This window comes from Chamaea fasciata, unplaced genomic scaffold (genome assembly GCF_029207755.1).
Source record: "Chamaea fasciata isolate MVZ Bird 193981 ecotype frontalis unplaced genomic scaffold, bChaFas1.0.hap1 SCAF_5, whole genome shotgun sequence".
Classification (NCBI taxonomy): domain Eukaryota; kingdom Metazoa; phylum Chordata; class Aves; order Passeriformes; family Sylviidae; genus Chamaea; species Chamaea fasciata.
In genome coordinates, this window is record NW_027094090.1 from 58,778,597 (window position 1) to 59,044,151 (window position 265,555).

General features: G+C 44.0%; 3 protein-coding genes and 1 long non-coding RNA gene across 15 annotated transcripts; 2 read left to right on the forward strand and 2 right to left on the reverse strand.

Moving 5' to 3' along the window:
• Nucleotides 1-29,542: 29,542 nt before the first annotated feature.
• TMTC1 (transmembrane O-mannosyltransferase targeting cadherins 1) lies at nt 29,543-163,549 on the forward strand. 2 transcript variants are annotated; one of them, XM_066183888.1, is made up of 20 exons: nt 29,543-29,858; nt 41,589-41,766; nt 43,393-43,466; nt 44,625-44,801; nt 46,721-46,924; nt 80,533-80,614; nt 81,584-81,687; nt 92,008-92,197; nt 103,731-103,852; nt 116,838-117,002; nt 125,013-125,126; nt 139,782-139,925; nt 146,338-146,446; nt 151,414-151,516; nt 154,468-154,603; nt 155,368-155,512; nt 155,626-155,763; nt 156,149-156,271; nt 157,500-157,577; nt 158,306-163,549. In XM_066183888.1, the coding sequence occupies exons 1-20, from the start codon at nt 29,551-29,553 to the stop codon at nt 158,444-158,446; spliced, it is 2,835 nt and encodes a 944-aa protein (XP_066039985.1). In that variant the 5' UTR covers nt 29,543-29,550; the 3' UTR covers nt 158,447-163,549. The 2 variants fall into 2 exon arrangements, with proteins under 2 accessions (XP_066039985.1, XP_066039986.1); XM_066183889.1 differs by lacking the exon at nt 125,013-125,126.
• An 876-nt stretch (nt 163,550-164,425) lies between these two features.
• Nucleotides 164,426-208,045, forward strand: LOC136289774 (uncharacterized). Of its 9 annotated transcripts, none has more exons than XR_010720868.1 (10): nt 164,426-164,539; nt 178,358-178,423; nt 179,418-179,490; nt 179,562-179,677; nt 179,778-180,611; nt 181,005-181,209; nt 183,076-183,647; nt 185,202-185,423; nt 186,161-186,263; nt 207,740-208,045. It is a non-coding gene; the product is annotated as an uncharacterized lncRNA (long non-coding RNA). The 9 variants fall into 9 exon arrangements; XR_010720867.1 differs by lacking the exon at nt 207,740-208,045 and adding an exon at nt 197,232-197,412; XR_010720866.1 differs by lacking the exon at nt 207,740-208,045 and adding an exon at nt 186,495-187,784.
• A 3,091-nt stretch (nt 208,046-211,136) lies between these two features.
• Nucleotides 211,137-226,438, reverse strand: SVOPL (SVOP like). The gene is made up of 12 exons (XM_066184687.1): nt 226,367-226,438; nt 226,138-226,262; nt 224,811-224,874; nt 223,292-223,417; nt 221,812-221,940; nt 220,141-220,214; nt 218,018-218,220; nt 217,363-217,474; nt 216,878-216,959; nt 212,556-212,645; nt 212,089-212,202; nt 211,137-211,148 (listed from the first exon to the last, which is right to left on the reverse strand). Exons 1-12 carry the CDS (start codon nt 226,436-226,438, stop codon nt 211,137-211,139), a joined length of 1,203 nt encoding a protein of 400 aa, XP_066040784.1.
• An 8,577-nt stretch (nt 226,439-235,015) lies between these two features.
• On the reverse strand, nt 235,016-260,807 carry ATP6V0A4 (ATPase H+ transporting V0 subunit a4). 3 transcript variants are annotated; one of them, XM_066184642.1, is made up of 21 exons: nt 260,738-260,807; nt 258,644-258,855; nt 258,087-258,165; nt 257,166-257,260; nt 256,022-256,147; nt 255,556-255,650; nt 254,667-254,793; nt 254,032-254,114; nt 249,288-249,381; nt 248,502-248,714; nt 248,078-248,228; nt 247,180-247,319; nt 246,756-246,913; nt 246,214-246,307; nt 243,636-243,754; nt 242,434-242,650; nt 240,760-240,867; nt 238,727-238,861; nt 237,650-237,767; nt 236,469-236,640; nt 235,016-235,404 (listed from the first exon to the last, which is right to left on the reverse strand). In XM_066184642.1, the coding sequence occupies exons 2-21, from the start codon at nt 258,758-258,760 to the stop codon at nt 235,311-235,313; spliced, it is 2,535 nt and encodes an 844-aa protein (XP_066040739.1). In that variant the 5' UTR covers nt 258,761-258,855; nt 260,738-260,807; the 3' UTR covers nt 235,016-235,310. The 3 variants fall into 3 exon arrangements, with proteins under 3 accessions (XP_066040739.1, XP_066040737.1, XP_066040738.1); XM_066184640.1 differs by lacking the exon at nt 260,738-260,807 and having other exon boundaries at nt 258,087-258,400; nt 258,644-258,657; XM_066184641.1 differs by lacking the exons at nt 238,727-238,861; nt 260,738-260,807 and having other exon boundaries at nt 258,644-258,816.
• Nucleotides 260,808-265,555: the final 4,748 nt, after the last annotated feature.

The following is a 265,555-nucleotide window of genomic DNA, read 5'->3' on the forward strand; positions in this document are numbered from 1 at the left end:
TCCCTCCAAATTATAACTTTGCAATTAGGGGCTTTCAGACAAAGATATTGGAATAGGAATAACAGTTCTTTACTAGGAATATTAAGAATACAAATGTAGTAGTACAAAAAAAACCCAAGCAGACAAACAAACAAAAATCCTAGAAACCCTGACAGAGTCAGAAATACAACCTGACACCCTGTTGGTCAGGGCGTTGAAAGCAGTCCAAATAAATCCTCCTGGAGTAACAGATGTGGTTCTGTTGGAGTAGAGATGATCCTGTAGCAGGGTCCAATAGTGGTGAGATGGGTCCAGTCTTCCTCTGGGAAATCCCATGGAAAAACTGGCTGCCCTGGTGTTTCTGACTCTCAGTTTTTATCTAGGTAGGAGCTGGTTGGCTCCTGCCACTGCGTGGGGTATCTCACAATGGGATGATGTAATTGTATCAGTCATGGGGTGAGCCTTAATGGCGCATTAACAGAGGATATCCCCCAGAGGGAGGATGGGTCATGGAAGAGAGAAGAACACTGCCCCACCTGTTTTAACAGCTGGCCCATTAACAGAAAACACCTGCCCCCTCCCCCCCAGAGTTACGAGGAATGGGTTGTACAAGAGATAAAGAAAAAATACCTCCCCAGCTGGTTTCAATAGATGGAAAATAGAATGTACATTTTTGGTTACATATTGCAACCCAAGACACCTCCCTTTCAGTCTTAAATTATGCCATGATTCCAATAAAGCTGCCTGAGCATGTAGCCAGGATCAAAGATGCTTTGTACAAGCAGTTCTGGAGCCATTGCTGCTGCAGCTGCCCTTGAGCAGAAGTTTGTCTGCCTTCATTTCTTCTGAGGAGCATGGAGGCACTCAAGGGAGACAGATTTTGGGGCCTGTGGTGTGGTGTGCAGGGACTGTGCAGTCTGAACACTCCAGCACCCTGCAGTCCTGACATGCCTCTATTTCCCTGCATCCCATGCTTGGGTCACTGCTTGCTCCCATGGACGTGGCAGGATGGCTTCTTTTCTGCAGGACTTACTCTGAAGAAGAATCCACACAGCCAAACAGAGCCCCATCGGGGACCTCTGGTGTTTTGTGAAAGGCTCAGCAACTTCCAGGTATGAAAAGCTAATGCCACCTGTCACCCCACCCAGTGTTCCATTGCTCTTCACTATGAGTGTGTTTTATCCTGGGTTCCTCACAGGTTTTCTAGTTGCACAAGCCAGCAACAATTAATTTGGGGGTCAGTCCTGCATCTTTACTGGGATGCAGGTTTCACATGCCCCTTTCCACTGCTTTAGAACAAGACAAATCACACAAGACTTTAACCTTTACTTTCTACAAATTGTCTTTTTCAGTGCTGTGTGCCGTGAAACATCCCTATAAAAGGCAGGAGCTGAAAGAACTGGAGTTGCTTTGAGTTATATGAAAACCAAGTGTGAGCCCAAATAGTGCCATTTTATAGAGGCAGGTGGCTTGTTGAATAGTATGCTCAACTGCAAGGCATGGTTCTAAATGTCAGTCTGGGAATGCCATAAATCCTATCTAAAATGCGCTCAGGTTGTTTTCCGTTTCAACGTGTTAGCCCAAAACTCCTCAGACAAGAAAAGAATAAGCAATGTGGGTGGCATAATTGTTACTTTTTTAGATCCCAAACATATGCTTTTAGCAATCAGGACCTCATAAATTTTCCCTCAATGCCTGTCAGTGTTGCTTAGGTTTCCAGCCAAGGGCTTTGAACTCTGCTGGCCCTTTTCCAGAGCTATCATCTTGCTTGCACTGATGTCTGCACTTTTGGGGGTCTAGTGAAAACACTCCTGAGGAAAAAACCCCATAGCCTTTACTGGTGAAAGACACAACTTGACAGGTAGGACTGAGACTTGTACCCATTTTAAATGGGCCTTCTTTTACTCATCACCCTCTCCTTTCTACTCCCACCCCTGCCTCAAGCTGTGGCTGTCCTACAGTTTGGTCCTTTTACTTTAACCTTTGGCAGCCTGTGCTGTTCCTGTACTCATTTCCTCTACAAGTTTCTAACCAGGTTGGGATTTGGAAATCCTGCTCATCCCCACAAGAAGATCTGTGTGAGCAGGGTCACCAGTTTTCAAGGGTTTTTGCTTCAGTGGCCCGTTCTGGCCTGCAGATAAGCCTCTGTGAAGCCTGTTGGACACAGGCTGCTGCAGGGCTTGTAGGAGTTCTTATCAGGGAAAAAGGTTTGAATTTGTTTTGATTTCATATAAATTCTTTGTGGTTTTACCACATTTTAAAATTTGGGGTAGGGGGGAGGGTGGGCTTGGGGTTGTGTGTTTTGGGAGGTTTTATTTTGTTAACCTCCCAGGTATTGCCCAGTATTCAAAGCCTTTTGACTGGTGTCTCCTGTGGGCTGGGTTCTGATGGGTTCTCAGCAGTGCTTCTAAAGATGTCTCTTACTTTTTTGGGGTGTGTCTGATGACAGAGGACAGGGGGCAGAAGTGGGACATGGGGTTGTTTGCAGAACCCTAAACACATTCCTTCAGAAATCTTTTTTCCTCCTTCTGCTGAAATCAGATTTCACCTTGCTGAGTCCAACACTGTAGCAGACCCACCACAGGGATTTATGTCATCTTTATAGAGGAAGAAAAATTGCAGGAAGGATGATGTAGCGCTGCAGCTTTCCAGTGTGGTAAATTTAAGGTACTTAATTTACACCATTATAACTCTTCAAAATGATCTAAGAAAAACACCTGTGAAACACAAACTTTGCTCACTTCTCAAGTGCTAAGATTAACCTTTTGTGAAATCTTCAGGCTAAACTTAGCTGCAATTTGGCAGAAGTTTAGGAAGGAGTGAATGAAATGGTCTGGAAAGATGATCATGATTTAAGAAGCTGTTCTCAGACAAAGTGGCCTCATTCTTTTATTTCTATTTATCTAGCCTGTCTCCCAGAAAGCATTTTTTGGCTATCAAATCACATTTATTTAGATCTCTCTTTTGTGGGACCAAGACATTGTCTGCCAGCTCCTGGCTTTTAACTGCTTGATACTGCAACCTTAATATTTTTTTAGCGTTGGTTTGTGTATAAATTCATACACTTAGTTTTAGGAGCAAATTGAAAAAGACAGCTTTCCCAGCATACGGAACCATATGTACCATCACAGGGGCCAGCAAAATGGCTGAACTATTTAGACTATCTAGCAGAGACCTCCACTTGAGTTAAGAGTATGCGGCCAGAGCATTGAAAAGTTGTTTTCTCTGGCAGGGTGGTCTGCAGCCCATGTCAGTCAGCGGCTGTAGTGAGTGGTCAGCAGCTCATCTGCAAAAGCTGTCTTAAACATCAAATTAAATGTAAGTTAAAGGTGGAATATCCTGTTTGAAGAAGAGAGGGTGTGCTGTGGGTTTACTGTACACCACTGGGCTGCAACGTCTGGGAACTGCTGGTCTTTGTGGCCAACTGATAGAAGAAGGTGGGTCACCTTCTTTGCTAGGGATTTCTTCAGATCAGTTCTCCAGGGCTCTTCTAGAGAAAATGAGCTTTGATTCCAGTTGCTGTGAAAGAGTGGATCCACAGACATCCCTCCTGTCTCAGCTCCTGTCCATCATCACTTTCTTGTGAAGATGGTCACCTCTCTCTACCTGCACTATCTAGATGCTGTCACCAAGGGAGAGGTGACATCCGTGTGTGCTGCTGGGTCATCTTATGTCACACTGACCCCCAGAAGCAGAGAATTACAGAAAATCTTTGCTTGGTTCTTGGTTCTGTTTTAAATTGGTGGTGGGCTGTTAGACCTTTGAACTCCAGAGGCCTGATGCTGCTGAAATTTTGCTGTTTCTTTGTTGTCTAAAGATGGTTCGTGTACCAGCTACATCGTTCTGCAGTGTTTTCTGTATTTCCTTAGAGAAAAGCAGCTGAAATTAATGCAGCTCTGCCTAAGCAAAGACAATAGAAGGGACTTTTTGGCAGTGCTAACCAGGGCATTGCTGGTAGTTGTTTATTAAAAAAAACAGAACAACAAACCCCAAAACAAAACAAAAAACAAACAAAACAAACAAAAAAACCCAAAAAAACAGCAAGTGAAAAACCACACAACCTCAATTTAGGGCAGGTTTCTCACTCTCTTCTTCTGTCCTTCTCCAAAGTCTGCTGGTCCATATTGCCCAGCTACCAGCTCCGGCCTTCTGAAATCATCAGCCTGTGTTCACTGCAGCCTGCAGAGCAAATAGGACGTGCTTGTGTCCCAGAACACTTTCAGCACTGATCACTCCTTGTAAATGGTGCTATAAACACCCGGTGGGAGTTTGCTGTGTGATGATGCCTTGTGTGAGCACAGAGATCTCCTCTCCACGTGGGTGAATGAGGGCCTGGTGCACAGAAACAACTGAGTGTGAACTGCTGGGTTTGGGCACGTCTCTTTTGGATTGTGGACAGATTTCCAAGGCAGCGGCACATCCACTCCTGGTACAGCTCAGTGCTTCCTTTCAATGTTTGAAAGCCTTGCTTCGAAGCTTCAGAACTTCTAAATAAGGCAGGCAAAGCCTTTCTTAATATTAGTGAAACACTCTGGTTTTCCCTAAATTCATCCTCCAAGTGGCTGGGCTAATTTTGCTGAAACTCTCTGAAAACTACTTAGCCTGAGGCAGGCATATTACAGGGAAAATTTCTGCCTGAACACTGAATGTTTGACAGTTGCAAGCAACTGAAATCAGGGTCTTGTGAAAGGGAGTAGGAGGCAGATTTAACTATTTCATCTGTGCCAGGTGTCTGCCTGTACTAACATTTCTGGTTGGATGCATAAGTAATATGTGCAAGTCCACAATATATCTTTCCTTTTAAGAACCAGCTTTATTCTGGTAAAACTCATTTAAGTCTGTGGAATTACAAGATCATAAACCTGGCATAACATTGGAAAATCAGGCTCTATGGATGTGCTCTGTGTGTGGTATCTATCTATTTACAATGTATATATAAATAAGATATGTGGTGAAATGAGGAAAACAAGCTGCTTATATATCGTCTAGGAATGAGCCCTATGTTATGCTTAATATTTTTGAGACACAAATGTGGTGACAGACTTATCAGAAACACTGGCTGAAATGAAGCTGTTGGTCCAAACATCCTCATCATCCTTTATCCTAAAGCCAAAGAAAAAATGAGATGTCCCAGTGGGTGTGGGCCATGGTAACATTGCTTTTTATCATTATTATTATTATATTCAGATGTTGGTTGTGTTTACAATTACAGTGCTGGCAGATGGACTCTCTTAGAACTGCCAAATCTGATCATCTAGCCCCAAATCTGATCATATTACTGAGAACACAATCTGGGATTTTATGGGGGCCAGAGACAAATTGGCTCCTTCTTCCTCGCCAGCTCATCTTGCCATCTCTATTTCAGAGTGAGGCACATTTATTTTATTGAGCCTCTGCCACTTGCTCTGGATCCTTCGGGGTGGCTGTTGAGCAGAGACCAAGCAAAGTCAGTGGCTTTGCACTCTGGAGGGAACAACACATGGGTGTTCCTTACGGATTTGGCAGGTAAGTGAACTCAGATGAACAAGGGCTTGCTTTCCCATTTTGGCATTCCTTCTTTTTTTTTTTTTTTTTTTTTTTTTTTTTTTTTTTTTTTGTAACAAAAGGATATGTGGAGTTGAGGAGAGGAAATGCCTGACAAGCCAATGTCATTTCTCTGTGGTCAGGCTGATTATTTTTCCGTCCCAGGAACCACAAGCCCATAGCACTTACATGGTGTAGTTTTCACCCAAAGAGTAAAGTGGGCCCAGCAGTTAAACTAAGACAAAAAAAACCCCAAACCAACCACTTCAGGCAGGTCTAGCTGCCAGTATGTCAGTGAGTTTCCACTACACAGACTCTGGTCCCTGGGTTTGATGGCTCACTGAGTGAAAATAAAGAAATGAGAAGGTTAGCTTGCCCTCTGGAGAGAAAGAAGTACTCTTTGGAAAGCAAGGTAGATTCTCTGATTATATGCAAACAGGGAAGAGCCAAGGAAGCAGGAACCCCAAGGAAATGACCATGTGATAAAAGATTATTCTGATGAAACACTGTAGGGTAACTAGAGCAAAACTACTTGATCCTGACTCCAACAGAAGGTCTGTTTTCTACTGTAGGAACTGAATATTAAAGACTGGCAAAAGTCAGCAGAAACCTTCCAGTCCTGCTTATTAAATCTCAGGACAGGAACTCATGGGGCTTTGTGACAGCAGCCATTCTCCTGTCCCACAAAATAGGGAGTTTCCAAAGCCTTCCCATTTACCTGACACAGTACTGCAAGGGCACTGAAGTCAGTCAGCGCAGTCCTAATTTAGGGAAGGGGATTTCTGATATCCTACCTGACTGCCAAAAACTCTGTCTCTGAAGGGTTCTGTGGCAGCATCTCTTTTCTTTAGGCTGGCAAGGGCTGTTGCTAGTGGAGGTCCTCTAAAGGAAGAAGTTTGTTTTGATGAAGATGAGATTTATGGTCATGGTTTCTTCCTTGGAGAAAACCGCTTGCAGACATCCTGGGGTTTCAAGGAAATTGAAATTGCTTTTTTAGTAGCAAAATTATTCATTGCCTCCTACCCTGCATTGTACAGTGCTTCTGGCATGAGGAGCCTTGGAAAGGGGCTGAGGCTGCAGAATCAGCAGGGAACACTCTCAAGAGAAGGCAGCCAAAAGCAGCTTCTCCTCACAGCAGAGATGCCATGGGAGACAGGAATCTGCTGAATCCTGAAACTGGTGGGAGACAGGTGTCAGGAACCTGTTTCTTGCAGAGATGAGCTCTACCTTGGGTGGGAGCAAAGGGTTTCTGACACACAGTTTGCAGGGTATCCCAGATTCCTGAGCACCATGGTTGGTTGTCCCTGCCATTTGTGGAGGCAAGGTACCCAGTGGAGCTGATGCAGTGCCAGTTCTCTTGTATCAGCAAGACCCTGGATCCAAAGAGCCTACTCTATTTTGAGCTCAGGAAAAACTGTGATCTTGCTTGGAAAGTGGTGGGATTTTCCTGATCTATTCAGCTCAACAGCTGTGAGAGCATGAATGCTGGGCTGGGGCTGACCCTCAAGGTGATTTTTGGCTGCTCAATAAAGCTGTCAATCTTCAGATGGGTGAGTCCTCACAGTTGCTCTTCCTGCCTTCCAGTTCTCAACACTGGAAGCTGCACCGTTTCCATTCAAGCTGGTAAGTTTCTTCTAATTTTCTTCTGATTTTTCTAGAGCATGAGCTCAACTCTTTTTAATGGATTTAATAATTAATTTACATTGATTTCCTTCATGGTGTTTCAACATAATGTGGGAGACAATCCAAATGGGCTGAGTCAAAACCACTGCTGTGTGTGCTAGGGGAAGGTGTAGATAGTGCTGTCAGCAGAGCTCATGGAGAGGATCCACTTTCTCCTTTGCCATAAGCAATAGGTATTTAGGTTTTGTGTGACTAAGAATGCAGCATTATCTTCTCCTTAATTCTTGCTTGTTGCTACTTAGCTGTTGTCTTTTTATTTGAATGAATAAGCAGCTCTGAAGAGGAAATACAGCTGTTTGGTGTTTTCCTTTTTTTTTTTTTTTTCCCCACTATGGACAAATGCAGGGAAGCTCTGCTTAGATGTTATTTTAAGCAGCTCGTTTTTGCTGCCTGACCTATGTGACTGAGTTAAGGTCACAGGAAAGTTCAGGAAATATTTTTTCCCAGATTGCATGATGTGCTTCATGCTTTGGGCTATGCTAATAATTTTGATTTCTGGGACAGGAGGTAGAGATAAAAAGGCACCTTAATTCTACTAGTCCTTGCTAAAGCTTCTCAGAGGAATTCTCTAAGCTTCCTCTGTAAACTGCATCATCCTTTGTTTCATCTTGAAAAGTAAGGGCATCAACTACCCCATGAAGGACAGCAGCACAGGCTGTTTTCCAGCAGAAGGGTGAATATAGCAGAGCTTCAGTCCTGCTCCATTCTCAGTTTATACAGTACCATTAGGCTGACTAGCATTTCTTCCATGATGTTGCTTCCAGTTATTTTGTATATTGGGAATACTATATCCTGGAGGGCAAGGCAGCTGTCATTCAGGGGGACTTGAACGAGCTGGAGGAATTGGATGACAGAGGCATGAAATGTAAGAAGGCAAACTCCTGCAGCTGTGAAATAAAATCTCACGCAGCAGTACAAGCTGGGGACTGGTTGGCTGGCAATCAGCTTAAACTAAAAGGACTTGGAGGTCTTGATGGACATGAAGCTGAGTTAATGAGTTAAAAATGTGCCATTTCAGCAAGGAGAGCCAACCACACCAGATACAAGGTGCAATAATGGCAGCACAGCTGGCAGGTCAGGGCAGGGATTGTTCTCTGTTAAGAAATTGTGAGGCCATGCCTGGTGTAATGCATCTGGTTCTGGCTCCTAAAAATATTGATAAAAGCATTGATAAACTGGAGCAATATTAGTGAGGGGCCACTAGTGTGGTCAGTAGGCAGGAGTTCAAATATTCAGGGAAGGCTGAGGGAGATGGCTTTGTTCAGCTTTAAGAAGAGAAGACTCAGGTGGGACCTTATGGTTACCTTGAAGTACATAATGAGGGTTGCAGAGACAACAGAGCTGCTGAGAGGTGCCCAGAGAGAAATTACAGAAGGCACTGGGCACAACTTGTACCAGGGAAAATTCCTACTGTGCCTGAGGAAAAAGTTTTTCACCTGAGAGAGATGCAGAGCTGAAGAAGTACCCAGAGAGGCTGGAGGCCCTGAATATTACCAAAACACAACTCTGCAAGACCCTGAGAAAATGCAGAAGGTAGTGCTGCTTTTAATGGAATAGTTGGACTAACTGTTCTCCCTATTATTATATATTGATTGCCCTTTTATCTAGTGCTCCTGTATTAAATCTTCTCCTAAGTTATGAGATTTCTCTATCAGACTGTTAAGATAGTCAAGTTACAGCTGTTCATAATCTCTTACAAAGGAAATATGTGTGGCCTACAACTCTTGCAGCATAGATACAGACCTAAACCTGTGAACACCTGGGTATGTCTTTTTGCTATGCATTGTGTCTCACGCTGCCATCATTGAATGCAAGCGCTGTGTTCAAAGAGGTTGACTCTTTCACTCTTAATATTTCTATTTAATTGTTGTCATTAGGGCTTTCTTACAGATTAAAAAGTTAACTCTTTTCAGAAATGAGTGATTTCAGACATGACTTCTTGCTTTATATTGAATGGCTGCTTCTTAAATACATTTCATAGGAGGTGTGTTAATTTTGCCTTGTAATCATAATTACCATTTTTTTTTCCCAAAATGGATTTTGGGAAAAAAAATACCATCGTTGCAGTTCCAGCTCCCTCACTAGTGGTTCCCACTCCTTTACTTGTCTCCCAGTCTCTGTATGAGTAGACAGGTCTGTGGTACATGTCTGCTGAGAAGATCAGAAGTAGCTGGAAAGGAATGGGGCTGTGGAAGTTTTCTGTCCAGTTCCCTGTGAGCCCCTGTGCCCCACCATGTGTTCCTGCCCCCCTGAAGAGCCCTCTCATCACCTCACCCACCCCAAACTTCAGATTATTCACTTGTGTGGCCCTGGTACAAGCAAAAGGGCAAAGCCCTCTGGTGAGGGTTGGTGTAGATGGCTGGTGGAGAAGTGGGAACACCTTCAAACTACCACAAAAGGAGAAGCTGATGGATTCTTTCCCACCTGGGCATCAGCAGGCAGGTCACTGTTTCACAGCTCTCCTCGGTATCAGACAATCTGTCATTTGCAAAGGCAATTAAAACGTGCAGCACAAGAGCCTGCTGAGCTGAGCAGAGGGAGGAGAGCACAGGTTCTATGAGATGAGTGTGGCCAGGAGCTGTCAGAGGAGCTGGCATTGCTCCCCGAGTGATGTCAGTGGCAGAGAGCTGCACGGAGGTGCCTGCAGAACATCAGGCTGCTTATCTCATTTGGAGCCCATTCTTGCTGAGCTACAGGAAAGGTCACACTCTTCACTGCTGCATTAGGATTCCTTCAGACCCTGCCAGTGGCTGCGGGTGGATATGGAAGGGAAAAAAAAGAAATGAAACCTGAAGCCAGCCTTGGAAAGAAGGGGAATTCAGCCACAGTGTGTTACTGCACTGAGAATGCAATGTTTGCCAAATACATCCAGCTGCTTTTCCACTAGCAGAAAAACCACAGGGAAAACAAGCCTTCGCTGTTGCTGTCAGCTGATGAGGTTATTCCTGTGGTTCCCACTGAGAAGTCTGGGGCTGGAGTTCCTGGAGTCCCTTCTTGCTTGTATTACCTTGTGTTGCCAGGGGTGTTACAGTGGCGGTAAGCTTCCATCATTTGCATTTCCCCTTAAAAATAGCAAGGCTAGTGACAAGGAGATGAAAGAGAGAGGGAAAAGATTTCAGCTTGGTCACCTCTGCTTCCTTGGTAATGGTGAGAGACTTTTTTTAGGAGAAGTCGAACAGCTTGGGGTTCTTGAAGGCAAAGTTTCATGAGGTCCTTCAGACTGTGTTCTCTACTACCCTTTTGCAGGGGAAGGACACTGTTTTCAAACTAACAACTCTATCTCTCTCGACTTCTTGGTGTATCTCGAATATGCCTCTTCTAATAAATGGGGAAAAAAGAAATTAACTTTCTCTCAGAATTTAGATGATACTTTGACCAGTCCCTCCTTCAGCAAAGCCACTCTTATATAATAGCAAATAGTGAGATTTCATTTCTGTTTTCTGATATAATACATTTTTACTTCACAATAATGTGGCACAGCAGTTGAATTTTCAGTGCCAGTGTAAATAGTTCCTACCTGATATTACCAATGACTACATGATACTCTGACACATCTCTAAAGCTCACCTGCTCTCTCAAGTATTTGGTGTTCCCTAATAAAGCCTGAGGAAGGTCTCAACCTAAAGGAAATGAATTCAAGGCAAAAGTGTTTTGGATATGTATTTGTTTCTTTAGGCTGCATGAGAGCATCAAGGGTAGAGTGAAGCTGGGAGCAGGATAGAGCCCCCACATCCTCAAGTCTCTGAAATGCTTGCAACCAAATTGCAGTACTGATCTGTGAATTTTAACTGGGTCACTGAGAGCCATTTGAATGCTTCATGCTCTGCTCTTCCAAGTAATTGCAGTTGAAGGATTCATTTTAATGTTAATTTTCCCACTTAGATGTTTGAAGCTGAGCTTGGAGTTATGCAAAAAAGAGGCGTATCTCGATCTGTTTTGAATCTGAAACTAACCAAGTGTCAGTATAAAACCAACCCCACATTAAAACTTTACAAATTAGAACTTTTTGCATTGTGCTTTTGAGGTGGTGAGTGACATGGTTTTCACTTTAAAAGTTATTCTGTCTTAAAAAAGAAATTGATAAGTTCTTTTAAGAACCATAGAAGAACGTGGTCCCTCACACATTCATGTTTAAAATTCTGGTTGTTTCAAAGCAGAGACTGCATGTTTACACTGCTTCATCTGACCCGCATTCCATCCACCTTGTCTGTTCTTTTTTTCCTTCTCTATAATTTTTTTTTTTCATCTTTTTCCAGAACATGGCTCCTAAGATGAGTCCTGACACCTCCAGACATTAGAACTGACAGGATCTTTAGGAAAACCAAGAGAAGCTTTGTGATGATCGAGTGAGATTTAAAGCTGGGAGTTGGGGCTCCTGGCTACTTCTCCAGTCTGCACCCCAAAGAAAAAAGGAGAGTGATTATCGGGCTCAGGGTATCCTCCCCGTGTTCTGGTGGTGTAAAAGGGGAATTACAGCTACGAGGAACTTCAGCAAAGCGAAGTGGCAACCAACACAAGTGTTTCAGCGGCTGTTTCCCCTCCCTACGCAGCCCCGAGGGCGATGCAGTTCCAGATTGCACTTTCCTGTAGAGTCTGGCAAAGCTCTTTCTCTTGGATGGGGATTACTCTGCTGGCTTCGCAGTAACGCTGAGCTGATCGTGTGTTAAAGCCCTTGAGGGAGAACAGCCACTTCTCCAAAAGAAGAGAAGCAAATTCCATAGACAAAGGGGCTTTGTTATGTAAAGAAGAGCCTTTGCCAGCTGGCCACTGAGAAGAGGCAGCTTCAGATGCGCTTGGCATGCTGGTGGAACGGCTCTTGAGGCAGTGGGACAGCCTTAGAGCAGAACTATCAGGAGTGGAGTTGCAGTGGTCACTGATGGCAAAGTGGGAGGGACGAGTGCGATTGTTGGGATGGACAGAATGAGGAGAGGCTCTGAAGAGAAGGAAAAAGCAGCTGAATTGGATTAAGGGTTCAATGCAAATGGTAGTCTTTGAATGACCAGGCAAGAGATGTGACTTCAGAGAAAATGATAGCTGGACAGTCAAGAAGACCAGTAATCGAATGATACAGATTTTATTGCAGAAATACGCAGCAAAAGAATGTAGTTTTAGATATGATTTATTAAAATGAGCTGGGAAGCATCCCAGTTTAAAGAAGCTTTTTATAGAGGAGGCAGCCCACATATTGCCTATCCAATTAACAAGAGAGATTTGTGGACATAGGATGTGGGAACTGGCAGCCACAGGGTGAATGGAAGTGTGTCTGTAAATCACATTTTGACAAGCGAGGGAGAAGGCCTGGCTCATCACAGCCAGTCTGCTGTCTCTGTCTCTTTTTCTTCTAATCCAGAACTGAAGTGTTTGTCCCTTCAAACAGCTGTCCTGCTTTTGCTTCTTTTGATGCTGTGAAGTTCATCAATATTCATCAGAACTGGAGAGAGAGAGAGACTAATTTTCAGCAGAAGCTGCTGAATGATGCACTGGCAACAAGGCCAGATCCCTTGCCTTTTGGCATCTCCCACCCCGGACACTTACCATCCCACCACAGTGCTGCTGGCTGGAGGAGCTCTGCCAAGGATTCAGATGTGATGCCCACACTAATCCTACCAGCTCCCAGTGAGAGTGCAGGAAAATCTAAGCAAGCTTGCAAGGTGATGGGCAGACACTTTAAAGGGTGTGCTGTTGTGTCCAGCCTGTTGGCCAAAGGAAGCTGTTGCAGTGCACCCCCACATTTTAACAGGTGTTCTCATATTAGGAAAAGAGTTTAAGCCTCACCCCAAACTTATAAGGAAGATGAACCAGAAACTTCTATGTTCTTCTCACCATAACTGGCCCAGTGCCAGGACAAAAGCACCTGTTGGACCCTTGAGTTGTTCCTCAAGAAATGTAGCTATTTTCTGTTGGGCAGCATGCCAAAAACACCTCCTCGATCGTTGTACACTTCAGAGGGAGCAGAGAGATTCTCAGGGCATTTTCAGGGTGTCTTAGCAGGTGCAAGGGACCTCCCTGCACTGTGCATGGCTTTTTTTTTTTGTTTTGTATAGTTTGTTATTTTTGCTTTAATTAAAGCATTTTTGCTTTTTCAAAACACCTCCAATCACGCTGTCTTGCTGATTTTTCTTAAGCCATTTCTAGAAGGTTGCTGGCAACCCTCAGAGGGTGATGAACCTTCGTGGGGCTAATAGCATGCTGGTGTCATGCAAAAGTTCATCAGAAAGCCTTCACAATTCTTTAGAGAACTTGTCAATTAGCTGGTTGGATTATCTTTTTTTTTTTTTTTTTTAAATCAATTATTATGGTTATTTAGTTTTTAAGTAGAAATTAAGTTTTTAAACCTGTGAACTTCTTCAAAGTTCTGGTCTGAGCAGACCAATTCACATTGATCTCGTTCTATGAAGAGGCTCCCTAGCTATTAAAGATGATAAAGCCTCAGTACTTGTTTTAGGATTTGCTAATGTTGTTTAGGTGATATGTGCACAGCTCCGTATTGGGGATGAGAGTGTAAAAGGAGCTGAAGAGCCTGTTTCAAAAGCATCACTGTCACTCAGGGGAATGGCAGTTGTTATAGATCTGCAGAGATTTGTCACCCTGGGAAGAGAAGCCGTGGGAAGTGTTGGGCAGAGACACCTTGCAAGCCTTGCAAGACAACTCTGTCACAGCAGCAGAAACCAAGCCAGCTCTGAAGCTGTTGGTTGCACCATTCAGTGCTTTCACTAAGCAACCGTGATGAGCTGGGATGGTGAGTTCAGGGACAGCAGCTCCATTGAGCAATGTCACCCTGAGCCCACAAGACTCTTGCTCCTCATGATGGTTTTACTTGCACTGGTTTGCTTCAGATTTGGGGCTTGGGACCCTGTTTAGACTCTGCTGGTGTCTATGGGTGCCACAGGTGAATGTCTACTTATTATTCCCTGGGCAATGACAAATTACTTGGCTTTTGCCAGGTCTGGCTGATCCGTGCTTGTTGTGGCAGATCAGAAGTGATTCCAGACTTAACACATCTGTTCCTTCTTCATCAATTTGCCACTGCTCCCTGCCGAGGAGAGTGAAATCTCACAGCTGAGCTGAGAGCAAGGTAAACACTTCATTATTTCTTTACTATAAGTAACTTTTTTTTTTTTTTCAGGAGGCCCTCTATACCAACCAAATTAAGAAATTTCTTCTATGCATTCAGTATCAGTCCAAAACGCTGATTTGCTCTTGGAGTTTCCAGTGAAACTGTGCCCTCAGGCTGTAGCTAAGTGAGTTCAAGTAGCTGTTGTGAGTACCCCAGAGTCTGAAGTTTTACATTAGATACATACTTACCTTACAGAACTGGAACTATTCATGGAACAACAATATTTTTCTCCACTTAAAAATCTTTATCAGATGGAGATTTCCATAATTCTGCATCCATAAACACAGAGAAAGACAGAAACTAATCCCCAAATGGTTAAGTTCTTTCTGTGACTGTCTGATATTCAGGGATCTCATTTTGGGAAGGACATGCAAAGCTTCTGCTTTTTTTTTTTTTTTTTTTTTTTTTTTTTTTTTTTTTTTTTTGGTCAGATCCATTTCCCACCAATCCAGATTTGCTATGGGTTTGGGATGTAAATGTGAAACTGACCCAGCATCACTGAGATTTGCGTGGTTTCATGTCTGAGTTGGACTTGCCTTTGGCAGATGAGCCCTTGCAGCTGATCCAAACCCATTCAGAAGCTCAGCAGATGCTTCTCTGAGCCTCTTCTGTTTTTTAAAATGGAAACGAAGCATAAAACCAGGTGCTTTCTCTGCTGTCCTGAATTATGGATTTTATTCTTCTTGTTAAAACACATCTGACACATCTTCTAGTTGATCATTTTCAAATGTGACAGAGTGTAAAACACCAAGTCCTGCCTGACAAATGTTGCTGGGACTTCAGAAACTGCTCTTTTTTTCTAAGGCTCTGGTCCAGTTCTCTTGATTTCAATAGCAATTGAATTCAATTGAGGGGGACTGAATTCAATCAGCAGCAAGTGAGGGCTCTGTGTGCTGCAACACTGCAAAAAACCCCTGAAATTAGTCATGGACTTTGCAGAAAACTTGCACCCTGCGTTATGCAGGAGTTCCAATAAGAAGATCTTAGAAGTTGCTTTTAACCTAATTCTTGAGGAAAAAGGAACCCACAGTTTTGAGATTAACCATCAGAGGATGTTTTTACAAAAAGTTTTCTGAGGAGGCAGAACCCTCCTCTAATTATCTGGTCTGAAAATATCAACAGGGTTTTCTTTTTTTTTGTTTTGTTTCCTTTAAAAAAGAAAAAAAAATGAAGGTGCCTTTAAAATGGTAAAACCATTGCCACCATGCCTGCAGGTTTGCAAAAATTAAGGGGAAATGGGCTGCCATATCCCAGATATTCCACAGGGTATTTGGACATAATAATGTAATGACAGGTTTTGCATTTATCAAGAAATGATCACCTTAATACTGAGCTAAAATGCTAAGTGGAGAAAAAACGATTACTGTCTCAACTGACCTGAATCTGGCAGGATTCTTTGTTGTTTGTGGCTTGTATTGTTGAAATTGTTTTCCAGCTTCCAGAACTATGGATTCTCTGCAAGCTGAGCTCATACAAGGAAGGCCAATTGCAGGAAAGGAAAACCTATTGCAAACCCATCTGAAGGCAAAAAGTTGGGACCTCTGGCTTGCAGCAACTTACAGGAAAACCACCATGGTTTTGTTTGCAGTGATTAAAGGTGAGCATCTTAGCCTTGTGTGGGATTTCTTGCCTTTGAAATGCATTTAGTTAATTACTACATCCTAATTTATTTTCTACTGTGCAATAAGCCTTGCTGTTTATTCCAGCAGCAGAGAATAGGAAGCACAAGAATTTTCAGTGGCAAAGCTTCAACTCTGGCAAAATTTTTTTGCAATGTTAAATCACAGAATCCACAAGGGAGGTGGCATAATCGCAAAATGCTGTTAAAAATGGTGCTGTATTTTATATGGGCTTCAAGCACCTCTCATAATATTTGCAGATAATCCCAATTTGCCAATTTGTCAAATCATTATTCTCCATCTGTGTTACCCAGTGATAACCAAAGAGATTTTTAATCCATTTTTATCAACATTAGTGAGTTCATCACAAATATGTTGAAAAAACAAAATGCAAGCAGAGTGAAGACAATCTATTGTTATTCCAGCATGGACTCAAACCTGCAAATTAAAATGTTACCAACTGCAAATTAAAAAGTTAAGGTCTTCACTTTAGAAATACAGGGAAGTGATCTGCCTTTGGACACCACTATCCACATATATTTTAAAATTTTTTTTCTATGGTTAGTCATCATGGGAATATTTTGTCTGGCACGAGACAATTTCATATAATTGGGTGCATAAATGAAAAGTCAGGGGTTGCAATTAGGATTTCACTCATGCCAAACAGGCTACCTCAAACCAGTATGAGAACATGGCCTTAGACCCACAAATGGCAGGCACTTTTCTGTCCCTGGAGAGGAGCTAAGTAGAAGTTTAAGCCTTTTTTCCATGGCCTAGATGCAGACAGACATCTACACACGTCCTCTCCTCACAGAGCAGGAGCCACTTCAGCAGTGCAACAGAAGTTCTTTTAAGGAGCAGGAGGAGAAAGATAGGTGGGAATGAAGGAGACCTCTGTGCTGTGCCTTAGAACTTTTGGGTTCGGACAATAGTGATGTTAAGTAGCACTTTTTGCATTAGCACCGGGAACCTGAAAGAGACCCGGGCCTTCCACTGGCACATATGTTGGATAAGGTTGTGTCCTCATAGCATCCTCTTCCCGAGCTGCACTATTCCAGCTGGACACTAGAGAGCTCCTTGTACCAAAAACAGCTCAGCAGTGCGAGGGGAAACTCCCTGAGAGGCGCCTTCCAAGCAGTCCCCCCTTTCCAGGGGAATTTTACTTGGGTTTTATTATTGTGTTAAAAATTAATATTCTCAAGGGAAAGCTGTCTTTGCCAGAGCGATGGCTGCAGCTGTAACTCCACACCTCCTACCCCCACCAAGACAGATTTTGCAGTTGTAACTTGGAAACTAATTACACAGATAGCAAAAAGTAAATCAAATGCTGCCAGCTTGGAAATTATAATTAAGTTTTCCTTGCAATAACAAACACACTCAATATGTGATTTATTATGACTATTGCTGTATTAATGATAGTAATAGTCTATGTCATGCACCTATGCAGAGTACATGTTTTCATTTAAATTGCCAGATTACAGTCCAAGATGCAGGATGAATTCTAACTAGCTCTCTGCAGTCAGTCTGCTGATAACCTTAAGCCTTACAACACACAAGCTATTGCCAAACACTACTCTATTAGCAGGCAATAAAGCAGGACGAAGACTGGGTCTACTTTTTTCCATTAGCTGTGTTTGACCTGTCCCCCGCAGTTGCCTTTACCCTATCAATCTCTTATTCAAAATCAAAACAAAATCCCCTATGCTGTCACTGTAAGGGCATATTTCACTGCATCCCTGCTTTGCAGCCTCTGACACAAGCACAGGCTGCTGCAGGATGCTGTAGAGAAGTAACAGTCCTATTCTGTTCCCATAGGGATTTTGCTCAAGGGTTGATTTGCAGTTAATCTTGTCCTGAGGTCAGCAGCGGGAGAGCACAGGATTTTAGTGGGAATGGCTCAGGATTTTGCCTCCCAAGCAAGTCCCACTCCTGTCTCAAAATACTGGAACATAAAGACTGAAGAAGTTTGTATGAAAACTTCAGAAAGGCTGGGGAAAGCCTTGTTCCAGCCCCTGCTGTGCACTGTAGCTGTGCTTGGCCAGGGCAGAGACAGAGCTGGCACTCCTGGGACCTGTAACTGCAGTCCTGTTGAGAGGTCGGTGTCTGTGCTGCTGGTGGCACAGCCGGGAGACCAGGCTGGCACAGCTGGCAGGGTGGTGCCCAAAGCTGGAGGCTTGCTGTTGCAGTTGCTTAGGGACACTTTCAGTTAGATGGACCAATTCATTATGAATGATAATGTTCCAGATCCGATTAGATTACTTGCAGGCAGTCTGGCAGGGCAAAAATACTCATTGCTGTCTTTGCCTGGATGTTGAGGAGGATTTTCTGCAGGAATGAGTCAGATCTGATTGGGTTTATGTAGAAAGCCAAGGAATCAGTTTTGAGTTCTGAGGAAGCTTCTCTTCCAGGACAAGTTGACCGTGTCAGTGACAGTGAACTGAATTCTGTTGTGAACACCTTGTCACTTGGTTTCCAAAACTAGCATGTGACAACGATGGCTGAAAGATGAATGTTGCATCGTACAACAGCATGTCCCTGAGAGCAACCTGTGCTTTTGGGGCCTGGAGAAAGGCTGATGATAAAGGTGAGGAGACGGGCTCCTGTTTGGAGATCCGAGGGCTGTTTTATTCTGGCACGCGCACACACAGATGGAGAAACAGCCTCGAATGTAGACCAGGGACGAGAACAGAGATCGGGCCAAGGGCACAGGGTTATAAACAAGAAAAATTGGGTGGTTCTGAGGGTCAAGGTCCAATAAGGATAGGGGAAAATGGTGCAGAGGGGTGGCTAGGAACCGGGGGGACTAATAGGATCCCAGGGGCAGGGTACTGCAGCAAAAATAACCCAATGGGGCCCAAGGGAAGGAAGAACATTCTAGGAGGGGTGAATATATGGTGAACAGGGGCTGAACAGGGTGACATAACTTAACAAACCAACAGAACAACGAAACCTAAGAGATATTAACATGTAGCTGCAAAGCCCCATGGGAGGAAGGTTTTCCTCACCCTAATCTGTAGGCGTGTTTCTGCCTGGTTGCATTGGTCCTTCCAGGGTTGAGGCATAATTATCCTGGTGGCAGGCCCCTGGGCCTCCACAGATGAAATCTACTGCTTGTTTCTTTCTTCTTTTCAACCCACATCTTCTGAAAATGTGTAGATAACTGGAAAGAAAGGGGATTTTCAGTGTAGGGCAGCTCCAAAGAAGGTCAGTGTGGGAGGTGAGAGGCTGCCTTTTGATTCTTTTGAAATCCTCTCTTAGGAGCTGCACTCTGTGAGCCTGCCATTCCACAGCCCATACTCTGGCTCCCATACATGGCAGAGCCAGTCCCTAGCATGGCACTTATCAGCTACCCTCCTAAATGATCTTGAGCTATCTGGAGGATTCTCTCCTAGTTTTGTGAACAGAGGGCTCATAATGATAGAAAATGTAACAAAACCCAGCAGCAACTTGCTGAACTGGAGCTAACAAAATGAGAGGGTGTGGTGAAGTCAGAGCTAGCGGTCTCTTGCAAAACCCCGTTTCTCAGAAAATTGTGTTTTATTGTTTCCATCCCTGGGAGCTCACATTACACCCCAGCTAAACCTAACAGGGCCCTGCCATTCATCAGGCAGTTTTATGGCATGACAGGAGTCTGAAAAATTAGAAGCCAGTTAAACAAATTAAAAAATTTAATAGAATCCTCTGTCTGCATCTCGCAAAAGAATGAAGGAAATGCCTTGGGATATCTTTTTCTCATAGGGAGGATCATACTGGCCTCCAAAAGGCAGCAACATCAAGGTGGCCACTGGAGAGAGAAAGAAAATCTTGCAAAATTTTATGAAGGAAATGAAAAAGTGATTCCTGTCAAGTCACCCCTCATAAGTTCGTCTTTTCTCATCAACATCTCATAGCATGTGATATTCAGAAACAGTGAAAACACTAGCTGTGGCTGTGGACTACTTTTCCCCTCTAATTTTATTTTGATTCAACTGTCCAGAGAGCAAATCTTTTGGGAGGTATCCAAGACTTCAACATCTAAGGAACTCTTTCTAGAATCTAAATATAATAGCTCTGCCAATTTAGCTGACACATGTGGTTATTTCAGTGACAAGGAACTCTGGAACCTTCTAATCCCTTTCTCAAAAAAGAAAACAACCCAACAAAAACAAAAAACCAACCCCCCCCAAAAAAAACCCCCAAAAAACCCAAACAAACAACCCCACAGCAAACAAAAAAAACCCACAACAAAACCAAAACACAAAAACAAAACAAAAGGTCCAAAATGAAAAATAACCCACTCCCAGTATTGCTTTATCTATCTCCCCAATATGTTTTGGTATGTGGTCTTTGGGAAAATGGGTCATTTAAAATCATTGTAACAAACTGTTAGTGAATGGATGGTGATCCATAGGCTATTCCTTTCATCAAGATGTCACCCACTGTCACGTCTGACTAATAAGAGTTTATAGACCAGTGATGAGTGTAAGTGGTCTCAGTGACATGAATTCAAACTCAGCAGCTCAGCTTACTGCAGCTTAGTATGGATTAATTTCCCATGGCAGATGCCAGCCTCATGCCAAAAAAAGACTAACCCCCATCTTTATGATTTTTCTCTTCTTCACAATTGTCAATCTATGTAAGTACAGAGATAAAAAGAAATAGACCCAAATAACAAAGCATGGATTTCTGCAGCACTTCTTTGAAGTTGGGCTGTGCCTGAGTTTTCCTTTAGGCTCCTCTCCAGTCCTTTCCCTTATAAAAGTATTCATTTTTGTGTGTTTTCACCCTTTTTACCAATAGGTCTGTGTAAGCAGCAGTGATGCAAATGAAATTGGCTCTCAGGTAATTGATTTCTTTCTCTCTGTCTTTTTCCAGGGAAGGACTAAGAGTACAGAGGTGTAGCGTGGTTTGGTAGAATGGCTTGTTTGCTATTATCTTTTTTATTTATACTGGAGACTGTTGGCGTTTTTGCCCTGGGATGGTGATATTGATGAGAGTCACAAAAATCCTTAAGTCTTGCAGAGAATCACTCATTATTCTTGAAGCAGCTTCCAGAGAAGCTCTGTCTCAGTGTATGTGACCTCTAACCTACAAAAGAAAAGGTTGCCTTGTGCCTGAGGAACAGAGCATTACAGCTGGGCCATGGAGCATCTCTGGAAGCCTCTGGACAGCACACAGGAAAAACTAAGAAGGAGCTAGGATGTGTCAGGGAGGTCAAACAAACCTGAGATGTGCCCCTGAATTTGATGTGATGTCTCAAGGATGGAAGGAAGGGGCAGGTGTAATGTGCTAGGAGTGGTCTACTAGAGGTGACAGAAAACCCTGCAGAGATGTGCTGCCAAGCAGGTTCAGTAACACTGAATTTGTTAGATTTGCTCCCAAACTGAGACTTGTCTTGGTTTCTGTGCTTTCCAGGCTGCCCAGAAAGCTTCCAGACTCCTATTGAGGGATCCTAGGAGTGTTTCAGCTCAACTGCAGACGGCTTTGGGCTGAAGCCATGGGAAATTTTGTAAACTCTAAACTAGGCAAAGCTCGGTACCTTGTTTTTCAAAATGTTTAGCAATAGAAATGCAAAGGTTAGAAGTTCTGCTGACTGAGAAGAAAGCTGGAGTGGAATCAGGCAGAAGAAATTATCTGAAACATTGAAGGGAGTGTGAGTGGGCATAAGAAAGCAAGTGAGACTTCTCCTTGGGGAGACTGAAAGGAGGGAGTTCTTCTGTTGCAAGCAGGACACGAAAAGAAGGACACTCACTCGTCAGCTTGAGAGCGAGAAAAAGAAGGACTTCATTTTGGGAATCCCAACTTATATAGTTTTTGGAATTTGGTCAAGGATTGGGGGACAAGGGGAACATCCCTCTGACCCCAGTGGTCAAACCAGCAGTCCATCACAGAGAGGAATGCGAAAACAGTCTACTTTGTTTATGTTTCAATGCGTGAGAACTCCAGTACAAGAATGTAAAACAAACAGAAGGCTGAAAATCAGGGCAACATTCTTCAGTCCCCATTAGCAGGAAGAGCTGGAAACCCTGAGCTCGTAAGTGTACACTTGTCTTAGGGAAACCTGGGGAAAGTCACACATACGTCTCTCTAGAGCATTTCAGGGGAGCCAAGAGTTTGCATTCACTCGGATGAAAGGTGTATAAGTATTGTTAGAGCATATGGCTCGCTCATAATTTTTTTCATTGCCATATTTCTAGCCCCGGAACTGTGCAGTAACTATGTAACAAATCTCAGTGTGAGTAAATGGAAGAGGGAAAGGTGATTTTAACCAAACAAAACAGGATTTGCACATCTTACACCCTCATGTGTTCTTCATCCTGCTGTATCCATGGATTACAATTTATTTTTCTCTCCTTATCTGGGTGTTCAGTGGCTCTAAGCCTGCTCTTTTCTGCCTCTCATTACTTCTTTAGGGCTTTGGTCTATAGTCTGTCCTCTGTTTCACTCTGTTTTGTAGTTTAGGGGGGTACTGATAAGCTGCACAAAGATACGCTGGCATCTTGATGCTCCAGGTGCCATCTGCACCTACCACTCTCACAGCACTTCTACTGGTCCTTCTGTGGCTTCCACATCTAAATAATCACTTCCATTCAGAATGGGCTTAATATTTTTATTAAAAATTCCTTGAGTATTACAATGTATTTTACCTGTCTGCAGCAGACTCACAAGAGTGCAGATCAGTGCTGAAGAGTAGGGATCACTGGGAAGTGATCCTTTTATCCTGCCACCAGTTGAGGGTCACTTAGATGCATGGTCTGTGGAAACAGTGGAGAGGGAAAAGAGAACACAGAAAAGCTACTCCAACCATTCCCAGCTGCCTCCTTCTCCTTCCTACTTCCTCCTGATGCTGCCCCCCTCAATCAGGTTTCAAATTGTTTCCTATGAGAAGCTGTACAGGGTTTTACTGCTTTGATTTTTAACTGATTTATTGGCTGGATGATAATTTCTCAAATGCCTTGGGAAAACAGCAGGGACAGAAGCAGTCAAAAGCTAACTGGTGGGGTAGCTCCCCAGCCAGCATAGCTGACTCAGGTTGTTGTGACTGTGCTTGAGGACTTACCTTCACTCTAACACAGCCAGAGCTGTTCAGTATACCTCCGTGTAAGAGAAACAGAGCCCAGAGTGAATGATTGATGCATTGTTTTATCTGGAGTGTTTGTTCAACATAAACACTAGAAAGTTAAGCTCATTTGAAGTTATTTTATTGCAAAATAAAACCGTAGCTGCTTGCAAAAATAAAATCCAAAGAAGTCACCTGAAAAAAGATAATGTCATGTTCCTTTTGCAGTAGCTTTTATGGAAACTTTCACCCTCCTCAAATTACAGTGACTCCATATGGCTTATTCTACAAAATAAGTTTTAATATTTATGCTAAAATATATTCCAGCTGTTGCTAATAATAGAAATATGAATAATGTTATTACAGAGAGTCTTGACTGGACTTGGTGAAGATTTATTAATTTGTAATTTTTCCATCCTAAACCCAAATATTAAAAAAAAAAAAGATGAAAAGAAAGAAATGTAATTGCAACCACTGGCTTCTACTTCACTATGATGAAACTGAGCTTGCCCAGTTATAAGAGAATAAATGCAGAGATTTCCTGATTTTATCCAACAGTCTGATTTTATCAGAACTTTTGCAGTGGATGCAATTCAATCAAATGTAAGGATGCCAGAAGATCTTTTGTATAAATCAGTTACTTTTAGGAGAAAACTGCTGCTGAATTCCAGCTCAGAGATTCACAGAAAACAAAACTAACTGAATCTGAATGGGGAACAGACTCGGGGTCTTTAACCTCTGTTTTGATTTTGACATATGAACTTTCAAGAGACAACTGCACTGGGGAACCCACAGCCAGCTCTGAAGAATGAATAGGGTCAAATTAACTGTTTCAGTACAGTCCAAGTTGAAAATGCCTCCTTTATCTCACCAAAATCAGATCCATCTTTCAAATCTGATGTCTCCCTACAGGAGCAATATGAATCCCCACCAGTAAATATTGATCAGAGTTTCTTACCCTGCACTTGACCTCAGCAGCTCAGCATCCAACTGTACAGCCACATGACAATATACATGTGTCCTTGCACAGCCTCATGGGAAGCATGTGGTGTCTGAGTTACTCATGTCCACTCCTGGAGAAAGCTATCCTTTTAAAACAACTTCTCTCTTAGCAGGATTTTCTTTAAACAACCTCACACACATTCTGCTTGCACTTGGAAGCTATGTTCCAGGAAGAGTGAAAATGGCATCCAGTGTAAGTGAAAACAGTGTTGGGTCATTTAAAAATCCCTCATTTGCTTATCCAGAAGTGGGCCTATCTTGGATTGGGTATTCCCCTTTTAATTTTTGTGATTCTGAGTCATTAACTGATTTCCATGAAGTGCATAAAAATTCAGCTTGAACTGTCTTGTAGTTAATCACCAATAAATAGATGACTGTTACAAGTGATAACTCTTATGACTCAATCCCTATTGCCTGCACTTTTCCCTTGCTCTTATGCAATGAAAAAGATCTGTCAGGCAAGGGCAAGGCTGAGGACTTTCTTTGGCTTTGGTAAACTTCTGCAATGCTTCCAGCAGAGGAGAAGAGCAGATCCATGCTCAGTAAGGAAAGAAAAATGCTTTTGCTCCTCCACTCCCCATTTCATCGTAGGTTTCTGAACATCCAAATCATGCACACAAAAATGGAAAGTACTGATCTCCCCGGCTGATGAGTGAACCTCCTGGAGTGGGCAGTCTCAGCTGCCTATGCCATAGTGTGCCTCCTCTCAGTAGATGAAGAATCTGATTATTCTCATTATTGGGGCTTGTCCCACATTTGTATTGTCCCAGACCTTTAAACTGAGATTACATAACCCAAGTCACTCTACCATTTGCTGGTAGCGTCAAATCATGGATATTCCATCCACTGTGGTGGTTCAAAGACTCTCTACAATCCTGCCCATAGACTAAGGCTTAACTCAGGTCTCTTCAAAGGCAGAAAATGCATTTGTTGTATGAGCTGAAAAAGAGATTTCCTCTAATCCAGTAACAACTATGGCAAGCTTTTTCTGAGCTTGAAATCTCTCATTTTGTGCAAGCATATGAAACAGGTGACAAATGGATGTGAAAATGGGTCACAGAGGATTCTCTGTTACTTGCCATCTGTGTCAGGGGTGGGAAATGAGCATCCATGAGGATCCACCAAGCAGTGCTTACCATGTGATATTTTCTTGTTGATATCACTTGGTAAATACTGAGGGCTTGGAATTTTCAGAGGTAATATTTATCACAGTCTGTGACTGCCACGGTGAGAAGGCTTACTAGGGGGTTGTGGGCTGAACTTGAAATACTATATCCCCTTTGAAAAGGATAGGCTACCCTGAGGATATTGGATTTCTTTGTCTCCTAAGGATCACAAGACCAAGGTACTAAGTTTTCCTCTCATGCTTGTTCTGGCTCTTGGCCACAGCTGAAAGTGAAAGCCAAAACATAGGAACTTTCACTGGGCTTTAGGAAGAATTCACCAAAGAGAAACTTTCTCTTGCCTGAATAGGCTTAGAAGCAATTTGGTAACAAGGAAAAAGGATCATAATTAGGATTTTCCCAGCAAATCTCAGTACAGCCTTTCACTGTTGCAGTGCTCTCAGTAACTCCAAAATGCAAATACTACTCGACTAAACAGAATTATGCCTGCACTGAGTTCCTTGGAGGGGTTCAGGCCCACATGTATTGCTCTCTGTGTCTCCAAAGCTCTTCCAGCACAGGCAGCACACTGGATTTAAGATGCCAAACTTGGTTCGTTTTTAGCCATACGAACATAATCTGTATCCATGGAAGATTCTATGTGTGGCAGATACAGAATTTCATCCTGGGGCAACTGAAATGAATTGCAGAAACTGACTACAAGCACAAATCAATTGGACCAGTTACCAAATGACTTCGTTTAAATGTAAAATTATTTGCTCAGACAACAAGAAACTATTTACATATGCTGCTTTTGAAATTTACCTCTAGCTATGACCATATGGTAATTTAACTTTTAAATTGTATTTACTGCATTCTTATACTTTAATCAGTCAATGCAAAGCTAAACTCTTCAGAACTCCCCGTTTAAGCTTGAAACTCAAAACATTTGCAGTTTTTCTCCGCCTTTGAACAGTTGCAATTGTCAGATAATAGCAGATCAATCAGTGCTCAACCCTTTGAAGTGTATCTGCTCAAATGCGTCTCCTGCCTTGCACCGCCTGCCGTATGTTTTACTCCAAGTGGAGGCAAAACTTTCCTGCTTTAGGAGTAACAAGCTCTGCTCAATTAGCAGAGCAAGGATTTTTTTTGAGCATCGCACATAATTAGTTTCAAGGTCTCTAGTTTTAACAGCCATTTGTTAATCTTTTTTATATAGCTGGCACAAAACTTGCGATTGAAAATACCAGGAAGCAGGCAAATGGCTGGAGTGCTTCAACTACACACAATTCCAGAACTCAGCTCGGCTCTTCTGAGAAGTATTTTGGCTTCACATTTCAGAAGCGATGACATGGTTTCTTTAGGTAGAGAAAGAACCAAGGCTGGCAGAAGAAGGAAATACTTCTTATTAGATAACATATTTTTGGAAGTGGCAAAGCAACTTTGGAGCAAATCATCCCATTTCTGTATTCTCTTCTTTCTCTCTCTTCCCTCTCCCTCTGTGTCTATGACTGCATGTATATGTACAGATCTGATATCCACAATACACCAGTGTTCCGTATTTGTTCTTCTGCTCTCTTAGTTTTTTTTGCTATTACTTTCTTCACAGGTGGACAGGGCTTCTAGCAACAGTCATATTGAATTCAATCTGTGATGGTGACTGCTGCATGACGAGGTTATGTTTCCCTTTGTGGAGAAATTAGAAGATGATCTGCTAGTATTTCAGTGGGTCTTGGGGTAAAGAATGGAGTTCTTCTTCAACGGCTGGCTGGAGTATTGCTTTGTCTCTTTCAGATGTTAGTTTGAGGGAAGAAAGGAAAGAACTGGTCTGTCTTGGAGAAGTGAGAATACATTTTCTTGTCATATAAGGACTTGGCAAATCAGTGTTAACTGCGTGTTAACATGTAGTTAACATTTCAATAAGCACATAAGAAACAGTTTAAAAATAAATTGGGTTTTTCTCCATTGCAAAGTCTAGGTCTCTGTGCCAGCTGAACGCCACTGGCCTGTGTAGGTGCCCTCCTAAAGAGTGTGAGGGGAAGGAGTCCTGAGTGGGTGAGGACTGCCATCTCTCTCTTTTTGGTGTTAATCAAGCATGGTGGGTTATGGAAGAGAGCAGGCTATTGTAGATCTGTATGAGAAGCAATGTTATTTATTCCAGAGAGTGTGCCTGTTGTACTATGTGATGTTACATGACTATGTATGATACTGTCAGAAGACATTGTCAGGAAAATCCTTGATGGGAAAACTATTTTCTATCACCTCTTCATCCTTTACTGGTTAAGAACTCTGCATTTTTTGTGAACTTTTTGTAAAGAACAAGTAAAGCTCAAGGAGTGGACAGGAGGACTTGTAACACAGCAGGGACATTTCCCACAGTCTTGGATAACAAATCCAGGAGAGACCTGTCCCTGCCCGCGTGCCAAGCTGCCTGGTGGCAGTCCTGGGGGCTGTTTTGTGGCAGGAGCAGGCTGTCAGTGGGCTGCCCCCAATCTGCGATGATGGAGAAGGAAGGAAGGCTGCAAGACATTGATGAGAATGGCTGTGTGGACTCTGATCCATGGAGGTGAAGGGCCAGAGGTACGGGGGTCTTGTTGGGAGGGACAGCCTGATAGGGCCTAGCTGGGCTAGGGGACTGAAGACTTTGTTCAGCTGAGTAATTTAGGACTTCAAATGTTACCTGCAGTCTACTGTAAGGCAGTTTCAACCTATAATCTTCCACATTGTTTTTGCTTTCCTCAACATTACAGTCCATTCCTCTTCACATCCCCCCCCATTTTAATTTATGTCAACAAAAATTCCTGATTCCACCCCTTAGGCAGGTGTGCAATAGTGAGATTGCTGCAGAGCTGCAATCTCTGCAGCAATCTCACTAAATCCTCGTGGGCTCTGGTACTTGAATGCCTCTGGACACCAGGCTGTTTGTCTTCCTGTGCCCATGCATTGACTTTGGCAGTCAAGCTTTGTATGCCAAGGCTTTGAAACTTCGGTGAAAATGAAGATCAACACGCTATCACAAGTGGTCTCCCACTGCGGATGAAAACTCCGTGCAGCCAATGCCTAAATGACATCATCTGCTTAAAGAGAAAGTTCGAATTAATGGCTCTGATTGTGGTGGAGTTTCCTTCTGTCCCGGATATAAACACACTGTCCTCGGCAGAGTTAACTGTTATTTTTAGCTATAACAAAAGTGCATCTGAGAAGCCTGTTCTGTTGCACTTGGAAAGTACCAGATCACTCGAAGTGCCAAATATGCTGGGGGAAAAAGCACTCCTGGAGCGGGCTTGCCCCGGACAGCCGGCATGAACTTTCCAAGGCTTCCGCTCCTCTTTTCCCCACACGAGAGCAGGCACGCTCACACGAACACACAGGGAGCAGCTTGGAACTGCACAGGCTGCTGGTGAGCCCTGCCCAGTGTATCTTTTCTCAAGAACAAATTCACAGTAGCCCACTATGTTCATTCACCCAATTGAATCAAAGCTTCTTTGCTAAGTGGTGATATTGTTTTGTCTGGTTATAAGCAGAAGGTTTTCTGTAAAGGGTAAAACCCCATTAATAGAGTCCTTGTTTTTCTGGTTTTTGAAAACTCAATGGCTACATAGTTTGGATACATCATGGGTAAATAGGTGGTCTGACCATGGCCTTTCCTCAAGTTATCGAGGCTTGTCACTAACACAAGAAAGGTCATCTCTGGGAGGGTACGGAAACACTGCATGCAGCTTTCAAGTGATTTTAGAAGAGGGACAGGAAATGGACCAGAGTAGAGACAACAAGTTCTGTGGCACCAAAATGCCTTTCCCTCCAGCAGGACACAGTGGGGGACTGTTGGGCACAGCCGACGCCGCAGCGTGGAGGACGCGGGCCAGCGCGGATGCCGCGCAGCAGCATCGATACCGCGTCGGCACGCACTCTGTGGATGCTGCGGAGCAGAGTGGGTGCTGCGAGCCCGCTGGCATGACCAGGTGAGCACAGTCCACAGGGGAGCTGCCCGCGGGAGGTCGGAGGAGGCGCCAGGCGGCAGGACAGCCCTGCACCCGTCTCCTGGGAGAGCAGGGACAGCGCCGACCCGACCGCCGCAGCGGGACTGCGCTGCCGGCCCCGCAGCGCTCCCTGCCCGCGGGCGGCACGGCCTGGCGTGGGTGCTGCCGTGCCGGGGCGCGTCCCCCTCCGCGGTGCGCGGCGGGGCCACCGCCAGCGGAGCCCACCCCGCCGACGGGCTGAGGAGGTGGCGGCGGCGTGACAGCGCGGCAAGGAGCATGCGTGCGGGAGGGGGCGCGGGGGGGGGAGGAGGAGGAGGAAGAAGAGGAGGGGAGGGATGGCGCGGGGAGGCGGCCGCTGTTTATTTGCAGCCGGGCGGGCTGCGCCTCGGCAGAGCGCGAGTGGCCGGCGGCGGTCCCGCTGCCCGCCCCGCACCATGCGGGCGCCGCTGCCTCCCCGCGCCGCGGCGGCGGCGGAGCCGGGGCAGCCAGCGCGGCGCCCCGCGCCATGGTGACGGGCTCGGCGCGGGGCTCCCGCAGCCGGGACCGAGCCGCGCCGGCCCCCTGCCCGTCGGCGGGCGGGCGGCGCGGCGGGGCGGCGGCGGCGGCGGTGCTGGCGGGGCTGTGCGCCCTCTGCTACGGCAACTCCCTGCGGGGCGAGTTCGTGCACGACGACGTCTGGGCCATCGTGAACAACCCCGACGTGCGGGCGGCCGCCCCCGTGTCCGCCGCCTTCGCCAACGACTTCTGGGGCAAGCGCATGGCCGAGAACACCAGCCACAAGTCCTACCGGCCCCTCTGCGTCCTCACCTTCAAGTGAGTGTCGGCGCCGCGGCGGGGCGGGCGGGCGGCTTCCCCTCCGCACGGACCCTCTCCCGCCTCCGTGTCCGGGCGGCCGCGGGCGGGGGTCCGGGGGAGCCCCGCGGCCCCGGTCCCGCGCCCTCGGCTTCGTGATTCAGCATTTCTGCCCGGGGCTGTGCGGGACGGGGTGCGCCTCGGGGCTCAGCCGCCCGTGCGGTCCCGCGGCTCGGCCCGGGGCAAGTTTGCTGGAGAAGGGAAGCGATGAGGCGACGCTCCGGAGGAGTCCGCCGCCCTCCCGGCAAGTGCCCCTCTTTCCCGGCCGTTTGGGAGCAGGTGGCGCCTCTTCCGCGGGCTGCGGGAGGGATAAAAGGGAAACCGGAGCGTTTCGGAAAGCGCTTTTGGCTGGGGAGGGTGCTCACGTGAATTCCCCGTGAGTTCCTCCTGTGCTTTATCTCGAGTATCTTTTCTCCGCAATTGAGTGATCGTGCCAGAAACTTCCCGCGTTGTATTTTGAAACAGACCCGTAGTCATCCCTACCTTTGTTCTTAGCGCTGAGTGGAGGGGTCAGCCCCGCGGGTACCGCGCCGTTCCGTGCATCCCTTCTGGCAGCTGCCAGCCTCCCGTGTCAGTCACGGAGTTGCAGCCTCCCTGCTTCAGATGCGCCTTCCCTGTGTACCGGGCAGAGTTGTTGGGGAGGAGTTTCGGTTTTACAGGAATAAAGGGAAGTTGAGCAGCAATACTGACAGCTACCTTCGCTAATCTTAGGAAGAAAACCTTTGCTGGCCTCTCTCCCCCAGGAGAATATGTGGCGGATCAGCTCAGTTACAATCCATACAGTTTGTCATTCTTTCCATTAGCTTGTTCTCTGTTTAATCTATTCTGATGCAACATTAACGATGATGAATATTTAGCACATTTTAGCATTTAGAAATGTTACATGTGTTTGCAGAGAGCTGTGCTGAAGAGCTGGTGGTGTGGCTGAGTGATGTCTAGTGCTCGGTAGATGCTCATTACAAACTACGGCAGGCGTTTGGAATACAGGGTATGGACGCTGGCAAGTCTGCCGGGGGGATGCGTTGCCGGCTCCTGATTCGCTCTGCTGATTGAGTAACTCATTAGCATACCGGCTATATAAATGGATTTTCACGAATCTGTGGAAATGGAGTGTTTGTGTGAGGCAAGAGCAGTTTTGGGAAATGGAACATCCCTTTGGCACTCCCACAGAGCGCTTGCTACTCTTTAGTTGTCAACGTGGACTTGGAGCCAGGAGCCATCAGTATTGGCTGTCTGGGCACAGGCTGGCATGCTCCTCAAAAAGAAAAGCTGAATAGCACAGACCCTTGTGAACTGGATTTTTTATAACAGGTTTTGTACCTTCTCCTTGAAGGGTGTCTCAGCACATTTCTGTAAAGAATGAGGTGAGAGTAGGTAGTTGCAGGCAGAGCTGGCTTTGTGCACACGGAATGCCTTCTCCATTGTGTGCCCAAACAAACTCTTGTAGTTTGGGGATCCATGTAATTAATCCATTCCTCTACATCTGGGGGTAATTGGAGAGAGGAGTGAACCTGTGTGCATGGAATATTAGCACTGGAGTGCTGGACTTGGCCTCCTAGATTGCAGGATTGAGATTGTGATGCTAATGAGCAAGAGAAACTTAAACTTTAATAGCAACGTGGAAACTAAATGTTCTAGTTCCCATTAGTCTGCATTTGAACTGGTTTTGCCTTTGCTATTTAAAGGGGTGCACGTCAAAAAAGGATGAAGTGCCTAGTCTTTTGTGGAAGGGAAGTGGCACTAATTTTGTGAACAAGATTTCATCCTCTGTGCTTATAATAACCATACGGCCAAGACATTGGGTCAAAGGCAGAGTCATTTGTTCACCACTTGGCATTGCATTTGGAATAGGGAAGGAATCGTTTATCTTCCTTGGCTGCAGAGGGAAATTATATCCACCGTGTCCCAATTATCCTTCCGGCCTTCCAGTTTCCACATTCTTCCCATTTCATTTCTACCAGTAGGGTGTCAGGGGAAGATGTTAAGAACTGGGTGGAGCAAATACTCCAAACCCCATGCTTCCAAAGAAGCCTCGGGCAGCTTTTGCCAACAGCAAACCTGTGCTGGTCTGTGCTCTGCCTGCCTGAGCCATCCATCCAACCCTGCCTTGCCCAGCAGGAGGTTGCTGGTTGCTTTCTGTCTTCCTGCAGAAGGAAAAAAGGATTTAACCTGATTCTTGTAAAAAGCTGGGAAGAAACTGATATGTAACAGAATGGAAATGAATGTTGCTAATACTCTTGTAAGAATTTACTCCACCCACTTAGGATACTCGAGAAAACTGTGTGATGTGTGCAGGAAGGAGGGAAGAGAGGACCAAAATATTCTGGTATATTTATTGTTTGTAGATTTGCTTGGTTTATTTAATTTATCATCTTGTGGTGCTAATTTGGTCAAATCCAAGGCATTTCAATAGCAGCATGAATCTTTATATCAGCCTAGTGGCTCTGCTTCTCTTGCATGAAACTTTCATCTGTAAAGGCTTGTTTTGCATCTTCCTGTATCAAGATTAAAGAATCTGGGAGATCTCCAAACTGCCTGTACAGAACAGATGTGAAGGGTGGGCTGAAGTTTATATCTACAGATTCATCAATCTTCTGAAACTTTGTCTCAGTCTCTTTTCTGCCTTTTGTGGCTGTGAAAGTAAGAGGCAGGGCTCAAAATGCCCTGTGGACTTTTCATTAGGCTGAGCATATCCTACATATAAGCTACATATTCCTGAAATGATCTCAATTAAAAAAATTTATCACCCGTCTGTCAGAAAAATCTGAAGCAGCCATTGCTGAAATTGTGTAATGGTATTTCAGTGTCCCTGATGAATTGGAAATCATAAGTGACAGTCCTCATTCCAGTAGACTGATGCTCTGGAGCCAAACAGTGAAAAGAGCTCAAGTATTTGACATTATTCACACTGGATCTGACAGTGTGAATGATCAGAGGAAAAAAAGAGAGTCTCACTGGAACCATTAAGCAAAATTTAAAATATTCACAGAATTGCTGCACTGTTTTGTGTGGGTTAGCATCAGAAGGCGAAAAAAGTCTTCATATGGACTGATGAATTAACTAATGTTTGCATTGTGTCTTTGAACTACTCTTACCTTTTCTCTTGACTTCCATAGAATAAAGGAATGTTGAATGAGTTGGTTCAGAAGCATTCCTATTACACATGGGTAACTGTTAGGTGACAGGTCTAGCACAACTCTTCATCTGCACAGGAGTTGAGATGGTAGGCAGTGGTTTTGCTTAGTCCTTCAGAAAAACTTACTTCATGCTCTCTTCTCCAGCTGCTGTCACTTAGAGGTATTTACATGCAGGTGTTTCCTTGTCTAAGAAGTGATTCTATATACTTCCTAAAGAAGGCAACTTTTTAGACTCAGAAGATACTGTTTTTTGGTGTCTTCCTTATAAAATGTTAAGATGAAAGGTAGAAAAAAAAAAGGTGAAAAAAAGAGAACTGCCAGTTCTGTAATTCACTCAGGATTTTATATTTAAACTGGGTGCTTTTTGTCTTACACCTTGCCTCCACTAACAGAAGTTCACTGAGTCATTTATTCCCTCACTTCAGTTACTCCTTGTTTCCAGTGGTTTTGCAGAAATGTTTCTCAGCTGCTGAAGCAGAAGGTGCAATCCTCAATGCTGTCTCCCTCCCTCTTTCTCTTTCTGTCTGCCAAATCCCCATTTAGATAGATTCTCCAACCCAGAAACAAACAGGTGATGAAGATTCGGTGTACTCAGCAACACAGTGAAGGTATGCACTGGTAGAAAATGGAGAGAGTGAAGCCTTTCAAATCCCCTGTTTGCCAAGATCTGAAGACATTTAATCAGATATGAGCCTCCTGGTTTGCAGGTGGCTGAGAAGTAAAGGCCCTGTGTGCTCAGCCTCGTTGGTGGTGTCAAGGCTGATGCTGGTGAGGGATGCCTCAAGGAACAGCTCAACAGGGACAGAAGAAGAAGGTGGTGACATGTCTAGGACACATGGCAGTGCAAAGGCTTGGGAGGATGGCATGGCAGGGAAGCACAGCAGATACCTGGTCTGCCTCGAAGGAGGTGGCAGTGACTGTTCTCTGGGGATGTGCTTGGCTGTGGGAGGGTGTAAGAGTGTCCACTGCAGCGGCTGCTGGGTGCCTCTGGTGGCCTAGGAGGAGGGGGGCTGGCAGGGCAAAAAGCTGCAAAAGGGAATGCAGCTTTTCCATCAGAAAAGACATTGACACAGTTTATGCAGAGAGCTGTCCTACTAGTACTCTAACTGGGGGAAAAAAAAAAAAAAAAAAAAAAAAAGGGGGAAAGATAAATTAACAAGTCTGGTCTGTGCTCAGGTGCTGACTGCGGAATGGTTAACCTTCCAGGTCTGCCCACCAAGCTGCTAGCCAGTGATGGCTTGGGTGTGTACCTGCTTGGGCAGTAAATAGGGACCTTCAGCAGCGGCTCAGTATTCTGGGTTGGCATTGAAAGCCTCATGTGAGGCTCCAGTGACTTTAGATCAAAGCCTTAAGTGAATGTGAGCTTGGGTTAGATGTAAATATAGAGCCAAAGAGAGAACTGATTCCATAACTCACTGTCAGCCTTCTGATCTATCTAGTTGTTTACAGCTGATCCTTCTGTTTTTTCAGCTGTATCGGTGGCATAAGTTTCAAGGACAGGGAGCTTAAGAGAACCAAAACAACCCGGGGAAGGAAAAAAGACCTTACATTTTCTTTGTTATTGATTTAATGCTATATTACAGCTTGACATCGCAGGATAATATAGTGGAGCTATAATGTGTCAGGTTAAATACACAGTGCACAAGTATTTTCTTCACTCTGTACATCACAGTGTTTAAGATTGTGTCAGTATTTCTCTTGTACAGCTTAGTCTACTATTTCTACTCATGCTGTGGCACTCACTTTCCACACTGCTACTGTGATACCTGCCATAAAATTGAGGTAGTACTGGTGGAGCCATACTGGATGAGGTGGACTTTGTGAAGAAAAGCAGATGCTTTTGTGAGACTGGTTGTGTTATAGCTGGAATATACAGACACGTCTCTAAGCACATAAGCTTTTCTTTTGACCCTTGCTGCCGTTTTAAGTGTCTTCCAAAGCTTGGTGCCTCAAAGCTTAGGTTTTTTTCCCCCAGTTCCAGGTGCCCAGGAAGTCTTCCTCACAAATGTAATTTTTGTAGCAGGTGTCTGACGTTTATGGTCTTAAGTGTGGGTTGTGTTTCTCTGGGGTTGCTTGCACTCCCTGCAATGAGGACAGGACTGCTGTGGAGGGTGAGGGGAAATCAAGGACCATCCCTGCCCAGGGATGGGAGGTGCAGACCTGGCTGGGGGTCCATGCTGTCATGCTGCTTGCAGCCAAGCCCAGAGGTGAGGATTTGCTCAGTAGGAGAGATGTGTACAGAGCATGTAGGAGTCTGCCTTCACATTTTCTCAGCTCTGCATAAAATTTGCCTGTCTCTTGAATTTAAAGCCTTTTATGAGGGAAAGAGTTCTCTGATTCTCCTGAATGACTTGTCTGAGGTGAATGCAGTCATGCTTATCTTTGCTGCTTGCTTCAGTGGTGTCTTGTCTCTGTTTAACACCTACCAATTCCTGGGGATTCTCTCTCATTGGGCATTCTGTTCCTCTTGCACCATTGTCACCATTAATTTTCTTTGGCCATCTTACCTGAAAGCCTCAGCTTTCGACCAGCCTTCTTACCCACAGGAGCATCCTTGTCAATATTCTTTAGAGTCCGTGGAAATAAAGTATTCTGGCTGCTGCTGGTTAGCTAAAGGCATTTCTCTGCATTTCATCTCTCTGTTTCTGACTGCTTTCCTGGGCTTTCTCTTTATTATCTCACAGACTTAGAGAAAGAAAGGGAAAAGAAAAAAGGCTGTTCTCTTTTTCACTCACTCTACCTTTTTTTTTCTTTTTTTTTTTTTTTCTTTTTTTTCTTTTTGCTTTGCTTTTGTAACTTAGAATGGCATTTTCTTCATGGTCTTCAGCTTATTTCAAACTTACTTCAAATTTGGTGAAGAACTATTACATCCAGTTTGAAATACTGTCTTTAGGACTCATGACTTTATACTAGATTTCAGTTACTGTTGCATTCTCTTCTTGCTGAGTGACTGTCCTAGCTTGGTTTTTGATCACATCTCATCCCTTTCTCTCTCCCCACTCTGATGGATGGCTGCTGAAGAGTTTAATGAGATGTTCATTTCCTCAGCTCTTGCTGAGATGCTACTTAAGAAGAATTTTCAAGACAAATTGCATTTTGTTCACTATGTAGATAAAATGACACTTGGTTTGTCATTTTGTTGCTTGCCATCATCTGGATTTTTTCTTCTCTTGTTTTCCAAGGCCACTTGTGGGGCCAAACCTAGAGCCGTGTGAATGGTGCTCTTGTTATTCGTAACACAGGAATGATAATCGAACCACGCTTTCTGTGGTTTCACTAGAAAATTCTGCTCTGGCACATTTGCCACTTTCAAGGTACTGCTTCTTCCCAGTCTAATCGTGATTTCTGTCTTCTTTCCCTACCCCTGCTGGAAAGCAAAACCCTGCTCTGAATGCCTGCATTTAACTAGTGCTCTTGTGAGTGGTGACTTCTGTGCTCTGAGGCAATTGCTGTAGCTTGGAAATGGATACAGCCTCTGTCGCCATTGTAGCAAATCAAGGACCAAACCATTTAAGCCTTATTGTCCATTTAATTCTTAGGCATTGTACTGTACTGTGGAAAGATTATCAGCACAAATCAGCACAAAGTGCTGTTGCACTTTGTGGTGGAAACTGGCCATAGCAGGAACACCACTGCAAAGGGGCTTATTTTCCATTTACTGCTACAGGTTTTTCATTAATCTTTGAGCTGTTTCCACATAGAGCCTTAACCATTATTGCCACTGATGCAGCTGCACCTCTTTTGGAGTGCAAATGCTCATTTTCCTGGCACGAAGCACATGCATCTGTGGAGTTTATAAGGAGATTCCACCATCCACTGAAAGCGGGTATTACTTTGCATAAAGTTTGCCATATTTAACACACAGAATTTGAACAGGAAAAGATCGTCACAGGAAACTTAATCCATCCTTATATATTAAATTAATCTATATAAATCTGCATGTGAGCCTTCCTTATAAAAACTGTGGGGGTTTTATGAGGTATGGGATGCTCTGAGACTTTCCATTAAGTGTTATTTGCTATAACAAATTACCATTATTATCCTGTGCATTTCTATTTCGTAACATGTTGTGTTTCGTTGTTAGTCTTTTGAAAATAATGAAACAGATTAAACTAAACAAGAGTGCCCAGGGATAATAACAAAGTCTATAAAAAAGAGAATCTCTCCAATTATGGTTTACAATATTATTAAATCATAAGAGGCCTTTAAAAAGGTTGAATGAGTCTTCATGTGTACAAGTGGATGAAAAGCACTATATTAGAGCTGGGGGAGGGTGGTGGTGCTGGTGATTATATACTGTAACTGGGTATGTATGGAATTTGTCTCTGAGCCTGTGCTCTTGCAGCATAGACCCCTCTGATTCTGAGTCTGTGAGGATGAAGCCACTGAGTCCCACTCCATTTCCATGCCCTCTCTGGGGAATTGCTTACCCAGAGTTGATGTGTCCCTGATAACTTCTCTGGGGGACATCTGAGGGTACTGATAGAAGTTACTTTTAAGAGAGAATGATTTGCTTTCTTCTGGAGAGCTGTTGTACAGGCTCTACTCAGTGAACCTTCTGCAGCTGCTGCCTGTGGAAGTCTCTTATTCTCAGAGTGAAGCTGTGTAATTCCTTTTCTCAGAGTGGATGATGGAGTAATGGTAGAAAAACTGCTGCAGGCAGCTAAGCAAGCTATACTATTCCACTGTTCCTGGTAAACATCCATCAGCCTTAACTAAACCAAGGGATTTCTTATTTTGGTGTATCTCCTGCATGGGTGTGTAGTTTGGGCAGTGCTCTGCCTTGGGTGTGACATGCTGAGCCACACATGCTGCAACACTTGGGCACGAAAAGTGTTGAGTCTTGGCTTGAATACACATTACAATGCAGCCTCTCTGCCCTGGTAGGAATGCTGAGATTTCTGTAATCAGTTTTTGTTTTGGTGGTGGCTGGGATGATGCTGGTTGGCTCTATTAGAAGATACCTGTCAATGTCACCTAGTATTGAGAGGCTCCACTTTGGTGTTTGTGCTCTTCCCCTCCTTTCCCTGGGTCTTCTGAGGGCCTTTGCATTTGAACTGCCAATTGCCATTTTGCAGGAGGTTTAGCTGAATCTTTGCTTCCAGGGACTCTTCCAGCAGAGTTGCTAAAGCAATAAAAACTCTTCTCAAAGTGTTTAATGTGCAGCTCCTCTGAGGAAAAACCTGCATGTCTGAGATGGTTGGATCTCCTCTTTCAAGGGTGTCTATTCCTAGAAGTGTTATCACTTGCTGTGTTCAGCCCCAGATCTTTAGGATGCTGTTTGCAAACATGTCTGTGTTTTGAGGAGCAGCCTGTTCATACAGCCTGGCCAGCCCAAAGCATCTCCTCTCCTCGCTGTGTGCTCAACCAGGGCCATAAGACATCTCTTACAAGTTGTGCCTTAGCTCAGACAGGTTAGGGTCTTCATGCAGAAATGACTACATGATACAATTTTCTCTGTTTGTGGGGCAGTGTAAGTATGGAAGTACAAGGACAACAACATCCTCACCTCCCTCCAGTGAAGTAGTTTTTGCTTGCCAGAACTTTTGTTTATGAACATTATGTTGGAGAAAGACCACTTCTTCCTTAATTTTGAGATTCATATCTCTGTTTTGCTTCCTTTGTTTGCTGAACCGTCTACTGTGTATAATTGCTGCATGCTTCTGCTAGTAAACAAGAATGACTCTCTGTTAAGGTATTAAAAATTAAGAGGGGAGAAGTGATTTTTTTATTTACCCATCCTCTTCTTGACTCTCTTGCCCAGAAGTTCCTCCACAGTTCCTCTGCAGTGTAGCAAATTTGGCATTCCATAGTAGGCTGCCTTTTTTCCCCTATGGCTATGTGAGCTGGGGAGCTTTGCAAAGTTCTTGTGACTTGGATTAGAGCTGTTTGAAGACCCAGATTTGCTCACCCGTTTGACATACAATAAATTTAACCACTGCTAACGTTTCAACATCATTCTGCTGGGATTGTTTCAGGACGAAAGAATGTTTCCTTCACTGCCATGTGGCCTAATTTCTTATGACAAAGAGCTTTAGCAGCAAAAAGCAGTGGTGTGAACATAGCACCTGCACACACTCCTGTTTAGTGTTCATGGACCACCAAAGATGGTATTTAAAACACACTTGCAGTCTGATTTTGTTGTTTAGTGAAAGAGTTACCTCAATAGTGTGGTATTATGTATGTGTTTTGTTCTGCTGTTTTTTATTTATTTAAAGAACACACGGGGGGCAGCCAAGCTGGGAGGCTGATGCTTTTACAGAGCTGTTCTCAATAATTTACATCAGGTAACTCACAGCTTACAAGGCTCATTGACTTGATGTTCACCCTAAGAAGGGGTGTGAAGGGGACACCCAACCTTTGGGATAGGGGACCTGATGGGGGTAGGAAGATGCCTTGCCTGTAAAGTTCTGCCTCTCCTGCCAGCAGACCTGTTTAGCAGGATGGAATGTGATGAGACATGATCCATGGAGACTAATGGTTGATTTTTCAAGAGTATTATCAGATGTCATGGGTTTAGTGATTGGTTCTCACAACTTGGCCAACTAAATGAGAATCTCTCCCATTTTGGTGCATGAGTTCCTATCACCTGATATCCTGAGCACTTGTCCTCACCTGCCTGCCTCTGCTTTCTCCAGAAATCAGGTTCCCAGATCGCGCCTTGGCATTTGAGGGGGAGCAGTAGACTGTGCTCCGGCTAATTTACAGCCAGAAACGATTCACTTGTATAAATAATGTCTCCTGCAGAGGGTCCCTGTCATTGTGCACATCTGCAGGTGTCGTGGAGCGAACTGTGGCTCCTTTAGGGGCAGGGTGGCCCTGTGCTGCCCCTTGCTCCCCTCAGCGTGCTGAAAACAAGATTCTGGCCTGGGGGTTCCCACTGCTGCAGCGTATTTGCAGCTGAAGCTCTGGCTGGATGTCTGTTACTGCCATTTGTTGTGGTTTGTCATTCAGTGCTGGTAGAAGTAAGGGAAAGTGATGGATGTTGCTGCCCTGAAGTGGCTTGCAGGAGAAATGGGATAAAAAAAGAAAAACCTCCAACTCTTCATGTATTCTTGAATCACACAGACTGATGTCTTGTCAAAATGCAACTGCATCAACTCATACTTCAAAGGGAAAGGTCAAGTTGTGCCAAAATCTCACTTTTTCACAAACTCTCTGGGTTTCATCTGTTGCCTCCACCAAAACTCCAGTGGGAGCACAGCAGGAATGCACAAGTAGGACTCTTGGTCTGGTAAAATTGGATTGGCCTGGAAAATTCAACCCAGGACAGCTAGCACGTCCTTGCTTAGGAATAAGAAATGTAGAGGGTTATTTACATTAAAAAAAAAAAAAAAAAAAGTTGTCTGGCTCTCACAGACCTCTTCACACCTCCTCTGTCTCACAGAAAAAAACTAAGGTGTTTTTTTATAGTAGTAACAGCTCAGTGGCCTTGCTGTCACATCATGCTTGTCATGGGAGACCTGGAGTCTCTTAGTAAAAACAGGAAGGATTATTGACCCTATAGGATGTTTACAGCTGCATGCAAAGTATTTAGATTGAGTCTTCTTTCCACTGGTTATCTTGTCATTTGTTTGAAAAAAATCCTTCAGCATTAGTTAAAGGACATTTTCCCAGATTCCTTGTTCATCTGTGGAGTCTTCCCTAGATAGGCACCATGTCTATATGTGTGTATTTCTGTAGATACATATATATTTGTCCAAATGTACAGATGTTGTTAATACCTAAGAGAATTATCTTCAACTGCATCTAAATCGAAGCTTGTCAGCAGCTGTTAAGCAAGCTGGCTGTAAAAAACAGTGACCAGAAGAATGTGTTAATACATGCTGTCAAACAAACGTCATAACAGCTTGTTACATTTTATTTTTTTTATGATCGACACAAATAATGAGCCCTAATTGTCTCAGTGAGTCTAGGGTGATATTAGCTAACTTATCTTTGCCATCAGTGTCTTTATGAAAATGATGCAAACTATTAGACAAACTTCCTTATGCCAGTAAAGCATTTCAATAGAGGTTTAACCTTCAGTGTGTGACACTATTTTGAAAGTTAAGTGGGAATAAACACCCATTATGCCAAGCAGATTCTCCAGCGCCTTACCAAGTCCTTGTCTTGGCTGCTCCTGGGCAAAAGCGTCTATTCTAAAGCAGAAAATAACTACCCATATTGTAAAGCTGCCACGTGGCCAACAAAACCACAGAAGGTGCCAACAGGGAAATAGGACAAGTGCCACGATGTTGGCCAGGGTGATTTGCTGCTAAGGAAGCACAGGCATGGTCTCACTGCAGTGAGCTGTGCTGGGAGGGCACAGGACTCTCCCATCTCTGTCAGGAAGGTTGCCAAGCAGAACCACATATAATAATATAAAAATTAGGGAAATTGTTTCTTTAATCAAATAAACCAGAAGTTTAGAGCGATTTTCAGTAATTAGTTTAATAGCATTAACATTAGATGACTGCAAATGGAGCAGAAGTCATAATTTAGAGTATCTGAAATGTTTTGCTATTAGAAGGTCTCTCAAATCTAGCAACGGTTTTGTTTTGTTTCCTTACAGGTTAAACATATTGCTGGCTGGCATGAACCCCTTCTATTTCCACGCAGTGAATGTAATTTTACACTGCCTGGTGACTCTTGTGCTGATGTATACTTGTGACAAAGCTGTGTTCAAGGACTGTCGGCTTGCTTTTGTCACGGCGCTCTTCTTTGCTGTGCATCCCATTCACACCGAGGCTGTAAGTATGTGCCACCAAAGCTAAAAATAAGTTCATTCTTCAAAATTTTAATTTTTTTTTTTTGAGGAAACCTCTGAGTCATGCAGAATGTGGTACTTGTGAATTTTTGCTGTGGGGGAGCAAAGGTGAGAATGTACTCTATTTAAAATAATTTGTAGGAGTCATTAAGAAAAAAAGCGTATTCATACTTGCAGTCTTCGTGCTCTGGAACTGAATTCTAAATGATGGTCCTAATCAGCCATGCTGGGAATAAATGGACAGTCATGAGTTTTCTGAAAGCAAAGACCTCAGTGAGGCTGTGCTCTCCTGCTGAGATATTGTTGTATGCCTTCAGTCATCTCCTATAGCCATCAGTTTTAGGGAGGAAAAGTGAAGGTAGCATTAGTGTGTATTCTGGAGGAGCTCTCTCAGACAGAAGTGATGTGACCCACGGATTAATTTATATTTATTTCAATTAAAAGCTAGGAGAATCATCTTCAGAAAAAACGTTGTTCACGAACACCAGCAGAAGTTTACAGAGCAGCAGCTCATATTGGAAATCTTTCTGTTCATTATAAGGAAACATTTAAAGACATAATCATTCCAGAACTCCAGTCTGTTAGCACGAGGAGACACTTCTGTGGCTAAAAGGAGTCTTGCTGTCTTTGAGAAGGAATGGTAATGTCCAGCTCTCCACACTGTAAAAAAGAAATGCCCTCATTAGCTGAGATACCACTGACATCACACTTCTCTCATTCCAAGCCTTTGTAAATGAGGGAGGGAAGCAGCTCCTGTGGCTGAGAGCTTTTGAGGAGAGATTACCTTAATAACAAAAAGCCACAAGCTCTAGGGTTACTCCCTGTGCTGTGTTGTGTGAACTAATCAGCCAGGCTCCTTTTGATTATGCAGCTTTATATTTTAAGGGAGGTTTTAGAAGAGACACTCTTGGAATTTATTTTTGACTGGGTCAGAACTCTAAAAGGTTAAAATAAATGCCAGAGCTCTGAGTGTAACTTAATTATGTAATCTCAAAAGGGTTGGAATTTCAAAGGGCCTTTTATTTGCTTTATGGGTGATTTTTAGATCCTTATGAAATAGGATATTGAAATAACTGTAAAAAAGACTGTTTATCCATTCTTCTTCAGTATTTCCCTTTTTTATAAAAAGATTATGTTCATTAATCTGTAGAAAAAACTCTCACAAACTCAGACGGTTCAGGAGGAATAAATTCGATAATGCTGTCCCTTTTTGGTGATAAAGTTCATTCAAATGTTACTTATATAGTAAGTCACTTAACGAATTTCAGTGCTGGGAGTTGGATACATTTCTCGTCTAAGACTTATTATACAAAAAATAAAACAGATCCTTAAATTTGGCATTTTCTATTTAACTTTCTTAATATTTTATTAAGTAAAGAATGACTTTACTGTTGTCTTACTCATTTGTTTTGCCAAGCTAGAAATGCAGCAGACAAAACTGAGCGTATCCTGCACTATCCAAGTAACATTTTGATATGCTGAGGGAGGATAACACTGAAAGATCAAAAGCTTAAAATAGTAGCAGTGAGCATGGATTGTTGAGGCAGTCACTGAGTGTTTTTACCTTTTTAGATGTGTTTTTACACCTGTGTGTCTCCTTTCCTTTCAGGTAACAGGTATAGTAGGCAGAGCAGATGTCCTCGCCTGTCTACTCTTTCTGTTGGCTTTTCTCTCCTATAATAGGTACGTGATAACATCGTGAGGTTCTTTAGTCTGAGGAGGGGACCAAAGGCAGTTGTCAGTGTTTGATGGTTGTTGGCAGAGGTACTTCCCACAGCTCTGCTGTATGGAAGTGTCCTGGCCCCTGCTTGCAGCCGTGGTGAGGCTTATGAGAACAAAAAGCCACAAAACCAGAAGTCAATGTTGACAGTCCCTCTTCCACTGACATTACTGCTGACCATACACCAGAGGAGGGCTTGTAAAAATTATACAGAAATGTTTGCAATGGAAGGGAAATTCTGTGTGTAGAGCGAAGAGCAGACAGACACATGCCTGCCTTTCAAATGCATGCTGTGACTGAGGGACTCTGGAACACCTGGTCTGAGAGAGTTAAGGAGTGTGGCTAGACCATTAGTCATCCTTTTCAGATGAAAACTTGGCACTGCTTGCTGCTCTGTGTTCTAAAACTGTGACTGAATAAGTATAGATACAGAAATAGCTTACTTGGATGGGGTTTCTGCACCTTTTGCATTATTTGGAGTTTGAAATAACATTGTTTGCATTCAGAAATAGCACCATGTCATCACAGCCACCGGGAAAAACTGCTTATATCCCTCTGGGGCTGTCTGCTACAAACCCACAATGCTGTTTTCTTCAGGTTTCAAAGGTGTGAAACATAGTGACCCCACAGGAATCTGCCTGTTTGATTTCAGTTCTTTCCTACCTTCTCCCCTGTGACAGGGGCTTGCTGCCCGGTCTGTTAACGATTAGGACACATCTCTGACTCGGGAATGTGAGTGGGATGGAGGAATTTTTGCTTGCCTAGTGCTTTTTGTCCCATAAGGAGAAGTAAGGATGTGCGTTCCACATGACAGAAAGCAGGTGTTTTTCTGCCCTCTCTGTACTTACTCTGCCTTCCTCTGACTGTTTCTAGTCTACTTTTTTTTTCTGCTTGTCTTTGTTTCACCTCTGGAGCACCAAGAATTCGAGCAGCTCCCCATATTTGCGTCTTCCCTCCCTGTCCTGTGTCTAAGCCTTTCCTTTTAGATTGTTCATGTCTTGACATGTTCGTGTCAGCCATCTTAAGGCATTAAGGAAAAGCGTCTCAGAATTTGTGTGACTTTAGTAAACATGAAAATAACAGAGAAGTTAAAGATATTTTATGTCAATTCTGTTTTTCAGGAGTGTGGATCAGCTTTATGTTGGGGAACATTTCCCTCCCACTGCCTCCCCATTCTTTTTGCTGCTTAGTTTATTCCTTGGGACATGTGCAATGCTGGTGAAAGAAACTGGAGTCACTGTGTTTGGTGTGTGCTTGGTTTATGACTTCTTTTCCCTCTCCTGCAGTGGTCTCAAATTGTAAGTAACTTGTTATACTCATGGTGCTTTTCAGGTGTTTTCGCCTGTTAGTCTAAAATATGTATTATTGTGGTCTACAGCCCTGGGACTTGCCCTGCTGGATTAGGTAGAACACATTTGATGAATTTGGAGGGGTCCGCTGTTTCATTCTGTGGTTTGGGGTTTGTTTTGGGTTTGTTTTTGTGTTTTGTTTTGGTGTTTTAATTTTTTGTTACCCTCTTGCTGCCTGGTAACTTTTGTTGGGGAGATCGACCAGATGTGAAGAAATGATCCCTAAAATGCTAAATTCACCCTGGCAAGACTAACATATATTTTTAGTATGGGAGTTCTGATTGAAGCATCAACATCTTAAAATTTCTCTGCCTTAACTCCTTCCATTCACAATGTCCTCTTGATTATTCAGTCACAATGCCATGGGTTTAGAAATATTGTATGATGTTTAGTAGTAAAACCAGGTTTGATATTTTTTCTGTCCTTTCAGAATGGAAAAAGAGGGAAAATACCCATCTGATTCTGGTTGCAATAATTAGCAGCTCTCAATAGTCACTGGAGAAAAATTAAATACTTTGAAGTTTGTACCCCTCACCCACTTAGTGTCACAAATAACTATGCCATTTTCCATCTCCATTCAGAGTCAGAAGTCTTGTTTTATTAGAAGCTGTTTTTTATCCGTTTCTCTCCCAGAACATCCCTGGTGCAGATCTGTGAGTGTATGTAAGAGCTCTCACTGCTGCTGAGGATGGGAGATCTCACTCTTTGTATCATTTCTTGTTTTTCCACTGCTGCTGCCCCACCAGCTCTGGAACCTGTCACACCCTGCATGAGCTTGTGTGTATCTGGGTTATAAAAAGGACACTGAACTTGTGTTTCTGCAGCGAATTAAATGAGCAGAGCTGGCACAAGGCGAGAGCAGCAACTGCAGGGAGGAGAAGGGGGACTCTCAGGAGCATCCTGGCTTCCCACCCTTTGTGGCCCTTTCTCTAGGCCTTAATGGGGCCAGACCACGTTTCAGACCTGCCCTCTGGCAGCAATAGCAGTCAGCAGGCAGGTACAATGGATCGGCAGGGGATTCCTCCTCTTTTCACCGGATAAGTAGTTCTTAATGGTGTGACTGGTGGGCAAGTAGCCAGGGAGGTTTCTGGGGCCTGACAGCCAGCTTGCTTGTTAACACTTGCATTTACACTCTGACAGACGTGTTTCAGGAGCTGCCTGGCTAAAGGGAATACAACTGTTAATTAATTGGAGGAAAATCTGTGCCTTCCTCCTCCCTCCTTTCCTCAGTCTCCCCCTTCCCATAGGCCTACATTCCTCTTCAAGCTGGTGTTTTTTTTTGTTTCAGCGGTGGCCAGTTGCCCAGATGTGGCACTATTTAGCTTGTAAGAATGAAGCTCTTTAGTCCAGATGTGCTGTATTTTCATATCTCCTCTGGTTGCACGTATTGTGCATTTATCTCTCTGTTTGTGATGCTCAAGATTTTACGACTGCATTTGACTTTGAGGGGCAGCAGAAGACAAACAGCCTTTTACGTGCTGCTGAAAACTTATCTGCTCCTTCTTCCAACCTGTACTGATTTGTTTTCTGTTTAGAAGTGGTGGAACATCATTTGTTTCCTAGAGCAAAAAATTAGGATTGACACCACAGTGCTTCCCATCTTAACAGAGGTCCAGAGAACAGCTTGATACAGGAGTGCTCATCTTCTGTTGCTGTCAAGTCTCTATATCTAGTTAGGAACTAATAAATGCTGTCCTCTCAACACACAAAGGCTTTGTTTCGGATTAAAGAAATGTTGTCTGTTGTAGTTTGATACTGTGTTGTGCCGATTTCTTAGTTTTGAACCTTTTGATGAGTAAAAGTGTGAAGAATAAAACTTCTTAAATTCTTTTCTTTCCCCTTTCCCTTCTTTTTCTCCCTTTTCTCAGGAGGAACGGGGGCGTTCACCTGAGGCCTGCCCGGCTGCCCGTGTCCCCTCCGTGTGGTTCTCCGCCGCTGTGGGGCCGGGAGAACGGGAAGCAGCAGCGCTCGGCTCCGCGGGGCGCCTGGAGCTCCTGCCCGCCGCCATCGCCCCGGGAGCAGCCCGGCGGGGCCCTGGCCGTGCCCGGCAGAGCCGTGTGGGCCATCCGCAGGTACCGCTCCTGCTCCACCCCGTGTGCTGTGCAGCTGCCCTAAAATGCCGACTCACTCACTTTGGTTTGGCCGCTTCCGTCCTGAAATTGCTGTAATTTTTCTTGTGCTGCTGCAGAGGGTAGACAGGAGAAGGTGGAAGGAGGGCTAAGGGAAGAAGGAGGAGGAGAATATCTGAGGAGTTGTTAGTGTTCTTGTTCCCTTTGATCCCTGTATTTGTCTCTGTTTTCCCTGATGGATAGTATCATAGAATTGTTTAGGTTGGAAAAAACCTCTAAGATTATCAAGTCCAACCATTATTTCAGCGCTGTCAAGCCTGCTGCTAAACCATGTCCCTAAATGCCACATCTACGCATCTTTTAAATACCTTCAGTGGTGGTGACTCCACTGCTTCCCTGGGCAGTCTGTTGTTGGCAACCCTTTCAGTGAAGAAAATGTTCCTAATATCCAATTTAAAACTTCCCGGGCACATCTTAAGGCCATTTCCTCTTGGCCTTTCCTTGCCTGCTGCTTGGGAGAGACTGATGCCCACAAAAGGGGGCAGGAGGTTATCAATATAAGAAACATCTCCTGTCTTGTTCTATCATCTTGTTCCTTATTTCTTTTACTCCTGTTTCTTCTTTTCTTCCTACTGCTCCTTTCTCCTCCCTCCCTCCCTCCCTCCCTCCCTCCCTCCCTCCCTCCCTCCCTCCCTCCCTCCCTCCCTCCCTCCCTCCCTCCCTCCCTCCCTCCCTCCCTCCCTCCCTCCCTCCCTCCCTCCCTCCCTCCCTCCCTCCCTCCCTCCCTCCCTCCCTCCTTTTGTACTTTTTCCAGACACCCTCCTCAGCCCCCGCTTTTGGGAACATCCCTTTCTCACACAAGGGGAAAGCCTCTCGTTCTCCAGCCTCTTCAGAAGAGGCTGCAGAAGCTGCGTTGTAGAGCCTGTGCACGTGGGATGGCTTCAGAGTGAGCTCCTCCATGCTGCCAATTGGCATTTGCTTTTTGGCAGCTGCCTCTTCAAGTGTTGTGAAGGATTTCTGCACATGGCAAATCAAGCCATAGCTGCTTTCTGTTTGAAAAGGGGCTCTCATGGTGGTATAAGCTGCTCAGCTGCTCTCTTCTCAAGTGACTGACTGTGTACAACACACTTGCAATAACTTGCTGTGTGAGGGTTAGCTGTGGGATGCCCAAAGTGAAGCTGGCTTGGTCCCAGTGGCTGAGAGGGAAGCGTGCCTGTGAGAGTTGCGCTGTTGACATATTATATGATATGAAGTAGAAAGAACTCAAGACAATTTCTCTGTAAAAATATATTCTGTATTAAAAAAAAAAAAGATCCTTGCTATAGAAGAAAAAGGAAAGAAAAAACGAAGTTGCTGTCAAATCTGTAAGATAAATTACACAATTTTTCCTTGTAATTCACATTTGTCTGACTTGTGTAGGCCTTCTTGCATGGCAAAAGGAGGAGGGGAAAATGCTTTAAGTACTTCAGAAGCTCCAAAATTGGTGAACAGATTTGGCACAGTCATTTCAGGTATCTTACTTAGTCTACCAGATTACTAATTGTAAGGCTTTAATTAGAATAAAGTAGTAGTGCACTGATCTTTACTTTTCAGTACTTACAATGTGATCAAGTAGGTTTCTATTTAATAATAGTTTATTATACATCTTCTTACTAGGGCTAACTGGAAAACGCAGGAAGATGTAATGGAGGAATTAAGGGAATTTGGTCTAATTAGCAGTAACTGGAGCTAGTTATGTAAATTCTTGGTGCAGAGATATTTTTGTTCTTTATTGTCACTTGCTCTTATCTTCAGCTATGCAGTGAACATGTGGGTTGCAGTCCCAGGAGTAAGGAATAAGTTAGTCTGGAGGAAATTGTAGGCTTTATCACCACAATTTATTGCAATTTTGGGGAATGTTGGCATAGGCTATTGAAATGAGATAACTAGAAAATCTTGTGGGTTTGATCCATCTCCCTGAGTTTTAAAACCTGAAGGAGGCTTGTGAGTGTATGTGCCTTTCCATGTGATATAAATGGGGAAGGACAGACAGGAACTTTCATGTCAGGCTTGTCCTTGTGTTTGTGGTAAGGCCTCTGCTTTCACTGTGGTGGGGTATGTGTCCTGTTGACAATCAGTATCAATGGCAATCGTCACTCATTCTCTTTTTCCTGATTTGTTGAAGCCACTGAAAACTGGGATCTATTTTTTTTACCTTTTTTCTTTTTTTTAATTGGTTTTGGTTATGCCATGTCCTATGTGCCTCACTCTCTGCATTGCTAAATGTGTAGTCCAGCCTGTGAACATCTCCAAGCCACCTAATCACTCTGAAGGTTTTGAGCTGTATACATATAGCTGGGAACTGCAGTCCATGCTTCTTGAAAAACAAGACTCCACAATAGCTTGCATACTTCTGAAACTGAAATCTCTGTATCTCTTTGGTGTCCTAGAAACTCATTTTTATTGTGTCTGTTGGTGGTGAGACTCTTCCCTTGGAGTGGACAATAGACTGGAATTAATGCTGCTATTTTCCATGTATATGAATGGTTGCAGGAGATTTTTTGGGGGGATTATTTTTTATTTATGTATTTTATTTTAATTTTTTTTGCCAGGTTACAGAAGAAGCAGGTGTACCTGGAGCTGTGCCCAACAGCATCACTTTAAATCTGTGTTTTATATATCACTTATAATCTTTGTAAAAGAGAGTGTGGGAGCTCACTACTCATTAGCATTGTGGGAACCAGGCCCAAACCCCCATTGATCCAAAATCCAATGTAATCCCAAAGGCTATAGCAGGGATAAATGTGATCTGATGACTAAACTGGCAGCACTGTTGTTTCCTCTTACAGTAGCAAGGGAAAGAAGATGGAAATGCTCTGCAGAATGTGGTGCATTCCAGGGATGTCTGCGCCGGCCCTAAGTTTGATAGACTGTGAGGAAAAATATGTTGAGGTCATAATGTATTGTCCCTGTGCAGTGTGCGTGGTCAGGGTTTGAGCTGAAGCAGATGTTGTCCTTCAGCATGAAGGAAGAGCAGAGGGGAGAGGTGGAGGGAAAGCACTGGCACACACAGTGTGATTTTTAATTTTCTTTCTCTTTTGACTAATACAATAGTATAGCACATCTCTGTTTAAACATGAAATTACTCTTCAAAAAGCAGAAGTCTCAGCTGAATTTCTGCTCCTCCTGGCCACACAGTGCAATGCTACATGCTAGATTTTAACTGATATAGACAGAATAGTGTGACCAGTTTCCTAGATTAGGACTGTCATGTGTGCAAACTTCACCTTTTCTTGAATTTGCGAGAAGATGTTTGATGGGAAAGTGGGGATATGAAACTGCCTGGGTTATAAAAGTGCGAGGAAAACACTTTCTTTTAGATGTGGTACAACTTCCTTAAATTTTGGTATGTTGTTCCTAGTAGCACTTAGATACCCTGGAGGTCAGTGGTGGTTACTTTTGTATGCAAAGCACAGCAGCAAAAAGCATTGCATGACTCGAGGAAAGCAGTAAGGTACCATTATTTTTGTGTTGTATGTTTGCCCCTGACCAAATAAGGCAGAAAACCTGGATACTTGTCTCTGGCCTGAAAGTTCCTTGCCATGCAACTGTGAAATAGCAAGGAAGTGTTAAAGGGCTTTGCAAACAACAGTGCAAAAGCTGGTGGAGAAATTCCAGTGCGGTTTGAGATTGTCTGTGGTGAAAATGGTCTGGGAGCCTAGCAGCCAAAATGCTTTTCTTCTCTAGGAAGGCAAAATGAGTAATCTGGGACATTAAACAATAGAGCCAGCCCGGGCTTTTTCCTTCCTCTCTCACTGGTGATGTCCTCAGGGTTGTGATTTTGCAAATAAAGGATCAAGCTCCTAGTCTGTGATGCTCTGAGCAAAGGTTGGTGTTGGATTACCTCTGTGTGAAAGTAGAGAAAAGGAAGTGTTGCATTGTCACTGGTTATAGGCTGATTCCTTTTCTTTTTTTCCTTAATTGATATTTAAACTCGAATTTGGAGTAGGGCAGCGCAAGTTTGCTCCAAAAGGCAAGTAGGGCCCTTCAGCCCAAGGCCTAGGGAGGCACAGTGTGTGCTGAAAGATGGCAGATTAGGTAAGTGTCATTGCTATCCTGGGATCTGTGGGATGCTGCTTCTGCGGTGTTGCATTTTTTTTTTTTTTTTTTTTTTTAAATTCTAGCAGGTTTGCTAAGGTTCTGCCATTCTTGCTATTTAGTAAGCTTAAGTTATGAATGAAGTTTGGCTGCCTCTGGGGAGGTGGATTGCAGAGGTGGATTTGTCCTGTGCTTTATTCTTCTCTGAACTCAGTTCTTAAGATGGTTTTTCCATTGTGAGTCTGAGCAATAGCTCTCTCTACTGCTGTGTCTGTACAGTCTGTGTAGGAAATGTTGAGTGAATCTCTCTGAAGGCCACGAATTCCCCTGCAGTCAGTGACAATGTTTATTGTCATGCACAGATGGTACCTGAGGCCGCCAGAAGGCTCTGCTAGAGTCTAGAAACATGTGAGATGTGGATGCCCCTATGCTTACAGCCTTGGATTCAGCCAAGGATTTACATGCTCTGGCCTGCAACTGTCTTCCAGAGAACCCTAGTGTAATCTTGGGAAAATAAATTACATCTCTATTCCCATGGCATGAGCTGGAAGATGGGGCACAGTATTGCAGGCTGCTTTTCCACCTCCGTTTGTGTGATGTGCTGGTTCTCCTCTGTACCCCTCCCAAAAAAAGAAACAAAGCCAAGGATTCTCTCTTAGGCATGCTTGTGCTATTATGTGGCTTAATTTTTGAAATCTTCAAATGTTGTTTCAGTACAAGTAACTGAACTCATTGCTGGCAGACTGAAGTTTAGTTAAGAGCAGCACTGCTTTGGTATGGTGATGACTAAGGTTGCATGCCTGCAGAAAAAGACTTGTTTAGATCTCATTGAGCTGCAAAAATATGCACTCACCAGGTAAGAAAGATCTGCTTTAATTTTGGCTTTGTGTGTTTTTATTGTGACAGTCTTTAATCACACTGTCACACAGCTTTTCCTTTTTTGCACAATCCCTGCTCTCTTCCTTGCCCAGAATGGATGGTGCTCACATGATGAGTAACTATTTGATATTTTGTTTCTTCCTGGTCCAGAGCATTGCCCCATGCCCTGTTTACTTCATGTTTTCAAGTCCTGCTCTGGGACAGATTTACAACTTCTCAGTAATTCCTCTGTGTACAGACTACCAAGTGCTGGTATTTCCTTGCAGTTTGTTACTTAGGTCTGTAATGTTCTAAAGTACTTTTGACATAGTTTCTGGATATGTAACTTCCTTACTATTCAGAACAAGTAAAGTGAATAGCCAGAAATTGTGCAGTGGGGAACCACGTGGGTGTTAAGAGTCAGGTTCACCTTTGTATTTACTTGATGGAGATCTGCTGGTTGAGCAAGCAGACTGTCTGGTGGCAGCAGTAGACTGTACTCTATAGGAGTCAGTATTGAGAGATGTGGGACTTTTTCCTTCAGATATTTGCAGATAGAGGAGGTACAATGTTATGATGTTCCCCTCCAGGCTCGGAGAGGAATAAATCCAGCCCAGCATGTGCAGCTTCTTCTGGCAGCCTTTTCCTTCCTCTCTCCCGAGTTTGTTGTCCTGCCTCATCTGCTGCAACCTGCCCTCATCTCTTCTCTTGTTTGCTTTTCCGTAGTCATTTCATTGTTTCCAGTCTTTGCTCCTCAGGCTTTGCCTTTTGGATCTTGCTGCTTTCCTCAAGAGGTACTGTGTTAGTCTCGCTCCCATGGTCCCTCCTGTGCTCCTGTTCCCTAAGTCCTTGCCAAGCCAATTCAAGGGCCCTGATCTGTGTCCTTGTACTGCCTGTTGCATCATCCATGTGCTCTCCACTCCTCCCATCTCTCTGGTTCAGTCTTCTGCTGTGGGAGCTTTGCCCAGCATGGGGGCAAGTCCCCTCTGGATTCCCCCAGCACTCACTGTCTTAGCTTATCTCCTTCTCCGCTTGGCATGGGTTTCTGCTCCATGGGCTGCAAGCCCCAGTTTCTTTTTGACCTCATCTGTCAAGCTTTGGGGGTTCAGCTCTTCTCTGCCCTATAGCTAACTTGGGAGTTTTCCCTGTGCTTGATGCCTGGGTTTGAGGAGGAGGAGGGAGTGTGAAGAGCCAGGCAGAAGCCAGGAGCCTGCCCCGCTCTGGTGCTCGGCGTGGCGTGGAGCCACAGTTGATCTCACTCTTGGCTTCCTTGTGGCTGGAAAAGTAGGCACTTGTGCATGCACTTGTTTGAATAGAAGAGGGTTGGTTTTAAATTTGACACCCTTTGTTGGACCTGTGTTTCAGCCACTGTTCTGGATAGCACTTTTCTTGCAGTACAGGAAAACACCTCTCTTCCTGTTATAAGTACTTCCTAGAAGGAAGAGGAAAGTAAGTAGTTTTTCCTGGACTGTTTATATGTCACAGTACCAAGAGGCCCTGTTTATTTCAGTAAGCAGCAAATAAACGAAGTAGTTTGCCTTCATGTACATTGAATGTCAGAAAAAAGGGACAAGACTGAATTTGATGTTATTTTTCTTAGCTGATGATGACTTAACATGTTCTAGCATTTTTGTGTTTTTTTTTTTTTCCTTTCTAGAGAAGATTATTTAATCTTTTAAAGATTCTATAGACTTTGATTTAGTTCATGAGAATCCATTTTTGTGGAAACTGTGCCTGGGGACAAAGAATGGTGCTGGGCAAAACAGAATCAGGAGGAAAAGTTAATGACTGTTTTTGGTGGTTTTGGGTTTCTTTTTTCCCCATCTTCTGAAAGATGCTGATCGCCCATTCATTTGTGTGCAGAGGGAGAAGGTTATTTTCTCTCATTAATAGGAATTGCGTTTAAGCCCTCCAGTTGCAGTCACTTCATTGTACGTCAGCCTCTTCTGTTCCCTGTGTTGCTAATTGGAAATCCCCAATTTGTAGGTGCAGCCTGTGTGTCCCAGAGCTGACTCACAGGAGTCTCTGTTCATTCCCTTTACTTCACAGGACTGCCTTTCTATTCACAGTTCATGGCAGTCTCATTAAACCAGTGTTTGAAACAGCAGCGTGCCCGTGTTCATTGGCTTTCTCTGAAAGCCCTGTAAACCAGTGTCAGAGAATTAACGGTGGCTGAGAAACAGGAACAAACCCTAATGGCTTGCCAGGTCATTTTCCTTGCAGTAAATCTGGGTTAGTTTGGCACAGCACAGTGTTTCAGTATTTCAGTCACCCAGGAAATAAAAAACAAAAACTCAACCACAACACCTGAAGATGGATGATACCGAGGTTATTGCAGGTATTTCCCTGGATAGCAAATCTAATTGAACAATTTCTCTCTTGCACTTTGACTTCCAGGCACGTTTTTTGACATCTTTGTGGAAACTTTTAGGCTGTTCTCATGAGTAAAGGACTCAGCTGTAACTGCCTACCTCATTAATGACTGATGCTTTGCAGGCTGGTCCATGTCTCCTCTGTGAACCTGGTAATCGCAGCATGTAGTAAGGGAGGGGTAGCAGCCTCTCATGACCAAGTTACTTGGCTTTGAGTGTTCACAGGCTGATACAGGAAATCATTTGCTCAAAACTACAAGGACACCAATCCCATCAAGTGCAACTTTAGGTGGGTGGTTTTGGTTCTGTGATAAGTGTTACTTTGATTTTTTTAATATGAAGTAGCTGTTGAGATTTAATATTTCTTTTAAGAAGCCAAAAAAAAAAAAAATCTGCTAGCATGTGTAATGCTGCTCCCATCCTCCCTGCATGGTTTCCAAGATGAACAGATTCTTCCCTGACTAGAAACTTAATCTTCAACTTAATCTAAAGTAGAGTAATAAATCCTCTTTCACATTTTTAATGCAGTTATCCCAATATTCTTTTCCAATGAGTACATTAGAAACCTTAATCTTCTACTTGGCTTGGAAGTGCTGGAACACAGTTTTCTCTCTTGATCTTTGAAACACAGATTTTTTTTTTTTTTCTATTCTTTTAAGCAATTTCCAGAACGTGAATATCCAGGAAACTGCAGTGCAGAAGGGACTCTTGTAAATGCATTCCACAGTCCCAAACATCCGTGCTAAAATTCAGATATTGGCCAAAGTAAGCCGTGAAAGGCAAGGTTTGTGCTTGGGCTGTTGGAATGTTGCTGCCAAGTGTTTGCTTTCCAGGTCTGACAGGTCTCACAGCATCTGGTGGCAGCCTGCTTTGCCTTATGAATTCTCATTGCCTGCCACGACTGATCATGGAGTGGTTTAAATGATAATCTTCCACTGCAATATGCTGTGGTGGTTTTTTGATTTTTTTTTTTAACCTCCTTTTTAAAAGTTAGGTTTGGTTGTCTTAAGAAAGTATCATTCTTTTGCCATGTGGATAAAACAGTTGTTCCCTCTGTTTAAAGCTTTGGTTTGGCAGCATGTTTGCTGTAGATCCTCTGCTCAGGCTGGGGGCTGAAGCTTGCTCAAATCTCTCCTTTTGTGATCCTTGAAATCCCTTGGTTTTGCAAATCAGCTCTGGCATAAGGAAATATTAAACATAGAATTATTACTTTGAAACTAACTATGGTTGCACTTTGGTTGTGCATAAAAAGTATGGCATAAAGTACAGTTCCATTTAATCTGTGAAAGATGCCAACAAACCCTCTGGGTGTTCTTCCAAAGAGGAAAATTAGCAGGAAAAGCTTGACAAGAAAGTTTTCCACTGATTGTTCAAAATAAAATTCAGGGAAAGAGTAATTATCAGTTAGAGGTGGAAGGGAGATGGAACATTACCTTTATATCCTTCCCATAAAACACAGCTTTATCCCCTTATACACCACTGTTACACATATAGTTCCTTCAAGACCATGCTAGGAATTTCTGTGGAGACCAAGCTGGTGTAAAATGATGGCCTTGGGTTCTCCTGGAATATTTTGGTATTAGCTGATTTAATTGCATTTACCATAATCTCTCGTCTAATCTCATGACAGCAGCTTGTATCACTGTGAGTTATCTGTAAAAGTTTGAAGCAGAGATGTTTCTTTTGTTTTCTGGTAGTAAACTCAATTAATTTGTTGTTGTTCTCCCCTGTTCTCTCCACTGTTAATTATGTCACACATTATGTTCATTTCAGCAGATGAATTGCTTACAATACAAATGTTTTTGGTAAAAGCATCAGCTATTTTCATTTTAGAAAGCTGTCACCTGGTCTGTGGTCTAAATGGCTGCTAATGCTGGTCTTCCTAATCAGTCTCTTATGATCAGCATTCCTTTGCTGATACTGGCTGGCATACTGTGGATTCACTGTCATGACCCTGCCTGTGGTCCTGAATGGTATCTCTATCATGGAATTACTCACTCTGGGAAATAAAATTCCTTCATTCGTTGCCCATACAAGCTTTTGGAGTTGATGGATGGCTTTCTACCCAGAAGGCATTTGTTCATGCATTTGGTCTAGTGCTATGCTTTAATATAAATAGAGAAACTTTTACATGATATGTCTTCAAGGGGAAAAAAAACCCAACAAAGAATTCCTTTTACTTTAAGTTAGGGTTTGTCTGTTGAACTCCTACAGTATATTTAACATAATAGAAGAACATTGTGGGAACACCATATCAAAGCAGCGGTCCGTCCAGCTCTGTGTTCTGACCGTGGTCATTACTAGATGCTTACAGAGAAGAGAAGGATGGGAACGGGGCCAGGACAGGGTTATCTTTCCTTACTGTGGCTGCTGAACATGTGCCAGGCATTGCTTGAGAGTCCAAGGATCTGGATGCTGTATCTAGAACACTGTGTTTAAGACTCTCCCTGGACCTGTTCTCTGTGGAGTTGCCTAATTTCCTTTTTAGGACCCTTCTCTCCTCTGACTTCAAGGGCCTCTTGTTGCTGTGAGTTCAGTGATTTTAATTACATTCCATATAAAGGAATTTTTTTGTTTGCTTGAAACCTGATAATTTCATTGGGAGCCCTTTGACTTTGTGCGATAAGAAGTAGAAAGTAATTTTGCTGGTTCCCTTCCTCAGGCCCTTCATAATTTTATAGTATCTCTCTGTACTCCCTCCCAGGGTGGAGACCCCTGTTCTCTTGACTGTCTCCTCACGCAGACACCATTCCATGTGTCTGATGAGCCTTATTACCCTTCCCTGTACCTCTTCGATCTCTAGTAGATCCTTTGGGAAATGGGCAGAGGGAGGGAAAGACTGAGAATATCATGCAGTACTCCAGATGCTGGGACCTGGATTTTTATTCATTGTATTACTCTGTTTTGCACAAGCTGTATTTTTTTTTGGTACTGATTTACAGCATCGCTTTTTTTCTTTATTGTTTATTCTTTTTTGTTTTGACTGGAGTCTGTTTAGGTAATACTTATAGTGAAAACCGGAATGGAAAAATCTGAGTGTATTTTATTGCAGTGTTTTCTATTGTGTGTACTGGCTTTGGCTGCATCTGCCTGGCCTGTTCCCTGTTACAAGGGAAAGGCTGGAGTGAGATGCTGAACTAAGCTAAGCTGAGCCAGGCTGATTTTGGGGCCAGAGATGACACCATCGAAGTCTGTAGCCGCTGTAGCTGGGTCTCAGTTACCTAGATGTGGGTTTACAATATATCCTTCCCTTCTTAATTGCTATTTGGGGATCAGTGATTGTAGCCCTGGTTCATACCAAAACATGCCTCTTGTTTACAGAAAACTCCTGGGAAAGGAATTTCAGAAACCAAAACACGTCAGGCACGAACCAGGGCTACAAGTGATATCACAAAGAAACCTTGGGCAAGGCTTGTGGGCTGAGTAGAAGGGCAGAATTGCTTCGTGTCTGTGCTCTATCAGTCAGGGAGAAGCATTACCTCTCTAAACCAAAGGGCAGAAAGTTCGAGCATTTGCCCAAAATCACAAACATAAAATCTGACATAATGCAGGGACTTAAACTCAGGATTTCCCAAATCTTAAGCAGATCTATCTCAACAAAAGTCTTCCTCCCAGGAAATTGACAATTTCTTAAAATTTGCTGAAAGGATAGAGCTCCTCTATCATTCTCTGCTTTCCTGGAAGCTGAAAGCTTCGGCATGTGTCAGTTTTGAGTACTAAGATCTAGACAGTGCAGGCCATGAGAGCTGCTGTCCCAGGGCTTTCATGTCACTATTTGTTGCATTATTTACGTTGATCTGATTTGGCCTCTTGACTCCATCAAAAGCGCCTTTCAATGTGAATTAATTAAGGGAACTGTGTTTTCTTCTTTCAATTGCCTTTAAAAGAGAAATGCTCACAGGTGGCATTAAGGAAGAAGAGGGTTTTTCTCTGCACAAGACGTGCTTTTGTCATGGACCAAAGGCTTTCTCTGTCTTCCCTTACACTTTGGGAGCCTGGTGTTTTTATGGATTGAAGGTACTTTTTCCTGGGAGTTTGGAAATGCCAGAACCAAATGAGACCCCCTCAGTGGCCTACCAGCCCAAATGAGCAGCTTTCTCATAACCAAGATGACTTTAATACTGCAGCAGAACAGTCAGTTAATTATGAGGTGTGAATAAGGAATATGTTTCACAGTGCCTTGGCAATTTTCTGAGTTCACTGATCCGTAAACAAGATTATTCCCTAATAGTCCTTCATCTCTGCCATTATTGCACAAGGATATTCAACTTTAAATTAAATTAAAAATTATCATCGTTAAAGTTAGTTGAGCCATGTCTAATCTTTTGAGAATGTTTCCAGGATTAACTATTTTAGATTTGCTTAGTTATTTGGGGAAGAGAGAATTTTTTTTGCCATTCTTCCTGTGCCCTTTTTATAAAGACCACACTGTAGCAACCCTCTGCTGGGAAATGTGAGTCAGACCAGTTTTTCTTTCTTTCTTTTCAAAGTCCTTGACACTTCAGGCAGCTGATGCTTTAGGGGAGAAGTACTTCTTCAAGGTACATGGTAGATTTTTTACACTTCTTTCAGCTTTTGCTAACCCAAGAGCAAGAGACTAAATTTGATTCCTGACTGCCAGCTGTCTAGCCCAGCTCTGTCTGTGGCCCTCAGCCTGTTTGTATGGGATGGAAATGACACAGGCTGTTGGTGCAGAACTATCACATAGTTTGTGATCTCTCTGGATTATGCAGAGCTGTGACTCCTTTGAAGTAATTTTTACCATTACTTGAGCATCATTGTAGATTTTTAAGGTCAAGAGGGACCATTTATGATCATCTAATCAGAATTAGAGCGTGGTGCAAGAGACAGAGCTCCATGTAAGAATTTCTGCAGGAAGCCTCCATTTCTCTGTGAGCTGTCACACACACATCTGTCGGCAGTGCCGACTTTAAGGACTTGATGTGAGGGAGTTTTTGAAATAATCCTTAGGTGGATGGTTGCGGCAGTACGGTGTTCTCACTATTAAAAATGTCCCTATTTCTAGTCTGATCTATCCAATTTCAACTGCCAAGCACTGCATCTCATTTTGTCGTTTTCCAGTAGATTAGACAGGGCTTTCCTTGCTGAAAGTTTTGCAGTCTGTGATTGTTGTTTTATCATTCTTCCAGACAATCGAAAGGCTGGGCTTCCTCTCGGTACGTCTACTCAGCAGTTGCTGTTGTGATGCAGTTTATGTATTTGGATTGGAACAAGTCTCATATTAGATAGTTGGGTCCTGCTAATAATACGTCTGCACTGGCATGGAGATCAGAGTGGGTGAAGCAAGCCGTCTAAGCATTTGCCAATCTTTGTTTTGTTTGTTTGTTTGTTTGTTTTAATTTTCCCCTTTGATGTCATGCTAAACTATTTGAAAACAGTAAAATACAGTTATGTTTTGTGGTGCAAAATTGACATATTGCAAAAGCTATGCTGAGTAAAACTGACTAGATTAGAGTAAAATTAGGGTATCTTTGATAACAAATCCCTGTGGAGCAAGAACAAGCTCTTCCCATGTGCTTGTTGTGTTTTTAGCACAACAGTGTTTCAATCTTAATTGGAAAATTAGTTATATGAGGAGGTGCACTTAATCTTGCATCTGCGCACACAGATGACATTTGGATGGTGTGCTGCTCCTGATCTTAGGAGCGCTGCCACGCATCAGCAAACGCAAGTGCTCGAGCCTGGAGTTGACATTTTGTCTGGAAGGGCTGTGAGCGACCATGTGGTCTTTGGAAGGCTGCACTGAGCCCCTGCTCACAGTGGTAAAGTTGGAGAAAAGGGAATGGAGAAAATTTGGTGTGATCATCCCTTTTAACACAAGATTGTCCCTCACAATATTTAGTTCCTAGCAGGTTTTACATTGCATTTACTTTTAGAAACCAGAAAATAAATAGATTGACACCTTTCTTTCATATCTAATATGTTTTATAATCAGGAAGCATAATTTCAGAGGGGAAAAACGCCTTCTGCTGAGTTGCTGGCAGCCGTACCTAGAGTGTGTAGGAAGCTGTCAGGAGAGCAGGGATGTCAGGTGTGGACCTACACAGATGATGCTTCATTTGTGAGATTCAGTTAGATTAAAGTACAAAGTAGTATGAATAATTTGGCTTCAGGTTCAGTGTATAAGAATGCATAAGACCAAAATATCTGCATTGTGCCTTTGTACCAGCTGAGACTGTGACCCAGCTGTCAGACTACTCTATGGTTACCATTATCTTTTACATAACAACTTTTCATATTCTCATATTTGATTTTTTAAGCATCTGTCATTACCTCTCCAGAAACCCCTTACAAATTAGAGGTGCATCTTGCATAACTGAAGAGCAATTATTGTTCCATTACCAAGTAATGAAGTGCACACTTGTATGAAAAGAACGATGACTCAAGATTTGATAAAGTTCAGTAAGATTCCTAAGATAATTTCTGAAAGTGTTTTCTGCCTTTTAAGCTTATATTTTAGTAGGTGGCAGATCTTATGTCTTATTTTACCTAAAGAAGTATTAAGGAAGAAAAAACATAATGTGAGATCTTGAAAAAGGGAGCTGTTTTCATATCAAACTCAAGGCAGATGTTTTGACAAAAAATGTCTCGCTGCCATGGGAGGACACAAGAGTTTGTGATTACTAATGTTGATTTAGACTGGTGATTCAGTGTGTTCTTGTCCCCTTGGTAATTCTGTCAGGACATGAGGGAAGCTTCAGGGAAGACAGGAGTCCTAGGAATTCAGTATGGCATGGTCATCCCCCAAGTTATGCTTGAAGACAACTTTAGTTTTCATAGAATCACTAAGGTTGAAAAGGACCCTCAAAATCACAGAGTCCAACCATTAATCCAGCAGCACCGTGTTCACCACTACACTATAACCCCAAAATGTTTTTGAACACCTCCTGGGCAGTCTGTTCCAATGCCTGACCACAGTTTCAGTGAAGAGATTTTTCCCAATATTCAATATAAACCTTCTCTGGAACAACTTGAGGGCATTTCCTGTTGTCTTATCACTTGTTACCTGGGAGAAGAGACTGACTCCCAGCTCAATACCACCTGCTCTCAGCACTGCAGGGCTTCTTGTGACCCAAGAGCAGGACCCAGCACTTGGACTTGGTGCATCTCACACAGTTGGCCTCGGCCCATTGATCCAGCCTGTCCTGATCCCTCTGCAGAGCCTTCCCACCCTCATAGATCAACATTCCCTCCTAGCTTGGTGTTGTCTATAAACTGACAGAGAGAGCACTCCATCCCCATGTCCAGATCATTGATAAAGGTGTTTAACAGAGCTGACCCCAGCACTGAGCCCTGGGAATACCTGCAGTGACCAGTCTCCAGCTGATTATAACTCCATTCACCACCACTCTCTGGGCCTGGCCATCACCCAGATTTTTACCCTACGAACACTGCACCTGTCCAAACCATAGGCTGCCAGTAACTCCAGAGAAATGCTTTGGGGACACAGTGTCAAAGGATTTAGCGAAGCCTTTTCAACTGGATAACATTGCAGGGCTCTTGAGGGACTCCAGATGGTGCTTCCAGGGCCTGCTTTTGAGATGTGGGATTCCCTGTGCAATCATTTGCAGGGTAATGCTCTCTGCCAGTTAGGAATTGTCTTCTCTCGGGCACCCCAAACACTGGGGTACTTAAGCAGGAAATTATTTTGAACGTTTAGGTTCTTACGTTTAATGCTTTTTTGAGCAGAGCTTAGTGTGATGATCACAATCTGCTAATCCCTCTAGCAGAGTCCCCCAGTAAGTGGGACACATAATCATGATGATTACTGGGTCATTGCAGCAGAACAGCTGGTGTAGATTGCTGTAGTTCTGTTCCTGTTCAGCACAGATGAGGCTTCCACATCTCCAGTATCCTCATGGTAAAGCTGCAAGCTTAGGGAATGGGATGGTGGGCAGTGCAGATCTCACCAGCTCGACCTGCCTCTTGAGATTCTTCCCACCTACTTAAACTAGGCTTGGTGAATTTTAGATCATTGATTTTAAGGGCCTTTCCCAATTGGTTAATGCTAATTTTCTTGGACTGCTTCTCTGATGGGACTTGCTGTGGCTTTAGCAAGGAGGGAGATATACTGTCTGATTCAGTGAAAGAAAAAAAAGCCCCAAACCCAAGGAAACTAACATAATCCAGAAGATAATCTGCAAATGGTCACTTGTCAAATGAACATCAGGTGGTAAGGGACTGTTTGACTTATCAGATCTCTTATCATGCACAGCTAGTTATGTAGTTCCTTTCACAGACTAGCTCAGTGCTGTGTGTGTCCAGTTGGACTGTCTCCAAGGCTCCCCTTGGAAGGCTATTTGTCTGACAAGCTTGCCTGGAAAGCTTTCTTTTGCTTGCCTAAAGGCCTCAATAGCAATTTTTTGCCCACTTAATCCTTGTGTTTGTGCATCTCTTTTATCCTCCTTCCTTTTCCTGCCTGTGTGTTAATGTGTGGGCACACAGAACTAGAGAGACTGTTGAAGAGCAAAACGGGGGTTAAAGTCTGAGAATCCAGCAGCAACTCTTTATGTCCTAAGTGTTTCTGGGGAGAGGACACAGGGCTGGAATTTCTTGTTACTAAATGGCATACTAACCTTACTGGCTTTGTCTAGGCAGGTTTTGTGCAGTGACAATGGCTGAGATTCTCCAGAGAAGTTGCCTTTGGTTTTGCCGAAGAGAAGTGTATGTTATGAGTGCTTGTTTTCATTTTTATTTATGTCCCTTGGTCAAGTGCCATGAGAATCTCAGCAGTTTCAAAAACTTAAGCTTTTCATTCTGACTTGCAACCATTTTGAGAAAGCACAGAACAAAAAACATCAGCAACTGCAAATGTGTGGGATGAAAAAAATGCCATCAGAATCCCCACCAGATATGATGTTTAAGTTAATTTCATAGGTGCGTGAAGCACTAGAAAGAGCCTCCTGCTTCATCTTGGTAACTGGCAGGCAGGAAAAATGAAGTTGAACTATTTTCTGTAGTGACTCGTGCTTCTGCCTTGTTGTACGCTAGTGCAAAACATGTCTAAATGAGATGAGAACTGAAACTTAACACTGGACCAAAATGTAAATATCAACACTTCCCCCACATGTTACTGAAGAAACTTGCTGCTTCTTCTTTTTTTCTGGACTCCTAGAGGCTTTAGTTCTCATTCTCTCAGGCCTTTTGGAGACCCCAGCCCCCTTTCCATGAGTGTGTTAGCTAGGCTTCCTTTACCGTGCTGATGGGGTGCTGCTTACCTGTTCTGTCAGAGTCTGAAGGATTGTGAAAATGATTTAGCCTCTGAGCAGAGCTAACATAATCATAGTTTAAGAAAAGGATGATTATCTTTCCTTTCCTGGTAGTGTACTTCTGTGTCCCAGGGGGTTGTCTTCCCAGAGAGACGCCTGCATTTTCTTCTGTCTTTGCCATGGATTTCTATCCACAAAGTCCCATAGAAAGATTTGCCTGTTACAGGACAAGGGTGATTTGCTCCTTTTTGGCTGGAGAGTCTGAAAGGGATGTTAAATCTCCGGGGGAAGGGTGTGTGCTTCTTTCATCTCTGTCCCCCTTGGAAGATGCAAAGGCACAGTCGTCCCCATGCTCGGCCCAGCCCCAGGGCTGACGGACTTTTCTTCAGCCATGAGGTGAAGCTGGGGTCTTTTCTTGGCTGCTGCTGGACTCCATGGACACGTGAGACAACACAGCAGCTGCTGTTGGATGGGCTGGAGTTCAGGGTGCTGCAGGGTGAGGGAAGTCCTCTGTGGGCTGGGTTGTTCTGTCTGTCAGCTGCCGAGCATCAGCTTCAGGCCAGTGCCTCTGCAGCTCTGACGAGGAGGCACCCATCACTCAGCAATGGTACCAACTCCTTTTTAGCTAAAGGAAAAAAAGTCAGAGAGGAAATAACTTGAAGCTGCATATTTTAGTGGTCTGAAGTGTTTCTGGATCAGAGAAGACAAAATAAACTTTCTGCCTGAGCTTGGATGTGTGGTGCTCAGCTCCCTCACCATGCACTGACAGCAGAGTGATATGAAGGCATTTGACACCTTCCAGTATTGGCATCAGGAAGAGACTCAGTCGTCTTAACACCTCCTAGCAGTTGGGTAAGTAATTTCCTGAGAGCAGAGGATGGAATGTTGTTCTTCCCTCTCCCTGGCAGGCTTTGGGAGTTGAATTCCTTTGTTTTGGAAACAAATTTGATCTGAAAATATTCTTTTCTGTAACAAAAATAGACTCTGTGGTACAGTCTCTCGACCTGGTGTGAAGACTAAACACTTCTGTTGCAAGGAGGAGCCTTTGGTGTCAGGCAGTAGATGATTTCATGCATGGATGCCACACTGTCTGCTCTCAGTAACAGCCATGGTGTCAGTTATGTACTGAGGTCCAAAGACCTGAAAATGTACAAATGTGAGGGGTTACAGATTTCCTCTTAATGCTTCTGGTGTTCTGGTTCAGTAAAATATATTCTATGGAGCTATTTATGTTAAGAAACAGAACCCAAGGAGTTCTGCTCCCCACTTTCACCTGCTTTATTCCTCCTTCCTGCCCACATGCTGTGGTGGCTCAAGTGGATAGAACCTTTGCTTAGGATGTGTGCCAGTCTCCTGGACAGAAAATCACAATGTTCACTGACCTGCTGCCTTCAGGAAAGCGTTGTTGTTCTGCTGAACTCACAGCTTTGCAGGCTGTCTTTTCTGCCTGCAGGAGTACTGAGCAGTGACCAAGATCCTGGTTTTGGGGTTTTCTTTAAGGTAAATAACAATTACAAAAGCAGCACATTATGTCTGATGTGTAAAAGCCTCTTTATCTTCCTTTCTAGCCCTGCCGTGGTGGTAAGGATGTATTAAGAGCTTTCCTAACCTTAGTTCACTTTGATGGAATGGTGCTGCTATATTAGGAAGAAATGACGGTGTAAAATTAAGTAGAAATGAACTTGTCCTTTTAGTTCTTTTCTTTTGTCCACAAATTTGTTAAGCAAATGGATGTGTATTTATGGATTAGGTACTATATTCCCAGAAGACACTAAGAAATTAATACACACAGACCATGTTGCAAATTGCATTTAAATAGCTGTTGCCTTATTTTGCCACACTCGAGTGGGAAATCATGCTGCAGAAAGGAATAATGGCTGCGTGATAAATCTCAAAAGAAGTGCAGATGAGATGTCCTTGTAATGAGAGATGATAATTAGCAACTGCTTTGTTTGGGATGGTGTGGATGGTGTATTTGGATGCAGCAATTGTGTAGGTGTGGTGAGAAAGCAGAGGAGGGCCAGGAGGAAGGAAACTGACTCTTGAATCACCATTTTCAATCTCCACCAACTTAATGTTGTGTAATAGGAGCACAGTCTAGCAAAAGCACTGCCAAGAGATAAAATGCTGGGTTTTACTCTTCCTCCTGCACTTCTCTGCCCTCCCAACATCCTCTCTGCTGTTCTCTGCAGCACACTTTCTCTGAAATGGCTGGTATGTTGTCAGATCTTTTTACCCCTGTTTTTTGGTGGTGAAGTCTTCCTTGCTGTGAAATAAAAGATCCTGCCTTACTCCCTTCTTCTTGCTGTGTGAGTTTTAATTAATGTTTTTGCAAAGCATGTTAAGATCCTTGAATAGCAGTGTGGTTTTGGCAGTGGTTCAGTCTCCTGGAGAAAAGTGTATGCCTTGGAGTCTAGGAAAAAAAAATAATCTAACAGGTTTTTAGGTTTAGAAAAAGACAGGTAAAACCCCTGAACTTGGTGGGGTAAAAGCCCCTGCTTTTCTTTAACTCACATAATCTGAAACTTTAGTCTCATAATAGCTTTTTTTTTTTTTTTTAAAGTGGAGTCAGGTGTCTTTCTTCCTGAAGGTGGGAGTCATCCCTATTGAAATCTTAGGAACCATGTTCATATTGCACTAGTTTATTTTCAAAACAGTATTTCCTTACACAGCCTTCCCATTCTCTATTCTCATGATAGAAATTAAAAGGAGACTTTGAAATGTGTCGGCTGGTCTCTTAAAAGATGGAGGACGTCCTTTTTTCAAGCAATTGAAGGAATGGAATCCACAAAACCTTCTGGATTGCTTTCAGTCCACAGTAGAGTAAAGATGCTGAGTGTGTATTGGCGATTGATGTAGAGACGGGAAGACTGATTTTGGTGATCAGAATTCGATTTTACTCAGGTTTTCCAAGAGCTTATATACCATTTCAGTTAGGTTAATAATTTCTACTACAATAATTAGGTTAAAAGATCATACAAGCAACTTATGCATTTTACAACATCTTTATTGTAGGGGGTTGATTGAATCTCTTCGCTTAAGCAGGTTTAATCCTATCTTCTCATAATCTCAAAGTTCTGTTTGTCCTTGCCATGGCATCCTAGTCATCAGACTAGCTATGCTAATCAAGTCTGTCTTACTCTCTGTCCTGTGTATTCCCACATCTCCCTCTTTTGTATTAACCGTAAACACTCTTTTAATAGCTTTATCAATCAATCTCTGCACACATTGAAGCAAGCAAGGTACCATAACTAACATAATTATTATTAAAATCATAACATGCATTCCTATTCTAAGAAAATCTTTTAGCCAAGGTGTCAAACTCCAGTCACTAAACAGGTTATCTAGCCAAGATCCAGATTTTACCTTTAGTTTAAACACACTATTCTTCAGCAGCTGAATGCTTTTATGGATAGATTCTGAGTGATCAGAAAGATTCATACAACACATTCCATCAAAATCCACACAAAAACCCACCAATTATCAGCAAGTGTGTCCTATATAAACTATGCCAGATCAGACTGACTGGGAAAGCCCTTTTTTCCCGGTCTCCATTGTGAATGCTTTGAAGCAGGTCTCTGTTTCAGGTTGTTACCACAGTGCTGAGGTGTAAATCGGCAGCAGGACAATACTGGAGAAGGCGTCACTTCTCAGTGTTGACCCAAACATCGGAAAAGTGTTTGCAGTGTTCCGGGATTTTTTTGGCATGATTGACTTGGCTACAAAATACACTTATGGAAACCAGTGTTAGGAATGTTAGGAGTCACATCTGTGGTTCCTCTAAAAGGGCTGGCTTCATCATGGGAACAGTTCTGCATTTTCCACATGCTTGCATTTAGAAGTGTCCATGAAGCAGCTTGAGGACATCTGGGAGGCTGGATAACTGGTGCTTCTGGAAATTGCAGGGAAGCCATTTGGGATGAAAAGCTGCTTGTTGCAAAATGGTTACTTGCTGGTGAAGGTGCGTCATGCCAGGACATTCCTGCAGAGCCCTTGGATAGGCAGTGTGGTAGACTGTGGGCTGGACAGCTTGCCTACATACACAGAGACAGACGTGACAGTTACCAAAATTTGTGTCTTGGAGGAGAAGCCCAGCAGTGCAGCTCATCCTGAACTTGGCAGTGATTGTGGGGTGGATGCTCTGGAGGGATTCAGGGGCTGTGGGGCAGCCAGGTGCTCCCCCTCAGGCCTCTGGTCCCAAAGAGCCTGCCCAAGTTCTGCATCTTGGGACCTGTTTGGTCTCTGGGGTTTGGCTGAAGCAGATGGCTGAGGTGTGATTGCATTGACACAGACAAGCTGCAGGCCATAAAACAAGTATCTCCACCTTGTTTTTCCAGAGCTGCGTCTGCCAAAGTGCTGTAAGACAGGCTGGCACTTAGGATTCTGGATAAGCTCTCCTCTGGCCTTCTCATTATTGATTTTAAACATGTGTTACCATATCAACATTATTTGTAGTCATATTTTTTTTTTCCCTGTCAAAAGGCAGCCTATGTGCTGGAATTGTGAGATGACAGAAGTTTTTCCTTTTATGAATCTCTTTGACTGACCCACAGAGCAGCAAAGGGAAAGCTAGCCCTGTGCTTTTTGAGGCTCAGCAACCTATTTTTCCATCAAAGCTGGTATCAGTTGCTGTGACTTCAAAGGCAGGTGTGCCAAAAAGGTGAAGGTATCTTGCACTCTTGTGCACAAGAAATACCAGATCAAGAAGGTGTTTTTCTCCAGTAGTTGCTCTAATTATTTTTGTCAAGCCTGAGCTGCATCTGGGCAATGTGGGATTTTGGGGAACGGAGTCCACAGGAGATGAGCTCTCTGTTGCTGATGGAGGGAAAGAGGGTCCCCAGAAGATGAACTCAGAGGGGTGGATGGCTCTGCATCCTCCCCATTCACCGCTGGTCGTAAAGGGTGCACGGGGTGCTCATTTCCCTTGACTGAAGTCAGCCTTTCTGAATACTCCCTCTGCTGCCACTGTTCTCACAGGGGTTTCAAACAGCTTTCCACCAGGATTTTAGTGTGTGGCTTGGGATGCTTTGTTTTGTGAGAGTAGATCTCTCTGTCAGATTCCCACTGAGCGCTGTCCGAGGCAGAGCAGAGAGAGCAGGAGAGGGAGCATGCCCTCCTGGGGGGAGGGTGATGATCCTGAGCAGTGATGTGCTTGCAGGCGCATTGTAAATCCTGAATGCTGGGTTGGTCAGCTCCAGGAATGCTGGCAGGACACTGATGGATAGCCCCCGGAGGGATTGTCTCATTCTTTATCAAGTACTGGCTCTCTACCAAGAGTTGTTCTAAAAAATAATCATAAAGAAAGGGAAAGAAGTTATAGTTCCTGCTGTGAAGTCAGCAAGAGCCAGCTGTTGACAGAAGTGAGAGTGGAATAGGGGTCTGTAGGGTTTTGACTTCCTTTACCATAACTTGCTGGATGCTGATGTTATTTTTATCAGATCTGGCCTTGCAGAGTCAGGAAGACAGATCAGCAAGAGAGAAAGAGAAATGGAAATAAATGAGGTGTCTGGCACATTTGAGTTTTAAAGTGCGCTTGTGTGCGACTGGGAGATGGTTGGCTGAGGCAAAGGGTGTGATATGGTACAACACAGTCCCTCTTAAGCAGGTGTTACTGGAGGGGCAGACACGGGGTCCTGATCTTGTTTGCATGAGGTCCAACCCCACAGTTGGCCATCAGCCTCGCCCTGTGCCCAGGGGCAGGCACAGGGCACAGAGGGCAAGGAACCAAAGCAGAGGGTGGCCTGCTGACCTTGGAGGAAGGAGGGAACATAAGCAACCTCCTGCTGACTCCCAGCAGGGTGAAAATTAATTTATTAGATTCATCCCAGTGAAAAAACCCAAACACCTGGACATCCTAGAAGGCTTTGCTTAAATGACACTGTTTTTTATTAGCCCTAACCATCTGCAAACCCCCCTCCCTCCCCAAAATGCAAAATGAAAAGGAAAGAAAGGATTTCTGAGTGAATGACAAGTTTTGTTTCTATTTTGGACATTTTCCAAATAAGAAATGTAGAAAAAGAGCTAGATTCAGTAACAGTCACACTTCTCCCAGGGGTGGAATAGAAAAAGGAAGCTGTTAAGATGTTCCTTCTTGTTCCCACCAGCCTGGGTTGCTGAAGGCTGGTCAGTGCAACTCCATGTATTTTTCTTATGGAGCATAAGAAAGTGCAGTGTGGGGCTGGCAAAGCTATTTGCATATCTGGCTTGAAACAACTGAAACGTTTCAACTGCAACAAACACTTCTTTCCTCTCCAGGCATTTTAGATACTTAGTTACTGCTTCCCTGCAAAACGATCTGTGCGGTGCATGCAATAGCTAAGCTCCTGTAATAATACAGGAAAACCAAGCGAAGGAGGCAAAGAATCAGTTCCTGTTCTCTTGGGGAATTTCTGGGAAGTGCTGGTACTTCCCTCAGAAGCAACAGTTACCTTTTGAACTGCGGCAGAGTGGGGTCAGTTCAGCACTTTCCTGGGGAAATATGATTTTATACCTGAGTGTTTGCCTGCTGTTGTCAGTGGAGTTCAGGGCGGTCAGGGAGCTCAGTGTTGTTCTCTGGTCCCTCACTCTTATTTTACTCCTTTGTGTATGGGTATTAATCCATATCTACAAATGGATGCAGTAACCTCCTTTCTCCCTCTGTACTCTTCCTTCCTCCCCCTGTTCTCATCTCTACATAAAATGCTTGAGAATAAATTGGTAACTCTGCTTGATGGGGTACCTACAGCACTCATGGCTGACCTTCAGAAGTTTTCCTTTTTTTCCCCTTTCAATATGTTTGCAAGGAAGCCAAATCATTTAAACCAGCTGGAAGATCCCTGAACTGCTACAGTTCTATAATGTTCTATAATCATTTCCCTCCCAGCTTATAAAACTGGCTCTCTGTAGTTTACTGCCAGGCCCTTTCATTGCAGAGTGAAATAATAAAGGTCTCTGAGGACTGTGTGCTTCTCAACTCTCTGAGAGATCGATGGGATCAATTTGCCTCTGTGTGTTTCGATGTCTCTGTCCTAATTCTGGAGACAGCTGCTCTGGTGTGCTGTCAGGTGGCTGTTTGCAAAGGGAGGGACTCCTGGATCTGCTCAGCGCTCCCAAACAAGATCATTCGAGTTAAAAACCCCACAATAACAACCAAAAAAAAAGGGAGCAGGGCTTTATTGCTCTGTAATAGGTACTGCTGAGGTGGGCAGAGCTTTTCTTTGTCCCTGAGGTGAGCAGCCCATGAGGTAATGCAGCACGTATGGTTTGGGCAAGAGTTTAAATTCATGCAGACGATTTATAGTGATTTTTGTAATGTGAGTTTTATTAAGTTGCCTGAAGCACAATATGTTCATCAAGGCTTTGCCTTGTTTCGCTCCATCCGTCTTGTAAAGTCCGTTTCATTCTGGCTCTTGTGAAAAGTGCCCTTTTGTGTCTTCTCCATCATAGCCCTGAGCTATCAGTTCGAGGAAACGAAACTGAAGCAGACAAAATAGCTTTGCTCAAGTAAAGTGCACTTGGGTGAGCTGGTGCTTTCTGGAGGAGGCTTTGACTGGCAGCAGCCACTTAGGTGAACTCCACTGCTTCTCTGTTCCTCAGAAAACACTGCAGCAACCTCCTGCCCTGAGACACATTTTGGAAAAGGGCCCTTTTTGCTTGAGTATAAATAATACATATACCTGTAACCTGAAGGTTTTTCAATGGCTTACAAACATCAGTCTGTATTGACACGTCCCATTTTTTAATTATGTTTTAAAAATCTTACCTTTGTTTTTACTCCCCAGTTCAGCTTCCCATGATTTGTTTTTGTCTGGCGTATAGGTATATTGGATCCTTTACTTGTTTAATTGCATTTTAACCGCAGGAGTGTATGTGATTGGCACTTGGAATAAGTCTTTATTTCTCTAGGAATGTTTGTGGAATAACATATCTGATGGCTGCTTTGTGGATGTTACATTTAATCAATAACTCAAATGCAGAAATAACAGCAGCTCTCTGTCTTTCTTGGTTGGCAATTTTATCCATGCTGACTGGTAACTTTTAGTTATTCAACGAGGACTATTCTTTGTGTTTAATGATAGCATCAAACATATGCAGTGCAAACATTAAAGGAGCACAAATAAAGGAAAAGAATCTCTTAATTTAATACAAATTCCTGTTTCCTGTGAGTAAATCAAGCAAGAGTCTCTGGACAGGTTTTGTTGCAGCATTGGAAGGTAACAAGCCCTGAACAAAGTTCCCAATGTGTTTTCCCTCTAGCCAGATGGGTGATGTGCTCCTGGCATGGGGTGCCTGGGGCAGAGGCTCTCAGTCTGGTGGGAAGGTGTGGTTACTCACTGGCAGCTCCAGCCCCATCCTGCAAAAGACTGGGGGTGTGTTAAAGGCTGTGGCAAAGGCCCCAAGGCAGAAGCTGCTTGTATTTTTGGCTGAGTGCAATATTCCGTAAACTTTCATGAGAAACTGTGCAGGATCTTTCATGCTTGCCAGGCTTTTAAATTTCAGAATTTAAGCCCACTTCTGTGGAAATGGAGACTACAAAATCGTGTTGTTTTCTTGCTACTGCTTATTTTTTGAAAGTTGCCAATGCAGTTCAAAGTGAATATAGCTTAGTGACTTAAAGAAGATTGGAAGATTTGTGGTTTTATTTTTCTGGCAATGGATGAGACTGAATCGTGGTCAAAATAGGATAAAATGTAATTATTTTTTATAATTCTGCCAAGTTTCAGAATTATTTTTTTTTATTGATGTGCTTTTTGGCTTTTACCATTTGTTATCTGTTTAGATGAGATATAAAGAATAGCTTTGCAGAGGAAATCCATTTAAAGTAAGCCACTTATCTTTAGCGGCTATTGCAGATTTTAATTTTTATTTTTCACAGATGAACCCTATCATAACTGAACCACAGCATGATGAATATATGTGATGAAAGAACCAGTCCACTTTTAATTTGAAGAATTTAAAGATTTGTAGATGCTTGTATGGAAAAGCAACAGAGATAAAAGTTGTTGGAAGTGCAGTATTTGATATTTCATGCCAACAGTAATAGCACAGGCACAATTTACTTACAGGGCTGCTGACAAAAGTAGTAATTGGCTGCCAATTTCTGAATTGTTTTCTTTCAGATTCTCTCTGTGTTGCAGTATAACTTTGGCATTGAGTTGCATTTGATTGCAAACATCAAAAAGTTTCTCTGAAGGGATATCAGCTCTGAAGAATGTTATTTTGATTCTTCACTATATTGCTAACAGACTCATGTCATCCATGTTTAAAAAGAACAAGCTATTTTTGAGGATGTTAAAAATAGCAGACTGTTTCTTAAGAGAAAAGAGTGAGGAAGGTTGGAGTTTTTTACCATTTATTTTGTATTTAGAGATGTCTTTGGCGTATTTATGGATTGCTTTATTTAATCTGACAGAAGCAAAGGGACAGGGTAGAGAAAATGTCAGAATAGAAGTTTTCCAGAAAGGAAATACCTTCTTCCTGAAGTATTTAGTACTGACATGCAGTAGGCTGTGTTTAAAGTAGTTGAAGGATGGGAAGAGTTTTTGGAAAAGGGACGAGTCTCCCCATGCACACTTTGTTTTAGTGTCCTGAAGGTCTGCAGTTCTCCTCCCCCATCAAAGCAGTGTGATGGCTGCTTCTCTTTTCATCCTGGTAGCTCAAGGATTCAGATTGTGGATGCCTGATTTTTCCCCCCTCCTCAATTAAGTGCAAAATGTGGATTTAAATTGCATTTTACAAGTAGTTTCAGATTACTAGTAAATTATGTAAGAATTAGAAAAAATCCCAAAGAAGTAGGTTTTGATATAAAGCAATACTCTTCAGGCTACATTTCCTAGTGGTTCAGATGGTCTTCTCCCTGCATTTCTTTGCAAATTATGCCCATATTTCCTTCTGAAACCAGACTTTTGCTTACCCCTTCTACTTGATTTACCAGAAATGTTCACAACTAAAACATTATGTGCCTCTCCAAACATTTCCAAAAGGTTTTTCTGGGGGATGACCCGACCCCAAATGATGACTTACAAAATATAATTCAGTTGAGCAAATATATTTAAGAAAAAACCCCAACAACCCACAACTGAGCATTTGCCCTGACTGAGAGCAGCTTTGCCTGTGAAAGTTTTCTTTCTTCCCCTCCTTCCTCAAGTCAAACTCTGTACCAGTAAAGTGTTTAAAATTCCTTAAAAAGTTTTTTTCAGATTTTGGATTGGGACCAGCTGACTCTTACCTACCAGCATGCTTCTCATCAGTGCCTATCCCATTTTTTAAGGATGATGCATGGAGGAGAAAGGAGGATAACCAGAACCAGTGACAGTCTCAGAGACACAGATTTCTGTGCCCTTTCTCTGCATTTTTTTTTTGGTTGGTTGTTTTTCTTTTTAAAGTTTGCTTATTGGTATCCTTGTCAAAGACAACAGCAAAAAGTTAATTCACAAATTGGACATGTATAAAGTTAAAGTTGCCATGATTCCTTCTGTAAGTTAACAGACTAGCTGGGTCAGTGTGTGTTTGGTGGCATGAAACCCTTTACAGAGAGCATCAAAGCAAGGCATCAGGCTTCCACATCTTTTATGGCTTGCTCATAAATTTTTACTGGGACGCTTGATTCCCAGGGACACCTCAATAATTTACACTCAGGATGACTGAGTCTTGTGCATGAGAGGAGGATAACCTCCTCCTTTCTCCACATAAAAGCTGTCAGGTAAGGTAGCTTTTTGTGATTAGGGAGTGTTTAAGATACCGTGCAGACCTTGTGCTCCCTACCTGTGCAAGCAGCCCCTTTACCAAGCCTGGGCATGCAGTGTGAGTGTGGTCCATGGATGTGGTGCTGTACTTTGGGGGTGGCTGTATTCCAGTGCTGCCAGATCTTCCCTGCACAGCCACAAAGGCAAAACTCAGTCTGTTGGAGTCCTTTGTGGTTTTGGGTTCATCTGCTCCTGCAGGGCTGGTTCAGGGAAAGCACAGCTGCTTGTACAAGTGAAGCTGCTGTGGGGAAAGCAGGGGTTTGCCTGCTTCCTGTGCTTCAGTCCAGCTCCTGAGTGCTCACTGGGGACACCAGTGAATGGAGCTCCAGTGGTAGCAGATTTTTTGGATACTGCCACTGGATCTCTGATAGCAGCAGAGGTCTGAATATTGCCATGTGTATTTTCCTGACTCATCTTTTCCCCCCTCCATTTCCTCTTTGTGCCTGCCTTCCTTTCTTCTCCCTTTATCCCTTCTCTTCCTTGTAACACATACTCTCACATAGCCTCCTCTTCAGATACATGTTTTCAGCCCTCTGCAGTCCAAGCAAATGGTCTCCAGGCTGGATACAGGCATTGCAGGAGAGGGGCTCCTATCTCAGTGGCTCTGCAGGAGCAATGCAAGGAGAGTCTGATTCCTTCACAGATGGTGTTTGGTAGAGCTGGAGACCCTGGGGAATTGCTACAGATCTCTAGTGAGCATTGCAAATAGAGATCTTTTCCCTGTGGTTTGTCACGTGCCCAGTCAGTTGTCACTGAAATCAAAACCAGCAGCATCTCTGCAGTCCCTCTACTAAACAACAAATCCCTGCTCTAAACTGGAACCACTGAGTTTTCCCAATAAAGTGGTTTCAGAACTTCGTCAACATGGGCAAATCTCTCCAATTGCTTTTTCAGGAAAAACCAAACTGTTTTACCTGATACTTTTGAGGAAGAAAACAGCTTCAGCTTAACATAAACTCCTGGAAGAGAAAATTTTCAGCCTGAATGAATAAAGCTTGTCAAAAGCACAAGCAGCTGTAAATAGGGATTTGTAGCTCGATGTGGGAGCAGCCAAAGCTGCTATCAGTGCTGCTTGCAGTGTAGTTTCTTGAAATATGTCTATAGAAGCCCTTCACTGGGCTAGGGCAGGGAAAAATGAGCCTCAGGTGTGTGTGATGCAGAGGAAATAAAATGCCTGAAATCGATGGAAACTTTAAACTGCAGGCTTGATGCTTTGGTTTCCCGAGGTCTGTCAGATCTGGTGGCCATACTTTGGTGAGGTCTTGTTTTTCCTGTTAGCCCTCCTCCACTTTGTCTCCTCCTCGCATTGGTGGAATGTCTGGTATGAAGAGAAACCCTTTTTCCTGTTCTCGGTCACATCTTTGATCTGTTAAGTGCATTTTGCTACTTTCCTTTTTTCTCTTTCTATTCCCAGTCCCTTACTGTGCCTCTCTCTCCACCTCTCCCTGTTCCTCCCAGTTTTCTTCTTCTACTTTCATCCTACACAGAATGAAGTATGTACTGCCTAAGAGAATAAGGAAAAGCCATGAGTGGGATCACCTTCTCTGCTGTGTGTGCCTTGCCCTTGCTTTCCCCAAAAAGCCAATAAACAGCAAGAATTCCAAATACGGTCACAATTGAAAATGTGTACAAAGAATACATGACATTATCAGTGAAAATGAGTTAAACCAGTTGTGACTTTCATACAACCTCTCCATGGCTCCCAAAAGAGCCTGTAAAACTGCTCCTGTTGTGTGTTTATGCATCTCGGTCTGTGTGGGCAGTGGTAGCTGTGGTTTAAGGCTCTCCAGGGAGATAAGGAGCAAGGATGCCACACACATGCTGTGGGGAAGGTCAGGACTACTCATAAAGAAGGAAGCAGGAGGGCTTTTTTTCTCCCTTGCAAAACCTGCAGCTATGACTGATATGTTATTTCCCTGAATTGACAAGTACTTTAGGCAAGTTAAATATCCAGACATGGTAGAATATATTGATTTTTTTTTTTTTTAAATTCAGTTCTTTTTGCTCCGTGATGGATTTTTATTCTTGTTTTCTCCCTGGGATATTGCATACACACACTTTCTTTTCAAGAGCTGTCCTCAAGGAGGAGTATAGGCTGAGCTAGGTGGAAAAGATACCTCTCCAATATAAGATGCAGCTGTCTGGGCAGATGATAATGAAGTCTTCTTTAAGTATGAAAGGGAAGGTGGTCTGTATAGACAGAATATGGCTCCTGTAAAACGTGCTTATTCTCAGCAGGGGAGTCTGTCAAGCTGAGTTAGGATTAGGTGTGCATCTATCAATGACCTGAAGCTTTGACATGCACTTAAAAAAGCCCCTTCTAAGTTTTAAAATGTTCTTGATTAGAGGTGTCTTACTGTTACCGATAATTAGGAATAAGAGAACAGTCTTGCTTTTTTATTCATCTTTCCAATATCTTTCTGTAGTATTAGGGGTTTGAGAGTGCTAGTTCAAAGTTCTGGTGGTTGCTGGGAGGTGGATCTGTTTCCTAAGAAGGATATAAATGAGAACAATGATGCTCTCAGAGTGAAGTGACCTGGCCGAAACAAACTCTTGATATACCAACACTTGTTCTGCTGCGTTGGTCTTTTAGACATTCCTGATGGAGAGTCCATCATAGATCTTAATTGTTTATTCACTTCCCTTGAGAAAGCCTTCAAAGAGAGCACAGAGCAAGCTCAGGTTTTAAGCCAGAGCTGAGTCAGCTGCAGTGTGGGATAAGCCTGTTTCCAACAGGGGTCTGCAATAGCTCACAAAGCCATGGCAATGAACAGCAGCTGAGGTGCTGCCCCACACTGTTCTGTAAGCCCGAGGTGCCTCCAATGGCACAGCCAAATCAAAAAAGCTGCCTGCTTCTTACAGGAGTTTGTTTTGATTAACCCAGAGTGCATCTGGTACCAGCAAACTGTATATTCCTGTAAACTGCACCGTAGTGAATTTTACTGGGCCACCTACCCTGCTGTCTTCAATTATAAAACCTCAGAGTGCCCTGATGATGTAACTGATTCCAGGATGAGCTGTGCTTTTCAGGAAGCTGGGATTGCCAAATATCTCTTGGCCTCTGCTCGAACTGCGCGAGGGAAGTCCCTGCAGTATTAAGCTTCTCTTGGATTTATTGTTTGTTGTGATTCTGGTTGCTTTGGGAAGTATTCCTGAAAGGCTTTAAAAAGATAGCAAGCAGGCAAGTACATGCTGGGTTGCTTTGTGGGAAAGCTGGCATGAAGCAGAAGTGGAACCTCTGTCCAAATGGGCTCCTTTTGCACTTGTTTAGCGGACCTGATAATCTGGATTTTCTCCTGTAATTTTATAATCTTAGGAAGATCTGGAAGACCCACACCTTGAAATGTTCACATATACTGCAAGTAGCATATTGCTGTGTGGCGCTACCATCAGCACGCTTTCCCTAACTTTGTCCCACACCTGCCCTCATGTGGGAGTGAGTGCATGTGTGTGTTTTGGCATGTTTTTGGCACTGCAGTTGTGCTGGTTGGGGTGGAGTAGGTGATAGGGAGTGGTTTCCATGAACAGAGGGATATTTGGCAGCCTGGAGAGGTTGGCAAATGTGTGGAAATCTGACCTGTAAATGACTTTTTACAAGACAGCTGTTAAAAAGGGGTATAAAGCAGTTTAACTGTTGAAATAGTAATTTCTTTGTTTCTCCTAGCTAAAGACAAAATGGAGAGCTTTGGCTGATCTTAAGGTTGTCTGAACAAAGTTCAGTGTAACCTTAAGTATGTTTGCAAGCTGAGATTTTACGTGGAAAAAGCTACTGCATTTTACATGCTGTGCTGTCACTGACATGTAGCAAACTTCCTCACCCATGTCCTGTTTGCAGTTCATTTGGTTTTAATACACAAACTGTGTGTTGTTCTTTCACCTGCACCAGATGTGAGGTGTTTTACTAGCTACCTTCCTGATACAAGTGGTAGCCCTGTAAAGTGCTCTGGAAAACTACATAGTTCTTCTAAAGCTTTGAGGCACTGAGTGTGACCTGTCCATTTATGCCACGCCTGCAGGTCGATCTGATGGGTGGAGTGCAGGCTTGCTGAGCATTGAACCATGTTAGCTTTTGTGGTTTCCAGACAGGCTTCAGGACAGCAGCTTTGTCAAAATGGAAAAGTTTCACTGTTTAATCGAACTAGTCATTACTTGACCGCAGGTGGCTTCTCTGGAGGAGAGCAAACACATGGCCTGGAGATGATGGCCACATCACAAGTTTTGGGTCACTGGTGTGAGGTGGTGCTGCTTCTCAAGGATGAAGTTGGCAGACTTCTTGACACTGATAAAAATGCTCCTCTGTCTGTGATTAAAGCCTTGAAGAAAGAGCTGAACTGTTCTAGTTGATCTTTTCCGAGAATAATTCTACCTAAAGCAAACATTTTATAATGGAAAATTCCAGCCTAATGTGTTGCAGAGAGTTAAAAGGGAGTGAAAACAGGTTCTTGAAAAGAGTCAGTGTGATGAATAGAGGGCTCTCCTCTCTCCACACATAAAAATGTAAACAAAGTGCAACCAAACACTTCCTGCTGCAAATCACAAGGGGGTTGAGTTTCATAAAGGGTTCTAGTAGGGGACAAAAGCCTGGGGTTTGGTCCAAATGCTGTTAAAGTCAGTGAGAGGCTTTCCCTTTGGTTCCGGTGGGCTTTGGAGCTGGGCCATGGTGAGCACTTGAAGGCCAACCTGACCTTTCATGGGGAGACAAAGCTGAAGGCTTAGTTTCATCTCCCTTGTACTTGCTGCAGCCTGATTAAAATCAGTGGGAACTCAAGAAACTTTGCACTTTGAGGCGTTCAGCGCTTGAAGACTAGTCTGACATTTAAGTCAGGTTTGGTGCTTAAATGTCAACATTTCACAATAAGTAGACTCCAAAGACTGAAAGTTGTCTGGCTTGCATTACACTGTGGTTTAGTTCCTTAGTTTTAGGCATGGCACTTAGGGAAAGTTTTCTGAAGAGCAATTCCTTTGTACAGAGCATCCAGATGTACTTATTTCATCTTGCTAAATGCTGCCTCTGTTTCTTGCTGGCTTTGCCCTGGTGCTTTTTTTCTGCAGTGTAATCTTTTCTTCATCTTGCCATGGTGACCAGGCTTGCAAACTTCCTACTATAGAAAATTTGAACAAAACCCCAGGTATTAAAGACTCTTGGCTGCATTAGGAAGTGCTTCAGTCTTGTTTTTTCAAAGACTTGAAGAGTGGAAGCAATCAGGTGATAGACTGTCTTAAGGAATTTGGGGAGTAAATAAGATGTGTTTTTATATGCTCGATGTTCACAGGAGAAACATATGAGAATTTCATGCTTGGAAAGGTAGCTTGCTTGAAGGTGTTGCAATACAAACTGCAGTTTTTGTAAATCATTTAAATAGAGTATCCTGATAGTGACTATATGTTATACAGAAGAACCTGCAAATGTTTTCCTCCTGAATTTATTTTGTTTACTTGATATTAATAACTTCTTAAAATAAATTGTCATTTTTTTCAATGTTTTTTAACCTACTATATGCTTAAAATGTTCCTGTTGTCTCTTCTGTATTTCATTTTGTCATTGCTTTATTAGAATGATGGAGCATCTGTAAGGTTCAATAGGAATGGAATTATCATGAAATTATGTCATGGATATGGCACTGTTTGTTATATTAAGAAAGTTCCTTACACTTTGGCAAGTGCTTCTACTCTATATTAAAATAAATGCATAGTTTTGGCTCCAAATACAGTTTCATTTTACTCATTGAGAAACAGGAAGGGTTTTATGAACATTCCTACAACAGTAAGCCACCTGTGTGTTTGTCTCTGTGCAATTAATTATCATAGCACTTTGTCAGCAGACTTGTGATGAAATTTAAGCGTGCAGAATATGCTCCCAAAAATGCTTAGAATCAGTTCTGCTAGATAGTTATTCTCCTCTCTAGAGACTGAGCAGAAAGCTGGGAACAAGGAGTTTTTGCATTTTAATCGTGGTCTAAAATTGAATTGCTCTGTCTGGGTGACCTTTTAAAAATATGTCTCCGTGTAGTCTTCTGGGAGTCTGAAGACAGCATTCTCACTGAGATACAACTGGGATTTTTCTGAGGACTAAGGGGTTAATTGAAGATTTAAAAAACCCCAAAAAACAAAAAGCAAACCAACAAACACACCAAAACCAGATTTTGATGGCAAAACTGCAATGTATTATAGTGTGTATTACTTGAACTAGTCTCAATATTTTATTTGTTGGAAAGACCTTTGAAGAGTAGGAGTGATGTCATTATTATTGCATTTAGGGTGGTTAAATCAATGTACACATTTTTCTCCATTTGAAAAATGACTTAGTGTTCCAAAGTACTTCAACAATCATTTGTTTCCTTATATTTCAGCTACCTGACTGCAAATAACCACCAGAATTTCTTGTATACTGCAAGGCCTTTTTTGAAGAGAGCTGCTTTGGTGATAAGCTATGTAAGTATGAATGGACTTGACCATGTATTTCTGTGTATTTGATGAGAATGAACAATGCTTAGTGATATCCCAAAAGACTCAGAAAGCTCAGATGGTAGATCTTAATACAAAATTAGGCTTTGGAATTAGTCTAGAGAACTTCAGCTGGGCAGAAACAAGAATATTACTGTGTTTTCAATTCAAACCTTCTTTTGATTTATAGTGGTTGCCCTTGCAACCATGTAATCATCTACAGGAGTTTCCTGCCCTAAATACACAGGACTCTGTGGCACTGGGCTGCCTCGTCAGTGCCATGCTGTTCATGCCAATGCAGGGCTCAGTAAGAGTCGCAAGAAAAACTGATGCTTGGTGTGCTCCACACAGGACTCATCATGTCGCAGAGGAGAAAACAAGCACTTCCACGGTAATGTTCTGGGTGTGCGATTCCCTGTGCTGCTCCAGGAACCAGATCCCTTTGCTTGTCCTTTGACAAGTGGTTACCAGATAGCTGAAGGAGTGGCAGCTTGCAGAAATCCTTCCAGGAATTAGGATTTCGTAGCATGAGAAGCACCGATGGAGCTTGTCCTTACACCTATGCCAGCATGGATAAATGATAAGAACTTTTAAGACATCACCCATGATTTTCACTTCTGCATTTAGGCAGAGGTCAATAGCAAAATTCTGCAGTCTACACTGCAGCAGAGTGACAGATTTGTCCTTCAGAATGCTGCCTTTGTGGTGGGTACTGAGATGTGTCAGTTGCTGTCAGTAACGCAGGCATGGAAGAGGTACACACAAAGTCACTGTGTGCTGTCTGTGCTGAGGGTTGGCAGGTTTGTCACCCTGCGTAAGGTGGCAAACTTGAATTTTGCCTAAACTGCTGACCTGACTCACTCTGCACAGCATGGAGAGCTATCACAACAAAACAGTTGCTGGATGTCTTAGCTCTTCTTAGTGGTCCATTACTAACTGAGATGTTCTTCCTTGAAGGTGATCCTCGTGTTGTATTTCCGCCTCTGGATAATGGGAGGTTCCATGCCAATGTTTTCTGAGCAGGACAATCCAGCCTCATTCTCACCGTATTTACTGACGAGGTATGATGACAGCGGTCAAACGAAAGTTTTCAAAAGTGTGGTGTTGATGTTACATTTTTCCTACACTAAAATGGTTTGCAGATGACAATGAAAAAAACTTGTTGTGTTGTCTTAACTTAATTACTTCCTGGTATTGCTCTGTCTGGAATCGAAAGCAACCAGAGCTATATGAACCTCAAAGCACATTGCAGGTCCTGCAGGGTTGTATTACAGGTGCTTTCTTACTGAAAAATGTGTCTTTATTTTTATGCAAAGCCCAAGGAATATAGTTCAGTTGCCTGAGCACAGGACTAGAAAGCCCAGTAACTGAGGCATAATCCTAAATCTTAAAACTGTCTGCTCCTGAGATATGGGATGGAAGCATTCAGAGTTTTGGCTTCAGCTGAAGTATGTATAAAAAGGGGGTGACCATGCCTCTTGGTGTCGTATCAGTGACTGAGCAGTGGGAGTAGAGGGGCCATGTGCAGGAGTGTTTGCTCTGTTTAACTACTGAAAGACACTTTGGAGCCTTCTGGGGGAATTTCCTGATGTCTCAAATGAAAATGGGAGCAGTCATCCTGTGTGTCAGTTCTGGCCTTGCTGGCTCTTCATTCCAACAGTGAAATTGCAGTTGAGACATAGATTAAGATCAAGCAATCCTTATTCAACATCTGCTGTAGAACTGGACTGGATCTTGTTTGGGGAACCTTTATGATAACGTGGCAACTGCTCCTATTACCATCAAGGCTAAAAGTGCTTCCAGGGAGCACATTGTCTTGTTTGGAAAGCTCTGACATGTTTGTTTCTAGTGGAGTTATTAATACCAGACTCAGTGCAGCACAACATGAAGGATTTGCTGCTGTACCTTTTTGATATGTTTATGCTGTGATGGGGGTCACTGAGTCACAAATGATCCTGGCCTAATTTCAGTTACCTCTTCTGTGCTGCACATGTTCTTTTGTGTGTTTGTCTTTTTGCCTTTTGTAATGACAGGGGAGGGTTTTCTAAACCCAAAAGCTCAGTCATTCTCAGGTTATGAAGCAGTGACTATTTTTACCACTGGCACTGTGGATTTCATTAACAGCCTTAGGAAAAACAAGTCCTAGTGCTGCTGGCTGAGGTCCCCCTTGGCCCCAGCAGCAGCCCTGGCTTCACCTGCAGTCCAGAAACACCTACCTACTCCAAACATAATTAAGGAAATCCATTCCAATAAAAAGCAGTATTACTGTTCTGAAGGGATTCTAAAACCTTTTATCCCAATTCTTCTGCTGAGCTTGATCTTAATCCTCATTTTAGCCAATTTACCCAGAAGGCTTTATCTTCCATTCAGGAAACCCATCCCTTCAGCAGGTCTCAGGGTCAGTCCTGCAGCTACACTGAGACCCAGTGACCAGTGTAGCTGAACTGACAGCCCATGATGCACCCTCTATCCACAGCCCTGATCTTGGCAACAAACCTTTTTCTTCCTCCTGTGTCAGACTCAAACTACAGCTCTCACCTGAGACTTTATCTTGCCGTGGTCAGAGCTGAAGCTGGTGCTGCTAAACTGGCATTGTGCCAGTCATCCTAAGTGCAGGACTACGGTGTCAGGTGGAGCTAGCAAGGTTCAATGGCATAGGTGTGGTTTCCAGGAAGGTCGAGGAAAATGGTTCTGCCCCTCTACTCTGCCATTGTGAGACCCCTCCTGGCACACTGCATCTAGCTCTGGGGTCCTTGGCACAGGAAATACATGGACCTGTTGGAGTGAGTCCAGAGGAGGGCCACAGGAACATTTACAGGCCAACTTCAGAGAAGTTCCTACGCAGTGTGTGTTCCTCAACTGCAGACAGCTGCATTAGCAGCTGTGTGAAGAGCTGCTGTAGGAAGCTTTTAACAAGGTTTTGAATGCAGTAATTAGATACAGCACTGAAGCCAAGATGTTAACTGCAAGTTTGGTTGAGTCGGGAAGGCGGCAGTGGAAGAGCTAAGTTTGGTGTCCAGACTAGAAACTAGAAGAAAGATCAGTTTTGGGTAGTGCTCTTGAAGTGATTAATAACACCATCACTGTAGTTGGAGCAAGGGTTAGTCTCAGTCAGTGGGCAGGTTGTTTTGTAACTCTGAAGATCATTTAGGTCTCAAATGGGAGTTTTCTGTTTTCAAGGAGTTGTCTTTATTTGAGCTGGAAATGTGGTTTTTATGCATGTCTTGCCAGGGTAAATGTTAAGGTTTTCAACAGAGTTGAAAATTATTCTAAGACTTAGCCAGCTCTGTGGGACTAGAAGGAAGGCTGGTAACAGTGGAATAAAAAATAAAAACAATAGTTTGGAAATGTGCGGCAGTCTTAGTGAAATTCGTGAAGTTAGATCTGGAGCCGATGTCTCGGCTGACACAGGACGAACCCAACAGAGCATTGTAACTTTCACAGGGTTTATTGGGGCCAACATTAGGGATAGTTCTAAGTTAGAGGGCTGAAAAAGCAGTGACTTGTGAGGTCAGAATTTGTGATCCCTTAGAGCTGATATAACATACATTGCGGGACTGGGGGTGTGAGAGGTCTGTGCATCCATGATTGTGTGGAGGAGGGGGACAAATGAATCTAAGAGAAGACAGGTTACAAGCAAGCCAAGGAAGTGGCTTGCAACAGGTAGCTGAGCTGGGGATCTTCTTCCTGCGGGACACCCAGGAGTGTGCTGAACTTTTATGCAGGCTAGAAGAGAGATTTGCCAAGTTGAAGTAAGAAATCCAGGCTACTAAATATGCAGCAACCACATCCAACCCAGAAACTCCAACTCATCCAACTCCCCAGCTAGGAACTGGGGAAAAATTATCATATATGCTTTACTTGGCATTGACTTTTGGTCACTGCTGGAGAGACCTTCGATGTGGCTCAGTTTGGCCCTAGAAAATGCCTATGTGTTCTGTGTAACTTGTCTCCAATCCTGGACAACACAAATGTATAAATTAAAGCAGACAGATAATGATTTATTTAACAATTGGAGGACATAATATGCTGAAATAATGACAGTTTTTCAGTCTTTAAAAACAGTCATCTGTTCAGCATGCTTACTAAATTACTATTGTTAAAATTACAAGTGATATTCCCAAATACCTCAAAGCTTTGTGACATAAAAGAGAGCCACATTTCCACGGTCTTCATTGTGTTGCTTGGCAAAGGTGGTCTGAGAAGATGAGATATGTCTGTCATTGCCTTCCTCAGTGGAGGCAGAAATTAAGGTGTTTGGAATCCTGCTATTCCTAAGCCCTGCCATAAAAGCCTGTCCATCCAGGCTGTTGTGCACTGCAGGATGTGGCCTTACCTTAAAGAACACAGACTTTGATCTCAAAATCTGCGATGGATAAGCAATATTTAAGATGGAAAAACCAATCCCAAACAGCTGTTCCAACATTCTTGCTTGTATCAGACAGAATTTGAGGGAGAATGCAACTAGAAAGGTTTTGAGGGCTACCCAAGCTTTATGTTAAACAGTGTACCAAAAGTGCAGCTCCAGAGTTAGGAGGGTGTTGAGTGGAGGGCTGACATGCTTCAGATGTTTTGCACAATGTTTTTTTCTTCTGCCCTTCTTGAGGGGAAAGGAGTAGGAGGCCTCTAGATAAACAGATTTTATTACCAACACTGTGGCAGTACAAGGGGAAAATCCATTGTGCAGCATGTCTCAAGCTGTGTGAAACAGATTAAATCTTACCTCTGATTTCTAGCTAAAAGTCTGTTTTTAAAAAAACTATGTATTTAGGAGTCAAGTTATATTAATTTCTGCTGGCATTTGCCTTGTGATCTCTGGTGGCTGATCACCCTGGGCATGAGGCAGGTTATTTGTGGTGCTTCCTTAAATAGTTAATGCATTTCTACTTGGACTGCCTTGAGATAACATTGTCCTGTGGTTGAACTGCTCTCTCTGTAAGCTGGCTTTCTGTATTGCTTTGCTGTTTCAATCAGGTAAATGAGAATTCAGTGCTGCAGAAAGCTGAAGAAGTGCTTATACATAAAAACTGGCACATAATCCTTTTCACAGAGATTTATGACTGTTTTCTGAGCAATGCATTTAATCATCCCAGTTGTAACTTCAAAGGGAATGAACTACCAAGAGGCAAACCACGGACCTGTGCTGGGAAAATGGGTCCCTGTGCCAGCCAGTTCTGCCAAGGAAATAGAAGTCAAGTGTAGCAACTACTTTGATATGGAGTTTTCATGGACCTTAGGCTACAAAATAGCGTTAAAATAGACCCCTGAAAATATCAGCTCTTAATCAGCCAGGCTTGCACACGCCACCTGAATTGTGAAGTTCTGCCTGGTTTGTCAGTGCTTCCTATTGTGTGCTCAAAGGCTCAAAGTTCTGCCCCAGTGTTATCTCTGCAGGTACCCAGCATTCAGGGGTCACTTCTAACAAAAGGGAGAGCAGCAGTGTTGGTAAAAATCGCTCTCTTGCCCCCCCAGGGGCCAGACAGCTCATACATTAAGTGTAAACTGTAGTCTGTATTTCAAGGGGTGTTGGGAGAAGGCCTGGTTGGAAGGTGGTACTCCAAAGCAAAGACCTGCAGAGAAGGTGGTGCTCCCAGGGTCACACGAAAAATTTCAGCATCTGTCTCATACAAATATTCTTGGTGTGATGAGTAGACCCTGGTAGTGCTGCTCTGGGATTTGATAGACATTTTAATGGGCCATGGTGCTTGCTGCAGGTGCTGGTTACACAACAGGCCTTCCCTGCTGGAGTCTGCATATGGAGAAGAGAGGCTGCAGCCAAAGCAGGGGCCATTAACTCCTACAGACCATGCATTTTGCTTTCCAAAATACCTCTACACAGAAGGGGTAGAGAGTGGCCAGTCTCTGAAGCAAAGTGTGCCCAGAACATCCCTTTGGCTCCCACCAGCACTGAGTGGGTAATGCTCTGGGATACAATGAACCATTTTCAGAAACATTATCCCAGCAGGTTTGAGGTCTGGTTTTTAATTTCTTGAGAATCTCAGTGGCTGTCCACAGAACTCTGAATCTGCTGCTGCCTCAGTGATCCTCTTCTGAAGCAGTTGCCCGCTGCTGGGCACTGCTGGAGAATTTGGGCTGCATGGCTCTGGAATGTACTGCTGTCGGTGAGAGCTGAGGATCAGATGTGATCACAAGGCATGTCCTCACCCAGAGCACACGGGGGTTTGCAGAGGGAAAACAGTGCAAGATCAATCCCAGGTTTTCCAGCACTGAGATTCTGACAGGTAGCTTGGGTTTCACTGGAAACTCACAGGCTCTTTCAAAGTCTTTACTCTTAAAGAATTCGGTATTTTTCAGATTCTTAGCCGCAGAGTTGAAACAACTGAGACAGAGCCATTCACCAGATTAAAGCTCTTCAGGCTGTGTAGCTGTAGAAGACAACAGAGTCTGCTTTTCCCCATGTCCCTGGTGCACACAAGCCCACCTTCCAGAGGAGTTACCTTGCTATTCATCAAGCTGTAGCTCTCTGTTTATCCTATCTTTCCTACTCCTGTCCTCTGCTGATTGGCAGCTCTTTTCCCTAAATGCAAAAAGTTTGATGAAAGGAAATACACAGGTACTTTTCTAGTTACAAGTATTTTCTGTCTCATTTAGACTCACATTTGGATGTTAAATGGAATTTGTCTGTTTTTTTGGGTTTTTTTTTGGGTTTTTTTGGTGTCGTTTACTCCACTATCTCAGAGTGGTAATTTTTTTCTTTTCAGGCTCTTAAAAAAAATGTTTAGGCTGACAATATACAGAGCAGAAAAATAAACTCGTGTGGGAAGGTATGACTGGACTGGGAGTTCCCTAGGGGGAGTGTAAATATATACAATTTGAAGACAATATCTGAAATACCACCACCTGGTTATAATTGCAGCCACATGTGTCCTAGGAGGACATTATTGTGAAGTGACTTGTCAAACATACTTGGGTTTAGGGCTTTGTAAGAGGATGAAGAGAGCCTTGAGCCGAAATCGGTTCAGCTGTTAATACAAATGAGAAGCTCTTTTCACTAATAAAAAAGCTCTTCTTACCCTTATAGTGAACTGAAACCTCCCTGGGTGCCTGACGGTGTGCAGGTCGTGGGATGGGCTGTCCCAGAACTGGGTGGCTCGTAGGTTGCAGCACAGTATGCACTTAGGAAAAACAGGATCACTGGCCCCCACTTTTCCATGCAGCTTTGGTGGGGAACGGTCAGAGCTTTGTGATCACTCTTGCAGCACAGCTTTAGAAAGAAATCTATATTCTCAGTCCCTGAGTGCTGTGGGGAGAAAGCTTAAACTGCTCCAAAATCAGAAAAGACAGGAAATGCCTCAAATTTCTATAAATCTTGTATTTTTTTTTTTACCTAGCCTCACATTCCTTCTGCTCTGGTTGCCTGGGTTTGGCAGAGCTGAGATGAGGGCTTTTCTAAGCTCGCTGGTCTGTATTACAGCAATGGATAACAAACAATTCCTCAAGTATATTCCTGTCATATTGTTACTGCTTTGAGTAGTACCCTTTGCGTTCATTTTTGCAGCAGAAACAATCAGTTCAGATCATAGTTTTCTGCATCAAGTTCTAGATAGGAGTCATCCTGTTTTTATCTCAGTGCATGCAACAGAACATGGAAACTAAAAAAAATTGAAACTAAACAAACTGGATTGCCATGACAACACTGGCTACCTACAGGAGGAACTGTGTTTTTCTGAGCATGTCAGAGAAGATAAGAAGTGAAAAGAACACTTGATACCCTCTGAAACTTGGATTTCTATGTTCAGTTTGCAAATAAAAAAAAATGCCGCAATGCAAATGCTGTTACCTGGCCTGGGGGAAAACTGTTTGGCACTTAAGAATAGAATCTTCCAGTCACCTTGCCAGTAGAACTCTTGATTTTCATGGGATTAACTGAGAGACTGGGAGATGCTGCAGGCAGGAATTTTTCTTCCTTGGAATTCCAGCAGACACCAGAAGCAATATCAAGAAGGTCCTTAATTTAAAATGTGATTCACTCAGTCAACTAATTAAAAGAAAATACTCTTGTTGCCATTTGCAGGTAGGCTGCTGAAGTGTAATTAGCTCTTGGAGTGATTTCAGAATCTTCAAGTCTTTTCAGAATTTGCAAATTAGTTCCTTGAGGTGTCAGCTTTGGTAAGAAGTTTCTTACAAAACTTTCTCCTGTGTTTAGCTTTCTCCTTAGGCTTGTGGTATGAGAGCCACATAGATGTGCAGGAGTATCATATGCTTTTGAGAGCCATAAATAAAAAGCAGCACTGGTTTGTCAGTAACTATTATTAGCATCCTGTTATTTTGCTGTTCCTTGTACCTAAAATAGCAATAGTTTATAAGTGCTTTGTTTTATACAGCCATCCATCATGTTCAAGGACAGGTTACCAATGCTGAAGACATATCCAAACTTTTGCTTGACTCAGAGCCTGCTTAAGGCTTTGTTGCTGCTTACAATGCTTCAAAAATCAGGCAGTGCCTTCATGGATCTTGGTTACTGCGACCGCTAATGTCACATGCGTGTTCTGTGAGGGAGCTCGGCTCGGCCAGGAAATGTGGCCAAGGAGTCTCCAGTAAGGTGTCTGCAGAGGCCAACCAACTGACTGTACACAGGTGGTAATGATTGTCACGGGCTTTCAAATACATCACTGCTGTTGGAAGAGAGTATTTAAAGACTAATGATTGCCATAGTGGAATGGCTCTTCCTTTGGGAGCCACCTCTGGCAGCACCTTGTGCACATGGCTCCCAAGGAAGACTGAAGCCTCAGAAGCACTTGGAAATAGACACTTGTTTACAAACCTGTCCTGATCAGTGAGGGGCCTGGAGTTGTCTTCCCATCTTCAACAGCAGCTTGTCCTGCCTTTCCAGCAGAAATGCATTAACTCACACTGATCTGGCTACTCTGAATACCTCTTAAGTTAGGCGGACTCCAGTTGTTATGGCTGCAAACTGTTTATTTATTCTGTGCTGTGTAAGGATATATCAGCTCCTGCCTTATCAGTGAAGATGCAGAAAAGCAACTAGTCTGTCCTTAACTGCAATGCTGCAGTTTGCAATGATCCCAAATGTCATCTTGTTCCTTCCTACCCAGCAGCCCAGTCTGAGTAAGCAGGGGAGGGTTTTCTGGTGTGTGTTGTGGTTTGCATACAAACTTCTATGAATATTGTGATGCCTATTGAAAATGTTAAAATGCTGGGGCATAAAAGGACACTCCCTCCAAAAACGGGGCTCTCCTAAAGCATCAAGTGCAAAACTAACTCAGTGCTTTTGGAAATCCTGTCAAATACACACATTTGTAGTAACAATTTCACATGCCATGACATTCAGATTCATCTAAATAGACATGCTTTTGTTTTAACAATAAAGCCAGAAATGAATCTCAGTTTGGCTTTGAAGTAAGTAGCTGTAAATAAATGCTGGCAGCCTTTTCTGAGCTGATGTGTTGAGGTTGATGGAGAAGTCTGTTTTTTTTGTGGCTGGGCAGAGGTGGGTCAGGCCACACATAATGTCACGAGTGAGTGCCTTGGTGTGATTAAGTCTCACCAGATTTTGTGTTGCTATGTTTCTCTGTAATGCGCTTCAGAAGAGATTGGATTGGTGACTAGAAAACACATTTGTTTCTTTAGAAAGAGCAAACCATCAAAATTTTAAGAATCGTTTGTGCAAAATTAGGTTGTATTTTTGAGGGATGCGCTCTTAAATAGGAATTGGCTTTTTAATCACTGCCTTTGTTAAGAGGAGATGGATTTTCTTTCTTCTTTTCCCTTTTGTTTAGTATCTTAGGGTGGGGAAGGTGAGGAAAATGGGGAGATGGAAGAAAAGTGTATCAAATGGCTGAAAACCTTAAAAATGTGGGAATATTCTACTTTCCAGAATTGGGAGTTTAGGAGGATCTGTGGGAAAATGAGAATGTGCCTCTGTGACTGTTTACAATGAAACATTCCAGCTCAGTAAGCCTTCCTGAGTTTGGGTCACTGTGCTGCTGGAGACGTTTGTTTTTTGGATGAGAAGAGAAACTGATATCCTAACTTTGTAGTTATTTAAATATGTTTTCACAGAAATTTAGGGCCCAACACCCATCTGGGAACTTCCTTCCTGGAGTCACACTTAGCTTCAGTGCCTAACCATTCTTCGGCACATCTAATCTAATGTTGTAAGTGCTGTTGTAAGGGGCTGCATTTTGACCACAAAGGGGCATGTTTGTAAGCGGCAAGTGAGACAATCCTCTGTCTACATACCTTGACATTTCTGCCATCCTTTGTTACCATTTTATAAACCTGCAAGGTGCCATGGCAACTGTGTGTGATAACAGCTGCCAAAACAGGCTGAGATAGAAGAAATCCTATGCAGGATAGAATGTAATTCTTCCCTTATTTTGAGCATTTGCCATTTTCAGTGCTGTGTAAAATGTGGACTTTTCCATTTGCAAGCCAAGGACGAGTTTGTCTCTTCGAAGGCTGTCACAATTTTACTTGGTTAACTTCACAATTACTGGAATAATCAATCTGCAGTCTCTTGCACTTGAAAGTATTTCAACTTTAGATGCACTTTTTGGCAAGTAGATGCCAAGAAGCAAAAGCCTGAGGCAGAAAGGGTTGTTGATTTGGGTTTTTTTTGTTGCTTTTTTTAACCTAGTGGCACACATGCTGTTCTTTTTCAGTCCTTTGAAAGCCCTGTATACTTCCCAGAGGGCAGCATGCTCCCCATTTCCATTCCCCGTTAATTTCCTCTCTATTTAGAATAACAATTATCAAAGATTACAATAATTTGAAATCCCTACTTCCCTATCTCTTCTGTGGCAAGTCTCATGCAATCTGGTCCCAGCCCTAAGAAACTGAGACAGGACCAGCTAAGAATTACCCTGTCCCCCCTTTCTTCTGTGTTTTCTCCCTGTGCCTCGATTTGCAAAGAGAAAAAAGAGAAGGGTCTGACTTTAATTGCTCCATGTTGTGCAGGTAGAAGAAATCCTAAATTAAACCCAGCTAGAAGGATATTTTGTATTGCAGCAGTGATGCAGTGAACTGTGTAAAAGTTGAATAGGTATCTATGTACCTGGGTAGTTACTAATTTATTGTTTAAGCTGGCAGAAAGTCATTTCAAAAATCTAGCATTCAAATGGGAGTTGAAGTTCTGTTAGTTTTCCAAAGGCTGGTGCATAGAAACCATATAAGTATTACTGATCTTATGTTATTTCTTCAAATTGCCTTCAAGTGCCCCTCACTTGTGGTAGCATCTCTGTTGACAGAGAGGTGTAGTGCTGCCTACTGGTGCAGTTTTGTTGATTAGGTTTTTTGGCTGTTTCCTCCTCCTGCGTGTTATGTGGTAAATGCCAAAGGAAAATGTTTCCTGTGCTGGCAGTCATTCCATGTATTACATTACCTGTTTTCATTTGCAGGTTTTTAACTTACTCCTACCTTCTGGCCTTCAATGCGTGGCTCCTGCTGGCACCTATCACCCTGTGCTATGACTGGCAGGTCGGCAGCATCCCTTTGGTCGAGTCCATCTGGGATGTCAGGAACTTAGCCACAGTGTTCCTGGTGCTGGTGATGACATTACTCAGCCTACACTGCATTGCTGCATTCAAGGTAACACCAAAAGCCATGCAATACAATATAAAAAGAGAAAACCAAAATCTTCTGTTTCCTCATCTTCAGATGAAATGGTTGGTAAGCACATGTTTTCCTCTGGAATGCATTGGAGTGAGGTGAAAAACCATACCAGTAATAACTAATGCAGGCAAGCTCAACTGATGAAAATGTTTCTCTAGTTGAATGTCTCAGTCTTTAATTGGTCTGATTTGAGGGCAGAACTTGGCCTGGACTCCCACATTCAATTATTGTTAATGATCCAAAAAATCCCAGTGATGTTAAGCATTTCTGCCTCTCGCATAATCATTAGGCTTTTTGTCACTTACTTCAAGCAGGACTGGGAACTTCCATCTGCAAAGCCTTTTGAAAATAAAATTGATTCTTCTATTTGCACTTTTGCTATGCTTCTAAAACCCAAACATTGGATACATCTTGATGAGAAGATTTTTTTTGTCAGCAGAATAATGGAATGTGGGAAATCGGAAATTACCTGGGAATTGTTCTTTAGCGTAAATAATATAGTTGGTAAGCCATACTTCCCTATTCAGCATTTCAGAGGTACCATTAATCATATTGCAGAAATGAAAGTGAGGTTGTACAAGCCTTGTCAGAAGTCAGATATGCACTTCCATGGAAGGGGGTTTTTTTTGTGGATCATAGGGAGTTGCAGGCTGTTTCTCTTTCAGTTGAGTTGTGGAACCTTCTTTAGGAGAGGTGATAGTAGTCACTTTGGAAATAGTACAGAAGTTTCTCTTCCTTAAATGTATGTATGACTGAAAAGCTTAGTTTAAGGATGTCAGGTTTTTAATACCTGTGTTATGTGCAGGTCATGTACATTTTCTGTCTACCCTGGCAGTCTTCCGTGTGCTCCTGATAAGAGACCGAAAATGAACCAAACAGTTTGAGACTGCAGAGTCATTAATTTAGATAATACATTGACAGATGCTGTATGGGAAATATGGGAAAACACCCTATTAGGTATTCACCAGTTCTACCTGCAGGTTGTACATCATCTCATATTCCTTCTGCCTTCATTATTCACTGCTAGAGAAATTCAGAACTGTTTGTATTAGGCCTAATCCTGTTCTCAGAGAAGTTAATGATAAAATTCTCATTAGCCCAGTACCGTAGAGTTCTGAAAAATCTTATTCCGTGTTCTTTGAAGTTTTGTTTGCTTTTTATTTCTTCTCCTGCTATCAGAGCTATACGTAGGATTAATATTGTTGGTTTGCTTGAAAAAGATTTTATCATCTTTTTATTACTTTTTAAAAAACAATTCAGTCTGGATTTATGAATACCACTCTTTGATTTGAAACTGCAAGTTGTAATTTTTTTGTGAGAAGTTCAGTTTTGCTCTTGACCACAGTTAATGTTAAACAACATGAATTTTACTCTTTGGGCACTGACTAGATGCTTTGAAATTAGTCTTAAAGATTCCTTTGTGTTTATCCTTGAAAATCCCAAGCACTGAATAAATTTGATCTGAAGTGATTTGCTTTTGTACCTAATCCAGTAAAACTAGAACCATCTTGACGAAATGCTCTCATGAGCACTTGCAGCCTCCAACAAACCCACTGTGAACATGGAACTGATGATGGTTCCTGGGGATCAGCTTGGACATATTTCCCTCAGCCCTTGGTATAGAATCACAGAAGGGTTTGGTTGGAAGGAACCTTAAAGATCACCCAGTTCCAACGTCCCTGCCATGAGCAGGAGCGTTTTCATTAGACTAGGTGGCTCAGAACCCTGTCCACCTGGCCTTGAACACTTTGAGGGATGGAGCATACATATATATGTGTGTATATATATATATATATATATATATATATATATATAAACAAACGCATATAATTAGAAGTATAATTAGAAAGATTTTGCTTTTCAGGAAATTCTACATATCTGAAGCTATTTTCTATTTTATTTTTAGCAACTCACACAATCTCTGAATCATGGTACTGCCATTCAGTTGGATGAACGTGATTGTGTTGGGCTGAGCTCTGTGAATTATCAAAGAAAGCAAACAGGAAGCAGCACTTTTCCTGGAAATAAATTATGCCATCTGACTTCAAACAATCCCTTTTACGGCAGGGAGAGGGAAGTTCAGGGCACATGAACTGCAGGCACAATTAGGGTATTAGGGTCTTAGAAAAGCATCTTTCCAAATGCAGCAGCAGTGGCCTTTTATAGGGCATTGCTTCCCCCAAGAAGGACCATCCTTCAGTCAAGTCCCAGACAAGCTATTACTCAGGATTTTACACCTTAGCGGCAGCACGAGGTATATCAGTTGATTTCTCACAAATTTATAAAGTGTGAGATATTTTGCTTTCTTTTTGAAGCAAACACAACAGTCTTAGCAGCCATTTTTCTCTCCTTTTTCATTACATGGTCTAACCTGGAAGAGATAGCTTGCAATTTCCTAAGGAGTGGTTGTGGAGTGAACAGGCATGCAGTCTGTGTGCCTCTCTCTTTAGGGTGTGGGTGTACAGGGGTGAGAGAGAACAAAACCTCATATTCATTCTCAGCTGCACTATTGCTTTCCTTTCTGCAGCATGGAGAATAGAAATGCTAGAAATTGTGTTGGCAGCAGTGAAGACATTGGTCCAGTGAACATTGAACTGATTTTCAGTGGCAAGAGGTGATGTGTGTGCATCCACAATACAAACTCACAGGGGACTCACGGTATATTTTCTGTGGACTGTAATTAGAGAATGCATGGACTGGATTTCTGCCTTTGTTGTTCTTGAATTTTAAACAGGGCTAATTTGTTGACATTTGTGATTAGGGTAATAACTCTGTTGGGCATGTTTGTGTGGTGCTGATAAAGGACATCTAAGGCACAAAGCTTTCTTGTTTCATTTTGTGAATGCTGTTATACCTCAGAAAGAGAGGAAACAGTGGAAGATTTCTACCCATGGGTGCTTTCCTTGGAACATGTCTGTTACTAGATGGGGATTTAATGCTGAAAACTGCAGAAACAGAGAAGGCAGCTCTCCAGTTTGTTTGGAGAGAGAAGCCTCCCTTCTCATGCTGCTAGTGCACCTTCACTGTTGTCCTCCTCTTTACTTAATGAGGAGGTCACTTAAAAAAATGGCTTTGTTAACTCCTTGTGCATAACTTCCATTCTCTGGGTCATTTCTCCTGCGTGGTGTGAATCCCTCTCACTTACCAGCTGGAAAGCTCCCTGTGAACAGGTCCCCAAGTAAGACTTGTTCGGCTCAACTCTTTGCAATGAACATCCTCACACAGGCTTCAGGCAGTGTGCTGGGTATGTGACATAGGCTGGGGGTGCTATTGAAAGTGCCTGCATCCCAGAGGAATTTTAATAGTTGGGAAAAGAGGATGACATTTATTTATTGTTCATGGTCAAAGAACATAGCCTTGGCTATGAGGAATGGATGTGGTGTAACTTCTGGATGGATTACAAAGGTACCAGGAAAAGGATGAGGCATTCTCTCAGTGGATATCAAGCATGCCAGTCACAAGGTCAGAAAAATAATCTGTTGCTTTAGATGGCCACTAGGGTACCCAAGGGCCCATAGCGCTGCCTTTCTTTGCTGGAAGATACTGGGAGCACCTGGCGAACTGGAGGGAGGACAATTCTTGGCATTATCATCAGGACGACAGTTATTTCTTTGACGTGTCATAATAATTCAATGAGCATGAAAGAAGACCCTTCAGATGTTTGAAGCTCCACTCTGCATGGCATTTTTAGGTCGCTGCCTAATTAGCAGCTTGCCTGTAGTTTTAGCTGTGAATGTATGTGTACAGAGCACATGATGGATAGGATTCCACTTTCTCCATGGTACCTGATATAGGGAGGGCTGATAGTGGGAAAACTCATCTGTGTAATTGGCTAATTAAGCAGGGTGATCTGGAAAACTAACTTGAAGCCGTAGCTTTTGCACCTGGCCAATCTGGGGGAGTGTTTTGTACCTCCTATTGGCGGCCCTCACGCATTTGTACTCATGACCAGCACTGTAAGGGTACCTTCTGGTGGTTCACAGCACCTTCTTCTTGTTCAGGAGGAGCACATAAAGATGTGCAGAGTTCGATCATGTCCAAGGAGGGAATGCTACTAACATTTCACATCAATTAAAAAAAAACATCTAGTGTGCTCTATGACTTTTTAAAAGAACGTGCTTGGCTGTTCTGTGTGATGTGGCTACATATGGTACGGGAACTTGTGATGGTTTTCAGGTTATATTCATTGCATGTGACTGACATATGTATTATCCTGATCTTTCATATGCTACAGTTGGTTGTTTTTTTTATTTCAGATCTAATTTTAAAGGTGCTGCCTCTGAATTTCCCTGCATGGTGCTTCTTAGCCAAGACAAGGCATTTTGCACCATATTGTGATGACTTTATTTCGTGCTGTAATTGGCATCATATTGCCATTTATCTGGTGGATTATATGTATGGATATGATCTGAGCATATTCTTCAGTGACTTTCAGACTAAATTTCTTAGCTGTCGACGTTTGATACCATCCAAGAGAGGAATGCATTTGCATCTTCTCTCTGTGTGCATGTTCCTGTTGTTTTTGCTAGCGCTTACTATATGTATTCTGTCATGCTATTTACTTTACCCTGCACTCATGAGACCTTTGTCTCGTTTCCCAGGTTTGGCATTTCATTAATAAATCACAGCTTATGGTCCTTTCTGGGGAACAATTGCCTTTTATAATATTCCACAGTACTACCAGCATAGTTAGAAAGTGTGCCTAGCAAAATTTATATGCCACAACACTTCCAGAACAATGCCTGCTTCAATGGGACAGCAAGGTGAATAAGGCTATTTATTGATGGTGTCTATCTGACGAGCTGGAAACCACACTCATTTCCATAAAGGGTCCATTTAAAATAAATCCTCCTTTCATTATCCTGGGGGCCACTTGAATTCTTTCCACATAGAGAGAAGGTCAGGACTGATGTTCTTAATCTTTAGCAGTGAGTTTTTTCTGTGCTGCTTCTGTTGTTAATGTTTGCTGCAGGGAGAGAGTAATAAGCCAGAAAGACTCTGTCTAGTGAAATCTAGAGGGAGGGGGAGCCCCTTGCAGGCACCCCGAGCTCGCTGGCTGCATTTCTGCTCTGTCGAGTGCTGCAGCCACATCAGCTGCACGTGGGTCCCTGGTGGGGCTGGAAGGAGCAGGGAAGCCTTCCCAGGGAGCTCCCTGTGCCAGCTGACAGACTCAGGCTAAAGGCAAAAGCTGCCTTAGTCTGTATGTGACTGCTGTTTTGGATTAAAAAAACAAGTACAAGAACTGTCAAAATGCCTTTTGCATCAGATTTTCTTTTGCTCGGTAGATGTTTGGAAATAGCAGGTTTGGAGCGTGGTACTCTGGGTAAATATAGCCATAGGTTGAAGTAGTTCTGATTTGGCTCACTGTGAATATATTCAGCATCTCAGTAAATGGGCTCTTACTGCCTGCAGTGTGGTGTAAGTAATTATCATGGGGGCAGGTAGTTCTGCCATTTTCAGCATATTAAAGCTGAATTACTCTTTTTATTCTGCCATTTTCTTCTTCTGATTTAAGTTAGTATTTCAAGACCTACTCAGAGCTGAAAGGTTTTGAAATGGCACAGTAGTAGAGGTGAGCAGGAGAGTGTAGGTGAAATGAGGAGCAAGAAATTTACAGCTCGGAGAGGTAATGATTGTTCATTGTGGCTACTTGGCCTAGTTAAACCAAGTGCCAAGCTATGTGTGGGTTTTTTGTTAGGCTCCCCTTGTTCCATGTTGCCTTCTCAAGAGCGAATTCACCATGATCCGAGTTGCTTTTCCAAAGATCATGCTTTTATGTACTGCAAATTTGTGCATTGAATTTTGCCTGTTTTGTTTTCCCCACGTAGTCAAGCAGCCTGCAGTCACAGAATGAAAGGGAAGAGGGAAAAGGAACCACAAGGTCAAAAGGATTATTCTAATTCCTGGAGAAATTTGTTGATTTTCCTGTTTCCTTTTGGAATGTTCCATTTCTCTCTCAAAGATCTGTGTGCTTCTTCACCCTGCTCAAATTGGCTTGTCAAGTGGAATTAGAGGTTGCAGAGATTAGGGATTGGGAAAATGAGCTTATGTCTTTAGGGAATTTCAGAAACCTGGGTGAGAAAGACCATAAACACACAGCTGAATGGATGGGTAGCTGACTTCTACAGGGAAAAAGCAAATAGTAGATACCAAAATTTTACTCTAAGGTACTAACATAAAATTTTGAAATATTATGGGATATAATTCTGTGCCCTGCTATGGGAATGGGAAAGGACTGCAGACCTTACCTGGTACAGACTAGGGCTTCCTTCCCTCTGGAAATGGAGAGGGAATGATTTGTTAGGGTGGTCTGAGATGTGCACCAAGGATTTCTCTTCAGGTAATCCTGGCTGAAGAAGCCAGTGCTCCTTTCCAGGGTTTTGGTTTCAGATTCTGACTGGTGTATGTTTGCCTGTGCACCAGTTCCTGAATAGGTGCTGCCCCTGGTGAACTGGAAAGTAGTTTCTGTTGTTGTCAAATACTCAAAATAGTATCAGTGTGTCAGGTAGTTAATAAGCAGTCAGCAGTGATAATCAAAATAGAATTAGAAATCTATGGCTATTTCTATCAAAACAAAATGATCACCAAGAAAAAATTAGTTATTTTAGGAAATGAGTGAGTTACTAAGCCTGGCATTCAGTAGCTGGTGCTACTGAAGATGCTGATTTTTAAATTTTTTTTTAATGAGTTGAAAAAATAAAACTCCTAATAAAGTGTAGTGATTACAGAATTTATGGCGCTTTTTCTAGGAGCAAGCTGATTAAGACAGGTGTCTGAGCCAGTTTTGAAGCTGGTAAGTTACCTTTTGCTTACCAAATGCTTGAGTTTTCTGGACCATCTGTTGACACCCGGCTTTTGGCCTCATTCACTTGGAAGCAGTGTGAAATAGCCATAGCTCCACAGTGCCGTCCTGTTTGGTCACAGTAGATAAAGATGTGTGTGTCCCATCCAGGTTTCTGCTGGTGACCTGAGAGACCATGCTGATGGTCCATGGAGCATGATACAGCTCTGCCATGGCCCATCTGTGTGTGCATCAGTGAGGTGGGGCTTGGAAACACTCAGTGCATCTGTGAGCTTTACAACCACAGAGATATTTTTTTTCTCCTTTTGAAGGAATCAGTCCCTGGGGTTAATTCCTGATGAGATTAATGCTTTCTTTTTATCACCTTATGCATGAATGGAAAGTGAATTTGACATGTTTCTGTACCGTCCTTTTTATGCTGTATATGTGGAAAGGGCAGAGTGGGTGTTTGCAGATGCTGACCTCTTGCCAGATGAGATGCTGCCAGTGTTTTGATGCAGGCTGGTGAGGAGTCACATTGCTGAGCCACTTGTGGCTTCATGAGAGCGTGGTACAGCTGGAATAGATGAAGTAGGGTTGTGTGCAGTCTGCACTAAGGGTTTGTACAAATGGATGTTAGGAATAAACTGAAGAAGTGTCATGCTCTCTCTGTGGTCTGCAGAGAGTCATGCAGCTTCTTTGGGTCTCTGTGTCTCTTTTGATGGACAGTGCACTTACCTCCTAGGCCTGCAAATTTGAAAATGTGTAATAGCAATCATTGCTTTTATACAACTGTGCACTACCAGCTTTCCAGGATGCAGCTTTTCTGCACATGCAGCCAGGTGTTCCAAGCATAACATCTCACTGTCTGCAGTGGGCCATCCAGAGCTCACAGTCACAGTCCTGCCTTTGGTAGGAAGAAAGTCTTTACTCTGTGGAGCTGTTGCTGCATCTACATGGTGGAGAGGTGACACTTGCCTCATTGTCAAAAAACTGTTAGAGCCCATTTGGTTGCCTTCCCATCAAACAGGCAAGCACATACAAACACCTATGGAAACATTCAGAGGTGGAATTTGCTTGGATTTGTTTGCCCAGCTGCTGTCTTCCCTGAGGTGCAGCTTATTCCAGCCAGGAGAAATGCCGCCCTCACAGCTCTGCTTTCCAGCGCCTCAGCCCTTGGAGGTGCCAGGCAATGTCAACATCAGTCCTGTCAGCACAGTGTAGACTTAATGGATCTGGCACCTCAAACCATGCTTCCTCGAGGGGAAAAATAAGGAATTTGTGGTGGGCTTATGCAAGTCTCTAGTTATGACAGTCATGTTGAAGTAATCTGTGCACCTCCTGCACTCACACTTAGAGGGCTCTGCCTTGTAGAAGACTTGTGCTTTAGTGGTAGTCAGCAAATACTTATTTATGGCTCAGGAATATTTTTTATATGTAAAATAGAAAGACCTCTTCAGTTGTAAATTCTAGAGTTTCTTCCTTTTTCCTCAAATTGCTAAGGAATCAGTCTTCTAAAATTTATTGCTGTATTGATCATATTTGACCTTGGAGTCATTCTTTGATACTCTGTTTGAGACAGTGGGACACTTTTTTTTGGTATGGCCCTCGAGAGAAATGGTTTTATTTAGTTCTTTGATAAGTCAGTGAAAAGAAACTTAGAAATCTTTTTTTGTTTGTTTGTTTTGGTTTTTTAATCAGTTTTTGGTTTGGTTTGTTGTTTTATTGGTGGGGTTTTTGTTACAATATAATTAAGGCCTAATTGTAATGAGTTAGATGTGAATTTCAAAACTTCTCCCTCCCACCAAGCTATTTACTATAAAAAATGCTATTTTGATTTGAAATCAATTTGTCTTTGACAAGAGAAATCATTCTAAAGTTAATTCAAATGTGTTTGTTGATCTCCCCCACCAGAGATTACAGTGACAAAAAGACAAGCTTTGTGTTTCCAAAAGAAATCGCTGTCTTTAAGAGGAAAGAAACTGTCTCTCTGTAAAAAGAATGCAGAGATCTATAATTTCAAGTCCTAGCTATTTTATTTTAAGGAGAAAGGAAGACAAACAAAATTGCCTATTACTCTTTAAAAGCTTTTACTACTGCTCTGGGCACCTGGAAGATGCTGATTCTGACACCTTTAGCTCAGTTATCTCAAGTGGGGTCATATGAACAAAGTAGCTAAACCAAATAAATGGGCCTAATATTTCTTTCATTTCTTTGCCTGGAAAATGTAACAGATTATGTATAGGATGGATTTGTTTTATTTAGAAAAACACGTGGAGGGAACAGACATGACCACACGTAGCACAAAGTCAGCTGAAGCCTGGCCTTCGAGGACCAGCTCTTTCCAAAAACCTCTGCCTTAATGGAATGCTTTAAAAAGGGCACTGCCAGGTATTTTTTATTTCAGAGATAAGGAGCACCATGGAGGATTCTCCTGCTCCATGAGGCTGGTTTGTGTATGCTGGGCTCTTGTCTCTGAGCCCTGCCCGAGGGACTGAGCTGGCAGCCCTCAATGGCATTAGCATGGAGTTGTGATTTGTTCTGGGGAGAAAAAGGGCATGCAGAATCATTTGATCCTTCAGCTGAGCTAATTCCCACATTCTCCTCTTTCCCATTTCATGTACAAGTTTTATTTGTCTTTCTCTAGCATTCAGTTTCCTTTGCTTATCTGCAATGCTGCAGCCTTGAATTAACGCTGTGTCCTTCCTAGAGATGTTTAACTAGAGGTTGTTTTCCCAATTATTGATTTAATGATCAACAACTGGAGAAAGATTTGATAGCTGGTTTGTTTGAAAGCAGCTGCGTATCTTGGGGACTGAGAATGTTGTATTTGCTAGTAGTGCACTCCCTTAGGCCCAACATACCTTCTTGTGCCTCTGGGTCTTTAGTGTCAAACCCCTGGGGTAGAGTGGTGGCAGAAGATGGGCATCACAATTAGGTCAGACAAAGTGGGAAAGGAGAGTCAAATGGCAGGAGAAAAATGGAGTATATTTCCAGATCTGGGGTGGGGAGGGAAGTTGAAGTTGGGCTAGAACTGGTAATTTTAAGTCAGTGTTGAGAAGAAATTTTTAATAATTTTTTTTTCCTATTCAATTTTCTGTTGTAATTACCAGGCACCTCTGTTCATCATCTTTATGGATTGATGTCTCTTTCAACTCTGAGAATAATGTACTTTAGATGCTGTTGTGACTGCATGTAGGCACTAGTAACTGTGAATCCAAGATACTGAAAATGTGAATAATAGAAGTACCACAGGTAACTGTGGTGCTATTTAAAACACATATTGATAAGTCTGGAGATGTGAAGAAGTCCGGAGGCTCTCTCTGCCTCATTATTCCTCTCTGAGCCAAGAGAAATCTGCACTTTTTTTATGATCCTGTTTTTGTGATCCTGTGGTTCAGGTTCTCTAAAACAACATCAGAGCCTCCTGACTTGTACCCTTGTTTTTAGTACCCATAGAAAAGACTTGTTGTCTTTCCCATAGAATAGGATGACTGTATTTTAGTAGTAGGACTTCTGAATTTCAGCCACTGTATACAGTGGCTTTTGCACAGTCTGCAGCTGTGCAAAAGCAGGACAGTTTGTACTGCTTGCCCCTGCATCATTGAGCTCCATTTCTCTACTCAAAATCTTGTTCAGCATTTCTAAGTGTAGCTCCCTCTGGCAAAGAGAAGTCAATTTTCTCTCCAAAACCGAGAAATCGCTCACAACAATTAGAAAGTGCTGCAACCATTAAGTGATTCTGGTTGCATCTGTTTCTAAGCATGACAAAGCTTCTCGCAATGTCTGCAGACAGTGAGAAGCTGTATCTGAGCCAGGAGAGCACAGATGTCTGCCTGGGTGATTGAACAGGCCTAAAGCTACACTTTCTATCCCGGTGTCATTCTTTGAGAAGCAAGAGATGATTTACCCTCTTGGGGTGGAGCTAAACCTGGAACTCAGGAGATGTGGTTCTCTCCATGGCAGGAAGAGTGGCCACTTCATCCTCAGATGCCTGTGTTGGCCCCACGGATCAAAGGTGGTTTGAATTGCATGTGATAATTCCATTTCTCCTCAAAGAGTGAGCTAACATTAAAGTGAGTACAAGTGGAGGGCATTAACTGAGCTCAAGTGAAAAACATTAATTTTAGCATACAGCACGTCTCAGATTTCTGACTCTGTATGAGTGTGGAGACCTTGCGTGTGAAAGTATCATTTCAAATGTAGATATTTTCCTTCAGAGAGATAAAATGACTGCATTAATGTGTCACTTGGGGCTAGTTTCCTTTGCACAAAATGTGGCTGATTGAACAGCTCTTTTTCTGTTATAGACATTTAGGATTGAACACAGCAGTCTGTGTGTATGTGATATGCATCTGTGTATTTACATACAGTCACACTGTCGTAGTGTAATGTATACATTCACACTACTCTATACTTATTACCAATATGAGTTGTACCTTAGGTGATAGCTGTGCCATGCATATGGTAGAGCTGACCTTGGAAAAGACGCCAAGGGTAATAATAGACACAGTGGGTAGTGTTTGTGCACTTTCTGGGCATATTAGATGCACCAGGAGTGCATAAATGTCAAAGATTAGTGACTTGTAATAATTTCTTTTAAATGCAAAAACATGCCAAATGTTAATCTTAGTTGCTTTTTTAATGACTCGCAAAAGAAAGGGGAAAGTTAGAGGTGAATTAAGTTGGATTTTTAGTTGATACTTGTTTAATTTTGTATTATTGCAGAAACTGGAACACAAAGAAGTTTTGGTTGGCTTGTTGTTCCTGGTTTTCCCATTCATCCCAGCCAGCAACCTCTTCTTCAGGGTGGGATTTGTGGTGGCAGAGCGAGTCCTTTACATGCCGAGGTAACTATTGCAATTGACTTTTTTTTTTTTTTTTTGCTAATGAGACCACCATCTCACTTTCTGAAAGCAGGCATGATTGCTTCTTCCCTTTTAAGTACTTCAAACATTATATTGTGAGTCAGTGTGTTCTCTGCCTGGGAGTTTTGGCGTTGCAGCATGAGGGATTTTATAGTCAGCTGAGAGCAGATTGCTTGGCAGGAGCAAAGCTACTCAAAATCCTTGCTTTTCTTTTTAAACACAGTTTTTTTGGTGTGCTTGACACAGCTCAATACAGAGACGAGGTGTTGTTTCTTGAGGATTGTCCTCTAAGCCTCTTTTTCTTGGTAGCATTTTCTAATTAAATTCCTCAATGATTTTATCTTAAAGACAGCAGGTGGAAAGTTAGCCTGTCATGTTTTTATTGGGTTCTTGTTCAGCCTATCCACTCCATTAGGTGGTCAGTAAACACAAAGGAGACTTTTGCTGTCTCAAAAGGCTCCTGGATTCAGTTGTGGAACATGCGCCTGGGCTCCTGCCTGTAAGCTACTGATTGCATACACATCAGAGAGTGGAGATTTGCACTTCTTGAACAGGAGGAGGAAAATCCAGCCATGTCTTCATCCCTCAGCCAGTGCTCTGAAATTCCCTTCAGCTTCCAACCTCTAACAATTGTCACTTCAGCTGTCTGGGTGCTTCCAATTGCATTTATACAGGGACAACTTTGAGGTGTTACTTGTGACATCTCCACAGTATCCAGACCAGAGGCTTCAGTGGCCATTCATCCAAGATGCACCAGACCATTGCCCATTTGACAAAAACAAAGGCTGGAAAGGACCTTAGGAGGTTGTCTGGTCCAAATCCCCTGGGCAAGCAGAGCCAGTTGCCTGGGACCAGGTACAAACATATTTTGAATATGTCCAAAGAGGGAGATTCCACAACATCCCTGGGAAACTTGTGCCAGTACAGGTTGTTCCATGCATGAGCATAAGTGGATGGTGCATCTGGGATACTGCAAGCTATAAATCCCAATTCTACCCGTGGGTGCAGGGGTCCAGCCTGTTGTATATAATGAGAACTGCCATTGCGGAGCTGATGACAAAACAGAAGTCCTCAGTTTCACCCTGGGTGACTTTGTGACAACTGAAATAGAAGTTTTATTCCACAAAACATTTAAATTTCTATTCCTCAGAAACTGTGCATCCAAGCATCCTAAGAAAAACGCTTACAGATAGTCTTTTGAAAAGCTGTATATATTCTGATTGTCATTGGTGTAGGCACTGTCACAAAAAGCTGCTCATCGGTGTAAACCTCAGGCTGTAGAGAAGCTATTGCACATGTTATAAGGCTCTTATGCCCAATTAGTCTGTATCCCTGTGCCTCTGTACACAAACATGCTTTTTAGGTCAAATTCTGCTGACTTTATTCATGTCACTAGCCCTGCCTTTGTTTGCTGAGGGTACACCTGAAAGTAGTTAGTGAAAGTTGTCTCTCAGAGTTATTTTGCAAATGATACCCTCAACTAATGGATCCTGCATCATTTCAAATTAACTTGGAAATCAGATTGCTTTAAATTCATGTAACAGAAAATGAGGAAACACATGAAAGAGCAAAGCTATTAAGGAAACAGTCAGCTGAACACAGGGCTGTGTTCAGAGTGGTTGCATTTCTGAATCTCAAAAGAACAACTACGGGAAAATACTTCAGCTGTCAGCAGTTCCTCGTCCTCCTCCAGATAAGACTACTGATATAATGAGAGGAGGGGCAATGAAGAAGAAAAAAGGGTATGTTTGCACAGAGAAAATTAATCAGCGTTAACGTGTGTGCATATAGTTTGTATAATGCTTTTCATCTCCCTGAGGGCTTTGCAAATATATGACCTACAAAGTAGGTGATTGATAGTTGCTACTTTTTTTTTTTTTCTTTTTTTCAGTTAGACTGAGGTAGAAGGATTAAATGATTACTCTGGCTAAGTCTGTGTCAGAGTCCCTGGATCTCATACTTGTCACAGATCACTCCTGTCCTGCTTTGCAACGTTTGGTTTTTGCTCTTAGCCCAAGCTGGCAGGTAGCTGGCAAGAAAAGGGAAGGCAAACACTGGTAGTGCATGGCAAAGCTGGGGACTTTCTTGCCAGATGATCTGGAGAGAGCTGAACATCTCCTGCATCCTCCAGGTCCAAAATTGCAGGGGTGGTGAGAGGGACTTCTGCTAACATTCATGGCTATGGCAGCACAAAAATAATGTGTTACTGTTTTGCTTTTTCCCTTGGGAGGATGACTATTTAGTAACAATGGCATTAGGAAGTGATCTTGTTCTTTATTTAGAGCAGCCTGTAGCAGTTTACTCAAGTTCCATCTTGAAAAGGGGTTTTCCTATCCTTTGCCCTTCAGTCTCTAAATCTCAGTTAGCAAGTCAGATGTTACCATGCAGTTTTATTTAGACAAAAGTCCTCAAAGAGACGGAGAGGATTTGGTGATCTATGCTTTTGGGCTTATGCTGGAAAGCACTTTCTTATCTCTGTTTCAAGCTATAGCCTTTTATTGATATTTATGGATGTGACACTTGCATATTTATGGATGGGACAGTGGTGTATGTGTGTCACAGCCTAAAGCCCCAATTCAGTGTTGCTCAGTAGGTACCTGGGGAAAATGTCAAGCATTTTCTTTTCAATAAAATTTAAGTAAGGACCCAAGGATTTATGTAAAAGATATTATAAATAGAAAGAAATAAGCCTTTTGCTCAATGTCTAATTATATGGCTAGGCCTTCCCTTCTGGGGATTGATGGGTATTTGGAACAATTCCTCTTCTGTCTGCAGCCCTGCCTCAGGGGAGAAACATACAAACTGTGTCGAAATGGTTGAATGTTTTCTCTAATTGTGTTCAGCTAAACAGAAATATTTGGAGAAAATATTTCTTGTATTTATTTTTCATTTGAAGGTTACAAGCATTTACTTGTTTAAAAATATCAATTATTTAAATTATAATTTTTAATAATAGTATTACTTTAGCTTGAAAAAATTCATTAGAAAACAATTTTTTTAACTTTTAATTTTGTTTGTTTGTTTGTTAGCTTTTGGTTTTTTGCTGGTCTTTCTTGTGTGTAAGATGTGAAAACTTGTTTTCAGGTGGGCAAAGGGTGTGAAATACCTAGGGAGTAATGAACAGGATACAGCAGTCTAGGCCAGTTTTCCAAAGTGGCATCATTTAAAAAGCTGAATCAGTGAAAGACTTAAATTACTGTTTTTTCCCCTCTTCAGAATGTCGATGCAAACGCTGCTCAGAACCCCACAGACAGTGTAACTGTTTGAAAATGCAGAATGACTGAGTGCAGGCAGTCATTCTGAGTCGTGAGCAATTTGTACTCACACAGGAGCAGCAGCTCTTCCTCCGTGTAACCCTTCTCTGTGCAGAAACAGGAGCAGCAATGCAAACTCCTGGGCTGTCCAGGAGCTGCCTGCTCTACTGACCTTCCCATGGAGCTGGAGTTGCCCTCACCTCATCAGATCAGACCTCTCCTACCAGAGCAATTTCTGTGTTTTCCTCATCTTTCACTGCTACCCTGATAGCTGTGGCTCCTTGGCTGAGCTGTTGTGTCACAACTGGACAACTTAAGCTGTTTTCACAGCCTCATATGAACCAACAAATCAACCAAAACACCGCTCCGTGGGTTATTTCCAATTTGCTGAAAGCAATAGGCAATCCAGTGGTACCTGCCCCGTTTTTATGGGCACTCGTTCCTGGTGGATATTGCAGTGAGTGGGTTGCTGGGTGCACAGTTACTCCTTCCCAGCACAGGCAATTACAGGTTGCTGTCGGGTTTTTTCTGCCAGCCCCTCACTGTATCAAGAGTTGATGTTGCAACCCCAATTGACAATACTAGGAGATGAGATCACTGCTGTATACAGGATGGCATTTGCTTCACCATCTATCTTAAAATCTGCAAGAAAGCCAGCATCCAGGAAAAAGCACATTTGTATTTTTCAAGAAATTAATGCATCATGGTAAAGTTTTTCTCATGCTGTAGCAAAGCAGGGACCGTATGAATTTTTACCTTTGCATAGAGGACGTTTTTAATCCTTTGTGCTAATGCATTTTTTCCAACTAGTGTAATCCCAAACATTATTAATTTACGTAATTGGAGTGGAAAAAAAAAGTAACCTAGTACATGGTAGAATCATCTGTAACTTTTATGAACCTGATAATTTCTGAGCAGAAGTGCCCAGTGTTTACAAGACAGCCACTTGGGGACGGGACTTACTGGTGCTCTTCTTCTGGGAGTGTGCTATGTACTCTACATTATCTTCATTTTCTTGAAGACCAGGTGTGCAGTGAGGTTTCAGTTTCCTATGCCACTCCTTTCTTTATTGTCATTTGAAGCTACAAGTTCACCAGGAGCTGAATTTCTGTTTGCCTTTCCAAATTCTTTCAGTATTAGATCAGATCCTGTAAAGGATTATCTGATTTACAGAAGAAGCTTCTCTTTTCATTTGGAGTCAAACGCTGACCCAGAGAAGTCGGCAGTGAAAGTCTCATTGGCTTCTTGAAGCCAGTTTATCTTCTCCCTGATCTCAATTCAACGACACAATTAAGCATTTTGCCAGTTTTCAAGTTAAGTCCACAAGTCATTTGGGATTTGTATATGGAATCCAAATTACACCTGTTCCATTTATTTGAAACAGACATGATTTCATTGCCTGCTCCGCTGCTGCCATTCTTGCGGGGGCCATGGGGCAGCCAAAGTTCAAAAGAAGTGAACTGGATTGTATTCCCTGTAATTCAGGTGCAGACCTAAGGGCACTGGGAGTGAAATGGGAGACCATTATGTGATGGCAATAAGCCAGACTGCAGCCCCAGCCTAGTCCATATTTTCTGTGAGTTATGCCTGTCCCCACTGCAGGCTGTCAATTTGAGCAGCACTCTGCAAAAACGACTCATGGCTGGAGGTGAGGTGCTTGGGACATAAGCTGAGGCAAGTGACCCCAGTTCTGCTTCCCCATCTGTGAAACAGGGGTAATAACTCCACTCAGCCCTTCAAAAGGGGGCAGAGAGTGTTCTCATTAATAAATGAGAAATAACTCCTTGTAGGAAAGCTAAATGCCAGGAGCTGCTACCTTGCAGATGCATGTTCGAACTTAAGCTCCTGCCTTTGGAGGCTTGCTCCCTCCCAGTTAAACACTTCAAGGAGAAATCAAAGCAGCCAACCTCTGTTAATGCAGGCAAGGAATGCTGAGATGCCAGTGCCATATATTTTGGCAAAAGGCAGTAAAGATGTAGGAATAAAAACTGAAATGATTCTGCGAAGCTGAAAAAGATGAGCTCAGGCATGTTTGGTCTAGACTGCTGTATTGCGTTATTTTAACTAAATTTAAAACATACTTTTGAGAAATGTGTTGTGTTTTGGGCATGTACAGGAAAATGCTACATTTTCATGGAGTTATGGGCATTAATGGCTATAGTGGAAAGATTTCTGATTTTGTTGTGAGAGATTAACCTAAAGGAAAACATTCAAATGCATTTATTCTGCTCTTGAAAATAATAGAGATAGGTAAAGATATTGGTTTTAAAAATAATAAGTTAATGTCACCTTGTGGAAGTAATCTACTTGGTCATGTAGATTAAAAGTGGAATTCTTATTTACAAGGTAATACATTGGCCTTAAGATGGTGCCTTGTGAAATTTAATAGATAATATTCTTACATGGAATTTTTGGAGACCTGTGATGGAATTGAATGGGAAATTATTTCCTATTATAGAATTCCAGAAGTGATGACAGTATTTAAATTAGAACTGTAGTATACAGACCCATCTCCACTGAAATATAAAAGATCTAGAGAAATTTCTGTGGAATCCCCATGGAATTATATCGGATTTTTCTTTTGTAAAATATTTTCTTTCCATAATTCATATAATAATTAGAAACTTGGAAGGTTTCTGTATTACCTGTAAATATTTCAGGTAGGAATCTGTTGGATGTGAAATCTTGGAGTCAAAGACTCTAATGAAGAGGGTTTGTTTATCGCGTGACTTTTTGGAAGGAAGGGGAAATGTGTCCAAATGTTGAATAGCTGTTCAAGGGTTAGTGAAATCATTAATTTCTAGCATATTTTCTCTCTAATAAGGAAAAGTTCCGGCATTTTCTCTAATTACATCATGTTCTGCCTAGAGGATCATATTGCTAGTAGAGGTAAATCATTTTGATTACTTAGCTGATCATGGCTAAGTATCTTTAATACAGGCCTACATAGCTTTTAATTTAGAGCCAGTGACAAAGTCTTAGCACTAACTCATAAGGTACCTTTCCAAGTTAGATATATTCTTCCAGTGTTTATAGTTCAGTATGTCCTTGTATTATGACCTGCAGACTTTATTCCAGGAAAAGCCTGCTTAATTCCAATGAAAATTTATATTTTATTCAGCAGGCTCAGTATCCTTTAAGTATGTTGTTGGTTCTTGGTTGTCACGCTGCTACTTCCGAGCTGTAGGGATTGCTTTTTTTCCAGTGGGAATTTTTTGGTATGTTAAATATTATATCTTAATGCTCTTCCTGAAGTCTTTCAAAACCTCTAGTGACCAAGAAAGAGTATATCAGTTCCATGTCATCCTTAATGAGAGAAAGGCAGTTTAAACAATGTTTTTCCCATTGTCCCCAAAACTCTGCACCAGTGAATGCTGCTGGCTTACTCTGTGGCACAGAGACACATCCTCCTTGCCTTTGGACATTTAGTTCAAAACCTGACTGTTAAACAGGTTTTTCCCTTCTAGTACCATGTGGTTGAAAAAGTTTTGGTACTTTGATACTCACATCTTCCTGTAAAAAATACCATGTTTTAGATAACTCAAAACTTTTTGCCAAGGTGTGCTGACTGTAGTGAAACTTTAGACAAAAAGATTAGAAAAAAAAAGACTTCTCCAATCCAGGATGAAGTTTACAGTCAAAAGGAGATGGACAGCAAAAAGGATGGCTGGGGAGAGCAGCCCAGAACTACTCCTTTAGAAGGGGACACTCATCTGAGAGTTGGTTTATCTGACATCAAGGTTATCTGCCACACCCCAGCATCCTTTTTGGATAATTGGTGCTGATCTAAACCCTTCTGGAACACTCAGTGGTGCCAGTTTGATCTAGACCTGATCTAGGCCCATACTTACACTTTTGTTACATTACCTAGCCTGCAACTGCTGTCTTTAGGCTGTCCTTGTACCAGCTGCAGGCAGTCTCAATCCAGCAGTAAACTTGGCAGTGCAAGGTAAACTTCTCGGAATTTCTGGAAAACCTGGGCCAGTGGAATGTGATTATTCCAGATCAGCACATGGGCTTTCATGGCTGGGAAATTTTGAGGACTCAAAACCCTACATGAGCACCTGCTGCACCCCCAGGTCTGAGCCTGAACCTGGCACAGTGGTTTGAATCCAGATGATCCAGTTTGCAGGAAGTGCTGCAGCTTCTGAGTTTCTGGATCTTTTGCGTGACCCAGAAAATGGTGGGGTTTTTGGTCTAAGATTAGGCTTAATGATCTTGAAGGTTTTTTCCAACCTTAATGTTTCTGTGATTTTATGACCCAAGTCCAGCCTAGCATGCACATACAAATACACTCTATTTCCAGATGGAAACATTCTTTTTCAAAGGCCTGATTTCATTCTGGCCCAAATAGCTCCAACCTTGAAAAACTTGACATTTTTCATAAAACAGCATCTTCACTACTCTGCCAGCACAGCTCTTCACTGGAGCTGTGTGCCTGAGAGTGCTTTTTGGGGCAGAAAGAAGCTCTCTGGCTATGCTTATTTTTGCCAGTGCTCCTTTCCTCATCTGACTGTTAGAGTGAGGCAGGAGCAGCCCACAGGGCATGCCAAGTGTGCTTTTTGCAATCAATTACTCTCCATTAGAGAAGTGTGAGCAGAGCCGATGAGTTTAACAGGGACGAACTGTCTTTTCCCCTGCAGCAACAGCCCTGCCTGCAAGCTGCATTTCAGCTGGCTTTGCCTCTTCCTCTCGGTGCCTTTCCTCTGCTCAGGCTGCAGAGCTGGAGTAGCTAGAACTAGGAGGATGTAAAGTGTGCTGTGCCAGGTAATATTCATGTGGTAGTGAGGCTTGGAAGCTTGTGGGGAACTACAAAACTGAGAGAATCCGAACGTTTGTGTTCAGCATTTGGACCTGGCAGCAGACACAGTCTTTCTGAAGGGCTGTGCTTGCTGCTCTCTGAAGGGCGGCAGAAGAGCATGCATTTAGTCATGAACACAAGGGTTAAACTTGCTTCAGAGCAGCTTGGAATCGAGGGTTGATTTTTATGGAGGGAAAGGGAGTCATCTTAAATAAGTGCTGGAAATCAAGAAGGAGTTTTGCAGCCCAGAAAGAGCCTCCCGGGTGAAATGTCGAAGCCAAGTGCATTTTCTGGTCTCAGTATACTTTTGATATAATCCCTTTTGTTGCATTAGCAGCCCCTGAACATGGCAGTGTTGCTTCTATGTTTCCACAGGCTTCTTATAGGCACTTCTTTCCCAAACTGATATGTATGCATGGATGCATCTAGATTCTTATCTAGGCTGAGCTATGAAATCTGGAGTAACTGCTTTGATGAAATCAGTGGATTTACTCCAAGTTTACATTAGTGTAGTTGAGATTAAATCAGTTTTTAAAAAACCCTAAACAACAAGTTCACAAGACTTGACATCCACAAAATTACCATTTAAAATATGTGAGGAAAGCATCTTTTCTGCATAGTTTCTCCCACCCTTTTTAACTCCTTTTACAGCCCTACCTGGGTGAGTTAGAAAAGGCTGGAACTGCAACTGCTGGAGTCCAGGCTGGTTCTCTCAGAACTTCAGGTCTCAGCCTGCTCTGACTGTGCAGTCACTTGTAAAATGCAGTAGAAAGCATGACTAGAACATGCCTTGCTCTTCAGGAGTTTTCCACAGCAATAGGTCTCCAAGCAATTTCTGAAGGAGGTAAAATGGTTTCTGATGCAGGCAGTTTGCTATAGCAGAGCATCCTGATAATCCTGGGCTGTGGCACATGCGGCTTTGATTAGATGCCGTCACCTCAAGAGCCAAATGCAATGGAACCATTCCTGACTTCTACTAAAAAGGGAGAAACCTGATCCATAGAGAGCAGAGCTGTGTGCAGGCACCTTCAGTAACAGCCTTGCCTTGGGAAAGGAGCCGTAATGGCCAAAGGAAAGGTTGAATTTGCAATCCAATTACCCAAGATGTGTTTGCAAATATTAAGTATATGCTGGTTTGACTCTAGCTTTAATAGGGCAATACATACAGAGCACCATGGGAAATAAGGTCTATATGCCACTGCATTCCCATCTGCTTGTGCCTCCTATCTCTTTGCTTCTTTACGGGTGGAACAATATTAACAAACCACAGAAATTATAGACAAGAATGTGTCATTACCCAGCTCCCTGGGTGCAGTCTGCCAGAATCCCATGGCAGTAGCACAGAGGGTTTCCCTGCCAGGCTGCCTGGCCCTCGCTGCAATTCAGGGATACTTAAAGTATCGCTTTAATAGTGCAGGAGTCTGAAACTGTGAGGAATCATGGAACCATTGGCTTGTCGGTCCATTTGCCAAGCTTTCTGCTGCATCCTGGAATTTCTGAAGTTACAGGTTCTCTTGTACTGCATGCTCACTGTGAGCCCACATGAAATCTACTACCATGTTAACTTGGTGGGCTGTTTCTCAGGACCCCAGGGACCAAGCTGGTATGGACTTTTCACTGCTGTAGCAGGCTGTTGCTTATCCTACAAAAGCCAAACCACCCCCCCCCCCCCCCCCCGCCTTACCCACAAAAAAAAAAAAAAAAAGGAAAAAAAAGGAAAAAAGCTTAGCCGTTTTACAGTAATACAGTGGAAAATGGACTTAGAAAAGTGGTTTGGGGATTTTGCTTGTTTCCTGTTGTTTTGGTTTTGGTTTTGCTACAAAGTATTTCAGAAAAGTGCTAGTATGTCATTGCTGAGAGAAAAGCCCTTCAGGAGAAATGGTTCCCTCCTTAGGAAATGCTAGAGTTAACTAAGAAACCAAATAACCCCCAAACCTGAAACCCTGCAGCCTCAATACATATGCAGTTAGCTACTGAGATGTCTGGAATGTAGTACTTAAGGGTAAATTTTTCAAGTGTTGAACAAGTCTTTGATGAAAGGTCCTTTTGAAACATTTTCCTTTGTTTTTTTTTCCTGTGTGTGTGAATCAAACCTGATTTCCTGGCGAGCCAGTGGTAAGGTTTGATATGGAGTCAAGTCCCCATCACTCTGAGAAGAAAAGCAAATCTATTTGAAATGTTCTCTGTGTCTGTAGGCAGTGGCAGGGTCGAAGCAGAATTAACCACATTGGAAGCATTACCCGGCAAGTTACCTTAATCATCCGAGTGCATCCTCACCTGTACAGGCTCCTTCCACCAGGGTACCACTGCTTGGGCTGCTGCTGACTTAATAAAAATCAGAGCAGCTTCAAAGGGCTCCTCTGAAGCCTGCTGAGGTCGGGATCAGTGAAGGTGGGATGAACTTGTATCTGGGGATGAGGCTTGGTGGGGTGGTGGGGCTCTCCAGGTCTGGTGACTGTCAGGGCAGGTTGATGCTGCAGCAGCTCCATCTTTGCAAGTTTGGTGCTTCACTGGTTCAAAATGTCATGCTCTCTGTGATAAAGCTAATTTCCGTTCTTGGTCTGTTGGGTCTAGTGTGAAACAAGTGAAGTAAGGTACAAGAGATTATGTGGTTTTGGAACTAGGAAACAATAGTAATATAATTATGTTTTTTCGACAGATGCTTTGATATATTGGTGCAGACACTCTGTTTTGTTTAGAGCAGATCACAGGATCTGGAGGAGGTGTAATGTGATGCTGACTGTGCCTCAGACTGAGTACTGCTGCTAAGGCAGAAATTCCCAACAGCTGGGACAGGATTTGACATAAATACCAAGACATTGACGTTTGCATATTTGTTTTCTGGATGCATTCACAATTCTGTAGAATGGGTCTTGAATATGTGAAGGTATAGGGAAATTACTTTGAAAATGGCCTTGTGCTAAAGCAATTAAATAATATTTATTTCATATAATTAATTCCAAGGGAAGGATAAAATTGAGGAAAGGCAAAATAGCAGAGTGAGAACCGTCTGCAGGCTTTTGAGGCATTTCTTGTTGGAAGGGGAGGGATTATAACTGAGATTAGTTTTTCAGAGGTTTTAAAGTAGGGTTCAATAACTGTAAAGGCTGGATTGTTTGGCACCAGCATCTCTATAGTTCTGCATGTCTGCCTGCATGTATAATGTATGTGCAAAAGAGTTAATGCAAAAACAGCACAAGTACAACAAGAAATGTGTTACAGCAAAGTGCAAGCATAATTAATTGAGTGACATAAATATAGGGGTAACCACTTCTGAAAAATGAGAGAACTCAAAACCAACACTGAAGAAGTTCTGAGTGATGAGCAGATCTGATGCTGTCTCTGGACTTGCTCCATATGTCTACACTTCTCTCAGTGTCCTATAAGGCACCTATACTGTGCCAGGGACAATGCAGTGATGCTAATCAGTACGTACAGCTAAGGGGGTTTTTTTCTTCAGTGTAAGGAAGAATTCTTGTCCTTCTTCATCCTTGTGAACCCTCAGCAATAACAATGTGTCCAGCTCTCCAAGAGGGCAGAGAGACCATGCCAAGCAGCACACACGGAGCTCCTCAAATATGGAACATTTTCCTTTTTCTGATTTCCACACTGATTTTCACCATTTTGAATGCTTGCCTGCAAGGTCACCTCTGACAGGAGAATTTTGTTCTTAGTTTTTCTTACCTTGTAGCTTTCTCACTGGAAAGTTGCTTGAACATCTCTGTACAGACCAGGAAAGCCTGTAAATCTCTGGCCAGAGTGTGGGCAGCTGCAGTGATCTCTCTACCTTCAGCCTGCCTGCTTTTAAACGTGGGTTCAGCTGGGGTTCATGGTGTGCCAGTGTTTGGGAAGGGCTGTGCTTTTGTCCCTGTTTACTGATCATCCGTAAGTGTTATTTGAGATCCTTCTGCTCCCTTTTTCATCAGGGAGAGCTGCATGGACTAAGATAGGTTTTAAGTCTAGCACTAAATCAGGTGCTAAGTAACCTGAAGAGTTCTAGATAAGCTAATGAAATTTGTTGAGCAATAGAAATTTAAATTCCGTGTAAAAAATTACTAATAGAATTAGCAATTATAAAGTAGAGCAACCAAAAGCACTGACTTTGCTGCTCAGAGGGACATCACTGGAGGAATTAACATAGCCCCTGAATTAAGGTAAATAATTACTGAATTGATTTAAATTTATTCAGGAATAAGACTTCAGTCCAAATTTGGCTTGTGAAAATGCCACAGTAGTTATTCATGGAGAGCCACGGAAGTGCCAGGGGTTGGAGATGATTGTGTGTCAGTTCATGGAAGGGCAGCAAGGAAGATCTGCCAGCACATCTCACCTCTTCTGGGCTGGGCACTAGAAGGGACAGGCTGGCTTTGACGTAGAGGTGCAAGACCCAGACAGGCATTTCTGCTTTTTGGTGGTCTCTGTCACCTGCTCCTGTGGCAGCATTGACTACAGCACTCGCTCTCCTGCCTCAGCTTCACAATCTGTAAACTGGAATTAATAGCAGCCACCACTGGGATTGTTTAGAGACTTCCCCCTGTTAAAATGCCTGTCATTTCCACACTGCTCCAGTAGTGCTCAGTATTACTGTTATTACATGGTGCTTTCTTAGCTTGCTGTTCAGAAAAAGCAGCTGCCTTCTGTGGCTGGTGTAAGCTACCATTATGCTGGGTGGTATTATGTATGCGACTGTACTTTTGGCATCCGGGTCTATCATTTAGATTAATTTGGAAATTGTGTAGCGACTTGAGGAAAGCTGCTGTTGAGTTGAAGTTTGTTAGCCCAGAAAACATCATTAGCCCAAAACCTCCTGTAATTGTACAGTAAATGCAATACTGGATAGTCTTGTATATAAACCAGACACTTGATATATAACTTTTGCTACATCCTGCCTTTCCTTTTTCTTTTTTTTCAGTATGGGGTACTGCATCCTTTTTGTCCACGGTCTAAAAAAGCTGTCAACGTGGCTAAATAAATGGAGAATTACTGTGCCCACCCTCTTTGCTTTGCTGCTGCTGCTTTTCTCTTGGAAGACTGTGAAACAGAATGAAATCTGGCTGTCACGAGAATCCCTTTTCAGGTAGGAGTGACCACAGGAGAATACTTGCATTTTTATGTTGTTTGAAGTAAGTTTGTTACATGGAATAGTTTTCTTTAGAAGAAGTTGTCTTGTTGATGCATTGATCTAATTAACATTTTTATTATCATGAAATAACACTTTCTGTTGTCTGATAACTGCAAAAACTGGTGTCAGCAGTTTATGTGCTGATGGACAAACTTTGGTTCTGACAATCACATTTTTAAGACATGCTGGTTTTAAATAACTTTGATTCTGTAGATTTAGTGATAGTGTAATGCTTTCATTTCTAAAGACATAGCAAAAGTTTTTTGCAGCACTCCAGAATGCCATAGTAATGCTACTGAATAGATTGAAATTTCTTTAGCAATGTTCTAATGACAAAAATAAAATGCCACGAAGTGCCAAACTTAATGTACCATATTTCATTTTATTTGATTACTCTTTGCCAAACAGCTCTGTTAACAACCTCATTTATGTATTTTCTTGCGTTGAAACAGACTGTTTCGTTTTGTGTTTTGCTAGAAAATGGATTGCATTTGCCTCCAGCTGCTTTCAGCAGTTGTCTAATTGTGAAGTAATTGCAGAAACACAGGTGATCTGCACACGGGTTGAGCTTTATTTCCTAACTTATAGGCCAGAGCAAAGTTTAATTTATGCAGCTCTAAAAGTATGAAATTGTTTTTTATGTGTACCCTTTGGTCTTCAGGGAACACTGCTGAAGTGGTTGAGGCTCTCTTAGTGGGGCTGTTTTTTAAAAAATCTGGAACTGGGGTTTCTTCCCTCTGCATGATTCACGGAATATTCTGCCTTGGAAGGGGCCCACAGGGATCACTAAGTCCAGCTCTTAAGTGAATGGCCCATACAAGGATGGGATCAAACCCACAGCCTTGGCACTGTTAACGCCACGCAATGACCTACTGAACCAGTCTCAGTTCCCTGCCTGTCTCCCTCAAACACTGTTTGCTGTTCAAGCAACAGCAGCCATGGTGACTGGCCTGGGCTCATACAGCACGTGGGACACGCCTCCAGTCCAAACCTGGGCACTTGGAGGAAGGTAGGAGGATTTCCAAGATGGACCGCTCTCTTACTGAAGGGGAGGTGGGAATACGACAATTCCGTTTGCAGACTTGCAGGCATCATACGATGCTGTGTTGAGCACAGCTGGAGTTCTGTCCTTCCAGCCTCCATTCGAAGCAGGGTTACTGTTTACTGCCAGCTCCGAGGCTGTGTCACTGCTGCAGTGCAGCTCTGAGCTGGAACTAGTATACCTTTACCTCCAGGGAGAGACTTGAGGTAGCCCAGGGCGGTACTCAGGGCTCAGTGCCTTAGGTTGAGCTGTTTACCAGCTCAGGTGTTCTGGGGACAGTATCAGGAGACAGGTCTGTCCCAGGCTTTTGGGGGGATAGCAGTACTCTTAAATCCCTGCTGGGTCACCTCTTATTGTGGCCTGCCCCTGAGAGCAGTCAGCAGCAGCTGCTGAAAGAAAGCACTGTAAGAACAGGGCCAGCAACAATAATGCTTCTCTCCAGTTCTTTCCCAGCTTGCAGTAATCTGCAGTTTAAAGACTTCCTGAGTCAGGAGTTACTTGCTATTTTTGCTTTTAACAGCCACTGATGGACTTTTCTCCCATAATGTCTCTGACTGCTTTTTCAAATCTATTTATAGTTTTGGCTTCTGTAGCATCCTGTGCTCTGGGCTCCATCATTAAATTACAGAGTGTGCACACTAAGATTTCCCTCTGTGTGCTGTGAGCCTTCTGCCCGATTATATGGTTTGGTGTCCCCTAGTTCTGGTGCACTGAATGAATCGTGAGTAACCACCCCTTGTCACTTAGGATAAAGGCACTTCCATGCCTTGAACCTCCACGCCTTCACCTAAAGCTGTCTCCTTTTCACGCTGAAGTCAGCTGCTCTTGTACTCCCCTCACATGGAAACTGTTCTGCATTTCTGATTCCTCTTGTCAGTCTTCTCTAGATCCTTTCATACTCTAATCCATCCTTTTGAGAAAGAGGCCAGAATCCACCTTTCAAGAGGTACGTGCAGCACAAAAACATAGGGCTGCTTTCTGGTTTTTATTCTCTTCTCCTACTAATTCCTAATCTTCTGCTTGCCTTTTATGACCTCTCCTAAGCAGTGAGTGATAATTTCACAGCACTATCAACGCAAATTCCAAGACACCTACTGTGACTGGAAACACCAGGTTTTTAGACATCAATCTGTGTGCAGATTTAGAGTGTGTGTGTACACACTCTCTGATGCTTGTGTCTGTACCAACACTGTGTTTCTTGTGCCATCTTTTTTCGCAGTCTGCAATACTGTGAGATCCTTTTGCAACAAAGTGTAGTTAATTCTTGCAGTGTGATTCATATTAGTGTCATCAGCAAACGTATCCCCTCCCTGTTTGCTCCCTTTTCAAGATCCTTTGTGAACACCTGAAGTAGCTCAAGGTACCATTGCATGTCTCCTGGAAACCCTGCTTGCACTCTTCTCCAGCTGTAAAAACTGTTCACATATTCGTGTTCTTCGCTTGCTGTCTTTCAATTAAGTATTGATTCATGAGAGGATCTTCCCCTCTTAGTCCATGATGCCCTGAAGAAATTGGAAGCCTTTTGTAAGGGATTTTATAAAAAAAAACCCTTTGAGTGTTTAAGTGCTCAACATTGGTGTATGTGATTTTGATTGACTAAGCTATATTTAAATATTTATAAAGACTTTCCATAGTTTCAATAACATGTATGTACCTGTTGAGTTTATAAAACACCAACAGAGCTTCCCAAACAACTTCTTTCTGCAATACGCAAAGCTAATTCTTTGTTGGACTGTAGTTATCCAGAAATGTGCTAGAATTAGGATTTATTATGGTTTTCCCCAAATTACCTGAAGTGAAAATCAGTCTTTCTGGTCTGTTTCTCCCTCAAGATCCCTTCCCTGGAGCCAAATGAAGTCATGTTCCTCAACTTCCATTCCCCTAGTGCCAGTCTCATTTAAATTATAGGCTACCTACCACAGCTAATAGCTGCATGTTTGATTTCCTTTGGATGCATTCTACCAGGCCCAATGGATTCGTAACTGTTCTGGGTGTTGATTTGTTTTAAAGCCTCTTTTACTGCCACTTCAGTTAAAGACAGTGCTTCGGTCTTGCCCTGTGAGGAAAGGCTCCTGTGTGGCAACTCCTTCAGTTTCCCTGTAGTGAGTACTGGTGCAGAGAATCCATTTAGCTCCTCTGCTGTGGTTTTTTCTTCTTCAAGCACTACTTTTAGACCTCCATCATCTATTTGCCTTAGGGGATCTTTGGCAGGTTTCCTCTATCTGATGTATTCCATTATTAGCTTTGATAGCTTTAGCAAGTTTTTCTTTAAATCTCTTTTGGTCTGCCTAATTATGGTTTATGTTTAACTGGCTGACGTTTATGCTCTTTTCCTTTCTCCTTCTGTAGCTGTTCCTTTTTAAAGAACGGTTTTCATTTCTCGTAGCTGTCTTCACTGTGCAGGTTATCCTTACTGGCCTTTTTGTTGTCCTTTTAAGATCTTTTTTGATAGGTGTTACACATCTCTCACAAGTCTGTAATGTGGTAGGACCCTCCTTGTTGATGGGAAGGAAATGCAAAAGAAGAATAGTATAGCAAGAAGATAATGTCATTCCAGGAGTGAGAGATCTCTTTGGGGCAGAAGGAGGAGGCTGATGAGAGGTGGGAGAAGTGGATGGAGGTATGTGAAAAGACAATAAATTTTAATGGACAGAACAGGAGGATACAGAGCAAATCTATTGATGTGGGGAAGGAGACATAAATCAACCTACTTGGTATTCTCTGTGTGTGTTGAATTTTTTTAAGAAGTGTGTGCTGGGAGAATCTTTACTCACAATCCTAGTTCTTCATTCTTCTTTCTCCAGTTGCTGCTTTAATTAACTACTACTTCCCTCCTCTTAGTTTTTTTTCCTTTCACCTCTTCTTTTTGTTCCTCTGTCTGCTTGTTTCTGCAGGCTTGATCTGCCTTGATTCCCTTGGCTGAGGCCTGTTCTGTTAAATACGCTTTTTCTGTGCTGGTCCAGGAGAAATTTATGTACTCAGTGTGTTCCTAGTTTTGTGCTTGTACCCCATTCTGTCCCTTTCTCAAAACATACCCCATTTTGACATTGTGTGACACTGTTGCTATCTCTGGGCCACTGTGGCCACTGAGTGTTTAGCCCAGGGACCAAGTTTTCTGGATGCAGAGATCCTGTCAGGTCCTGGCTGAAAGCAGCAGTGTGGGGGAGGCTGCTGCTGTCTGAGGAAATGATGCATCTCCACATAGATGCACAAGCAAGTGTGCAAGGACTAAATGAGAAGCAAATAAACCACAACTATAAGACGTGGCCAAATATATAGAGAGATATTTGAGGCATATTATTCCAAGACATCTCTAGAAGCCCCAAGCAGTTTGTCTTACTGTGTTGGCAGGTGATCAGGGACAACTTACTTGTTAAATATTTAAGGAACTAGCCTCTAGAGTGAATGCACAGGCCAGAAGGTCAGGCTCAAACTGTGGTCAGCGTTGATGTCTGAAGCCAGGGAGAGGGGGGGAGAGCTGCGGGCTGATCTCTGCATCCGCTGTACTGACCTTTCCAGGGCTTGTCAAGCTGCCATGTTTCCTGTTGCTCCTGGAAAGTGTCCACATGTGCTGCCCATGTTTGTGACAGTACCTGGAAACCCGGTTGTAACCAGCAAAGGAACTGTACAAAAACGATGCTTTCTTAGTCAGCAGCTCTCCTTCCCAAGCCAGGTCTGCTGACCAGGAATTTGCGAAAACTGCTCCAGCCCCAAAAGTGGGATTTACTGCTGTGTTATTTTGTTAATTCTGGAAGCTGGCTCAGCTGAGGAGAGCAAGTCCCATTGCATTTTGGGCATCTTCTATAGGACAGTTTAATATGGCCCAATACAGATATCTGTGAAATCACTACAAGGGTAGGTGGCTAAGGAAGGTGGTTGTTTGTATCATCCAGAGAATAATTTGCTATAGAGAACCTTTGTTGATGATAACTGTTCCCAGAGCAAAGGAGACACTATCCATTTCCCAGGGTTCCTGCTGAGGCAGAAGTGGTCTCATATTCTTCTCAACTGAGCACTTTTCATATGGATATCACAGAAAATCAATGAAGCCTCAGCCCTGCACCCAGTCACCTTGTAGAGCAGAACACACACTTAAGAAAACAGGAGAGTAGATCACAGGGCTTTTTTCCCAACTGAAGCGGAATTTGGATGATGCTGGTATTTGAGGCTGGAAAATACCAGTGGTATTTTATTTCTCTTATTTATGGCTAATAAGTTTTTTGTTTTTCCCCAGGGAGGAAGTGTTACGTAAAAAGGTTTGCCTATTGTTGATTTTCCATTTGTGTCGCTTACTGCTGTCGTAGAAATCTGAAGGGAAGGAAATCCTCTGGAGAAGTGACGTCCAATGTCAGTGGGCTCGTTTCTGGCTGGAGCCGGATCAGTGCCATAGGTTTACAGAAGGGCATGTGTGTGACAGGCTGGGGAACAGGGAAATAGGAGAGTTTGGAAAAGCACATTGGAAAATTATATTGAAACTGTGTGAGACTATGAGCTTGTGGGAAGCATAAATGGAAAAACATTGTGTTCTGCTTTTTTATTTATACTCCACCCTTTCCTTCTTGGCTTTCACTGTGGACAAACAGTCAATGAGCAAACAGTATTTTCAACTGGTCAGGAATCAGTTAGCAAGAGTGTTTGCCTAAACTCTCCCAAAAATTCCCCTCTATATCCAGTGCTGTGTTTGCTCCCCCCGCAGCACAGAGGCTCCAAGCAGCCTCAATCATTGCTACGTGCATTTGCAAAATGAAACATTCCCCCTCCCCGCCCATGTGAGGAGAATAAATAGGTCAATGTGAGCAGTGTGATGCAGAAGAGAGCATCTTAAGAACCCGAACCCATTTCTGCCTTTCCTGTGTCACCCCTGCTGCCTGCAGAAGCACGCAGATGCAAGAAGCTTTATTAGTGATGTTTTAATAAATGGGACCAGCAGAATTAGTGATAAATTCTGCTTAAAGGAAAACAGTCCAGAATTAAAATATTTAAACATATGCATCTTACTGTTAAAACTGTATCTCATTAGAACTGAAGAGCTCGTGCATATGTAATGTGCTCCTCACTGTTAGCTCAGTCTGCTCTGTTTCAGCGGAGGCTGTAGCAGAGCAACTCCTTGCACATAGCTCTGAGAGAGCAGCACTTTCGAGTGCCATGTCTCTGCTTGTAACACCGATGCCGATGTAATGAAACCCTCTCTGTATAAGAATTAATATTCCAGTAATGCCCAGAGGTTGTAAGTGTGTAGTTAATAGCTCCCAAGGCCAATGGAAATTAACACAGCCATAGCAGTCACACATTACTTGCTGCTGGTGCAGTATATCTTTGTGAAAACTAATATAGAAAATCATTCTCTTAAGAATAGCATCAATTAACCGATTTAATTCAGCGATTAGTCACAAAATGTCTTATTCCTGTAGTGCTCCCAGTAAGTAATTTGGAAATTCCTGATGATTAGGAAACCAAATGCAAGGTGTACTTTTAATTTTAGTAGGCAAACCGTGGCTGTGTTGAGCTGAACTCTGCAAGACAGTTGTGGGCGAAGCTTTGGAAGCTCTCACAAGTAGGTGTTAGTGGTGCTGGATAGCACTGGCTGCAGATAACCAAAAGGATGCCGTATTTGCCACTGCAATTCCTCAGTGCTGTTCTGCAATGAAATCCCCCTCAAGGGGTTTCTGCAGCTCAGGGTGCATTCTTCCCATGCAAGAGGGTGTGCACCCCACAGCAGGGGCTACCTGTGACCCTGTCTTATTATGATAAACTTCCGTGCTAGCCAAAGTTAAACAGGAGAAAAAACAAACAAAGCAAAACAACAAGACTTGTGAATTTTCTAATCCTTGCTTTTCTACCTGAGGTAGCAGGGTTGGAGATGCTGGGAGCAGAAAAGAAAGTAGCTGGCAGGAATCTGCTTGTGAGCAAGAAAGAGCACTTTGTCTGCTTTTACATGAACAGATTCATCCATCCTTATTTCCCGTTACTTCAGAAAGCCCCTGTTTATGTGCTGGAAAGGATTCCCCCATTAAACAGAGTACTGACTTCTCTGGATTCTTGCAGGGGAAATGTTTCCACGGTGTACGTGCCCCTGTGATTTCTTTCTCTGTTTAACCTTGAAATGGCATTTCCTCTGGCTGTGCAAGGTGTACCTTGCTTTCTGTGCTCTCAATTAAGCGAGTAAGCATATGCTTGCTTTTGTCTCTGTGCCCTCATTATTAATTCCAAATGTTGAGTTCAGTCTACTCATGGCAGGGGAGACAAAGGGGAGGGACGGGGTGGCTGTGCAGCCAGATATCCTCAGTCATGTATTATAATGCCAGAGTGTTATTTTGCCACCTAAGGGTGAGAGTCCCATTAGCCCTCACCTCCTGGCCATACTCTGCTCAGCGTTAAGCAGTGCACATATGCTGGTACTTGGAGTATGCCATGCATTCCATCTAGTGGCTGATGCACATGGAAGAGATACCCTCTTTCTGGTATCTGCAATGCCAGGTTTAAATCAAGATTTTCGTAAGATGCTTCATGACACTCAGGTTTAAGCAGGGACTGTGTTTTTAGAAAGTACTACATGCTTTCCCTCTAAATATTAACCGTTTAGGTTTTGGTCTTTCAGTTTAGTAATTCAGATTCTAAGATACAGCAGCACCTGGCCGCAGGGAGTGTTGCAGTGTTGCTGCTGGAAGTGCCTGCGGTGACAGCGACCAGGATGAGTTGAATTGCTGCCACACATTTATGTCTGCCCGGGGCACTTGGCGCATGGGACAAGCTCGGAGTTGTAACATGAGCTGTGTTGGCACAAATGCACGGGAGGTGAAGAGGTGCTCGGATTACCAGCAAGCTTTTCAGGAGAAGGGAGGAACTGCGAGAAGAAGGTGGATGCGGGGGAAGATGGGGTAACCTGGCTGCTAACGGTATCCTGCTTCTGTTCCTCTTCACAGCTCAGGAGTGAAGACCCTGCCCCACAACGCCAAGGTGCACTACAACTATGCCAATTTTTTGAAAGACCAGGGCCGTAACATTGAAGCAATCTACCACTACAAAACTGCTCTCAAGTAAGTCCCTCAGGGGACTGGTGGGGCTCCTGCTGTTAACCCATCTCCTTCCTGACAGGCATGGGGCAAGTTGGCTGCTCCTCGTCCCCAGCTCCTTGGGAGCAGCTTGGCTTTGGGAGCCTGGGAAAGTTCCCTGGCTCGGTGTTGGTGTGTCATGAAATGAGGTAGCCTGGCTTTTCTCCAGCTCCACACGTGTGTGTGTGTGTGTGTGTGTGTGTGTGCCCTTCAGTATATGAGATAGAAATGTTACCATAGCTACACGTTGAGCGATGAGGTGTCATTTACGCAGCTGAATGTATGCTGGTAAGCAGGAGGTAGTTGTCCTAAATGCATTTTCAGGTTCCTGGGCCATTTATCTTTGTAAATTGTTAATGGTGCATGCCTGGAAAATGTCAGTGTGGTAGCCATCTGAAGTGCAGTAACAATAATGGTGCTTACTGCTTGTATTGAGGTTTCTGTCCACAGAGTTTTGCACGAACGCTAAACTAATTGATCCTGAAAATGCTCCTGTGCAGTAACAGGGCAAATATCATTGCTGGGGTTCTGTACAGAGGGAAGCTGAAGCAGCAGGATGAATTGCCTTGCTTGTAGATGAATGGTAAATCGGAGCCCAGAGCTGGGCTGTAGTATGGGACACGTGCTGTGGTGTCTGTGAAGGTCCCTTCATTCACACACAGATGGGATTGCTCCCTGTGAGCAGCTTCCCTCCACTTGCTGCTCCTGCCAGTGCTGTTCATGCAGCTCAGCTGCTCCCCAGGCAGTGCTCAGTGCACCAAGCAGGTCATCCCAGTTCCCGAAACCTCTCCCCTCTGGTCCTTGGGAAAAAGGACAGACCCCTCTGGGGAACGAATGCAAGGAAGAGGGCTGGGGGGAGGGCGTGGTGGCAAGGGAAAGCAAGCGCAGAAGGACAGACAAGGTGAAGAGTGGCTCTGATGGACGGCAAGGGCAGAGCTCAGCTCCATAGAGCATGCCAGGAGGTGGAAGAAATGTTCTTTCCCAACATGTGATGTGACAGAAAACTCCAGAAATTAAATGTATGTTTTGTCTTTTGGCCAGCTGGCAGGGTTATGATAAAGGCTCTCCAAGGGCTCCTAACCTACCCAGACTGACCTGTGAGGGCAGGAGTTCATTGTCACTGAGGAGGGACTGAACCTGGGTGAAGGTGATTTTTAGCTTTTTTGAGCAACATCCTGTTTTGTTTTGCCATGCTGGGCATTTTGGAAGTCATTTAGAGAAATCTTCTATTTTTTACAAGTTTCCAGCAGTGGAAAATCCAACACAACCACCAGTAAACTGTACTGAAGGTTAATTACATTGGCTGTTGAAAATGTCCTCCCTTATTTTTATGCTGATTTGTTTAAAGCCAGCTTCCAGTCATTGAATTTGTTTACACCTTTCAATGCCACACTGAAGATCCCATTACCAAAAGTCTGTTTTCCATAGACTGATCAACTCCTCCCTTAACCTGATGCTTGATAGGTGCTGGTTTTTTCAGCATCACAAGGTGTTGCAGTCCTCCAGTTGTTCCTCTATCTAGTCTCTGAACTTTTTCCAATTTACCAGAAAAGCCCACTGCAAGTTAAAAAGAAGAGGGACTGACAAAAATTATCCAAGCCCTGCAGTGGAGTGCACAGAGTAATGTAGCTGCTCCTACCAATATTGCTTCTGCTTGTGTAAATGGGATTTACAGACAAAAGATCTTCTCTAACTCAGCAGCACCCATTTATTGTAATTATAATGCTGTTTTCTGCTCTGCAGTATTTCAATTATGAAAGAGTCTGTTTTGAGAACTGATTGCAAACATCTTCTCAACTGTATTGCTTAGCACTGTTTATTCTGATGGTGTTGTTTAGAGAGCATCTGAAGCCCTGTTGGGGCTTGGAGCCCCACAGAACCAGCCAGGCTCTTCTCTAGGTGCTTGGTGTCTCATGGCGCTGGTGCTAGTGCTCGACTTGCTTCAGTAATTTCAGCATTAGCTGGCAGCTTGGAAAAGTGAAACTCACCTTGCGCATTCTCTTTTTGATCCAAAAGTGCAGGCCAGGAGTTGGAAGTCTCCATCACTGGGAAGCTGCACTACTTGTTCTTGTCACATTGTATCTCTGCACTTAGGTTTTCCTTATATTTACTCCTTCTTCCCGCCTCAGTCACAGGGAAATTATTTGGGGTCTGTGTAATAAGCAGTAGAACGGTGTAAGTAAAAAACACACTATGTTCTTCTGTTGAGAATTACATTCTGTCATGTCTGTGTTTTCCCCTCAGACAGACAGACCCTTTCTGCAGTGCCTGGGGTTGTGTGGGGGCCCTGCACATTTGATGGCTGTGTTGAAGCAGTGGAGAAGCTGCTGGGTGTGGGACAGGCAGCCTCAGGTGGATACAGTGCCAGACCGTACACAGGTATCACAGGAAACAGCTGTTATGTCTAAACTCTTTACCCATCCTCACAGACACCAGTTCCTCACAGACTACTCTGATTGTAGACCAATCTCCACAATTAGAGAGAAGGAAGTAGTAGCTGTAATATCCTGAGCAGATTTTGATGGTTCAGGGTATTTTTGGCCACTGGCTTGACCTGGAAAGATGAATTACCACTCTGTAAATTTCCATGTCGGGGAGTAGGCAGACCAGCAGCTGAGGAGGTATTCACACAACAAGCTTTCATGATTTCCCACAGGTACCCCTCACTGAGTGCCTCCTCTCCCAGTGAGTGTGGGTGGATCCATCCTCCCCAGGTTACAGAAAACCCAAGCTACCCAGGAGGCTTCACGATCCAGTGGCAGCACAGCCAAGATTACAGAAGATAAAAATATTATTTCTGCCTACTGCTCAGTGAGCGGATCAATAGGGAATTAATAAGGAAATGGAGTCAATAAGGACACAGCTTGCTGCCTGGGAGCTCCTGGGAGATAGGAAAGGGAGAGCTCCAGTGCCTCAGTGGGTGATGGCTCATCCACTATTCCTGCTTTGTGCCAAATGACAGTGCAGGTCTGCTTGATCTCCGGTGAATGAGTTTAATTATTTAGTAAATAAAAGTGATCTTGTCAGTCTGCACGCTGCTGCTTGAACTGCGAGAAGTTGCCATTCCACCAACTCCACCAACGTAAGGATGCACTTCCATGGAATCCTGCTCTGCCAGAAGTGTCTGCCATGTGTCTGCTCAGCAAAGCAACACCTTTCTCCTGTGAAGTTGTAACTGTGGGAAAAGGTGTTGAAGTGCACACACGTCACCTAGTGAAATACCAGCAATTGATACTAAATCCTGGGAAAGTTGATCCCCAATGCTTCAGCTGCTCCCTTTCCTGCTTTCAGAGACAGGTGGGATTCTCTGCTGGCAAATGTTAGTGTACCTCTGTTAGCTTCAGGGCAGAAAAGTGGTGGAGGAGAATAATGTGTTTTCTCTGACAGTGAAACTGCAGGGCAGGTTTCCAAGGCAAACTTGGCAATCAGTCTCAGCAACCACCTGTTGGTGCCATTGCAGGTGGCCCATCAAGAAAACTCATTCCTCACCCCAGCCCAGTGACCAGTGACACAACACCCTGACCTAGCCTGACTGGGGTAATTAGTGCGATCTAATTACACTCCAAGAGTAGGGGAAATGAAAACTGAAATGACATGCGAAAATGGAGAACAACGTTTGAATTGGAGATGGGGAGAATGAAAAGAACAAAAATTCTGTGTGTGTAGGAAAAGCTCTTTCGGTATGTAGTTCCTAAAAGGGGAATGGAAATGGAGCCCTTCAGAGATACCAGATGAGTTACCCATAAAACAGCCCCAACAACACAGCTGGCATTCAGCAATTGTAGAGTGGGTTATAAACCTTTCAGCTTACCTACAGTAAAACAAGAAAAACACACTGCTAGATTAGACTGCTTCACTGGTTTGCCTGACATATGGTAGTGACCCCAGGAGATCCTTGGGGTTTTTTTCCTTCAGAAAGTAAAGGCCGGAAATAGTCTGTCTGAGATGTGAGTTGACCACGGCTGTTTTGAAAGCTGGTCTTAACATTCTTGCTGCTGCTTCTGCTGCAGACTTGCGGCTTTTGTTAGGAATTCTGGAGAACCTCTGCTCTTGGAGATCAAACAGTGCTGATCTTATTTGAAATTTATCTCACCACTTGTCTCCCGTTTGTGAGTGAGAATTTGAGGTCATGCAACCTCACTCAAATATGAAGAACAACTCTGATGTGCTAATGAAGATGTTTTTGCTGTTGTTGATAGTTACCAAGCTTTTGTCCTGCTTCTCCCCAGCCTCATGTGCTTGATGTTACTGTTGAGACTGTTTTATTGCCCTTCAGCTATGCACATGGGCTGACATGCAGAGAGAGGAAAGCAGCAGAGCCTTAAAATCCAGTGGGTCAACATCCATTATCAATTAAATCAATCTCCTTTTCAAAGTGGAGGGGAGAAAAATAATTCACCTTACCTCCTACAATTGCACTCATTCAACATTTTAATTCCCAAAGCAGTTCTTACCATCCCTCTATGTGTTTGTAGCCAGGGCAGTGCTTCCCATGCAGGGCAAATCAATGTGAGCATCAGCGGGTGTGGTTGAAGGAGGTTGCTGAGTTCCTTGCTGGAGTTGGGTGGATAAACATGCTAATAATAGTTCTGTGCTGTCCAAACTACATTTCTGTGCCTGGAAAAAGGTCATAATCTAAAAATTCATGTTTGCCTTCTGGATGTTAAAACATACCTGACAGTACAGAGTCCTGCAGGAGGTGTCCATGTTGTGTAATGTGATACTGTGGATTTATTTACATAAATACACTGATGTGTGTACCTGAGAGCGTACACACTTCTGCAGCGTTACCTCCGTGTGTGTGCACGTCCATCAACGTGTTCCTAGCCACAAGCTCCCCTTGGACTTCACCTGCCAAATGCTGCTGACCAGACAGAGTGGGAGGGGGACCAGCCTGCCATGCAGAAACCTTCCTTCCCTCTTGTGGCATCTTCTAGAGGAGGGAGTTTCTGGACAGCAAGTAGGAACTCTTGGGCTGGTTTTCTTTGTAGTTCAGGGAGCTGTTCAGCTGTTCAGCCTTGAGAGAGAGGAGAGAGTAGGCAAAGAGGCAGAGAAACCAGTACGGAAACACTTGGTGCTGCAACTTGTGTGATCTGGCTCTTGCAGAGCCTGCAAGTGACATATCTTAGGGCAGTGCTTATGGCATGGAAATGGGGAATACTGGTTTGTGGCATCAGTAAGGGTCATGAAATCATGGTTATGTATCCTTAGTACTCAAACACAGGCTAGATGAAGAAGGGAAAACAGTGTAAGCAACTTACCTCTATCCTTCATTTGAGGGAACAGGGTTGGTTCACAGCATCGCTGGAATGGGTAGAAAAGAAAAAAAGCAAGGCTGTTCTTTCACCTCACTACACTTTAGAAATAAAACCCTAATGCTGTAAGGGAGACTCTGGTTTCTTCCCAAGTTTTCCCACATACCTTCCTGCTGGGTTTTTATATATCTTAAATCAACGGTATCTGGGGTTGTTTAAATTCAGTTAAATTGCACTCTCCATGCAGTAAAAAAAATTGTGTTCTTACAGCCCTTTATGTGTGTGTGTCAATGTATTTGCCTTGAAAATGCCTCTCAGTGTGGACTGCAGGTGGCCTTGGATACCATCTGTGATTTATTTCTGGGAAGAATTAAAATACCAGCACCATTTGTTAGCCTGTTTTTACAGTGAGTAAAAAAATGTGCAGCACCGCTTTCCTGTGGCTGCCGTGGCTGCTTTTGCTCCCAAAACCATGAGTGCCCTTCTGACATTCTGATATTGCTTAGGTCAGGCCCTTGGAGCAAGCCTGAAATGTCTTCATAGAGATTTCATGTAATACTCTGTGTTAGTGGAGGTTATGGGCTGGAGGTGGATCATGTCCAGGCAGTTGGGAATATCTTTGTGTGGTGTTCTGATTCAAACTTTGACAGTAGGCATAAGGAGTATTGTGTAGGTCTGTGGTGACTTTCCTGAAGCTGGATGGAATTGTTGAGTATTTTAATGGTAACTGATGGCTGAAAGGGCTGCCTTATAATTTGAATCAGAGACTTATTGGCCTTTACAACACGTTGCATGCGATGGTGGCAAAATTACTTCAGCCAGTGTAATTTATTTTTGAACCTGTTCTCTATTAAGTGCTAATCCCTGCCTGTTTTGAGGGCTGCTCCAGCTCTGCTCAGTTTTTCTGCTTTTTAGTGACAAAATAGCAATCAATCAATGCACAGGCTTTTATTTACTTGAAAGCAGAACTGGTATAAGTGCAACCATGCGCCCTGATGCAGAGACAGTATGTATACATTTAGAGCCGTAGAAGCTGGGTGTGCCTGCTGGGATGGACAGATGGATGTGTCAGCCCTTGCCAATGATGGTTACAGGTGGGGTCCCTTCCTACACCATGGTGTCTTGTGGGTGCAGGTCCTCCACTGCTGCCCTTCACGGACTTGCTGGCTTTTCAAGTACATCATCTTAGAGAAAAGCCCCCATCATCTCTGAGGATGGCAGCTCCATAGCTGCCTCTGACACTGCATCAAAGCTCTGCCTTCTTATGTGTTGGGCACTGATGAAAAAAATCTGGGTAATGAAAAGTGCTCCCCTAATGAAAACTGTTTTCTTATTGGGACAAGGCATCTATTTTGATTTTTCTGTGGGATATGCAGAGAGAAGCTTATGGTTGTACTTTGCATGTGTTCAAGTCTACCTTTCAGTTTTGGCTAATGATAACCTCAAATCCAAGGGTTAGTTACTCATTCCCACAGCCACTGCTTTTTTCTTACCCTCCTGTCCTTGTTTTTATGAAAACTGTACAGTATGGGGCTGTACAGCTTCCCCTGGCACCTGGGAGCCTCAGGAGATGACAGGCACATGATTTCACCCCCATCTGCTTCAGTGAGAGCATGTTGTTATTTTATCCCCTCATGTCACAATTGATTGAAGGGCTCACCTGATGGTCTCTTGTTTGCTGTGGGGTCTCTCAAGATTCTGTGGTCTCTGTGGAGGTGCCTGCATTGTTCACAGTGTCTATAAGTCAGGCATGTTGTGAATGATTAGTCTTTTGTTGGGCTTCGGGAGTGTTGAGGTTCCTGGGATTTTCAGGACTTACATGTATCCTGCATAAATTCTTTATGTGAGAGAATAAGCAGACAGCCCTGTCTGATAATCTCATGTTTCCTCAACACTTCAGGGAACATGTGAGTTTAGCAGGAAAGATTTTATTTATTTTTTTTATATTTAGCTGTGATATTGTTTGATTTAAAATCCTGTTTTTTCTCCACAACTCTAATTCTCAGGCTTCTATCCCTGCCCAAGTTTGAAAATCTAATGAAAATTTGTAACTTGTAATATTGTTTAGTGTGCTACTGGTTGGTTATTTGAATGGCATGCTTTTGGATATTGCTGTAGGTTGGGGGTATTTTTTCCTTAATGGATGTTAATCTCAAAGAATTCACAAGACTTTTGTCAATATACAAATTAAATCTATTCAGCTTCTCTATCATTTTTTTCCCATTTCTGTCCTGTAGAGGTTTCCCTCAATGTCAGGGTGCTCTGCAATTCAGCCTGGGATGCTCACCCTGCTGAGAGGGTTTGCTGGTGGCAGGTTGCCTGTGGGCTGCTCTTCCTGCCTGCTGGGCTGATGGGCAGGGGGAGAAGCCATAAAACCAGGACCTTACTTCCTTCCGCTGATCCCTGGCTGTGATTCAGCACTTGCTGTTCTTACCAAGTCGGCCTCTGGAGATCCCAGGTTAGATCAAGATCTGCTGATCAGGCATGACCCCACACTGACTCCTTGAGCAGGAGCTGAGCTGGCCCATGCAACAGCGGTGAGGACCCACAGTGCTGCTCAGGGATGCTCTTTGAGCCCCCAGCACCAGACTGGGATGGGATCACTCCCTGTCTTACTCCCGGCATTGTGTCAGGACCCCCTGGCAGCTGAGTGCGTGGAAATGGGCGCAATGTAATACCCAGCTCCAGGCTGTGCTGTGTGCAGCCAGGAGTCTCACTGCTTTTGTCACGCTTTCACTGAAGAAGATTATGCCTGAGGCTTTCAAAGGAACCTAAAAGCATTAGATCTCTCACTTGCCTGACTTTCAGCAGGATTTCCAGGTGCTTTTTTGAATACAAAAAATATCAGCCTGCCACAAACTTTCTGCCAAGCTGAAGGGTGTTTACCTTTGAGGAAATATTGATGCAACTACTTGAACTCTTCAAGAGAAAACCAGCTGCTGCTTGATATTGCAGGATCAGCTCTCCTTCCTTGAAAGAAATTCAAATGCTGCGAATGAAAACCTTTTTGAGGAAGACGCAGGATCTGCCATCCACATCTCCACGTCATGTAGAGCAGCTCTTGAAACAGGGTGCCATGCCATCATGAGGCCATGACCTGAGTTGTTGCCAGTGCAGAATTGTTCCCAGAAGGATGACTGGTCTCAGAATTACATCAAATCATGTTTTAATTCAACCTGACATAGAATTTTATTGAGAACTTACATAAATACATGAAAATGAGTGTGATGTAATATTAAAATTGGAAAATTGGCTTGAAATAGCATACTAGAGTAAATATAAAATGGGCGGTATTAAAACTTGGCACAGATAGAAACGTTATTCATATAACATTCTTACTTTTGTTGGCAAAACAATGCCAATAATTACAGTATATATTGGAATGGGCAAAACGTGCTTTAAAAGCAAGTTGCCACGCTGCCAGCAAGTAATTGGGCCTGGATAAATAAGGCCTCTTATTTATGAGTCCGTGTGCTTAATGTGGCTGCAGGGAGGCCCATGGATGCTGAGCTTTCTGGTAGGGTTGGACAGGCAGCAGGAGAGCCAAGAGTGGCTGTCAGGGAAGTATCCTCTTGTATGGAGGAGGAATGGTGAGAGGTCTGGCCCAGGGCTCTTCAGGCTCTCCTCTCCTCTTGCCACAGAGAGGTAACACAGCCTGTTTTGTCAGGGCAGCACAGGGAGGTGACTTATCACAGTTGCCTCAATGGTGGCATGGTCCCTGTGAGTGCTGAGTTTAAATACATTATTTAATCAAAAGATGCGTCAACAAAAACCAGGCACACCAGATCTCTCCAACTGAACTGTTCATTTTTTTATTATTTTTCACTTATTGTTTTAATTTATAGAAGAAATTAATATGCTTGGACCCTGCTTTGAATATTATGCAAGATGATGCAGGCAGGTTTCTTGCTGCTGCTGCCCTAGCTTGGCAGTTGGGTTGATGATGACCAGGGTTGCTTACAAGTTTTATAATGGTTTTAAGAACTCATGTTTTAAGTCACTGGGAATGTGCTTTCAACAGTCTTATTGTCAACCCTTGGAGAGTGATGAAGAGCTGGGGCATCAGGAAGAGTCACCCTCATATGACATCTCAGGACTGTCCCAGCTCTCAGAAGTGTCTCTGGGCTGCTTTCAATAATCTCTTCTATTGTGCAGTGACTGTGGGGGGCTGCACAGACCCCTGAAAGATGACATTGCAGCCTTTTTCATGCTGCCCATGGTAGTTTTCCAGGCTAATTGCATATTAGTCTGGCCCCATCCTCTGCTGCTTGCTATCCACACAGCAATGGCTGTACAGAAACCACATAAGGCTCTTAAGGGCAACTGGGTAATAGTCACACTAATGCCTTCCCCCTCCTGAATACCCCTGGCACCAGACCAGGGGCTGTTTAAAGGCAGGACTGTGAGCAGAGCTTGCCAGTTGTTTAAGTGGTCTCTTTTGATCTGAATTAAAAGAATTAAAATTCTTTGTGGATCACAGGTTGCAGTCATGACAACAAATTTCCTCCCTTTCTCTTTTTTGTGTAATTGTCTTGTAACTCAGATATGGAGCCAAACAAAGCCCTTCAAAATTTTTTTTGAAAAGCCCTCGTGTTGCAGATAACAGTGGTATTAAATGAAAAAGCAGAATAAATGGTCATCAGAATAAATGGTTGTGATGACTGTATATATTTTATACCTGGTATCGTCTTGGGAAACTGGAAATCTCTTGACTGTGCAAGTCGGTAGGGCTTTTGTTCAGTGATATTAGAGGGAATTTTGCTAACCTAAAAGAAGTGGGGATAATTACTAACAGGAGTTCTTGTGCAGTCTAAACCTGTAATAGTTAAAGGGAAGGCTGCTGAAATTTATTCTGACAATTGCAGATACAGCATTGGAGGAATCATTTGAATTATTCATTCTACAACAAGGAAACATCCCACTTGTCTTCTCTTTAGAAATGAAATCTCCATCTGCTTTAAAATATACTTTTATGAGTTGCTTTCCCATAATTTTGCTATTTCAAGACTTCTATTATAATTATCCTTGAATGTAGATTTTGACAGAAAATTACTCTGATTTCTAAAGGAAAGGATAAACTGATTTCTTACATGAACTGCTCCTTGTAGAATAAGTTTAATGAAATTCAGCTTTCTTTCATAAATAATGCAGCACTTGCATTTGATTAGGTGAAGCCGAGAGGAATTTCTACCTAATCAGATGCATAGCAAGAAGGATATTGCCTGCAGACTGTTACCATTATCAGTGCTGGTGGCAAGGAAAATACAGCTCTATATATGCCCAGATAGAAAGCTTTGGTTTGTAAAAGAAGTTGCAAAACAAGCTAGATATGTTCTAACAATTGATCCCTTGCATCTCAGTGTCTTCAGAGTGATGGTTTATAAAATAAAGTCTGGGTTCTGAGTATTGGCATTATTGAAGAGACTCCAGGTTAATTGGAGAGCTCCTTGTCTTGATAATGCGTTTCTAACTCTTCTAAGAAATAAATATATTCTTCATATGAATGAAGAATGGGGAAGAGATGATATTTGCATTAGAGAACTTACAATCAAAATCAGTTAAAGCTGAATATCAGGATTCGTTGAGACATATTCCAGAAGACTTGATAAACAGCACATATCTCCTGATAACTTCAAAATAGGAGAAGTACGCGTGTCTCCCTCCATTACAATAACAAGTCACCTGCAGCAAAAGCAAACAAGTGTGATGTATCTGCAAGTCTTGCAGAACCATTTTGAAAGTTCTTGGTAAGGGTTGCTTCATTTGGTAACTTGTGGTCGAGTTTTATGCTCCTGCAGAAATCCTTCCACAAGACTGTTCTGCTGTGTTTTTATTCCCAGGGAACTGTTATTAACAGCAGTGGGTGTGCCTGAGCAGAGGGTAGTTAAATAGGGCAGCTAGTCCTTTATTTAACATCCATATTAATAAATTTAAAAAATGATCTGGTCCTCATTCTCTAGCCCCGAGGTCAACTGGCATAAATTGACCTAGAATTATTCAGTAAATGGTTGTATCCTCTGAGAGACAGTGGCCAAGTCCAAGTTGGCTTTTGGGACCAAACCCTGATCTGGGCTCAGGCCTGGACCGCTCCTGGGAACTATTTGAGGGTGGTGTAAAAAGTAGCATGAACAACTGAAAGAGGGCAGGTTTAGATGGGATATTAGGAAGGAATTCTTTACTGTGGGAATGTTGAGGCACTGGAACACTTTGTTCGTAGAAGCTGTGGATGCCCCATTCCTGGAAGTGTCCAAGGCCAGGTTGGATGGGGCTTTGAATAATCTGATCTATTAGAAGGTGGCCTTGCCCATAGTGGATGGGCATTGGAACAGATGGTCTTTAAGGTCCTTTACATCCCAAAGCATTTTATGATTCAATGATTCTGTAACAGCATGCATGGTCATGGGCTCAGACTCTGGCTCTGGTTACTTTACCAGAGGTGGTGCTCTCTTAGGCTTGGTTGTTCTGTTGAACTCAGTTGAGTGGCAGCTTGCTCTGCCACCATAGTAAAGTAATATTCCAAATAAAATATTGGGAGAGAAATAAAAGAGCTTAACCCTGGCGGCAAAGCCCAACACCACTGCCTTATCTCGCTGTGGTCAGAATTTCTCATAACTTTTGTTCAGACGTGGAAAAGTGCAGACATCCTAAGTTCTTCAGGCCAGATGCTGAGCAGGTTTAAGCTGACAATTTGTGCTTGCTGAGGTTCTGGGAAAGGGCAACGAGATGTAATGAATAAATGTAAAAGACAAGAAATAGAGCCCAGGATACATGGGAGATGTGTTTGCATCTGTGATATGCTGTTGAGAGGTTTTGACACTGAGCACAGAATTTATGGAGCTGCTGGTCAGAACTGTGCAAGTTAAAGGTGAAATCAGTTCCCTTTTTAAATCTTGAATTTTCATTCTGCTCCAAATTGGTGCAAGCAAATCTCCTGGGCCTAAAATGCCATAGGAGCACTAAAGGCCAAGAACAGAATTAATTTTTGAAAGTTCGAGAGAAAAACCATCAGGTTTAGGGCAGTAAAATGTTAATCTGTTTCTGACTTGCCCAAGAGTTGTCTGAAATCCTTTTGCCCACTCATAACTCAGGTGACTTCATGTCAAATATTAGAGCTGTTTTATGTGTGAGTACTGACAGAAGTAGTGCACACTCTTATTACAGCCATCTGGTAAAAAAGGCTCAAAAATATAACTCCCAGACCCTTTTCTTGGTGCGAAACAGTATCAAAATTTCTTGGAGGAAATGGGAAACAAGTCTGAGCCCGTGGTCATTTGCCCTAAGGTGTTCTTTGCTCAAGTTTCTGGTCAGGGTATCACAGAGTGCTGCATCCCAAGTGCTGAAGAGCAAGAGAGCTTGGCCCTTTCCATTCCTCTCCTGCTGTTGCCCTGGAAAGCATTTCTCCCAGCCTGCTTCACCTGGGGAGACTTAGACTAGATGACAAGCGGATTTGAGGGCCAAGGTCAAGACTCCACACTACACCCTCATCATCATCTGTTCTTTTGCTGGTGCTTCTCCAAGCACAGGATGCCTCTCGCACCCCAAACTACATCAGGCTCACTGGGGAGCTTCAGTGATGGAAAGTGACGCTATTTCTATGTTAACTGCAGTTCTCACCACAAATTTCCTACTGTTTGCTCCTCTGTGACAGGTTCAGTCAGGGATCTCTTCACCAGGCACTGGAGCAGGGAGTGCAGGTGGTAGGGGTGAGTGTGGACACTGGGCAGTGCACCTGAGGGCTTGCAGCAGAAGTGGTGACCTCTGAGAGATGGGATGCTCACTTGTGTGGGAGGGATGATGGCACTCTGTAGTTGTTATTTGCTATGAGTGATGGTCACTACATTTATTTTTTGTTACTATAACAGGCCAGTTTTTAAAAAACACATGGCTGCATCCCTGAACAATTTCTCCTCAAATATGTGGGTTTGCAGTCCTTGTTTGCTAGGTGAAAAAAAGGACTTTGGGCTCTTTACTTGATAGAAAGGACTCTTAATGATAGGAAACATCCTGGTTTTGTTAGTGGTGCTTGCCCATTTCTCCCAGAGTTCCTTTGAATATTTCCAGCTCAGCCCCCAAATAAGACCTTGCCAAAATAATTTATGGGCTGGGGAGTTGAAAATATGACTGACACAAATGTTGCAGCAGTGTATAAAATGCTAAGTTATTCATGGTACTTAAGCACAGAAAATCCTAGGGCTGAACGGACAGAGAGAAAAACTCCAGGTGAAAAAAAAAACACCCACCATGGAAAGTCTTGGATTAAAAACAATTGCAAACTTTAGTCAGGTTACACTATAGAGTCTTAATCCCTTCTACCTCTAACTGCCCTTTCTCATGCTCTACTCTGTGCTTTCATAGCCAGATACTTCTAATGTCATTATCCACATCACTTTCCCATGATCAGGGACCTAAGGCAAAGAACTGTCAGACGACTTGTCCTCAGTCTCGGGCTTTCTCACACAGCTGGTCTCCAGGGACCTCTGTGGGCATCTGTCAAAAATCTATTTCCTTATCATAGTGACCCTCAATTTTCACCCACCTGTTACACAGAGGGTCCTGGATACTTACATCAAGCCCTGGATCACTTCCCCCTTTGGAGTTTTCTGGTGAAAGACCTACAGACTAAAATATTAATGCAGGAGCACAACTTAGAGAATTTAAACTGCTGAACGGACCATGACCTGGTGCTTAATTTGTGGAGAATTTTAACAGAGATGCATTGGGCCCAAAAGTGTAATCTTGTAGTTAAAACAGGCAGATGTGAAGATCAACAGGTCAGATAAAAGGACAACTGGACTGAACCAAATGCTACAAGAAGCTTAGAGAATTCATACTGTTAAGCAGTCTGGTTCCAGATTCTTTTATAATTTTGCTTGGTCCTGAAAACATTGTTTAAGAGTTGATTTCAGGTTTCCTTTTGTGCCTTATTATCAGTTTTATTGTGAAAAAAAAATTCAAAAACCCAGCAAATAATTTTAAACATGTGTTGGATTCTGTGTATATCAAAACATATTTCTGTTGGAAACTATTTTTGACGAGGCAATTCTTGCTTGTTGGAAAAGCATTTTGAATAAAAACATTCAGGCTGCTTTAGTCACTATGCCTTTTGCTTGAAGGGTAAGATAGGTTTTGAAAGCTGTTCAGCATTCCATTTTGCCCTAGAAATATATAGGCACCATAGGAGAAGATCTGATTTGCAGTCTCTTTGGGAGTTGTAAAGGATCCTCAGGATCCCATCTGACTTGCAGCAAATGAAGGGAAAACAGGGGGTTTTGGCTGACGTTTTTCCCTTTATTGAGTGCAAGACAGCATTGGTGGCAGACTTTGTGGCATCAGCTTTATTTGTCAATTAATGAGCACCTGTGACATGATATTTCATTTTTCCCAGGCTGTACCCTCGTCATGCAAGTGCTCTCAACAACTTGGGGACGTTGACCAAAGACGTGGTGGAGGCGAAGAACTACTACAGACGGGCCCTGCAACTCAACCCTCAGCACAATCGAGCTCTCTTCAACCTCGGCAACCTGCTCAAGTAAGTTGAATGCAGGTCTGGCACCAAGAAAATTCCCATTTGTCCCTACACACATCACCAAAGTAGTTTTTTTCTGCCAGTTGGTGAAGAAATGGTGTCATTTCTTAATGCCATCCCAAAGTGCTGGCACAAAGGTGAGGCTAACTGCAGATATCCCTGTGCTGTCTGCCACATCACCCCAGATGCTGTTCACAGGTGTGTTTCAGTTGTAGGAAATCCATTTGTTCCAAAATAGGTGCCAGAAATGAGTTACCTAAACCCAGCTAGTCACCTCAGATCCCCATCCTGGTGGGGATGTGTAAACATTTCCAGCAGAGTAAGCTGTATTGTTCAAAGGCAGGCATCAGATGCCGTGCTAATAAATAACACAGATCCAAAAAAAATTCCTCTCTTCTTCATAATCTCTCATAACACAGTCAGAAAACAATAGTTCCCATAGTTCCAAGAGTTCCTACTTCTCCTCATTAGCTGTATGGAAAGTTACTGTATAATTGAGGCATAAGCATCTTATGCTGGGATGCTCAGAGCAGCAGAGGGTTCATTGCAGAGCAGGTAGGTCTGGATTTGAGGGGAAGGCTGGTTTACATCTCTGGACTGTTAAAAGCAAGTTGATGAGCTCATTATTTCACTCATTGTTATTTAGAGTGTCAGCCTTTAGCAAGGAGAATAGCAGACAATCATAATCATGCAAATTAATTTGACTAACCACATCTAAAGACTAAACTTAGATCTGTACAAGAAGCCAGTATGATAAGATCTGCAAAGGGTTCAATTAAAAAAAGTAAAATATCTCTGTTTAGCACCAGCCAAAAGGTCCTTGTTTTTGTGAGTGTATTGTGGTATATTTGCTGAGAGAACTGCATAAACTGCAGCAGTAAAAGTACATTTTTGCTGATATGAACTGCCCTTACTTTGATGATAATAAGTCTTGGTAAATCTTTTAGAGCAGACTGGGCTTTTTGCTGGTTAAATCATGACAAGCTTAGTGTGGGACTGGTTTTCAGGTGGCACTGTGTCATTAAAATTTGGTCTTTCTGGTCCTGAAATGTAATTTTGAGTGTGGATTTGTATGAAGGATGTTAAGTGGGCTGCTGAAGTTCTACCTTGTCTGTTCAGAAGCAGAGAAATTATCAGAATAATATTACAAGTAAACCTGGTGGTTTGAGGTTAGAATATGGGAAATGAATAATCTTAAATAGAAAGTACGTAAGTGCTTTACTGGAAATACTCACAAGGAAGGAAAATGGTTCAGTCTTATTACAAGAGAAAAGAAAGGTCTTTGTATTATTCATCAAATTTGGTTTATTGAAATTAATTTTAGGTGGCAATGGTGTTTAAAAATACATATTGTCTTTTAAATCCATTATGTGTGCCTTAGTTATCATTCTCTGTTACATTTTGGAGGTTTTTTTAATATAAAGTATTAATACAAAAGGATCTACGCCATAAGAAGCACCAGGACATTCCCTATCAATTATGCTTAAATCTGGTCTGTCAGAGGGCTCTTATGACCCAGCAGATGGATAAAAACTGGATTTGTTGCACTGGAAAAGCACAAAGGAGACATGTGGGGAAAATTTCTTAGAACTGCTGTTTGTTTTCTGTGCAATATGTCATGTTTTTCACATTGTGATACTTAAGATACCGTGTGTCCTGTTGGATTGGATGTGCTCTGCATCCTTCTGTGGTGCCACATTTTGCAGTATGTTAAATGTGTGATGCTTGTGCTAAACTTGTCAAAAGAAAGCACTCGGGATCCTCTTGCCCTTTTCCCACATCCATTTGCTCCCATTTTGTAAACTTCCTTCAGGCTTCCAAAACTACGTGGTGCATCTGGACAGAGCAGTAGTATTAATTCTGTTGGAAGCTGAGTGCCCTCATCTCCCTGTTCAGCTTTAAAAAACCTGCTAAAAAATAGGTGGAGTTCACAGTGCAGGAATTATCACTTATGTAAAGCAGATGCTGCGTGGGCAGATCCTATATGAATGTCTCCCCTAAAATGGGATCCTCAACCCTTTGGCCAGCATCCTCCCTAGATGATCCAGCAGCTTAGGAAAGAACATCAGCCATGCTGGGGCATGAGGTAATTTGTGAGATGACCAGACAGGTACAAGGCAGAGATTTCGCATCTCCCCTTCCTACAACGAAGTCTTTATTTATATTTTCTACCTGTGTCTACAATTATCCTTTCATATATATATAAATGTGTATATATATGGCAGCCAGTATTCTGCAGACACTAAATGCTAGTATAATATGGGCAATAAATTAAATAAAATGGAAATCTGCAGAATATTACAGACAGATATTATTTTCTGACTGTGTTATGAGAGATTATGAAGAGTGTTTTGATTTTTAAACACATGTCAGAAGGAAGATAAATGGTCAAGCAATAAAGGCATTTTCTATCCTCCTTACAAAGGCTTCAGAGCATGGGGCAGATCAGGAAGAGACAGATCAGCAATACTTAGAGGCATGTCCAGTAACAGCACTGCTTGTACTGGGACATGGAATGAAATTGTCTGGCATGGGGAATTCCCAGTTGAATTCTGCTGAGTTCCTTGTACCCGTCCCTGCTCATTGCGTGCAAATCTGATGGCAGATACTAGATTTCATCTCCTCTGGAGCAGTGAGAGAAGGGAAGTCCAGGATTTTGGAAGGATGGGTTTGTCGTTGCCATGTGGGAATCTGCCTTTCATTATTCCATGCAAATAAGTTATTTAAGCATCCATTTAAACTTCAGTAAAAACTGTTTTAAGGACACTGGGTAGAATTTATAAGTTGTTTTCTGTGGAAGTCGTAGATGAAAAATGATGTTTCCATTTTCTGTTTGCACATAAAGAAGACAGCTATGTGCCAGAAGATGAATGTTCTCAGGAAGTATTGCAGGGTAATGGCTGAATAAGCCTCTGGTTTTGTTTACATATCCTAAAATAAAGTTGTATGTCATAATTTTCGTGCCTAATATAAATATTGGAGAGCAGATAATTAAACAATGCCGACAGATTTCTTTCTTAAAATAGACCCAAAAGATGGCCTACCTAAAAGTAAGAAATCTCTCTGCTTCCATGGTCTGTGACACAGAGCAGCCTGATGCTGCTTTCTTGTGTTTTGAGTATTTGACTCCTCTGTATAAATTCAGGTTTGTTGAGATAGAGATAAATATCATTCAGAATATCTCACAAATTTATTATGCCTGGGTATTTCTGCAAAGAGACAAGAAATAATATATTATGAACATTTGAAATAGATATCAATCTCAGCTTTCTGTTGCAGGAAGAAAGGATAAGAACTTCTGATTTGTGGTACTGTATCAATCCACACCTAAAGCACTGCAATATCCAGTATGTTGTTCCTTATGAAGAAAAGCCTCGGAACTCTCACATGCTTTGAGAGTGTTATGGCTTCATTTTCAAGGGGAAAATGAAATGCCTAGAAACAACCTCCACTGAATCTTGATCTTACTCAAAGAACTGATTTTCTTCTGGATGTAGAGTAACATACAATGTGTTCTGAGCATTGTTTGTTGTTGTGATTTAGTCCCAGTTGAGAAAACCCATCTATTCAGAAGAGGAAGGGCTGTCTGCCCTCTCTGATACAGGCTTCAGGATGTGAGTGGGCTGACACAGACTTGTGGAACTGTCTGGAGATGGTGAAAGACATCAGGTAGAAGTTACATGTATTGAGATTTAAGAGCTTTTAGCTAGTGAAACGTTTCCTCCATTCAGAAGCAAACTGAGCGGTGATGTTCTGTGATCCTGCAGCTGGCTTTCTGAATGGTCTCTGCAGGATACTCTGTGTCCCATGAAGTGGTGCAGTTATCTCTCAGTATCTCATACACATTGGAGACTGTGGTTAAACTCCCCCCCAAACTCTGGCAGTCTAATTTTTTGCAGTAGATTGAAAAAATGACATAGATTGTTATTATAATATATATTAGAGTCTCTAGAGATCATTTGGAGATCAAGCTAGCTGATCAGAGCAAGTCTGTTTGGATCAGATTATTCAGGTCTGGGTCCAGCTGAATCTTGGATCCTTCCAAGGACAGAGATGCCACAATCTCTCTGAGCAACCTGTTTGACCACCCTTGTGGTGAAAAATATTTTTCCTTATCTCTAATCAGGATGTCCCATGTTCCTACTCTGGCAGCTGTTGCCTCTTGTCCTGTCATTGTGCAGAGAAGAGTTTGGCTCTGGGTTTTCTGTATCCTTGTAAAAACTTGTTTAGAACACCTGTGGAGCCTTTGTTGAGTTCTGTGTCTCTGGCTTTAATACAGCCTAAATAACTTCACAGAATAAAATAGGAAAGTTACCAACTCCTTTAGAGCACTAATTCCCAGGTTGCTCTCTGTTGCATATGAAATTTGCTCCAGTGCTAACAGCCCTGTGCATCGCCACACTTTGGCAGGGTGGTTTAACCTGGTGCTTCTCCAGCTGCAGGGCACTTGCAAAAATATGGAAGAGATGCTCTCGATGGAAAGGGCTGATCCTTGTGTTCAGCTTGAGCATGCTGACTGTAGAGGCAAGGCTGTGAGCTTGGGTGGAAGAGGGAGTCAAGAGAGGGCATTATAAAACAGGGTAATTTGAGTAAAAATTGGAATAAGTGGTCACAGATTGCTCCTGTCAGTTGAATTTGTTCTTGTCTCTCTCACAGAGAAGATGTACATTACCTGACTATTCCTGCTCCAGATCCCCAGTTTATGGTAAATTAGTGTATTGGACTGTTCTTTCAATGCTTTGAGCTCTCCCAAATTGCAGGAGACTTATATAAGAGATGGCCTTGATCCTGCAAAGTGTTGGCCTTGAGCCAGGAAAGCACTTCAACCAGTAATTAATTTTCAACTTGCATACATAAAAGTTAAGTACACGTTTAAGTGCTTGGCCAGAGCACTTGGTATCTTGCAGGCCTAAGCCCTCTGAGCAACTACTGGATCTGCTTTTTTTTAATGTAATTCAGTCTGTCACATAAAAAGATGCCATAATCTTTCCCTCTTTACCCCCACTTTCAGGAGACAAACATTGTTCTTGGATCAAATGGAGAAAAAAAGAGGCGGTTTTGGAATAAAACAGTAATTAAGAGGGCTGCCCCATGTTCAGAGTGAATGCTTGTGGTTAATGGGAACTTTTACTGCTGCTGAGTGGATCACTTAATCCTTTTATTTCTGTAGCGGGCATTTCCTACATTTTCTGCCAAACATCAATACCTTTATTAAGCAGTCATCTGGTTTTGATTTATAAAAATGTGTCATGAAACTCCAGCCAAGGGATCCCAAAGTTTTATAAATTGACAAGCTATCTAGGCTTTAATTAGTGTAGGAGAAAAGTGGTTCTTTATTTGTTTTTGCTTCATTCGTGTAATTTATATGGAACACCACTGGAAGAAGAAAACGACTAGTACAACTGGTTTTACTTAGCTTAATGCACAGGCAAAATATTCTTCCAGTTACACAACTAGAAAGGGAAAAAATCTGCAAAGCCACATATATTATCAGCCGAAATTTGCACCTTATAAACAAGATCTGGTTACTTGACCATGCCACTCAGATGAAATCTAAGGCCAAAGCAGCAAGGTGTTCACATATTTTCTGTTTCCCCAGAGCCCTTTGTTTCTTTTTCTAAGCCCTGCTCTTCGTATTCTTTGTACACCCAGCACAAGGAAAATGTTGTTTCAGCCCAGCTAAACATCCTTAGATGTTTGTTCAGGAAACCTTCTCATTTTTCAAAGGAAAGAAATACAGATACTGGAGAAATTGTAACTCAAATAAATAAACATACCAAGATTTTTGTTAGGGAAACCTTTTCCATTTTCCATAGCAATAAATGCAGAGCAATGCTGGGAAAAAATCTATCTCATTAGCACAGCCACCTCTCAGCTATCTGTTCATAATCCTTAGGATCTGAAGGACGGAACTCTAGCCTAATGATCAACTTGCTAAGGAATTATTTAGAGATCCAGGAAGATGTAACTTGGAGATATTTTAATTTCAAAATAATGGAGTTGCAAGTGGATCTGTAAGAGCACTTGTCTAGGAACATGCAGAGGTTTTAGTAAAGGAAATGAACCTCTTCAAGGTTTTAGTAAAGGAAATGAAGTCTCTGGCCTACTGAAGGGAGAGGGAATGTCCTGTTCCCAGATCACAGCGCCTTCATCCTCTAGGCATCCTCCCTTCTGATACTTAACTGTGTCGATTCATTAAAGCCTCCATCCTCCCAGCTGCTGGAGACAGCCACGGGCTGAGGAAATGCTGGGTGCTCCCACTGTGGACAGGAGGTGTGAGTTAATCACTTAGTCTTTGTTGAAAAGGGCAAGCTGGGCACTTCCATGTCTCTTTAAAGTAGTTAATCAGTGGGATAACCTAAACATGTATTTACAAGAATATTCCTTTCTGGGGTTTTTTCCTTCCTTCCTGCAGGTCCCAAGGGAAGAAGGAGGAAGCTGTAATCTTGCTGCGGGACTCCATTAAGTATGGCCCAGAGTTTGCAGATGCTTACTCGAGCCTGGCCTCGCTGTTGGCTGAACAGGTAACAGGGATAGCTCGGGTCCTCTCCTTGGTGTGCATGCACTGCTGCCTCCTGCACCTCCCACCTTTGCCTCACACATGGTGGCAAGCATGGGTCCACACTCTCTGCACAGAGCTCTCAGGCTGCTCTATAGATGGCTTTTCCAGGATAGGAGATGACTCCTACACCATGAGTAATTACACCCACATGGTGTGTCTCTGAATTAAATCACTGCTGAAGTTGTGAGTAAATCCCCTCCCTGCATCTGTGGCGAAGTCTTAATCCATTGCACCTTGAATGTTGTGACAGCAGGAGAGGCGAGCGCTTCTCCTCACACACACGCCTACACAGATAACCTTGAGATTGCATAATCAATCATTCCTAAGCTAGGGATTGTCACAAACCAGGTGGCCTCTGCAGCCACCACAAGGGTTGTGATTCTGCCCCTTGTGCACACACACGCCCAGGGATACGGCCCTTGATTACTGTGGTGGATGATCACGAGCAGGGAAGTGGGAAGGCTCCCTGGCTTTATGTTGCTCTTAATGAGCAGCTGCTCAATATTTTATTTAACCTCATTGTTCACGTGTCTCCAGGCCTTATTTGCTGTGCGTGGCCCAGGCTTTGCTGTGGAGGCAGGATTACTCATTTCCTCTCAGGCCTGTTCTCCATGCTCATTACTCAGGCTCTCCCTAGTAACTCCCTAACTCTCTGTACTTAGATAATTTATTTCTACATCGTCCCTGTGAGCTGAAATATTGTCCCCCCAGAGGAAAAGAGAACTTGAGGCACAAAATCCTTGAGTTCAGGAGACATGAGGGGTGAGTGCCCACACTGGGACCACTGAGCTCTCCTTTCCTCCACACCTGCAGCAGCAGCAGCAGCAGAAGGATGCTGTGCTTTGTGCTGTGGTCCCACTCTGGGGCTCTGGGGGTGGATGACAAGGTCCCTGGAGCTGCACAGCTCCAGCGCACCTCTGCAAACCTTTTGAAGACTGACTTTTTTTTCTCCTGCAGTTTTCAGATCTAATTGTTCCATAGCATGGGGTGCTGAAGCTTTCTTAAAAGGTTGCTGAATATAAATACAGACAAAGCAAAATGGTATCTTTTGCTGTTCTCCATTATTCTGGTTAGTGAAGTCTTCTCTCTGTAAGGAAGGGGATGAATTTCAACAAAACTGTAGGCTGAGGTCTTGTTTAATCTTCTTTAAGGATGTAGGCACTCTGCAAAACTCACCTATGATGTTTGTGAATTACTGAAAGATGTTCTGTTTTATTTTCCCTTTTAAGAGAATTTCAAATATTATCAATATTATCTGCAGGGATCTTGAAATATATTGTATGAATTTAAAGACAAGCCTTGTTGAATGGGAGCTCTGCTTTGAATAAGCCCATCAATTCAGAGTCTCCTGCAAGGATCGGAAATGAGTCCTCTGTAGTAATACCTGGTTTTAATATTAATTGAAATTATTAATTAGAACAATCGATTGCAAGGTCAGCAGAGCAATAAAACCATTATAGAGTCCTGAGACTTTCTGCCCAAAGCAAATGCCATTAATAAGTCCAGCAATAATTCATCTCTCCTACATATGGATTGTTCATTCTCTTGTGACTTGAGTAAGTGGTAGTCTAAAAAGATAGTTAGTACAATTTTCTCAGAAAGCAACGATTTTTGTGCAGACTTTTAACATCTTTTCTTGTTCAGCCACAGCAGATGCCTACTTGATTGTGCACCTCCTGCCTCACACATTCATCTAATGACCATAGCAGGGTCTGTCCTGCAATACCTGCTGCTGCCCGTGGCTGGGAGCTGCAGGATCACACCCTCCAGGGGTTCAGGCAGAAGTTTTGGCATCTTCAGCCCAAAGGATGATGACAGGAGCTCATTTTCTCAGTTTTGGGTTTTCCTCTTTGTCTGAGCAATAGTGTTCAAAATGGCTAAAAGTTACAAGAAGTAATTTTTGTCTCCCTGTGGCCCAGAGGCTTTGTCACAGCTGTAGGGGTATCTGTGAGGCCAGGCAGTTACAGGATGGCATGACAGTGGAGCTTTGGGGAAGGCACCTTTGGGTCCCTTTTGCTAGGATGTGATAGAAAAGGGCTGAAGTGCCACGTTAAAATAACTTGCATGAGGTGACTGTGCCCGTGGCAACTTCTGCTCCTCCAGCTTTGCTCCAAGGCTAAAAGGGAAACGTGGACACAGTGAAAGAGTACCAGAATTGCCTTGGTCAGTCCTGCACAGCATGTTCCCCCCATATTAAAGGGGACGAATCTGAAACATGCCTTGTGGTTCTTTCCCTTCGATGCCTGTGAAGAGTACTGCTAAGAGGAATGTTTCAGATGCCAGGGAATTAACCTGGAACTTGATGTAATTGCCCTTTTCTCTCCTTGATAACTGATTCTGAAGCCAGAGCTGACATGGAAAAAAACACTGCTGCATTGTATAGAACAGTTTGGCTTGTTTGTGCCTTTTATAAATGCTTGCCCTTCTGACTGCTCTTTCTGCTCGGAATTGTAACTCAGTTGCAATGTATTGCAGTTTTTCTTGATTTCTGAGATCACTGCAGTGGTGCTGGTAACAGAAATCAAACATTTTTGCCGCCTGTTTTCACGACATTCTAACACTGGTTTCCCATCTTCCAGCTTCAGTTTCATCCATCATTTCGTGCTACTTAGTGACTTTTTTCAGGCCCTAGCTTCAACTGATTTTGTGCGTGTGTTTCTTAGGAAAAGAAAATTTTTAACCCACTTATCTACAGAGGAGAGCCTACTCAGGCATAACCAAACTGAAAAACTGAGCCGGATGGAAAACAGACCTAAAACCCTGGAGTTCAACTCAAAGATTCTCATATGCATAGTTTTTTTAATATCATAAAAACCTCATACATTTTTTATGCCAGTCTTCTGAGTTTTGTGAGGTTGATGAATGTTTCATGAAGGTCTGGGAGTGGCATTATTAAGTGTTAATGAGAATCAAGCCTTGATGAACTTAGAGCTCTATTTCTGCTGAGAAGAGGCGAGGCTGTGAGGAGGGAAAACTCTGGCAGGAATAGCAGGTTCCACCCTTGCCACTTTCTGACTGTGCTTAATGCAAACACTTTGTTAGACTGGGCAATGAGCCTGAGGCATGCAGGGTCAGGATGTTAGGTGCCAAAAAAGCAGTGCAACCACGATAGAAGTGCTAGAAGTGCTCAATACTGGTGAATGTTTTGACATGAAACACTCTAATCCCGTTTAACACAGTCCTCTCTCGCTTTAGAAATTTGGTTTATGATCAGTAAATAAAATAAGCTGACATACATGCATACAAAGCTGTATTCATTGGCTGAAAATTAAAAGCAGAGGAAAAGAAAGTAATACATAAATCTTGGAAAATATGCACAAAAAATTGCTCTTCAATTTAGTCAATTCTGATGATCATTTCATTTTTCCTGACTCTGCAGGATGATGTTGTCTAATTCACATCAATTTGTCCAAAATTTCCAAAGTTAAGCACTTTTTAAAAACGTGTTTCTGTGCTTTATTGCACACTTATCTTTTTTTGCTGGCTGACCTTTATCATGTAAATGTGAAGGGACTTAACTGTGGCAAACTGTGTGAGACTGTGATCAAGTCATACTCTTTCAGTGCAATTTATTCCAGCTCTCCAGTTCTGAAATAGGAGGTGAGAAAAGAGTCTTCACATTAAGCAGCTGTGGAGCAAAAGCTGCTGTCAGGTACAGACAGATTTTAAATGCAGGGAAAGCCCAGGGGGCTCTGCCATTTGCAGGCTTTGAAGACAGTCCATAGCTGGGAGTTGACCAGCCTCTTATTTCAGTGTGGATTCACTCCCTGGCGTGGGAGCTCCAGGCTCTCCTCAGTGAAGAGCCAGTTGGCTGATTTTTCTTGGGAGCTTCCTTGGGAGGCTGTGGAGTTTGTCGCTGTAGGGCTGTGCTGCTCAGCGGAAGGGGAAGAACTGAGAAAAGCATCTTTGGTGCTGGAGGCTTGCCTGACACCCCTCTGCCCTGTGCTTGTCTCTTCTGTTCACAGCCTCCTTCCACAAACATACCCGACAGCCAAGCTCTGGGAGTAGGGGGGAAGGAAGGCTGGTGAGCATGCAGGCAGCGAGCACACTCGGTCTGACTGGAGGGAAGTGGAAACCTTTTTAATTTGGTCTTTGATCCAAAGGAGAAACCTTGGATTGTTGTTTCAGGACCAGGCTGCCCATAGCTCAGGCTAGACAGAACTCAGCCAGGAGGATGCTTTCTGTAGGCAGAGTGTTCCCAAAGAAAAGATCTATATTTTCTAGAAATGTTCAGCACCAGCAAACCTCCTTGAAATCTATGCAAAATGAGAGCTCAGTGCATCTGAGGAATCAGCATGGTGGCATGTCCCATCAGTCCCAGTGAACTACACCTCACACACGGACAAAGCCTGGTTTTAATCCAAATCTGTCAGATTTTTCCCAGCTCTTTCACCACCCTCTGTCTTTCTCCAGCTTCCTTTATCCCCCTGCACTCGCTCCCTAGCCATCACACACAGCAGGCTTTCATTCCTTGTATTTTCCTCAGTGCTTAAGGAAAGAGCAGCAGAGCTCCAGAGGGGTAAAGTTAGCCAGTGAGATGCTCATTAAACAAATAAATTAGAACATAACAGCTCCCAGATGACAGATATTTCTGAACAGAACCAACCCAATCCCTGTTGCTAAGTTTTTCCTGTCTGGGCATGTGTCCAGCTGGGGGCTCACTGGCATTGCACAGGCACCACCTTTTTTCCAGGTGTTTCACTGGTAGTAAAGGCATGGGGAAAAGCTGTCTGAGTTGCTCTGGGATACCAGATGACAGCTATATCACATCCATGCCATGGGGTAAAATTTTGTCCTCTTGGAAGGTGGGGTGGGTGTGGATTCCCCAAGCTTCCTGTGGAGCGAGGGAGTTGTCACAGAATGCAGGTGTGCAGCAAATGGTGCTGACAGCCTTTCTGCCATGGCTAAGAAATCCCCTTGTCTTTCAAGGAACGGCTTAAGGAAGCTGAGGAGGTCTATAAGGCTGGCATAGAGAACTGTCCAGAGAGCTCTGATCTGCATAACAACTACGGTGTTTTCCTGGTTGATACTGGTAAGTGAGAGGGAGCAAGGGATTTTTCCCTCTCTGCCTTCTTTGCTTTGATTTATTTTATTCAGCAGTACACATCTAAAAGGGTGTCAAAAGCTTCCAAGGCAATAGATGTGCCTCCATGGTAGCTTGGAAATAAATATCCCTGTGCTGCTGAGAGGGCACAGCGCACTGGAATTCGTAATCAGTGCAGGCACTGTGCAGCAGAAGTGTTCAGCCCTGCTGTTCCCTTCAGTGTTTCTCACCATCTTCACACAGGCAGTTTCCCTCTTCAGTGTGAGCTGGGCTGCACCCTGACAATGCTGCCTTTTTTCCAGCAAGGCATGGCCACATCAAATCAAATCACGGGCGCACAAATGGATCATTATGGTCTCTGGAGCATGTGCAGCCCTACTTTGTGACAAAGCAGCTCTTTGACTGTAAGGCTTGAGTGCCACCACTATGGAAAGGAACATGGCTTTTAAACCACTATCATCTGTGAAAACAAGACCTTATACACTGTGGGGTGAATTGATTTTTGAGGAGCTCTGTAGTGGCATCCCTTTTTCTCGTGCTTCTGATTCCCATCCAACTTCCTTGGCACTTTCTGGCATTCACATAACAACAACAGAAACGTCACTTTAATTACCACCTTTTATTGACAGGTTTATAAGCAAAGCTAAGTTTGACAAATGACTAGTGGAAACTGACTGTTGTCTCACTGTGGTCCTTCCAGAACAGAGCCAAGACTCAGTGATGAAATAGTGTAGGCTTGAAGTGTGTAGATGCCACCCATTCTTTCCCCATCACATGTGCCAGCTCCAGTGGTGCTTGGGAAGAAGGAACGATGGTGTCTGTCAGTCTGCAACTGGCTCTTCTGCCTCTGAGCTGATACTTGGCCATCACTCTTCTCTAGTACCATTGTGAAACAAATACTAAACCAGAATCAGTGTTTATAATCAAGAGGCATCATGGCATTAGCAAAAGAAGTTCAGGTTCTGAATTTGGGCCCTGGCAAAATTCAAGCTTGCAAATAATAAAAATTCCCGAGTAATTTCCCTCTGATGTTGTACTCATCTTTGCTTGCCAACCCAGACAAACTGTCCTATTCCTGCCAAAATTTGTGGTTCAAATGCAGTGCAGAGCACTTTCTGGTTTTTGCACTTGTGTAATCTGCCAAAGTCAAAACTATCATTTCCTGGTTTACTCCTACGCTTCCCTGCAGACAAACAACTGGAAAAAAACCCACTGACTTTTGATTCTTGGGGCATGATGTGTCAATAACCCTCCTGGAGACATGACAAGGCGTGAAAGAAGTGGCTGGTGGTGAGCCTGTCACAGGCTGCGCTCTTCGCCGGCGGCACAGGGAGATGCTGGGAAGCACCACGCCAATTAACTTGCAGGATTTTGTGCAACAAGCCTCCAGCAAGTGTCTTCTCTGGGGAGCCACAACTCCAGACAGCTCTGCAGCGGGCACAGACACTCAGTGTGTCTCCCTTAATGATGCACATTACCCCTGTGTGCTGAGCAGGGGAGGCGCTGGCTGGCTGAGGGACTGAGGGTACGTGCCCAGCTGCTTCCCAGGATGTTTTGTAGATATAATTTTCAAAAATGTCTGCCTGCTCAGTGGTGGGAAAAGATTGAGGCTGCTGCTGGATGTTTTGAACAAGTCATACCTTGAACAACACGTCCTCAGCCTTGGGTGAATCTTGAACACTTCTTAACCTCCCCACAGATGTTCCTCCTCAGTCCTTTAAGGGAGATGCTGAGATGTGTCCATGTATCTTTTAAGTTGCATAGATGGTTTCAGAAAAACCAAACTAGATCTGTAAAGCTATGCAAACAGAATTCCCACAGCTGCATGTTCAATGCCCCAACATGCACTGGCTGTTTTCGAGATCTCTTTCCCAGCTTGAAGTAGAATTAAATACATTGGGAAGTGAATTGGTTTAAAAAATGCCAACACTGAAAAGCTTTGTTGGTGGACAAAGCTCTTTGAATATTGGTTTTCATCAGGAGATTATCTGGAATTTACAGACCAATTAAACGAGCCTTGGGATTAAAAATGCAATATCTGCATTGCTGAATTGCTGGAATTTTATACTTTTACCATTATTTAGCTAAATAAAAATACAGTATTAAAAGTAGAACTTTATGCATTGGGGTAGTGATCTTGCACCTCTCTTTTTGCCTGTATTTTGTTGTGGTGCTTGGTGATGTCATGGGCTGCAGGACCTTGCACATTTTCACACAGCGAAGCAGTGCCACCCAATGGCTCCTGTGCAGCACAGAGATGGTGCCTACATGCACCAAAATCGGCCCCTGGACACCTCTGCTCTGGGATTTATTGCCCTGAATGGGAATTAGCTGGTCCCTGGCAGCTGTTCCCAGTCCTGTTGAGCAATACACAGAGACTGTGCTGGAGCTCAGAGCAACACAGCAGAGGTGGAGGGAATAATCTCTGTTTGGAGAGAGCTGAAACTATTTGCCGTTCTGGTGGTGTTGTGGGGAATATGGGGGGACTTGTCCTTCATTCTTCGTTGTCCATTTCTCCAGTGGGCCAGGATGAAAGGATGCTCCACCAGGAGATGGCACATGTGCCCTAGCCTCTTCTCTGAGGTGGGCTCTGTCCTTAGCACAGGAGTTGTGTCCCCACTGCTGCATTATCAAGAGGGTGCTTTCAGTCAGGAGTCATCTTGTTGTGACTGCATCCTCAACTTGCAAAAAATCCACCCCTAGAAAATCTATTTTTCAGGATCATCTCTGAATATTGGGGCCTAAATCTTAGTTTGGACAGCAATTTCTCTTACACTTAAATTCAAAATGCTGAGGCAGGATTTCTTTCTCAAAAATGTTTCCATGCATAGAGCAATAGAAGAAAGAAAGCCAGAACATTACTGTGGGCTGAGTTTGAGGCAGGGTTTTTCTGATGCACAGGGATTTTTTTCTGGTTTAATGACTGTTTTCCTCTCCAGGGTCTCCCGAGAGAGCCATGTCCCACTACAGGCAGGCCATCCTCCTGAGCCCCACTCACCACGTAGCCATGGTGAACCTGGGCAGGCTTCACCGCTCCCTGGGGCAGAACAAAGAGGCTGAAGTGTGGTACAAGAGGTGAGGATTTGGGGTGGGAGACAGAGGGTTTCCTCCTGCCCCTGTATGGCTTGTCTCTGCTAAAGAGTTTCTGATATGCGGATCTGTCAGTGCATGCGTGGGGCTTCCTCCCTTCCTTCTCCGTCTGTTTGAAACTAGATTTGGCTATTTCTGGGGAGTGCTTGGAAAGGCAGCGTGGGCTCAGACAGTGTTGATTTCCCTGGACTATTCCCAAGCCCCCAGGATGGACACTGCTGCTTTTGATGGGGGATGCTCTGATGATAAAGTTGGAGGTTTCTCGGTGGCAGGAGCAGGCTGTATTAGCACAACTCCCACCCTGCTTGAAGGTGGTTGCTGCACCAGTAACAGCCCTAAGTGCTGCACAGCTCAGCACCAAACCCTTGGCACCATTAGGAACTCTGGCCCTTCCCAGCAGTGTTCCAGCAGTCGGGCTCTGACTCCTGGTATGTAGCAGAATGGATTGGGTGGGAGTATTTTTGCCTTCTTTTTGCCATATAGATTTGTTCTCACATTCCCCAGGTTTTGTCACTGTCAACCATCCCCACCCCTGCTGGAGGCTTATGGGCACTTTGGAGGTGGCTCCTTCTCAGGTGGCTAGAGGGATTACTGCTGTAGGCTCATTCATCCCTCCCCAGGACTTGAAACGTGTGCTCCCCAGGTTGGGATGGTGCAGAGCTTTGGTTCTCCATCCCAGCACAAGTTCACCTCGCTCTTCCACATCGCTCCTCACACCAGCTTGAAACATGCCTTTGTCCCAAATCCAGGGCGCTGAAGGTATCCCGGAAGGCTGAGATCCTGTCCCCGCTGGGGGCTCTGTATTACAACACGGGGCGATACGAGGAGGCGCTGCAGGTTTACAGGGAAGCGGCAGCGCTGCAGCCTTCCAGCAGGGACATCCGGCTGGCACTGGTGAGCGTGGGGCCAGGGCAGGGCCTTGACGGGGAGCAGCAGCCACTGGGTGCAGCCCAGCATATGACAGAGGCTGAGCTTTTCAAACACTTCATAGGGTGCCTCTGTTACAGGCTCAGGTTCTGGCGATGATGGGGCGGACGAAGGAAGCCGAAAAGATGACGAACCATATCCTTAGTGAGGATGCCGCGTGTCTGGAGTGCTACCGCCTTCTGTCAGCCATCTACAGCAAGCAGGAGCTCTATGCCAAGGTATGCATGGGATACCCTTGTCCCAAGGGCTCACACAAAGAGCTCAGGTGGAATTTCACACTCCATCTCTCTGGGGACACGTCGCATGCCTCAGCACACATTCAGTAGATTATTTCTTCATTAAAACCTTCAGTTTATTGACATACTAACACTGAAGCTAAGCAGTGTGGTTTTATTATCACTTATACCTCCTGCTGCTGCCAGCCCCACTGCCCATCAACTCCAGGCATTTAAAAGTCTCGTTTCCCTGTGTGATAATGGTGTGGGGCAAACAAGGGAAGAAGGAAGATGATTCTTATGCTGAGAGTCCATAGTGGTGAGGAAAGAATGAGGAATGGGCAGGCACTGAATGGAAGGCACACAATGTCCTCTTGGTTTTTCACAGGCACTTGAAGCTATAGAAAAAGCGCTTCAGCTAAAACCAAAGGATCCAAAAGTCATATCAGAGCTCTTTTTCACTAAAGGAAACCAGCTAAGAGAACAGAATCTCCTTGACAAGGCTTTCGAGGTATGACTGCTCTAAGACCTACTGGTGGTTTTATAGGCTAAAAAACAGAGTTTGCTCATTGTGAAATTCCCTGGTGCATACACCCTGGCTGTTGGCCTTAGGAACTCAGAGTCCATCACTGGTACAGAGAAAGCTATTAGACAGCTAACTTTACCAGACTTAATTGCAACTTTTTTTCCTCATTCCTGTATGGAAATACTGCTCCCTGCTCTGGAAGGTTAAGTCCAGAATTGTGGTGGGATTGACCCTTGCTCCATCAAGCCCCAGCCCCTCCTGCTGTCAGTGACCAGCTCCAGGTGGCTCAGCTGGAAGCTTGGGGACCTGTGAGATCTCACCATGTTCTTATATCTCACCTCAGAAGCCAATAACTGAGAGATTGGCTTATCCTGTGAAGCAGCATGCTTGGTAGCTCAGAAATTATGTTAGCATTAATAGTAATACAGAAGCAACCTGGTCTATTGGAAGGTGTCACTGCCTGTAGGAGGGGAGATGGAAGTAGATAATCTTTAAGGTCCCTCCCATTCCATTATTCTCTGGTTCAGAAAATATTATTTGGACTGTTCTCAGTCCAAATAATATTTGGACTAATTTTAATTTGAAATAAATAATATTTCAAATATTATTTGGAATATTCTTAGTGTCCCTAGAGATGTTTAATCCTTATTTGAAAATCCTTTCCTGTTGTGACAGTGTAAAAACAGTGCTGTTTGACAGACTCCAGAAGGTTCTAATGGCTTCTTCTCCCACAGTCAGTATCAGTGGGGACAGAAAGGCCTGCCTTCAGGTCCTTGTGAAACCTCCATGCAAGTGGCTGCAAGTACCAGAGTCTGGCGCCAGCTCCAAATTAAAGCCTTGCAGATGAAGAGCAAGCACATGGCTTGCAGTTGGCAGGCATTGTGTTTGGCACTGCCTAAGGAAATGACCTTGATGTGCAGGAGACCCCAGTGATGCAGGGGGCAGGGACAGGGTCACAGGTGTGGCTCCTCTCAGAGTGCAGGAAAAGCACACGCTGGCAGGGAAAACCTGTGAGATGAACTGAGCCATGAAGTACATTCTATGCCTCTTCTGCAAAGAAACTGAAATTCACTTCATGCATTGTATATGAGAGGAATTTGAATTACATTCTGAATGGCTTCAGGAGAGGAAACTGCATTTCTCTTTCCCCTCCAGCACTGGTTTTGTTTGAAGAGTCTGACTCTTAACCTAGAAATGTTTCATGTTTCTGTAGAGCTATAAAAGAGCTGTGGAGCTCAACCCAGACCAAGCACAGGCCTGGATGAATATGGGAGGCATCGAGCACATCAAGGTATGACAGTTTTGGTTTTCCTTAAGCTGCCAGGTGCAGAGACTACTACTCAGGACAAAAAGCTAAATTGGTTTCAGACTGCCAAGAGTTGCATGTTTGTGACCAGCAAGTCCCTTGACATATTTTATCCAAAAAAGAGGGAAGTCTCTTCACCCCAGCTAGAATTTCCAACCAGGTTGCTTGGTAAAAGAAATCTCATATTTTAAGAGTGCAGGCTGTAAGGAAGAACCTGCTCCTCTCTAAAGCTTTACTGCTTCAGCTGTTGACCTACCTTAGAAAAATGTCACTCTTGAGTCGACTTTTAAGGTTCTTCTCTATCTAATTAATTTAATAAAGGTGTCTAATGCAGAATACTGGCGTGAAATTATGGAAATAGCCTACCCTGTGGTTGCTTATTCTTTTGAATACTTTAGCATATCATTATGATTTGGGTCTTAAGGAGCCACATTGTGTGATGTCCTGAAGCTATCCTGTTGCTGAGTAAAATTAACTCTTCTGGTGCAACATAACAGAAAAATGTAAATCTATTTCTTGCTGTGTGAGTTTCATCAAATTTAGGTTAACAGCACTTGGTGATCTATTTCATAAAGAAGACGTATTTTTGTAACCCAACCATGTCAGGTTTTTTAAACTCTGTTTCCCCTGTATTACGTTTTTCACTTTGCCCTCGGAATGAACTTTCTCTGTGTAAGAATGTGAGTGAGACCTACCACTCATTTTCTTTGCAGGGGAGCTACATCACTGCCCGTGACTACTATGAGAAAGCCTTACAGCTGGTTCCAAACAGCAAGCTGCTGAAGGAGAATCTGGCCAAACTGGATCGCTTGGAGAAACGGTTTCAGGAAGTCCAGGAGAAAGACCAAACATAGCAATCGGTCACCAGCACAAAGACACTCGTGCCCCTTGGAGAAGAGTGTGGTAGAAGCCTGTTGCTCAAAGTGATGCTGAAAGAACTTTGATAGGACTCAGAATTATGGAAGGCAAACTTGGAATGTGTGCTTAGGTTCGATCAAAGTTATGGGAGACACTCGGGTCCTGTGGGATGTGCTGGAGCATGAATGAAAACCTTCCTTTAGTCAAGATTTATGTCAAGGCTGAACCCATTTTAGACACACCAGGAGTGTGGGTGGGACATGTACCTTCAGTATCTTGGTTGTCACCAGGGAAACCACGGAGACAAAGCACTCATCCATTGCAGCAGGGGGGAAGTAGCACCTCCTGTTATTCCACACAGGCTCACCTCATCCATGTAGAGCACCACTGCTGGGCTTCATTGCAAGTGCTGCAGACAGGAAAGATGGTCATAATGGTCACATAAAAAAGGTTCCAAGGGGTTAATGCTGAGGAAATGCTGGTCGCTTTTACAGCTCTAAATGTGACTTGAAAATTATTCTAAAGAAAGGGGAAACTATTTAAATATCACCCTGGAAGGATGATTCTACAAGTAGGACAGATGATCCTTTGAGGGAAAACCTAGCCTGAATATTTGACTCATTAGACAATAATTTTGTAGTAATTCAGGTTCATGATGTCACTTTTGTCAAATATCATATGGCTTTACCCTTTGCCCTCTCCCTCCAGGCCAAATAATTATTACTCTGAAAAGAATTGAAGCATCCAAAGGCAATGGGAAGCTCTAGGATTACTTGTCCTCCTGCTCAGTCCCCAGTATGGAAAACAACCAACCTATCTAATCAATATAGGAGGTAAAGTAAAGCCACAGAGAGATTAGGGAACATTTCCTAGCCTGGAAAGGTACGAAGGAGGCTCTTTTATGGGTGTGCAGGGACAAAGCCCATTTATCATGGTGATAACACTGACAAAATACTTGGTCAGAGTGTTCTCACCACTCCCCTAAGAGATACAGAAAATGACCTGATCAGTCATAAATATATTTTTAAATACTGATGTGGGAAAACAAATTTTCTTCAGAACTAGGGCTTTTATTTTTGAGCTTTATTTATTTAACTTATAATAATCAAATAATTAATATATTTTCTCTGTTTTATATGAATTGGGCAATATCCTTCACAGCTGGCCACATGGTTGGGCGTTGTGACTCATATTGTCTGAAGTTAGAAAAAGGGAGTACCAATGAGGCATGCTGGAATAATTCCCTCTCATGATTCTAAGGCAAGTGGCTGCAGAGCACATTGGACCACCCTGGCCCTGCAATACCAGCACATTTGCTGCTCCACTGGGGTTTGCACCAGTTCACAGGGGGTGTTAGTGGGATCCTGCTTCGTGCCTTCGGGTTTGGACATCAGGGTAGGTCATCAGTTTGTTCCTCTTGCAGCACTAAATTGCTGGAAAAGTTGTTTTGTTTGAGCTTGACTGTGGCCAGCAGCCCTGTGTTTGGCATTATTAGTACAGTTAGGTGTGCAATGCCTTAAAACACATCTGTCAGGAAAAGCCTGTGTGGTGGGCACTCCTGTGGTGCCCAGATTTAGCTGGCCATGGCACCTCAGCATGCTCCAGATTCCCTCAGTGGGGTGGTTCAGCCATGTGCTGGAGGTTTTGCTGGTTTCATTTGAAAAGCCTGGTGTCTTGCTGCGGGTGATGGTCAAATTACTGAGGAATTACTGATGTGACTCCAACTGCGTTTGGAGCTCAGAGGGCATCCAGGTGCAGTTGTCTGTCCTGCCAGGGTTTGTGGACCTGCCAGAGCCATGGCTGTGCCCCCACTGAGACCAGGCTGGACTGGTCCCCACTGGCCAAGGAGACCAGACTACAGCTGGGCAGAAGTGAAACACTGCTGGGGGGAAGAGGTGGCACCACAAGTGTTTGGGCTCTCTCCCTCCAAACCAGCTTCCCAGGGGAGCACTGGGATCAGAATAAGCAAATTTTTTCACTGTTGAGTTTTCTGCTCCTGGCCCAAGCTGTCTACTTTACTTTATGGGGCCAGGGGCAGTCCGAGCTCCTGGGGCTGGGTCAGCAACCCTCTCTTGTTTTTTCACATGACTGTTGTGGCTGTGGACTGGCTGAACTGACATTTCTGCAGGTCCCTAGGGCAGGTGCTCTGCTGGCCGCCATGCACAGAGTACCTTGCACACCCCTGGGCTGCCAGGATGGCCAGGAGGAGGTGGCATCATGCCAGCACAGTCCCATGGGATGGGGAAACCAAAGCTTAAATGGCCTCTGACAGCAATCTGCTCCCTGGCATGCATTACAAGGTTGTAGGTGGTTCCTTACTGGGATATTCAGAGGTACCTGGACCAGGAAGCTCTCTACCTGTCCCCAAGGTGAGCTGCTCTTTGAGGAATCTTCCCAAAGCCCTGTGTCCACAGGCTGGCTGTAGTGCAGTGAATTTGGGGGCTGGCAGAACGGTGTTTGGTGCAGCTCTGACACTGGTACCATGCAAAGCCCCCCAGGGAGGAGGCATTTGCAGAGTGCTCTAACAGCCAGCTGAGACTTGGGGAGTAGTGTGGGGGGAGATACGCCTCCTTTAAAAATGTGTATCAACTATAAACTTTGCCTCATAAAGATATATTAAATAAATACTATATATTCTACAGGCCTCACTGCAGTTTGTGGCTTTAAATAGTGGCCAATGAAACATATTTTTTCAAATACAGAAGTTGTATTTTTATAGCAATGCTTTGTGAGGGGGAAGACTTAGTTTTATGTTTTTAACTTCAGCATAAATCTTAGTTTGTCTTTCCTGAGAGACCTGGTAGAAATTACTGTCTCCTGCTTGTCCTAAAATCTGATCAAAGCCATCTTGACCTCCTAAAACCAGTGTATGTTTAGAAGTATAACACAGCTTTGGATGCCCCCCTTCCAGATCCTGGAGAAGGATTGATTACCATTTGTGCAACACTGTCTTACTTGCAGAAAATGGAGAAAGATAAGACCATACTCCCAGCAAGGGAGGTGGTTTGTTTGGAAGGTAAGGCATATCCACTTGCCTGAATTAGGCAGATAACATATCCAGGGATTTTAATGCCAGTTGAACCAGTTTACACTTCTGTATTGAAAGGCCAGCTCTCTCCACATTTTGGAGCTGGGTTTATGGTAGTTATAGAAAGAGGAGAGCTCAGTAATGAACCCCACGTTCCTGAACCAGCACTTTATACCCCATCTATGCAGGATGACAGTGTGCAAACTGGCAGCAGATTTGGAGAATGGCTCAGACCATGGGCTACCAAAGCAGTTAAACCCTTGTGCAGTTCTGAGCTGACTCCCTGTCCTGTTTGCACCCATGATGAAGCCCTGTGTTTGTTCAGGGCATTAATCATGTCAAAGGTTTATTGGAGGCAAAGAAGAACAGAGTGTGAAATGAAATGAAATGAAGTGAAATGAAATGGGTTACCTCCACCAAAATGGAATGCTATTGTGAAAGATAAATCGAGCAACTTACCTTGTGATAACTTTATAATATCTTAATTAATCATAGGAAATGTTCTCTTCCTCTAGCATTGCACAGCTTCTAAAATATTGAGTTATAAATACATTGTTTTCTGCCAGCTCCAGTGCTCAGCATGGTTAGCAGAGATTGCAAATTAATAAACGGCTGAAGATCTGCCTGGTGTGGGAGAGTTCATGCTCTCTGCAAGTTGTATTGGCTAAACCTCAGTGCTCACTAATTTTAAAGCAGAGAATTAATGGAAAGCTGGTTAGACAGGACTCTCATGGACTCACTGTGCATTTTAAGCCTAAATGAGAAACATAATAATTGTGTTGCATTTTCCTTTCTCCATGAATAATATTTGCAGCTGATGCATTTCATTTTATGGCTTATTTAAATTCCAGCATTCTTTGTTTCCATCCCTTTGCTGTCCCCCAGGATAAATGATGCATTGGGGGGCATTTTCTTTCTCTCATGGACTCCTTGGACTAGATTTTCCTACAAATGTGTAGGCAATTTGTTTTGGCCAAACAGTAAATGAATGCAGCAGTGCAAATGGCCTTCATTCCAGAGATCTCGAGGAGGACAGGGGGCTGTGCATGCATGCATGCATGGGGGTAGAAAGAAGTATAAGTAAAAAAAATTCAAAATAGAGAGCCTATCTTGCTGGGGAGGCTGGACACCCTGAAAATGATCTAAAAACTATGAAAGATTCTCCACAGTTACAGAAACCAGGCCAGATATGGTGTACAATATTTGGTAAAAGAAGATAATTGTCAGTCTAATTTATTAATTAAGCAATTTAGAATATTATTATATGGTCTTCTGCCCCACTTGTCCTCCAGCTCATTGAAAAAGCTGGTGTATGCTTAACTCTTCAATCTTTATGTGATTAAGCTGACCAAGTGCTCAATTTCTATCTTTCATATATGCAATTATGCACAATCTTTTGAAAAAAATGGCCCTTAGAGGGCTTTTCTTCCAACCTTCAGTTTCTTGCAGCAATTTCAAAATGCAAGATTTTGCTTTCATGTACATTTAAACCCAGCAGCAAAAGAGAAAAAAAAAAAAAAAAGAAAAAAAACAGCGCTTGGCATTCACTGGTGTTTTAATGTGGCAAAGTTGCTTCAGGTATCCTTGATAACTTTGTGCAGAAGTTCATTGCCATGTTTGTACTGACTTGCTGAAATTTTTTTCTTCTGGAAAATACCCCCAGTGGTATCCTCTGTAAAAGTTATGGCTTCTACAACTGTATTTCTGTAGAAATTTCTGCCTGAAGTGGATGTCACGCTGCATGTTCCTCTCATGCAGTTGTTTGCATTGCCTGTTGTTCATATGGTTCTTATTTCTGTATCTAATTTTTATAAATTAGCTGTGCATATCTTTAAAAAACAAACCAAAAACAAAACCACAAGAAAACAGCCCATGGATGGGAAATATTTTAAAAATAAATTCACTCTTAGCAGCAGCTGGATGTATATCAGTGATGCAGGAATTTGCAAAGTCTTTTCTTTTTTCACAGTGGGATTTGTGGCTAGATTTCACATCAAGGAGTTATGCTCAAAGTCTTTGCAGAAGAAAATGTATGTAAATGTCTATTTTATATAAAAAGTAAGAAAAACTGTGCCTGGTTTTGTTCTTTTACTCGGGGACCAGCCATGCAAAAGTTCTTCTGGAGGTGGAAGGGCCACTGTTTCTTATTCCACTTGACTTGTATTTTATTTTACTTCCCCTGAAGTCCAGGTTATTGGTCATGTAGGAGCAACTATGCAGCATATGGTTGAGTCTGGGCATATAAAAATATTGGAGCAGGCAGTTTTTGGAGCCTGAGCATGAGAAAAGATGTGGGCTGGTGCTCACACAGTCTTGATGATTGGACGTGTTACACTGACATAAGCTCTTCATGTCAGGCTTTATCCCTCTGTCAAGAATATGTCGAACAAATCTACAGAGTGCCAAGAGAAAAAAATTGAGATTAAAAACAAAGAAATTTTGTTGTAAATCCCTTCTTCCTGGCAAGCATTCCTAGATGTTTCTGCATGCTTCCAGGGTTTGAGTTCACTTGGGATAGTAATGGTGATAAACACCTCTATTGAAAATGGACCCACAAGAGAATCAAGAGCCCTGAACACACGCCATGGTATGTCCTGGCATCCTGGTGTATCCAAAATGCTCTGTAGCATGAAGGGGAATTGCACACTCCAAAGTCAGGCTGTACACCCTGAAGTTCTCCCAGATCCCAACAATGAAGCTTCTATCCAGTGCCTCTGCCAGGCCTGAGGCACCTCAGGTCTGGTGGCAATGACGAGAGGGGACATTAGATCCTGCTGCTGGCGGTGGAAAGAGGCAGTAAACTACAAACAGGAGAGCCCAGGGAGCCAGGAACCCCAGGTGAGGCACGGTTGGAGAACCTCCAAACTCACCTGTGTTGCAGCCCTGCACCCTCAGCTGCTAATAATACTGATTGACCCCAAAGCTGTTAACAGGGCTCAATAGCTGATTTGTTTCTCCTGTGAGAGGTGGAGCATAGGCTGGGCTCCAGCACTGGTGACTTTTCCTGAGCTGTGGTGGGAGCAGGACTCCTCTCTGCTGGTGTGCCACCTTCTTCTGCATGGTGAGTCCTGTGCGTAGTCTGTGGGGAGGTGTGTCCCAGTGTGGGGGCTATGGCAGTGAGCATTGCCGTCATCTGCCCTTTTGAGGTGCCGAAAAGGTGAAAGTAGCCAGTCAGTTATCCCAGGTTGTGCCAAGGCTTGGTGTATTTGCCCTGGTGAGTGATTTTCAGGCTGCCTTTGCTGTAGCTCTGTGGGGACTTGGGAGCCTTTTGGACCCTCCTTATATCGGTGCTCCTCACCACAGCCCTCCTTGGCTGCTGAGGTAAGTGGCCCATTCCCCGTGCAGACTGCCCAGCTGCCATGTGCTCCCTTGGCTGTGCAAGTCAGCCTTAATGAAATAGCATCACCTTCAAGCCTACACAGAGGGCATCAGCTCCAAAGTTAAGGAGAGCTGGAGTGGTGTCACTTTGGATCCAGGCTTAGTCTTGTGGTGACTCAAGTGAATTATTCCAGGCTCTCACCTGAGCAAAGAGTGTGGGTACCTCCTAAATCATGAGCATTGTATTGCTTTGTGTGACTGGGAACTGCAGACTTATACCAGCCTCGGCTTGGCAGAGGCAGGGGACCCCTCCTGTTGGCATGAGAAACACATCAGACAGGAGTGAATAACAGAGTGATTTTTAACTGGTGCAGACACAGGCTGGCTGAAAGGAATTGAGGAAGAGCTGCTGTCCTCAGCAAGGGAGCCAGAGGCCTGGTACAACCCCTGTCCCACAGCCCCCAGACTGGAGAAGCCGACCTCCAGCCGGTGGGAGAAAGTGCAGTTCTTTTTCTTCTTTGTGTCCTAAGTGTTTGAGATCACTTCTGCTGTGTGATCCTGGTTGTGACTGTGATCTGGGCTGGCTCAGGGGAGCAGCAGCCCCCTTGCTACCCCACCCAGCATGGTCACTGTGTGCATCCCTCCCTGCTGGGTGAGGACTGGAGGCATTTTCCATAGAAAACATAGATGGGATTGCCACAGATTTATCTCAAACTGCACAGTTCAGTGAAGCATCTAAGCCTTGATCAGACCCAGCTGTCCCGAAGTCAAACTGTCCCCATGCTCACTGTCTACATTCCTAAGGCACAACTGGTGCCAAAAGTGATGTAATAAAGCTGTGTCTCCTTGGGGTGTGTTTCAAACCAAAGCCAAGACTGAGGGCTGGGCCAGTTCAGTTAAGAGACAACATCTTTCATGATGACTTCACTGGCACAGGTTAAGTACCCCAGGGCACTTAAGGCATGGAAGCTTTTAAAAATAAACTTTGAGTAGTTTGGTGATGTCATTACAACCTGTTGCACTTCTGACTTAATTTTGTTAGTCCCAGTTGCATTTCATTAAGAATAATTAGGCTACTGGATGAAATCTAAATTTTTTTTTTTAATAGCTGTGCACACACATCATGAAAGTACCTCACAGGAGACCTCAGCTTTGCACACATCAGCTTCTTATAAAGAACTGCAATTTCTCTGTGTTTTCATTTATCTCCATATAATTGCATTCAGCTTGGAGCTCAAGCTGGAGTCAAGAAAACTGTGGCACCTGGGATTTGTCTCATTAATTCCCTACCTGACAGAAGAGCCTGGGGTAATGCATTTGAGCATGTGGGGTCTTGTCTCACTGAAAAAAACCATTATTTTTTCATGTCTTCTATGTAGCCTGAAGAGTTGGGCGGGGGAGGGGGGGGAGTTTGTGCCACTCCGGGAGAGCCCAGAGGATGCTCTGCAGCTGAGATTGGTTTTTGGCAGAGTTGGAGGGCAGCCCTGGCAGGTCTCTGGGAAAGGGGAGGAGAGGCAGACACCATCTCTTTTTCGAATTCCAGCCACTGAGTGCTGGTCACTCAAGAGAGGAAAGTCCTTTTTGCACAGCTTTTCAAGCCTGGTCCAGGGTGTGGAAATCTCCATGCTACCGTGGTTCTTCTAAGTGTCTCAGCCGCTAATTGTGAACGGGTTTGTCTTTTAACGATCCTGCTCACCTAAGCAAGCATGCAGAGAAGCATTTCTGAGGCAGGAGGAGACAGTGCTGCTTCCTGGCAGCTGTCCCATCACTCTTAGTAGTCACGTTGGCTTCTGTAATTTAAATGCAAGATCAATTTCACAAGCCTTGCTAAAGACTTCTTAATGGGCAGGGGCAATGATATAAGGGGCCTCTTTGCCAGCCCTTTTATAATCCATTATATTGTAATTGCAGACCAGTCATCTTCACATCTGTTTCTTGCTCAACTTGAGCATCCTTTCTGAGGACTAATGTTGAATAATGAGAAAGTAGCTATGGTATAAAAATTTCAATGTGCAAGATTAACCTTCATAATGAGGCACCTCCTTGTTTCTCTCTTCCATGCAAAACTAGTCAGTGCTTTTACTCACCACTGTTATGCTGCCAGTGCTGTTGCTGTGTTCCCATTACTGCAGCATTTGCATAGCCAGGCAGTCCTGGTGTCAGACTTTGCTGGGAAGCATGGGAACTTTCCATTTCCAGTAAATAGCCTCCTGGGATTAAGGCTGAGCTGTGCCATTACCGGGTCTGTTACTTATGGCTGGAAGTGATTTGAAAATGAAAGTAAGGTTTTCCCTGAGTGGGAAAAAAATAAATCTTAATTTACTTGAAAGCATTGAAGCAAAGGCTCATGCTGAACCCTTGATACCTTGATTCAAAACGCTTGAGGACACGCTTCAGGGGCAGACAGCCACAGTAAAGTGAGTGCCTGCCAGGCTGCCTGGACTTGCCATCTCCAGAGGCTGCATGGCTGAAATGGCATGGTGGTAATTCAGTAATTAAACAATAATTCAGCAGCTGGACTTTTTTTTGTCCCACCCTGCACCTAGAGCACTTGCTGCATCCCTAGAGGAGGGTAAATGCCTTTGCTACAGATGGGATCTACTGCTTGTCTGTTCATTGGGTAACTGCCCTGATAGTGGGTCTATCTACTAAATTGCTAAAAGAAATGCTGAATGGAAACTCTGCTGGAGCTGATTGCACTGAGTTTAACTGTGGCATTATATTGCTTATAAAATATGCAGAAAAACTGTAATGGGCATACGCTTGTCGAGTGTTAATTTAAACTACATGTGTCTGCCTAAAATCACCATAAAGCTCTTGGATGTCGGCCTCTGCTTATCTCCTAAAATGCACCAATAACGAAATTAGGAGGATTTATGGGGCCAAAAAGACTTGGCAATCAGCTCCCATTGCTTTTAAAGCTTCTCACATGTCTTTTAGGATCCCAGACTGCAGGTAACCAAAGCTGAGCTTGATGTTTCAAGGTCAAAAACGGCATGGAGGCTCTGTGAGTGCCAAGGTGACGGATAAACGATCCTTTTCTCTCTACTGAGCTGGCAGCAATGAAATCTGCTGGCACCTTTCCTGGCAGCTCTGTGCTTCCCAGGTACGAACAGTGGTTTGATGGATAGCAGATGAAACAAGAAACATATTTATCCATTTGAAAGAACATCCAGCTTTTGCAGCTGGAGGTCAGGGAATCCTCTGCGCTGCTGCTAATGTGAAACTAGCCTGGCTGGAAGTCCTGTTACTGAAAGCCAGCCCCAGATCCCAGGGCAGGACCACTCGGCAGGGTTGTAGACTCAGTCTCCCCTCAGTTATGCCTTTAATTCTTCTTGAAGTAGCACAGTTGGTTTAATTCTTGTCCTAGGCTTTGATAAAATGTGCCAGAAGCTTATCCCTCAGGGTCTGTGCTCTGGCTCTGTCTGTGCTTGCTTTGTGAGATTCCTGTGTGTCGTTGTGCTCCCCTCTTACAAGGGTGCCGTTTCCTTCTTAGGCAGCTACTGGAAAGCCACTGGTTTCCCCGTGGCCATAGGCCTGGGCTATTAGCTAGCCATGGGCTGCAAGAGTGTTACCCATCAAGAAGCAAATTGGATTAACTCCTGCTTCCAGTACTTCTGCAGACAAAGGCAGAGCCTACTGAGGCAACTTCAGGGTTTCAGAGTTAAGGACGTGGCACAAGTCTCTAACTTCCTAATTTTTTAAAAGGCATCCCCTGTGTCTCATAGAGATAGGATGGGTTGCAGCCAACTGGCCGTGACTGCCTGTGGCCATCAGATGGCAGATTAGCCAACATAAAATAACAATCTGTCACTGTCCTGTCCCAAAATACAAGCTGAGATGGTGGTGATAGCCTGACAGTTTGGCCGTAATGGCAGGAGCAAGGGAAGTAAGACCAGAGGAACGTTCACTTCAGGGCTCAGACATCCTGGTAGGCAGTGTGAGGAAGGCTGCCTTGGGTGCTACCTGTGTGCCTGGACTCTGTGGTTAAATAGGGTTGTTTGTGTCTCTATGCATGAACTGGGCTGGACAGCTTCTGTGGAAGCTACAGGGATCCTTGCTTTGCTCCCCTGAAGGCTGGGTGCTGCCAGTGCCCCATCAAAGCTTCCAGGGAGAACTGTGTTCCATTTTTCCCCTGATATCAAGGAAAAGCAAACCGATATGACTCTGGATTGAACTGAGTTGAATCTTGAGTTTTGCACGACCTACACAAGTCCTTTGATCTGATAAGTGCTGGTCTTTTGGTAGAAACATATAAAGAGTTACTCACAAGCACCAAGCTATTCCAAGGACAGTGATAGAGGCAGTCCAATCTCATTGTCTCTGCTAGGTTCTTCCACCTCTTTTGTCCTTTTCCCAAGTATCCTTCTGCTTACATTAACATTCAATCTTCCTGATCTCTGCCTCTCAATTTGGCACGTATATATTCTCAATTTGGCACGTATATATTCTCAATTTGGCATGTATATATTCAACTACATGTGACTTATTTTGGTTCTTATTTTCATTATATAAATGCCCACATTTAACTGTGGTGTTTTGGGAAGGATATTATTGGAAGAGTATGACTTGAAGGAAGTTCGTGCCTGTAAATCAGACTGGTCCCTGGAAGCATGTTATTCATGCATTCATTTGTGCACCTTTTCTTCTGCAGGGCAGGGGGTGCACCCCATCTGCCTTCCCCACAGGGATAAAAACTTCTAGGCTGGGACACTGTGTGTGGCCAGTGGCTGGGGCAAGGTGTCTGAGGGTGAGTCAGTTGGCAGGGTCTCCTGGTCGCAGCCACAGGAACAGAGTAATGGATACGGGAGACTTTCACAAACAGAAACGCAAGAGAAGGTGACTCCTGCCAGATGGAATAGTCAAGCACCCCTTTGTGCATCAGGTCTCCTCTGCTTGTCAGAGGACCAGCCCCTGTAGGGATGTGCAGATCAGCATTTTGCTGCAGCTAGGGACCTTGGAGCACATTAGGGATGGTTATGTTTTGCTGCTGTGAATATCCGTGTGTGCATCTTGGAGCCTGTCATGAGCAGAGCCGTCCTTACAGGGTGGGGACACTGCTCCTGTCCTGCAGGAGGTGAAGCTGCCCCTCATCCCCAGCCAGATCTGAGTGGCAGGGACCTGCCCCCCATGCTGTGCAAAGTGACAGCTCGTCTGCCCTGGCTCCTCAGTTTGTCCTGTCCACCTGCAAACCTCCTTCTCTCCTGGGGAGAGAGGGAAGCAACAGCACTGAGAATGCTGTCAGCTCTTTGCTGAGCAAGGGTTTTACAAGGAGCTTCAGGATAACAAAGGCAGGAGCAGCCTGTCACAGGTGGGAATATGGATGTGAGCAGGAGACTGACGCGTGGTTGGCTCTTCCCCAGACCTGTCCTGGGCATTTTTAACAGCAGCACCTCCACCTCTGCCCGTGCCACCACCTTTACTGAAACGAGGGAGGACCTTCACTGGTCAGACTCCAGGCAGTGGGCAAGGGAATGCTACCAGAAGGCTGGAAGGAAGGCAGTTCCCACCTCCTCCTTGAAGTCCCCTTGCACACACTCAAGCCTTTTGATACCTTTGCTCAGACAATCCCACTGGGCAATGGGCTGCAGTAGAGGAGTTTGCTCAGTGCCAAAATCTTCTCTGCTGGTCCTAAGGATGTGAACAGGGCCAGACTTGCCCTGCCCTAGGGTAGGCTGCTGTCACTTGTCTCCTTGGGATGTACTTGCATGAATGGTTTTTTTCAACCAAGCAGTAGCTTGAGAACCTCCCTGCTCTCTGGTATATTCATACCTTGACTGAATATTTTCAAATCAGTGTTGCAGCTGATGTTGGCAAAATGGCTTTCATTTTTACATTCCTCATGGAAAAAAAAGGGGGTTGTGCATGGGAAAGTGCAGGTTGCCAAACTACAAGTCAGATTCGGGGGACTGTAAAAACAGAGCTTAGATTTGTGGGGTTTAGGTGAAATGGTAACAGCTGAATGAGCAGGGATGGTACCAGGTCGCCATGACAGGGAGAAGCAAGCAAGGTTGTGTTGGCTTCTGTGGAAAAACTGACATGTCATGGAACAGCATCAAAGGTTGGGGCTTCTGGAGCAGGAATAAATGTCACCTTTCCTGCCCAATGGAGTTTGGACAGGGTAACTCTGGAGGCCCTTTCATGTGTCAGAGGACTGGTGGCACCTGAACACTGATGTGGTGTTGTTGGCATCAGTTGTGCCAGAGGATGGGATACTCTTGTGAGAAGCACCATGGCCCAGAGCTCACCAGGCATCTTCTCACAGGTGGCTGCATTTGTGACTTCCTTGCCCAGCACATGGCACAGGACAGGTATGAGTACTGGGAGGTTTTTTCCACTGTTTAGCCCTACAGGGATCCAAATTGCCCTGCTATTGCTGCCGCCCTCCTCTCCACCCACAGCAGTTCTGTTCCATTTCTAGACACCAAATCAGCAGGAAGGTACACTATCTTTTAATCTGGGATAGCAAACCCAAAGATTTAAACATAAGTCCCCCTTCAGAAACTATGTTATAATAGCAAGTCTGACCCTTGCATCCCTTGAAGGAGAAGCAGAAGGTGCCTCAAGCTGCCCTTTTTCTGGCTGAATGCAGCCCTTCCACTTTGGTGAGGTGCTGCAAATCAGCCCTGCTCTCTTAAAAGTCTGCTTTGAAAGCTTGCCAGCTCGAAATCTGAACTGCTGTTGTGCACCTGAAGCAGTGTGCAGGACTGATCAGCGGTTATCTCCTCATCAAATACAACTTTGAACATGAAAGGGAAGAGGGGCATGATATTAAGTGCGGCAGATCTCGTGGCTTATTGGAAGAGCCTTTTATAGCTGGGCACAGGTTTAGTGACTCCCCACTGGCCACTTGTATTTTTCTATAATTACAGGGCTAATGCAAGTTATTAAAGAGATGGTGTTGTTTCTGTCATAGCCATCAAAGCTGAGGTGTTGGTATTAACTAATACCCAACCTATTATGGCTTTCCTAGGGATCCTTAATGATTATGCTTTCAAAGGGGCACTATCTGCAGCCGGGAACGTGCCTCTTAACTGGGAGCAGTAACTGTGAGGAGCAGAAGCCATAAAGTGGGTGTTACCCTTTGCAATGCAGAGCTGTCAGGATCTGTTTACACCAAATGCCCATAGGAGAGGAAGGGAAGGCTGACATAAAAGTGGTACTTCATTAAAAATGAGCTTGGAGTAGCCATGTCCTATCTTAGGAGACTGAATGGATGTGAGCCCATTGTGGGACAGCTGGTGGGACAATTCCTGAAAGTTTTGGGATTTTTAATTAGGGCTTTAGGAAGGAAATTGCATATTCTCCTCTGAGGTGTCTCTCAGATGTGTGTTAAGCCCTTTGTGTTTGGAATAGCTGCCGTGTGTTAGCCTGTGCCTTGGCCAGTTGTGCCTGTACTGCAATACCCCACATAACGTTTTTCTCTCCCTGGCTACTGTGCCAAGCCCTCTCCCTGCACTGGCACAGTGAAGTTTCTAAGGCATCCTGCTCTTTAGAGAAGGTGGGCTCATTGTGTCCCCCCGGCTTTGGAGCATAATGTCCCTCACAGCAGGTGGCTGTAGTAGCCAGATACTGTATTTTCCTCATGGCACCCTGAAGTGTTTTTCCCGGGGCCTGGAAGCCCCAGTCAGCACCAGACTGGGCACCACTCTCAGCAGAGCCTGGGTGGCAGTGGCTGTGTGTTCCCTGCAGTGCAGATCCCCAGTGCTGCTTGCTGGGCAGGATAATGCTGTGTGTGAAGGCAGTAAGACACAAAGTCTATTTGTAATACAGGTTCTGTACAAGCCATGCTGCGGCTGGAGATCTGTTGTACCCTTTATCCTTTGTCTGAGTATATCAGTATCAGCTCACACAAAGAAGCTCTCAGCTCCTGCGGGATGCAAGGGAATGACATGGACAGGGCTGGAGGTGTCACACGGCACAAGGCTATTGCTGCTGGAAGGAAGCATAAAGGCCCCACCAGTGCTGAGAAAATTCACGGCAGCCCTCTGCTGTTGGCAGCTCCCTCCCCAGCTGGCTGATGCTGAGGGGAAGATGATAAAATTTACCAGGTGGAGCCAGTGATATAAGTTATCAGCTTCTGTTGTGTGACATTCCTGACCTGTGATGGGACTGACAAGGCCAAGCTCAGCCATGCAGAAACCTGCCTTTACCATTGCTTGCTTCTAGCCTGTGCACCTGTACTGTGCTAGAGGACAAAATCACCTCGAAACTCTTCACTAAATTACGTGCAGAGCACCAGCTTGGATGTGACCCTAAATATGTGTCCCTCTATTTGAATGGAAGAGAGCTAATGAATAAGTTTGAGTGCCTTGGAGGTGTGAGGGTTTCTGGGTATAATTTCATGTAATTCATTGTCATGAAAAACAGCAAATCTATCTGGCCCTTGAAAGCATTTTGTGTTTTCCAGTATCAATTGAAAGAGCTAGAGAAAGCACCCAAACAGATCAGGGCAGCTGGAACTGAGGGTTGTGTTCATAGTTGTGCTGGCATTTAGTCAGTGTGATGGGTGTCTCAAGAATGACCTTCAACTGTGCATAAATATGTGCCCTTGTCTGCCTTGTCTCCAATATATGTTGCACTCTTACAGACCCTGGGTAGCAGAAGAAATGGAGTGCTTAGCCTTGCTTAACTGGCTATGCCCAGATCAGCTTCTCATGTGTTAGCAAAGCCAGTAATCTGCTGGAGACACAGCTCAAAGGCTGGCTCTGGGTTCAAAATGGGTCAAATGGCGCAATGAGCACACAGGTTACTGGGTAACTGCAGATGAGACAAAGAAATGTGGCCTGTTGTCCCTCTGAAGTGGTAATAAATGTTTCCTGTGCATACTGACTGCTCCTGAGATTTAACTGAGTAATGGTGATGTGTTGGTAATAGTGTTGATCCTTAGTCATGCAATTCATCCTCTGGGAATATTGTTGTTCATGTAGTTGAAGTATTGGATGAAGTCCAATCTCCTCAATTTCTTTGTACTGCCACTCATTATTCTATAGGTAATAAAAGTCAAATAAGCTCTCCTCTTGATACAAGACATTCCCTATGGGATCTAACCTGGTGAACCACTGGGACATCTGTCTGGATAAATGCATGTTTAGCCCACCCTTAAACTATCTCTTTGTCCCCCTTGAGTAAATCCTGCAAGGATGTCTTCCCAGCCCCTCTGCCAGCAGAGTTGGACCAGACCACAATTTGGTTTTGATGGAAGCAATGCTGGCTGTGGCTACAGCTCACCTTCATGGCCATCCATAAGGACTTTGAAGCAAATGACCCTGTTGATGCTGTAGAAACTTCCTTCCTGACCCCCTTAAAATAACAACTCTCCTTAATGTGCCTGGCTTCCTTAAAAATCAAGTTGTTGATTTGTGTTTATTGAAAGTACCATGTCTTAAATTGTCTTCTGTGCTGTCTGAGTGTTTCAGGCTTGGGTTGTGGCAGTGTCGCAGTGTTAGTGGAAGAGGTGAGGATTGATACTGCTAATTAGCCTGGCTTGTATCCCAGGAACATGAAGTGCCACTGCCTCATTGAAGGTCCAGCAGAGTATTGTCATAAAGGTAACAAAAGGAGAAGCTGCACTTAAACCTCTGCACTAAAAACTGTTCAGGGGAGCAATTAAATAAAATCCTGCCAGAAACATCTGTGACGCACAAGACCGTAAATTGTAAAGTTTCCAGGTCACGGATTCTTTGCAGGGCATATTTTGTCAATTAGACATCACCTTCAAACTCCTGTATGGGGGGGGGGCTGTCACTGTTGTAAGTGCTTGAAACCTGTAGCCACCAGGCTCACCTCAGGATAGCTTTTTCCTGAAGTCCAGCACAGGTATAAGGTTAAAGGAAAGTAGAGTGCATGTTGCAAACAATAGAATCAGCCTTTTTCTCAAGGCAGTGTCAACCCCCCCACAAACTACTCCTTAATCCATACCAAAGTGTCTGTTTCTTACTGTGCATGGGCTGTCTGACACTACTTCCCACTCCTAGTACCAGTATCTCTCAATTCTTATTGCCTCTTACACCAAGCAATACAGCCTGTGTACAGCAAGCAACCCACCAAGCCCAGGATGAGTCCTGTTGCCATTTACATTGTTCCAAGCAGGAATGTGTTTCCTCCCCTGCTGGGAGAAAACAGGTGGAAAACAGTGTGTCTTGGTTTCATCTAGGATTTGTCTACAGTTAATTTGCCTCCTAATACAGTCCTGTGTTTTGGATCTAGGTTGAGCATTGATAACACAATGATGCTTTAGTTGTTGCTAAGTAGCGCTTAGCCTGAGTCAAGGACTTTTCAGTGTATCATGTTCTCCCAGTGAGGAGAGGCACGAGAAGCTGTTGAGGGAGTGTGGCCAGGGCAACTGACCTGAACTGGCCAAAGGGATATTCCATACCATGGAATATTGAACCCAGTATATAAACTGGGAGGAGCTGTCTGGGAGCTGCTGATCACTGCTGAGGGACGGAATGAGCATTGGTCAGCGGTGGTGAGCAGTTGCATTGTGCATCACTTGTCGTGGGGTTTATTCCTCTCTCTCTTTTTGCTCTCTCCACTTTCATTACAATTATTACTATAGTTTTTTATTTCAACTGCTTTTATCCCAGACCTATCGATTTTTTTCCTTTATTTTTCCCCAATTCCCCTCCTCATTCCAACAGAGGCGAGGAGAGGTGGTGGTATGTGAGTGGCTGTGTGCTGCTTAATTGCCTACTTTGGTCAAACCATGACACAGTGTTAAACCTAGGGATGCTTGAGGATATGGAGACCTTTTCTCTGGTTTGCTGCTGCTCTGTTGCTGGGAGAACCTGCAGTCAGGATTAAAAACAAAATCAATGAATGAAAAATCACACACTTCTTATGCTTGGAGGAAAAGCTCTTGGAATGGCAGTCCATAGGGGGCACTGACCTTTCAGAAATACAAGGTATTGAGTGCTGCTAAGTAAAGATGACAGCTAAAATGCATTAAGACAAAGCTTAGGCCAGCATCATCCCCTGCAGACCTGTCTGTAACCCTGCACAGGAAGGAGCAGGCAGACCAAGATTGCCAACAAACTGTTTCGATGAAAAATGTGACACACTCACTAAGGGAAGTCTTGCCCAAATTATTCCAAAATCTAGCTTTTCCCCAGCCCACAGTTAAGAAGTTTAAGCATTTCAGTCTTGAGCATTTTGTCCACTTTGCAGCTGCAGTTTGAAGACTTTGCTGTGGAACTTAGCCTGGGCTGCATTTATTATGTAGTTACTATTTATTGTGAGGAAGAAGAAAGCCAGCTGTGTGAGCACTAATTGTTTCACACTTAAATTAGAAATCCTGTGGTAACAGACGAGTGTTATCACCAAAATGTGCTGTCTGGTAACATGGTACTCTGTACCCCTGGAAGGATTTCTGCAGCAGCTTTGAGGCTTTGTCCTTTTGTCTTGTCCATCACGATGGCCAGGTGTGCCATTGGCACAGGAGATTTGACATCATGATCCAAGGTCTTGCTTTTGCATAAATGGCTGCTGCTGTTGCAGGGCTGGATATGGGACCATGGCTCATGTTCTGCTGCAGGGCCAGTGGGGTGCACAAGTGTGTGCTGCTGGGTCTGGCTTTGGTTCTGCTTTGCTCTCTCCCAGGAGACTGTGAAACAGCCTTGCTCCAAGTGTCACTGAAAAAGACAAATGTTCAAAGAAAGGCAGAGTGAAAGGGTGGTTGTTGGTGGGTGTTTAGTCCTAATGAAATAGATTCTTAATAAATTGAACTAGTTCTGTTGAAAGTTCATTAATGAAAAATTGCTGACCTGAGGCATCTCTTTCCCACACTTTTAGAAGGAGATTTTTTTTATTTTCTCACTTAAAATCTGCTTCAGTTTTATCAATATGAAAATCTTCAGTGAAAGAAATGTTCTTCACTTTCTTTTTTCTTCTTCTTTTTTTTTATTTTTTTTTTAATTTCTGTTTTTCCAGCTGTTCTTCCTACTTGGATGAAAAGAAAGCACATCTTAATAGCCTGTCTTTTTTCAAAAAACAGCTTCCAGGCACCACACTCATTTTCACAGAGCTCGCTCGGTATTTATTCTTGAAGTGAAAAGCAATCTTGTGCTCAGAAGTGAAGACATTTGGATTGAATTCTGGTTACCTTTTTACAGAGCTGTGTGTCAACCAAAACCCAGAGCAGAGTGATCACGGGCGGGTGCTCTTTCCTTTTTACTAAATAAGCTGGGTAAGAGGCTTAAACTGTCTTGGGTTTGCCACTGACAAGTGATCTTTGGCAAAGGGTTCTATTTTTTCTCATTTTCTATTTTTTACTTGGTCTGTGGGAACCTGTTTTGTGATGGCAATTTAGTTGCATGTGTTTACCAAGTGCTGCCATGAGTATTAGCACCACAGTTGCAAAAAAGAAAGCTGGTTTCCATTGGAATGGACTGTTAAAGTGTGGTGGAAAAAGGCTGACAATTTTGGATCTGGAATCTTTCATGGGAGAGCTTTCAGCATCCTGGAGCATTTCCCTTGATGCTTTCCAGCACTGCTTTGCCATCAGAAGTTCAGATTCCTACAGGAAAGCTCCTCTGGAACAAAGTGCAATCTTCCTATCCAGCTGCAATTACAGGACTTTCAGATGTTGTGCAAACTGAGTGCTCTCAATAGGAAGAAAAGCCCAGCAGCTGCTCTCTAAGTCCTTACCCTGGACACATGGACTGTTCTAGAGAGACTTTGCATGTGATGGTGGTGAATTCAATTCTCAAGTGTGGTTTGTCGGTTTGGAGTTCTGTCTTGTGCAATGAGGGGCAGTCACACTGTGTGTTGAAGATTACTTGTAATTCCTCTATAAGAAAATTAGGATTGATTTTATGGACATGTGGCATAACTACGGTAGATTAATTCTGCCTGCTCTTGCTTTCTAATCAGAAAGTCACCAAGTCTCTATGGTTTGGGATCTTTTAGAAATCTAAATTAGCTAAAGCCACAGGTGCTTACAGAACGACATTTCTCATCTTAAAAATACAGTTTCTTCTTCATTCCTGCAGGTAGTCTCTGTGGATTCTCAGCTCCCACACCAGTGCTGAATTCAGGGAATACCGTGCTGGTACATTTTCAGAGTGATGGAGGTAACAGAGAGTTTAGAGTCTGGCTCACTTTTTTTCATTTGTTAGTAGAGAGATGCTTGCTGTGTCTGACATTTTCTACATCATCTGCAGCTATTCTTTGATGCCTGTGCTTACTTTTCTGGCTAATCGTGCTGCATTATGTCAAGGTAACTTTAAAACAGAATAGCTACTTGTAGCAGAGCTCCCCTTGCTGAATAAGGGAGGTAAATCAAGTGCTTTTCTTCTTATTCTCACTGAAAAATGAGATGCCTAACATCTGCTACCTGGAACAAGTAGTCTTGTTAATTGTGATATTTCCTTTGAAAACCTCACTACAGAGGAGAGCCTTGATCCTGGGAAAGCTATTGTTGCTTCCTACTTTCATGAGTGTGTGCCAACTGCTGCTTGAGGAGATGGGTAATTTTGCCTTCCAGAATGGGGACTTTGAGGGGCCAAGCCAGAGCTATTGACCTAAGTCAGAGCTAACTCTTATTTCTTTCCTCTTACAGAGGAGGAGGGAAGAGAAGGTTCAGGATTAACTGCACCGATGTTGCATCTATAGGATGCCCCCTTAGGTAAATTAAATTTGGTTCAATTGATTTGGGCTGAGGCTCTTTCCTCTAACTTATAAGAGGATTATGCATTGAGGCAGATGCTTTCTGACCTCAAGCCCCCTTTTGTGCACTTGTGTGGATGAAAAGTGATTCATAGGTACTCATACCATCACTCATATCCATACTTGTGGTACATCCTCTCCATTCTGGTTGCCTGCACTTCCTACTGGGAGGAGGGACAAAGGGTGAAGTGTGGGAGAGATCCTCTTTCAGCACCTGAACCTCATAGCTCCCTGAAGGAGCTTCTCCTTAGGATTCAAATTTTCATTTACTGGTTTTTCCTATCCTCACTACCTCCAAACAGAGCAGACAAATTTTCTCTCTGCTGCATCTTTGGCCTTGCTGCATCCCTGGTGTGAATATATGTAGGAAAACAAGAAATTTGCCTGTGAAAGTATGGAGAGTTTTCTGGCTCTCTTGCTGTGTTTATTCCCCAGTTACTCCCCAGTGACTATTCAAGCACTTTAGTGGGACTGAGGAGGCTGTCCTCACCGCTGCCCTGAACCTACTTGGAGATTGCCAGTGTGACGGCTGTCAGCAGCCTGCCTACTGTGTGTGACTGTGAGTGTGACCAGCATGTTCCCAGGCCCCCCCTGCTGCTCTCCCCATGCTGTGCACTCCCCTGCTCCTCCAGGCTTGGGTCACAGCTATAAATTATAGTCACACCTTTTTGTCCTCTGCAAAACCTTTCTTCTGCCCTTTCTCCATGAACACTGATTTTTGAGATGGGAACAGTTTGGTCTTCCTTGTAGGAAATCCATTAAAGTTAATTGGACTATCTGCTATCAGAGCCAGAACTGATGCAACAGAGTTGTCACAGTGAGAAGCTCTTGCTCAGCAGTCCTGGGAATAAGTGACTAATTAGAGAAGAGCCAGAAGGGATGTGTGACTGCTGAATTAGGAAGCTCTATGGCTGATGGTAAGTAACTGCAATATGCTTGCTTTCACCATACAGATCCAATAAACCCTTGCACTGGACTGTGACAGCAGGACACCATCGTAGAGCTCTAAAAGAGTCAATAGAACAGGTAAAACCCAAGCAATACCACTAAAAGTGCTGACTTTAGTGTATTTGACCCTGTAATATTTCTCAAAACAGATCTATATGTACGGGTGAAAGTGTTGGCAGCAAGGCAAAATGACTGATAAATAGCAGAGGTTGAAGAATGAAAAATGAAATCAAGTAACTCAAGTTTCATTCAGCTAACTTGCAGTGTAAGGAAGTATATTTTATATCTGGTTCTTACTACTGGCAGTAAAAAGTCTTAAAATCTAACAGAGATGACTGTGTATCCCCAACATCTTACTCCCTTAGTGCCAAGCAGTATATTTGTCTATAAAAACCTTGCTGACTCTTTCTTCCTAATGGGGAAGAGGAAGAAATACATGTGGGAAAGAAGATCAAGTGACTCACACTGGGCTTCTGCAAAACCTTAGTAGCTTGTGTTTTCATGGTGAAGCCTTCACTTCAGTCTCAGGAGGTCCATGTAATCTGTCCCAGTAGTCTTCTCAACTAAGTGGAGAGGTAGAGAATTTGTTTTTTAAAGTCCTTGCACCTTTTAATTTTTGTTTTTTCATTACCTCTTTGGAGGTTGGTCATAATTTGTGGGATTGTTTTTCCCTCTTCCTTTACAAGTACCCATTCAGGCTGCACTTAAAAGGCAAGCTTGTTCCTCTCTGCCCTAGTCACAGATGAGACAGGTGAAGGCCACTGTGGTGCATCCCCACTTTAGCATGCTGAGCTATGACTTCAACATTTCCCTTGGTGCTGCTGAAATTACATTTCTCTCAGAAGTATTTTCTTCTTCTCCCCAGACCTAACCTCAGATTTATTTCCCAACCAGACGAGAACTGAGCTAGGTAGTTGAAACAGACGTGAGCACCTGTACTTGAGAGTGAAGTCTGTGAGATAAATTACCACTTCAGTTACCCTGGAAGGATCCTTTGTGCTGGCTTTCTGTGGGAGAACTGGACTCCTGTCAGGGGAAGAAATATCAGAGGGGAGCGCTCCTGAAAGTGTCTGCATATGGATGTCTGTGGATCACTTAGGAAAAGGACTTGCAGTTCCCAAGGCCCATCTATGATCCCAATGAAACACTTCCCATTGTCGCTTGCTTGGAACTCCTTTTCATGGCACTCTTTTGTCGAGGTAAACTATCGCTTGTATTGTTTTTATAAAATTCCTGTAGTACTGTTGAAGAACTGACTAATCTCCCCAAATCACAAGGCAAGTGGGTAAGAACAGCTGAGTAAATAAAGGGCAAAGTAATTCTGACTGAGGCATTGTCAAGTTAAAATGCACGTTCTGCTCAATATCCCAATCTTATGGCGGACTAATAAATTATGTGTAACATTAAAGAGCACACTTTAATCATATTTTGTTTCAACCTGTGCTCAGTCCTCATTCAATGACAACCAAGCCTTTAAATCAGTCTCTTCGTTGCAGGCTGCTGCTGAGTTGCACCAGTAGCTCTATTCCCAGTTCCTGCACGAGGGCTTTTCTGGGCAAACGTGATTCCAACAGTTCTCCTCTTACCTACAGCATGGAGAGGGCAAATAAGATCACTGAGTCCTCTCTCATGATTCCTGGGATGGTTCTGGTGGCCCTTTGGTTTGCAACATGGGAAATGGACCGTTTACGCTTTACAGCATTGTCAGCTGGGGTGTTGGCAGTGCCAGCCCAAAGAAACCAGGAGTGTATTCAAGAGTGAGGATTTTCCTGGACTGGATGGGACTGCTGAAGAAAGGTGAGTTGTCTTTGTCTGAGTTGAGTCCTGAATATAATGCCTGTGCATAAAATATCCCAAGTGCATTGGGATTTTGTGTGGTAGGTTTTTTAAGGCAACTTAAAACAAAGGAAAAAAAATTCAGGTGATTTCCTCCTCCAAGTCACCACTTCCTCCTTTTCCTCATGACTTCCCCCTAAACAAAGCTTACTTGAAATTAGAATGGGAGTTTCAGAAGGCTTGTGTGTTACATTTCTGACTCTGAAATTAAGCATGATTTTTGGACAGATACTTTTCTCAGTAAAAAGCAGCTGCTTGTGAAAACGCCTACCAGCCCCATGCTTTGATGGGCAGGAGAGTTTGGGAAAATGCTCTAAACTGAACTTGTGCATTTATGTATCTAGATATAATTAGCACCACATTCAGAAGTCTGCAGGATAAATTTTGCCAGAGAAAGAGTAGCATTTGCTAGTGAATAAGCACTGATTGCATGAAAGTGATGGCATCTTACAAAAAAAGGAGGCCCCTGTTCTTAAACTGGAGGGCTCTCATACAGAGAACTGGGGGGGAAAAGCCTGTTTGAAGTACTCCATGTGAACCCAGCATTGTCATACTGCTTCCCTGCACCAGCTCACTCTTTTCTTCCCCAAAAGTTTCTTTCCTTCTGAGCCTACTCAGGTCAAGATGAATTTGGCTTTATAGTTTCATTGGCAAATGGAGAAATCCACCACTTCATTCTTGTGTAATCTGATGGGATTTGAGATTTCAGAAATATTCTAGACAGCGCTTCAAATGTCTTTTTTTTTTTTACTTGTTAAATAAATTAATTAGTCATTCTAGAGAAATGTGTCCCTTTGGCTCAAAGTAGTTGCACTAAGAAACTGTTGATGCAAAACCTTTTTTATTCCAGAGCTTTATCCCTCTTCCTTCCCTGCATATGCACACATACAGCCAGCTATGTTAATGAATAGGTGTGATTGTCCCTCATCATTTCCTGAGAGGTAAAACCTAATCCTGGACAGAGTGTTTGTGTTTGTGCCCATCCTACATTTTATCCTATTGCTGCCAGCAGAAAATGGAAGACTTCTGCTGATAGGAATAAATTACATCTTTTTTCCCCCTGCATGCTGAATAAAATATGCTGCAGTTAAGAGGAGGAAATTAAAGTATATATTAAAGAAAAGAGCATGCTGTGTATCCACTCTCGGGTCAGATGAGCACTTGAACTCCCCTGCTTTGTGCTGCAGTTGCCTGTCTTTCTGCCTTGTGGCATCTTCCACACTGACCTAACAGAAATATTAGTACAGATGCTGACCAAGGGAGAACGTTCTCCTAAGCTAAAACCAGCCATCAAAACAAGTCATCGTTTGTATGGTAGCCAGGCCAGCCCCACAGATAAGCTGGGAGCTGGCTGGAGGTCTCCTTGGATCTGACACAACCGGCTGCTGACTACTGGCTCTGAAGGCAGTAATGGCTCTCTGGCCAGACACTTGATGCTCAGCTCTGTAGTGTAAATCTTTCTCAAAGGTGGAGGCTGTGGCAGTGCACACAGCTCTCAGATAGGCCTTCATACAAAAGGTTCAAAGCCCTGAGGGTTCTTTGAGTGAGATATTGACTCGAAGTTTCAGTATAGAGATAGTTGCCCCCTTTATCTCACCTTTATATGATTGTCTTCCTATTGTGGAAAGTAGAGGAGCAAGAATCTGTTACCACTGATGCTGCAGATTTCCTGTGCACTTGGGTATGTTGCTTAATCTGTTCTCTCTCTCTATCTTTCTCTCTCTCTCTCTCTCTTTCTTCCCGCCCTCACCATCCTTGAAATAAGGTATTGCTTTTTTATCTGCCATGTGTTGGACTGAATCTTTTATACATTTATTGCTTACACAGAGCTGTGGTTTTGGATGAGACGATGTCAGCTTGCTGCTGCTGCCTCTAAAACACAGCAAACAGCCCTGTCCTACTAATGTGCTTCCTCGTGCCTATTACACATCTAAATGCTTCTCCACATCCAGTACTGTGTGGGAGGAAGGAAGATGAAAAGGCCGAAGCACCCCTGAGCTGCTGGCTGACACGAGCTTTGGCAACAGACCGGAGGCTGCAGTTGCTCCCGATGTAAAAAGCGATGTGTTGAGGAGGGACGTGCTCCCGGCGCCGCTCGCAGCCCTGTGCAGTAGCCAGCTGGGCAGCAGGCAGCGTGTGCTTTCCTCCTCTTCCCCTTGGTATCCGTGCTGGTGCTCCACAACATCACACCACTGAGATAAAAATAGGCCCCCCGAAGTGGTAGGCAGCTGGAGGTGGGGATTATTTCTCTCCACAGGGGGAGGTGCAGCACAGCCAACAACGGCGGGGCCATCAGCAGCAGCAGCTCAGAGGTTGGAGCCATCCAAAAGGCTCTTGCTCACCCTGAAGCAGGCTTGTCTCAGCTAAGCTGCTCACCTCTGGACGAGCTCAAAGCCATGGTAAGCTTAGTAACCTGAATGCAAAAACAGCTATTAAAATGAACGTAGAGGCAAGCCTTTGTGGCTCAGCCTGTTGGGCTTTATCATCTTCCAGGCTGCAGTACCCACACTACGCTGGTGTTCCCTGCTATCCCCTGATGCCAGCACAGGGACCACATCATCCAGAAGTGCTGGGTGTGTGCAGGAGCCCTTGTGTAAAACTGGGTGATTGACTCATTGCTTTTAACCTAGACTTGGTGAAAGAGCTTTGGATTTTTTTGAAGCCAGCTCTGTGAGGAAGGGCACCTTCCCTGTAACTCAGCTGGGCTGAGGGTTTCAGCATGTACCCCACGTCTTCCTTTTCACAAGTGCTGCTGTGCAGAGCTGTTCACACCACAGCACCTTCCTCAGGAGGCAAATGTTCTTACTCTCCCTTCTGGACTGGAAGGATTTCTACCCAGGAGGAGGGCTCAGCCCTTCCCTCCCTGCACTCTCGGTATCCCATGCAGGTACACAGAGACACAGCATGGTGTCAGCATCCCATCTGAGCAGAGAGCTCATAAAACCTTGGTGTGGGAGGGAGCACATACAGAATTTAAGCTGCCCTGCAGAGGGTATGACTTAAAAATTTGCTGCCTTGGGAAGCAAACAACCCTATTATGCTTGGTACTAAAGGGACACACAGTTCTCATTAGTGATCTTGTTTTCTCTCCTCCTGCTCTGTTATAACCACTCAGATGCTTCAAATATTTCCCTGTTGATTTGATCTCTTATTTAACGAATGCTGAATCTGAATGCACTGTGTGTACATGAAGCCATAGGCTAGGCCTGCTCTCCAGTGTTTCTGGAGAATAGGGTCTTCATAGACAAAAGTATAATATCTCATAGCTCTTCTCAAGAGCTGGTGACAAGGTCAATTAAAAAAAAAAAACAAAAAACAAAATTACATTGTTTCCTCAGTAGTGAGTGAATATTTGAGGTTGGTAGATTTTTTAGCCCTGGTATGTAACCAGCCTGGTATCTGTTTATCTCTTTTCCAGGCATTGAAGCACAGCTCAGAGCAAATTTGCAAGCAAATCCATAGTCCTCTAAGGCCCAGCAGCTCACCCCTTTGTGCTTCTGCCTGGGCCTCCAAGGTTAAGGCAACAGGGCTGCCGTGTGATCATGTACACCCTGAGAGCTCCTGCAGGCTTGTACCAGCTTAAATGCTGAACCCTAAGAAATGATCCAACTGATCAGAATGGGTTTTAAATATTTTTCTCTATATATATATAGAGAGAGAGATGACGTATGTGGGTTAAACTTTTTATCATTTTGGCCTTTCTAGTAAATAACTGTGCTCTTGATAGTGATATCAGGATCTTCAGGCTTCCACCAAGTCCAGTAATACTGGGGCAGGAGAGGAATAGGATTTAAAAATAAGAAAAGAAAACTAAATATTGGAAACCCATTTCTCACTAACTTTATTGACTTTCTAGATTCTCTTCAATCATGGGCAGGACTGCCAGGTTTTGTGGAAAGCTCTTACTGTCTTGTCTTAATGCTTTTATCACTGAAGCGCACATTTATCCACAGAATGGGCATCAGAAGTGAAGCTAAAAGAGCCCCAGGGATTTATATCTGCTTCTTCCTCATCACGTTATGTGGGAAGCACAGAGTGCTCTTGGATACTCTGACTGTCTCTGAAGGGCATGGCAAAGATTATTGTAAAGCATCCATCAATAACATCATCACTGAACTGCCAAGAGGAGTTTCTTGGGATTTATGAAGAGACTCAGAGAGGAAGAAAAGTTCCAGGTAACAACAAATGCTCCAGCTGAGGACATTCAGTCCTAGAAAATTCCCACTTTCACTTGGGCCAGTTTCAGAAAGCCCCAGTTGCATGGCTCTGATGTGTTGGCAGCTTTAAGTTAAGCTGCAGAGCCCAGGCTGTAAACTTGCCTGAAGACCTTAATCCCTGTGTCAGTGTGCTGCATTGATCCAGCAGGAGAACAGCCCTCAGAGAACAGTGAAAGAGACTACAGAGAAATGAGCTGTGATGTTTGGGCACCCCCTTAGGGACACTTATCCATAATAGTGACCTGTGAGTTCCTGTATTGTCAGCTTAATTTTCAACGGTGAGCCCCCATGCTCCATATCTTCTGAGACAAGGATGCTACATGATTTGCCTCTTGGAGGTGGAATGGGTGACACTGAGGGGTGTGGATCTTCATGCCAAAATATGTATTAACTTCCATGGAGGAGGCTTTATTTTCCTTGCCTCGATCCTGCTGAGGTGCATTCTCATCCCTGGGACAGTAGTCTAGATAAACACAATTCACAAATTAAAAGAAAGCTAAATTAAAAGGAAAGTAAGAACTTTAATGCTGTTTATTAGCAAGTTAAAGTTTCTGGAGGCCTCTCTGTGTGTGTAGAGGATGTTGTGCAGTTAAGTAAAATCTCGGGAAATGCAGTGAGGCAGGGAGCAGGAGCACATCAAGGTAACTCTATTTTAAAATTCATGGAGGAAATGCTTTTTGTTTCCTGTTTTAAAGGGTCTGTACACAGTGTAGGAGAAAAGGAGGAAGGGGGAAAAGTTCTGTATCAAGCAGCAACTTGGAAACAAAAGGAATTGACTGGAACTTGTTGGCACAAAAGGTAAATGGGGAAGGAGGAAGTAATAGGAAAGGAGTGGGGAAAAATCTCAAGAAACTTGATCTTGCGGAGATTTTATTTGGCATGCTGAAGGTGTTCCTTCTTCCAGCATCTCCTCACACCATTTCACAGTGGGTTTTTTCCTTCCCTTCCTCATCCCCCTTTATTCTGCCTCTGTGTGGGTTTAGTATATTGTGTTTGCAGATGTTAAACAGAAGAACTTCATCTCTATAGGTATCCACACTGATTTGCTGGTAGACCAAGTGTGGTGGAGAAATCTACCACCAGCCTTTGGAAGTACTGCAGGTGAATTTTAATGTACGTGTTTCTCCAAATTTTTTCAAAATTAAGTGAGAGTTTTTGGATAGTAACTATTCTGTGTAGACCCTCATCCTGTCAACATCACAGCAGTGGTGATGGCTGCTGCTCTAGAGAAGATGGGTGTGGTGGAGGGCTATGTGCATGATCATTGTAGCTGTCAGATATGGGGAAGAAGCTGTTTTTTTCCCTGACACTTGAACAAGAACACTCTTTTGTTACCAAATGCAGTAGTAATGCTTCCTGCTGAAGACTATTAGGGTAATGGGACATGCTAGGAACATTATTTTCATCAAGAAAACACCCACCACCCACCAAATCTACAGTTTAGCATGTCAGTTAAATCTGAGTTGGGAGTGAAAGGACAGGAGAGGGGGAAAGACAGAGGGAGATGTTAAGGAGCTCTCGGAGCACTCCACAACTATCTTCCTCCAAGAGCTTATTTGTTAAAGCACACAAAAATTTCTAAAAGTATATCTATTACAGCTGAGAATGGCTGTTTAGCTATCATAACTATTTACATGCAGTAAAGAGGAAAATACTATCAGAAATGGGGCCATCAGTCAAAGTTTTGCCTGAATAGGAGTCTCACAGACAGCTCCCTAGAGCATCCCCCAGCACACAGACTTGCTGCTATGTAATAGCATTTGTTATGGCTGGCAGTTTTTCAAGACTGGTTATATTAAACTAGATTCCAATGTCTATTTATGTTCCAACGTATTGAAACAGCCTGTTTTCTCTCCCCCGCCACCCCCCCCACCCCCCCCCCCGAGCTGGTGAATAACAGAAGTTTGTGGGTGCCTGTCTCTAAACTAAATTACTTTTACCCAGGAGCTAAAACATAGAATTAGGCTTTAGTGTCAGAACGAGCTAGAACTTTAGGATGATGTTACGATGGGGAGAAAGAGGCTGGGAAATTCAAAGAGTCAGAAAGTAACCAGAAAACAATACAGTGTGCATAACAAGGCGAGTACCTATCAGTGGAGATGCAGTAAGGGCAAAATGCTGAAGCTTGAAACAAGGCTAAAGTGAATTTGAGTTTTGTTGGAACATAATGAACAAGGCCTGGCCTGCTAACATAGGAATGTAGTAGTTTTCCTAATTGGTTTGCCATCTAACTGAACACATTTTTTTTCTAGACTTACTTTTAAAATTAGTATTTTAAGGTTTTGCTCTTCAGACTGTCTTCAGCCATGATCTGTGTGTTTCAATGAGGGTCATATATAGGTCCTATTAAAACCTAATATTAAAGCTGAATTTAATGCTCTACAGTCTTATTCTTCCCAGGACAAAACCTATCAATGCCCCAAAACTTCCTGAGGAGATGAGCTTGACATGGATGTCATCCTTCCAGATTGGGAAGAAATCATGCAGTCACTGGGCTTTTGTAAATCTGCAAACATCTGTGGTGGGCCTTTTAATGAATCCATGGGTGCTTCAGTGCATGTTAGAAAACTGGGCACATTCCTCAAAGAGAGTTAGGAAAGCTGGTGGGTGCCAGTAACCTGCTTCCAGCAAACAGCAGACAAACCTGGCAGCTCTGGGCACAGCTCTCACCACAGAGCCCGTCGGAGGCCTGAACGTGGCAGAACTGAGGGGCTAACAATAGCAATGCTAAACTATGTTACTAAAAATCTTCTGGCACTTTCATCCATTTCCATTTCTTCCTCCCTTATCGTGCCTACTTAGGGTAAGAGTTAAATTTTCATTCATGTGGCAATACCATAGGCTTCTAAACCCTATGAAAGGTTAACTTCAGAAGTAATGAATAATATGACCAAAATAGATTTGGACCAGTATCCCGCCTTTGATTTTTTTTCTTTTCTTTTTAAAGGGCATAATAATCCTTTTGCCTTTGCTCACATTTTGATAGCTATCCCTAGGAAATAAGAGCCAATTGTTAAATATGCAGCATTGTGACTTTGTTCTTTGCTTTGTGCTGCAGCTGCCACAGGAGACTTGTAGCCCCATTAAAATCCATTATTCCCCCTGAAGTCCTGAACTTTCTGGACTGAAAGAAATCTGTCTAATTGTCATGGCCAACTGATGGTGTGTGGAGGATTTGGACTAACCAGAGTTACTATGTGAGAGAGAGTTCATATTAATGTTGGGGTGAGAGAAATGGAGAAGCTTAACCAAAGTTTTTTGGGGTTTTTTTTGTTGTGGTTTTTTTTTTTTTTTTTTTTTGCTGACAGACAAGGGATTTTTATATGGTGCACTTCCATGCTCCTGGAGGGATTTCTGATAACACTTGGAGTTATGTCAGCTAGCCTAATACATTTCCCTTCCTAAAAATGCTTTTGCGATCAAACTTGTTGGATACGAAGTCCTAATCATGGCATGGCTGTGCCTTGGAACCATGGGAGTCTGTGTAGGATACTCTTTCCCAGACTTTAACTTGCAGGAGGACAAATTGCAGTGTGTGTCCAAAGCTGTTTGCTAAAGACAAGGCAGTAGGTCAAAGAGAGGGGGCCAAGGCAGGGAGAGCTTTTCCTACAGCTCTGCTGACTGTGAGGAGGTATCTACCTGACTAAAGAACTGTTGACTTGATTTTGTAGGACATTGTGGGGAAAGGGAAACTGTTAAAGTATCCTCTATACACAGAAGGAAAAGCACGGGCTGGAAATTTAAACTGTTAAAACACTTATGAATACAAGGTTCTTCAGTGCCAGCTCTCAGTTACGTGAGAAACTCCAAGTGATTTATTCCCCGGAGGATATGGATGTCCTGCAGTCTTGTGAGCATTGCACATAGGAGCCTGAGGGAAGGGCTGCCTGTCAGGGCAGGGATTTCTCCTGACCAGAGTGGTCTAGGCAGTGGGCATTTGCCACTAGTGACTTGTAGTGGTTACAGTGGGTGTCTGTAATTATTTGTCTGAGGAAGGCCAGCATTCTGCGTACAAGTGTAGCCAGTTCTCTTCTGGCCGTGCCTGCAGCCTCATGCATGAGCTCAAAGCTGAATGACCTGAGGATTTTTTATTAAGGGTTTTTTTAAAGAGGGAAATATTTTCTGAGACTGTGTTTTGAAATACTATGACTTACAGCCCTCAAGAGAAAAAGTTCGCATCCCATTCTGGTCTTTTTTAAAGGCAGTTTCTGTGGTGCCACTCCTGTCTATCCCATAAAATCTTGAGGTTCAGCAGTGACAATGATCTTCCTTCAAAGGGTTGCGGGAGCCATGAAAGGCTTTCTCTCAACTTGCTCTCCTCAGAAAACATCATCTGGTCAGTCTTTTGGGGTGAGGAGTGAGAAGTAGAGCTTAAAGTATGGCTGATCTGTTAAAAAAAAATAATCTCTCTGCTCTGAAGAGAAATAGCCATTAATAAGAAGAGATCTATTTGAGATCTTGAGTGTTGATGATTGAATGCATAAATAGTGATCTAATTACTGTACTCATTTCCCAAAGCCCTGTAAAAATGACAGAGCCTTAGCTGTTGCTCTCTATCTGCCCCTTTGCATTCTGCTCTACAAAACCAGAACCCCCTGTCCCCCTGCTCAGTCTGTTAATGCTTCTATAATCTCTCCTCTGCTTCTTCTCCTAGTTAGGCACTAATGCTGCTGGATGCTGCTGTTACCACTGCTCATGCCCAGGGACCCACACAAGTTAATTGGGCTCTGAGCTTAAAGACAAAAGAAACCTCCCTCCCTCTCTTGTTTCCTAGGCAAGAGCACAGCTGGTGACATGGGTGGACAGTTTTCTCTGTGAAGAGCAGAGCTGCCTTGCAGCATTAAGCAAATTAGTACTTTGATCCCTGAGATCAGAGAAACTTGGAACTTGGAAAGATGTGTCCAGTCTGTCTGTTCTGTTTTGTGGAAGTAAACTGTTCTGCCTTTCTAGCAATTTGAGCCAGGTCTAATCTTCCCCCATCCTGCTTTCTTCTGTCTTACCTCTGCTCCTCACTGCTCATATGTGAATGAGCACATCTGCTTGGGCAACTGTCTTGGGCTTCAGAAGTAAAGCATAGCAATTAAATTTCTCATATTAAAATGCACCAGACTTGCAGCACCACCAGCATGGATCTATTTGCTTTTACATGTGCACACACATACTTCCAAGATGAGTTTCAAACTCTAACTCTGAAAAAGATGAAGTAGCTTTTCCATTCAATGCCACTGTGCTTCTTTTACCTGGGGTAGCATTAATTTTCTTCACTAGAAAGTAGCTAGTAAAGGGCTGTGTTTTGGATTTATGCTGAAAAGGGTGGTGGTGATAGAGATGGTTTTGCTACTGCTGAGCAGGGCTTGCCCCGAGTCAAGGCCTTTTCTGCTTCTCACACCTCCCCACATGTGGGGAGGCTGGGGCTGCACAAGGAGTTGTGAGGGGACACAGCCAGGACAGCTGATCCTAACTGACCCAAGGGATATCCCATACCTTGTGGCATCATGCTCAGCATATAAAGCTGTGGGAAGGAGGAGGAAGTGGAAAAAATGTTTGGAGTAGGGATGTTTGTCTTCCCAAGTAGCTATTACCTATTATGGAGTCCTGCTGTCCTGGGCTGACTGTACACTTGCCTGACCATGAGAAATAGTGAATTAATTCCTTGCTTTACTTTGCCTGCATGCATGGCATTTGTTTTACCCATTAAACTGCCTTTATCTCAACTCACAAGTTTTCTAACTTTTCCAATTCTGTTCCTGATCCTGCTGGTGGGGAAGTGAGCAAGTGGCTGTGGGGGCTTGGTTGCCAGCTGGGTTACACCATGGCAGCCACAAAGCCGTGCTGCTGTTATAAAAATGTTTATTTGCTGAATGTGCTTTGCCTTAAGCTACTGTCTGAGATCATTCCAAGATACTCTTCCATGCTCTGATGTATCCAAGACTGCAGCAAGTTAATTCAGTGCTCACCCCAGGCGCTCCACATAGGTAGTAGTTTTCGTATCTCTGCAGTTTGTACTGCCACAAAATGAAATACAGAAACATCCCTGAGGAATGACTGATTATTTAAACTCATTTTTGGGTTGGCTTGTGTTTGTTTAAAGCAGGTGCTTATTGGGAGGGATGATTGGTCTCAGCATGGAACTGACCTCTGATTAATTAATAACCACTGTCTGGAACCTGACACTCTAAACGGGAAGTAGAAAAGTAAACAGCTTAAGCCATCTGTGCTAACTTTTGCTTGAGAGCTTGACTGCTCTTATTTGATGGCTGTGCCTTTTCCTGGGGCACACAGAAGGGGTAGAGGGAGCCCATTGTAAAAAGGTCAGTTCCCATGACGTGACCCAGAGTGCCACCAAAAGAGGGGAAGCAGAGGCATGTGTTGTATCTTAATATTCTCAGTAGATTTCTCTGAACCAGCTCTACCAATGACAAGATTTTAGTGGATTAATTTTGTTAAACTTTATTTCCTCCCTGTCCTGCCCTCCCCCTCCCCCCGCAAATTCATCCTCTGCTTTAATAGTTTCTGAGGAAAGTAAATATTATTCATTTCCCGTTTTGTTCCTTTCCTTTCTCATGCTTCTTGTGATCAGTGGAAGCTGGTGGGTGTGCAATACGGGTTATTTATGTACTGTTTAATTTGCTGTTGTTACTTGAGATGATTGGAAACACTGACAAACTAATTTTGGAAAATGAAGACTTATTGTAATGGAAACACTTTATAAATACCATTTTGACTGAAAGAGTCAGAAAATTATTCTAACCTGCAGAACGTGGCTCCCTGAAAAATTTGTGAAGAGCTGTTTACCCAGGACGTGTTGCCAGCTGGTACACATCCTGCTAGCCTCCAGACAAGGGACATTTCTAAGGGACATTTCTAAGCTATCTTGTCAATCCTGGCAAACAGATGGGCTTACTGTTTCCCACGGGTCTGCATACATCCAGAGCTGTCCTCCAGCAGCTAAAACCTTCCTGTGCAGCATCCTGTGCTGCTGGCAGTGGTGGCAGTAGAGATGGAGTATACACTTTGATGTGTACCTGGAAATAACATTAGGCTGAGGTACCACATGCCTCTATGGAACCTTCATCCCTGTTTTATGGGATACCCCAATGATGGTGGCATAGGTCTAGAATGTTTCATCAGAATCTGTGGATGTGATGTAGGCTCCATCTCTGTTGGGTGGCTGAGAAGGTGAGTGACTGACTCACCTCTGGATTCCCTGTGTTGATCATAATAGCAAAACTTCAGAGTACAAGTTAAGGTTCTCTATCAGTACAGCACAAAGAGCACTGGGACCTCACTGGTATTCCTGGAAGTGTCCTCTTCCTGTTGTCTGAATTATGGGGGGGGGGGGGGGGTTTGACAGAAAAAAAATACCTTCGTTTTCTTTCTTCCTTGACCGGTGTCAGACAGAACAGTCCTGGGTAAAAAATACTTGCCAGCTGTGAAGGATGTCAACCCTCTGCTTGTGAAAGCTCTGTGCACACACTGGTTGGGGTGGTTTTCATCCTGGAGGTGGCCTGGCACCCCTGGAGCTGCAGAAACCCATTGCATCAGGTATCATTTGGAGTCCCACCACATTCAGCTGTGCCAGGGTTAATGATTATTATAACACTCTGACAAGGGGCCCAGTGCTTGTGCGTGATGCTAAGAGTGTAATGAACAGCAAGCCTTTGGGCAGGCTTGCTTCCCATTATCTGGTTAAAACACAGTGTGAGGGGTCAGGAATGTGACTTTAAGGTATAAGTGTAGGCTAGACATGATCTAGAGAATAGCAAAGATCACCTATTCTTTCCAACCTGTCAGAGCTGTACTATGACATTAAAGTTAATGAGCCAGAAATGAGCAGGCATGTCCCTAGAGAACTGTTCTTTTTTTTTTTTTTTTTTTTTTTCCCCTCCATAAAGACTGGTATGCACAGCACTAACATAATATGCACCTCTGTGCTGGTAGTAAATTAATGCCTGAGATGGCAGGAGCTGAAACTTAAAAGAAAGCTTTTAAGTTGCCTGCACCCATTGTCTAAACCCCAGGATATTCTTGTTAGAGGAATATTTTGCTGAGGCATATAATTTAGGTTATATATATATTTATATAGAGTGCAAAGGTTGGACAGAGCTGAGAGAAGTTACCCCTTTCAGTTTGCTGTGCACAACTTGGGGCAAGACCTGGGAGAATGGAAGGAAATGAGAACTGAAGACAAATATTAAGCAGCAGAGAAATGTGATCTAAACAGAGCCAGTGCTTGAGCACAGACTGTATGAACAAGGAGGCTGCAAAGCACATGGATTTCACCATATCCTCTTGGAAAATTCCATGATTCTTCTAAGAAAACTGTCTAGCTATATACACTGATGATGGGAGGCTTCTGCACCGAAGCAGTGATGTCCTGGGTCAAACTTGCCTGAGGAAAGTGTCTTCCCTCAAGTCCCGGATCCATGTCTCTTTGGATGGTCTCATCTCTCATCTTCTTAGAAATAGCCTTCGAAATATGTTCAGTTTGACTGTGCTGTGGCTCCAAACAATGGTATTATAGGAGAAAGCCTGTTCTGATTCATTAAAACAGTGCTCTCAGGCATCCAGCAAGTACAGCAAGGGAATGTATACATTATTAAAGCTCTGTCTCATCTGTTCTGCAGTGTTGATGTGGGATATTTGGTGGGATGGAGAGATGAGGCAGTGAGCTAAGAAGCAAGAAAAGCAGTGGGCTGACAGAAGTAAGAGCAGGAAAGCTGTACCTGGGGTTGTTGGGAATTTGCTTTCCAACATAGGCAGATCTGTGACAGCAACCTGCTTGCAGGTGGTAGGGGGTTGAAGCAAACACTGCTGTGAGATGCTTAACAGGATGTGGAGAGACAGGAGCTGGCAGTAAGCGTGGGTTACTCTGACATGGAAGAGCACCTGTGACTGATTGAGGGCAGTGACAGCTGAGACTGGGAGCACTGCCAAGAGAGATTTCCCCTGCTCCCTAAAGGTTGCCTGCAGTGTGTGAAATATTTTTCACCTGGGAGCCAGGCTGTCTCTTCTATTGGGAAGCTAGGAAACTTTGGTAAAGGCAAAGCCAAGGTGGAGGCTAAGCAAAGGGCAATGAATTCAATGGAGATGAGACCACTCTCCTGGTGTCTCAATGCCCAGGGCCTCTGGCCCATGTCACCCCTGCTGCTGCTCAGCAGCATTGTCAGATACCTCATGGTGCCAGTGTCTCCTTGGGGCACCTCAGTGCCTGGAGAGGAGAAACCCATCCCCTCATCTGCAAATTGAAGAGAGTGTACCACCCCCTCCTTCAGTACAGCTCCTGCCCCTCTGCCAGGAGACGTGGGATGCACATGTTTGAGTGCAGCTGGCACTGAGCTGGTCTCTGTCCTGTCTGACCAGCCCCCATGCCAAACTCTGGCTTGTCTCCTTGCCCTTTTTCAGGGAGACTCTTGGTGGCCACATATCTGTGCCATGACAAGCTGGCCTGTATTGCAGTCTGGGGGTTTTGTGTATTTTTCCTCCATGAAGAGATTGTCATGTGTACTGGGTAAATATTTGTGAATCGGGTTGCTTCCCTCCAAACCCTTTGGAAGTCTAGACTTGAGCACTCTGTTTCAGAAATCATCTTTTTACTACAGTAAACCTTGTGGTGCTCTAATCTATTCAGTTCCTGAAAGGTGCCCAGGAAGTATTGTCCTTCAGCATCTGCCTGCATGGCTAGTGTCAAGTCCTGTACACAGGTTGTGCTCATCTGTCAAAATAGAATTGGTAGCCCTGTTCCTCTGGGATAACCTGATTTACCAGAGGGAAGCAGCTGCTGGAGAGGCATGGGGAGCTAAGATGAACTGCTCTGGCTGCAGTGTTATCTTGCTGGAAAGGAAGTGATCTGGAACTTGGTGTGCTGGCTTATCCATTGTAAGTATGCCTTCAGGTTTCAGAGAGATTTTTCTATGCCAAGCTCTTAGTCTTGTCTCTCACGTTAGGGAGATTGTGACACGATTCCAGTTGCCAAAATGTTTTGGTTTTTTTTCCTCTGTTTTAAATGGAAGAGTTTAGATTTACCTTCTTAGAGGAGGGAAGGGTGGTGTCTGATTCAAAGTTTCCTGTGAACTGGTAGCTAAAAACTAGACTTGGAAGTAAAGTGTATTTGTGAAGGATTTTCGTGCTCAGCCCTATCAGCATGTATCAATGAATTACGAGCCAGGAAACCTCTGCCTGCATCCATCTCCTCTGGTTTCAGCACTACTGTGCACTGCATACACATCCATTCTATAAACACAAGATAGCAAACTCTTTTCCATCTCTGTGTTGTTTATGACAGTTCACGTAAATATTGAAATATAAACACAGGAGTGTATGTCATGTAATCAAGTGAACCTGGCAACCATCTGCTGCTAAATGGCTGAAGAACTTCATCCTGCCCTTACACCAGGTCGTTCTGGCACAATAGTTGAAAGATCATATGGGTAACTTTTGATTTATTAGGCCTACCAAATACTGGTGTCTTTGTTGCTTAGAAGAAATTTCTCCTATCCTTATCTCATGCTGGTTTTGGAAAGAAAACCTCATATTCCAGCACAATTCAGAAAACATCAGTCAATCCTTACAAAAATAATAGTTCTCCTGAACTAGCAGAGCTGTAAATTGCAGTATTTTGTCAGGCTGCTGTTGCTGATGACTGACTTGTGTTATAACCTGCTTTAAAAAACTGCTCTGCCATCATGACAACGAATGTGTTGGGCTTTTGGCTTAAGGATGTGATTTCCCCAATGTGTCTTCAGCTGTGCAAATAGAGCAGCTTAGTGTTTGTAATTTAGGGCCGTATCACAGACCAGGAGGTTTCAGGTTGTGAAAATGTGTGTGGCATTAGGGGAATAACATCCTGACTGAAACATTCCAACAAGTGGGGGCAGGATGGGTTACCATGCCTGCTTCTGGTGGCAAGGAGCTAGGCAGAAGGAAACCCGTTCTCAGGGCTCCTGATGTGCCAGTCACCACTTCTTGCATCTGGAAAGAGGATGTGCTGCCCAGTGAAGTGACAGCCTCATCCTAGACGTGGTCCTCCCCATGCCTTGGGAGATGGACAGAGCTGCAGGGTGAAACCAGGCTCTCAGGCATGCTTGTGGTGGCAACAGAACCCCCTGGCCTTCCACAGGGAACTTTATACCTTAAATTTCGCTGGAGGAAGAGGGTTAGGAAAGCTTCTGGCAAAGCTGAAGGACAGCAATTAATACTCCTCTGAACACTTTTTTCTTTTCTGACCTAAATATGGGCAGCCAGTTGCAAGGGGTGTAACTACTGACCTGCTAAGGAAAGTGTCATCATGTAAAATAATTTGGACTTCCAGAGCAGAGCTGGAATTGAAACGCATGTAGGGTGTCTGCTGTTGATTTTGTCCCTGAAGATCTGTTGTATGGTCTCCTTTTGGACCATCTGTTTGATACTGAGGCGTTTGGTAAGAAAAGAATTACACACAATCCAGGGTGTGGTGCAGCACTTTGTGCAGGAGTTTTCCCTCTCCACCTTTTTACAAGTGATTCTGGCTCTTATATTCTAAATATACCCCTGAGGGAAAGGGAACAGCAGAGCCAAGAATTATTAACATCTTTTGAAGGAAGAGGCACTGCAATACTGAGGAAGGAGGCATAGATGTTGGGGGAGAGTTGCATAATTTAAGTGTGACAAGTAATTCCCATTAGTGTGGACTCTAATGAGCTCTTTTCTCTAGTTCTAGGCCTGTTTGAAGCAAGGGTAAATCATCAATTAATCTACACAGCATTGCTGCTTTTTTTTTTTTTCCAGAATAGCTCTTCACTGCAGGACAGCAGCTTTATCACACTGCAAATGTTGTTCCTGATTCATCCCTTCAGAAATACCTCATGCACAAGTCCCACAGCACTGATGGTTTTTGGCTTAAAGAGGACACAGCAAGTGTTCATTGCACCAGCTGTAGCTCTTGCATGCCACCTGACTGTAGTGTCAACACAGGAGTTGAGAATCAGGAGAAGGTTCTCCTGACCACCAAACCCTCTACCAGCTCAAGCGGCAGTTCAAGCTCAGCTGGCTCTCTGGGTCCATGGGCTTCAGAGGTTTTATAATAAGGTTGTGAGAGAGATGAAGGGCTCCTGTCTGGCAGTAGCTAGATTTGCTTGAATGCTGCATGTGACTTTTTTATGGCACAAGAAATGGGACTGGGAAATCCCAAATAGACTTCTCATCACAATTTCTCAAGTAGCTGTCCTGATGCCACCAGAAATGTCCTTCTCTTTGCAGTTACTGCCCCAAGTTGATTGTCCTGTCAAAGAAGGAAGTTCTGCTTAATTGCAACGGAGATGTTCTCCTGATTAATTTTTCTCTCTTTGTGGATTTTTTTTCTTTGCTTAAAAGTAGCTTAGAAAGAAAGTACAAGCTACTGGTTTTGTAAGCAGAGATTTTTAAAATTTTAGCTAGTGCTGGATTAAGATGAGTGGTGTGAAATTTTGATAATGTTTTTCTCCAGAATATCTTGTGCTTAATGCTGGGGCCCACATTTCTTCCTTTTCACGCTCTAAGTAGCCTATCACATTTGTATGTCAACTGAAAGGCCTCCAAGAAGAATTTCTAACATTGGCATAACTAAAATTTTACAAATTCAAAAGCAGGTCAGTATATCCTTGAAGTGAAATAGCCTGTGCTGGCTGGAAGCTGTGTTTTATTATCTACATTTCCTTGTAAGAGCCAGTTCTTTGTATGGATGTTTTTTTGGATGCACAATGAATACTCTCACACACCAACAAGCATCAGTTGCTATTTCCTTCTTGAGACCCATACAGGGTTTGATCTGTGCTGGCTGCACTCTCCGTTCTCCCTTAATTTAGTGGCACTGTTTATGTAATTGCTGCCTTTCTGATTAAAGTGCGTGAGTACAAGCTGAAGGTTTGACACAGGCAGCCAAACTTTTTAATTGCCTTTAGCTCATTTCTAGCTGTGGCACATCTCTTTGAATGCAGCTGACTCATGGGAAAGTCTGGGAGAGAAATGATACCCTTTTATTTATGCTTTTTCTTTTGTGAAATTGCTCTGTGAATTTTTATCACCTAATGGTTTCTCTGACACTTTTTAAAACTGTTCAGCTTCTCACAAAGAGACTATTTTATATGAGACTTGGGCCAGTAAACCATTTCTGTGATCTGGAAGGTGCTATGCTTCCTTCACAGAGCAATCCATTTCGAAATTAGCTGGGCCTGCCTGCTCAAGAGGAACTCACAGTTGTTGCTTGGCTGCCAGTCCTGAATGTACCTATTAAATGCCATATTTCTGTAAAAAAAACCAGCAAAAATCTATTGCTGACTAGCAGATCCTGAAATTCATGCATGTCAAGGGTAGCATAAATAATTTCAGCATGCAGTTTTGGAGACAACAGTAGTTTCTGGCTTAGTAAATACTAACTTACATCTAGTATATTGAAAAAGGTGATTATGTAAGGTAGAAATCAGCTGGGGCTTCAGCAGAGCTGGGAGGAACAGACCTCTCTTCCATTCAAAATGCCTTTTAGAATTCAAAGCGCTTAGTGATATGGATATTGACTTATCCTGACCTAAGCTATGACCAGCCTTGTTTTGCTTCTCCCAGGTGCTTCCAAAGCACAGATAGATTGAAGCTCCAGCTCCTTCCACTTCCTTGTCTAAGGCAAGAAATGCTACCACTCTGTGTTGCCCCCATTTATGTACAAGGGTGATGGGTCATTGCTGCTGCCTCTGACCAGCCAGGTGGAATTGTGCCAGATTTGAGGACTATGAATTTGAGTCTGGAAATCAGTGTTTTACGGGTAGGTGTCGGCTTACCTCGCCAAATTATAATGGCAGGCTCCTGGCCCAAATTCCTTTGTAAATGTCCCTCTCCTCTCCCAACAGTTGCTCAGGAAATACAGCTCCTATGAAAAGCCTGAGGAGCTCCTTACTGTCACTCCCTTCTCTAGCTCAGGTGGAATTCAGTACATCCTTTTTCCTCTAAGGTAAAAGCATGAAAGTTAGCAAAAGTATATGCTGTATCCTGCTCCTCCCTTGTAACTCTGTGGGAGATCTGCTCATAGGTGACCTGGCTGGAAATATCCACTTGGCCCACTACCAGTTAGAAATCTGGGGACTGCTGGAGGGCCTGGTTTGTCTATGGGAGCCTTTGTAAAAGGTGAGACAGAAGGAAGAATGCACTCACCCAGCTTGCAAGAGGGAAAGCAGAGATGATAACTTTTTAAAAGATACAACAGACTCAGTTATACCACATATTTCTCAGACTAGAAAACCATGATTTACTTGCTTGAAGGGTTTTTTTTGTCCACCTCTGTTTCTACTAAGCTTGTCTTTCTTTATTCCTGACCTGTGATTGTTGAAGGAGTTTTCCTGGGGGAGAGAAGATGAATCTGGGCTTGCATATGGTGAGGAGTTGGGGAATATCTGCTGTGCCAGCTTGTTGTGTGGAGGGTGCTGGACTGTTTAGGTTCAATCAGGACCACCCTTGTCTTGTCTCCACATGAGGCTGTGAAGCCAAGCAGGTCCCTGCACTTTTTTTTTTTTCCCCCACCAGCTCTTCTATCCCACTTGACCAAGGGCAAGTGAGCTGCAGGTTTTCCTAAAGTTGAGATTTTTATTTCCTGGAGTTACAAGCAATAGCAGAGACTCCTTAGGGGCAAATGCCACACTGTTAGCATATGTGGCAGGCTGCACACCTCACTGTATTTGTACCTCTGGGTACAGAGGGAAACCCTTGCCTGCTCTTGCTGCTCAGTTTTCAGCTGAATTTTGTGCCTTGCTTCCAGATGCTTCTGGGTGTTGGGAGAGTCTGTGAGGTGCAGGAAGGAAACTCAGTCATAGAATGATTTGGAACCATTGAAGCTCCATCTTGTTCCACCCCCTCTGCCATGGGCAGGGCCAGCTTCCATTAGATCAGGTTGCTAGAAACCCCATCCAAGCTGGCCTTGAACACTTCCAGGGATGGGGCAGCCTGTGCCAGGGCCTCAGCACCCTCTCAGTAAATGTGCTTTTATGGCTGGTGGCATGGTGTTCTGCAAACTTAGAATCTGCTTTCCCTCTTGAGAGCAGCTTCACTCCTAAGTGGCGCCAGGTGAAGATGTGCTTGTTTATTGCAGTGGTGTTCAGACCTCAGTCGTCCAGCTGGGTTTGGGCAGTCACAGATGCTCGGTACATTGGATCACAGCCCTAATTTTGAAGGTGCATGTTTTTAGGTGTGCCCTTAACTAGGAAATGCTTCAGCTCAGGTTACTGTTTGTCTTGGGGTTTCCCGTAGCTGTTTCCTCACTTTCTCCTCTGCTGCCACCACGTGGACACGTCTCGGTGTTCATTTGATGTTTGTATTTTTCACAAGAATACCCTTCATCCTTGATTGTCTACAGCTTTCAACTGTGCACACCATGTTTCTTCATTTGCCATGAAACTCAGCAGGGGGAAATCTGAAACGTTAAAATAACAAAATAAGGAGAGAGAATCTCAGTCATGTTTTCCTTTCCCATTCTTCTACTGAAGGACTTGCAGAAATTGTACATTTTTCATCTCTAGAAAAGGTTATGTAGAAGTAACTAAGTGTGCATGGCAAGTTACAAACCTCAGACAGAAGTTTCACAGGCATCTCAATCAAGAGCCAGGCTCAAGCCTTAGCAAACTTTTTTCCAAAGGGCTGTTCCTGTGTCACTGAGGGCTGATTGAGTGGCTTTTATGTGCCATACATTCAGCTCTGAAAATTGCACTTGGGACTCAACACCATTTATGCATTTCTGAAAATATCATTTTGAGAGCAGAACTCCATTAAAACTACCAAAATGGAGTTCTGGAGTGGAAGAGGGACTATTAGTGATGTCTGGTGCAGCTTGTGCAGTTTCATGACAGAGCAGCTTTGGAGCAGCAGTGCAACCTGGATCCTGTTCACCTTGGGGCTCAATCAGGCCACAGCCAAGTGGATAACTGTATTGGAATCTGGACACAGACAAGGATGATCTAATTCTAGATTGAGCTATAACTTATATTCCTGTATTTGTCCATCAGTAACTTTCAATGTATTGTTTCATCAATAAATGAAACATTTATAATCCGCTGCTATATAGAAAAGCAGCCTACAGATGCAACTCTGTTAGAAGTGATGCATTATGCTGGAGCAGGCCCTGAAAATTTAGCTTTTGTGAGGCTAATTTGTATCAGTATTGCACATGAGCAAACCACTCATGAGGTCCTCACTTTGCCAAGTGTTTGGGCCTTGGAAGAGTACTCTTTCCCTCTGCCATCAAATGTTAAAAACAATGAAAATTTGGAGTGAGGGGCTGTTCTTCTCCCCGTCCCCTTCCAGTCCAGGGATGATTGCTGGAAGTTAACACCTGAGAGTGCTTTTTTTCTCTTTATATCAGAGAAAATCCTTGTGAATGGCTGGATCACATCTGATAATTTTACTGTCTTGTTAGGGGGAAAAGGTTTAAATGAAACACAGACTTTAATGCAACAAATGCAGCTCTAGGTGTATGGAAAACTGTGCTGTCTAGTTTCCCAGAGTCATAGGTCAGCTGCCAGGACAGATTACAGTTGGATTCAGTCCTTGACATCAGCTACATAGCTGATGTTCAGTGTGGTAACAATATCTAAAAGAATAACTAAACATCATGCGCTTTTATCTGTTACAATATCTCTGACAGAAGAAGTTTGGCCCCAGGGCTGTGAAATCCTAGCGCCTGTATGATGGAGAATTGCTGTTCAGCCTCAGAGAATCAAGAATGACTTTCTATTTTCTCTCTCTTTTCTCCCTCTACTGGCGAACAGGAAAAGATCATAAAACATTCAGAGCTTTCTTTTGGTCTTCAGAGACATCCTTAATCTAGAATCCACCCAAACTTCCAGCTTTGACTCATCTTGAAGGTAGAATTAAATGAGCCAAAACAGCTGCATCAGAGGCCCACACAAGGTGGTACACAATGTGCTGTTCTGGGGCTGACTTTGGTTTCAACCCTTGTCTAGCAACTGTCGCAGGAATATTCTGAAAAGCTCAGTGTGCATCAGTGCTTTAGAAAACCCCCTGAGATGAGTCTGGGAGATCTGGCTGCCTGGGGCCAGGCTGACCACATCACCCTGGCACTGCAGGACCACTGAGGTGTGAAGGCCCTTCCAGCCCAACCCCTGCTCGGGGCAGGGCCACCTGAAGCCGATTGTGAAGGGCTGTTTCTAGTGAGGTTTGGAATATCTCCAAGGATGGAGACTACACAACTCTGGGCACCCTGTGCCAGTGTCTGGCCACTACTGTGGTAAAAAAGTTTTTCCTTGTCTTTCATTGGAATTTCCTATGTTTGTGCCCATTGCTTCTCATCCTTTCAGTTGAGCATGCCAAAGAGAAACCTCAGAAAATACCCGATATTGGTGTTAAATGCTTTTGCACCCCAGAGTTTTGGCCTTTTCCTTCTAGACTGCCTACTGCTTTATATTTCCCGAGAAGCAATCCCTGATTATAAAATGAGATGATAAAGCAGCAAACACTTTTTAAAGTCTGCTTCTGCTGAAAGAAAGCCTGTCCAGCTGTTTTAAGAGAAATATGAGCCTCTTAATGCTGCTCACCCCTCAGACAGAAGGAATTGTCTAAGTTCCTCCTCAGACAATTTAGAGCGGCCATTTCAAAACCAGCCTTTAGCATCTTGAAAGCAAACATGCTGTCAACAAGGTTTCAAAAAAAAAAAAAAAAAAGGACCTGCATAAAAAGCATGAGTAATAAAAGATATTATCTTAAAACAGTTGGTGAAATAATGGGAGATATCCTGGACTAGAGGTAAATTTTGCTGTCTTTTTGACTACTGACACGTCAATGCATGGGGTTTCTCTCTCTCCTGGACTGTGGGGGAATAATTTGGAACAGTCCTGCTTTAGATTTAGTACACTCTTTAGACTGACACTGAGAAAAGCTGTCTTTAACCATCTCTTTCACCCTCAGGAGGGCATTTTGTCTTCCTTCCCAGCTTCTTGGAAGTTTTTTGTCTATGGCAGAGAAAATGTTTCACAGCTTTTCTTCTGAGAGACTCAGAAGTATCCTGTGTATTATGCTAAGATGAAATCCTCTGTCTTGCAGGTTCACCCCACTACTGAAAGCAGTTTTGGGGTTGTAACCCACAATACCTTTGGCAATATTTTATATGGTGATTCTAATATAGCACTTAGTCTCTACCTCTCCTTCTCACCAAACTGCAGTTTTTCACAGGGCAATAGTCCTGCCTCCATAGATCACAGGAATCCTGTGTATGAAGTAGGAATATCCCATTCAGGCTGTTTGGGACTGGCATAACTTTCACCATCACAATACTTGCTGCTCCGGGATATTTTTTATATTTCTGCAGAGGTTTGTGGGGGGAAAGTTCAATCATCCCCTTGCCAAGATAAAAATTAAATATCTTGGTTCTGATCTGAAATGTTTGCAGTGAAGTGCTGCCTGTAGGATAATTAATCAGTAGAATATAACGTGGATATTCATAAGCAGTGATAACAAATTTGTTGGCCTTTTTTCCTGGTCAAATATGAAATATAACTGCAATGTAACAGCAATGCAGAGGGCCCCTGAAACAGGTTATTCTGCAGTGCCTGCTGTGGCTTCAGAAAGTTGAATCCTTTGGAAACTTTCTGCAGAAAAATGAATACAAAGGATTTTAAGATGCAGCAGTGTCTGTGAGATGACATGTGATGAAAAATGCCGAAGTTCTGTACAAAGCTTTCAGGTTCATTTCTCTCCGAGCACATCATCCATCAGATGATGAGCTCCAGAGTTATGGACTGCCATGTTAAACACCGGAGAAGTAATCCCTGGAGAGCTGAACAAAATCCATGACTGTTTCTTACCTCTACAGGAGAATATGAAGTACTGTGTTCTCCAGTCATAGGGCTGGTGTGTTTCCCTTGCATTGGCTTCCCAAGAGATCCAAGGGTATAATGAATTGTACTGGAAAATCAGATTTGGCATTTTGTTGGAATACCCAGGTGCAAAGTCCAGAATACCAGATTTTGCTGGGAAGAGTGATGAAAACCTCCCTGTTTCTGGAAAGTATTGCACTAGAGTGTTGCAGCCATGGGAAATACTCTCCCATGTGTGGGCCTTAGGAAGTCATTCCAATCAGCTCAGCAATAACCACTGCCTTCTTCTCTTTCTGTTTCTAGAGGTGTGGCTCTCTGAGTCAGTCAAACCTGATATGTACTACTTCAGGGTAAAAGCTCTTTTCTTTCCCAGTGCCCACCCTACTGTCCATCCACTTGAGAACTGTGGGAAGAGAGGCTGTCCTTGAAGACAGGTGAAAAAGCTGTTCAGAACCTCAGCCTTTCCCTGATCTATTGTTACCAGTTTTCCAGCATTGTTTGTGTGGGGGAGAGAGCTTGATATCAGTGAACAGTTTTCCATAACCTTACTCAATGCATGGTTCCTTTGAATTTAGAGGACTTCATTTGTTTTCAGATGGCCCCTTTCCCTAAAGAGACAGAATATCTCTTTTCTTAAAAAAAAAACAACAACAAAAACCCAAACCACCCAACTTCCCCTGAGTAGTTTCCCAAGCCTGCAGGGAAAAGCTGGGAGGTAGTTGCACCCTCAAGGCTGCTGTATGCATTTCTGTGAGAGCTGCAGTTAACTCTGAGTTGTGATTGCTGCTAACACATTCCATGGAGCAAGAAGTATTGTGTGTGGTAAAATACCTCTGCATACTAGATTTTCGAGTGCTTTTAAATTGCTTTAGAGCATTAACTTTGACGTTGTTACTAGTGGAAAAGGAGTGAATGAGGTTTTTGAGCATTTTTCTTGAAGACTTGTTTACAGTTCTTTTAATCCTAACTGCACCGTAATTTGTGCAAAGAGGGGCCTGCCAAAGAGTGGCAACACAGTCTTCCATCTCTGCATTTCTCTGAAGAGTTTGGCTTAGGCACAGTAAGACAGAGCTGCTACCACTGCTGTGTTGTTCTGAGAACCAGCCAACCCAGCCCACTAAAATTGCAAATGTCACATGATTTCTCCCAGGCCAAAGCTGTCAACACCAGGACTCTGGCTGCCCTTGGAGCCCCAGATGCCACCTCTCAGCTGACCCCAAGACACTGGGGGGATGAATATTGTTTCCCATGGAAAAGGGCCATTGTTTTTGTCCAGGAACCCGTGGCCTAATGTGCGACTGCAGCCACACCAAACCCCAGATCTCGCTTCACGATCTCACTTCCCCGGGCTCCTGTGCAGGAGCTGCCACTCCCAGCTCTGAGCCTCTGGCCTCTCTCTGATCAATGCCACAGGTGGGAGAGCCTTGTCCCAACCCAGGGTTTCATCAGAGGGTCATCAAGTCCTTGGGAATTGCTTGTGGGTAGGATGGAGCTTGTTTCTGCACTGCCCGTCTGCTTCCCACGTGAGCCAAAATGTTAGGTCTGGGCTGTTCAGCTGGGGAAAAGGAGCGATTAAATAGCTGATTCTGCCTGATGTGTCACAGGCTGGTTTAAACTTTAACTGAAATCTCAGGCAACTCTTGCCTGAAATTGGCTTAAGGGAAGAGTCGTACGCGCAGACACATTTTTGCAGCACTTTATTAGGAATCCTGGTGAGCCATAGGATTTGAGCTGCCTTAGACTTGGAAATAGGTCCCTGTTTTAAAGGCTTTCAGCAAATTACTGAATATTTGAGGGAATGGCAACCTCTAGACAGTCAAGGAAAGTGCCCAAATTAGCAAATATTCCAAGGCTGTGGTGTCTGAATATTGGATTATAATGAGGTGAATCACCCACTTGACTGGTGACTGCCTGCCTGTGACACACCTGTGTCTTCCCAGTATGTAATTCCCAAAATAATTCTATTATGAACCCGGTTTCTACTCCTCCTGAAGGGAAAATGACAATAATAATTATTAATAAAAATTAAAATGTCGCATGTTACAAACAGATATCTATGCATCTATCCCACGTATAAAATATAACATGTATAGAGAATCAGTTAAACAGTGAATTTGGCTGAAAGTTTCAAAACTAAGAGGGAAAACTGCTTGTCATCCCAATGCTTGTTCATGCTGTAGATAGGAAGTCCAGGTGTGTTTTTGAAAATGCTGAAGAGCTGAAATTACTTGTTTTCATTTTTGAATTACCAGAGGGTTGGGGAGATGGTGATACCTGGTTTTGTTTTTTCCTAAGCAAGTAATGGACTTGCATAAACCAGAATCATCCATAAATGGACAGCTCTGGGTCTTGCATCAAGACTAAAAGGATAAAAAACTGTTTCTTTTTTAAAATAAAAGCAATTATTCAAGAGCAGTCCTAGAAGTCTTTCATCCAACCAAAACTTATCTTATGTAGTTCCATGCAAGGGTCACACTCATGATAAAACCCCACCCGAATAACTGAGCTTAAGCAGGAAAGAGGAATAATGAACTGCTGACCTTGAACCAGCTTGTCCAGTTCTTTGGAGCCAGTGGTGATCTGGATGGTCTCTGACCATCGTTGGTGGAGTTCTGTGGCGAAACCCTGGGAATTAGTTTGTCTGCATCAGCCTGAGTGAAAACCCATCTGATCAGTGCTGGGAGAGTTCATGCCATTTATTAACCCCCCAGTAACTAATATTTCCCGCCTAGTGGAGAGGTGCCTGCATCATTCCATGCACATTTCATAGAGCCTGTATGAGTTCATACCTCTGAACAGAACTGAAATTCTGCTTGAGGAAAAAAGCTCTAACATCCCTTTTGTGTGTTTTACAGAAATATCCTCCCCTTCAGTTCAGTCCTGTCCTGGTGCATTTTGCCTTTTCCCAGTACAAGCCATGTCACACTCCTAATCACCTTTACTGCCCTTTGGAAATGTCAGGAAAATCCACAAATGCCAGGGGTTTATGTCCATAAAGGAGACAGTGGAGTCCTTCAACGTTATTAAAATAAAGGGAGAGAGTCCACTGGGGCACACACCCGCAGGGTTCTCTCTCTCAAGGTTTTGGAGGACACCGGCTCCTTTTAGCCTAAATTCCTGGCTGCATGTTGCCCTTTTCCCATTGGCTTGGGTACCGGGAAGGTACAGCCTTCCAGATCTGCCTACCACATAACGAGGCCGGATGGATGCTGTGGCACAGCCACGGATCCAGGTGCACGAGTTCCAGAGGTGCCGCTGCTCTGTGGGCACTTATGGTGGAGCTCACGGAGCCTCCGGCACACAGAGGGAGTTTGCCTTTTCCTGACCCCCTGATTTTCAGTAGCTCTGGTCTCAGCACCCAGTTCTGCTGTGCCTTCTGCACAGCAGGCAGCTAAAACATTTCCAAAGGGGATGCTCTCACCAACATGTCCTTCTCTGCCCCTTCTCCAGGAAGAGGGAATGCTGACCCTCCGAGCAAGACCCCCATGGGAGACCGAGTTCATTGACTGCTTCCAGAAAACCAAACTTGCTTTTAATCTCTTGGTAAGATATGGAGGAGTTTCCATCCCATGAAGGGACAGGGCTTTTCCCTGTGTATCCTAGCAGTGAGTGTTTAGAGTGGAATTTGAACAGAAAACACTGCCGAGGGAAAAAGGTGTGAATTCCAGATTCTTCAGAACCCAGGACAGGCATTGTGTCAGGTTTGTGCAGGTTTACTGGGACAAGTTCTTAAACCAAAACTGGAAGCGTGACATCCAGGATGGGACAGAGCAGCCAGAGGGTTGCAGTACCTGGGTCTTTTCCGATCCAGGCCTGGGAAGTATCTGCTTGACAGTAACTGAACTCCCCCATTGCCCTGATATTCCTGGCTCCTCTCCTTCTCCCCTGGAAGACCTTCTGGATTGGGGAGGGACTGAAAAGTAGGAATGTAAAGATGCTCCCAGCTCTGCTCAGTGAAACACAAGAGACCAGAAAGGGAAAGAGCCAGCAGGAATTCTGTCAGTTGTGTCCAGTGAACACATCCCACAAGCTCCTTCCTGGGTAGTTACTAATAAGGAAATCTCAGAGACTGTAAACAACCTTAATGCAGGACACCAAGCTCCAGTCTTTCCCCTGAGAAGCAAATACAGATAATTTGTGCCTGCTCAGGATCAGAAGGAGCAGCTGACCTGGCAAGATCCCAGGGCTGAGCATGAAGCAGAGCTGGGACTCCGTGGTGGAGCCCTGCCACATCCCTCCCCACATGGCAGCAGAGTCCTGGGAAGTGCCCGTGCTCTGGGTCACCTGCTGCCAGCAGTTGTTTCCCACTTCACACTCCACACTAATGTTTCATCTCCAGCATTTCAAGTGCTTTGCATTTCAGTGGGAGTGGGGAGTGTGTCTCCCATGGCAGCAGTGCCAGGAGCCCAGGGCAGGAGAAGGAGCTGAAGGGAAGCACAAACTGGAGAGGTTTCTCACCACAGCTCAGCTTATTGCTGCTGCTGAAACCCAGTTGTTGCAGTAAATGAGTCCCAAGTGTTTTCTCCTCCATTTTGCCACAGTTCACCTCAAATACCACTGGATTCGGAGCATTTCAGTAGCCAAGGCAGCTCCAGGTGCCACAGACAAGGCCTTGGTGGAGACTTTTCCTTGTCAGCAATTTGCCAAGGGGCCTACAAAACACCTACCCTGTTATTTTCATTCATTGAACTAGAGGGATTCTCAACCCTGCAAGAGGCAGAAGCAACAATAATCCTGGCCCTTCCTCACTAGGACTTTCAAAATAAGCCAAGTTTTCCTGTGTCTGTTCAAATTACCTTCAAAGGCACTGTTTTAACAGAGAGGGCATTCCACACCACCTGAAAATCATCGGGAATTAGAAATGGGTACAAAATAAAAATGAATGATTCCTATGCCCTGCATCACTTACTCTTCTTAAGAGTCTGCAACACTCCCCTCAAGTGGCAGAAAAAGAGAAGGCACATTCAGGTTAGGGTTAAACTGTGTTTCCTTTCTCTTTCCAGGCCTAACTGAGGAAGAGCATCCAGAACCAGCATGTCCTGGAGATGGTGCATTTCTTATTTGGGCCACTGGGACTGGTAAATCTTATTGGCAGGTCTCCCTGGGAGCTCACTTTTTATTTCTAGCTCACAGATTGTGCAGAAGGGTTAGAAAATTGCTCATGCTTAGCCACAGCTCTCTGGGGAACTTCCAGAAGGGATGCTGGTTGTTCCTGGCCTATGATCCAATTTGCAGCTTGAAGTAAATACAGGAAGCCCAGCAAATCTAAATCTTTCCACTCAATCAACAAAACCTTACTGCGAACAAAAGGGGCAGCCAGCTCAGGTTCCTAGTGGGAATCTGCCTGGTCTCACCTTCAGGAAAACACAGAACAGTATTTGCACTGAAAATAGGAAGCACAAATCCCAACATGGAGAAGGAGCCAGAAAGCACACAGGAATAGCAAGGTATTTTCCATTTTCTGAAGTGCCAGCTTGTGAGGTATCTAACAACAATTTATTTGTAGATTAGACCTGCTTTGACTCCAATACAAAAAATTCTCATGTTCCCCTGAACTGTCCAGTCTCCTTCAGAGACTTAGGCTGATGTTTCTTCAGGTGAGCTGATCGAAGGATCAGTGTGTCCCTGGTTTGACATTTTGACTGTTTCCTGCATGTTCTCTCCTGCTTTTGACTAGCTGTGTAGCCCTGATGTGGCGCTGTGCGTAGAGCATTGAAGAGACTCTGTGCCTCTCTGCTGTGTACATGTGTAATGAGAAAAAAGCCTGGTTTTGCCTCTCACCTGCTGAGCCTACCTGTCTTTGTCATAGGGTGGCACTGCACACTAAAATATAGTGGACACTCCCAAAAAATACTCATTTGTGTTTGCAGCAGGCCTTTGACACAACTTCTGATCATGTGGGGGATTTTTAGGCTGCCCAGAGTCTTGTTTGTTTGTTTGCTTTTTAATATTGCTGCTGTCGTTGTTGTTTGTTTTTTAATGGAAAGTTTTTACTACCTGAAGAGAATTGCTTGTAAGTGACACAAGCACAGAGTACCAGAAAACGGTACAGAGAAGTTAAGGAGCAGAACAAAATGGTGAGGGAGACTGTTCTAGCAACATAGGTGTGATCAGTGCATACTGATCACAGGATGCACTGAGAGTTAAAAAAATAAAGAGGCACTGCCATCACAACACTAGAAGTCTTAAAGATCCAACTTCACACTCCAGTTGTTCTCCCAGTGAAAATGCTGAGAAGAGTGGATGTACTCTGCATCCAGTTACTTACCTGTCTGCTGTAAACTGCTTGGAAACCTCTCTCTTTAAATATAATCCACTCGAAAAAATCTGACTCACCTTTCATTTGGTGATCTTAAGTATCACCCTAATAATGATCAGAAATCATCAGTGCAGTTTGAGATCCAAGTTTTACTACTTCCATGCAGATGGTATTTGCACAAAAAGTTGAATAAAGTGTTATATCCTTTCAAGCTGCTGTGGCAGAGACTGTATCTACTTTGTGTATTTTTTCCCTTTTGCCTCGATTCACCTAATGATTTTCCTATTTTTTTTTAAATATTATATACGCAGTGTCACTATTGATGGCACTAGAAGTAAAGAGTCTTCACCTCACTTCACAGGAAGGCTAGAAAATATATATTTATTGAATCATAAGAAAGGAAAGATCCTTGAGAAATTTGCCATTTGTCTACACAAATCATAGCTCTTACACCGCTCAGCTGTATTTTTTTTTTTATAATGGAAACAGTATGGAGAAGCAATCAACATCAAATGCAGCTCACAGGAAGTAACAGATTCCAGGGGTTTATTTTTCTTTCCTACCCAATCCAACATCAAACATTCGCTCTCATTTTACTTGCTAAAAAGGGGGAAAGAAAAAAATAATACATAAAATTAATAAAATGCACTTAAAACCCAACAGGAATGGATACAGTGGAAACTAATGTATTTGGATTTGTCCAAAAGGTCTCACTTCTGACAGGCAATCCCTGTGTTTGTAGAGATGGGTTTTTTGAAGTCTGGTTTGGAAGCCCTTATAAACTAGTTTGATCAAACATGTGCCATGCTCCAGGCTGCTAAAGAATATGGATCATTCTTAGCCTATGACCTATATGGTCTATACAGGTCAGACTGCAGAGTGATGCAGAGTGGTGTGACCATGCTGCTGCATGCCATGAAAATCTCCATGCTGGTACAGATGAATTTATTGAAATCATGGGACTGGTTACCACCTGCTCTAGTTTAACTGGTGTGACTTGCACATAGGAGACTGATAAATTTAAACTTTCCCCCTTAATTAAATGTTTCTTAAATTTCCTTATTAAGTGTTTTGGCTGATTGCTTTATAGAAAACACCGACCAGAAGGGCTTGGCTGATGGACAGATGAAGGTGGGGCTCTTGCCTTGAATTTGATTAAGAAATTACTTTGGTAGTTTAGGTGCTCTGTGCATCTGCTGTCCTCTTTCCTTGCAGCACAGGCAGAGCAGAGCGTGTGCCTGGGAAGCCGCACTTTCAAGTCAGGGTTGGAGATCGATGTACAGAGGGGTATGCCCAAGCTAAAGCTCACACACTTACATGAGGTGGCTGGGGCTGGCTGCCTGGCTCGTTCTTTCATAAGAAACAAGCTTTTGACAACTGGGATGACAGTGCTTCAAGCTGCAGCAGCAGCATGTTCCTGTGAGTGCCCATCAGGCTTGTGAAACCTCAGGAGAGTTGGTTTGGATTCTGGCTGCATCATCACCTACCAGTCCCTAACACCCTTTAGATGCACAGGAGCTCCTGGAGTGGTGGTACCCACCTGCAGGGCCCTGCCCTTGGTCTCGATGGGCAGTGTGATGGCAGAAATGGCACAGATGACGCACAGGGAGGAGAAGAGACACAGGGCCCCCATGAAAGAAGCACTCATAAGAACCTGCAGGCCAAAGTACATCAAACGGGAGCTTGCTGGTGTGGGGGGTTGGCACTTTATTAGCAATTAAGAGTGCACAAAGGGTCACAAATGCCTGAGAGACTCCACAATAGAAAAAATATTATCTCATGAACCTTAAGAGCTTTCAGAAAGTGCCAAATACTAGTGAGCTGAACTCTGTGATGAGAGTTCCTCAAGGCCACATCTGGCAAAGACCACCCAAGTACTCTGTATATGGGATCGGGAGGGAATTGATTAAATTCAATTTTACTTTTTGATGAATTTCTGGGACATCTCTCTGTATTTGATGGCAGTGTTCAGCACAATATTTACAACATTGTCAAGCATGCTCTTACTTGTGATATAAATGGAGCCACCATTGCTCCCACACGGCACAATGACCCACTTGTCCCCATCCCCAGCGCTCGCATTGTGGTGGGATAAACCTAAAACAGGCCAGAAAGAAATTGGATTAGTGCAACAGCAATCCACAATATCTGGACTTTTCTTTTAATTTTTTTTTTTTTTTTTTTTAATAAGAGAAACCCATTGTGTTGTCAAGGGCAGATAATGGGATAAGATATGAAAAAAAAATTAAAAGCTCCCTTGGGCCTCATTTGAACCATTAAAAATCCGTCATTTTTTGCCTCAGGTAAAGTTTTAGGGCAAGTCAAAGCTGGATGTGAGTCCTCTTTGGTTAGCATTTGTTTAGCGCCGCCAAGTGTGAAGAGCGGGCACTACGTGCCGTGCTTATTTGGTGCAGAAGAGGCAAGCAACTGGGAAACATAATAATGAGGACTCAAACATTAGGGGACGGAAAATTAATTTGGACATTTTGTTATTAATTTTTTTGTCACCAATTTCACGGTAGAAGGGTGCTGGATGCGGGGAGCGAGCGCTCTGCACTTTGCTTCTCCGGTACGAAAGAAATAAGAGTAACGCTACGCACTTTGCTTTTTCGCTGCGAAAGAAATAGATTGGCGCTACGCACTTTCCCTATTTGCTACGAAAGAAACTTTGCTTATTTGGTCTGAAGGAGATGGAGCGAAGCTGAGCAGTGTGCTGACTTGGTACAAAGAGGGTGGCTTGGCAGCAGACACACAGACTGCCTTTTCCATTTTAATGTAGGCGGGCACCGACCCGGTGCCCGTTCTCCCGGACCGCCGCTGTTCGCTGAGTCGAGCGCTACAACAAAAACAACGTGGAGCTCCGAGAGGCGGAGTCGGAGCTACACAAAAAGCACGTAGAAGAGGCTTGCAGCAGCCAACTAAAGCAACAAAAACCGGGGGGGGGGGGGGGGGAAAAAAAAAAAAAAAAAAAAAGGAACAAGAGATTTTAAGTGGTAACCTTTTTCACTGCTTTTCCAGACACTATAAATCTTGACACGAATAGCTTTGTTAAACAACTTCACTTTGTTGGTCTAAAGTATTGCTGGAAGAGAAATGATAATTTGCAGATGGCAGCAGCTCTGCAGGGATAACCTGAAACAGATAGCTTTCGTGGAATAAGGCAGGTCATAAGTTTAAAGTCTATTTCGTAGCTCCTTGTTTACCATGTTTTTAGTTATCCCAAACTGCTGACCAGAAACATGCTGCTCTTCTAACATGTCAGAGATGCTTTTGGTATCTTAAAGTTGTCCAGACATGTTCTAGGACACTTGAGAAAATTGTTTGCAAAGATGAACAGATTACATTCAGTTTGATAGTGCCTCAAAACTTATGTTTGGATAGGGTGATAATATTGTATTGCAGAGAAACAACAGGCACCCCACCTGAGTTTTATCCTAAAGAAAAAATAGTGTAGATCAAAGCAATGGATGAATGGGAGTTTTCCTGATATGCTATGGAGATTAAAGAACAGAAGTTTGTTTTCTTCGTCATTGAGGATAAATGATATGATCTTCTGCAGTTAAAGGTTTATATGACATGCTGGAATTTACTTAGTGCCAAGGCTGTGTTCAGAGTGATGTGAATTTGTTCCATAAATGTTTGCTGTGTGTTTGAGAAAGGATTATAACTTGGAATTAGAAAAAGGAAGAGAATGCTAGATCTTGCAGAGAATGATCTCATTTGGTCACTTGTGTCTTCTTCACATAGGTCACTTGTGTCTTCTTCAAAGCTCTATGTGTGATCTGTATTGCAAATTAATAAATATGTGCTAAGACAGAGTGGAGTATGGCACAATAAGGTTACTTGGAAAAGGTTATGTCAAGGCATTGTATATATTCAGCGATTTTCTTTGTAATCCTGCTCTATTTTACAACCTAATCTATTCCCCACTAAGACATGCTAGAGATAAACATTGCAGATGCTTTTGTGTGCAGAAAGGAAGGGGAGGGAATTGAAGGTCTGCATGATGTGAAGGCTCTGGGTACCAACAGTGTATAATGTTGGGGAAGAACCTGGGGCAGGCCAGTGTCTGGTGTTGGCCTCCATCAAAGACAGGGAAAAGCACAAAAAGACAAGACTACTGGCCACGGTCTAAATCAAACAGGGATACTTCCAAGAGTAGCAAGTGAGAGGGTTTTTCTTTCTGTTGACTTGCTCCCTCCTACAGTATTACTGGGCTGAGTAAGGAAAGAATTTTCATTTGAATAATAAAAAATGGGATACTTGTGGCTTGAGGTACAGCATGTTGACAATATTTAACTGTTTGAAATTTTATAAGATAATAAACTAATTTGATTTAAGCTTAGCTTTCTCCCATTGCGCATACGAAAATTAAGTTTTCAAATCAGTTGTGTTTGCAAAACTGCTGTTTTGTGCACCTTGTATTGTTTTTTTTGGTTGAGAATATTGTATTTCATATGTAGTTTACTCATTTAGTAGGCAGCCTTCTCAAAAGGAAAATCAGTAACACAAGTAGTTTGTAACATTTACTGCAGTTAAACAAAATCAGAACTTGGTGTATGATTACTTCTTGATAGGACATAGTGTGGTACAGTGCATTTTGCTGTATTAGTCTTTCCCTAACTTTGCCATATACATATTTGTACAGCCATACATAGCCTTAAAACTAATGCAGAGCTAGAGGAACACTGAATGGTGAAATAGCAACTTAGAGTGTCTTGGCACTTAGTACAGTACACGGATGATGTCTTATTTGCTGCATCAACTGTAGAACAGCTCACTGTGGCAATGCCTGTAATGCAAGAGGCTTTAACAAGTTATAGTTTGTGTGGTCTGGGTTCGTAATTTGCAAACATGGACCTGGAAGGGTCCATGGAATCTTGTTACCTAAGGACACCAGGGTTGTGGATATGCCTCAATCTTGACACACACTGGAGTTTGGTGGGTGCCTGCTTGTTGCATTTGACCTGTGTTGGTCAAAGCAACAAACCTGGATGTGGTTCGCCTGACTCCTTGGAATAAGCAAAGACGTATGTGATGGGAACACATAGATTCTATCTTATCCTTGTATGTTACTTTATGAAGCTGTACAGTGATTGATGTTGTTAAAGTTGTATACTTACTGATAGAATTATGTAGCTGTTGATTTTGTTAATATCCTAACATGCAGCCTTTGTCTTATTCACGTATGCTGCTGTTAATATTGTCAGTATTCTATAAATGTAGGTATAAGGATTTTAGTTGTCAATATTCCGTAAGTGTAGGTATAAGGATTTTGATGAAATGTAATGTAGATTTGGGGAGTGTATCAAGGTCAGTACATGGATGCATTCCAGAGCTAATGGAACCTATATAAAAAGGTACTTGTACCATGTTTGCTATTTCTTCTGCAAGGGCCCTGTAGATGGATGGTAAATATGGCATTTATTTAAAAGAAAAAGAAAGGGGAATTGTAGGCACCAGTTGTGGTGATTGGGAATGGGGCAGCAGCTGAGCCTCATCCCTAACAGGCTACAACTGTGTAGGACAGGTGAACAATGTTGAAGGTAAAGAAACATGGAATGCTGAGGTGTACCTGACTAATCACAGAAGGGTAGATAGGGTGCACAGGTGGAATGCACGTAAGATAAAGGGTATAAAAGGCTGTACTGGAGAGCAGTAAAGTGCTGATGTTTAAAGCCTTCTTTGGTGTCAGTGGTACCTCCTCTGTCAGGGAGCTACTTCTGTTTGCGTTCGATCACTTTAGTCAATTAACAAGGAAATCCATTTAACTCCATACAATTGTTTTTTAAAAAGAGAACAACAACAAAACCCCAACAATTTATACTTGCAGAACCCATGGCTCCAAAGTTGTATGAAGGAAAAGCTCTTTAAAGAATCAAAACTTTTTGCAGAAAGACCATAGCCATTTCCATGAAGTGAAACGAATTGTGTATGTTACCCCATATACTACCTCATACAGCCCCTTAAGTGCTGGAAAATGTTCCTTTTAATGGTAGTCTCTTTTCTCACCGTGGGGTTAGACTGGGGAAAGACTGAGTTCTGGAAGACAGTGGTATCCAACATCCTCAAAAATAGTGTTTTATAGGAGCTGAGCAACAGCTGGCTTAGGGCACTCCTCTTCCATCTACTCCTGTCATCTCCAGGCTGGTTTTCTGATTCCTTCTCTAATCTTGCACATGAAAACACTGTCGCCAAGATACCAGAGATACATAGTTCAAGGAAGGTGACTCTTAACTAGTCCACAAACTAGCAGGCAGCATTCCTGGGTATACACAAATGGTATTTGAAGCCCCCCAACAGCTCAATGTACCCCAAGGAGAACCCACCTCTGCTGTGTAAATGTAGATGGTGTTGAAGTTTGCTGAAACCAGGGCACGCAGCATGAAGAGAAAGCCAACCATGCCTGCACTAGAGGGAAAACCATGTGGAGCAGAGTTAATGTCACTGAGCAACATCAGCAGAGATGCCAGAAAGAAAGAAAGAAAGGGGAAAAAAGTTAATGAAAAATACAACTTCTTTCCGGTGCATGTTGTCCTCACATTTTTTAATTTTCTGGACTGTGCTAGAAAGCAGCTTGTTTGATGCTTAGGGGAAGCCAGATGGGCTCAATAATATAAGTGAGCCCCTCTGCACACTACTGCATCACAGAATCTACTGCCACAGCTTTGCCAGGAAAAGGAAAGCCAGTCAGAGGCTTTCCTCAGACTGACAAGAATTACTGGCCTGACAGACTGGTGATCTGAGAGTACCAGAGGTCCTGCCCTCAGCATTGTGTACCCTTGAACAAGACCCATAGTCTGAGCCAGAGTACCTTGAGGTGCAGATATTGAGGAGAAGAAAGAATAGAGCTGTACATCCCATGGTGATACACAGGCTTAGACGTCTTCCAAGGAAATTGATGCTGAGAATGTTCACAGGATTTACTGGAAATAAAAAGGAAAACCATAAAACATTTGATGATCTAACTGCAGTGATTTCCTGCTTGACAGACTTTACTCAGTGTGACTCAAAGATACCTGTCTGCATCCCCAGTGCCTACCAAACATCCTGTAAAATGCAGAAACCCTATCATTCTTTTCCTGCACCCAAAGCTTGTGATTTTCCCCCATGCCCCCTTTTTATCACCCTTCCCCTCAGATGATGAAGCCTGTGCTTCTCTGAAATTGGCTGTGCTGAGGCAGAACACCAGTGTCTGTCCTGAACCATGCAAGTAGGGCATGGCTGACGGAGTAGCACAGGCCTGGGTGGTTTTGCTCCCTCTGACCACAACTCCACCAACACCAGGCCTTGAGGTGTACCCCATTAGTGCCCTCCTGAGCCAGGAGCCACAGCTCATGGCCTGTTATCCCAGAAGCTGCCAGCAGTGTGCAGTTCATGTTCTGTCACCAAGGGCATGAACAGCTCCAGCCTTTGCAGTGAGCACTGTGAGGGGAGAATGGCAGGGCAAGGGTGGGGGAGGAGGTTACGTGCGATCTCCCCGACGGTGCTGATGATCATGGTCTGGTAGGCAGCCGGCCCAAACAAGTGGCAGTGGCAGGGGCTGTGGCTCCCCTCAGAGTCATTGCTGGAGTCCTGCAGCGCTGGGGCCGCAGAGCCACAGACAAGGTCCTGCTCCATCAGCTCAGCACTGGCCAAGATGACACCGTAATAAGCAAAAGCTATGCCAAGCCTGTGGGGAGAAATGATGCCGTGAGGTGCAGCTATGATGGAGAAGGTGAGGAAACTAAAATGCAGCAGATTTGGGGTGCCCTGGAATCTCTGCTGCTGCTTCCACCAGCTCTGCATGATGGAACCCCTTAGCCTGAGCAGAGAGGTGGCTTGGGCATCCACTGGTCACCTGTCCCACGGCACTCCCCTCCTACCTATGTCCAGGCACTTCTCTTTCTCAGTAAACCTCACCCCAGCTCATAGTTCAGCTTTGTATTGGGTTTGCATGGCCCATAGTGGGTGGGGGTACAGGGGTGACTTCTATGGGAAGCTTCTGGAAGCTTCCTCCATGCCTGACAGAGCCAATGCCAGCTGGGCCCATCGGCAATACTGGTAGTACCTCAGGGGGTACTATTTGTTAGAATCAGAAAAAACTGCAAGAGCAACAGCAGCCAGAGAAAGAGGTGAGAACAAGTGTGGAAAACATCTCTGCAAACACCCAAGTCAGTAAAGAATGAAAGGCAGGAGGTGCTCCAGGTGCTGGAACAGAGATTCTGCTGCATCCCATGGTGCAGACCATAGTGAGGCTGCTGTGTCCCTGCACCCCATGGAGGTCCACAATGGAGCAGACATCCACCTGCAGCCTGTGGAAGTTCTCATGCCAAAACAGGTGGATGCCTGAAGGAGGCTGTGACCCCATGGGAAGCCTATGCTGGGCCAGATTTGCTGGCAGGACTTGTGACCCCCTGGGGGACTCACACTGGAGCAGCTCATAAAGTACTGCAGTCCATGGGATGGACCCACATTGGAGCAATTCATGGAGGACTGTTTTCCATGGGAGGGACCCCACACTGAATCAGGGGAGGAGTGTGAATGTCCTTATCCTTTCTACCCAGGGATTTTCAAGAGGAGTTTTCATTAACTGGCTGGAGTGGCTCACATTGCACCATGGCTGACTGTCAAAAACACAGCATTCATGATGGCAGTCTTGCTTTGTCATTATCAAGTAATTCAGAATACACCTGATCATAAGCAGGCTGAAAAGGAATTTTCATTTTTTTATCCCCCTTGGCAGTTTCAGAAATGAGCAGCAGAATTTGGGCCACCTGGGAAGGCAGGGAATGCTGGAGGGGATGGGAATGCAGACCTGAGAACATTCCAGGAACTCCTGGGGCAACTAGGAGACAAAGATAAAAAAACCCCAAAAAAGATATTTCATAAAACTCATAGAAGTCAAGGGAAAACAAAAAAACAAACAAACCTCCCCCCCAAAAACCAAACAAAAACCCAAACCAAAACAAAAAAACCCAACACATTAAAAATTCAAGGCCTGATTTCACAACATTTTGTGTTAATGGGTTCCCACAGACCTATTATTTATACATTTCCATTCCAGACAGCAAAGTCAATGAAACATGCATTACCCTTGCATACAGCTACTGAGAACACTGCACATGAAACCTGTCTCCTCAATCTATATTTCCCCCAGCGAGTAGCACTGGTAATGGTGAATGTGTTTCTGTCAGAGCCCTGTCTCACTGGTCCTTTGGCTGTCCTTGGGGAGAACAAGTTTACCCCGAGCAGGGAAGGAGAGTTGCAGGCACACGGCTGGTCCTGCTGCAGTCAGGTGTGGGCTCTGCCCCGTGGCACTCCCCTGGCTCTCAGGAGCCACGCTCTCCTGAGGAAGGACTCATAGCACCATCCTGGAAGTCCAGCCCTTTTCTGCCTAAGTTAACAGCAACTGACAATCAGAGTGTCTGAGGTGTGGTCTGAAACAGGACAAACCTATGGTGATCCACGTCCCTCCAGCTGCCAAGGATCTGCAGCCACCGTTGGAGGCAGAGTGGTGTCCTGTTAAAGGCAGAGCCAGTGGGAGACTTCTGCTCGCTGTACACTGTCAACCAAGAGAATGAGCTAATAAGCAAGAGGGAAAAAAAATTACCATATGATCCATATCTGCAAAGTGGTTCTGAGGTATTTGGAGTGGATCAGATCCTTGAATCTTCCCCTTCTTTCCTGAAAATCATACAGTAGAAATAGAAGTTTCTATAAAGGTATCTTTTATACGGGAGCAAGTGTTCTGTGTGAGCAGTTGGCACTCGGGGCCCTCCTGTGCTCCCCCTGTCCCCAGGCTGCTTGTGGCACAGACAGTCACAGATGGTGCAACACAGCACCCACCAAAACTCCAGAGAGCAAAGCCCCGCTGCCCAAAAGATACCCACAGGAAACTGCACTGCATAGGATGGAGGAGGGCAAAAGAGAACATCCTGAGCTGTCCTGGCCTGAAAGGACTCCCCACATCCGAGCAGTCTGATCCCATTGTGACTGTGATGGTGCCAGAGGGGGCCCTGGTTGCTCTTGGGGGCCAGCATTGCTGGGGCTTCTGTCAGCTCCCACTGCCCTGCATGCTGCTCTGCCTGTGAAGCAAGCTTTTGGACACAGACATCTTTCTGGGAGGCCTGAAGTGCTGGTGAGCAGAGCCTGGCAGGCACCGGGAGCCCTGCCTGGCCTGCTGCTCCCCAGGATCCCACCACCGAGGGGAGACAAGTTCACGGGGATGGTGTGGGTTGACTTTATTTTTTTCCTCATCATTGGTTAAGCCTGAGAAAGGGCAAAACTAAAAAAAGCCCTTCCCACATCCAATGTGGGTCCATTACATAAATTCAATTAAATTACAGGGAAGCTTTAATCCTAACTAATTCCAATACAATAGCACCATCTTGCATGAATTGCTAAGGACAATGCTTGGTGCCCATGGGATTGAACACACAGGAAAAAGATCCGGGGAAGGGATTTATAAAAGCTGGATAATTTTGAGGCCCTGAACAATGGATTTGTCTAATCTTCCAGTGTTGGGGGTCAAAGGAGCCACCTAAGTCCTCCCACCCACCAGTCAGCAGGGCCCAGTCTGGGTGAGAGGGGGAGAAGTCTGAAGGGAGATTGTCCCCCCACCTCCGCAGTACCCACACATATTTTTGGGCATTTCAGTCCAGCAACAATCCTCTCCTGAGCTGCTCAGCTGCTTACAGGTATAGGCGGTGCTATCTGTGAAATGGTCTCTCCTGCTTTGGCCCTCTTCTGTTGGTCTGTGGCTCCACACTCAGGGATCTGGGGTTCTGGGACACAGTGGACAAGCCAGGTCAGGGACTGGGAGAACCCTCTGGGAGCACTGGGTTGACCTCGTGGCAGGAACCCTTGCAGCCTGTCCAGTCACAGCCCTGAGACAGACCCCAAGGGACAGTTCCCAGATCTCATGGCAGAGGGAACACCCCTGCAGGATGGAGCACCCCTGCAGGATGGGCAATAACAAATAGCATGTTTTGCCAGGAGCCCTTTTTGTGGTAAAGGAAGCAAATATTTTCTTAGCCTAGTATTTTTCTGAGGAGAAAAAAAAAAAGCTGAAAACTCCATTTCATTTTGAAGGTCAAGATTACTGTTTCTCCAAAAGAAAACTGACATCTTCATCATCACTTTCAGCAGTTGTTTGGAAAAGAGCCGGGCAAGGAGGACAAGAGAGGCAGAGCAAGATGTGGTTGGCAGTCCCGCTCCCTCTCTGAAGCCCAGATGCGGGCAGCCCTGCCTGGGATGGGTGGGTTGGACATTCTCCACTTACCTTGGCAGGCTCCCTCAGCTGCCCCTCTGGCATGGCGACCCCATTCATGCTGGCTATCCTCTGCAGCGTGGCCAGCGCAGCCCCCATGTTTCCCGTGGACACGTTGTACCGTGCCGACTCTGGGATGAACTGGAAGCAGAGCAGGAAACCTTTCTGCACCTCTTTTGTCCTGCTCACAGCTTCACATCATGCCCAGGAGCCTGCTCAGGTCGGCCCAGGGCACTCCACGAGCTGGAGCAGCCTTTTGCCTGTACTTATCCCCAGTCATGCCCTGGGGTACCCCATGTGCCCCAGCCCCCCATTCACCATGTTGGGGGGCTCACCCTGCCTAACAAACCCATTTGTTGGTTCAGCTCCCAGGGGCCTGCCACTGAGCCATCTGTGTCAAGTGCTTATGAAATGTGAAAGTCAAAGACACAGGTTTAACAGAAACAATCCTGAATTAATTGACATTCTAAAATGAGATGAGGCACATATTGCTTGCTCAAGCAAAAATCTTGGAAGGCACAACAAGGCCATTTTAATAAAAAGGAAGAAGGGGTTGAAAAGTAACTCTTCACCAGCATTTGATGCTCTTTCCAAAATAAAATATTTTTAATTAAATGGTGGCTCTATTAAATGATAAAAAATTACATCTGTTTCACTCAAATATGAATTACAGACTCCTTTTTTAAAGGTATGTATACTCTGTCATTTTCCCCCCCTGGATTACAAACTTTTGCTATTCAATTTTTCTGGCAAAAATAATCAGGGAAACTAAACATCCAGGTTATATGAGTGTACACTCACAGCAACCTTACATTTGGCTGCCCAGGTAGCACCCCAGATGGACTTGTGCATTCACTCAGCTGCAGGAAGAGCTTTTACATCTATCTAGCCTCCACCAGCCACAGCTCAGCACTGCACTGCCCATGACCACTGTAAGCAGGCATTTTCTACATCACCCTCCACAAATCAGATGGTTCTCATTTCCAAGGCTGATTTTTCTGAAACAGAAGGAAACCTTCTGAAGCTGTGGTTCACCCTGACACTCTGTGAACCCTTTGCTGAGGCTACTTTCCTAAGCCTTAGAAAATGTAAAGACTGAAGAGCATGTGCTGTGCCCAGCATTCGACTGAAGGTATTATTTTTTTTTATTTTTTTCATGCACTATCCAGCCTGTCTTCCTCTTGGTGTCTGGCCCATCATCACAATCCCTGGGTACTGCTGGCAGCCTGGACGCTGGAACCTGGGCTGCTGGAAGGCTACAGCAGACCAGTAAAGCCAGGCCCTCACCAGCAAGGTAGCATCTCCCCAGCAGCTGGTCTGCAGCCCCACCAGGACTTCAGGACCTTACCGAGCCACTCTGTGAGAGGACTAAAGAGAAGAAAGGACGACACAAGAAGAGCCCTAGGATGAAGGAGGTGGAGGGTGGTGGTGCCTGGGGAGACATCAGGGCGGTGGCAGTACAGCAGGGAGTGGGGAGTGGAGATCTTCCTACCTTGAACACCAGAATGAGGAGGATGCCAGGGATGGAGGCAATTCTGATCAACCACCGCCAGCCGATGGCTGGATTCACCACTGATGCCAGGCTAATGATTAACAAGGATCCTGCCAACCAAAACACCTTTCCAAGGGAAAGAAAGGAGTTAGAACACATGCAAATGATTTGTTTATTTTCTTCCCTTCTCGTCCAGTTCTGTGGATAGAGGGCGAATTTTGTTAGGGAAAGCTGAGGTTCAACTGAGCCATCCTGTGGCTGTCTGAGAAGCTGGGCTTGGGTGGGAGGAAAGAGGGAAAGACAAGAGTTTGGGGAGGGACAGTGAAGGTAGTCTTAATTAGCTACAGATAAAAAACCAACAATTTGCTGTGGATACAATTGTACTAAAAGCCACTGCTTTTGTCCTTCCAGTCACTTCTCTGCTAATGCTCATGCCCATGAATATTCCTGTTCTCTAGGTCTCTTCAGGGAAGCATCAGATTTTCAAGCTCAGAAGGCAAAACCAGGACAGATTTCTACTGCTGAAAGTTGGTGGCTTTTCAGTGGACTCAATGCCAAGCTATATCAACAGAGAATCTGGTCTCTGATATGCAAGTACATTCCTTTCTGAAGTTCGCTTGTTGCCATTAAGAGACACATCCCTTTCCAGGGGACCACTCAAAGGAGCTCAGCCAACACAAATCACAAAAGCTGCAGCAAGTTCATGAATAGCCTGTGGATAGAAATAACAAATTTCTGGGGAGAAATACAGGATTGTTTTTCCATAAATCTTTGTGTTTCTGATGACACTTTGGTAATGATCCTCTGGGATCAAGGAGGCTGCAGCAAAAAGCAAATTGTCCCTGGCACGAAGAGTTTGGTTCAGCAGCGGGATGAATTTGTGCACTCAGAGATGTCACCACTGGTCATCTGCACATGCAGCAACTGCCCACTGCAGAAGTCTGCAGTCAGCAATGACCCAGCAAGTGGGCACAACCCTCCCAGCATGTGTCAGGCCAAATTTGGGACTATCTGTGCTAACCTGCTCCTGTGCAAAGCCCCTGGCAGAACCTGAGCAGGGAGAGGAGCAGATTAGGACCTGGGAGTCACTGCAGAAACTACTTGTTATCTCTGGGGATCCAAAGAGGGGGAGAGGGGATACACCTCATCTTGGAGTGGGCTGGGAATGCCACTAGCTCCAGTGCCTGCCAGTCCATCAGCACTGGTCCCATTAGACCAGGTAGCCCCATTGTCAATAAGATAACCAAGAGACTGGGTGTCAGCCATCACACAAAGTCCCTACACAACGTTTGGAGCATGAAATGATTTGAGAAGATGTTGCCTCTCTCCTGTGTATATCTTTAATAACACAGATGTCACACTCTGAGGCGCAGGAGGCAGCAGACACTCGCTCAGACCCAGAAAAGTGTCATTAGTCTGGGAGAAGTGCTGATGTGCTGGAGACTTGGCTTCCAAACTGCAGTGGGACAGATCTTCTGGGACTCAGAACTAGAAGAAACAGCGAAGTGCTCACTTTTACCTGAGACAAGGGCAACATGTATCCCCGGTATTTGGTGGGCAAAAATTCTGTTTTTATGATAAGTCTAGACAAAAAAGAAAAAAAAAATGGCAGAAATAGAGCTGCAATGAGAATTTCCATACAAATCAAGCAACAGTTCAGCTCAAGTGAAAGAGTGAATACCTCCCTGCTCCAACTTGAGCACCTACAGACAAGGAATCCCTGTCCAGTATGCCTCCCACTCCAGCACCAAATTACATACAAGAGAAACACAAGGCACAAATCCTTTCCAGCCCATGGCTGTGGGATACAAGCAGGTAAACACCGCAGTCTATTCATCAGGAAATCTATGGGAAGGTCCCGTGGGGTGACTGGGGTGTCAGCACTGGCATAGATATGTTTATAGAAATGAACATTTAAGTAAAGGGAATTTTTCCATGAAATAAAGAAAACTCTGTTTCACTTTTTAAACGGTTGGAGTGCCCTTGGGGCAGGGGGCTTGTCGCACAGGCATCTCTCAAGGTCCCCAGTGTGAATTGTGTTTCCTTAGCTGGACAGAGAGAGAGGAGGGAAGAGACCCTCAGTGGCTTCTGCTGTCTCAGCCAGTGAAGTGTTTTATAAAATGTTCAATTTCCTTCCATCCTCTCATAAAGCTCATGAGCAGCCTCCATGACCAGGAAATGGGGGCCCTCTGTGAGGGAGGCAGTGCCAGCAGGTCAGCAGATGCATGACTCAGGCGCAGGTGCCTTCTCCTCCCGACAGCACCTCTCTCCCCCAGGTCCTCTCCTTCAGCAAAGGGCTTTTGGGTTCACGTGACCAGTTTGGGGCTTTCCTTTTTGGGCAGGAACCAGGCTTTGAGGAACCAATGGAAGGCAATGAAATGTTTAATTTCTTTCCATAAGAGAGTCAACAACAACATAAATATTTTTCCAGGCCCCTAGTGAAGTGGTTGTTAATATTGTGGATTTTTCCTCCCCAATCCTCCTTTCTGCCTCAACAAGACAAAAATTTCAGTGGGTATGTTTTATGTAATTCAAAAAGAATTTTCTACTGAAGCAGAATTGTTGTGACTTTTTCCTTTTTTTAAAGAAGAAGCAGCCTTTACTCATCTGTTACCTGTCTAATTGTTTTTATATGTACTTAATAATCCTTTTGTCACCAGTTTGATGTAAACCAGCTGTGCCCTCTATTCCAGGCCTCAGGAGCCCTTGGGAACTGCAAATTAGGTCAATTGACCGGGATTTAGTGAAATTACAGGATGGCTTTTTGTTTCGAGGCGATGTGGGAATTTGGCCACCCTTCCCCTTCCAGCCCCTCCTCTGCCTTCTCTGGGCAGGCACAGCCTTACCCTTGCGCGTGGCCTGACACGCCACCTCCTACCATGGCCCGCAGGAACACAAACCAGATGTAGGACGGGGCAAACGAGGTCAGCAGGGAGAAATAGGCTGCCCAGAGGAAGGAGAGCAGCAGGATCTGCAAAAGGGCAAGAATTAGGGTCGTTATAGCACAGGCTCAGCTGGGCGTGTGGCTCCTGTGGAGCGCAGGAAAAAGACGTGCAGCCCCCGGCTGTCACTCACCTTCCAGCGGCCGTACCTGTCGGCCAGAAGCCCGAGCACTATGCTGAACACCATGTAGCCAAAAAACACCATCTGAGGGGAATTGAAACACAGCTGTGGAGGGCCCATTCCCAGCTATGTGGGGCAGCTCTGCTCTTTGAGCTGAGCTGTGGGTGAGCTGTGTGTTCTCAGGGCAGCAGGATGAACTGCAGTGCCCAGAACCGCAAGCCAGCGGCTTTTGGGGGATGGATTCCTTTGTGTAGGCACTCACTGCTGCAGACCTCAAAGCTGGGGGTAGATGGCAAGGTTTTCAAAATAAGAATATGGAAGTGGGGATTTTCTTTGGCTTTGGCATTACTTTCTCTGGGCATGGTCATCTGCTCTCATCAGCTTCATTTTTGATGTCTACCGTTGTGGCACTGTTCTTGCCCCTGTAAGGAGGCCCTAAGAATTTGTTTGGTTTGCTGGGAAATGTGCTTTCCAAAACCCATGGAAATGTGGTGGTGCCCATGGCTATGATCACATGGTGGATGACCTGTCTGGGGGGAACATGAGTTACTCACTGTTGTCACTAAAGCCACCTGCCAGTCTTGGAGCTGCCACTCACATCGGATAAGAGGGGTCACGACAGCTATCAGCATGGTCTCCATGGCTTCAGCCACCTTTGGGAACAAGTGTGTGTGTGAGCAAGAAGCCCACAGGGAAAAGTCTCTCAGTTCTACAAGGCCTGCAGCCATGGCAGTTCCACCATGTCAAAACAGTCCTATGAAGCCATGGTGCCTCCAAAGTGGTCTGAGCCCTGTGCCTGACCTGGAAGATCTTTGTGACAGGGAGTGGAGGAGAGAAAGGTGCACCTGGAAAGCAGGTACAGGTACACTGTGTATCTGGGAAGTTTGGAAAGAATCATCCTTGGCAGAGAAGACTCATAGCCTGGTGTTAGTGGAAGATCTTCAACTATCTCTGGAGACCAAGCTGCTTGGTTGGGTACCCAGCTGTGGATTCAGGCATCTAACATGAACTCTCAAAACTGTTTTTAGTTAAAAACATCATTGCTCCATTGGCTGTTTGCCCCAGCAGCTGGCTTCAGTTAGGAATGATATAACTTTACACAGAGCCTCAGACTTTTTCACCTCAGCTGCAGCAATCTTCATGGATAGACCCTCATTACATCTTTACTCCAGCCTGGCCTCCAGCTTTTGCCCAAATTCCCAAAAGAGATACACAGTTAGCCCAAGACCAAGGAAATTTTTCAGGTAGCCAGGGGAGAGAAAATACCAGGCCTTCTGAGACAGACTGCACAGGATTTGGGTGCCGTGGGAATGACATGAAAAATTCCATTGTGAGGCTGAACCAAACCTTCAGGCACTAACTGAAGACATGCCCTGACAGTGCTCCAGAACGGGGGCCAAACCATGATGCTCCGGGCCAACCTGCTCAGCTTTGCCCTGAAATAGGTCTGATATCAATGGTGCCAAAATCTGCTTTCATCAATGATGAAAATAGCAGAATTCCTACTTGAGAAAGTGTGTAATGGAAAAAATAGGGAAAAAAATGGGCTGCAGCAGTGCTTATGGTTGTTATTGCATGGTAATGAGAAAAATAAGAAAGCTTTTTTCAGGCCAGCACAGATGGCTGCAGATACCTACCCCAGTGCTGCCCATAATCAGGAAAAGCATGATGTGGAACCTCCCAAACCCAATGGTTTCCACAGCTTCTTCCACTGTAAATGTCTTCTGCCCTAAACATGAAAAGAAAAATGAGACACAAAAACTGTCAGCAGTCAGATTTTACCTCCTCTTCATAAAAAAAATAGTTTTCATGCTACTGTGGGACTACACCAGGAAAAAGCCTGGGAACATCCAGCAGTTGTATGTCCACTGACCAGCCCCCTGGATGTCCTGGTGGCACAACGGGGTTGCTGAAACAGCAAACAGTGCAAATTGAGGAAAGATAGCCTTGTACAATTCAAAATGCTTTTGAAACAGAGTGAAATTTAAAAAATTATCCCAAGTAAATTAATCTTCAAATTACCAATATAATAAAATGTTTACACAAAGAAGTGGCCTGAGAAAAGCCAAGATAGCCAGCTCTTCCTACTGCCATAGGCAGCAGTCACCAGTCTGGTAGGTGTGGTGAGAAGGGAGTGTAGGATGCTGATGTTGTAGCTCCACGTACAGAGGTTTTAAGTAGCTGGAGTGGCACAGCTGAGGACCCTCCCGCTACCCTAGCTAAACAAGGACCCAAATTTCTAGTCCTGTCAATACAAACCCACCTTCTGCTTTTCTCTCTGCATGGATTTCCTCCAAGCCAATAGCATTTTCTGCATCTTTTGGTGCAGTGGCCATCTCAGCTCCTGCTGGGATCCACTGTCACTGTGGGCAAGGCTAGGATTTGCCTGTGAAACCTCACAACAGTCACAAAGTTACCTGAGCAAGAGAACAGCAAGGCAGTTTCTCACACTGGAGTGGAAATATTCAGATACAGTCAAATATGAATTTGTTTCATGCAGCTACTGGAAGGTATCCGTTCCCATTAGGGTTTTGGTAAAAAACACATAGAAACATCACAGGGTAGGTTAGTTGAACTGAGAGACATCAGTCATCACATCACACTGGTTGTTTTTATGCAAAGTCTAGGGACTGCCTTAGAGAAGACTGGAGACCTGCCAAGATGAGAGAAGTGACAACTTCCCCAGCACAGAGGTCAGTGAAATACAGTGCCAGTCTAAAAGATGCTGCATCTCCAGGAGCCAGGACATGATACAATCAGTAGTTGTTGCCCCTGTTGGAGGCTCCCAGTGGAGCTGGGTTTGAGTGGGCAGTAGAGGTGCTGCACTCTGCAATTGCACAGCCTGGTGGGAGCCCCCACTGAGGCAGAGCCAGGTGACCCAGCCAGCTCCCTAACGCCAGGATATTGGGGGTGGCTGGGGTAGCACTGAGCTCCTCACCCAAGAAGGACAGGGCTTCCTGCTGCAAACCAGCCCCTCTGCCTCATCCCTTGCCATGCTAATCCCCATCCTCTTAGGCCATCCATAAACACAGCCATGCATCCTGGATTGCAACTGGAAGATGAATTCCTCTGCCAGTCTTTCTGGCTTTCAGCACCAGATCTTTTGGCCTCATCACTGCTGCTTTTCCTCATCAGAGAAAACTCATTTTAATCCCAGGGCAGGGATTAAGCACACTGATTGCTTAAACCCACAAGCTTTCCTGCTACGTGCATGCTCAGGCACTGTGGAGGGGGGCTCAACACATCTGCACTTTGCTGACACCCTCTTCTTTGATTACCTCCCTTCAGGAGTGCTGGGCTTAGCCCACGCTGTGTTCACAGCCAACCAGCAGAGACTGGGGAGCCTACAGAAGGGCGAGAGCTGGAGGGAGTTAATGGCTGAGAGCATCTAATGAAAAATACAAAATTCCATTTGAGATAGAGGGCAGCGTGAACACAGAAAGCATGGAATTACAGTACTCCAGGATGGATACCTTGCTCCTGTACTGAGGTACAGTTAGAAGGAGGTCGTTAAGGACTAATGGCAGATTAGTCAGTCGGGTCACATACACTGACCTTGCTGTCAGAGATCATTACAATCCGCCCAAGAAGATGCAAAGGATATTGGTTACATCTGTCTCTCAGCAATTGCTGTCTGAGGCAGCAATAGCTGCCAGCAGCATGCAGTGCAACCAGCTGATTATGATGGCCAACAGCTAGGGACTATTTTCGAGTGGAACTGGCTCAACAGAAACCAAACAAGGTGCCTGGAAGAGCCCACAGGAAGAAGTAAAGATTTACTGTGTGTCTGAATCTCCAAAGGCTTTGCAATAGCAAAATTTGGGCACCTATTTTTCTCTTTTTCTGTTTCTTTATGACTGGGGACCTGCAAACACATTCTGCCTTAAGCTGCCACATCACACCTCTGTCAGGTTAAACAGACACTCTCCTCCAAAACATCTGTAGTAGGCTCAGCCCATGGTGCTGGCAGGACATGCTTCAAGCCCTGGGCTTTTGCCCACCCATCCTGATGCTGGGATACCCTGCTACTGTTTGCTGAGGGATGTTGGAGCATTTCACTGGTACCCCCTTCTGGGCTACATGCCTTCCTTCTGGAAGTGCCACAACTCTTCCACAAAAGGGGAGGGAACCCTGATCCCTGGTGCTGCTGTGCAGAAATTGCAGCAAGAATCAGGTGCTCAAGCAGAAGGCTGCAGTGCCACCTCCAGCACCCCACAGTAGCCAGACACCCTCAGAGGCAGCAGGATGGTGGATAGTACCTAATGTGAGAGCCCCATTAGTCTCAAATAGCAGCTGGTAAGCAGGTGGGATACACTCTCCAGCACCTCAAATTACACCAGAAATCTATGCAGGCACAGTCAACCTAACAGTCCCTACCAAACCTGTGTTTTGCTCATCCCAAAACTTTGCAGCCCTGTTTGCCTTGATGGAGCAGCTAGTGTCTATCTTCAGGATGTCACAAATTTCCCTCTACTTGTAAATCCAACTAAATGCCAATTACATGAGCCAAAAGAACAGCAGTGACAAAGCTGCTGCTGGCAGGGAAAATAAAAATCCTCCAACTGTAGGGAACAACCAAGAGTACAGTGAAACTGCTGCTGGGACCAAATGGAATGATGTCGTGACCCCCACCAGAGGGCTGTGGGGCACAAAGGCACATGCAGTGCTGCTTGGGCCAGTGCCCAGTGACACCACCTGGGAACTTTGTCAATTAGGTCAGAGACTTTCTCTGGCTGAGAATTTTCCACCCAGGTGAGAGTGGGGGTATCTGATCATACAAATGATCAGATGCCTCCAATATTAAGTACGATTTTACTAAATATCTTTTTTTTTTTTTTTTAATTTGGTGAAGCTTTCTTACCTCTGTGGTGTCTCAGGCTCAGAGGAGAAGACCTTTTCTCTTTTCTGTTTCTCCTCTGCTGTTTACTTTTGACAGTGTTGGTGGTGCTTGGTGTTTGTTCGGGATCCAGCTCCCGGGGGTCAGGTTTCCTCCTCGCTGGGCACAGGCAGGTCTCTCTCCGCCCACCTCCACTCCCCAGAGGCAGGTGTTGCAGGCAGGGTGCCCAAGTGCTGAGCTCTGCTTGTCTCATGGCATCTGCAGCTCCTTCACAGGCACTGCCCACCAGGGGTGTTTGTGCTCACCCATCCCTTCTTGTGAGGATGACTCCAGGCGGGTGGAAGGAGGGTGCTGGGACACATTATTATTGAAACACCAGCAAGATTTTAGCTCACAGGTTCCAGGGATAGGTCCTGCAGCAGTCAGTACCTATGCAAGGAACCTTTGCCATGCCCTGCCTGGGCACTGCAGCCACCAGCTCTTCTTAGGCCAGATGAAGCCAATTCAGGCACCAGCACCATGAGAAAAAGAAGGTCTGCTTCATCCTTCTAAATTTCTTGATGAGGTAGCGAAATGTAGGGAGCATTCATGGCTTTAAACCACCACAGGGATCCCAGCCTTGCTGTGGAGCAAATCTCAGTGCCATGATAGGTGTGGGCTCTTGTCTGGGAACGTACGTGCTGACCTTTACTCCTCAGTGTTGGTATTGGTCTCACAAGGGTTTACAAAATCCTTGTTTGGAATAGAACTGGCAGCAATGGTGCAATAGTTTTATTGAAGTAACTCCCATGCTTAATCTCATGCTTCCAGGCATCTGGAAGATATTTGCTACCAGCCAACATATGCTATCTCACAGCTTTATTTTATATCTTCTTCTTAATAACATCTAATATTCAGCCATTATTGGCATCTGCTAAACGAGCTGCACGATCCAAGCTGCCAGATCCATACCATTATGTTTTCATTGCAAAAACTCAGACAGCGTGTGTGCAATGACAGGAGGGTGCAGATGTTTCAGCACTCCAGCTCCCCAGCAAAGACGGGGAAAAAACGACCAAAATTCCTACGAAGTTCTAAGCCACAAAGGTGAGCTTTCAGGCCCAGGTGTTTGGGATTGCACAAAGAGATACTATGTCTATTACATTTTTTCAACCACCTCATGGTATTTTACTTATTTTCCATGGAAAGTCAAAGGCTGGTCAGGGTGAAGAACAAGTGGAAATGCCTACATGCGTGAAAAGTCCAGGAGAAACAAAGAGTAGGAGAGAGAAAAAAAGGTCTCCATGCTGGCCAAGGACATGATGGAAAGCCATCATACAGGTAAAGACGGAGGAAAGTGCTGTTTGCTGGAGGAGCCAGAGGCTGAACCCCAAGAAACTGTTTATTCCTGGAGTTTCTGAAACCTCAATCCAAAAGCTAGTTCATTATCACCAGTCCAGAGGACCTAAGAGACTGGACAGGAACTCAATACCCAGCTTTCTTCATCTTCCACATTGCAAAGTTTTCCTGGTGGGAGGGCATAGACACACAGAGCAATGGCTCTCACAAGAAGGAATAAAAACCTTGGGAAAGAATGGCTGTGAGTGAATAAAAACAGTTTGCTTGACTTCCTTTCTACATGGTCATTCACTAAGTTTTGTTTAATGTTTGTTCCCTACAAAATGACTAAACTCATGTCACCAGTTCTCAGAAACAAACTACTCCATAGCAATGGGATGAGCTTTGGATCCAGAAGCACCTATTCCACCCAGGCACAAGTCCTGAGTCTGCTGCAGAGGGGCATGCTGAGGTCCTGGCTTGGGTCAGGTAATCACAAGTCACACCTCTCCCAGCACTGGGTAAAGTTCAATTAAAGACACTGGGCTGTTGTATCAAGGAGGCCTATTAGCCTCTAACAGTGGTCTCTGCTGCACCTGACCACACCTGATGGCCACATTCACAGAACCAGCTAAACAACATGTTCCATTCAGCTTAGCAGCTGTACAGGGAACAGGCAGCCACTGCTCTACTCCAAAATCCTCCTCATCTTCTGGAGGAAAAACTTTTAAAAGCAAAGAATTCTCTGGAACATTCTGGGTTTTGAAAGCACTCTTAAAAAGAACTCAGATGAAACCCAGGGCTCTCTTCAAAGTGTATCAGTGCAACCCTGCCTCTCAGCAATCTGAATGCTTCCTGAATATTAGTGGGCTTGGTCCTCTTGTGCAGTGGGGAAGCATCATTCCCATATCACAAATGCTCAAGTGAGACACAGGCTGTGCTGTGTCATTTGGTTGCACACAGAAAGAGAGAGAGCTGAATACAGAATTAAGCCAAATGTTTGAGTTGCTGTTTGGTACAGTAAACAACAGACCATCTTGTCACCTGATATATTCACAGGGTAACTTGTTTTTCTTGCTTAAAATGTAAACCTTAGACAAAGAGGAAAACACCAAGAAGCTCTGAAAGGAATGGATAATCTGTTCCTGGTAATCATCTTCTCAGTTACATTGCAATCACATGGAAGGCTGCAATTAAGATAAAATACGTGTTTGTGCAGAAAATTTAGCCACTGTTTCATAAAGCTAATTGTTTTCTCTGCATTTGATAATGAATGAAAGTACTCTGGCCTTTCTTTCTGCCAGACAGCTTTTCTCCTGAGTAGGAATAGACAAAACAGGCTGGAAGGAAGAAACAAAGGTGATGTGCATATGCTGAGCAACTGTAGTCATGTCTGTGTGGCTTTTTCCTGCACCATATTACCCAATTTGGGCATACTGGCCATAGGTAACCCAGTATGTGTTACCTGTGCCCAAAGAACTGGTGACCTGGGACCACACATAGATCATGGACATGCCCCTGTGCCCACCTCTTCTCAGCTCCAGCTGCTGCTCCAAACCCAAGATGCTGAAAAGGCCTCGTTGTAACTGCTGTCCAATGTCAGTATGGTTTCTTGAGGCCACAAGAGAAAAACTGGGACAACTGTTTGGCTTGGGGCTTTATTTTCTCCCCCGTCACTGTAGCTGGAGGTGACTGTCAAGCCTGACTACTGCAGAAACATTACCTGAGATGACTATAACACTTTGTGTCCTGCTGGGAACACTCGCATGTGGGTTTTTTGGTGGAGCTGGATATCAGGGCAGTGACTTTTGAAAATAAGGGCTTGTTCAGTCACGCCCCTTGGAAAGGAGCACTGTCCACTCCAAATCCCTTGGAGTGTACCCTGTTTTGTTACATAGTCCAGGGTTAAAAAAACATAGCCTGTTATGATTAACACTATTCAATTTGAAGGATTAGTAATTCATGAATATTTCAGAAGATTGCAGTACATCAGTACTTCAAATTCATGCCAACTGTTTTGATTCCACTTTTCTTTCTGCTCATTAGGTATTAGCATTTCTACACAATCTGCTTTAACAACCCATCTTGAAAAATACAGCACAAGGGGAGTCATCTTGAGTGTTCAGTGACAAACAAGTCAATAGAGATAAATAAAATGGCTGCCAATGTGGAAACTTTTGTTTACACAGCTCAAAACTAACACTTTTGTTAAGTGATGATGTGTGTACATTTCTGTAATCTGGTGTTGTCAAGCCCTGGAGCAAATTAGATAAAAAGGGGGTTATTATAGTAAAGCATGTAGAAAATTGCAAGCCTGCAATGTGATCTGTCTTTGACATAGTTTGCATTGTGTGCTAAATGAAGGGCTGAAATCTTATAAGGGACTTAGTCATGTCATATGATCAACCACAGACAAAACATATTTTCCTTGGAAAGAAATATACCAAAACGACAAGACAGGAAATGGAGCAAAACGCATGGGAGTCAATTGTTAATAACCAATTTAATTCTGAAGCTGCATCTCCTCTTTTCAACCTAGCAGTAGGCATCTGACCCCATCAAATGCTGAGGTACTTGGCAGACATCAATGGAGTCTCAGCCAAGGGTCCAGCCAGCCCAGCTGATATAGGTCAGCTCTTAGCTGATACAGCAGTATATTGGGATGTTCTAGGGCATATTAATCTACAGCTCTTCTTTCAAGTGTCATGTCCCATTCTCTTTCATCCCATGTACCCCACTCTGTAGGTGAGCCACCACAAGGAAACAGCCTGGTCTGAAGATGGAAGCAGTGATGCACTGGTTTTACTCTTCTGCAGTGCCATTGATGATGTGACTGAAGGAGAACGGAGAAAATTTGTACCCAGCTCCCACGTAGAACTTGTTCTGAAATTCCACCCTACGGAGGAGCAGAGAGAGGCATCAGTGTTTCCCGAAGGAAGGACCTGCAGCCAGCCAAGAGGCTGAAACCTGGCACCCATGGGAAAAGGGAGGCCACAAGGTGTTGGACTCTAAACTGTGAACGTAGGCCCTTCATGACACCAGAAGTGAGACACAGGCAGCACAGGGCTGAACGTGGCACACATCAGCTCTGACTTTCTATCAAGCCAGACTGGAAATCATCATCACGAGGTCAATCAGCAGAACCTTGCCAGGTAACCTGCTTCTAGCAGCTCTGAGAGCTGGATAACCAGCTGCAGGATGCACACTGGTAGGAGACAGACACCCCCTCCTCCCTGCACAATGACAAACACCTGCACCATGGTTTGCCTTGGCAGTGTTTATGATTCGTACCGGGACATTATTCGGAGGAAAAGACCACAGCTTGGGGCTCAGGTAGGATGCTGAGTTATGGTGGTGGTGAAGGGTGTTTTGTCACCTTGTTCTCGCTCACATGCTGATGGTGTGCCCACACTGCTGTCCTTGCCTGGACTGATGATCAGTTAAGGCTGACATGGGCTAACTTGGAAGTTGGAACTAGTTTGCCACAAAGCCTAAGCAGCCTGAAGCTCAGCTTGGGCTGATGATACAAGCACAGACCCAGGTTTTCATCAGGTTTTGCACTCCCAGCTGAACTCTTGCTGCCCTTGGAAGCTGTCATGTTAGATCCTTGGGTGGGATAGTGCCAGTGGTGTGGCTGTGCTGCCTTTGGGCCTCGTCATGCAGGTCAAAGAGGCCTCAGTGGCTCTGCATGTTTACTGGGAGAGAACTGCAGGTTGCCATTTGCCTCACATGCTGACAACCACCACAGGTACAGGAGGACAAGCAGGTTGCTCCAGGGTGCAGGTCAGAGCAGGGATCTCTGAGCTCTCTTTGGAAGAGTCTCTCTCACTTCATTTGCCAAAGGCAACTAATGGTCCAGTGCGCTGCACTGCATGTCTAACACTGTGCCCACATGTTCCCACTGCCTGTTCCCTCCCAAAGACTGATCTGGGAAAAGCTCCAGAGGACCACTCCACGTACCAGTGCAGACGCAGGGCGTGTAGAAAGGCTGAGAGCCCCTCCATGACCAGCAGGATGGCCACTGTCAGCACTGCAAACGCTGCGAAGATGATGAAGATGGCGATGAGGCCCGCCCAGCCACTGCTGCTGAGCCCGTTGTGCATCACCATGGTCCAAAGGACCTCTGACAGCTCTGCAGAAGGAAATAAAGGGAAAACAGTGCTGAGCAGCAGCTATGGGCAGATGCAGCGTGCAGTCTGCAAGCTCAACCATTTTTCACCATTTGTAAAATATATATGCCCTTAGCTAAGGTTTTTAGTTGTTTTTTTAATTTAGGTATCTGTTCTCCATGTGAAGCTAATGTGTATCAGCTTCCACTCCACTCCTACTAAGCTCATTTCTGTGCCAAGAAGTACAGCTCACCCCTGTCAATCCATGGCACACGAAACCATAGTCCCCCCCTTTCTGTTTTCCATTTTTGTGTGCGCAATTCTTTAGGGCAGGTGCAACTCCTAGCCAGAGGCATTACAGCAATATTAATAAAAACATTTCAGAAAAATTAGAAACATTGAAAATCTAAGTTCCCGCCTGAGGCAATTTCGAGTATTTGAGCATCTGTTTTTATCACGAATCAAGACAAAAGACATTGAAATGCTATACATTTCTCATGGAATGTGATGTTCCACTGAGTGTTTCTGGGAAAAATCCCAGTGAATATTACAAATTCCAGAAGCTCTTGAGCCAGACCTTTTCTTTCTTGTTTGCTGAACAAAATCATAAATAACTGTTTCAAGTAATTTTGGCATTCATCTGCATACCCTAAGGCTATAGCAAATGCTTCTTGGGAAAGACAGCTATGGCTCCCATCCTACCTTCACCTCCATTGACTGGACTACACAAGTGGACTACACCTCCCACTGTGCCACACACCATGAGGACTGTTCCAGAGGGGTGGCTACAGAGCAGTGCAGGAAAGGGGCCACAGCCAGTGAATGCAATCAGAGCTGCCAGGGATCACCTCTGAAAACTGAGATGCTCACCATGAAATCCCTGGAGTGATCTAACCAGAAGCAAAACATTCTGATACATAAATGTCCACAAGCAGAAACTTGGATTCCATGAAGAAATTTGCAGGAATAGTAAAACACCAGCAGAAGCCATGACCAGCATGGTGAGGAGACTGAAGGGGGACAACCACTCACGTGCATGGGCCAAGCTCAGCGCCCAGAGTCGCAGGTAGGAGGCTGTGTTGGAGATGCAGCCAAGGCAGTACTCAATGGTGTGGATAGCTTGGTGGACAAATATGTCTCCAAAATTGAACTGAAGCCACAAATAAAACCGAAAAAGTTTTATTAGTTCTCACTTCAGGGCTTTTCGGTTAGCAGAGCAACACCCCACCTAAGGCTCTTCATACTCCTTTCCTTGCTATATCCTGAGCAACACAAAGGTATTTCCCAGGAAAAGACACTGCTCTGAAAAGTGTCAGTTCTGTATGATCTTCCCACACATTCTCACTGGAGAAATGCAATTCCAGTGAAAACTAAATGTTTGGGGAACAGTTCATGTCCCACTCTTACGATTTCAAATCCTTAAATGTCAATCCAGTAGCTGTCAATCTTTGTGATTTCTTATAGAGACAGAAATTCTTATGTAAAATAGAAGCTTTCAGACTATCTGCCTAAGGGCATGCACATTTTGGGAGATATCACTGAATAACTGTATCTCATAATAATGAACAAGCAAAGCTGTGAAGATTCCCTGTGACTGGGAACAGCCAGCCATATCCACACTCAATATTGTTGATACTCCCAACTGCTACAAATATTTTTGTCACTTTTTCCTGTGTTGGTTTCTACTGTAGAAACTCTTGACAATATCTGCCCAGGGAAGGATTGTCTCCCTAGTCAACAATTCTAGCTGCCAACTTTAAATGCTCCTTTGCACCCAGAGAAGGTCAACCCTTTCCCAAGAGTCAGTGAGCTTTCCTTCCTCTAAATTGCAATGTGGAAGTGAAACAGACACCCCTGAGGAAACAAAAGCTTGAGGTTTGTAAAAGCTTGATGCCTGGCACCACTAGACAAAACCAAGGGAAAAATTTAGAGGCATTAATTCAATGAAAGCTCAAATCCTATTCTGTTTGAAAACACAAACTGTTACAAAAGTGTGTATTAAAATCTTGTTAGAAAGAAGGGCTGGCAACTCTGCAAAAGTCTTCTGCTTGACTTTGTGTCTTCTACTGTTGTGTTTGTCTGAACAATTTTCTGTCCAAATTTTCTTACCTCTTCATCATCACCATCATGTCCTTCATGGCCATGGCTGTGGTCTCCCTGGGAAACTTTCTTGGAGTCATTGGTCTCTGGGACATCTACCTCATTTTCACCTTCTGAGTTTCCTGAGATGGCTTGAGAACGGATCTTTCAGAAACAAAATGCAGTGTGTTTGACTGATACCAAAATGAAGAAGTCTGTAGCACAGAACTCCCTCAATAACCTCATGATGGGTAACTTGTGAAGGATTATGTCATGAACACGAAGAAAGTTCAAATAGTCATCATGGGCCACAGGAATTGAATATTCCCACCAAATAGCTAATAATGCCTAAATATTTTCCATCCTAGAGCATTTTCTAGTGATTCCAACTAGTTTGTAGCTAGTTTCTAGTATCACAATGCACACTCTGTTCCCACCATGAGAAGACCTATCACTTTTAGCCAGTGAGAAAACTGAGGTATTTTAAAGCTGATGATCCAAATTAGATGGGTGCAAATCAAAGGAATTAGTGTCAAGTGAAAGAGCAACAAAGCCTGAGAGGATGATATGACTTGATGAAGGTCACACAATTCTTGGATACAGGCAGAAATAAAATTCAAATCTCTTGATTGCCTTTAAATTGACAAAATCCTTGTGGCAAGCTCTCTGCAATTATTATTTACAGGACTATTCTAGAGGCCTGAACAACCTGGTCTAATAGTCTTATTACACAGCATAACCAAATAGAGACCTCATGGCTTCTGTCAGGTTCTGCCTTGTCACCCTTTATAGCCTCCAGCAGGTCTCATGGGAAAGGTCGCCTGACAACATATTGTTTCCTATTGCAGGAGTAATGATTGTCACACCCGCTTTATCTTTGCTTTACCTGAATGTCAGCATAGAAAACAGACTTTGCTGCAAACATATAAATCTAGGGGAATGTAGGATGTGATCAGACAGCTAACATATGAAAATTAGGAACAGAAATATGGGGGCACAATAGGAGGTGGGTAAAACCTGTCAGATGCTGCTGGCATAAGAGCAGGAGATGGAGTCAGCTATGTCAAGCCTTCATCCAAATCCCAGAAGAGAAAGACAAAATAAGAAATTACAGTGCAGAGGCAGGGCTGAAAAAGTCTCCCAGGGACCTGGCTTTCAATTATAGGTCAGAAGTGACTGGGTTGGAAAAGGTCAAGCAGCAAAACCAGCATCTCTTTCTTCAAATGGAAACATCTGTGCCCTATAAAAGGTACTCCAGGCACTAAGTCTGACTATAAAGAGAAGTAAATCTTGACTGACAAGTAAAGTCCTGTTAGTGTAATAAAGGAGAGAATTAATGATCAGCTGGGAAACTGCAGCTGCCACAGTTGTGTGTTGAGAAGCTGTGGGCAAACCACAGAGCCCATGGGAAGGAGGGCTCTGTTAATGTGAAGGCAATCACTTAAGGAAGAAAGAACTACTAGAAAGCAGGCAACAGCTTTTAAATCACGCCTCTCCTTCAAGCACTGTTGCTCTCTCCAAGGCCAGGACTTTCACAGATGCCTCCTTTCTACAGAGCAGCAAACTAATGATCAGTGGAGATTGTCGACTGACCACTCAGGTCTTTTCCCTGTCTTGCCTTTACTAGCACTTCAATCTTCTTTGAATCTTCTTTGGTTTTGGATACAGCAGGTGAAAGAGCTTGGTGTCAAGCTTAACAAATAGGGTGTGTCCTTGCCAGTAAAGCTCCTGCTTCCTGGGAAATGTTTCCTTCACTGGAAATATTCAAAAAGTGTCTGGACACAAACTGGAGTAATGAGCTCTAGGGGACCCTGTTTGAGCAGGTTGGACCAGATGACCTCCAGTGATCCCTTCCAAATTTAGCCATTCTCTGATTCTAGTTTAGATGGTTTAGACACGTCCATACAGATGTCCTGGGCATATGTGGCATAAAGCACACTTCAAAATTGTCAGAGAAAGCCTGAGGTCAGAGAAACACAGAATTACATCACTGCAAAGAGTTTTTGGGGTCTGTCTCCCCAGATTTGTCTTTGAATCCCCCCCAGCTGATCCACATCCCTTACCATGCGCTGCGCTTTCTGGTGGTTGGCTCGGAGGATGAAAGGTTTAATTAGGAGCATCCAGGGAACAGCAATCAGAGCAAATATGACCAAGAAACTCTGTACTTCTTTCTAAAAGACCAAACAACAAGAGCAAAAAGTTGATTTACTTCCTTTAGCCAACTACTTTTATGGTTAGGATCCAGAGTCTATATAATGGTGATTTTTTAAAATACAACAAATACAACTTCCTGTTTTATTTGACTGTGTATTCTCTGCTTGTGAGAACATAAAAATAAATGTATAATGCTTAAGGCTCAGAAAGCACGTTCAACTAGAGATGGTTGGAGACCTGGAGATGAAAGGCTTTCATGCTGAAAAGGGTTAATTTACCAAAGTCCCCTGCAACTGACTTGAACTTGGCTGCTCAGAGTCCCAAGTGAATGTCCTAACTGCGTGAGTCAGTCAATCTGCCTTGCTTTGATCAGTGTAGAATGGCTGCAGCAAGAGCCAAGTCATTCAAGTCTTGCCCTGGATTTACTCCATATCTGCAATTCCAGAAGGAGTTGAACCACCATAGCTTAGGCTTGGTAATGGATTGTCCCCACAATACAAGGTGTTCTTACATTGCAGTATGGCACCCCTATTGCTGTCCTGTCATAACTGTCTGTACTTTCAGAAAACAACAAAACAAAGAAAGAAAACCTTGAATCACAACTTCTGCAATTTTTTAAAGCCGGCTCAGATGTCCAATCACCTTATGATTGGACTCATACAATATTTAGATTCAGACTACCCAGGCTGATAGCACATTCTGTTCCTGGTGGGGCAGGGGGATAGGAATATGAGAAAAAAAATGCCACCTTGAGAAAGCTTTGGGTTGTTACAAAGCACAATGTTATCTAAAGACTTTTTGAAGGCTGGGAAGACTGTCTTTTTCCAAATGTCCCTGAATCTTTAACACAGTTACTCAGAGCTGGTCGGGGCTCTCTACTGACTCACCAGCTGTCCCTAAAACTGAGCTCATGTTGGAGTGCCTAACATGCAACTGTATAGATATGGGTGGACACATGTGGCTGGATGCAGCACTTGCTTGCAGATTCTTCATTGATGCTGCTGATGTAAAATCAATCAAAGAAAAAAAAAATCCATGTTCTGAGAATACAAATAAAGATGACTTTAAAACAAGTTTTCTCTTTGGGGAGATTTTTTTGCTTGCTCTTTATTTTTTTTTAAAGTGAATTCCCAAGAGGAGTTATTTCTGACAAAAAGCTGCCAGAAAATCCTCTAACTACTTCTACTTTTTTAGGTGAAAATGTGAAGTATTAAAGCTTTCCAAAGATGAAATAGGAACTTATCAAGAAAGGAAGATATCTCTAGCTTTGTGGCCAGACTGCAGGACAGCATGCCTGCAATATGCAGCTTTGTGTCTCTAGTCTTTGATTCTTTTCCCCCGACAGCATCTTCAACTGCATCATTATTCTTGTAAGGATGACACTAGGAAAGAGATTTCCTCTGCATCACTGACTGATAGCTGATCTCTCCTCCCTGTTGACAAGGCCAACACAAATACCAGAAGAATAAACTTCTGTGACTTTCACTTGGTTCAAGCTTCTGAGCCCAGGTCTTTATGCCCACTTTCCAAAACACCCACTGCACATACAAAACTACAGCAGATTCAGGCTGCTTGGTCCATACCTGATGCAGATACAAAGGAGCATTTGAAGTGTCACCATAATTGAACAGAAACATGTTGATGAAGTGGATGAGGATGCTTGGTGCACTCTGGGATGAATGGACATCAAAATGGCACCATTTGAAAATAATCATGAAGACCAGGTAGCCAAAAAGAGAGATAATAAAAATCATCTCTGGAATGAACTGTAGGATAATGTTCATGTATTTCCTGAAGTAGCTGGAAAGAATCAGGGAAGAAAACTATAGTTAATACACCACATGTATTAATACAAGTTTGCACCCAAGTCTGGCAGTACTTAGTTTCTGGAAAATAACCTAACAATTTTACAATAACCACTAGCCAAGAAAGAAGTCCATAATTACAGGCTTTATCAATGGAAGCCATTGTTTAAATACAAAAGCTCTGTTATACTGACTATCTTCAGGTTTTTGTACTTGACCTACCAGTATCTCAGCACCTCAAAAAATTATTACCCGGAAATAGAAGCCAATTTTCAAAAAATATCTTATTCACTAAATTGAGAATTATATGCCAAGAAAGGTCAGAACAGGTGTAGTATCAATCCTGTAGAGTCTTCTCTGTCCTCTCAAACACTTTCGGTCCTTGAAGGTCACTACACACATTGCAGCTTTGGGGAGTCTCTCAACACTGCAGTGTCAGCCCCTGCACTTTTTTCACTATTTTTTATTTGTTGTTGCAAAACATAGAGGCAGAGATATAGACAAGCACACCTACAAATCCTGACCAAGGGCTGCTAAGCTAGGTAAAATGCACACACACGCTCTGTCTGTAAGATTTCACTGTGTTTTGGTTTAGGCCAAAAGAGCTTGTCTTTCAAGAGAAAATATGTCAATAGTAAATAAAAATAAAAATAAAAAATAAAATATAAATATTATAAAATAAATATACATCTTTTGAATTTAGTGTACTTCAGTATTTCTGGGGAATTGAGAATATGAGAAAGTAAGTTAAAAAGAGAGTTCATTGAAGAAAATACCTCCAATGTTATGGCTGTCCTTTGGACTTAGCACTGTATATCAAACATTGCGTGAGTCAGTCAGTGTACAGGACATTTCTACTCACACCAGGGAAAGGTCAAAGTTCAAATCATCGGTCCAAAATATGAGGTTTTCTCTGAATCAAGGACAGTGATGAGGACTTGTGTGCTGCTGCAGCAACAGGCTTGGTGAAATGAACTTACATGTGGTTAAAGAGACTGAGTATCACTCCAAAAATCATGTGCACAATCCCTATGACAACCGACATCTTCATTTTGTAGGAGTTCAGGAAAGTCAGCTTGTTTGATGCAACATTCCAGATCTTTGGGTAAAGGAACAGATAGAGAGAGAAGATTTTAAGGTGTTTGATCAATAAAAGGTTTGTGGAAGCTGTTGCTTTGACACCATCAATTTACTCCTACCAGTTCTAGTAAGAGGGTAGCAAGGCACAGAAATCTAGATGTTCCTTTTATTACTTTTCACTCTGCCAAGAGATTAATCTAAAATGTATTAGGTATTAGACTTGTTTAACACACGAAATAACAAGGATTTAAAAGGATCCTATGACTTTGCTTCAGTCCTCCAGGAACCACTGCAAAAGCTGGTAGCAGAACCTAGATATTTTCTTTGTCATTTCCCATCCTTAGGCGGAGCCATCTTCTTTAGCAAAAGTGGAAAGGCATGAGTAAATCTCTCCTGCTGCAACCAAACTTAGTTCCACCCTCACCAGAGACGTACTGAGGACAGAGCACTTTCAAACTTCTTGTTTGAACAGAAAAAACTCTTTTCAACTCTTTGGCCATGGAGATCAGCTTATTGCCCTCCTCTCTGCACTAACTATTTAGTTATGTTAGGACATACATCCCTTCTCACTCCTGCCTTTTTTATGCTACAGAGCTTCAGGACTGCTTCTTCTTTCTTCTCAAACTTCCTAGACCCCAAAATCTTCTGTCCTCAGAAACAGTAAGTAGACATCACTTTTCAGACACTAAGTATAGTACCTGAAGAGAAAGGAGGAAGACAGGATTATTTGGAGGGTGAAACATAGGCTTTTGCTTGTTTGTTTGACATGTTTTTCCTCTTTTTTGGATACCAAAGAGACTGCCTAGCTTCTTTATCTCAGGGTGACTTTTTTTTCCCAAAATACATCTCAGTCATCCCAGCAGGATTTGCAAAATGCAAAGAGCCATCCATCCTTCAGGGAGGATGACACAAATAATCTCAGAGAGGGCCACAAAGGGGCTGGTGCTTCCAATCCACCCCTTCCTGCCAGCACTTGTTGAACCATTCTTCCCTCCCAGCCAGGACTTTTATGCTCTTGAACAGGGAGAAGCCAGGTTGGAATAGGTAGTCTAGGTCAACCTAAATTAGAGATGTACCAGGACAAGATGCAGAAAACTCAGCTGCTTCTGACGTGATTTTCTGAACCAGATTGCCCACATACTGGGCAGAGCTTTAAAGCTGAGTTTATAAAAAACTGACTGCAAGGTCAATGTCTCTGAAAACCAGGGAGAACAGAGTTTCTTTGGGTGACCAATTGAAATGAGCATGAAAGCAGCAGGGATGGGGGTTATTTGACTAATATGGAGATTGAAACAGGAAAGTTTGATGTTAAGAAGTATATTTCAATACATGATAAAGACAGAACAACAAGAAAAAGGGAAATAGGACACAGAGAAGAAAATGTGACCAAGTTAAATAACACTGGCATTTACTTCACTTTTCATTCAACAAACAGACTGCATGAAATTTGGAAGTTCGCCTTCAAACTGGTGAGGTGTCTCTGGAATGGGTTAGGTACTCAAGTAAGGAAACAGAGTCCAGCAGATACATGGTAGAAAAGAGACTGTAGCACAAGACCACTCTCCTGGAAGATCAAACTTCCTTCCTGCTTACCATTTTGCTGCTGCCTGGTGCAGAACTGTTAGCAATATTATTAATTGCTAATTGCTAAAGGAAAGCATCAGAAGGACTGATGAATGGGAGGGTGAGTGGTGGAAAATGAAGTTGTATTGAATAGTGTGGCACCTGAACACGATGTAAATAGTATGGAATAAGGGGTGGAATGTGCTGATTTTGCCTGGGTTGGAGATAATTTTCTTCATAGTGGCTGGTATGGGGCTGTATTTTGTGCTGAACACTGGCTTGATAGGGTAGAGATATTTTTGTTATTGCTGAGCAGGGGTTACACAGAGCCAAGGCCCTTGCTGCTTTTTGTACTGCCTGGCTGGTGAGGAACTTGGGGGTGCACGGAAGGTTGGGAGGAGACACAGCCCGAACAGGTGACCCAAACAGACCAAAGGAATATTCCAGACCATATGACATCATGCTCTGTGTATAAAGTGGAGGGAAGAGGGAGGAAGGGGGGATGTTTGGAGGGAGGGTGTTTGTCTTCCCATGTCATCCTTGGATGTGATAGGCCCCTGCTCTCCTGGAGATGGCTCAACTCCTGCTTGCCCATGGGAAGAGAGGACTTAATTCTTACTTTGCTTGTGTGCACAGCTCTTGCTTTCCCTGTTAAACTATCTGTATCTCCACCCATGAGTTTTCCAGCTTTCACCCTTCCAATTCTCTCCCTGATCCCACTGGTGGGGGAGTGGGCGAGGGGCTGTGTGGGGCTTGGCTGCTGGCTGGGGCTAAACCAAAACAACTGTGTAAGGAACAAAGAACAAGAAATGAAAAGCACAGCTTCAGGAGAGAGTGCAGCTAGCTACTGATGTACCTGATATGTAGAAACAGGACTGAAATACAAATTATCTTAGTGCAATTTAATTTAATTACCGGATCTATTCCAAATGGATATGGATTTCCAGAGTAGACTCCTGGGACTGCTGGATCCAACTGCAGCACTGTGTTCTCTAGAAGCACATCCTTACTACAAGAGAAAAGGGAAATGACCTTTGCAGCTTAATCTCGCCATTGAAGCCCACAGTATATTTACGTGAGGTGTGCTGAGGACTACCACAGGATATCTGTAGCTGTCTCCAGCCTTTCTGTGACCTGTTTTCCTGCACTTGTATGCATATAAATGGGCCCCACACAATGGCAGCCTCCCTCGCACAGATAATTCTCTATGCATCAGTCCTAGACACCTGCAGATTTTTATGCACATCAGTGCCTGAACAAACAGGCGTGTTCCCCGGGACTCTACATTTCCATTTCAATAGCAAGTTCATCTGTGTGTATCAGACAAAACCTCTGATTCATTCATGACTGCATCCACAGTAGGGAGTCCTTCCCTTCCCCACACAGGCAGTCTCTCTTTCCAAGCCTACATGCTCCATTTGGTCTGTTTTTACTTCCTTCCTACATTTAGCACTTACTTCCAAGTGTTATTTTTAAACATGGGGATGATATGCCAGGAAGAACCAAAGAAGTTGAATGATTTGGAGAAGCAGTCATTATAGATGAAGCCAGTGTACATGGAGAATATGCCCATGAGCAGGATCAGGTAGCGCCCGCTGAAAAAGGTGTTCCAGATCTGCAGGGGGAGAAGGCAGTGCCAGTGACCAAAGTACCTGCAGGTCCATCAATTGGTGGGCCTCAACTAACAGTAGACATGATTGTACTAATCTGTGTATTATTTTTCATAGAAAATTTTGGGTCCCTTAGGCCCTTTGTGTATAAGTGGGTGGAATTACCAAACCTCTGCATCACGGGTATCTTTGAAGCATCTCCACACAGCCTTTGGGGGGCTGATGAGCCTTTCCCTATGCTGATAGGGTGCACCAGTTCCCTGGTACTCACCTCATTAGTGCTTTTCTGGGCCAGAAGGCTCTTCTCATTAATGACCATCCAGAGTGCGAAGCCCAGCATGACAGCGCCATGGCCACAGTCCCCAAACATCACCGCAAACAAGAAGGGGAAAGTAATGATAGTGTAGGGAGCTGCAGGAGGGAAAGGTCAAGAAGCTCAGCTCCCTCCAAACAAAAAGGCCTCATCAAAGAAACAGTCTACCTCATCAGGCCGTTCCTTACAGGTACTGCCCTTAAAGGCCTCCTCAATCCTTCCCCAACACACCAGGCAGTCAGACAAGGTGCAGAATTAGCTTTAGCATCACAAAGAAAGTTCAGTTGTATGACCTGTACCTTCCTTGCAGTTTTATCCTTTGTTTCTCACCTCACCATAATAAACACCATGTGTAGACAACTGCATTCTGTTTTGCAACACAAAAACGTATTTGAAGGTTACTATCATGTTTCCCAATTGCTCAGCCTCAACAATCTGAGTTAATCTCACCCTTTCACATAGGCCCCATTTCTAGGTTTCTATTAATTCTTAGTACTCTGTCTGAGATTCTCTGCCCTTGTTTCAAATCTTGTCAGACTTTGACCTTCTTTGCCTCAACACAGGAAGCTCAACTTACATTTCCCTTATGAGCTTAATTCTTTTCCTCAGAACAACTACCTCACCATTTGTTCTCCATCCTGTATTTGTACAGTTCCTTATTTCCATCACAATCATTCACTGAAGACCAACAGGCAAATAATTTGCCTGAGAAAATCCATGACTATACACCAAAGAGTTCCAATATGGTTTAGATTTCTCAATCAGCAGCAAGTACATTTTTTTAGGATAGTGAGAGAGCTCAAAGGCTTTACTTTTGCTCATGCAAACCAGATGCACATAGTTGAATGTTTCTCACCTGGGTTCATCTCCCTGTAGTTGCCCACACCATACGCATCCACGATGTTCTGAAATCCAGCTGTGAACTTATTGGTCCTGTTGAAGGTGGGTGGTGCCATCTTGGTGTGTATGGCAGTGAGGATGGGGGCAATTGTGGAGCCACTGCGTTCCTGCAAACCCAGAGACAAGGACAGACACAGAGTGGATAGAAGAAATGGCACCACAACACCACTTCTGGCTCAAGGGTCTGTCACAAACCTGCTAACATTTAATGCTGACCTTAAGCTCTGCCAAAAGATGAAAGGTAAAATGACAATGGGACAACCTCAAAACAGAAAAGGGAGCCCCACATTACAGTAACAGGCCTGTCTAAACATTTGCTCAACATATAAACAATTCAGTGCGGGTGAGAGTTGCAAGGATTCAAAATGTTGCTCTCTTACCATTCCTTGATGGAGAGCTCTTTTTATCCGGTCAGCATCAGCCACTGGGAACCAGATCTCTGCAATGACACACTGCTGGGTGACGTCGATGTTACAGCAATTCAGGATGTGGTAGATGGCCTTGATCTTCTTCACCTTGATCCCCCAGGACCACAAGTTGGCTGCTGCCTCATGCAGCAGTCGTCGGCGGTGGGACTCGGTTTGTGTTATCACCTGTAAGCACAACATAGGGCAACACTCAAGGTAGGGAAGCACAGGGGACATGATCCACTCAGTTAACTGGAGAGGACAGGTGGAAGAGGGTTGATGAAATGGAACTATTTGTATGAGTGCTTGGGAGAGCAATGTGTGCAGATGTGGACACAGGATCACTCGACACCAGGTGCACAGTGCTGCTCACCAAGGACCCTCCCTGCATGGTCCTGAGTCACTGTAAGTGTAGAGGAGACCACTGGGGGTTACTGAGCTGTGGGATTAGCTCCCTACCGAGTTGCTTACAGACTGGCCTTATCTCACCATGCACTCCCAAGCTGCCATCTCCTGCAGGCAGCTCTGTGCCACGAATGTGGGGCATATCACACCCACAAAAAAGAACTACAGTTCATGGTCTTGGGACCTCCACACATCATGTGGCCACCACAGTGCTGCTGTGCAAATGAACGATGGAGATAATGAGACAAGGTGTCGGGAAAACAACCTGTGTGGTCTGCAACATGGTTTCAGGACAAATATCTGGGCAGGTCCCACTTGTAGGGTTCAGTGCTCAGTAAAGCCACTGCCACTTACTGTGTTTAAATCCTCGATCCTTGTGTTCACTCCATCAAGCATTTCTCGGCGCTCGGTGGCAGACTCCGGACAAGGATAGACTGTGGCACGAAATCTAGCCTCAGTAAGAGAGAGTTGAGAAACACCCGTTATTTGACTGAATTTTCTTCCTCTGTACTCTTCTCAGCTCAAAAGCAGGGAAACTCGACTTCATTCCTGACCCAGCAGGATACTCTTCTCACATACCACAAAGTTGCACTTGGTCTTGCAGAAACGAGCACCTTTATCACTTAATGAGAGTAAGGATCCCTTTGCCTGTTCTAGCTGAAAAACCCTACTTGTCTTAGGTGATACGCAGGACCTGATGTCATGCAGAGGTCAGCACTAGCATGCCTTGTGGACGGAAGGCACCTCCCTTCTGTCCACAAGCTGCTCGAATTGCAACGAGACTCAATAAAAACCCATCCGGGCAAAGGCAGCCTTGCTAACACAGCAGCCAACAGATGTCCCTCTTGCACTGAGGCTGGAAAAATACCGTGTCCCTGTCTCTGCACTACCCTCCTGCAGGCGCTGGGAGAAGGCATCAGCTGAGCTACTGCTGCACTGCAAGCAAATGCCCTTTGTGCAGGCAGGCTGCATAAGTAAATAACCCTGTAAAAACAAACAAGCAAGCAAAGAAACAAAAGGACTGGATTTCCAAGGTAAACCAGATAACGGCTGCATGCTTCTGGTCCACCTGTTTGGCTAGACACCTTGGGAACAAAGGAAGGATGGGTGAAAGATTTTAAACACCTGACAGCGGTATCTGTTACATCAGCTTAGATAAACCAGTAAAAAAGCCTTTATAAGCTTACCCCCAAGGTTCTGTTTGGAAGATTCAGCAGGTTTGTTTACTGTGGTATAAAAGAAGGACTAATGTGGGATTCTAATGTGAGTGAAAGTCTTAGCTCCACACAGGAGCTTCGGCTATGGCACAGAACTCGACCTTCTCTAGTTCAGCTGCAGGTCACTCTGGTGTAAAGGTGCTTCCACCAGTGCAGCACATTGCAGTGTTGTACAGCTGCTATATGATCCCAGCACAGACAATTAGAAATGGGCTGCATGTCTCTCTGAGAAGTGTGCAGCTACCTGTCCTGCTTGCAAAGCAAGTCCCAGAATACTCTTCATACACAACAGCAGGCACAAGGAGTTCCCCTCGGGACCTTACAGGCCACAGGGTGCACTGCTGCTGCTCTCTGCCTGCAAGCTTGAATTGAGCAGAGGTGCTGCAGTAACTAAAACAGCAGACATCCCTCCTTTTTTTCCTGCTTGGCTTGTTCAGTGATATCTAATGCATGTGCCACCCTTGCCACTTTGAGACTGCCCATCAGATTTGCAGGAAGAGGTCCCTCCTCTCTGCAGAGCAGAGATCTCCTGGCCCTGACCTAAGGCAACACATTTCCACCATCCTGTCGTGGATACACTGAGTTAGGGTTGCTAAAGGGCTGTCTTTCTGACGTGAGATGAATTAAAAGATGTAACAGGGTCATAGGGATCTATCCCTGTTTAAGAGACAAAAATGTGCAGGCTATGTGTACAGATAAGCATCATATTCTGGCTTTGTCTGAGCGCAGGATATTTCACCACCTGCTCTACAAAATCAGTTCCAGCACACATACAAGTGAGGACAGTTGCAAATTGAACAAAACATGCTGCAGTTTCCTAGAGATCAGCCCAGAGCTGTATGTAATGACAGCATGTGCTCTTCAGCTAAACTTCCCTTTCCAGAATTGAATTTCTCCTCATTCAACACCTGGTATTCATTTCCAAAGGTTATTCACCCTACCTAATTATTTCCATCTTCTTATTCTTCACAGCTCTGAGTTCATCTTTAATAAGGATTTTTAATCAAACTTGAAAGCTTATTCCTCCATGCTGTACAGTTCCCCCATTCCCAATAACGTTATTGCAGCAGTGCTGCTTTGATCTTTTAACAGCCATTTTGCATACTGAGTATCAGCTTTGCCCTAATGGCACAGACATCTCTGAAAGCTTCAGGAGAATTCAGCAGGGAATCCTTACATTGATAAACCCACTTTAGTATTCACATTAGTACTGAGGCAGCTGCAAGAAAAGGAGGAAAAGAAAAATTCTTACGTTTTCCTCCTTCCTGCTCCCTCTACACCTTTCACTAATAAATTTGTGCATGGACTTAATGCTCATGAAATTGGCAGACTAATGTTAGCAATTAGAGTCAAGCAGGGACTACAAGCGTAACCTGAAGCACACAGCTCTGCAAACAAATCTTAGCCTGTCTTGCAGGAGGCTGGCTTAGACCAGTCCCATGATTTTTTGCAGGATTTTTACTTGTCATGAATGATGACTTAGTGCTAAGCAGAAATATCCTGCTGGGGCTGGAATGACACTGCCATCTGCTTTAGGTATAGTCAGCCCTGCCTTAAAGGTGGGCCAGACTAAGATGTCATGGTCTGGGTATCAGGGGCGGCTGACGGCCCACAGTGCACAAAAGCTGTGTCAGAGGATTAATACATTTAGAAATCTGCCACACAGGAAAGCATCCATGTATAAGGAACCAAAGATTTGAAAGGAAGAAGGAGCATAAAAGATGACTTCATTAGCATTGCAAAGACTGTCCTGTGGATTTGTCTTTGGTAGGTCTATTTTCCTTTAGTTACAAGCACCTGAGAGAAACCAGACTAAGTTCCTTTCTACAAACCTACCACCACTTACATCTGCAACATTTGCTCCTAGAAACTTTGCACATCACAACCTCCCTGCAGGAATCTGCTCATATTTCCAGCACTGCTTGACCCCTAGCTGCAGAAGATTGTGCCTATAGTTTGGGTGATTTTGGTGTCAATCAACAATAATTATGTTGACAGGCATTGCATTGCTTGCTCTTTTACTACCACCCCAGAAAAAAAAGTCTTTGGCTTTTGACTGCGGGGAATTTTAAATGCTGCAGGGGGAAAAAAATAACATCCAAAATTAAGAAGTTGCAGCACTCTGTGGGCAACCCCAGCCAGTTCTAAGTGTATGACCTGGTGACTTGCAAGGCCATCGGCTCAGGGGAAAATCCAATGAGAAGCATTCACCACCAACAACTGCCCATGCAGAAGGAGAGAAGGATTCTGAACAGCATTTAAAAAGCAGCCTAAGAAATGAGACATAATGGGTCTGATGAAGCAAGTCCAAAGGAGGGCCATGACGATGATCAGAGGGATGAAGCACCTCTGCTATGAGGAAAGGTCAAGAAAATAGGGATTGTTCAGCCTGGAGAAAGAAAGGCTCCAGGGAGATCTTACCACAGCCTTCTAGTACCTAAAGATGCCTACAAGAAAGCTGGAGAGGAACTTTTTACAAGGGCATGTAGTGACAGGATATTGGGGAAATGTCTTTAAACTGAAAGAGAGTAGGTTTAGGTTGAATATTAGGAAGAAATTCTTTACTGCGAGGGTGATGAGGCATTGGCACAGGGTGTCCCAGAGAGGCTGAGGATGCCCTAGCCTTGGCAGTGTTCGAGGCCAGGTTGGATGGGGCTTTGAGCAACCAAGTCTACTGGAAGGTGCCCCTGTCTATGGCAGGGGATTTGGAATGAAATGATCTTTAAAGTTCCTTCCAAGCCAAACTGTTCTATGGTTCAATTATACTGCAGGAAATTATAATCCAGAAAGAGAATGAGGCTTGCTGAAAACTCAAAGACCACTGGCAGCAGCAGACTGATCCTGCACTATGGCTATGGGAGAATGCCCTGTATGTCTGAACTTCGGGATCAGAAATCAGTGACTGAGAGCTGGCAATCTTCCCTCATATCCATGACTGCTTTATAGACAGCTGCTCACCTCAGGAGGGCTGAATTTCTCTCTGGATCGGCATTGCCCTCCACTGCGCATAGAGGGTATCTTGGAGGGCCCCATTTCCAGTGCAGGAATTGCTAACAGACCTCGGGATTCTGACACTTCTTGTGACTAAAGTCAGTTATGCCAGCTGGATGAAAGATCTACCAGCTTTTATTCTCATTAAAGGCAGGATGTAAGGAAAGACCTGCCCTGAGTGCAGATGTCAGGGAAGAGCAATTGCTCAACCTCTCCCTCCAGGCTCTTGGCTGGCTCTGCCTGGCTGAGGGGCTATACCTGAAATGGGTTTGGTGACAGCAGACAGATCCTCTCATCACATCTGATTTACACTGCAACAAAGCTCATTGGTCATCAGCATTATGAAACAGTAACAAAATATTCAACCTGTATTATCTTTTCAAGATGCTTAACCAGGTGGAAACAAGTCAGGTTGTATGAAACTTTCATTTCTCTCCTGGGCTCTGTCTCTGATTACACAGATATTGCTCAAAGGCCTTGGGAAAGGGTTGAATAAACTACAGCATCATCTTTTTAAGAAGAAATGCAGGAAGGCTTGAGAGCAAGTTGAGTATTGCCATGTTTTCAGTTCTCAAGTTCGGGCCCCTGATTTTCAGGGCAAGAGGGCTGAGCATTTTTTAAACAACAGTCCCCTTTTAGATGTCCCAAGTTAAAAACCTAGCAACTGAAACTCTCAAGAGTTGGGTGCCACTTTGGAAAACGTAGGACCTCGAGTTCCAAGTGCTAAGGTGATGGATGTCTTTCATGATTAGGAGTGGAAGGGAGGCTGGTTGCAGAGCTGACAGCTGGAGAGCTGGAGATCTGATATCTAGCTCCAAATTCAGCCAGCCTGGACTGCCAGTAACCACCTCTATCGGAGTCATTGTGGCTTGCCCACAGGCCTGCCTTACCCATCACAAATCTTCTTGATTTTTAGTTTAAGCTGCTCGCCTTGATAGAAGATAATGAATACATTCTTCTTCACCTCTTCTCTCTGCAACACACAATTCAAGCAGAATTTAACACACCTAGAGTCCAGTGCAGAAAAGTTGGCATCTTTTTTTGGCAGCCTCTCTACTGGTTGCTTTTATCCCCCATCCCCAGTTTCCCATCAGCAGTGTTTTCCCCAGATGCTTTTCAGGAAACAGGCATGGGCAGCAGCTCTTGGTCATGGGGGAAGGAGCAATGTGGAACAGAGTTCCACTGGGGCATGGGGCTCACCCCAGAGACACCAAGGAAAACTGACCCTCCATGGCTAATTCCAGGTGGGGACAGCCACAGTCCATTTCCATGGTGGTCCCTGTAAAACAGCTGCCCTGTGAGGCCTCATGTGCATCTTGACAGGCAGGAAAAGGAAACCACCTCAACAGTAGCAAAAGAGGAAAGCAATGTCAAAGAAACGTCTCCCATCCCCAAACTGTCCCACCTTTCCCCTACAGGCTGCCCTCAGATCCCGAGCTCTGGAGAGGCAGCTAGTGCTGCAGCACAGTCCAGGTCACAAGCATCCACAGAGGGCAGAGGAAAGCAAAACCAGGTTGGTACCTACTGTCACAGGGTCCTCCATGGGGGTGTCCATTTCTGTGTACCTCAGGTAGATATTTCCCCTGCAGGCTCGCCACAGTAAACGCTCAAAGGGGATCATCCTTTCCCTCTTTATCACCCCTGCTGTGAATCTGAGCAGAGTTACAAGATAAATAAATTACAAGCCCATTCTATGCATTTTAGGACCTGTAGCACACATGATTTCACAAGCTCTTGTAATCTAGTCTGTGCTAGCCAGGGCTCTGCTGCTGCTGCAGGCACTTCTGGGAAAACCTTCCCTGCTCAAGCCTGGCTTTTATCTCAATCTACTGACTTTACCCTATCATTCTTTCTTTACAGAAAAACTTTCCTAGATTAACAAGTGAAGGTGAAGAGACAGTTCTGGCTAGAAACAGAAGAATGGAGAGATGCCCAAAGTCACACGAATAACAGTGCCTGAACGGCAGAGGCAAGAGGTAGAAATTCTGAAGTGGTAGTTTATCTTCACTCTCCTGTTTCCCTTTTCTGAGCAAGCATCAGACTGCAGCCCAGTGCAATACCATGGCCTTTTCTGTGGTTAGACATCCACCCACGAGGACCAGGCCAGATAGCCAGATACCTGAGTCCATGGGTGAGATGCCTTAAGACAGCAATTTTCAGTCAATACCTACTAAGGAAGCACTGGAATTGGTTGCCTGGAAGTAGAAGTCCATTTGTCCTACTGACCCATAACCTGACCATAGTTTTGATGATAATTTCTGAGGACAGTCACTCTCTTATCTTCATGAAACAGCTGTGCAGAGGAGGCTGGTGAGCACCCTCTGCTAAGAAGCTGAAGGAAGCTGTGCCAGTGTCACAGCAATGCAGCACAGGTGGGAAGTCTGGCTAAGCTGGAGGCAATCACCAATACACACCCCAGCTTGGCAGCTGCAGCAGCAGGAGTGCTCCTCAACTCCAGCAGTCCAGATGTGTCTTCAGTGAAGAAATCATCTGGCAGATTGGTTTCTGCCTGGAAAACATTAGTTTTAAAGAACACTCTTCAGCATTGCCAGTTTGAAAACTATTTTCACATTTTTCTCTTAACAATTTTTCCCCAAAGGTAGCTTTCCATAGAGATTTGGATTGAAGGAAAAACAATAAAAGTAAGCTAAATCCTTAGCAATGGAAAAGCATAAATGCTATTTTCAAAGAGATGTGCGAGCTAAGTTTTTGAGCCCCACTGGCTCATGGAGAAATGCAGGCTCCAAAGAGACTGAGGTGTTTTTGCAAACCTCAAATTGGCTTGTGGTAAAGACCTCTAAAAGCAACATACACCAATGAAAAGCGCAAGTATCTTTAAGAACTTTCCACGTCTCTGTTGGAAGAGGAGAGGCCTCTCACCTCGAAGAAGTCCTGGGTTTTCTTCAGCAGATGTTTGAGCTCTGTCAACTCAAGGAAGTTCTGCTTCAGTGTTTGCTGGTTCTGGTTGGCTTCCAGCAGCTCAGCTTCAAGTTTCTCCAGCACTGTCTGTTTAGGGTCCAAGCACACCCAGAAAAACTCTGAAGCAGATCAATGGCTCATTCCCAAGCTGATACCAAATCTCAAACAACAGTTTTGGTTTGGTTTTTTTTCAAGGGAGAATACGGAAATATTCAACAAACACTTTTTGTAAGAAGATACTCATCAATGCCAATGCATCCTTTTTCCATTGCAAACATTCCCTGATGGGTGTGTTGTCCTCTTCTGGTATTGGAGTTCTGATGCCCCTGACCCAAGCACAGGCTAGTAAGTGTGTGTGTGGCGCAGGTGTCTCAGCCTGTCTGGGTATCTCTGTGGTTCCTCTTAGACATCTCACACTCCAGACTGACTGGCTGTCAGTTTGCTGACTACAAAAACAACCTACATTAGTTTAGGTTCATTAGCTATAGGCCAAAAATTAGGTGATGATGTGGGCCAGGAACACACTAGGAAACCAATTTCTTGTGAAGCTGAAGCCCTTGGAAATCTTGTATTTTCCTTTCTAGTCTCCTATGTTAAATCATTTTAAAATCAGCCTGTCAGTAAACTTTGCTTTTAGCTGGACTAGAATAAAGCATCCCTTGCACATCCAAAAGTGAGGCCCAAGTATTTGTGTCAGGCCCAAGGATCACAGCCATACTCCCAGCAGGACAGGCAGTCCTGGGTTTTTCATGCAGTGAAGTGGGTTCTAATCAGGTCTCTTGGTAAAACAACAAACCCTTTTTATTCTCTCCTATAGGATGATGGGGGCATTCTGTGAAAGCAGTGATTTTTCATTAACATGTGGGACCAGAGGGATGTTTCACAGGGGATGGTAAAAAGACTGGGCTCCCTTTGGAACCTGCAGCAGGATCAGCCTCAGTCTAAGTGCTGAGGCAGCAACTTGGGGAGCACTTCCTTAGGCAGGGAGAATTGTGCCATCCTCAGGCACCAGATCCTTCCTTGCAGGGAGGGTTCTATTGAGCACATTACACAGACAACCTGGTGCACAGCCTTCTCTCTCCTGGGTCCACTCCAAATCCTGTACCTCCATATCAATCATTTCCCGAGGCAGGGGGGTCTCCGGGTACTTTTCTCCTTTGACTATCTCAACATCATCTTCCATCTCATTTTCCAGAAAACCTGCAAGGAAAGATCACAGAAGTCTCAACACAGAATCATCCCTGGTGCATCATCCTGGTCACCAGCTTGTTGCTCAGCCAGGACCAAAGCATCCCGTGGCGGTGTGACCAGATCAAGTGATATACAAAGGCCATCATCCTAGTGCATATACACAGCCACCAAGGAATTAACACCCCAGCCTCCTTTCTCAGTGGAGATGCTGTTTCTTCTGAAGTCACAGTACCCAATCCCACATTGGCAGCCCTCATCCCTGGCATAAGTGGCCACCATGGCCCCCTTTATTTGGGGCAGTGAGTAAGGCACACAGAAATCTCAGGTTCCGCTGCTTTGCCCAACAACGCCAAGTGCTGCCACCATGGCTAAAAGTGGGCACCAGCGTTGTGGTGGGGAGAGTGCAGAGCTCCCAGGACACGTATCCACAGGACAGTGGGAATCATGAGCTCTGCTTCTTGGATTTTGAAGATTTATCCTGAGGCTGAAGCCCTTGGCCACAAGAAGTGTGTGCCAACAGCTGGTGCACTGATGTAAGAGTCAGGTTATCTGGACCAGCCCCCTGCCCAGCCTCAGATTTATCTTATGATTTTATAAAAGCTTATTAACCTCCTTTCAGTTCGGTTAACCATTTTCAAAACAGGGGCAACAATTTATTGCTCATGTGGGGTGAAGTGGTAATTAGCTGATGCATGGAAAACATTTCCAGGGGCTCAGATGAAAACATCACCATTTTGCCACTAATTCTGCTCCCCAGTGTGAGAGCACTTAAAGAACTAAATCCCACACCACCAGTTGGCAGGAAGCCGATTGCATTTGACAAGTGTTTACTTACGCAGGATTCTCTCCAAGGATTCGCACCTTCTCACTTCATTCACAAACTTTCTCTGGAAGCTGTTGACATTCACATTCAGCTGAAAAACAGGAGGGAAAACAAGCCTGGGGCTGCACAGTGCTGCACTCATTTTTAACATCAGCAGAGAATGAGTGCCTTTGGTGCGGACGGCAAACACCACTGTGTCTGAGAGGGTCCTACTGGCAGGGCAGCACCATGAGATTCCTTGTGGCCTGGGACCTGTGGCCTTCCACACAACTTGGCTCTGACACCAGGAGTCACAGAAGGCCCTTCATGGAGAAACTTCCTGCATCCTAGCAATGCAAAGGATCATTCTTTGGTCGTGCAGAGGGCATGCAGAGCACTGGATGAGGACTTGGGGAGGGGTGGTGTCTTGGCATGATGTTTGGGTTTCAGGGGAGCCTTGGCGAAATCCCACTCTCACCATGGACTTTCTGGTCCCCCTACAGGTGCATCTTTTCCAAGTGCTTTGAGGGAAGGACAAGCACACCCTGGGGCACATCTCCAGCTCAGCATGCCAGCCGGGCACTACTCACGTCTCTGAACTGGACCAGCCCCAGCTCCCCGAGCTCAGCCACGCAGCAGTAGGCAGCCTCCACCTGCAGGAAGAGCTGCCTCAGGCTCATCTCCTCACTCCGGAAGATGGAAGCCATCTTGCCCGTTCTTCTCTGACCTGGAAGGCCCTGGGAGTCCCTGTGGTAGCAGGATACTCTTCCTTGCCCAAGCAGGTGCAAGAAGGTGCCAAGTTCTGCAGAAACATTGCGGTCACAGAGTCAAAGTGCTGGATGATAAGCCAGTGCTGCCCATTGTGTTCTCCAAAAGAATTTGTTCACCTTCTGAGAGCCTCCTTGAACCCACATGAGGCTCTGTCCCACCAGAGCAGTGATAGATGCTAAGGTGTACGTGTGCCACAGGGAAAGGGGAGAGTCACCGGTCTCCTGTGATAAATGGTGAGCAAATACCCTTCCTTGTCCTCTGCTGGACCTAAGCACTTCAGACCACTGCACTCAGGCTCTGTATTTTGGTTTTGGATGCTGAGACTGGAAAGAAGTCGATTTCTCTTTCCCTTAAACATGCAGACAAAAAATAACCAAACCAAAACAAACCCCAATAATTTCACCTTGCAATTAGACAAGTGGAAGAGGTCTGACTGGTTTTTTATCACTTTCATTGATAGTATGAACATTGCAAACCCATCTAGAGCATGTTATATGGGTGTTGGGAGAAGAGCAGACTATTTTCTTTAAATTAAAACAACCATTAAGATTTCAAAATAATTTTCTCCCCATAAAGGACTGTTTTCAAAATAAGATACATGAAATAACATGCATTGCACAAAATTTCCTCTCTTCTCAATGCTTATTATTATTTACTTTGAATAACCTGAACATAGAAATTGTCTTTAGTTGTTCTCACAAAAAATTAACTGATCAGCATGCACAAACACAGTAATTATGTTTTTCCAGAGAAAATCATGCAAGTAGATACAGTTCTTGCTTGTGTTTAATTCTGTAGCAAGCCTATGTTTTATAAATAGCAAAACAAAATCCCTTTGTAACCTCAACCTTGTTGACAAGGGTAGCAAGTCAATTGTCTTTAACCCCTTCTGTCTCTATGAACCTTGTCTTTCTGCATTTTTTAAATAAATTGTGGATTCTATGAATTCTCTTTATAACATGCAAAAGATTCATCTTAAATAGAAGAGAAGCATTTCACAAGATATTAAAGGGTTGTTTAACAGGAGCATGATATTCACAGGTCTGTATTTGCTCAAATGTCCTGGGAATTTTCCTTCTTTTAATCTCTGTACCCATTCACTCAAAAATTTAAGATGCTGAAAATACAGTATGTGGTAACTATTAGCTTGTTAAAAGAAAACATCATGTGCCAACTTAAATGAACTCAGTATGTACATTTTAAATTTGGTTGGACGTTTTTCAGTAAACTGTATTTTTCACAGGAGAAAAAGACAAAAGCTGCAAGAGACTCACTACTTCTGCAAAGTAAATCTGTAATAAGTAAATCAAAAAGTTTAAGAGATCATCAAAGTGTCCAATCTTAATTTCTTTAGACTGAAAAATGTGAAGAAATGATAATCTAAAGCAGTTTGTATTTCTAAACCTGCAGTAAGCTTCCATTTAAAAAGTGCTAAATCCTTAGAACTAATAGAACAATACTCAAATAAAATATTTAGAAATATCTTAATTAAGCTGCTTCAAGCCATCCAAAACCAGGGTTCTACTCTTCCTTGGTAATCTGTCTGGGAAAACTCCAAAAGCTCACTTTCATCTTGATTTGGAGTGAGAGAAATACCTACTCCAAGGAAGGCAGAGCTGCCACCCCTCAATTATTCCTACAGATGCAGGAGGCTTGCCCAAAAGCGCCTGCTGGCCAGCAATACTTCTGTCAAAATCACCTGCCCCACACCTCCCCACTCTCCCTCGCCCCCAGTTTTGGTTTTGGCAGAAAAAGAATTATTTGAGAAATCCCTCACATTTCCCCCCGCCGCTATTTCCATTAAAAGGCATTAAAACGCGCCGGGTTTGGGCAGGGCAGATCGCGGCGCCGTGACCTGCCGGGCAGAAGGTGCAGAAGGTGCAGAAGGCGCAGAAGGTGTCACCGGGGTTTACCTGTCAGCCACCACGCTCCTTTCCGCCAGCCCCTGTCCCCGGGGCAGGGGCGAGCTGTCCCCTGGCTCGCCCGGTGTCCGTCCGCAGGTGACAATGACAGCAGGGCTCTGCAGTGGCGCCGGGAGGGGAGGGGAGGGCAGCCCTGGCCGAATGTCCCGTCCCACACAGGGCACGGCAAACCTTTGCTTTTAAGGTCAGAACTGGTCTGGACCAGAGATGGGACACCCTTTCTGTCCCAAAACAGCCCCCAGGTGGACGGGACAGAACGGTCAGCACCTCTGTGCCAGGTGGCAGCCGTGTTGTGACAGCACGCGTCTTGTTGGGACTGACAACAGAGGGGACAACCCGGCTGTCACCGCCCCGGCCACCCGAAGAGAGACAAAGCCTTTGGAACCTGCTGTGTGAGGAGCGCTAACACCTCATTTGGGAGCTCTGGCCGCAGGATCAGTGGCCAGGGAGGTGGAAAAACCTTCCGCGCTGTTTCTCGCTGGTTTTTCCTCGCTGAAGGCAGTCTGGGGAAGGACAGGGAAACGATGGGAGATTAATGATTTTCCTGGCGCAGGGGGACGGGCAGAGCGATAGAGCAGGCAGAGGGCTGGGAGGGCACGGGCTCTGTTAACCAGGGGCAGTGCTGACAGGGAACTTGATTCCCACTCCTTGACGTAACAAATGCTGGGGGGAAAAGGGGCTTTATAGACTCCCTGGCACTTCAGCTGCTAAAGCAAGGGCTCCAGAGAGAAATTTGGCCCCTCGTAAAACCAATGGCTTTTCTCCCACTGATGAGGCAGAGTTTCACCCGGATGAAAACAGCTGGCTGGGACACTACTAAATCTAGCACCCAGAAGAAAAAATTCCTCTCAAAAGAAGAACTACTGGAAATGCACAGCTATATGTAAATAGTAAAGTACCCTTAAAGAAATGCTTTCTCAGACCTGTTCTTTTGGAGGTGCCCAGTACCCCCGACCTAACGAGCCAAAGGGTTTAGTTAGTCCGTGGGAACACTGCCAAAAAACAAGCAACTGCAGAGGGTTTCCCAGCATAGGGGTTTTCTATTCAAAAGCAACAGAGTTGCCCCACTTCATAAGGTCAGTTTGGTGAGAAGGGTCCTGCTGCTTGCTCAAGTCCAGCTGTCTCAAGCTATGTGACCCAAAAAGGAGACATTAAAAATGACAAGGTCATTTTGACAGGTGGGCCTAAAACGTGCATTTTGCTGAGCAAACCACCCAGCTGAACTGGCTGTTGGGGCTCCCACCCACTTTGGCCACACTGTGCTTCTCCTGGGCTAGCCACTGCACATGGTCAGCTCTGCTTTCTCTATCAGTGCTACCAAAGCAAGGGATCAAAGGCTGATGAAAGTCTGCACCTTCTGCTGGGAAATTCGAAATTTTGATAAGGTAGATGTGAAGTCACTGCCTTTGGCCATGTAAACATCCTGCAGGGCTGTGGAGGAGCTGGCGTGGCAAAGGAAGGACTTTGCCTTCCAGCCCATACTGGAAGTAATGCTAGTGCTATTAAACAACAGGAGTCATCCTTCAGTTCCAAACTGGTGCATATTGTCACAACAAAATGAAACAGCTGCTCAGGCTACTCCCCATCACCTCTGAACCAGAGCACATTCTTCCTCCTGTGTTCATTTGATGACACCAGGCTTTGCTTCCTCTTTGCTCCTTTGCTGCTCTTACTCAGCCCTCAGTGACACTCAGCTACTCCCCAAAAAGCTGTTGGGACTGGGGGAGCAAAAAGGGCCCCCAAAACACACTTCATCACCAAAGCAAGCTGCACTGAGCTGGCTGCTCCATCCTGTTAGCCAAGGAGTGAGCAGGGAGGGATATAGCCGTCTCTGCTGCCCTCCTCCCACGCTTTCCGGGTGAGAAGCAGAGAGAAGAAGAAAGCATATCCTATTTCATGCCTCTGGCATGTGGAAGTAAGAACATTATTTTATAATAATCCTATTAATGCAGATGAGATGATGATGGCGGGGCATGAGGCACCATTTAGAGAAGGTTCATCAGTGGACTCTTTGTTGATGCAGGCAGTTCTGCCTGGGCGAGCTGAAGGCAGCCTTTCACTGCCTGGCTGGTCTTGAGTCCCCTCACTGAGGTCTCCAGATGAGCAGCATGGGGTCACAGTAGGGCCACAGGCTCAACATTTGTCTAATACCAACCCCAGCCTGGACTGGAAAACACAAAGGACAGGGTTGTGCAGTTTTCCAAAACGCTAGACTTGCTTTCTTCTGTGTGACAGAGAGCACATCCCCTCTCCCCTTCTTTCATTTAAAGAATAAAACCTTTGTGGTTTTGATTTTTTTTCTCTGAGTTTTAAAAACCAACACCCCTGTTCACAGGCAGCTTTATCTTAGATGGCTTTTTTTCACATCAATGAAGACAGCAAACAAGTTGGCCCCCTCCCTGATGGACACATTATTGGCAGCAGGTTTAAGATTTTGAGCTTTTTCTTGCAGCAGCAGCAATCAGATTTTATTTTGAATAAAAAAATATAAAACCAGTTGCCTAAACAGAGTATGTATATATACACACACAGAGTGAGTGCATATGTGTGTGATAAAGGTAATAACTTTCTGAGAGCCACACCTGGTGACATGTCAAGGGCAATACTTCCGTCACCAGAGAATCCTAGCCATGAAGCTCTCTGTGGCACAAAATCTACTGAACAGTAGGTATTGCCTCCTTCATAACCGTCAGGGAAAGCCGCCCAGCAGCCCTACACTGTGGAAGAATCTCCTTAGAGGAGACTGGGGAAGTACCTAATTTTAGAGTAAACAATCTTGAGAACTGCATGAAAATGGGAGCCCAAGGAAAGCAAGCACATCTCTGCGGGCCTGCAGTTGTGCTTCACATGCCAGGGCACCCTTGTGGAGGGAGGCAGGAGTAGAAATTAGGAGAAGGCTCTGGAGTGTCTTATCGCTCCTTGGGCAGTCATAGCACTGAGGTATGAACGTGTTACAAAGAAGAAATGGAAAAAATCCAAATCTGTGCCAGGAAATGATTTTGCAGGGCTCCCATTGTGTCTGAACTTATCAAGCAAAGCCTTCATTTCCAACCTGATCCAAAAATCACTGGAGCCAAGCGCAGCCTGTTCGCTGCTTCAGGAGACTTTGGAGCGGCCCTTTCTGAACCACGGAGGGAACACATTTTGGAAAGGAAAAGAAACACATTATGTTAATTGTGCAAATGCATTTTCAGCATCCCTTAGAAATGGGGACATTTGCCTACAAGCCGACAAAGAGTATTTAGTTAATAGTTAAAATTCAAAAGAGATTTCATTAAAAATGGAATCATTCATGCAATAGCAGAGCAGTTTTGTCCTTTTGTTTCCCCTCAAGCACTTGGTGCTGCACAGAACACTTTTGAATTCATTTACTTTTGCAAAATTAATTGCCAGGTCAATTTTCAGTGGGAATAGAAGGTGAGGCATTCAGAAGAGAAAGGTGATTCTGGCAGACAGCAGAGAGCCTTTCCCATTTGAAGAATTGAGGTTTAGTTTTGATGCAACAGGCAGCTCCGAAAAATACTCAAATTAAAGGCAACCTCCACAAAAGGACTGAGACACTGAAATGAGCCAGAGATGAAGATTATCCTAGAGGTGAATTTCAACCAGCTCCAAGCATTTTACAGCATCTCTTCTGCTCTGCTGTGACTCTTGTCTACCAAGGCCAAGAGTGGTGGCTGCTGGGGTCACACCCCTGGCCCTGCTGCCAGTGGAGCACGACTCACCTGGTGCCACACCTTGGGTGTCAGCTGAAGGACAGAAGGACGGGGCTGTGCATCCCAGCGGTAGCAGGAGGTGACTGTCACGGACCAGCCAGCACAGCCCCGGCTCTGGTGGTGTGTTGACATGAAAACAGGGAGACAAGGTGGGTAAACACGCCCGTCTCAGCTGACGGCCTTCACCTGCGGCTCAGTGTGCCCTCTGCCCTGATGCATCGTGGAAATATTCACAGCTGGGTGGGAGAAGGGCAGCTTTGGTGGTGAGGACAAGTGGGTTCACCCCACAGAAACACGGCAGGGCTAGGCCTATGTGGGTTTTGCTGCCAAGGTTTTTCTTAAATGAAGGGCGACAAAATCAACCTCACAGCTTTGCAGAGCTGTACCCTAGTGTGTGCCATTCATGTGGGAAGCCTGTTATGTCCTTCCCTGTGAGTTTCAGCCATGCGGAAGGGAAAAGAGGGAAAATTGTTAAATGCTCTCTATCCTACAAAGACTGCTGCCCCACATGCCTCGCCCTGTGCCTCCCCTAAGATGTCTGCAAATCCGCAGCAGGCCCTCAGAGAGGTCCCTTCTAACATGAGCACCCAAAGATATGAGTGACCACTGCAGAAGAGCACCAGCAACCTGCTCCCTGTGGAGCTCACTTCCCCCAGTGCCTTCCTGCCTGATGTTTTCTGTAACAAGGACATCATCACGTCAAAGATAGGAGCAAGCACAACCAACAGCCTGGAGAAGAACAGCAATGTGTGCTGCTCATCAGACCAGGACAACACCACATGCACTTCTATGGTGTGAATTTTCCAGCCGGGATTGCAGAAAAATTCCTGCTCTCCAGCAAGCATCATTTTTCTATCCACCCTCCTGGTCTGCAGACAGAGCTATGCTTGCAGGAAAGCTCAGCTTCTGGCTTTGCACATCTCAAAGAGGAGGTGCAATAACCACCAGAGAAGAAAGAACAGCTTTTCCAGAATCACTCTGCAGAGGGTGATGCAGGCAGGGAGAGAGCTGTGCTCACAGGGAAACAACAGCAGCAGACCCAAGGATGCTGTTTTTTGGGATTCCACACAGCTATTCCAAAAAAGCATCGCTG

What these genes read in the sequence shown, in the direction of transcription:
- TMTC1 (XM_066183888.1), top strand. Translation starts at nt 29,551, where the DNA reads ATGGTGACGGGCTCGGCGCGGGGCTCCCGCAGCCGGGACCGAGCCGCG. An exon ending in CTCTGCGTCCTCACCTTCAA is followed by an intron (nt 29,859 to 41,588) that starts GTGAGTGTCGGC and finishes GTTTCCTTACAG; the next exon opens with GTTAAACATATTGCTGGCTG. An exon ending in GAGGCATCGAGCACATCAAG is followed by an intron (nt 157,578 to 158,305) that starts GTATGACAGTTT and finishes TTTTCTTTGCAG; the next exon opens with GGGAGCTACATCACTGCCCG.
- SVOPL (XM_066184687.1), bottom strand. Translation starts at nt 226,438, where the DNA reads ATGGTGTTTTTTGGCTACATGGTGTTCAGCATAGTGCTCGGGCTTCTG. An exon ending in GTGTCAGGCCACGCGCAAGG is followed by an intron (nt 224,875 to 226,137) that starts GTAAGGCTGTGC and finishes TTTTTTGTCTAG; the next exon opens with ACTTATCATAAAAACAGAAT. An exon ending in TGGCTCCATTTATATCACAA is followed by an intron (nt 212,203 to 212,555) that starts GTAAGAGCATGC and finishes TTTGGCCTGCAG; the next exon opens with GTTCTTATGAGTGCTTCTTT.
- ATP6V0A4 (XM_066184642.1), bottom strand. Translation starts at nt 258,760, where the DNA reads ATGGCTTCCATCTTCCGGAGTGAGGAGATGAGCCTGAGGCAGCTCTTC. An exon ending in CCCAGAAAAGCACTAATGAG is followed by an intron (nt 246,914 to 247,179) that starts GTGAGTACCAGG and finishes CTCCCCCTGCAG; the next exon opens with ATCTGGAACACCTTTTTCAG. An exon ending in CTCCTTTGTATCTGCATCAG is followed by an intron (nt 240,868 to 242,433) that starts GTATGGACCAAG and finishes TTGGTCTTTTAG; the next exon opens with AAAGAAGTACAGAGTTTCTT.